Below are 245653 nucleotides of genomic sequence, written 5' to 3'. Positions count from 1 at the left end.
TTTAAAGTTTGTTCTATATTGTAATTAATACAGTATTTGTACACATTTTATGAAGTAAAGATGTGTTTTTTGTCTTTTACTGTTAGTGACCGTAGTAATTCATTAAGAAAATTCAGAGCATTCAAGTTACATGAATACCTACAACCATCCAAAGCAATCATTGAAAGGTATGAATATTTTATTTTACTTGTTTGTATCACCATCTCTTATTTTACAGTTTAAATTGTACTTTCTATGATGTGTTTAGTCTATTGAATCCATCACAATTCTGTACATACATACTACAGCACTCCCATGAGTGTTAATAAAAGGTAAGCAGAGTTTTAAATTCACCAATGGAAATCCAACTAAAACTTGAGATTGAAACATAAAACTTAGATTTATTTGTATTTTTTTAAATGATTAATTCATTCAAAATTACATATTCACCAAAGATATGAAACATGTTAACCTGCGTGTGTTTACTTGTTGTCAGTGCACTTTTTCCAACCTTTTTCATATTTTGTATAGCTTCACCATTATCTTATGTAGGTTTGAATTAATGACGTATTAATGTACATAACTGCATTTGGGCTTTTTGTTGAAATACCAATTTTGCCTTGCAGAAAAACATTGTGTAAAGAGCAAAAACTATGTTTCTACATTAATTGTTGTACTGATATGTGTGATTGATATGCATTTATACAAGTACATGTGGGAAACTCAGATTTGAAATAAATATTCTCTGGTTTGTAAGGCTGCTACCTACAATCTTGTCCAGCATTTCCAGACTTAGTCAGACTCATTCAATAATCAGTATTCCCTGAGGAGACAATGAGGAGAAAGATTGCGTGTTGTGCATTGTATTCATTCTATGTCATTATACCAGTGCTCAATTTAGATTTGAATCTCTTTGACCCAATAAAGGCTTAATAAGGGCTTAACATCTCTAACCACAGACTGTCGTTAAAATGATTGAATAGAATACATATTTGCATGATGAAGGATGCTGGCTTCACCGACTCCATGGCATGCTAGCCTTACATGCAGACGCTAGACTCATTGGATTATCTGAAGATGGCCTAAGGAAGAGTGCCAGGTTAAATAATAGACTGTACATGTGGATTGGGTTTCCTACTATTCTTACTGTAGTTGGATGGAATGAGGTGTAGCAGCACTCTCACTGTACTCGCTGTGAGTTATATAGCCCTAACAATTAGCTGCATCTCTGATTCAAGCCAATAAAGGCTTGTTGTGAAAAGTAATGCTCCTGTTGCTTGACAGTCACATTTCACCAATCATTAACTTGGCTAATAATAAATGATGTCATAACTGCATGTAGAGTAAAAGTTATGACATACTGTATGTTATGATTAGATGTCTTTACATGAAATATATACTTTACTTAGTCATCATCTGACATTGCTTACCTCACACAAACTGAACTAAATTAATATCACAGGGTTCCTTGTGCTTGCTTGTGTCACACCCTGATCTGTTTCACCTGTCTCTGTGATTATCTCCACCCCCTCCAGGTGTCGCTTATTTTCCCCAGTGTATTTATCCTTCTGTTTCCTGTCTCTCTGTGCTAATTCGTCTTGTATGTTTAGTCAAGTCAACCAGTGTGGTTTTCCCCATACTCCTTCTCTATTCTCTTTTGCTAGTCTTCCTGGTTTTGACCACTGCCTGACTCTGGACTACTTTCCTGCCTGCCTGATCATCCTGCCTGCCCTGACCTTGAATCTGCCTGCCATTCAGTACCTATTGGACTGAACTGGTTTTGACCTATTGCCTGTACACGACCATTCTCTTGCCTACTACCCCTTTTTGGATTAATAAAAATTGTAAGACTCCAACCATCTGCCTCCTGTGTCTGCATCTGGGTCTCGCTTTGTGCCTTGATAGCTTGACTCAGTCGCTTTCACTTAAATTGGAGCGAAGGGGCCTCAACAATGCATCTCCATCAAACTTAAACGATCATTTTAGATATTATGAGTTTTGCAGATCGAAAAGTTGCCCTAAATATCAACATGAATGAAGCTTATCTAAGGATGCTTAGGACCTTCAATCAGCTCAATGTTTTCTGGAGCAATATTTCAGATTAATATGAATGTGGCCTATTAACATTGGTTATGCAAAAAATCATATACAGTTGAAGTCGGAAGATTACATACACTTAGGTTGGAGTCATTAAAACGTGTTTTTCATCCACTCCACAAATTTCTTGATAACAAACTATAGTTTTGGCAAGTCGGTTAGGACATCTACTTTGTGCATGACACAAGTAATTTGTCCAACAATTGTTTACAGACAGATTACTTCACTTATAATTCACTGTATCACAATTCCAGTGGGTCAGAAGTTTACATACACTAACTTGACTGTGCTTTGAAACAGCTTGGAAAATTCCAGAAAATGATGTCATGGCTTTAGAAGATTCTGATAGGCTAATTGACATCATTTGAGTCAATTGGAGGTGTACCTGTGGATGTATTTCAAGGCCTACCTTCAAACTCAGTGCCTCTTTGCTGATGGGAGAATCCCAAAAATTAGAGAATCCCCAAAAATCAGCTAAGACCTCAGAAAAAGAATTGTAGACCTCCACAAGCAAGTCTCGTTCATCCTTGGGAGCAATTTCCAAATGCCTGAAGGTACCACGTTCATCTGTACAAACAATAGTACGCAAGTATAAACACCATGGGACCACGCAGCCGTCATACCCCTCAGGAAGGAGACGCGTTCTGTCTCCTAGAGATGAACGTACTTTGGTGCAAAAAGTGCAAATCAATCCAAGAACAACAGCAAAGGACCTTGTGAAGATACTGGAGGTATCTAAAAAGTATCTATATCCACAGTAAAACGAGTCCTATATAGACATAACCTGAAAGGCCGCTCAGCAAGGAAGAAGCTCCAAAACTGCCATAAAAAAGCCAGACCACGGTTTGCAACTGCACACAGGGAAAAATATCCAACTTTTTGGAGAAATGTCCTCTGGTCTGATGAAACAAAAATAGAACTGTTTGGCCATAATGACCATCGTTATGTTTGGAGGAAAAAGAGGGAGGCTTGCAAGTGAAAGAACACCATCCCAACTGTGAAACATGGGTGTGGTAGCATCATGTTGTGGGAGTGTTTTGCTGCAAGAGGGACTGGTGCACTTCACAAAATAGATGGCATCATGAGGGAGGAAAATGATGTGGATATATTGAAGCAACATCTCAAGGCATCAGTCAGGAAGGTAAAGCTTGGTTGCAAATGGGTCTTCCAAATGGACAATGACCCCAAGCATACTTCCAAAGTTGTGGCAAAATGGCTTAAAGACAACAAAGTCAAGGTATTGGATTGGCCATCACAAAGCCTTGACCTCAATCGTATAGAACATTTGTGGGCAGAACTGAAAAAGTGTGTGCGCGCAAGGAGGCCTACAAACCTGACTCAGTTACACCAGCTCTGTCAGGAGGAATGGGCCAAAATTCACCCAACTTTGTGTGGGAAGCTTGTGGAAGGCTACCCAAAACGTTTGACCTAAGTTAAACAATTTAATGGCAATGCTACCAAATACTAATTGAGTGTATGTAAACTTCTGACCCCATGGGAATTTGATGATAGAAATAAAAGCTGAAATAAATCATTCTCTCTACAAATATTCTGACATTTCACATTCTTAAAATAAAGTGTTGATCCTAACTGACCTAAAACAGAGAATTGTTACTAGGATTATTGAAAAACTGATTTTAAATGTATTTGGCTAAGGTGTATATAAACTTCCGACTTCAAATGTATGGTGGAAGATGCTGGGAAAATGAAATGATGATGGTGATGATCTATAAATGTTTCTCAAGATGAGAGAGGAAAGATAGCAGAACAAGGTCAGGAGAGGGAGCAAATCAACCTTTTTTTGGTGGAGAAAAAAGTGGTAAGGGAAGAAAGGGGTATGATACAGTGCCTTGCAAAAGTATTCATCCCCCTGATTCTTTCCCTATTTTGTTGCATTCCAACCTGTAAATTAAATTGATTTTTTATTTTGATTGCATGTAATGGACATACACAAAATAGTCCAAATTTGTGAAGTGAAATGCGAATAATTACTAGTTTCAAATAAAAGGGAAAAGTGGTGTGTGCATATGTATTCACCCCCTTTGCTATGAAGCCCCTAAATAAAATCTGGTGCAACCAATTACCTTCAGAAGTCACATAATTAGTTAAATAAAGTCCACCTGTGTGCAATCTAAGTGTCACATGATCTCAGTATAGATACACCTGTTCTGAAAAGCCCCAAAGTCTGCAACACCACTAAGCAAGGGGCACCAACAAGCCAGTGGCTCAGGAGCCCAAAATAACTGGCTCAAATTAAGATGCTACATCTATAGCTGTAACAGTAAAATAGTAGTCAGTATAAAGGTCATAGTAGCACACTATACCATATGTGCTATATAGCAGTATTTGGTTCACAATGTACAGTACCTCCAGGAAACGAGTGACGGGAGATGTCCCATCCAGAGCAGGTTTGTCTATCAAGTCATTCAGGCTTAATGAATCTCAATGTTAGTTATTACAGAGAGCAGCATTCACTTTCAATGTCAGTTAATACAGAGAGCAGCATTCAGGGGGTCTTCCTGGGGTTGAGCCATGGGGACTGGGGCTAAAACAACATGTCCGAAGTGCTACAGTACATTAGGACAATGAGTTGAGAGACTGCTGTTCACTCTACTCTTCCTAGGAGTCAGATAATCAAATTGGCAAGACATTTTATCCACATGAAAGGTAAATAAGTTACAATGTATACTGAAATGGAAATATTGAAAAAGAAAAAGGACATCATGTGGACACTGGTGACTGACGTAGACCTACTGATCTGTAATCGGACAGTTGTCCAATCATCTTAAATCCAATTTGTAATACCAGGTGATTATGGCGTGTTTTCCTGCTGAAAACAATCAATTACACAAACCAAACACAGCCGCTGAAAGGTCTCTGGTTTTCAGACTACTGGCTTAATCTATTTATTGAAGATAAGAAGCCAATTAATATAATGTAGGCCTATACACTACATTGGATTATTCATAACAAACTATTTACTTTTTATAAACTACCTTGATTTTTTTTACAGTTTATATTTGAAATGAAGCTCTTATCCATCCTGATAATATATCAATTTGGTATTTTTCGGACATATTAATATAATTTTTCTTTCAGTGCTTGATACATGTCTGCCCTCTTGTGTCTGCAACCAGGAAAACAAGTGGCATCGTTAACGGGCCATAGGATGTGTGGTTTGACGAACCAAAGAAGAGAAGAATGGAGACGTAAAAAGGTGGCTTTGTTCTGTGTGGACACTGACAGAATTAATCAGCTCTGACTTTTGCTGTAACTTTAAGCGGGGTTATTCCTTCCAAGTGAAATTGACTTAAGTAAAGCATGCAAAGATGTCTTGACAGACCAGACAACGGAAGAACAGTGACTTCACTTCTTTGGCCACATGATTCATTAAACATAGTGTCTGCCTGGAATGTGAATGTATGTCATAGAGGGACTACAATGGCTACTGACTGTGTGTGAAATATATTACAATACAGAGCACACATGTCAAACTGAGTCCATCTCTTTTGTTCATAAAGATTTCTTAAGATTGTTCATAAAGCGTATCTTGATGCAGTAAGAAGAATTGTCATTGTTGATGTATGAATATGGACCTCCATATGGAGTTTGCCTGTTCCTTTTCTCTATTTAGTTTTTTAGCAGTTTCTTTTCATGTATCACTCTGAGCTGATTGTTTGGTAAAGTATATTAGTTAGACCAATGACACCCTCTATTGGATGTAGGCTACATGAGGCTGCATTGACCTTAGACCCCAATACAGTATACTGTCACATGGCAAGGAAAATATGACTGAGGAAAATCAGTTGCGATAGGTAAAATTCGGAAGTAAAGTATTGCAAAATACTATAATAATGAATCATTCTGTTTAATCACAAGTTTTGATCGACAAATGAATAGTACAATCACATTTGTTATTTGAGTAAACAAGAAGTGGAGCAAATGAAAACAATGAACAATTAGTTGAAGTTAATCGGTCCTGTCACCTGATGGAATAGTAATCCAATTGGGCACGTAGGGATGAGCACATGAGATGAGCACATGGGATCAGGGACATGGTGTGGACTGTCCATAAACATATGAACAATCACCTGTCTTTAACTATCGGGTGTCTTGGCAGCCTTTTTAAGATGCCATGACGTGTTTTACAAAAGCTGTGAGGAAAAATAGACAAGGGAATTACATCCAGAAATCTTGATTGATTTAAAAGCTATGTTTTGGAATGTTTAGTCAACGATAACAAGAAGAGGGTATCATTTCTTACCTTCGTAGTTTACACAGCCGTTGGCGTCCTCCTGATTTGTCATGAGCTGCTCAACCTCATCCTCCTTCATCTTCTCACCTTCAACCAATCAACAATACTGTTCAATTCCTTTTTCTAATACCATTGAAATTGAGTCTGCCCTAAAAACTTTATAGCCTACTTTAGCCTGGTCCCATAATGAATGTGCTGTGGCCAACTCTTCTAACGTTGTCAACGGTATGACAATAAAGAGTTGGCTACAGCACATACATTGTGGGACCAGGGAAGGTCAAACTATTTTTGTCTGCATTATTGTATGGTGTATGTTAAAAATGTCTGAGGCGTTGGACTCACCCAGTGAAGCCAGGACGTGCCTGAGCTCAGCGCCCATGACCGTGCCATCGCCCAGTTTGTCGAATACCCTCAGACCCTCAACAAAATCCTCATATGTGCCGCGGTCCTTGGCTTTGCAGATGTGTTGATGGATTGGCAGGAAGCTGTCGAAGTCCATCATCTTTGTCGCCATCTCTGTGTATGAAAAACAAAATCAAATGTCATTGAAACCATCCATACCATCACCAACACAGGGGTTAGAAATGTATAACATTGACTTAGATTGAATGAAAATAATACATATTAAATATATGATTACCTCTATTAGATTTCAAATATAAAAAGTAATAATAGCTAAATGTTAAAAGCTTATTGATGAAACATCGAAGAAAGCAAACTGAGCAGTATGTTTTTATTTTAGAAAAACACAAATATAAAACTGATCATAGATTGTTGCATGGACTTACCCTCAGCCTTGGGCTTTCCAAGGACGTACATGATTTCAGCGTTGGTGGGGTTCTGCCCCAGTGCCCTGATCACATCACCACACTGTCCGTATGTGATTTTCATCTCATTGAGTGGTGTCCTGTCAAACAGCTGGAAAGCATCCTTGAAATCTGTGGAGAGAGCAACACGAAAGTATCATTGTGTGTCTAAAATCTATTCCGCTTAGCTTTCTGAGTGCAGTGAGTGTCTGGCAGGGCCCTAAAAGCAGGCAGGTCTCATTGCATGCAGATCTCAACTTGAGGAGAGGCTGGAAATGCCACAATTTGTTGTATGCTAACAGTGTGACACCACGTACTGAAGAGGTGAGGAAATCAAAGGGTGATTGCCTCCTGCTTTCAATATATAACTTTTTCTGTATGTAATAAGCCACTTAGCAGACACATTTATCCAAAGCAACTTACAGTCATGCATGGACACATTTTGCATGTGGGTGGTCCTGGGAATTGAACCCACCATCATGGCAATTTAAGCATCATGCTCTACCAACTGAGCTACAAGGACCTATCTCTTGCACTTTCATATACATCTGTCCACTTAAAAACAATACTGTCAAAAAGTTATCAAGTTATCGCTGTTGTCATCTGTCACACAACATTGTAAATGAATCTAAATTGATATTGTCTCCAATTAGTCATCTCAACTGTATGAGGCACTTCTTGGTATTCTCATGTTCAAAAATACTAAAATACTAAAATACAACCCCAAAACAACCTCTATTATAATAAGTGTACCATTCCAGGTCACAACTGTAACTACAGTCTCAATCTTACCCTCAATCTGCTCAGGAGTGAATTCAAGCTGAAAGGGAAAACAAAATTAACAATTTTGTTCAGAATGTGGACACAAAGGAGTGATTTAAAATGGCCAACAACATAGTTAACTGCATGTTGTGAGCAACAGTGAAAATTACTTTAAAAAAAAACTGAAGTCAAATACATAAGGCATGACTCTTTGGCCTTGATGGTAGTAGTACCCCCACTCTGAACGAACCTAAATATAGAGTGAATGGAAAATGGAGGAGTATAGGAGGAGAAGGACATGAAAATGTAATTGTGCTTCACAAACCTTTCAGGTTATCTGAAAAACTTCAAAGGTCTAACCTAAAACTGTATTAAAATCCTATTTATATTCATTTGATATCGTTCATGTAATGAGGACAGGAAAGGAATGTCCCACTTGCACATGTTCACAATCGTGACCTCTCTTGACGGTTTTCCTACTGTGTATGTTGTGCGAAAATATTTTCAAACCCCACATTTTTGCATGTTTTAAAATATATGGCCTTGGTTAGAAATATATGTATTTATCTTTACACTATCTTTGCACTTCTTATTTTTATGCACAAATAAGGCATTCCGATTTGGGTGGTCTGCTATGCATGGCCATAATTAAAATCACATTGAGTGGCTTTAACCTCACTGCATAATACAGCTGTTCCCTCAACCAGTAAAATGTTTACTTATATAGAAGAGGCAGAGTCAGCAAGAAACAAACTTTGTCTTGTGTAAGCCAATATTCTACCAACTTTAAGCTCCATCAAGTTCAAGCTACTGTTGCTTAAGTACAAAATAATGTGGCTTGTGATGATGTAAATAGTAGTATGAAGATAAAATGCTCTATAAAGGTCTTGAAATGCATGTAGATATTTGCCTGTCATGTTAATTATCATTGTTCCTCTTCAATCAGTCATGCTACTCATATTATCTTATCTTTAAAGGACCAGTGCAGTAAAAACTTGACTTTATATATATTTCCACAATATGAGGTTGGAATAGTACTCTGAAATTGTGACAATTATGATGATGCCCTTTTAGTGTAAGAGATGTTTGAAATGACTGCCTGAAATGTCAGCCTGTTTTGGTGGGATGGAGTTTTGGCCTGACTTGTGACATCACCATGCGGTAAATTAGTTAAAAGACCAATAAGAAAGAGGGTTCCAAACCTCTATACCAATAACAGCTAGTTAAATTTTACCTTACCCACTCCGTCCGACCACTCTTTGCTAAGCATTTAGATTGTTTGGGGGGCCATTTTAATTGAAAACAGTCACACTAGCTAGGTTTCCATCCAATTGGCGACAGAATATTCTGAATATTCTAAAATCCGCATGAAGAAAATATGGCCTTTTCCCAACAGTGGTGTGTTTCCACCAAACTGACTTGTTGCGGAAAAGTCAGTGAGTGATGATGTAGTGCACACAATATGTTATTTTTTTCTTATGTTTTCATGTCCCGAATACAAATCTAAAGTTCAATGTGTTTCCATCATATGTTCAACTCTACCGATAGTTTTGTCACAAAAACTGTTGCGTTAAATATAAAATGTCTACTCTTGTCTTCGCACGTGCGCTTTAGCCAACAGTTCGCAGGTATAGCATGGTCTACATGGTGAGTTTATTATGGATAAGAACGAGAATATGTTTATTTGTCAAATGGCAGTCAAGCATCAATCATCATGTCACCAGAATATGACCCTCGCTATTTATGAAAATGAGCATCAAGCTCATTACCAATTACTTTCACCACCCTGTGAAGTTCATCATAATTGATCTAATCTGTAGCCTAAAACACTGCATGGTTTCCCGAGTCATAGTGGTAGGACCACACACTATACCATCGCGTGACTCCAAGTTTACTTCGATATGATGGTTATTATATCAATATTTGCACATAAAAGCATTTCCACCACCATTTCTCGCATAATACATTTTACCTACACAAAACGATCCCACCATGTCAAACGAACAAATGATCTGTCGGCATTTACGAAATTCTACCTTAACTACCTGTTTCCATCATAGCTGTTGTGATTATTTTTTAATTTTTTTTTATCTACGATGACTTCATTCACATAAAAAAACTATGGATGGAAACGTGGTTAGTAAGGTACTATAATTGTTACACAGACAGTTTTTGATAGTGACTTAAAAATGTCTGCATTGGACCTTTAATCAAACCATGTCCAAACTGCTGATATGTAGGACTCCTATTTGCATGCACTGCACTGTTCACGTCACATGGTGTCTCTGATGTTCTTGAAAAACACAGCTGACTATCAATGGAAGACCAAACTGTTATTACCATCTCCTTGAAAGGTCCATGTTGTCCTCAAGTGGATAGATGGCTTGATGTTGAGATTAAGAGTATTACATTTTTCTTATCAATTTGATGAATATGAAAAGAATGGAACCTCACCCAAATGATAGTGAAATTATGTGCTGTATGATAGCCCAGTTACAATTTTAGCATCTAATAAATACATGACTAACACAACTTTTTAATCTTGAATAAATCCCTAATAAACAAATCATTTTAAACACATTCGAAGATAACAAATAATAAAATAAAAACATTGTTATGTTGATGTTTCCCCCATCCAACACCCACATCCAAAGCTCATCATATTTTTCCTATTCCCTTCATGCAAACCAGTGAAAATAGGAGTTTTTCTGTACCACGACTTCTGTGGGGTTAAACTCCGGGATCTTGACTGGCTCAGGCTCTGGGGCCTTGGGTTTGGGTGCTTCTTTGGGCTCTTCCTTCTTCTTGGGTGCCATTGTGATGCACGACTATACTCAGGGGACACAGGAGGAATGACACTGCTAACACACACTGGGTAGAGGTGTTCTGGAGTGGCTGGGGCCCTTTATTCTTTCCTCACCCCCTCCCTAGCTGCAATGCTGCCAACAATAGGGGGACTACTATAAAAGGCCATGCTTTGTGCTTCTATTTAAGACATACAACAGGCTGTGGATGCACATCATCAAGAAGGCTACTAGGAAACCAAATTGGATAGAATTCCCACGCCTGGATCCTCATCCCTGAATCCAGCGATTTCTATTTAGTCCATTTATGTGTTCCGGTCTGTTTAAAAGTTAATCACTGTGTTGTATCTGAAGTGCTTTGATCTACCAGTTAATTGAGCTAAAGGTGTTCACTGAGGGCAGGTGGTCATCTGAGAAACAGACGGTGAATGCGACTCAAATTATCCGCCATAATAATATTAATAATACCCTGCAAATACTCTACACTCAGATTAAATATTGTCTAATGACTGAGTAGTGTCCCCCAAGGATAGAACAGGACCGGAGGACGTGTGTGTGGCAAGCATGGCGGGTCTGTGAGATTATTATATATTTATGGGACAGATGTTCCTATCTGCAGGGATTTACAGAGTGTTAGTGACAGAGGGGGGAGACATTTGAATAGTCACTCTGCGGGCAGTAGGCCTGACGGCATATACATTTCTCTTCGGCTGGACTTTTCAGATGGCAGTTTATGGACCTGCTAGAATAAAACATGTCTTGCTTCATCCATGATAAGATGCAGATGTCACCATAACCTAAGTAGTTTACTGATAGTGATCATCTCTCTCTGAACAGCTTCAAAAAATAAATCCACAGCATCATGTATTTTCCCCTATACTGTAGTTCACATGCATGATTAATCTGATTTATTTCATACTGACTGCTCAGCTTGCCTAACACAAAAAGACAAGGAATAACTGCACTGAACAATATAAATGTAACATGCAACAATTTCATAGATTTTACTGAGTTACAGTTCATATAAGAAAATCAGTCAATTGAAATGAATTCATTAGGCCCTAATCTATGGATTTCACATGACTAAGGAATACAGATATGCATCTGTTGGTCACAGATACAGTACATTAAGAAAAAAGCTAGGGGCGTGAATTAGAATACCAGTCAGTATCCGGTCTGCAGCTCCTTCGCATAGAGTTGATGAGGCTGTTGATTGTGGCCTGTGGAATGTTGTCCCACTCTTCTTCAATGGCTGTGGGAAGTTTCTGGATATTGGCGGGAACTGGAACACGATGTCGTACATGTCGATCCAAAGCATCCCAAACATGCTCAATGGGTGACATGTTTGGTGAGTATGTAGGTCATGGAAGAACTGGGATATTTTCAGCTTCGAAGAATTGTCTACAGATCCTTGTGACACGGGGCCATGCGTTACGCTGAAACATGAGGTGACGGCCGTGGAAGAATGTCACAACAATGGGCCTCAGGATCTCGCCATGCTATCTCCTTGCATTCAAATGGCCATGCTTCATTCTATAGCTAGATGACTCCTGATATCCCCAGGAGTGATTACTATAATTTTTTGGTCTTTATCTGTTGTGGTCTAGTATTGTCTTTTTGCTAGCTAGGGCTATCAACTTTAAGTGCTGCCTGTCTTCCCAGTTGTCTACTTGGTGTGTGAATTGCTGACTGCTCATATACTGCAGATAGTTGTTGACACATCAATCAGGATCAACAGGCAGGGCATTTTGTGACTTGTTTTGGTAATCAGTGGCTGTATTTCGGGGGTGGGGGGTGGTTTCACCTCTCCTAGGCAATCAGCAAATAGTACACAGAGGTGCTCTCTCCACCTCTGCTAAGCAATTAGCAATTCGTGTTCGTTTTTCAGCCTCCCCTGGTTTCTCTGCGGCAGCTGTAAGTGGCGGTCGTGTCAGTAGCGGTTTTGTCGCAAAACTATGACGGTTGCCGAAACAAAAACGGTTCTGTGGAGTTGTTCGAAGAAGGAAAGAGAAGAAGGCTCCACACCACTCTCTCACTTGAGTATCTTACCAAGTTATTTACAGGATTCTCATTTTGCATCTTTGTCAATGATGTGTGTGTTTTCTATATCTGTTCGCAACTCTCCCTGTAGGCTTTACAGACACTCCCCACACCTTCTAATTTAGTGTACCCTGTGTACACAACTCATGTGGAATTCCAGGCAGTATTTTGAAATGCCGATATGCGGTCAAGAATGGGGAGTTCCTCTTAGCCTATGCTACCCTTCAGTCCCTTGACATGCTGGCACTGACGGAGACATGGATCACCCCAAAGAACACTGCCACTCCAGCTGCACTTTCTTTATCTGACTCTCCGAGAGCATCTGGTCGTCGCGGTGGTGGCACAGGTCTACGTATTTCTCCTAAGCGGAGATTTTGTATTTTCTCCCTCTCTCACCTGTCCATCTCCTCATTTGAATTCCATTCTGTCACAGTCACTTGTCCACTCAAGCTTAACATTATTGTCATCTATCGCCAACCAAGTTTCCTTGGAGAGTTCCTCAATGAGCTTGGCACTTTGATAAGCTCATTTCCTGACGATGGCTCACCGCTCTTCGTACTTTGCGACTTCAACCTCCTGACGTCTGCCTTCAATTCATTTCTTTCCAACTCTCTCTTTCCCCTCCTTGCCTCTTTTGACCTCACAATTTCCCAATCCCCTCCAACTCACAAGGCTTACAATATCCTTGACCTCATCTTTACTAGAGGCTGCTTACCTACTAATCTCAATGCAACTCCCCCAACCCCCCTGAGTGACTCATTGCGAGCTTACAGAACATGGCTGTGGGCAGCTGAGCAAAAATAAAGGAAAACTAAACTTAGCATGCTGTCTCTGATCAACTTTCTCATTATCTCTCTCAGAACAATCTTCTTGACCCTAACCAATCAGGCTTCAAGATGGATCACTCAACCGAAACTGCTCTTCTCTATATCACGGAGGCTCTCCGCATTGCCAAAGTTGACTCTCTCTCCTCTGTTTGTATTCTCCTAGATCTACCTATCTGACACCGTGAACCATCAGATCCTCCTCTTCACTCTCTCAGGGCTGGGCATCTCAGGCGCTGCACACTCTTGGATTACATCCTACCTGGCAGGCTGCTCCTGCACCACGTACTCTCACTACTGGTGTCCCCCAGGGCTCGGTTCTAGGCCCTCTCCTCTTTTCTATATGTCCCACGTAACTTGGCTCCGTCATATCCTCACATGGTCTCTCCTGTCAATGCTATGCGGATGACACTCAATTATTTTTTGTCCTTCACCCCTTCTGACACCCAGGTGGCAACACGGATCTCTGCGTCCCTGGCAGATATTTTAACTTGGATGAGGGCCCACCACCTCAAGCTCAACCTCGACAAGACGGAGTTGCTCTTCCTACCGGGGAAGGCCTGCCCGCTAAAAGACCTCTCCATCACAGTTGACAACTCCACAGTGTCGCCCTCCCAGAGTGCAAAGAACCTTGTGTGACCCTGCATAATACCCTGTCATTCTCTGTAAACATCAAAGCAGTGACCCACTCCTGCAGGTTCATGCTCTACAACATCTGTAGAGTATGAACCTACCTCACACAGGAAGTGGCGGAGGTCCTAATCCAGGCACTTGTCTTCTCCCGTCTGGACTACTGCAACTCGCTGTTGGCTGGGCTCCCCGCTTGTGCTGTCAAACCCCTGCAATTTACCCAGAACACTGCAGCTGGTTTTCAACCTTCCCAAGTTCTCTCATGTCACCCTGCTCTTCCGCACCCTCCTTTGGCTTCCAGTTGAGCTTGCATCCATTACAAGACCATGGTGCTTACCTACGCACTACCAAGAGGAACTGCCCCTCCCTACCTTCAGGCTGTGCTCAAACCCTACACCCCAACTTGAGCACTCCGTTCTGCCACCTCAGGTCTCTTGGCCCACTACGGGAGGGCAGCTCTCGCTCAGCCCAGTCCAAGCTGGACCCCAATGGTGGGACCAGCTTCCCCGTTAAGCTCGGACAGCAGTATCCCTGCTCGTCTTCCAAAAACATTTGAAAGCCTACCTTCAAATAGTATCTTAAACAATCCTCCTCCTCACCTTGACCCCCCACCATCAACCCAACCTAGCTGTTTTCACAGAAAACAACCCAACTATTTAGCCAATGCCTGCAACCCAGCAGTGTAGCAGAATCTCAAAGCCATTCACAAAAGAAGCCTTGACCTGTCTGTTGCACATACATTTCTCTGTTCTTAGTTTGATTAAAGGCCTTGTAACGGATTGCTTCTATAAAGAGAGAAGGAACAACATGATCAAGATAGGCTAGCTACTACTATACAGTCAAAAATAAAAACACAACATGCAACATTGTAAACATTTTCATAGAAGGAAATCAGTCAATTGAAATTAATTCATTATGCCCTAATTTATGGATTTCACATGACTGGGCAGGCCCACCCACTTGTGAGCCAGGCCCACTAACTGAGGAGCCAGGCCCAGTCAATCAGAATGAGTTTTCCCGACAAAAGGACTTTATTACAGACAGAAAAACCCCTCATCACCTTCCTCAGACAATCCCGTAGGTGACGAAGCCGGATGTGAAAGTCCTGGTCTTGCGTGGTTACACGTGGTCTGACGTTGTGAGGCTAGTTGGACGTACTGCCTGGACATTCCTGTAGTCAGCATGCCAATTGCACACTCCCTCAAAACTTGAGACGTTTGTGGCATTGTGATGTGTGACAAAACTGCACATTTTAGAGTGGCCTTTTATTGTCCCCAGCACAAGATACACCTGTGTAATTATCATGCTATTTAATCAGCTTTTTGATATGCCACACCTGTCAGATTGATGAATTATATTGGCAAAGGAGTTATGCTCAGTAACAGGGATGTAAACAAATTTGTGCATAACATTTGAGAGAAATAAGCTTTTTGTGTGTATTGGACATTTCTGAGATCTTTTATTTCAGCTGATGAAACATGGGACCAACACTTTACATGTTGCATTTATATTGTTGTTCAGTATAGTTTAAAGCAATGAAAGATCTAATTGTTACAGATAATTAATGCATGGGCTACATTTGAGAATACATGCATTTGCTCACCGTGGCAATCTTGAAGACAGCATACCGATTTATCACTGAAAAAGAGTGTTATGAGTGATTGCACCACAAACATATTTCAAGTGTGTTGACAGTGGTATAAATTACTTAAGTAAAAATACTTTAAAGTACTAGTTAAGTATTTTTGGGGGGTAACTGTACTTTACTTTACTATTTATATTTTGACACATTTTACTTTTACTTCACTACATTCCTAAAGAAAATGATGTACTTTTTACTCCATACAATTTCCCTGACACCCAAAAGTTCTCGTTACATTTTGAATGCTTAGTGGAACAGGAAAATTGTCTAATTCACAGACTTATCAAGAGAACATCCCTGGTCATCCCTACTGCCTCTGATCTGGCGGACTCACTAAACACATGCTTCGTTTGTAAATTATGTCTGAGTGTTGGAGCATGCCCCTGGCTATCTGTAAATAAATAAAAAAAACAAGCAAATGATGCCGAATGGTTTGCAATTACATTTACTTTTGATACTTAAGTATATCTAAATCCAAATAATTTTTTACTTTTACTTGTAGTACTTTATTGGGTGAATTTCACTTTCACTCAAGAATGACAATTGGGTACTTTTTCCACCGCTGGGTGTTGATGCATCATCATTCTAGCCTCTTCCCCAACACCATGTGTAGGGGAAGGGTATACATCTGCAAAAGTGAAGTTTTGCTTTGTCTATCAATGTGAAATCAACTCATACTGGTCTTGGAACTTGTTGTACAGGTTTGCCACAAATTCAAATTGAATCTTGGGAGAATTGCCTGCCAGAAACAAACCTCTGGCAAACTGTTTGCCTCTAGTAGCAATACATATTATTGTTGCCAAAGGTTTACCACAGATTCTCCACTAACTTCTGGCAACATTTTTGTTCCACACTATTTAGTTTGCAGAAAATTTGCCTTTAACTTCTGGGAGGTTTGCAAGGAAGCTCAATCTACCTACCTATCAAATAAAAGTCAAATAAAGTTAATAACACCACAGAGCCCTGTGTGAAAGAGGCAAGGTAGACTTAAAGCAGCAATCAGCAGTAGAAACAATAACAAAGTGTTTTCTCTACCCCCATTTCGGTAAAAAGCTGAGGGATGGGTTTGGAGAAATGTAACCACTCAAATTCATAGTCAGAGCTATGGATGCAAGGACTGACCCTCCATGATATCAACATTATAGTTTTAACCATGTTTTGAGGCTATATAGTGTTTATTTACATTTACTTTGTTTACAAACATTGGAGTTAAACAAGTTTATATTTTGGGTTCTGATGGTGTACAACAGTGGAACTAAGCTCATGAGACATTTATAAGTTATATTCTTCAAGAATCATAGCATTAAATTATAAGTCCAAAAATGTATGCAGCAACTGCTGATTGACCCTTTAAGGCCAACACTGCTGATTTCATTAACACCAGTTGAGATAACCCACAAAAATGTGAATATGAAATATAATTAAACGTTTATAATTAATTGTTGCATTATTGTGCCAAACATTATACACTGATGATGAACTGTCCCATGTGGCTCAGTTGGTAGAGCATGGCACTTGCAACGCCAGGGTTGTGGGTATGATTTCCACGGGGGACCAGTATGAAAATGTATGCACTCACTATTCTCTGGATATGAGCGTCTGCTAAATGATGTAACGAACTCTAGTATTGTTATTGCTGGCTTGCACTTGCACTTGAACGAGAACCCCAGCCAGTCAATGAGTGTCAACCTACATAGAGACACAGATGGAAGCTCAGTGTGTCAGTCAGTTTATAAATGGATCAAGCCCTGCATAGCTCTAACTGCCATCCCATAAACATTGTCATTGAAGAGAGCTAATGCAACCATCCCAGTATGTCCACCCCATGGGAGGCTCGTAAACCATTCAGGTCCTGTCATGTTTGCTATTTTGGTGCCTGCCCGTTGTTCGCTCTGGTATGTACCTTGGAAAGGCTCCAGACGATTTACAATGCCAATTGTTATTTGACCCCCAAACAAAGCGAAGCAACCTTCAGTGCAGCTGTAACAGGGGCAGTTTAGTTTAGCAAACTAAAGTCATAAGTAAGTATAGACACATAAACGTAGTTTGGACGTTACTGGTTGGATTCAATTACAAGAGAATGAAACACAGTAACATTCCTTTAATCCTGTAGGGAATCACAGAGAAGGGTACCAACTAAGATTCATTCATTTATGAGATGTACACTGTATATTAACAACTGTACACTCTTCCAAAAGGGTTATTCAGCTGTCCCCATAGGATAACCCTTTTTGGTTCCAGGTTGAACCCTTTTGGGTTCCATGTAGAACCCTCTGTGGAATGAGTTCTACATGGAACCAAAAAAGGTTCTACAAGGAACAAAAAAGTTTTCTTCAAAGGGTTTGCCTATGGAGACAGCCAAATAACTATTTTAGGTGGCGCCCCTCCTCGACCGGGCAGCACTCGGCGGTCGTCGTCGCCGGCCTACTAGCTGCTATCGATCCTTTTTGTTTCACTTTCTGTTGGTTAGGTCTAGGTAGGCACGCACCTGTTTTGGTCTAGCAAGGTATGTCTGTGTTTGTGCATGATTATTTTCGTCAGGTTGTACGTCTGGGGAACAGGTGTTTTTTCCCTTCTGCCTGTGGGTTTTGTGGCAGTGTGTTTTGGGCTGGCAGTGTGTCCCTACGCTGTGTTCGGGCTGTTTATGGGTATTTGTTTTACCTTGCCCTGCCCTACCTGTTTTTGGCAAGTGTGGATCGTTTATTAAAGACGAGTGTTCACAGACTTGTGTCTCCTGCGCCTGACTTCAACCCTCCTGCTTCCTTGAACATTCTGACAAGCCCTCTTCTCAGGGAGGAAGAGAGTTGATTATTGTAAAGAATAATAATTTGCATAATAGTTAAATGGCCAGGACGAGACTGGCTAATTAGAGCTTTCCCTCACCGGAAATCCACATTTTCTGAAGAACTACTTAAGTGAAATAAACTAATTTTACTAATGTGAAACTCATGTTTTACATGTTTGTATATTGAGAGTCACAATGGTCAATTGCGCTGACAAACTTTTAAAGACAATTCAATTTGCCTTGCTGTAGCATGTTGTACACATGCATTGTTGAATAATGTTGAACCAAGTCTCCAATCAGATAGTAGGTTATAAGAAATGATGGTACGAGCACAGTTTGGAGTACACTAGTGGGTGGCATCTATAATGAAATCATAGTCATCACACTGTGCCATCCTACTGTGGAAATGTAATGGTAATAGTTAAGATTGATCCACTTTCAGTGCACTTTTGTGAACTTTTTGTAACCTTCACATGTGCAACCGCATCATGTTCAGAATGAACTTTATGTTGATGACAATGAATGTCCTTATGTGGTTGGCATTTACCTCTGGAAAAATGATTCCCCCAAATTGGTCTTTCAGTGCTCATAGAAACAACTGACTCATGGTACAAGGCTCAGCTCCTCTGTGTATTGTCCTTTACTGAAAGAGAAACAAATAAAATAAAGAAGCATATTTCAAAATAAAGAGGATGACACAAAAAGTAATTTCACATCCTGAGGGATATTATAGGTTTAACCCAACAAGCTGAACATATATTACTTTATGAGTTTATCAACTTTCTTGTATATTTATTTGTCAGTGGGGTCTTTAATTTGGATTTGCTTGTTTCTGATTGGAGTAATTCAAGGTGTTCCAATTGCAATGTACCAATTGCCCTCGGCCTCTCCTATAGGGATGTTTTGATGGAACTCACAAGTTATTCAGATTTATTGTTACAACATAGCATGGATGAATGTATATCATATACAATATGTATTTGCTGAAGACCTGCAGTATTGAAAGCAATATTTTATGCTGTCACTTAAAGAACGTAAAACTATTATGGGCCAGCTCAACGGTCTAAAGGTTGTCTAAATAGAGACAGTTACCTATTACCGGATCTCTTTACAGTTTCCGAAAAGGCATTGTCTTTTAGCAGTGTGCTGTAATATCGGAAAATACCAAATGTGCTTATCATGCTACTGTACTTTTATTAAGAAATTGATTGAAGTTAGGGTCTCATTTTCGATCGAGAAACCAGTAACAAACACTGGCTACATAGATTTGTGTTGATCCTTTTGAATCTTACTTTAGCAAAGTAAGGGTTGGATGGTAACACAAGGTAGAGCATACTAAAAAAACAAAGGCTACAGAATCCATTCAGCCAATCAATTTTGTACCTAATGTTCTCCCAGCAAATTTGTCTGACGCTTCATCTGAGCTGTAAATTGTCTCCAGTCCACATCCCTAAGACGATCAGATATTTGAAAGTAAGTTGCTATCAGGCATACACTGACTGTACAAAACATTTGTAACACCTCCCTAATATTGAGTTGCACCCACATTGCCCTTAGAACAGCCTCAATTTGTTGTGGCATGGACTACAAGGTGTCGAAAGCGTTCCACAGGGATACTGGCACATGTTGACTCCAATGCTTCCCACAGTTGTGTCAAGTTGGCTGGATGTCCTTTGGGTTGCGGACCATTCTTGAAACACACGAGTGTGAAACACCCAGCAGGTTTGCAGTTCTTTTTTCTTTCTACTTTTTTTCTCCCCAATTTTGTGGTAACCAATTGGTAGTTATTGTCACATCGCTGCACCTCCCGTACAGGAGAGGCGAAGGTCGAGAGCCGTGCGTCCTCCGAAACACAACCCAACCAAGCCGCACTGCTTCTTGACACAATGGTCAATTAACCCGGAAGCCAGCCGCACCAACGTGTCTGTGGAAACACTGTACACCTGGCTACCGTGTCAGCGTGCACTGCACCTGGCCCGCCACAGGAGTCGCTAGTGCGCAATGGGACAAGGACATCCCTACCGACCAAACTCTCCCCTAACCCGGACGACGCTGGGCCAATTGTGCGCCGCCTCATGGGTCTCCCGGGTCGCGGCCGGCTGAGACAGAGCCTGGACACAAACCCAGAATCTCTAGTGGCAAAGCTAGCACTGAGATTCAGTGCCTTAGACCACTGCGCCACTCGGGAGGCCCAGGTTTGCAGTTCTTGACACACTCAAACCCATGCGCCTGGCAACCTGCTACCATACCTGTTCAAAGGCACTTACACCTTTAGTCTTGCCCATTCACCCTCTGAATTGCCTACATTCACAACCCATGTCTCAATTGTCTCAAGGCTTAACAATCTTTCTTTAACCTGTTAGGGCTAGGGGGCAGTATTGACACAGCTGGATAAAAACGTACCCGATTTAATCTGGTTACTACTCCTGCCCAGTAACTAGAATATGCATATAATTATTGGCTTTGGATAGAAAACACCCTAAAGTTTCTAAAACTGTTTGAATGGTGTCTGTGAGTATAACAGAACTCATATGGCAGGCCAAAACCTGAGAAGATTCCATGCAGGAAGTGGCCTGTCTGACAAGTTGTGTTTCATCTGGGCTCTTTTTATTGAAGATTTGGGATCTTTGCAATAACGTGACACTTCCTACGGCTCCCATAGGCTCTCAGAGCCCGGGAAAAAGCTGAAGGATATCGAGGCAGGCTCTGGCTGAAACACATTATCGCGTTTGGCAAGTGGCCGCTCAGAGTACTGTGGGCTTAGGCGCGTGCCCGAGTCGACCGAATGCTTTATTTTCTTTCCTCTGTTTACCTAAATGCAGATTCCCGGTCGGAATATTATCGCTTTTTTACGAGAAAAATCGCATAAAAATAGATTTTAAACAGCGGTTGACATGCTTCGAAGTACGGTAATGGAATATTTATAATTTTTTTGTCACGAAACGCGTCGGGCGCATCACCCTTCTTTACCCTTCGGATAGTGTCTTGAACGCACGAACAAAACGCCGCTATTTGGATATAACTATGGATTATTTGGGACCAAACCAACATTTGTTATTGAAGTAGAAGTCCTGGGAGTGCATTCTGACGAAGAACAGCAAAGGTAATCAAACTTTTCTAATAGTAAATCGGAGTTTGGTGAGTACCACACTTGGTGGGTGTCTAAATAGCTAGCCTGTGATGGCCGGGCTATCTACTCAGAAAATTGCAAAATGTGCTTTCACTGAAAAGCTATTTTAAAATCGGACATAGCGAGTGCATAAAGGAGTTCTGTATCTATAATTCTTAAAATAATTGTTATGTTTTTGTGAACGTTTATCGTGAGTAATTTAGTAAATTCACCGGAAGTGTTCGGTGGGAATGCTACTCACATGCTAATGTAAAAAGCTGGTTTTTGATATAAATATGAACTTGATTGAACAAAACATGCATGTATTGTATAACATAATGTCCTAGGATTGTCATCTGATGAAGATCATCAAAGGTTAGTGCTGCATTTAGCTGTGGTTTGGGTTTATGTGACATTATATGCTAGCTTGAAAAATGGGTGTCTGATTATTTCTGGCTGGGTACTCTGCTGACATAATCTAATGTTTTGCTTTCATTGTAAAGCCTTTTTGAAATCGGACAGTGTGGCTAGATTAACGAGAGTCTTGTCTTTAAAATGGTGTAAAATAGTCATATGTTTGAAAAATTGAAGTTTTTCAATTTCTAAGGTTTTTGAATAACGCGCCACGGGATTACACTGGCTGTTACGTAGGTGGGACGATTTGGTGCCACCTATCCTAGATTAACCTGTCTCCTCCCCTTCATCTACACTGCTTGAAGTGGATTTAACAGGTGACATCAATAAGGGATCATAGCTTTCACCTGGATTCACCTGATCAGTCTAATCTTTTGTACTGTCAGTTTATGTTTTCTACAGGAACTCTGTACTCAGATCTGATTGTCTCTTTTCCCCTCTGTTCCTCTCTGACCATTGAAGTCCACTTATGTCCAATATGGCGGTATTATACATTCAGTGATAGGACTAGACCTCAGGATTCCTGATTAGATTAATATATGAAGAAGAAATTTTTTCTTTATTAAAAAAAATCACAATTTTAAACTCCCTGAAAACAGTGAATTGTATGGTATGTACAGTACATTGTCTGGTAATTATGAGTATTTCAAACCATACAACATAGAGCAGCACTGAAGAGAAAAAAATATTCACTGAACTGGAACCTGCTGCTATGAGGCAAGCGCCACACTGTCACCAGGAACAACTGGACCACAGTGCCCTCCTTTGGCTAAAAAGATAAATGTGTGAGATGGAGTCAACACCCACTTACTTTCTATGTGATAGATGAGGAACAAGCTGTACAATTTTATATGAATGAAAGCTGTAGAATAAATGAAAGTGTGATTAAATTACCCACTCATTATAATTATTGTAGAAAGTATCTGAAGAAAACTTTACAAGAGCTCTATTCAATCTTACAATGGCATCACTTGAACAAACTTGAATCTACATCAAAACAAAGACTACCTGCACAACCCTCGCCTGAGAGCTCCAGAAACTTAGCAGGTATTCTCGCTGTCCTCAGATCCTTCTAGTTGAGGGCTCTGATTGAAGCCAAAGTGGTTCCTTGATTGCCAAGGCTGGCCCTGGACATAAGCGACATAAGTGGCTGCTAGGGGGCCTGTCATGCCAAATAATGTCCCCCGGCCAAAAAGTGTCCCCCTCTGCATCACAATGGTATTTAATGAACTATTAGCGTACGTTGCTATATCAACGGTGGGATGACCTAATGATTAGAATTTTGGAGATCATTACAGCCTAAATTATGTTATTTTCATCATCGCTATGCAAACAAGGCTGATCTCTGCAACAATTTCGCTGTTTAAACAAGTTTTGTTTAGCTAATAAAATGAAAACATTACTTCAAACTACTTTTGGGTACCTTGTTAACATTACAACATGAAAACCATGTCTTAAATGTTGCTTCGTTTTGGAAATGGCAACAAAAAAAACGTGTAATCTGCTTGACACATTAAAGTTACTTACCTCACAGATTACAAAGTCAGCTAATTTCCACTCCATTCTTATGTAAATCCGCCTGATTCATACACCAGCTTGTCTGGCTGTCATGTTTTTATTTTAACATGGCCTTCCCTTATCTACACTGAAATAATATCATTTCAGTAGTCCTCTATTATGATTTTAAAAAAATCTATCTCGTATAGCTCATTAGTACACCCTTGTGGTTGAATATATATGTATCTATTGTAGATACATATTGTAGATCCTAGGATACAATTAATAATGTGGAACAAATAAATATAAATACCGTCAAAGGATACATTACAACTTACAATAATGAACACCTTGTGAAACAGCTGTGAAAACCAACTTGGCAATATATAAGATTATTGTCACGCCCTGATCTGTTTCACCTGTCCTTATGATTGTCTCCACCCCCTCCAGGTGTCGCTTATTTTCCCCAGTGTATTTATCCCTGTGTTTCCTGTCTCTCTGTGCCAGTTCGTCTTGTATGTTTAGTCAAGTCAAACAGAATGTTTTTTCCCTTACTCCTTTTCTATTCTCTTTTGCTAGTCTTCACAGTTTTGACCACTGCCTGACTCTGGACTACTTTCCCGCCTGCCTGATCATCCTGCCTGCCCTGACCTTGAATCTGCCTACCCTTCCATACCTATTGGACTCTGAACTGGTTTTGACCTTTTGCCTGTACACGACCATTCTCTTGCCTACCCCTTTTTGGATTAATAAACATTGTAAGACCATCTGCCTCCTGTGTCTGCATCTGGGTCTCGCCTTGTGCCTTGATAGTACGAACTGGCCATGACAGACCACGCTGTCTCCCTGCAGGGAGCCACAATTGAGAGACATGAAGAGTTGTTACAGGTCCTTTTGAAAGGGCTCAGTTCCTTGACGGATGCCACGACCATGGGTTAAAGGCTTTTATCTTCTCTGGGGTATGTGGGACGCTAGTGTCCCACTCGACAACAGCCAGTGAAATTGCAGGGCGCCAAATTCAAAACAACAGAAATCTCATAATTAACATTCCTCAAACATACAAGTATTATACACCATTTTAAAGATAAACTTCTTGTTAATCCAGCCACAGTGTCTGATTTCAAAAAGGCTTTACGGTGAAAGCATACCATATGATTATGTTAGCTCAGCGCCTAGTCACAAAAAAACATACAGCCATTTTCCAGCCAAAGAGAGGAGTCACAAAAGCAGAAATAGAGATAAAATGTATCACTAACCTTTGATGATCTTCATCAGATGGCACTCCTAGGACTTCATGTTACACAATACATGTATGTTTTGTTCGATAAAGTTCATATTTATATCCAAAAATCTCTGTTTACATTGGCGCGTTATGTTCAGTAATGTTTTGCCTCTAAAAAACATCCGGTGACTTTGCAGAGAGCCACATCAATTTACAGAAATACTCATCATAAACTTTGATGAAAGATACAAGTGTTATGCATAGGATTATAGATACACTTCTGCTTAATGCAACCGCTCTGTCAGATTTTAAAAAGGATTTACAGTGAAAGCACACCATGCGATAATCTGAGTAGAGCGCTCAGCCACCAAAACAAGCCATACAGATACCCGCCATGTTGGGGAGTCAACAAAAGTCAGAAATAGTGTTATAAATATTCACTTACCTTTGATGATCTTCATCGTAATGCACTCCCTGGAATCCCAGTTCCACAATAAATGTTCGTTTTGTTCGATAAAGTTAATCTTTATGTCCAAATACCTCCATTTTGTTCACGCGTTAGGTTCACTATTCCAAATGCACAAGGCGCACGCACTAAGTCCAGACGAAAAGTCAAAAAAGTTCTATTACAGTTTGTAGAAACATGTCAAACGATGTATAGAATCACTCTTTAGGAGGTTTTTATCATAAATCTTCAATAATATTCCAACAGGACAATTCCTTTGTCTTTAGAAATTAAAGAGAACGGAGCTCGTGCACACGGCCGCGCGATAAACAACTCATAACTTTCAGCTGGTCCACTTACTCTAGGTGGTCTTATTCGCTCCCCCTTTACAATAGAAGCCTGAAACAACGTTCTAAAGACTGTTGACATCTAGTGGAAGCCTTTGGAAGTGCAATATGACCCCACAGACACTGTATATTGGATAGGCAATCACTTGAAAAACTACAAACCTCAGATTTCCCACTTCCTGGTTGGATTTGTCTCAGGTTTTGCCTGCCATATGAGTTCTGTTATACTCACAGACATCATTCAAACATTTTTAGAAACTTCAGAGTGTTTTCTATCCAAATCTAATAATATGCATATCCTAGCTTCTGGGCCTGAGTACCAGGCAGTTTACTCTGGGCACGCTTTTCATCCGGACTTGAAAATACTGCCCCCTACCCAAAAGAAGTTATGGAGCAAATCAGGGAGTTAGCTCAAAGCTGCCTGCCACCTGTGAAAAACCCCATTCACCCAGTAATTTTTCCCTATGTGTGGTCAGTTTGCACAGCCTATCCTGGCTCCCCGAGTACCACCTCCGGAGCGATATTTGGGGAATCTTGGTACTTGTCTGTGTTTTCTTTCTCAGTGCTTGCTTATTTTTGAGCTACAACCATCTTCGTTTCCTTCAGACCGATCGAAGATAGCATATATTATTACGCTAATGTTGAAAGGAAGACCCCCATGAAATGGACAAAAATGAATGGCAACTTATTGCCATTGGGCGAACCATATACACAATCGCAAATACCACTCAAATGGACGGCAGTTCATCCAAACCATATGGAAAGTGGAATATGGCAGATGCCAAGTGTAATACCCCAAAAATCCCAAAGATGGCGAGCTCGCTCTACCGTAGTTTTTTATTTGGCAAATGGTCACAAAGTCAAGACCCAAGGGTCAAATTTCGAAAATCTAATAAATCTAAAAGTGCTTTCTGGACCGTTTTTCAATTTTCTTATTTTTTTGTTGTTGTCAGTTATACATATGTAATAACCGTATGAACATACATCTGTGTTATTTTTTTGAGTTTGTCCATAAGGCCTATGTTTTGTCCATTTGCAATATATGATCATAGGAAGTCGGCTTCCGAACCCAGAAGTCAGTGAACCATGATCAAATGGCATAAGAAATGGCCAAATGCCATACATAAGTATTGAAAGTACCAAATCAGAATGTTATGTCCATTTGCCATATATGATCATAGGAAGTCGGCTTCCGAACCCAAAAGTCAGTAAACCATGTCCAAATGGCATAAGAAATGTCCAAATGGCATTTATACTGAATCAACCTAGAAGGTCTATTTGTCATGTTTGATCATAGGAAGTCATAGGAAGTAAGAATTTGGTGCAATGAGAGAGAGAAGTGGGACTGTGGATTTTTAAAAGATTTTTGGAAAAACGCCCAAAAGGACCAGGATGGGCATCGGTGGGGGGTGCTCCCTACCCGGCCATGGACCCCTTGCACCCCCCTAAAGGCATTAAAAAGAATTTCAAAAATGTGCTACTGGTAACCCGTTCAGGTAACCAGGTGCACGGCTGTCCATTTGCAATGTCTTACAATGGGCATTTACCATCACGAATTTCACGTTCTAATATACTGCAGAAATGCCCAATTGACTGGCCCGTTGAACTTGGGATGGCCGTTGCAGTGATAGTGGTTCCTCTCCATCGCTCTTTGGTGTTGATTTCAGCCTGTCAATTTGGTGATGGTTCATCACAGTATATTGCAAATGGACAAAAGTCTGCCATCAAGTCAGCGTCCGTCAGTCAATAAGATATCATTCTGACACCAAACTGATACATACTGATACCAAACCCACTTTGTCCAACACGTTTAGAAGCCAACTATCATATATTTCAGAGCAGGCCCAAAATTCACATCGCCTTCTTTTTAACCTCTCTAGGGGGTGTGGGATGCTACCGTCCAACCTGGCCAACATCCAGTGAAATTGCAGAGCGCCAAATTCAAAAACAGAAATACTCATTATAAGAATTCATAAAACATACAAGTTTTATATATCGGTTTAAAGATTACCTTCTTGTTAATCCAACCACTGTGTCAGATTTCAAAAAGGCTTTACGGCGAAAGCATACCATGCGATTATCTGAGAACAGCGCCCAGCAGACAAATCATTAGTGATAAAATGAATCACTTACCTTTGATGATCTTCATATGGTTGCACTCACAAGACTCCCATTTACTCAATAAATGTTTGTTTTGTTTGATAAAGTCCCTCTTTATATCCAAAAACCTCAGTTTTGTTCAGTAATCCACAGGCTCAAAGGCAGTCACAACAGACAGACGAAAAATCCGAAAAGTATCAGTAAAGTTCATAGAAACATGTCAAATGATGTTTATAATCAATCCTCAGGTTGTTTTTAGTCATAATAATCAATACCATTTCAACCGGACAAAAGCTTTGTCAATATAAAAGGAAAACAAGAAAGGCATGCTCTCGGTCGCTCGCATGAAAAACCTCTGGGACACTGAATAGTCCACTCATTCAAAGTGGTCTTACTCCCTCATTTTTCAGAATACAAGCCTGAAACAATTTCTAAAGATTGTTGACATCTAGTGGAAGCCATAGGAAGTGCAATTTGAGTCCTAAGTCAATGGATACTGTAATGGCATTCAATAGACAACTACAAAAATAAAAAAATCCGGAGTTGAAAATAGTCCCCCCTAGCCTAATGACGTTATACCTTAATAAAAAATTACAACACGTAGTTACGTTATAGTTGCGGGTCCAGTTCTGACATTATGTGTAGGCTTAGCTGAGGCGACCCCGAATCCCGAGTTTTGGTCATTAGGAGCCCGAGCAGAGACCTTATTTAGTGCTGAAAATCCTTTTTCTGGGTGTTGCTACGGGGTCCCTGAATGATCTATCGGACAGAAACTTTAGGGCCCGTCTCTATGGGCCGAGGTGGTTTCAATGGACCTAGTCTTGTGATTCTGGGACTTTTCTGAATGTCGTCATTTTTGCAATGATCAAAATGAATTGAAGCCATTGCAAACGGACAAGGCTGTTTCTCGGCCTGAGAACCTTCTAGAGCCAAATAACTCACCATGCACTATCGACTTAACTTTTTATGGATAGGGGGCAGTATTTTCACGGCCGGATAAAAAACGTACCCGATTTAATCTGATTATTACTCCTGCCCAGAAACTAGAATATGCATATAATTATTAGCTTTGGATAGAAAACAATCCAAAGTTTCTAAAACTGTTTGAATGGTGTCTGTGAGTATAACAGAACTCATTTGGCAGGCCAAAACCTGAGAAGATTCCAAACAGGAAGCGCCCTCTCTGACCATTTCTTGGCCTTCTTTGTTATCTCTATCCAAAACAGGGGATCTCTGCTGTAACGTGACATTTTCTAACGCTCCGATAGGCTCTCAGAAGGCGCCAGAACGTTGAATGATGACTTTGCAGGCCATGGCTGAAAAACAGTAGCGCATTTGGATAGTGGTCGATCTGAGAACAATGAGACTGGTGCGCGCGTGCACGAGACGACTCCATGTTTACATTTTCAGTCTTTGAACGAAAACAACGACTCCCGGTCGGAATATTATCGCTTTTTTACGAGAATCGCATAAAAATTGATTTTAAACAGCGTTTGACATGCTTCGAAGTACGGTAATGGAATATTTTGATTTTTTTTTGTCACGAAACGCACAACAAAACGCCGGTATTTGGATATAACTATGGATTATTTGGAACCAAACCAACATTTGTTATTGAAGTAGAAGTCCTGGGAGTGCATTCTGACGAAGAACAGCAAAGGTAATCCAATTTTTCTTATAGTAAATCTGAGTTTGGTGAGTACCAAACTTGGTGGGTGTCAAAATAGCTAGCCCGTGATGGCGAGCTATCTACTCAGAATATTGCAAAATGTGCTTTTGCCGAAAAGCTATTTTAAAATCTGACACCGCGATTGCATAAAGGAGTTCTGTATCTATAATTCTTAAAATAATTGTTATGTTTTTTGTGAACGTTTATCGTGAGTAATTTAGTAAATTCACCGGAAGTGTTCGGTGGGAATACTAGTTCTGAACGTCACATGCTAATGTAAAAAGCTGGTTTTTGATATAAATATGAACTTGATTGAACAAAACATGCATGTATTGTATAACATAATGTCCTAGGAGTGTCATCTGGTGAAGATCAAAGGTTAGTGCTGCATTTAGCTGTGGTTTTGTTTTTTGTGACATTATATGCTAGCTTGAAAAATGGGTGTCTGATTATTTCTGGCTGGGTACTCTGCTGACATAATCTAATGTTTTGCTTTCGCTGTAAAGCCTTTTTGAAATCGGACAGTGTGGTTAGATAAAGGAGAGTCTTGTCTTTAAAATGGTGTAAAATAGTCATATGTTTGAAAAATTGAAGTTTTCGGATTTTCGAGGACTTTGTATTTCGCCCATCATTGGATATTGGAGCAGGTGTAAGAGGTTTTAAGCTCAAGAACATGTACAGTGGGGGAAAAAAGTATTTGATCCCCTTCTGATTTTGTACGTTTGCCCACTTACAAAGAAATGATCGGTCTATAATTTGAATAGTAGGTTTATAGTTTGGCCGGGCGACCAGTTATAGGAAGAGTCTTGGTGGTTTCAAACTTCTTCCATTTAAGAATGATGGAGGCCACTGTGTTCTTAGAGACCTTCAATTCTGCAGTAATGTTTTGGTACCCTTCCCCAGATCTGTGCTTCGACACAAGCCTGTCTCGAAGCTCTACGGACAATTCCTTCGACCACATGGCTTGGTTTTTGCTCTGACATGCGCTTTCAACTGTGGGACCTTATATAGAGTGAGGGAAAAAAGTATTTGATCCCCTGCTGATTTTGTACGTTTGCCCACTGACAAAGAAATGATCAGTCTATAATTTTAATGGTAGGTTTATTTGAACAGTGAGAGACATAATAACAACAATAAACTCCATAAAAACGCATGTCAAAAATGTTATAAATTGATTTGCATTTTAATGAGGGAAATAAGTATTTGACCCCTCTGCAAAACATGACTTAGTACTTGGTGGCAAAACCCTTGTTGGCAATCACAGAGGTCAGACGTTTGTTGTAGTTGGCCACCAGGTTTGCACACATCTCAGGAGGGATTTTGTCCCACTCCTCTTTGCAGATCTTGTCCAAGTCATTAAGGTTTTGAGGCTGACATTTGGCAACTCCTTAATGTGCTTCTTCTTGAGCCACTCCTTTGTTGCCTTGGCCGTGTGTTTTGGGTCATTGTCATGCTGGAATACCCACCCACGACCCATTTTCAATGCCCTGGCTGAGGGAAGGAGGTTCTCACCCAAGATTTGACGTACATGGCCCCGTCCATCGTCCCTTTGATGCGGTGAAGTTGTCCTGTCCCCTTAGCAGAAAAACACCCCCAAAGCATAATGTTTCCAACTCCATGTTTAACGTTGGAGATGGTGTTCTTGGTGTCATAGGCAGCATTCCTCCTCCAAACACGGCGAGTTGAGTTGATGTCAAAGAGCTCCATTTTGGTCTCATCTGACCACAACACTTTCACCAGTTGTCCTCTGAGTCATTCAGATGTTCATTGGCAAACTTCAGACAGGCATGTATATGTATTCTTGAGCAGGGGACCTTGCGGGCGCTGCAGGATTTCAGTCCTTCACGGCATAGTGTTACCAATTGTTTTCTTGGTGACTATGGTCCCAGCTGCCTTGAGATCATTGACAAGATCATCCCGTGTAGTTCTGGGCTGATTCCTCACCATTCTCATGATCATTGCAACTCCATGAGGTGAGATCTTGCATGGAGCCCCAGGCCAAGGGATATTGACAGTTCTTTTGTGTTTCTTCCATTTGCGAATAATCACACCAAATGCTGTCACCTTCTCACCAAACTGCTTGGCGATGGTCTTGTAGCCCATCCCAGCCTTGTGTAGGTCTACAATCTTGTCCCTGACATCCTTGGAGAGCTCTTTGGTCTTGGCCATGGTGGAGAGTTTGGAATCTGATTGATTGCTTCTGTAGACAGGTGTCTTTTTTTACAGGTAACAAGCTGCGGTTAGGAGCACACCCTTTAAGAGTGTGCTCCTAATCTCAGCTCCTTACCTGTATAAAAGACACCTGGGAGTCAGAAATCTTCCTGATTGAGAGGGGGTCAAATATTTATTTCCCTCATTAAAATGCAAATCAATTTATAACATTTTTGACATGCGTTTTTATGAATTTTTTTGTTGTTGTTATTCTGTCTCTCACTGTTCAAATAAACCTACCATTAAAATTATAGACTGATCCTTTCTTTGTCAGTGGGCAAACATACAAAATCAGCAGGGGATCAAATACTTTTTTAACCCACTGTATATAACGTTTCAGAGCTCTAGGTCTCACGGTTCTTTGACAGTTTGAATGCAGGTAACTATTGCAGGCTCTGTGTCTCTCTAAGCCTCACACTATGTCACTCCCCATTGACTGTGTGTGTGTGTGTGTGTGTGTGAGTTCAGAAAATCACAGAAATCACGTAGAGCTCCGAAGCCCGCCTTAACGGATTCGTCTGAACATGCCGCAACTGGATCTATAACATTTTTGGAAAAGAAACACATTTCTTTAACCATCACCGAACGGACATTGAATTATTTCTCTTAAAGTACGATAGATAAATGGCTGGTTCTTTTTTTCCTTACACTGTGGGTTCATGTACTTTGACATGAAGCAGTCAAATTAGCACTCTATTACCGTTTTTGACCTTTATTCCCAGAAAATGTGCCTTATCTCAAAGATGTGCCTTATCTCTCTTGTTTCTAGGCTAAAAGCCCATTTGGCCAAACCTGTGCTCACCGAGTTTCGTGTTTGAAGTCTTTTCCATTTAGGAGAAATGGTCATTTCCGTTTGGTGATGTTTTGTCCAGTTGCAATAAGCAGCCAGTCGCCATCTGGTGGAATTTTCCGAAACAGCGGAAAAATGGGCAAAACTTTTAAAATTAATAAAACGGAAACCAAATGTCAGAGAGACTTTATTTGATGACTTCCCCCTACCTCTCCCCTCCTCGGCGTTTGAATCTCTCCAGGGGGCCACCATGTTTTCCAAGTTGGACCTTCGGAGTGCCTACCTTCTGGTTCGAATACGCGAGGGGGACGAGTGGGAGACAGCATTCAACACAGCCGGTGGACATTATGAGTACTAGGTCATGCCATTTGGACACACCAACACCTCCGCTGTTTTCCAAACTTTGGTTAACGATGTGCTCCGGGACATGCTGAACCGTTTTGTGTTTGTTTACCTTGATGATATCCTGTTTTTTTGCCGATCTGCCCAAGAACATGTACTTCATGTCAGACAGGTCCTTCAGCGCCTCCTAGAGAACCAATTGTTCGTGAAAGCCATGAAGTGTGAGTTCCACCGCTCTACTATCACCTTTCTGGGATATGTCATTGCTGAGGGCAATGTTCAGATGGATCCTGGAAAAGTGAAAGCAGTGGTGGATTGGCCTCAGCCAATGTCCAGGGTGCAGTTGCAACGGTTTCTTGGTTTTGCTAACTTCTACCACCGTTTCATTTGGGATTACAGCACCCCGGCGGCCCCCCTCTCGGCACTCACCTCTCCCAAGGTACCATTCAAATGGTCTCAGCTGTCGACAAAGCCTTTGTGAACCTGAAGCATCGGTTCACAACAGCACCCATCCTCATCCATCCGGACCCCTTGTGTAAATTTGTGGTGGAAGTTGATGCTTCGGATGTTGGAGTGGGGGCCATCCTGTCCCAGCGATCTGCCCAGGACCAAAAGCTTCATCCCTGTACCTTCCTGTCCCATCGTCTCCATCCTGCAGAGAGGAACTTAGAAGAGTGGAGGCACTGCCTGGAAGGAGCAGAACAGCCTTTCTTGGTCTGGACCGACCATAAAAACTTGGAATATCTCCGTACAGCCAAGCGCCTCAACTCCAGGCAGGCCCGGTGGGCCCTCTTGTTTACCAGAGTCAACTTCACCATTTCCTACTGCCCAGGGTCAAACATGTGAAGCCTGATGCTCTCTCCCGCCTATACAGTTCCTCTGCCACATCCTCGACCTCTGAAACGATTCTCCATACCTCATGCCTTGCTGCCACTGTGGATTGGGGTATTGAGAACCTAGTTCACGAGGTGCAACGCAAAGTCATTCTGCACCCTTATTGGGTCGTCGGCCAGCCTGTCATCTGGATTCCATCCCCAAACCAACGGTCAGTCGAAGCGAGCCAATCAAGACCTGGAAACCACCTTGAGATGCCTGGTCTCAACCAACCCCACTACCTGGAGCCGTCAACTGGTTCTGGGTGGAGTATGCCCGGAACACAATTCCCTGTTCTGCCACAGGACTCTCCCCTTTCGAGTGCTCCATGGGGTATCAGCCTCCACTCTTCTCAGAACAAGATCAGGAGGTCAGTGTACCCTCGGCCCAGATGTTTGTCCGCCACTGTCCACATACCTGGGGAAGAGCCAGGGCGGCTATTCTCAAGACCAACTCCAGGTATCGCCGACAAGTGGACCGTTGCCGGACCCCCAGCTCCCCGCTACCGCATTGGGCAGAGGGTATGGCTTTCCTTTCGGGACCTGCCCCTGTGGGTAGAGTCCCACAAACTGTCTCCCCATTTTATTGGTCCTTTTCCCATCTCTAGAGTCCTTAGTTCCACTGCTGTCCCGTCTTGTGTTACCCCGTACCCTCCGTATCCACCCTACTTTCAGAATTAAGCCCATGTATCCTTGTCTTCTGTATCCAGGCCCTTTCCTCCCCCCCGGGTAATCGATGGCCAGCCAGCGTATAAGGCGAGACGCTTCCTGAGGGTTCGACCACGGGCCAGGGGTTTCCAGTACCTGGTTGACTGGGAGGGTTATGGCCCAGAGGAGAGGTGCTGGGTTCCTGCTAAAGACATCTTGGACCCGGCCCTCATCGCTGATTTCCACCGCCTATCCTGTCAGTAGGTGTCCACTGACGAAATATGCAAAATTCCAGAAAATAATTTAAAACATTTTTTTTTTTACTTAAACTGTATCACAATAGATTCGTAAACAAAATCACAGCAATAAGCTCACAAAATAACAAGTCAGTAAAAACATGAACACTGCACTCCAATCAAGAAGTGTAAAACTGCTTAAAGCTAGAAGTGAATAACTATGTTATGTTTATTCAGGTGCTGCTGCGCCATCCTCATCCACTGCTTCCTCGACCCGCTCCTGGAAGTCACAATAACACAAATTGGTCATTATTTTCCGTAAACAAATGATCAAAATACCGGTTTAACGTTGACTCCCTACTACATTCCTTTTGCACTAGCACAATAATTTACCTATACTGACCGACTGGATAAAGGTGAAGCAAAAAAAAAAAAAAAAAAAAGTGTTATTTTTTATCATACCTTTCTCTTACTCTTGAGCCGAGCTGGTGCATGTTTGAGAGCGTCTGCTATTTTGTCATCTACCTCTTGGTAGGTAGCCTTGGGGTGTGCTTTCAGGGACGCTCCTATGTTGTGAAAAATAATTGAAATGGTACATTCCATGTCATATCATTACTTTTCCACCTATGCTGGCTGAGACAGAGGTTGGGTATTGTCCCTCTCATCCCTCATAGGCAGTTTTGGCCATGAGACCTCTCTCCTTCACCTTTCCGTTGTCCTCTCGCCGATCTTAACAAGTGGTAGGATTTCACATTTATTTTGTAACTGTCTTGTTACTGATTTAATTAATTTGAAATGTTAATAAATACACATTTGACTTACCATCACTTGACCAATAATAGTATCTAAACTTGTGCATTTACTTACTTGTGACAGCATCATAGATTGATAGCTAATTAAAGGCCCTCTTCCCCTTCCTGCCCTTCAAGGAGTAGCCTGTCCACAGCTCCTCTGTTCCAATTTTTCTCATCGTTCGTCTGATTCCTGAGCCCAGGTCCAGGCCACAGCAGAAGGTCAGGTATCGGATCTGATAAAAAAATATATATATATATTTTTAAATCCCACTCATTTGTGTGTTCCTCAGCTAAAACAGCTGGCCATAAAGTTCTGATTGATAGTAATGAGAAATAATTTTTGTAGTGTATCATGTAATCATGGGCTAAAACTTGTGTAAACAGGCAGAGGGCTGATCGTTTCTTCTTAAGGTAAGTTAAGTGTTAATTGGGAAATCAATCCAAACACTAAATAGACATATATGACAACTGCATTTCGTTGACATTAAGATATTTAGATTCAATAATATTGCAGGTTGCAATCTTCTCTCAAATCTGGACGCATTCAAGTGGCTCTTGATAAACAGCTAACTTATTTTTGGCAATTGCTGTTAAAATACTTGATGTAGATTTCCCATTTTTTACAAACAGATACATTTTAAATGGCCATCCTTACCATTTTCTTTCGATAGTGGGAGTCTTTAAGTGTTTCACAGATATCCTTCAGTTCCTCATTTGTTTCTGCAGGGTTTTGCAGCATTTCAAGTTGCCCCAAGTATTCCGACTCCTTTGGCTGCCGGGCCTCTATGGCCTCCATAACTTGGTTCAGAACAGTCTTGAACTCTGTACCGATCATCTCCAGTTTCACCATTATCCTCATCTCCACTGCTTGAAGATCTGCAAAATAATAAAAGACTCAGCAGGTTTGCTGCAAGCAGCGTGACGATAGAAGCCATGATTACCAGGCAGGACATGTATCAAGGCCATGTGAAGTACCTCGATCAAAATATCCACCCTTCATATATATTAGTAGTATTGATAACCATATAGCTGCTGACAGCCATACAATTTGGAATTTATGTTGATAATACAAGAGAAGCAACATTTTGTAACATATAGGCTAACATAATATACCTTTAATGTATCCAGCGGGCATCTCAGAAGCCACAAGCTCATCAAGCAGGGATGGCAGCTCTTGGTCTAAAATATAAGTAAAAAATCATGCTGTTAATTAAACTTTCTACATTTACGACTTCAAGATCAATATCTTGATGGCTAAAGAAACCTGATTCTGATGCTCTGTCTTGGCCAGCTTCTTCCTGGCTGCCACTTTGACTAACTGAGAAAACAGAAGGAAAAAAATTAAAACATACTTTGCATGCTTTTGAAACTGGCACAGAACCAAGAGTGAAGGGATCTCAGTCAGGAGCTCAGTGGGAAGGTTAATGAATCCCAACAAAAATAAATGCTAAGCATAATTTGTTGTTTTAAATAATGCTTTTAGTTTGATGGCAAATACATACATATATTTACAAACATGGCATCACACTTGTGTTTTACCCAAGAAGAATATGGTGATTTCACTACTGTTGTAAATACAAGTTTCACCCATACACAGCACTACAAGTATTTGGAAAGTTCTAACAGTATGCACAAAGTAGAAATAAGACTTGAAATAACCTAATATGCAGAAATGTGATGGTAATTGTATTCTATTGAGTGACTTTGAAAGGTTTGTAAAGCTATAATACTTCATACAATTCAATTGTTTACCCTAACAAACTACAACCAGACACTTACTGTCGCTCTGGCTTGAGGTGGCACATGGCCTCAAGTCCTCTGCAACTTCAGAGAATATCACAGATGTCAAACCGTTACCACATTTACAGTACACACTTAACATATTTCCCTGTTCATCCCATACAGTTGGTGGGAACAGAACTTTTAGAAAGTAGGCTTGTTTATCAGACTTGAAACATTATGTACCTTGTAGGGTCTTTTCAAAGACACTGGCTCTTGAAGTTGCTAATAAAATAAAGAATTGTTACACTTTGGTAATGTGACTAATAATCAAGTATGTCAAGATCAGATGGTTGTGGTAATTTCTTGTCATATCAACTGTCATTAGGTTATGATTTCATGCCGTCTCAATTTAAGACTAGTACTTGCATTAACTGTAAGCTTTTCTTCACCCACATACTTGAATGTGTGTCAAACTTCCCATCAACTTGCTGATAATACATTTAATGACCTAGTAGCCTAATGCAGGTTCTTACCACTGGGGGCTGGTGGAAGCTGGGGCACTGGAAGCTGGACTTGTCTGGGTTCATTTGTCTGTTTCTGGAGTGCTTCACTTCCATCATCATCATCTAATGATAAAAAAATTGAAATGTATTTAATCTACTTCCTGATGCATGTAATACAAACAATGGAATAAGAGTTGTTAAGAAATCCTCACCAGGTGGCTCCACATGGAATCTGATTGGTTTAGTCACCACCCTCTTCGCTGGTTCCTCGTCAGATTCAACATTGGAGGTGTCAACCCCCCGTTTGGCTCGTTGCTCTGCCACAGAGTAATTGTCTGTACGTGCAATAAACATAGTCATAAATACTTTCCTATTAACACTGGCAAAATAGGGTATTGAGTATTTGTAATTCACATAGTAATACTTTCAGCAAATACATATAGTACTTAAGAGGGGGAAGTTCCTGACTCTACTGACCAGGAGTGGGTTGCACCAGTTTGACGCAAATAAGGTGAAAGAGATAAGTTGGGCCTACCTACGCCCGACATAATGATTTAGAAAATTGAACAAGACGCGACATGACTAGTCATGAAACACTTACCTTGGAAACTAGTTATAGATTTATACTATACGTCTACTCCACATTACACATGCTTTTTACACCCTGGCGTAGCAAAAGCTATTACTTACAACCAGGTGGTGACACAGGTTTACGCCTGGCTTAGAACATATTCTACGTTGGAACTAGGAGTACGTATAGGAGTATGTTCAACTGATGCAACCTGCTCCAGAGCCACACAACCAAGCATACATTGCAATATAAACAGGAGTAGATGGATACAGTAAAATATTATTTTACCAGTGGATGAAAAGATGGAAATTCTGTACTTCTCCCATAATATTTTGTCAGGCTGGTCTCCTCTCTTAATCATTGTTGCGCTGGCATTTCTTGGCCAGTAGCAACACAGGACCTGCAAGATATGAGACACTGTTTAAAGTTAACTATTTATCCATCCCTTTGCCTGAAAAGGGTAAACCATTTAACTGATCAACTCACCCCATCTCTCTTCTCCACCCACTGCTCTGGTACAACTTCAACAGTGTTCTCTTTTACCAAATGTACAACATAATAACGCTGTGTGCCCTGTGCAGAAAAACAAAACACCAATTCCACACTGTTCAGTCTCTTGATTTACCAGCCAAGATAGTTTGCAAAACTAATACAGCTTTTGAACTTAGCTGTAGCTAAATGGGGCTTGCTACAGGCTGTGCAAGATGGTAAGCACAACACGAGTGCCATGGTCCTCCTCAAGTATAATAGCTTGCTTAACAAGACTGCTCTTTGCAATGAGATGCATTTGTGTGCTCCTCGTAGTGGTGCGGAAAGTCCAATACAGTCTTGAGTCACAAGGACTCAGCGTGTCAGATTCCAGATGCTGAAACACCCTGCAGAGTTAAGTATCAGTGCGTTCTTGCACTCTTTTACAAATTTGCACAAGTGGCCGCCTCCCTGAACGGACCATCTTCTTTAGTTGTTGCAAGTAGTTCTCAAACTTGAAAGCACTACAGTTGTCCAGGCAGCCATGTTCTTCAGCAGTGAGGTGTAGAAGGGAGTGAACATTATACACGAGAAATGTGTCTCCATACAAAACACTTCCCTGCTCCACAAAGAAGTTCAGTAAAGCATGAGCATAGGCACTGTGGATTGAAGAAAGTTGAGGAGAAACCAAAATGCACATGGCAACACTGAAGGCCATGAAGTGTGTGTACTGTTCTTTAGACAAGATTCTTCTCAGCACTACTTTCCCAGTATAGAGTAGAAACTGTCTGAATTCTGTGGCCTTCCAACGGTCAAGGTCATCCAATCCCCGTGGTTTGCGAGCAAAGCAGTCTGGAATTGAATCCTTTAGTCGGTTTAGTCGTTGACTTACCTCCTTGACTTGCACCAACGACAACCTGGCCCCAGTCTTTCCCCTAGTCGACATCATCAAGAGCTTCCGGGTTATTCCGAGGCAACAAAGGTGCATATAGTCAATTGGGAATGACTTCACCATAATCAATGGGGAGGATGCAAAAAGGAGAGGTTTTCCCTTTATGGTGATGTTCTGGCTGTACCAATTCCCTAAAGGATTTGTCAGTTCTGAGACACAGGGTTTTTTTTACCTGAGGGTACATCATCCTCCCATGTATTGTATAACAAAATGTCCTGGGAGTGTCATCTGATGAAGATCATCAAAGGTTAGTGCTGCATTTAGCTGTGGTTTTTGTGACATATATGCTTGCTTTGAAAATGGCTGTGTGATTATTTTTGGCAGGGTACTCTCCTGACATAATCTAATGTTTTGCTTTTGCAGTAAAGCCTTTTTGAAATCGGACAATGTGGTTAGATTAACGAGAGTCTTGTCTTTAAAATGGTGTAAAATAGTCATATGTTTGAGAAATTGAAGTTATAGCATTTTTGAGGTATTTGTATTTCGCACCACGCTCTACCATTGGATATTGGTGAGGCATTCCGCTAGCGGAATGTCTGTCCCTAACAGGTTATTAACAGTCTGAAAATGTTTAAAAAATGATATGACAATGGCTCTATACATACAGTACAAAATGAAATTGGACTGCCTTACTTGTCCATTTAAAATGAATAACCAGTTAGACAACACATAGGTTTCCCTTTTTTGAAGACATTTTCAATCTTCAGAACACTACGTAAAGAAACAGAAAGAACATTAATCTCTACTACGCAAGACGTTATCCATAATATCCATCTTGAATCAGAACTTAAATGAGGAAAGAGGTGACTACAGCTTCGCAGGCTATCGTGACACTGCAAGGCATTTGAATAATGTTGGTGTTATAGAACGGATAAATTGCACTTTTCATTATCTGGATTGTGCAAATTTTGTCAGCCCTTTAGTAAAAATGTATCAATCCATATACTGCATTATATATTTTTACGTGCATATGCTAGTAATAGACCAAGAACACTTGTTAATGTTGTTTTTCATCAGGACCTAAGAACACGATTACTGAACCCTGTAACACAGGCTGTGGTTACACGCGGCACTATCCAAGTAATGTAGCTAGGCTAAACTATTCATTAGCCAACTGGCTAATTAGCTAACTGGCAAGTTTCCTCGCTAGTTAGATAGCCTGACGTCATTCAAAATGTCTTTATCTGGGGAGCTGGGAGTACACTAACTTACTTGGTTTAAATAGTACACACTGGATAACTTACTTTCGTAAAAACTTCCAAGAGGTGAACTGTGTTCGGTCAGTCGGAGTCGATGGCGTCTTCGCTGTTCAGCTGTGTTGTTTCACTTTTACCAATTAGTAACGTAGGTGTTTCTTTCTGGCTCCAGCCTCAGTATTGTTAGTTGCCACACCCGCTTTGATATTTGCAATGACGGATAATGGAGTCAAAAGGAATATTCAGGATGAACCGTCGTCAGGCCACCACTACTGCTAGCTGCTTTATAATGATTTTTTAAAATTATTATTATTGTTATAGGCTACATTCATAAATGAATATAATAAAATAATATTATTTGTATGTATCGTTCCCTCTTCCATAGGCCTATACTGAGGTCAAAATTGCATTAAGAATTTCCATACATTTATTAAATCGGTAGAATTATGGAAAAATAAATTGCGGAGAGGAAGAGCTGGATCCACTTCCTTTACTCCAAGCACAAGTATGCTGGCCCCAATATCTTGGGATCTAAAATACTTATTTAGAATGTAACAAATGTTCCTACACAATTAGAAAGACAACGTTACAAGTGTACCACCACTTGACTTACAGACGACGTTCCAAAATGTATTTCTATTATTCCGATTGTAACGTTATATGAAGACAAAAACCATAGCTCTAAATGTAACCTTATGAAATGTTCCTAGAATATCTCCAAAATAACATGATATTCAGAACCTTTCATGGACTACCAAGGAACGTTTTTAATGTTCCCATGATGTCTGTATATCGACCGGATATTTATAACATCTATAATACTTATTAGAAACGTTATGAATGTGCCTATAATGTCCCAAACGGGCTATGACATTCAGTACCTCTGGAAGACTTAAGGGGAATGTTACAAATGTCTCAGTTACGTTCCTTGTTACCTGGGTTGTTCTCAACAGACAGCCAGTCTCAGAAGGGGGACTTGAAGAGGGAGACGGCAAAGTCCAGGCACTACTGCTCTCTTTGTTCTGAATGTTTGCAGTGCTAGTGTTTTTGGTTAAGCTGTGTATCTCACATATTGTGTGCCCAGTATAATAGAGCAAAAAAACTTTCTTAGCAGATAATGACAACATGACAATAACAGTAGCTGTAGATGATGTAATGAAAAGTTGGAAGGTGGTTGGTATTGGAGGACATCAGATGGATCCACATCTGGGTGTTGGGCAGAACCCCTAGCTCCTGGAGAAGAGGAACAGAGTTAAAGGGAACTGGGTAGGAGACGTAAACAAACAAAAACACAGGTTACACTTTACTGTGAGAAAATTTGATGGATTAGCGCAGTGTTATAAATGGGAGTTATGTACTTTTCAACACTTTTGGAAGGTATAGCCTACCTCAAGCTGGTACCCCTCCGACTCAGAGCAACAACAACAAAAAACTCCACATCCTTCTCAGTCCGTGCTTGAAGGTGGTCCTTGAAGGCTTTCTGATCTGGTTCGACAACTTCCACCACATCAGGTGGAGCTTTAGTGATCTGAAAGTACGTTATACAAAAATAGCAATAGACAAACAACACTAAGTCAATCACAAATTTGAAAGACTACCGTATATGCAATACATTGTATATACAATTGCATCGTTTACCTCAGTCAACAGCTGTGGCTCCCGTCCATACAGAGACCTGGATGCTGCTTTTGTGTGCAAAAATAATTACATTCAGATTGTTCTCCCACCGTTCCTGCTATAAATCAAGGGTCTTGCCCATGGCAGTCTTGAGGGTCTGTTTGTTCCATTCACTAAACCTGGAGGAGGGGGTAGGAAAGCAATATCTATTGACAGTGTAAGATATTTAAATATATCTGATTATGTACCATGAAAAAAAAGCAAAAAAATAAATAAAACAAACCATTGGTGACAGAATATAATCAAATCAAATCAAATGTATTTATATAGCCCTTCTTACATCAGCTGATATCTCAAAGTGCTGTACAGAAACCCAGCCTAAAACCCCAAACAGCAAGCAATGCAGGTGTAGAAGCACGGTGGCTAGGAAAAACACCCTAGAAAGGCCAAAACCTAGGAAGAAACCTAGAGAGGAACCAGGCTATGAGGGGTGGCCAGTCCTCTTCTGGCTGTGCCGGGTGGAGATTATAACAGCACATGGCCTAGATGTTCAAATGTTCATAAATGACCAGCATTGTCAAATAATAATAATCATAGTAGTTGTCGAGGGTGCAACAAGTCAGTAACACAAGAGTAAGTGTCAGTTGGCTTTTAATCCTATAACATTCAAACCTTGTTCCAGTGTTCATGACCTCGGTCACTCAAGATGACCTCAAGAGAACCGTGGGTGGTGAAGATGTCCACCATCGCCTTGGAGGTGGCCTCGCCAGTCTCGTCCTTATTGGGTATCAAACAAAACAAAAATCTATTAATGGTTCCAAGCACTATTTTTAATGGGTTACAGAAGGGAATTTAGAGTTAAGCATGTACTCTTCCTTTACTGACCTAACTAGACAGGGTACTGACCTTTAAGCAAAAAGTGACAAATTGAAACATTGTGTGCTCTCTGATGTGACATTTTTTGAAATCATAATAATTTCAGATATAATAGAATGTGATTGATAAACAAAAGGTTATTTCATTTGCCCGGCTTTCCACCTCCTTGACAATTCCGTCAGAAGAAGCGTAGGTTGATTTTGGCAATCATACGCTTAACTTCGAAATGGCGAGCATGCATCTCGGTCAGCACGGCCTCCTTCTCCTTAGTAAAAATCACCCTCCTGTGTGGCTGGCCATCCTTCCCCCGTAGGTACATATGATTGCCTGTCAAGTTGTAAGAGGAGTTGTTGAAATACTCAAGTCTAAGTACATTTGCACTGCTGGCTTTCTCTCTCTGTTTCTCTCTCTCCATCTGTCTTCCACTCTGTTCCCACCTCTCTCTCCCTCTCTCCCTTGTATCCTTTCTTTCTTCCTCTTCCTCTCTCTCTGTGTGTCTGTCTAGTGAAGAAACCTAGTAAAGAGCATTTTAAATCACCATAATTGCTTACACCTATCCATTTGATTGATCAGGTTTAACTTATAGCTAGACACCTCAGTATGACAGACATATAGCTATATCAGTGGAGGCTTCTGAGGGGAGAATGGCTCATAATAATGGCTGGAATGGAGTAAAAAAAAAAAAAAAATATATATATATATATATATATATTTCTCCTTTATTTAACGAAGTAGGCCAGTTGAGAACAAGTTCTCATTTACAACTACAACCTCGCCAAGATAAAGCAAAGCAGTACAACAAAAACAACAACACATAGTTACACATGGGATAAACAGACATACAGTCAATAACACAATAGAAAACTCTATATACAGTGTGTGCAAATGTAGTAAGATTAGGGAGGTAAGGCAATAAATAGGCCATAGTGGCAAAATAATTACAATATCGCATTAACACTGGAGTGATAGATGTGCAGATGATGATGTGCAAGTAGAGATACTGGGGTGCAAAAGAGCAAAAAAAGAACAATATGGGGATGAGGTAGTTGGGTGGGCTATTTACAGATGGGCTGTGTACAGGTGCAGTGATTGGTAAGCTGCTCTGACAGCTGATGCTTATATTTAGTGAGGGAGATATAAGTCTCCAGCTTCAGTGACTTTTGCAATTGAATGGAATCACATTGAAACCACGTGTTTGACTCCATTCTAGACATTATTATGAGCCATTGTCACGCCCTGACCATAGAGAGCCCTTGGACTAGGGGGTGTTCTAGAATGTGTATTTCTATGTTGGTGGTTTTGTATGGTTCCCAATTAGAGGCAGCTGGTAATCGTTGCCTCTAATTGGGGATCATATTTAAGTAGCTATTTTTCCCACCTGTGTTTGTGGAATATTGTTTGTGTTTGGTTGCCTGTGTGCACGTCATGACTTCACCTTTCGTTTTTTCTTTATTGTTTTGTTTGTTTCACAGAGATTAAAAATATGTGGAACTATACTCATGCTGCGCCTTGGTCCGCTCATTACGACGAATGTGACAGCCATCCTCCCCTCATCAGCCTCAACTGAACTATATGTATAGCTAGCAACATGTAGATGACCAACAACTAGATGAAAAATGGTACTTGAAAAATGGTTGTACATAGTTATATCTGTCCAGTTATCTAATAGTAGTTAACTGCTTAACGTTACCCTGAACGTAGCGCCTCTTGTCGAGATCAGTGGTGCCTTCATAGTATTTCGCCTGGTTGGAAAGATCAAATAAAATCTCCTCGAGGGTTGCCATTGAAGTGCAAACAAACAGAAAGCTACAATAACAGTTACAGTAGCTAGCTAGCTAACGTTAGCTAAATAAAACTGTCTGGCAAGCTAGCTGGCTAGCTAGCCAGCTACTGTAGCTGGCGAGCTGACTAGGCAGGCTGAGAAAAATAAGTACAGTAGCTAGCAACATCAATCTAAAAACAGCTTAAATGATTTCTTCCTATTTAACAATATTTACTTATATAAAGACAAATATATGGTAAAGAAAGAGTTCTCTTTCCAGTCTTTTCGGTCCTCTGAAGCAGCAGGTAGTCAGCAGGTTATCACCATCAAAAACAACGTCCTTGGAGAGCAATTCTGAAATAATAATTTTGCTTGGACTTAGCGAACATTTATGAGGTGAAATAGAACTAGAACTGCCAGTGTCCTCCTTCCTTCGAGACTGCTACAAGGTAAAATAGAGCCAAGCAACCAGCATAGCAACGGACGCTTTGGGGGCGGGGGGCACTTTTTGGGCAGAGGGACACTATGTGGCATGACAGGCCTCCAACCAAAACTTAGTTTGGGTCTCAATTTACTGTTTAGAGCTAGAATAGTAGAATACACAAGGTGCAATTTCAACATTTGGTAGTGCATCAGCAGTTTTTCTCTTGTAATGTAAGTCACTGGCAGTTACTCAATTAGCCTATGTCAGCAATTATTTTGTTGTTGTTGTTGTTTAGTCTAGCCAGTTATCTACACCTGGTAGTTATCATGGCCAAATTAATGACCAGGACTACAGTGCATGTGCCCAGGGGCCCTGTTATCATATGGACATGGCATAAGTCATGGCAAAATGTGTAGAATTGCATGAAATGCATTTTAAAAAACTGCAACATTTTGTCTCCACCCCATAATAACATATTTAGAATAGCTGGAAATCAGCTGTAAAACTGCTACATGTTCTGTCCGCCCCATGGCTCAATGAGCAGAATTGCACAAAGTTAGTTTTAAAACGGCAACATTTTCTCTCTGCCCCATGGCATAATCTGTAGAATTGCAGAACATGTACTTTAAAACTACCAAATGTTCTCTATGCCCCATGCAAAATGTGGAGAATTGCAGGAAATTTACTTTAAAACATACATTTCTTCTCTCCGGTGTAAAGAGGGGGGCCACAAAAATATTTTACAAGCAAGGTGGGGGGGACCCAGAAACTAAATCTAGTTTAGGGCCCCCAAAAAGCTAGGGCCGGTCCTGTTGATTGCCTTCCAACCTCAAACCATGCTCCTCCAGGTTCTCTATGTCATTTTACACTTGGGCAGTGCTCAAAAGGGACCAAACGCCCCTGCAGTGCTCTAATAAGGCCCATGCTCCTCCAGATTCTCAATGTCATTTTACACTTGGGCAGTGTAAAGCTCTGATGAGAAGAGTATCCTTGTGGGTAGGCTACTAGGCTGTAGATTTATCCAACAGTATACCGTTTCCTAAATCAGGAAATATCCTGGATTGAGTTCATTTTGATTTAGATTTATTTTGATGATTTTTTGGGGGTTCATCGCCGGTTTGTTTTTGTAATTCCTTTTGCCTATTTTGCCAACATTATTATCTAATCTCACCACTGCTACCGTCACTATCCTTATTTTGTGAATGAAACCACAATTTTGCCTCATGCCTGCCTGCTGCATGCCCTTATTAAGACTGTAAGACATGCTTACCTTTTCACATTGTGGGAATGAGATGAACTATGAACCCTTTAGATTTACATTTAGCCTATATTTTTGTCATTTAGCAAATGGTGTAGCCTACAGTTAGAGTGACTTATAATCGGTGCATTCAACTAGGGGGAGGGGCATATATTTCTCCTGTTACACACTTGTACAAGGATGTAATGGACATCTGTTTCTTGCATATCCCAATTCCCCCTGAGACACCTGCAGGGAGTGAGTGACACAAATCTGGGTTTTAATTTCATTGCTTAAATCGTAGCTAATGCTATTTTGTCATATTTACCATCTGCCTAGTTTTCACAGCCTCCCTCCCTAAACTATAGAAAGGCCTTTAATACACATTTACTGGGCACAACTCCACATGCCTTCGTTGTATCCATTTACACCATACTAATGACCTATCATATGAAACATTTCAAGCAACACTACTGTTGAATTTATCTAACATAGCGATGGGGACATGCGTGCCTGTGCGCACCACCCTCGGTTGCTCGAGGAGAGTGCACCCTTTTTCCTACGTCTTCTGTCAGTATCTGTCCAGTGTTCCATATTTTGTATGAAATATTACCTCAAATTAATTACAATATGAATTAAATAGATGTCCTTCCAGAAAATGATAATTAATGATGTTGAAAAGCAGTTTTTCTTGGTGCCCCTTCTTGGCATGTGAGGAAACAACAGTGTGGAATTCAATCATTAAATAGGATCAGGATGGGTTAGGCCGTATACTGGTAAAAATATTTCATAGCTCAGCCATTAAGACACGCATACACTTGAATATTAAAATTATCTCCCACGTGCGGGCACTGAGTTGGGCAGAGTCCCCCAAGTCAAATAACATGGATGGATTCAGGATGTGGATAAGCACGATGGAACTACTAGGGCACCTTACCAACAGCAATAAATGCAGACTGATTATTTCACAAGTGTGAGTCGTTGGTGTCCTTTGCTTTGTCACTATATTCCTGATATTTCTGTTGTTAGCTACCTAACTAGTTAGGCAGCTAACAACAGAAATATCAGTAACAGAAATATCAGGAATGGGACAAAGATCGCTAGCTACTGCTGCAACGTACAGTTGAAGTTGGAAGTTTACATGCACTTAGGTTGGAGTCATTAAAACTCGTTTTTAAACCACTCCAGAGATTTCTTGTCAACAAACTATAGTTTTGGCAAGTCGGTTAGGACATCTACTTTGTGCATAACACAAGTCATTTTTCCAAAAATTGTTTACAGACAGATTATTTCTCTTATAATTAACTATATCACAATTCCAGTGGGTCAGAAGTTTACATACACTAAGTTGACAGTGCCTTTAAACAGCTTGAACATTTTCAGAAAATGATGTCATGGCTTTAGAAGCTTCTGATAGGCTAAATGACATAATTTTAGTCAATTGGAGGTGTACCTGTGGATGTATTTCAAGGCCTACCTTCAAACTCAGTGCCTCTTTCCTTGACATCATGGAAAAAATCAAAAGAAATCAGCCAAGATATCAGAAAAAAATTGTAGACCTCCACAAGTCTGGTTCATCCTTGGGAGCAATTTCTAAACGCTTGAAGGTACCACGTTCATATGTACAAACAATAGTATGCAAGTAAAAACACCATGGGACCACACAGCCATCATACCGCTCAGGAAGGAGACGCATTCTGTCTCTTAGAGATGAACGTACTTTGGTGCGAAAAGTGCAAATCAATCCCAGAACAACAGCAAAGGACCTTGTGAAGATGCTGGAGGAAATAGTTACAAAAGTATCTATATCCACAGTAAAACAAGTCCTATATCGACATAACCTGAAAGGCCGCTCAGCAAGGAAGAAGCCACTGCTCCAGCCACTGCTCTATTGGGGGGGGGACCCGGGTGGGCGCCTCACCCTCGGTGGAGGCTCTGGCCCCGGGCATGTTCTCTCCCCCGCCTTCACCTTAACCCTACCCCTCTGGCCCGGACTGGACCACTGTGGAGCGGCATGCTCAGGCTCCGGAGCGGAGCCGTCGACCGGAACAGGATTGGGGACACGCACCACTAACCTGGTGCGGGGAGCAGGGACGGGCCGGACAGGACTGGGGACACCCACCACTGACTTGGTGCGGGGAGCAGGGACGGGCCGGACAGGACTGGGGACACGCACCACTGACTTGGTGCGGGGAGCAGGGACGGGCCGGACAGGACTGGGGACACGCACCACTGACTTGGTGCGGGGAGCAGGAACAGGCCGGGCCGGACTGGGGACACGCACCACCAACCTGGTGCGGGGAACAGGGACGGGCCGGACAGGACTGGGGACACGCACCACTAACCTGGTGCGGGGAGCAGGGACGGGCCGGACAGGACTGGGGACACGCACCACTGACTTGGTGCGGGGAGCAGGGACGGGCCGGACAGGACTGGGGACACGCACCACTGACTTGGTGCGGGGAGCAGGAACGGGCCGGGCCGGACTGGGGACACGCACCACCAACCTGGTGCGGGGAACAGGGACGGGCCGGACAGGACTGGGGACACGCACCACTAACCTGGTGCGGGGAGCAGGGACGGGCCGGACAGGACTGGGGACACGCACCACTAACCTGGTGTGGGGAGCAGGAACGGGCCGGACAGGACTGGGGACACGCACCACTAACCTGGTGCAGGGAGCAGGGACGGGCCGGACAGGACTGGGGACACGCACCACTGACTTGGTGCGGGGAGCAGTGACGGGCCGGACAGGACTGGGGACACGCACCACTGACTTGGTGCGGGGAGCAGGAACGGGCCGGGCCGGACTGGGGACACGCACCACCAACCTGGTGCGGGGAACAGGGACGGGCCGGACAGGACTGGGGACACGCACCACTAACCTGGTGCGGGGAGCAGGGACGGGCCGGACAGGACTGGGGACACGCACCACTAACCTGGTGTGGGGAGCAGGAACGGGCCGGACAGGACTGGGGACATGCACCACTAACCTGGTGCGGGGAGCAGGAACGGGCCGGACAGGACTGGGGACACGCACCACTAACCTGGTGCGGGGAGCAGGGACGGGCCGGGCAGGACTGTGGACACGCACCACTAGCCTGGTGCGGGGAGCAGGGACGGGCCAGACAGGACTGTGAACACGTACTGGTGACCTGAAGCGTGGAGCCGGTTTAGCCACTCGTCCTGGCTGGATGCCCATCCTAGCACGGCATGTGCTGGGCATGTCCACCGGACGCACCGGGCTGTGCGGGCGCACTGGCGACACAGCGCGCAACTCCGCATACCATGGTTCCTCCTCCAGATCTTCCCTCTGCAGGTCCTCAATCAACTGCCTCATCATCTTCGTCTCTTCCTCCGCCGTCATCCCCCACGAGAGCAGTGGTCTGGGCTCTTCCTCTGCCCTTCCGGACCACCCCATTAGCCCCCCCCAAAAAAATTCTTGGGGGTGTTTTCCGGGCCTCCTCGACCGCCGCCTGCGACTCCGTCTACCGGCTGGCTTTACCTCCTCGACCTGGGAATCCTTCCGCCAGGGTCCTTTCCCCGACATGATCTCCTCCCAGGTCCAGAACTCCTTCCCCTCGCGAGCCCATCTCTCGCGCTCCTTTTCCTCCCGCTGCTTGGTCCTGGTTCGGTGGGGTGTTGTGTAACGTGCATCGCCTGGTGACGAGGAAGCGGACCAAAACACAGCTGGGAGCGAACACATGTTTATTCAACACACTGGAATTAAACATGTACACAAAATCAAGAAAAATGCAGATACGTTACGTGCTCAAACAAAGAGACAACACCCCACAAACAGCGTGGGGAAAACAGCAACTTAAATGTGATCCCAATCAGAGACAATTAGCGACAGCTGTCTCTGATTGGGAATCGTTAGAACCCAACATAGAAATAAACCCACCTAGAGCCTACACAAGGCTAAAACGTAAACCAAACACAAACCAATGAAAAATACCTAACATGACACACCCTGACCCAATATACCCGAGTTCACCTGGTCAGGGCGTGACAATAACAAAACCTTTCAAGAAGTGAAATGACAACATTGCCAACGATCATATTTTTGTATAAAATATCAAATGATAAAAGAGACGGATTACTGTTTTGAATTAACTCAAGTTCTTGAGGGAGAGGTGGAAAAACAGGCTTGGAAAAAAGCTCATGTAATTCCACTGCCAAAAATAGTAAAGGACCCTTTGCTGGTTCCAACAGCCGCCCAATCAGTTTTCTGCCTGTTCTTATTGAACTGATAGAGAGAATTGTGTTTGACCAAATACAATGGTATTTTATTTTTTAGAGAACAAGTTAGCTACTGACTTTCAACATGCATAGAGAAGTATTGGTTAAAATACATGGATAATAAGATGATAGTTCGAGCTGTATTGTTAGATTTCATTGCAGCCTTTGATGTTATTCATCATAAATTGTTAATGAAGAAACTCACTTTCTATGGTTTTACATCACCTGCCATCACATGGTTGGACAGTTATTTAGCCAATAGAACTCTGAGAGTGTTCTTCAATGGAAGCTTCACTAACATCAGATACTGCATGTCCAGTGCGGTGTCCCTCAAGGCAGTTGTCTTGGGCCATTACTCTTCTCTGCTTTTACAAATTATTTGCCACTGGTCTTACACAAATCTAGAAAGACTATGTATGCGGATGATTCCACACGCTACATGTCAGCATCCAAAGCCAGTGAGTTCACTGAAATTCTAAATAAGGAGTTACAGTCAGTATCAGAATGGGTGTTACAAATAATCTGGTCTTAAATACAGCTAAAACTAAAGCATTGTATTTGGTTCAAAACATTATCCAAGACCCATACCTCAGCTGGAGTTGTGTATAAAGGGTGTGACCATTGAGCAAGTTGAGGAAGCTAAACTCCTAGGTATAAAATCGGATGGTCAATTATCATGGTCAAGTAATATTGCTAAAGTTGTTGTGAAGATGTGGAGGGGTATATCTGTTATGCAAAGAAGTTCTGCGTTTTTGACACAAATCAACTGTACTAGTTGTTCAGGATCTGGTCTTGTCCCATCTTGATTACTGTCTGCTAATATGGTCAAGTGCAGCAAAGAAAGACCTAGCAAAAATGGCTCAGCATTATTATTTGTTTACCTTTATTTAACTAGGCAAGTCAGTTAAGAACAGCTTCTTATTTTCAATGATGGCCTAGGAACAGTGGGTTAACTGCCTGTTCAGAACAACAGATTTGTACCTTGACAGCTCAGGGATTTGAACTTGCAACCTTTTGGTTGCTAGTCCAATGCTCTAACCACTAGGCAACCCTGCACATACAGAGCTAACATCAACAACATGCATGCATGTCTTTCCTAGTTGAGGGTTGATGAGAGATTAACTTCATCAAGTATTTATATATATACAATATATATATATATATATTATATTATTATTATGTTGAAATGTCAACATTTTCTGTATAATCAATTTACATATAGCTCTTATTACAGACAAACTTACCCCACAAGACATGCCACCAGCTTTCTTTTTACAGTCCCCAAATCCTAAATGAATTCCAGCTCAAATTACTCAAGCAAACAGCAAAATGAGCTTTAAAAAACAAATAGAACAACACCTCACAACACCTCTCCCTTATCTGACCTAGTTGTAATGTATGTAAATTGGTAAGTATTTGGTCTGTAAAGTTTGTTATTGCTATGTGTCGAACCCCAGGCAGACTAGCTGTCACCATTGACGTCGGCTAATGGGGAGCCCAATAAAAAAATAAAAAATGTAATTCCAAAGTCTGAGTTTATTTTCTCTCGCTTCTGCTACAGTAATGGCCGCCATTGATTTCACCAAATTTTGAATAATTGTTTTATGGTTGCGTCATATTTGTTTGCGTACTTAACATTGAAGCTTGCATCGATACATTCTTTAAAATATGTACAAACATAGTACGCATTCGAGAAGTGCCCTCTGTTCTCCGTTTCGTATACTTTGATTTTGACTCATACTCCGACTCTCCCGTGCTCCAATATGGGTGCTCGGAGCACAGTAGTATGCATTTTGAAAAACATTCTTTATGTTCCTTATTATTTAGTTAGTATTATCAAACTTCGTCCAGATATTACACTGTTGATGTGTACGGAGTACAAAACCACTAGTTATCTTGTATTCGCCAAACAATAACACCAGTGTTCCTGTAACAGAATGTGTATACTCAAATAAAGGTTATAGCCAAGAGAGGAGGAAGTTGTGGCTTGTTAGAACACAGACATGGTTATAATTTCAGTGGTGCTCATGAGGATCCCCATAACAATTCAAATGTCAATGTGGCCCCCCTCAAACATATTGTAACATAGGAAACCCTCATGTGGTCAATGTGTGATAGGACCCTGAGCGCAGGAGTAGACTAAAACGAACATCTGGGCTTTCTGTACATTATAATAATTTATTTTCCATTCCATTGTTTGCTTAGCTTGTAATTGTAGTTGGTTATATAAACATGGACCATTCTGTGTTTATTTTTTTTACAATTTCATCCACATCCTCCCTTTATGTCAATATTACAATATTGCCAGCTTGCTCAGCCTCTGCTTGGTTCAGGCTATGTGCTTGGTCTGCATCACACAGCCCAGGAGTCCTCAGTTCTGTAAGACACATGAAACACATTCAGTAGGTTGTTGAATTGTCATTATGTCTGTCATGGATCTTGTCCATACATTACTATTTAGCCATGCACAATGTGTCTCCAGAATCAGGTAGGGATTCTTGCTCTCTGTATACAGTCAAGACAATGCTGTCAGGTACCTACCCACTGTGCACATCAATACCCGGGTCAGGCCACCCATAATTGTGCAGCCTTGTCATAGTCCTGACTATACTTTACTTCACGTAGGTGGTGTAGGGATTTTAGCAGGGTTGGATAATTATGGACGGTGACCTGATTTTTGGGAGAGAGAGAATCCTGGGCGTTTGCGAGTTATGATGTTATTTACAGTGAAATAGGCCTACTTTCACAATAAGCTACTCAAATAAATGTGTACACTGCATTTTTCTGGAAAAACTTCGGTGAGGATTAATTGTTTTTGTCTGTTGACTCCTGAAACACAGACACAAAAGGGGAGTAATTGAATAGTCACATTGTAAGATTGTCTGTCTGTCATGGATCATGACAGACAGACAATCTTACAATCTAAATCTAAATACAATCTAAATTCTATGAACTTGACAATGGCATACAATGAAATACTCAAACATTCTCAGTGGAGAGGGAAGGTGTCTGTCTGGACATGGTTTTACTTCTGTAGCCATGCAGAGCAGAGGGGGGGATGGGTAGCCTAAGAGAAAATGGAATATAGGCAACTACAATATTAGTTCTCACATTTGGTGATTGTTGGATAGGACAGAATGTTACTCTGCTAAACACAGAAGTGCAAAAATTGAGGGATGAACACATTTCACTACATACATCCAATCTCTCAACTTTGAAAGCAAGCTAGCTAGCTACAGTAATTAAAACCAAAACTGAAAGGAGTCTCTACAGTAATAAACCTAGCTGTCAAAGGGAATGTGCTGACTGGCCAATGTGATACACAATGCTGCAAATTAATATCAAAATTTGCAAACTAGAGTTCAGGTAAGTTGTTGTAAGGACAAGACATAATTATGACGCAACTTTGCGTTTGCTGACAAAGCTAAGCCGATGCGATAGTGTTAGTATTGGTAAAACAGTGATTTACTCAATGAGTTATAAATTAACTTCATTCATGTGGATTTACTTCACTGCACAGTTAGCTATGCTAGCTATTGCTAGCTAGCCAGCCAGCCAAACTTGTATAGTTAGCGAGCAACTGCTACTTGTACTCTTGCTGTAGCGCCGCCATGCACAATGTGTCTCCAGAAACAATGAGGTGTCCCAGCTGTGTTGACATTTCATCGGTCCACTTCATCCACTCATCAGAATAAAATAGCTACAGTGGCTTGCGAAAGTATTCACCCCCTTGGCATATTTCCTATTTTGTTGCCTTACAACCTGGAATCAAACTGGATTTTTGGGGGGGTTTGTATCATTTTATTTACACAACTTGCCTACCACTTTGAAGATGCAAAATATTTTTTCTTGTGAAACAAACAAGAAATAAGAAAAAAAGAAAAAGAAAACTGGAGCGTGCATAACTATTCATTCCCCCCCCCCCCCCCCCCCCCAAAAAAAGTCAATACTTTGTAGAGCCACCTTTTGCAGCAATTACAGCTGCAAGTCTCTTGGGGTATGTCTCTGTAAGCTTGGCACATCTAGCCACTGGGATTTTTGCCCATTCTTCAAGGCAAAACTGCTCCAGCTCCTTCAAGTTGGATGGGTTCCACTGGTGTACAGAGATCTTTAAGTCATACCACAGATTCCCAATTGGATTGAGGTCTGGGCTTTGACTAGGCCATTTCCCCTTAAATCACTTGAGTGTTGCTTTAGCAGTTTGCTTAAGGTAATTGTCCTGCTGGAAGGTGAACCTCTGTACCAGTCTCAAATCTCTGGAAGACTGAAACAGGTTTCCCTCAAGAAGTTCCCTGTATTTAGTGCCATCCATCATTCCTTCAATTCTGACCAGTTTCCCAGTCCCAGCCAATGAAAACATCCCCACAGCATGATGCTGTCACCACCATGCTTCACTGTGGGGATGGTGTTCTCGGGGTGATGCGAGGTGTTGGGTTTGTGCCAGACAGCATTTTCCTTGATGGCCAAAAAGCTTAATTGTAGTCTCATCTGACCAGAGTACCTTCTTCCATATATTTGCGGAGTCTCCCACATCCCTTTTGGCGAACACCAAATGTGTTTGCTTATTTTTTTCTTTAAGCAATGGCTTTTTTTCTGGCTGCTCTTCCCGTAAAGCCCAGCTATGTGGAGTGTACATCTTAAAGTGGTCCTATGGACAGATACTCCAATCTCCACTGTGGAGCTTTGCAGCACCTTCAGGCTTATCTTTGGTCTCTTTGTTGCCTCTCTGATTAATGGCCTCCTTGCATGGTCCATGAGTTTTGATGGGCGGCCCTCTCTGGGCAGGTTTGTTGTGGTGCCATATTCTTTCCATTTTTAAATAACATATTTAATGGTGTTCCTTGGGATGTTCAAAGTTTCAGATATTTTTTAGAACCCACCTCTGATTTGTACTTCTCGACAACTTTGTCCCTGACCTGTTTGGAGAGTTCCTTGGTCTTCATAGTGCCGCTTGCTTAGTGGTGCCCCTTGTTAGTGGTGTTGCAGACTCTGGGGCCTTTCAGAACAGGTGTATATACATACTGAGATCATGTGACAGATAATGTGACACTTAGATTGCACACAGGTGGCCTTTATTTAACTAATTATGTAACTTCTGAAGGTACTTGGTTGCACCAGATCTTATTTAGGGGCTTCATAGCAAAGGGGTTGAATACATATGCACCACCACTTTTCCGTTTTTTTTGTTGTTGAATTTTTTTGAAACAAGTAATTTATTTAATTTCACTTCACCAATTTGGACTATTTTGTGTATGTCCATTACATGAAATCCAAATAAAAATCCATTTAAATTGCAGGCTGTTGTAATGGCTTTCGTCGTACTGAGAAGGGGACCAAAACGCAGCGTGGTAGGTGCTCATATTTATTTCTATAACGAAACACTTAAACAAAGAAACAAAACGAAAGCAAACAGTTCCGTCAGGCAACAGATAACTAAACGGAAAACAACTACCCACAAACACAGGTGGGAAAAGGCTGCCTAAGTATGATTCCCAGTCAGAGACAACGATAGACAGCTGCCTCTGATTAGGAACCATACTCGGCCAAAACAAAGAAATACAATACATAGAATGCCCACCCCATATAACACCCCGACCTAACTAAACAGAGAAAAACGGCTCTCTCAGGTCAGGGCGTGAGAGCTGTAATGAAAGAAAATAGGAAAAACGCCAAGGGGGTTGAGTACTTTTGCAAGGCACTGTATTTTCTTACTTTAAGTTCTCACTTTGGATTTTCCACTTCAAGCCCAAAGATATCATACTTAGACTCAAATGACTACTTATTTTGTTGTGCAACATGATGGGTAAGCTCTAGGCATCGTTTTCCAGCTGAAAAAAGATTTTAGCTGGTGTGGGTGTTTAACGCATCTGTCTGGATGTCTGGGCAGGATATGGTAAATTAACTGATGTCTCATTACTGATACCACTAAATAAATATTCACTCTCTAGTATACAGTTTACTGGTTCAGTAAGCAATACGCATTCTGCCTCCAAATGAAGTTCACAGAGAAAACTACAATTAAATCAGTTTAGTTAAGGGTTGCATGTTGTACCCTATTAATGTTTTCCCTAACCATATTTAAATTGCTGCATATTTGGATATAATCAAGTTAGTGCCAGGCTATCGGCTACAGCTGACCTCCAATAAGCCTATGAGGAAAATGGTTGTTGGGTAAAAATCAATTATTGATGGGTAAAGAACTCAACAGAATAGGCTGCCATAATAAATTAATGAAATAATCAGGTTGTTTGAAACACATAGTATTTTTTCCAGCTTGGGGGAAGATTCAGAGATTCCTGTCCGGCTTGGATCTTATTTCCTGTTTCTTCATTTCCCATTGGGAGATCAGAGTGGTGAGCTGCCAAGGCAATATGAATTGCCTTCATATGAGATTGAGTTGACCTAGGTCCTCATTCCCTGGAGGTGTGACTCAACTATTGTTCTGTGGTGTTCAGAGAGAGTGTCCCCCCACCTCGTTTGTTGTTCTGGAACAATAATGAAATCATAATTAGAGAGATAAGCCAAAGCCAAAGTATTATGTTGTAATTAAAGGTTTATTACCATCTATTACCTCATATTTCTGTGGCAGAGAAATAATGCCAAAACAAAGCATTAGAGGGGATGAAGGAAACTGGCGGACCATGAGCTTTTACTGTAACTTCAACATAATGTATATTGGAAACATATGTACACTGGGGTCCGGAATTATTGACACTTGATAAAGATGAGCAAAAATGACTATAAAATAAATAAGTAAAGTACTGAACTATATTGTATTCTCCCAAAAAATAGGGACATTATATTCCTTTATAATAATACAATTGCTCAGAGAAAGATATTTTGTTTAACAAGTCATCAAGTATTTCTCAAAAAGGTATGGGTCAAATTGTTGACACCCCTGTTTTCAATACCTTTCAATTACTCACCTTGAGAGGATAATGACACTGAGCCTTTACATTTTTTTTGTTAGAGAACACATTAGGAGGGATCTTTGACCATTCCTGCATACTGTCACGACTTCCGCCGAAGTCGGTCCCTCTCCTTGTTTGTGCGGCATTCAGCGGTCGACTTCACCGGCTTTCTTGCCATAGCCGATCCACTTTTCATTTTCCATTTGTTTTGTCTTTGTTTTCTACACACCTGGTTTCTATTCCCCAATTACATGTTCATTATTTAACCCTCTGTTTCCCACATGTTTGTGTGCGTGTTTGTATATATTGTTCTGGTCGTTACTTGTTGGCTGGTATTGTTTGCCGGGTTCGTTACTACGCATTTAATTTACAAGTAACCGGTATTTCACCCACCTTTTAGTATTTGTTTTATACTGGTGCTGTTTGTGGAATAAATTACCTTGTACACTCATCTCTGCTCTCCTGCGCCTGATTCCACGCACCAGTTACCCACAGTTTGACACATACAGAATCCTTCCAAATCTTTGATATCCTTCGTCTGCATTTATGGACTGCCCTCTTCAATTCAAACCACAGATTTTCCATTGGTTTCAAGTCCGGAGACTGAGATGGCCATTGCAAAGTGTTGCTTTTGTTTCCATAACCATTTATTTGTGGATTTTGTTGTGTGCTTGAGGTTACTGTCTTGCTGGAAGATACATTTGCGGCCAAGTTTCAGCATCCTGGCAGAGGCAACCAGGTTTTTAAATAAAATATGTTGGTACTGGGTAAAGTTCATGATGCCGTTGATCTTAACAAGGGCCCCAGGACTGCTACCTTTTTTAGAAAAAAAAGATTAGTTGTTAAACAAAATATCTTTCTCTGAGCAATTGAATATCATTTCCTGATGTTTTTGAGCATACAATATAGCTCACTATTTGAATTATTTATTTTATACAGTCATTTTTGCTCATCTTTATCATGGTGTCAATGATTTAAGCCCACCGTAATTTTTTTGTTGTTGTAGTTCTGCCCTTGAGCTGTTCTTGTCTATTAATGTTCTGTATTATATATTTCTGTATTATGTTTAATGTTTTGTGTGGACCCCAGAATAAGTAGTTGCTGCTTTTGCAACAACTAACGGGGATCCTAATAAAATACCAATGTCATTGACAAAAAAGACAGTCCTATTAGCCGACGTGTGGTAAGCATGATGCTTTAGTATGTGGAAAGAAAGCCTCAGGGTTGGATCAGAAGGAAATGTTTAGAAGGTTAAAAGTCAACATTGGAGGTCCAATGACGAATTTTGAAAGATTGTATTTTGCCTTTTGTGTATTGATGTGAATGTTGATGTGTATATTGATATGTTTAGAGTATATTGACATGTATTGATGTGTACACAGGGTTCATATGTAAAAGAGACCTTGGTAGAAAGAATCAAGGAAAGTTCTCAGAGCATATTATTTCAAATCACTTTATTATTGTTACGGGTGTGTAAGGGAGGCGAAGTCAGGTGCAGGAGAGTAGCGTGTAGTAACAGGCACACTTATTCCGTTCCAAAACGACAGCACAGAATACAATAAAACGTGCCCAAAACGCGGAACATGAACAAAAATCAGGCGCGTGGTAAATACCCACATAACATCCAACAATTTCACACAAAGACATGGAGGGGAACGGAGGACTAAATACATGCAGTGTGATTAGGGAATTAAAACCAGGTGTGTATGGAACAAGACAAAACAAATGGAAATATGACAAATGGAGTGGCGATCGCTAGAAAGCCGGTGACGTCGATCGCCGAATGCCGCCCGAACAAGGAGAGGAGCTGACTTCGGCGGAAGTCGTGACAATTATGAGTACATATTTCTCTAAAAGACAACAAAAGTCATAAATTGATCAAATAAAGTGTATAAATGAACTCTTTCAATGATGATAAATTAATGTGAAAAGACTATGAGTCTGTCAAGCTAATAAACTGTGCCTTGTATCACATTGTGCAGCTAGGGGCATAAAAACAATTCCATATTGTCAGGTGTGTGCGTACTGGTAGTGAAGTCAGGTGCAGGAGAGAAGAGATTTGTTAACAGGCGCACATTTTATTGAGGCAAAAGTGCAAAACGTGCAAAACAGTCACAAGCATTATGTTTAACAATAAACATCTTCGTGAAATACCACGGAAAAAACAAACCAGTCTGGTGCGTCAACAAATAACACAAACAATCTTTCACAAAGACATGATGGGGAACAGAGGAATAAATACATGTAGATTGATTGGGGAATGAAAACCAGGTGAGCAGGGAACAAGACAAAACAAATGGATTCATGAAAAATGGAGCGGCGATGGCTAGAAATCCGGTGACGTCGACGGCCGAACGCCGCCCAAACAAGGAGAGGAGCCAACTTCTGCGGAAGTCGTGACACATATAGCATAGTAGAACCCGGCCAAATTCATGTAATGTAAGTTATAGATCTATCACTCTACTTGATTGCTTTAGCAAGTCTAAGAAGCTGTAGATATGCTCTATGTGCGCTAGATCTATGCTTCCCGTTCATGAGTTTTGTTTTTGCATGTTTTACTTTTCAGTTTTGTACACCAGGTTCAAACAGCTGAAACAACAATATTTTTTATTTTGTACATAATGTTTTTGCCACCATCTCTTATGACCAAAAAGAGCTTCTGGATATCAGAACAGCGTTTACTCGCCTTGAATTGGATGGATTTGTTTTATTTAATGAGTCGGAAGCAAACAATTTACTGCTAATACCGGACCAGGCCTTTAAACAGGCAGGATGTGTACTCAGAGCATGCGCTAACCAACTGGCAAGTGTCTTCACTGACATTTTCAACCTGTCCCTGACCAAGTCTGTAATACCTACATGTTTCAAGGTAACCTGCCTAAATAACTACCGACCCGTAGGACTCACGTCTGTAGCCATGAAGTGCTTTGAAAGGCTGGTCATGGCTCACATCAACACCATCATCCCAGAAACCCTAGACCACTCCAATTCGCATACCGCCACAACAGATCCACAGATGACACAATCTCTATTTCAATCTCTATTGCAATCTGCACTGCCCTTTCCCACCTGGACAAAAGGAACACTGTGAGAATGCTGTTCATTGACTACAGCTCAATGAGTGTGGAAAGCTGTCATCAATGCAAAGGGTGGCTACTTTGAAAAATCTCTAAATATAAAATATATTTTGATTTGTTGATCACTTTTTGGTTACTACATGATTACATGTGTTATTTCATAGTTTTGATGTCTTCACTATTACTCTACAGAAAATAGTAAAAATAAAGAAAAACCCTGGAATGAGTAGGTGTGTCCAAACTTTTGACTGGTAATGTACATTGGGGTGGTGAGATGTTCTATTAGAGGTAGATGCAAAATCTGTGCTGTGTTACAATCTCTCTCAGTGTGACATATGGTTGAGAGTTTCTGTGGCACAGAAGAATTCTCTCCCATTTATAATAGATATGGACTGGATGGCATCTTAATCCAAATCAACAGTCCTTCACAGCATGTCCCAAGACAATTACTTACTCACTACACACATTTCCTTGTCACTTTGTGTGTGGTAGGCTACATGCAAGCTTCTATAAAAATACGCTTTGACTCAGTACTTTTTTTACCACATGAATTGGCAAGTTTTCTTATAAAGTGATACTGTAGTTATTTGCCTATCTGTTCTAATGAGTAAGCAGTAAGATTTACGGCTGTGATCGTACAGTAGGCCGACGTAGCTACTGACCTCGACCGATGTAATATTTCTTTGAATTTGTCATCTGAATGTGTTGACATTCTAACAATGAAAGAGAACTGCAATAGATAGATTACAGATGCTCCTCTAACAAAACCATTTGATGAACCAACAGTGTCAGACATTTTGCTTATTCTTCCTCCCCCTTTTTGCCCTGAGAAAATCATCAATTCGTTTCTGCATGGACTTTACAAGGTGTCGAACGCATTCCACAGGGATGCTGGCCCATGTTGACTCCAATGCTTTCCACAGTTGTGTCAAATTGGCTGGGTGTCCTTCGGGTGGTGGACTATTCTTGATACACACGGGAAACTGTTAAGCATGAAAAACCTTGCAGCGTTGCAGTTCTTGACACAAACCGATGCATTTGCTGTTGGTTTTGCTTGTGTTTCAGATTATTTTGTGCCCAATAGAAATGAATTGTAAATCTTGTATTGTGTCATTTGAGTCACTTTTATTGTAAATTAAAATAGAATATGTTTCTAAACACTTCTATGATAATGTGAATGCAACCACAGATAGTCCTGAATAAATCATGAATAATGATGAGTGAGATAGAATCACCAGCTGGCCGAATTTGGCCCGCAGGCCGCGATTAGGGGAACCCTGATGTAGAGGATATGTATAGTAGGCTACTAGTTTTTTAAAAAAAAGAAGAAAAAGTGTAAAATGTTTGTGGAACATTTTACTCCTCCTATGGATTATGTGTCGATAGCAAATACAGTTAAAGATGTTTGCGGAAATTAATTGGCAACACTCGGAAATCGGTTGAATGTGGAGATTGTGTTGAAGGGGTGACAAAATATGTCGTTGTAAGAGTCGTGGTTTAATCTAAAGCAAGAGAGCGCGGACCAATGAGATCCTTTCACGCGCCTGTCTAATACCTGCCTCTTTCCATCCCCCTTTTCATCCACATTACTCACAACTGATCTCTAGCCGCTGCCGTCAACATTTGGAGCCGCGTTGAATATTAGGGATAACTCTTTGAAAGGAAGCTGCCGTTTTTTTTTAGAAGTAGGTGGTTCTGAAATAGGTGAAATGAATCCGTTTGTTTTCTCTCAAATAGCGTAAGTGTGATCTTGATAGCCGAGTTGGCGTTTTCCTTGGACTGTCTAAATCACCATGCGTAAATCGCGTTACGTTTTGGGATTTGATACATCCACATAGACTGGTATAACTGAAGTTAAACTGTTTATAGTTCGATACAATGTATAGATTGATAATTAGTGTGAATGGGCCAACTATTCTGTTCCGAAATTAATGTCTGGGGGGGACAGCCAACGATAAGATGTTTCGCCAAAGCAAGAATCTTATTAGGGAAAAGTTCATAATTTTATGACTGACGTGATGGTTTGTCTTGAGATGCACTTTGTATGCTAAAATCTGTCATTATAAACACGCGTCTTTTGTCAAATCATTATAGAATTAGTTTGGTTATAGTTATTTACTGTGATAGATGACATGATGAGCCATGCGTTTGTGCACTATATGCACATTAAATTAACTTAGGACACATCTTTTAATAAGTTAGCTACGTCTTTTCGTATGATTTTGACCACTTACCAATTAACATTTGGACGGAGTTAGTGAGAAGGAACGTTTGGGGTATGGCATAAAGGCGCACAGCTCCATACTGAAGTGTTTAAGTTAGTCTGAAGGACTAAAAAGACCTAAAAATACCGCGCTGGTTTCTTCTCCACAAAGAATCATTTGAACTTCCCACCGCAGAACGAGAGCGACATAAATAGTTCTGACATGTGGATGTAATTTCAGAAGAAGAAAAAAAACAGACAGATGCAGAGAAATAAAGTGAGTGGGCTCAGTTTGAACGTGTTGCGGATTTAAAAAGAGGGAGGGAAAGCGAAGAGATTATAGTTATGATTTTACAAGCCACTATCAAGCCCATAATGAGAGGACAGATGGAGTGAAACATGACTAGCGCTTTTGGAGACAGTTAAAAGTAGATGAAGTCATTTTAACTGAAGAATCAACCTCTTTAAAAATTGCTTTCTGAAACGGGATGGGAGCCACTCTAGTGTTCCACAGTTTGCGCTTTCTTCTCTTCAGCTTGGTCCTAAGTCGTGTCTGTCTGGTAAGTTATTTTCATTATAGAACACGTTCTGCATGTCATCTGTGTATGTAGGCGGCTAACCTCACCCTTACGAAAAAATATTCCAGTCAGAGTGCAGAATAATATACCTAGAGTATTCTGCAAATACTGCGTCCAAAATAACAGTTTCTTTACAGCAGTAACTTTGCAGTGTAACTGCAGTTAGAGTGCAGTACAACTGCAGTACACTGCATTTGTTCTGCAATTACTGCGTCCAAAATACCACAGTAGACTGCAGTTGCTGCACTTCTACTGCAGTTTCAAAACTGCAATCTTTTTTGCTCGTGCTTTATGTCTATTCAGTCGTAATAGATTGAAGCTACTTTACTAACTGGGCTTTATCTTTTGAAATAATTCTGAATTTCATTGAACATCCAGCCCATTAAAGCTGGAATCATTTTGACAGCTGATCAACCATCTGAATAAACTGTCTAGAGAATGCGTTTACATGAATAGTCAATAATGGCACAAATAAAATGGACACCTTCTTGAACATCTCTTCCCATAGTGCAGGTAGAGCAAGAGTGTTTCAATAGACATTTTACCTGCAATATGATATTCTTAACTATTCCTCTGCCCAGAGGCAGTGCAGTAGGTTCCTCACCCTCCACAGAGGATGCTGTGGATAGATACAAACCCACTCATTGCATTGCATTCACTTATGGTTGTGCCATGAAGATAATAGGTCAGGCCATTCATTCTATGCAGTGCTATTTCCTTGAATTCATGCTATTAAAGCACCTCTTACAAGGTAGACATTTACTTCGTTATATGAAGAATTTTTTTCACTGCGGTAGACTATAATGGTGTGTCATTTGAATAATGCATGAATCATACATGGAGCCCCATCAGACTGAGCGATAAGAGTGCTTGTGTTAAATCGCTATGCTAATCCTTAGTAATGTTGACATGTCTATACAGTGCCTAAATACTTCATCAGTGGGGAGAGTCTAAATACAAATGTAGCTTTTTGTTACCATACTTTGCATCCGGCATGGTATCTATTATATTCATTATAACATGCATTCACTTGTAATTACTTGCCATGTCACTTCAGTGTGGCACTTTCTAAGTTAGAATGTTAGTGTACATGTACCACATAGGGGGCAAATGCTCGTTAACATTTTATGTCTGTGTAATGTCATGCAGGTATTTTATGTGGATAGGTAATGCTGACTTATTTTGTAATGCCACAAGGTTGATGATGGTATTTACAAATGTCAGATAATGTCAGTATAACTGTAGCTCTACTCCATAGCCTACACAGTGGCCTTGCCGACAGCATTACAGGCAACTGCAATGAGCAGTTCTGGTCCTGGTTGTTCTGTGTTTTTTGGCTGAGTGTGTTGAGCGTTCAACAGGCAGTTGGCTGGGGCTGTCAGTGCCTTTCCCTAGTGATGTGGTACATCACTGTGCCGCAGTCACTGGACTGCTGGCCTCATTGGTTTAGATGGCAAGGGAAAACAATTATAACATAGCTAACTGCGTATTTATAGCTGATTCAACATTCAGTCGTTAAAGGCTGTGTCTGTGAATTGTGTTTACCCTTACAGTTTTGATGTTTTGTTTGTGTTCTAAAAAGTTCCCTTTAAGAGTTTTTTTTTTTTTATAGTGTATGACCAAAGATGACAGATCCCACCCCCCAGTTTATGAAGGCAGAGTAATGAACCACTGAGAACAACATCTATAACTGTATTAGGAATGTCTAAATCCTAACTAATCCAGTTAGTGTGTATCCTTCCATTAAAGCCAGACTTAGGTCTCATTTGCGTAATTTGTCATTATGAAATATCAAACTGTCGGGGTCACAAACCCAGGCAAGACATAATGTAAACACACCCAGGCAAGACGTAATGTAAACACACCCAGGCAAGACGTAATGTAAACACACCCAGGCAAGACGTAATAACGTGCTCTATCTGAGAGTTCTCATGCGGCCGCAGGGCCAGCCGCCCATGATCAGTCAGTATCAGACTGCAGGTGTTCTCGTTTGCTTGTAGCCTATAACAAGCATGTAGACCACTATACTGTATTATACAAATTACAATTTATAAGTGGAGTCAGCTATGAACGTTACAGCAGTAAAATGTAATTCCAATTTACTTAGGTTAAACAATATTGGTCGCCAACTGCGGGGCAAAGGTAGCACTGTATCAGCTATATCTTGCGGTGCAAACACTTGCCTGGAAAAGCCGACACTCAAACTATAGGGTTGAATTATAAAATAAATTAGACATCAAAAGGTTGCAACAGTAAATGCAACATCCAAGAGGAAAACAATTAGCCAGCTAGCAACTCCAGCAAAGTTTGCATGTACCTGTAACGTTTATTTGTTTGTGGGCTAATCACCCACCGGTAGGCTATACACATTTGCAAGCAATGTATGTGTGGATCTATCTGTTTACTAGCCAGCTAAATTAGCTAGTTAGTTTCTTCAATTACCAGTAGACAGAGCTGGCTTTCGTGCTTATTATCTATAGTGTGCAGCATGCGGGCACTGGACGTGCTGAGGAATCTCAAATATGGTCCAACTAGCAAGTGTTGCACTAGGAAAATATTCTCAATCCCTTGCTGAATGAAAATTGCCCACAATTCCAGTTTTCATTCAGAATATCAAGCTAGCAACATCAAAGCAACTTTGTAACAAGAGACCAGCCAGTATTTTCTAATCTGTGCCCCTGCGCATAGTCAACTGTTGCACAGACGGGCTGACACACTGACAGCCAGGAGCCAATATTATTTACTAATAAGACATGCATTTGTCAGCTAAGTTACCCTTCTGTATCACTCAATTCTCATGTATAATGAGTCTTGTTTGTAATGAGATTGAGATAGCAAGATATGTGTTGTTGATGTGTTGCTGTAGTCGTGGATGGATCAGAGGAACAGATAGAACGTGTGCGAGATAAATTATCAATAGGCCTATGTGTCATAATTACCTTGAGAAATCTGACCTGTAATTTGTAAACAAAGCTGTTATACTTATAATTCGTGAAACCTTAACTTATCACTTTGAAGTGACCCAAATGAGAAATTCATCTTTCATCTTGACATTGAGATATTAAAACAAGAAAAAAAGTGACATTTTATTTTGGACTTGCTAAGACTGGCTTTAAGCTGTACTTTGTCATTTGAAATCCTTTAAAACAAATGTATACTGATGATGCTTGCTGTAGTTTACATACAGTACATGTATCTAGTAGTGGAAAAAGTGCCCAAATCATACTTGAGTAAAAGTAAAGATACCTTAATAGAAAATTACTCAGGTAAAAGGTGAAAGTCGGCCACCTCTGCTGAAGCGCGGGAACCTGTTGAAACCGGCTGGGGCGCAGGAGGCCGGGGACCTAGAGCGCCGAAGTAGGAGCAGACGAAACAGCACCCCCCTCTCCGACGTGCGGCTCCAGCCGCAGGACGCCAACCAGAGAGACGTTCCCGGGGATCAAGAGCGGACCGGTCGCCTCCGTAGAGGCACAGGAACCTGACGAGCAGCCTGAAGCGCCGGAGCCTAGCAAGCCAGCTGTCGCATGGGAGCCTGCCGAGTCTTAAAAACCTGACGAGCTAGCTAAGGCATGGAAGCCTGACGAGCTAGCTGAGGCATCCTCGGTAGACTCAGCAACAGACGCTTGACCCACCAACCGAGTCTTGACACCCAATGTACCAGCTGAGGCATGTAAGCCTGAAGAGCCGGCTGAGGCATCCTTCGGTTGCTCCGGCAGCGGAACCCAGACCCGACGTCACCTCCAACACAAAAACAAAAAACACTCCCTAATGCTTCCCTTTGGTGAGGCGTTATTCTGTAACGATGTATGCTGAGAGTCGGGAAGCAAGTTCAGGGAGTGAATAAATGTAATAAATAAATTAACAAAACGAGAAACACTAACAGCGCACCGACATGAAACAGAAACAAGGGCAGGTAATCAAGGAGGTGATGGAGTCCAGGTGAGTGTCAATAAGCGCTGGTGCACGTGACGATGGTGACAGGTGCGCATAATAATCAGAAGTCTGGTGACCTAGAGGCCAGAGAGGGAGTATATGTGACAGCTGTGGTTTCTGACACATATATGGTTGAATCATCAGCACAAGTGGACACACAGGCTTTCTTTAATGCCAGTGACAAAAATAGAGTAGAGGGTAAAGGGCCTAGAGAACTGCCCTGCGGGACACCATACCCTACATTTGACATTAGAGAAGCTTCCATTAAAGAAAACCCTCTGAGTTTTATTAGATGTATAGCTCTGAATCCACGATATGGCAGAGGTTGAAATACCATGAAACATACGTTTTCTTAACAACGGGTTATGTTCAATATATCAAAGGCTGCAGTGCAGTTCCCTCAATGTTCTTTTTGTCAATTTCTTTAAACCAATCATCAGTCATTTGTGTCACTGCAGTACATGTTGAATGCCCTTCTCTGTAGTGGAATGACTTTGGCTTCCCTAAAGGCCTTAGAACAAACACCTTCCTCTAGATTTAGATGAAAGATATGACAGATAAGAGTTGCTATAGAGTCTGCGACTGTCCTCAGTAGCCTTCCATCTAAGTTGTCAATGCCAGGCGGTTTGCCAATATTGATCGATAAATCATTTTCCCACCTGACAAAATTCAAAAATAAAATGCTTTCATTATTTAGTTTTTTTATGCATGGATACTGTGGCTCACTGTTCATTGTTGGCATTTCCTGCTTAAGTTTTCCCACTTTGCCAATTAAGTAATCATTAAAATAATTGGCAACATCAAATGGTTTTGTGATAAATAAGCCATCCTGATTTGATGAAAGATGGAGGCGAATTTGTCTTTCTGCCCATAATTTCATTTAAAGTACGTCAATGTTTTTTCCCCATCATTCTTTATATAATTGCTCTTGGCTTCATAATACAGTGCTAAAATGGGATCCACTTGAGTGCTGAAATGGGATCCACTGTGCAGCAGACGTATGATTGGCAAAATATGTTTCCCTGTATTATATACAGATTAGCTACCTGGATTGGTTGTTGTCATTTCATCTGATGCAGGAAGAGAAAGCAGTATCATCAGATGTGCATTAGACAGATATTATTGTCTCATAGCTTTTTCATTCTGTATTATGTGAATAAGTCAACTTTTCAAGTGCATAAAGAAATAAAGGAGCATTCAATAACCTTTTGGGGTTCAAAAGATTGTCACTGTGGGGTAACCTTTTCAGGTCAAAAAGGTTCATTCAGGAACCCCTCAGAAAAGGTTCTTAGAGGAATCGCTGTGACATTATGCATATATTTTAGCAAAGTGTCGCAGATTGAATTTTATATGCTGATACTGGGCTGCCTGTGTAAAGTTTCAAACAGGAACCCGTTTTTTATGGGAGGGGTTCAATTTTTTACCTTTTTAATAATATATTATAGCTGTGGCAGCCTATCATAAGATTGGAGGCGTGGCTTTCAGATAGTTATTTTGGCCGTCCGTGAGAGTAAATGTCATTCCTGTTCATCATATTACTTTTTTACACTACGAAATAAAAATGTCCTTGAATATGTATGCATATTACTGTACATTATTCTAATATAATATTAAATGGCTACTTCAGGATTTTAGCAATGAAGCCATTTATTTACTTCCCCAGAGTAAAATGAACTCATCAATACCATTTTTATGTCTGAGTGCAGTTTGACGAAATTGCTAACTAGTGTGCAGCAGTCCCTCCTGCAGCAAAACACCCCCACAACATGATGCTGCCACCATCTTGCTTCACGGTTGGGATGGTGTTCTTTGGCTTGCAAGCCTTCCCCTTTTCCCTCCAAACATAACGATGGTCATTATGGCCAAACAGTTCTATTTTTGTTTCATCAGACCAGAGGACATTTCTCCAAAAAGTACGATCTTTGTCCTCATGTGCAGTTGCAAACCGTAGTCTGGCTTTTTTATGACGGTTTTGGAGCAGTGGCTTCTTCCTTGCTGAGCGGCCTTTCAGGTTATGTCGATATAGGACTCGTTTTACTGTGGATATAGATACTTTTGTACCCGTTTCCTCCAGCATCTTCACAAGGTCCTTTGCTGTTGTTCTGGGATTGATTTGCACTTTTCATACCAAAGTACGTTCATCTCTAGGAGACAGAACGCGTCTCCTTCCTGAGCGGTATGACGACTGCGTGGTCCCATGGTTTTTATACTTGCATACTATTGTTTGTACAGATGAACGTGGTACCTTCAGGCATTTGGAAATTGCTCCCAAGGATGAACCAGACTTGTGGTGGTCTACAATTTTTTTTCTGAGGTCTTGGCTGATATCTTTTGATTTTCCCATGATGTCAAGCAAAGAGGCACTGAGTTTGAAGGTAGACCTTGAAATACATCCACAGGTACACCTCCAATTGACTCAAAGGATGTCAATTAGCCTAACAGAAGCTTCTAAAGCCATGACATATTTTTCTGGAATTTTCCAAGCTGTTTAAGGGCACAGTCAACTTTGTGTATGTAAACTTCTGACCCACTGGAATTGTGATACAGTGAATTATAAGTGAAATAATCTGTCTGTAAACAATTGTTGGAAAAAGTACTTGTGTCATGCACAAAGTAGATGTCCTTACCAACTTGCCAAAACTATAGTTTGTTAACAAGAAATCAAGGAACTCCAACCTAAGTGTATGTAAACTTCCGACTTCAACTGTACCATAGACCTCTAGTAATTTATTGTGTGCTAGTAGATACCATAGACTTCCAGTCATTGCGCTAACACTAGTTAGCTCTAACGTCCTTCATACTGGATGCAGAGAATAGTATCCATAAGTTCATCTGACTTTGGGGAAGTTGATTAATGGCGTCATAGCCAAAATCCACAAGTATCCCTTTAACATTGCTGATTATATATGGTAATAAAATGGTAACTATTCCAACATTGGGATTTGTATAGGCTCTTGAGGAACTCATACACCTCTGTAAGCCTCATTACTGAAAAACTGTTAGTGTTCAATATTAACATGTAATGACAATACAACAGAACAGATTGTCCGGAACTACATTTACTCTAGCGTGTGGCCAAAAATAAATATCTGAAAGCCACGCCCCTAATGAGCCATGTCTCTAGTCTTCTGATCTGACCTGCTGAGTCATATTTTGATAACCCAGCATCAACAACACAACCTGGCTGTTTTTAAAGAAAACAATCCAAATAAGTGACCAGTTGGGTCATCCAAACAACCAAGCATTTTCAAGAGTGTAGGCTAGGTTGAAGATACTATAGCTATTGTGCATTCGGAAAGTATTCAGACCCCTTCACTTTTTTCCACATTTTGTTACATTAGAACCATATTCTAAACTGTTTTCCCCCCTCCATCAATCGACTCACAGTACCCCATAATGACAAATCCAAAACTGTTTTTAAGAAATTTTGCACGTTAAAAAAACAAAAATATCTGAAATATCACATTTACATAAGTATTCAGAACCTTTACTCAGTACTTTGTTGAAGCACCTTTAGCAGCGATTACAGTCTTGAGTCTTGGTTATGACGCTACAAGTTTGGCAAACCTGTATTTCGGGAGTTTCTCCCATTCTTCTCTGCAGATCCTCTCAAGCTCTGTCAGGTTGGATGGGGAGCGTCACTGCACAGCTATTTTCAGGTCTCTCCAGAGATGTTGAATCGGGTTAAAGCCTGGGCTCTGGCTGGGCCACTCAAGGACATTCAGAGACTTGTCCCGAAGCCACTCCTGTGTTGTCTTGTCTGTGTGCTTAGGGTCGTTGTCCTGTTGGAAGGTGAACCTTCGCCCCAGTCTGAGGTCTTGAGTGCTCTGGAGCAGGTTTTCATCAACGATCTCTCTGTACTTTGGATCCGTTCATCTTTCCCTAGATCTTGACTAGTCTCCAAGTCCCTGCAGCTGAAAAACATCCCCACAGCATGATGCTGCCACCACCAGGCTTCACCGTAGTGATGGGGCCAGGTTTGCTCCAGATGTGATGCTTGGCATTCAGGCCAAAGAGTTCAATCTTGGTTTCATCAGATCAAAGGATCTTGTTTCTCAGTCTGAGAGTCCTTTAGGTGCCTTTTGGCAAACTCCAAGTGGGCTGTCATGTGCCTTTTACTGAGGACTGGCTTGCGTCTGGCCGTTCTACCATAAAGCTCTGATTGGTGGAGTGCTGCAGAGATGGTTGTCCTTCTAGAAGTTTCTCCCATCTCCACGGAGGAACTCTAGAGCTTTGTCAGTGACCATCGGGTTTTTGGTCATCTCCCTGACCAAGGCCCTTCTCTCCCGATTGCTCAGTTTGGCTGGGCGTCCAGCTCTAGGGAGAGTCTTGGTGTGTCCAAACTTCTTCCATTTAAGAATGATGGAGGCCACTGTGTTCTTGTGGACCTTCAATGCTGCAGACATTTGGTTCCCAGATCTGTGGCTTGACACAATCCTGTCTCGAAGCTCTATGGACAATTCCTTTGACCTCATGGCTTGGTTTTTGGTCTGACACGCACTGTCAACTGTGTGCCTTTCCAAATCATGTCTAATCAATTGAATTTACCACAGATGGACTCCAATCAAGTTGTAGAAACATCTCAAGGATGATCAATGGAAACAGGATGCACCTGAGCTCAATTGAGGGTCTGAATACTTATATAAAAAACATGTGTTTTTTGTTTTTAATACATTTGCCAAAATTTCAAAAACCTGTTTTCTTTTTGTCATTATGGGTATTGTGTGGAAATTGATTTTAGTGTGTAGTATCGTGATGGTATCAAGTATCGTGATACTAAACCTGGTATCGGTATCAAAGTAAAAATGATTGTATCGTGACAACACTAAATTGTACTAGCAAATGTCCTGGCTGGCACACAAATGTGTTACACTCTATGTGTGTCATTCATTGCAGACACTTACAGTGCCTTCAGAAAGTATTCACACCCCTTGACTTGTTCTACATTTTGTTGTGTTACAGCACGTGTCAAACTCATTCTCCGGAGGGCAGAGTGTCTGCGGGTTTTCGCTCCTCCCTTGTACTTGATTGATGAATTAAGGTCACTAATTAGTAAGGAACTCCTCTTACCTGGTTGTCTAGGTCTTAATTGAAAGGAAAAAACAAAACCTGCAGATACTCGGCCCTCCGCAATTTTATTTTTTTTGTCACTGGCCTACACACAATATCCCATAATGTCAAAGTTGAAATGTCTTGAGTCGATAAGTACTCAACCCCTTTGTTTGGCAAGGCTAAATAAGTTAAGAAGAAATTTGCTTAACAAGTCACATAATGAGTTGCATTGACTCACTCTGTGTATAATAATAGTGTTTAGCATGATTTTTAACAACTACCTCATCACTGTACCCAAGACGTACAATTAACTGTAAGGTCCCTCAGTTGAGCAGTGAATTTCAAATACAGATTCAACCAGAAAGACCAGGGATGTTTTCCAAGGCCTCACAAAGAAGGGCACCTATTGGTAGATTAGTAAAACAACAAAAAAAACAAGACATTGAATATCCATTTGAGCTTGGGGATGTTATTAATTACACTTTGGATGGTGTATAAATACACTCAATCACTACAAATATACAGGCGTCCTTCCTAACTCGGTTGCCGGAGAGGAAGGAAACCTTTCAGGGATTTCACCTTGAGGCCAATGGTGACTTTAAAACAGTTAAAGAGTTTGTGATAGGATAAAACTGTGCATGGATCAACAACATTGTAGTTACTCCACAATACTAACCTAATTGATAGAGTGAAAAGAAGGAAGCCTGTACTGAATATAAATATTCCAAACCATGCATCCTGTTTGCAACAAGGCACTAAAGTAATACTGCAAAAAATGTGGCAAAGCAATTCACGTTCTGCCCCGAATAGAAATCCAATACAACACATTACTGAGTACCACTCTCCTTGTTTTCAAGCATAGTGGTGGCTGCATAATGTTATTGGTATGCTTGTAATCATTAAGGACTGTGGAGCTTTTCAGGATACAAAAGAAACGGAATGGAACTAAGCACAGGCTAAATCCTAGAGGAAACCCTGGTTCGTTCTGCTTTCCACCAGACACTGGGAGAGGAATTCTTCTTTCAGCAGGACAATAACTTTAAACACAAGGCCAAATCTACACCGGAGTTGCTTACGAAGAAGACAATCAATGTTACAGTGTCCTAGTTACAGTTTTTACTTAAATCTATGGAAAGACCTGAAAATGGTTGTCTAGCAATGATCAACAACCAATTTTACAGAGCTTGAAGCCTTTTGAAAATAATAAAGGCACAAATTCACAATCCCGGTGTGGAAAGGTCTTAGAGACTTACCCAGAAAGACACACAGCTGTAAGGTGCTTCTACAAAGGATTGACTCGGGAGTGTAAATGATATATTTCTGTATTTAATTTTCAATACATTTTCAAAAACGTCTAGAAATGTGTTCACTTTGCCATTGTGGGCTATTGTGTGTAGACTGGTGAGAATTAAAAAAAAATATTTTTCCCTCAAGCTGTAACACAACAAAAATGTGGAATATTTTCTAAAGGCACTGTATGTATTACCATTGTTAACATTGATCTAGTGCTAAATTGATATAGATTGGTGGGTTTGGAGCTTCCATGAAAGGCATTTCACTGTACTTGTGCACGTGACATTAACACTTTAAACCGGGACTGCTTCCTCACATTCCCTTCAGAAGTACCCCTTTTTTCCCAGTCACCAAGACGCACTGAGACATTGTGTTGACATTGGAGGGTTTTGCGGTATGAGAAATGCCTAATATTTTGTGTGTATGTGTGTGCACGAGCGTGATAAACTACTGAGAATGTGAAGAGGGCAGTAGGAAACGAGGTAGTCTTTAATGGATGTGACACTGAACCACTACAATTATTTAATTCACACCCCTCCAGCCTAACATTTTAAGTAGTACAAGACTTAAGGGGAATTGCAAAAGGTTTATAAGTCATTTTCCTAGTTAACATGTAAATTCATGAATCATAATGAACCATTATAGCTTATTGGTTCGTAATGTATGATCTTAATTTTAGTGCATTTCGGGGCTATAAATCTGAGTGCCAAATAGTGATTTTACACTGTATATTGAGAGTTAGTTGTGGGCTACTGCTTTAAACATACTAAATATTCATGGTTGAGGACATTTCTTCTCATTCCAGTCGGTGTGAGAAGGTCAACCACTGTCGTCATTGCCTGGTTTCTTCGAAAAGTGTGTTTGTGTGATTTATTTTTCTTCCTGGGATTAATTTGAGATTCTTCACACATAAGTACACTTTTAGGGGCTAAAAACACCCCTTACACATCCTTATCCCAATCAAATAGTTTTTTATGCAGTTTCCTTATATTTGAAATTCTCTATTAAGAAAATGTATCTTTGACATTTCTTATATTCAAAATGTATCTATCTACCATACATTTATTTTATGTTGACTGACCCATAGCAGGGCTTTTGAAAAGGGCTGTGACTCAGTCTCATAACGGGCCTGTTAATAGTCAAGTCTTTAGTTTCGTTGGCATGGTAAAGTTATACCATGGCTGTGTTTGACTCAGGAAAGAGCTTGTTTTCTTGACTTTTTTTGACCTTCGCTTTTTTTCTCTCAACTTTTCCACTTAAAGAATGCAGGAGTGTGAGTAACTCAATGCCACTTTTACACCTCACTGAAAAAGTTACACCACTAATCAGGTTTCCACCCAAACTTTTTATGCGAGTAACTTACATGTCGGATAAAAAAAATGTCATGACAGGCCTGATGGTAAACTTTCCAAATGTCGACAAAACAAAATACGCTAGACAAGGTGGGGATCTCTTTGTCTGCAAAATTAATTAAGCGAGAAATGTTGGTGAAAACACTTTCATACGCAATTATTGATATTATAAGTAAACTTGGAGTCACGCGATGACATGTTGTGTTGTCCTCCCATTATGACTCAGGAATGCATGCAGTTTACTAGGCTACAGATTAAATAAATTATGATGAACTTCACAGGGTGGTGAAAGAGCAAGGTGATGAACTTGATTCTCCTTTCCAATAAATATTGATAGTCTTATTCTGGTGACATGATCATTGATGCTTGGCTGCCGTTCGACAAATAAAAATAATCTTGCTCTTTTGTTCATAATAATCTCATCGTATAGGTATCCTGCGTCTGCGAGCTGTTGGCTAGATCACACGTGCCAATACCAGAGTAGGCACAGTCGCTATATATATTGAACATTTGATGGAAACCCATTTAACTTGGATTTTTTTATTCAATACATGGAAATGTAGCCGCAGAAGGTATTTGTATGTGCACTACATCATCACACTCAGCCTTTTATCTGCAACAAGTCAATTTGATGGAAACACATCCCTGGTGGGAAAATGCCACCATTTATGGTCCCGTGTGGCTCAGTTGGTAGAGCATGGTGTTTGCAACGCCAGAGTTGTGGGTTCGATTCCCACGGGGGACCAGTACGGGGGAAAAAATGTATGAAATGTATGCATTCACTACTGTAAGTCGCTCTGGATAAGAGCGTCTGCTAAATATGTAAATGTATTTAGATGGAAACCTAGCTACTAACACAGCTATTTTAGTGATGTGTCTCTTTTTTCCATAGGACTTTTGGCGGGTCTCTAATGCTCTTTCTAGCAAAGATAAACCTGTTATTTGGAGTTTTGAATGGACCATTTACATTTTATAGTATACACGTATTGACATTTCTTGACAGGATTACGCGTAATACCATGCTTTATTTTGGAAATAACTTACTAAATAACTGACTAAAAAGTGTTCATGAGCCAATGCAATTCATATATTTTATTTCAGTATACATTTTGGAGAGATGTTGCTGCTGAAATCAGTACAGCAAGAATAGTGCCGATGGTCTACCTACCAGAAAGTAAAGTCACTGAACTACATGACACTGTGCTTCCATATTGTCATATGTCATTTCTTGTATTTCCACCGCCACTGACTGCACTGCACATAATTATGTTAAATCATGCCTGCTCTAATATTTTACGTTCCCATAATCATAACTCTCTGCATCGGGTCATTTACAGAGTTAATACCTGAATCACAGTTTGAACATCATGCATTTTAAAGGCCAGGAAAGGCAACTGTCTTTATTATTAACTATATGAAGCAGAGTATGTAAATAGGAAAATATATAGTGAATATGAGTGTACTGATCTTTTGTACAGACAACCTATTGGAGGTATGTTCTTGGTTTTTCATGAAGGCCTGGTAAAAGAAATGAAAAGAGGGATTTTGTCACATGTGGGCAGCTGCCAAGTTTCAAATGCATATCAAGAGACAAAAATATGTGCAGTGGTTGTGTTTGAAAGTGTAGGCGTCTGTCAAATGGTTTAACCAACCTGCAGGAATTAACACTCTTTCAGTGCCAACATTTGATAACACAGCCTATCAAACTGTATTTGTCACGTACACAGTTTACAGCAGGTATGACAGGTGCAGTGAAATGCTTAAAGTAGGAGGTAGCAACAGTGTCTGTCGGCACCATCTTCTTCTCCTCGATCCAGGTTTGAATTACCTCAACATTGTTCCCAAGATACCTATGAACAGTGTTATCTTGTGTTATAACATGAACCACAAGATATATGACATTTGTGTATTTGACCATGAAAAAAACATTTGATAAGTTTTTAATAATCACTAAGTAAATATATTGTTCTTTGGGATTCTTCTTCCCTCTATCCAGCGACAGTAGGCATATTCTGCTATAGAATTGTAGAATTCTATGTGGTGAGCATTCCACAACTCCCAGGGTACCTCAATTGCGTTGACTTGTGAAGATTCTCAGCCGTGTTGCTGCCTTCCCCATTGACATAACATCTTGCAACACCCTCCGTCACCGGCGGTGCAAGGGATAACATTTCAAACAATCAGGGTGACGCATGACATATACTGACATATCCACCACACAGCCCTCATCACAACATCAAATGGGCTTTCAAATAATCAATTTCTCAGATCAAGGCAGCTGCTGAGATCTGTCGTTACTAGGAATCCTCTTCAGTTGTGATCCAGTTGTTGACGTGATTTGCATGCAGTTCTAGTTTTGGGCAGGACCAACCCTCTCTCCTTGGCAGGTTCATGGCTTATATGCAGGGAGCATTTCTTAAAAGGACCTTTATTACTTTCATTGCAGACCTCTGGGGCTTATGGGTTTGTAAGTATGCAGTTCACAGCTCCAAGATTTTCCATCAGTGGCAAGAGTAAGAAATCCTCTCTTTTCAGCACATTGAGCCAAGTCAAATTCAGGTAACAGCGAGGTTTTGCCTAGATTGCTGCAAAAGCTCCATGGCATTTAGTGCATGATCCAATGAGAACAGAAAATCTCCAAGCTGTTTCAAAGCTTACAGTCTGATCTGGTGATCCATGGTTTTGTCTGGGGAATATATTGTAATTTCTAGGGTTAAATGGTACTTACATTAGTCTGGCTAACACCTAACTCCAAGTCCTCCTGACTTCAGAATCTGGAAAGGCTGTTTTGATGTTGTCGGCACAATGCATCGATAATGGAGGGGGATGTGCTTTTACTGGTTTTTTTTTTTTGTGTCTTTCTCACTCAAACACTAACACGCATAGCCATACACAGCCCCTGAGCTCCACCCTTTCCATTACAACTGTTGGATTTTCCAAACAATGAGCTGTCTCAACCACCCCCCCAGGAAAAAAACAACCTTTGAGAGAACCAATCAATGCTTCAGCTAAATTACAGAGCAAATACTGCATTTACAATTGACCTCCTGTCCAGACCAGTTTGTCACAGCTCTTCATCTGCTGTGAGTCACATGAGTCGCATAAGCTAGGCTATACTTAAATAGCATTATGTTAAAAATATGAATGATCAGGATGGTGCATTGCATGACAAACGTTCCAAACACAATTTGAAGTGCTCCCTCTCTGTGGGGAAGACACATAATCCCTGTGACAATGAATGAGTCCTTGAATCAAAGGGAGCAACCACTTGTGATGCACAAACAGGTTTGAAAATACATTTGTCAATATAATGGTTGTGTGGGTCGTGGTCGTGAGAAGGGTCATTCCACCGATTCGGTGCCCTTTGAGAAGTGTTACTTGGTTTAAAAAAAATACTTTGATTTTTAACATTCTATCATGAAGAGCACATGAAAGTTTAATTACAAAACACTATATATCCATTTTCAGAAATGTTGCTGATTTTGATTTTATTGTTTAAAGAAATTACATTCTGTTTTTTCACTTATCTAATGTTGGCATGGGGTTGTTTAATGACAGACATGTATTTGTTTAAAATCTATCATGTTTTTTAGCAAAATGCTATATATCTAAGAGAAATGAGTAGTACTGCTAGATTTTGCACAGTCAAATGTAAAAAATAACATTTTTTTTTTAAATAAAGAAATGTACAAATGCTAAATTTTTTACATCAATATTAAAAAATGAATAAAACAAACAATTCAATACAGTAATGAGATCTTTATGTAAAACATTTATATTTGACATTTTGGCATTTTATCATATGCTCTTATCCAGAGCGACTTACGGTAAGTGCATTCATCTTAAGATAGATAGGTGAGACACCCACATACAGTTGAAGTTGGAAGTTTACATACACCTTAGCCAAATACATTTAAACTCAGTTTTTCACAATTCCTACCATTTAATCCTAGTAAAAATTCCCTGTTTTAGGTCAGTTAGGATCACCACTTTATTTTAAGAATGTGAAATGTCAGAATAATAGTATAGAGAATGATTTCTTTAAGCTTTTATTTCTTTCATCACATTCCTAGTGGGTCAGAAGTTAACATACACTCAATTAGTATTTGGTAGCATTGCCTTTACATTGTTTAACTTGGGTTAAATGTTTCGGGTGGCCTTCCACAAGCTTCCCACAATAAGTTGGGTGAATTTTGGCCCATTCCTCCTGACAGAGTTGGTGTAACTGAGTCAGGTTGTAGGCCTCCTTGCTCGCACACGCTTTTTCAGTTCTGCCCACACATTTTCTATAGGATTAAGGTCAGCACTTTGTGATGGCCACTCAAATACCTTGACTTTGTTGTCCTTAGGCCATTTTGCCCCACTTTGGAAGTATGCTTGGGGTCATTGTCCATTTGGAAGACCCATTTGTGACCAAGCTTTAACTTCCTGACTGATGTCTTGAGATGTTGCTTCAATATATCCATGTAATTTTCCATCCTCATGAAGCCATCTATTTTGTGAAGTGCACCAGTCCCTCCTGCAGCAAAACACCCCCACAACATGATGCTGCCACCCCCGTGCTTCACTGTTGGGATGGTGTTCTTCAGCTTGCAAGCCTCCCCCTTTTTCCTCCAAACATAACAATGGTCATTATGGCCAAACAGTTCTATTTTTGTTTCATCAGACCAGAGGACATTTCTCCAAAAAGTACGATCTTTCTCTCCATGTGCAGTAGCAAACCGTAGTCTGGCTTTTTAATGTCGGTTTTGGAGCAGTGGCTTCTTCCTTGCTGAGCGGCCTTTCAGGTTATGTCGATATAGGACTCATTTTACTGTGGATATAGATACTTTTGTACCTGTTTCCTCCAGCATCTTCACAAGGTCCTTTGCTGTTGTTCTTGGATTGATTTGCACTTTTTGCACCAAAGTACATTCATCTTTAGGAGACAGAACACGTCTCCTTCCTGAGCGGTATGACAGCTGCGTGGTCCCATGGTGTTTATACTTGCGTACTATTCTTTGTACAGATGGACGTGGTACCTTCAGCTGTTTGGAAATTGCTCCCAAGGATGAACCAGACTTGTGGAAGTATACAACTTTTTTTCTGAGGTCTTGGCTGATTTATTTAGATTTTCCCATGATGTCAAGCAAAGAGGCACTGAGTTTGAAGGTAGGCCTTAAAACACATCCACAGGTACACCTCCAATTGACTCAAATGATGTCAATTAGCCTATCAGAAGCTTCTGAAGCCATAACACTAAGTTGACTAAGTTGACTGTTTAAAGGCACAGTCAACTTAGTGTATGCAAACTTCTGACCCACTGGAATTGTGATACAGTGAATTATAAGTGAAATAATCTGTCTGTAAACAATTGTTGGAAAACTTACTTGTGTCATGCACAAAGTAGATGTCCTTACCAACTTGCCAAAACTATAGTTTGTTAACAAGAAATTTGTGGAATGGTTGAAAAATGAGTTTTAATGACTCCAACCTAAGTGTATGTCAACTTCCGACTTCAACTGTATCACAGTCAAATATACAGGATACAAACATTCCATTAGAGGTAAACAATGCAAACAAAAATAAAATAATGTACATCTAAATTCTAGGAATAAAAAATCTGAGAACAGCAATATTCTATACACACATGAAGGTACTCATAAGCAATACTTTCTGATGAAAAAAAGCATGCGAATAGTTGGTGGATATAGCATTTTGTAAATAAACTATGTTCAACTTAATAAAAAAATAAGTGTTCCCATCTCAAGAGGTTAAATAAAATAAAAGACTATAGTAAGTGCCAAATAAAGTAACAGGGTTGACCATAACAGGGTCTATGATTTCATCTTAAATCAGCCATAAATCCCCTCATGACAGGGGCAATGGAAGCCTCTTGTGTGCAACAAAGAGTGGCAATTGAATGCAAGCTTCACAAAAAAATATGAAATTCATAAAACATTTCTAGCCTATGATAACAGGGTTGACGTGTTAGGCTCAACCCACTCAGTTTTCCACGACAAAATTGCCAAACTTGCACTGTGATTTGACTATTAGATAGATCAATGTTAGATCAATGTTTCTTAAAACAAATATTTAAGAAGGAATAGTTTCACCATATTAAAACAAGAATTCAGTTCACGTCACAGGATTGACCTTACAGCAGAATGAGGGAAATACGTAAAGGACTCACTAGTCACATGAAATAAATAATAATATTCAGAAATGATTTTGTCAAAGCAACAAAATAATTAGGGCTTCACCATGATGGTGAAACCTGGAGATTTTGTTGATTTAAGTGGGTTTAAATCTTCCTAGAAGTGACACAGGGTTGACGAAAGGACATGTCAAAATGCTGAATTTTGGCACTTTAGCATGCCTTTATTCATATTAAAATGAATTATCCATGTGGTCTATATTAAAGGGCACTTTATTTAATATAACAGGCTTTAAAAATGCAATATTGTTGAACAATTTCTATTTAAAATATCAAAGTATTGCAAAAGGCACTCATTTCGTGGAACAACCCAGAAAGACCACATAGTTGTGATGTTGTAGGAAAACACGGAGTCTCATTTATACTGGACAGTGGGAGGCTTCATGCCTAGACATGAATGTATGCTCAGACCATACAGTGTACTGTACATTTGTGTTATCAACTTGTCCAGTACCTCGAAGAACACGTTCCAGCATACTTTTGCCTTTTGAATTAGACTCTGCTGCTTTTTCTCTAGGAACCCTAGTTATTTCTACTCAATTATAAATACAAGGTTTCAAAGGCCTCAATACCAGTGGCCTTGTAGTATATGGAAAGTGGAAAAGCCTATGCTGAAAGGACTTTTAGCAGAGCACTTAATTGGAATCTGCTATGTACAGTTCAAGCATTCAATGCTGTATGTACACTCTTAGAAAAAAGGGTTCCAAAATGGTTCTTCGGCTGTCCCCATAGGACAATCCGTTTTGGTTCCAGGTAGAACTAGAACTTAGCTGAGAAAAATAGAAAATATAGCGTGCATAACTATTCACCCACCCAAAGTCAATACTCTGTTAAAGCCACCCTTTGCAGAAATTTCACCTGCAAGTCTCTTGGGGTATGTCTCTATAAGCTTGGCACATCAAGCCACTGGGATTTTTGCCAATTCTTCAAAGCAAAGCTGCTCCAGCTCCTTCAAGTTGGATGGGTTCCAATGGTGTACAACAATCTTTAAGTCATACCACAGATTCTCAATTGGATTGAGGTCAGGGCTTTGACTAGGCCATTCCAAGACATTTAAATGTTTCCCCTTAAACCACTTGTCCTGCTGGAAGGTGAACCTCTGTCCCAGTCTCAAATCTCTGGAAGACTGAAACAGGTTTCCTTCAAGAATTTCCCTGTATTTAGCACCATCCATCATTCCTTCAATTCTGACCAGTTTCCCAGTCCCTGCCCATGAAAAACATCCCCACAGCATGATGCTGCCACCACCATGCTTCACTGTGGGGATGGTGTTCTGGGGGTGATGCGAGGTGTTGGGTTTGTGCAGACATAGCGTTTTCCTTGATGGCCAAAAAGCTCAGTTTTAGTCTCATCTGACCAAAGTACCTTCTTCCATATGTTTGAGGAGTCTCCCACATGCCTTTTGGCGAACATCAAACGTGTTTGCTTATTTTATTCTTTAAGCAATGGCTTTTTTCAGGCCGCTCTTCCGTAAAGCCCAGCTCTGTGGAGTGTAGGCTTAAAGTGGTCCTATGGACAGATACTCCAATCTCCGCTGTGGAGCTTTGCAGTTCCTTCAGGGTTATCTTTGGTATCTTTGTTGCCTCTCTGATTAATGCCCTCCTTGCCTGGTCTGTGAGTTTTGGTGGGCGGCTCTCTCTTGGCAGGTTTGTTGTAGTGCCATATTTTTTCAATTTTTTAATAACGGAGTTAATGTTGCTCTGTGGGATGTTCAACGTTTCGGATATTTTTTTATAACCCAACCCTGATCTATACTTTTCCAAAAACGTTGTCCCTGACCTGTTTGGAGAGCTCCTTGGTCTTCATAGTTCCGCTACCTTGGTGGTGCCCCTTGCTTAGTGGTGTTGCAGACTCTGGGGCCTTTCAGAACAGGTGTAAATACACTGAGATCATGTGACAGATCATGTGACACTTAGATTGCACACAGGTGGACTTTATTTAAGTAATTATGTGACTTCTGAAGGTAATTGGTTGCACCAGATCTTATTTAGGGGCTTCACAGCAAAGGGGGTGAATATATATGCACGCACCACTTTTCCGTTTGTTATTTTTTAGACTTTTTTGAAACAAGTAATTTTTTTCATTTCACTTCACCAATTTGGACTATTTTGTGTATGTCCATTACATGTAATCCAAATAAAAATCAATTTAAATTACAGGTTGTAATGCAACAAAATAGGAAAAACGCCAAGGGGGATGAGTACTTTTGCAAGGCACTGTAGTCACACCCCTGAGTCAATAAATTGTAGAATCACCTTTGGCGGTGATAACAGCTGTGAGTGTTTTCTGGGTAAGTCTCTAAGAGCTTTTCACACCTGGGTTGTACAATAGTTGCACATTTATTCTGTTAAAAATTCTTCAAGCTCCGTCAAGTTGGTTGTTGATCATTGTTAGACAGCCATTTTCAGGTCTTGCCATAGATTTTCAAGCCGATTTAAGTCAAAAGTGTTACTAGGCCACTCAGGAACATACAATGTCATCTTGGTAAGACCCTCCTGTGTATATTTGTCTTTGTGTTTTAGGTTATTGTCCTATTGAAAGGTGAATTTGTCTCCCAGTGTCTGTTGGAAAAACAGACCGAAGCAAGTTTTCCTCTAGGATTTTGCCTGTGCTTAGCTCTATTCCGTTTCTTTTTATCCCAAAAACCTCCCTATTCCTTGCCCGTGACAAGCACAGCCATAACGTGATGCAGCCACCACCATGCTTGTGGTTCTCAGTGATGTGTTGGATTTGCTCCAAACATAACACTTTGTTTTCAAGACAAAGTTAATTTCTTTGCCACATTTTTTGCGGTTTTCCTTTAGTGCATTTTTGCAAACAGGATGCATGTTTTGAAAAATGTTTATTCTGTACAGGCTTGCTTCCTTTTCACTCTATCAATTAGGTTGGTATTGTGGAGTAACTACAATGTTGTTGATCCATCCCCAGTCTTCTATCACAGCCATTCAACTCTGTAAGGGTTAGGGTTGTCCTCATGGTGAAATCCCTGATCTGTTTCCTTCCTCTCCGGCAACTGAGTTAGGAAGGATGCCTGTATCTTTGTAGTGACTGGGTGTGTTGATGCATCATCCAAAATGTAAATAATAACTTCAACATGCTCAAATGGATATTCAATGTCTGCTTTTTTTACCCATCTAACAATTGGTGCCCTTCTTTGCGAGGCATTGAAAAAACAATCTGGTCTATGTGGTTGAATCTGTGTGAACCATCTGCTCGAATGAGGGACCTTACAGATAATTAATTGTACAGTATAAACAGAATATGAGGTGACCAGCATTCAATTACTATATACATCTGCATGGGGAAATAGCCTCAAGGTGCAGGGCTGAGTAGCTGGCTACTGATGAGCTGTTCATCAGATGGCCTGGTGATAGTAGCTGTTTCTCAGTCTCAGCTCTGATGCACCTGTACTGTCTCTGTCTGCTAGATGGTAGCAGAGTGAACAGTGGCTGAGGTGGCTGAGGTCCTTAATGATCTTCTTGGCATTGCTTTGACGCCAAGTGCTGTAAATGTCCTGGAAGGCAGGCAGTGTGCCCCCAGTGATGCGTTGGGCTGACCACACCACCCTCTGGAGAGCGATGCTGTTGAGGGTGGTGCAGTTTCCATACCAGGCGGTGATGCAGCCTGACAGAATTATCTCAATGGTTCATCTGTAGAAGTTTGTGTGGGTTTTAGGGGCCTTGACGAATTTCTTCAGCCGCCTGATGTTTTGAATCAATTCTCATTTGAAATAAAAATGAATAAATATGATTAATTATACATTTAATAGGATTTTTGCAAACTCTGCCAATAGATTTACATGTGATGATTTCTTTGTTTACCGTTAGGCTAGTGATGATAATCTACTAATGGCCCCGTCTTCTTTGTTACGCATCTCAAGTTGGGTGACAATGCATCTTCTCCCTCTATATGGTCGGCTGTTTCCCACCATCACAGCTCGTCCATGTTTCAATGCCTGGCTGTAGTGCTGTCAGGTCAAAACATGACAACCGTTGCACTCAGTTTTCTGGCCTTCAGGGAGATATTATCCCATGAAGATTCATCGAAGGCATCGAATAGTTTGAGTGTTATCGTTTGATAGCATGTCTGAAATGTTGTTTTCTATCATGTTTAGTAACTCCATGCTTTCTCCTAATAGCCAAGCTATTTTTACCTGGCCCCTCTAGTAATGCCATAGGGCTGATGCAACATATGCACATTTTGGAGTTACTTGTCTCTGTAGAGCTTACATGCCACCCTGTCTTAACATTGCTACAGTGGTTGTTTATCTTATTCTTGAGATAAAATGTCCTCTTCATTTGCTTCAACAAGAGCATAGGACTTAACAGGTGATTATCTGCAGTTTGCTAAATGTATCACAAATACATTCCAGTTTTAACCATGGATGCATCAATAAGGAAATTCTGGGCCGATACAATAAGTGCACTGGTGGCAGATCATTTTGGTCATTTTGTACAATATTGACATAGAATATAGGCTATAAAAATGACTTTTGGCCAATACTGCCGATAATGAACACCTGATGCAATGCATCTGTAATTGTAGCATTGAACCCCGTTGTGTTTACTCTCCATGGTCAACATCTATTAGAGTCAAATATCAGAAATCGAATTGATCGTAGCACACTGAACTTTATTACGGGCGGAATACCAGAAAGTTGGTTGGCCCTCTTTTGATGCCACGTAGGTTGATATATTGCTACGTTTTCATTTATAAAGCCCTTTACAAAAAGTCCCACTGTACCTAACATCTTTACTAAACTTTAGATATACGAGTTACCACAGTATAAACAGATACTGGGGTGGTTAACTCTGGAAATTCCTCTCGTCTTTACTGATTTGGGTAAATCAACTTTTAGTCTCTTGCATCTTATTTGTCGAACATTCTTCAAAATGTTCTCACATTTTATGTTCTGGTGCCTCTATGGCAAATTCAGAAAGCTGATTGAGGACCGTATTACTGACGAATGTGTTTGTTTTTTTATGACTGTTTTTCTTTCTGCTTGCATTTTGTATATTTTGATGTGTGTATTTTCTCTAATTTATGTGTATTCAGGGCTCATCTGTAAAATAAACCTTGGTCTCAGTATGACTCCCTGATAAAATAAAGGGAAAACATTTCAGAAAACAGACAACAGACTGAAGGAACATGCATAGCTGTCCTGCTGAGCTTTGCGCTCTTTCTCAATTTGAGCTTTCACATAAGTAAACCCTTTTTTGATTTGGCTCCTCAGTTTTAGTGGATGTATCACAACTCCTCTGCCAGCACTCCAGGCTCCGTTTGACCTTGCCATCAAGGTTCACTTGCAAAAGACCCTTCAACAAGCTAATCAAAGGGGCGGGATGTTTGGGGAACAAGAGACACCTCGGATAATTAAGCAGACGCTGATTATCCTCCAATATGCGATGCAGGCAGTCACAATTAGGAGCATTACACAAACGCCTGATCCTACTCTGCTCCTTTGCTGGAGGTTGTGCATTTGTATGACAGTGCAAATTCCCAATTTTTCATGCAAGGGTGGGGGCGTCAAACCATTTCAGGGAATTGATTGTGCCATGTACTTGGCCCATTCAAAGAAAGATATGGTGATGGTGAAGACGTCTACAACATGTCTTGATTCATATGACAGTTTCATGTGAGGATTGTGGAGGATAAAGATAGATGGTGCAAATCATTCCAACACAGTCATTTTTCTCCATTATGGGCTTGGGCAATTTGGCATCGCACTGTTGGGTTTTGTGGGTTATCGCTAATCAAATATTCCACACAGACCGTTACTAATGTGTTTAGCACAAAATGCATAATAGGGGGAAAAAGTTGAGATTGCCAGCAAACTTTTGTATGTGCAAAAATCTTACTATATTATGTTAGTTTTGGGTGCCATTTTAGTACTAGCTCAGCTATGGTGGCACTGCCAATATATTTAAATTTTTCTATGCTGAATTCTACTTTTGGACATGTGCAATCCATGTATTCTGAGAAGCATGAACCAAGAGAACATCGAACACATTCTGAGGAATGTTCTAATAAATATGAACTGAAACAGCATGCTTGAATTAAATCAACCTTAATGTACTGTAGGTAGTTGTTCATTGATCTGGAATCTTCTCTGGAGCATGACCTAATGCTCTCAGGGGGAAAATAGCTTAACATTTTAGAATGTCCTACAGTGTTCTTCCTCTGGTTAATCCTACCTGACCACACATGTTGTCTGAACCATCTTTTATAAACACTGACTGCCCAAAGAACAGACAAAGCAAGCTTTTGGGTCACTTTAACAACACTTTACTTAACACTGAGAGGTCAGAACATTATTACTTGTTCTAGGCTTTTTTTATTTTACCTTTATTTAACTAAGCAAGTCAGTTAAGAACAAATTCTTATTTTCAATGGGTTAACTGCCTTGTTCAGGGGCAGAACAACAGATTTTTACCTTGTCAGCTTGGGGATTTGATCTTGCAACCTTTTGGTTACAAGTCCAACACTCTAACCACTAGGCTACCTGCCACCCCATTTAGAGGCCTTTATAATGTATAATTATGAGGCTTATAATAGTATGTCTCCATGTAGAAAATTATTTATAATTGTTGGCTTTAACAGTTGAAACTGTTACCAAGCTTTTAAAATCAGGCATCCTAGAAATGTGTAAAATCCCCACTAAAAATGACAAGCGTGAGTAATCACTATGATTCCGCTCAGCTGCCATGGCCGTTGGAGGCCTTTTCATATGGTTAAAGGGTCGACACTGGATGACATTTAGTCTTCTAAAAGGTGTTGCGGTGCTGCCTGAGACACCTCTCTATTGTAGTATCTGGCACGACAACCCTCTATTGTAGTAACAATGCTGACAAATCTTTCAGAATCACTTTCAGAGCGGTAGAGGTTATCAGGTATGAAGGTAAGACCCAGATGCAGACAACGTTGAATTAACAATGGTTTAATAATCCAACAGGGGCAGGCAATAGACAGGTAAAGGCAGGCAGGGGTCAGAAAACCAGAGGTGGGGCAACGGTACCGGATGGCAGGTGGGGTCAGGGTAGGCAGAGGTCAATAATCCAGAGGTGGGGCAAAGGTACAGGTCGGCAGGCAGGCTCAGGGGCAGGCAGAGTGGTCAGGCAGGCTCAGAGTCAGGACAGGCAAGGGTAAAAACCAGGAGGGCGAGGAAAAAGAGAGACTGGGAAAAGCAGGAGCTGAGAATTAAAACGCTGGTTTACTTGACAAACAAGACATACTGGCAACAGACCAATAGAGAACACAGGTATAAATACACAGGGGATAATGGGGAAGATGGGCAACACCTGGAGGGGGATGGAGACAATCACAAAGACAGGTGAAACAGATCAGGATATGACAGAGTAGAGAGAGGCTATACATGAGATGCCGAAGTGCGACAAACTACTGTACAGTATGTCCGTTTTAAACAAAGCAGCAACCCTCTCATTCAATCCATTGTGTTGAAGACAAACCAATCACAACTAAGAGACCAACCTGGAATGATAATGGGATGTTAATGTGTTTTTGCCCCACGTACAGTACAAAACCTATTGAATTAGACTTAGCTAGCAGCAGAATGTTGATTGGTCACATTGTGGACTTAGATTGGCGTTATGGGAAATTTGCTGGAATGAAAAAGAAAGTGAAAGACATTGGTCTCAAATTATAACAAAGCTGTAAATGTGAATGTTGAAAACAAGTCATGAAGAAACTTGAACCAGTTTGGGATATTTTAAACTGGATTGTGATGGACCTTTTGAGTTCCCCTGTCCTGGCACTAAACGTTCTTTCACTGTCATCATTCATTTATGGTATTTTTTATTAGGTAAAAAAAAAACAGTACCTGTGGAAAGCTTTTAGACATTTCAGGAGTCTTCCTTCCCCTCTTGATGTGTTATTTTTCTTATTTTTTTTATGTAACTAACTTTAAAAAATGTATGAATCCATTAGAACACATTTGTTGTCCATCCATGGTAAATATTGTTGCGTCTGGCTTCCTGACTCACCTTGTCTTTTTTCACAATAAGGTTATGGCTATGTGCAAGCGATTCAATGAGTTTGGTCCACAATAGTCTCTTTCCCCTGTTATATATATATTACATATTACTTATTACTCATTCCATTTAAAATAAGTAGCACATTACATTACAATATTACTTTGTGTGGAAAGCAACACGTTATATTACTTTGCGTTACTTTAATGAAAAAAGGGGGGAAAAAATCTCACTATTTGTCTGACTGTCGTAGGGAGCAAGGCGAGCCGCGCGTGCTCTACCAAAGATAGGCTACTTACTAACTCAGGTTTGATCACTAGTTTCTGGGCTGCTTAATTAGCCATATACACTGACTATACCAAACATTAGGAACACCATCCTAATATTGAGTTGCACCCCACCCCTTTAACCCTCAGAACAGCCACAATTCATCAGGGCGTTGCAGTTCTTGACACAAAACAGTGTGCCTGGCACCCACCACCATACCCCATTCAAAGGCACTTAAATATTTTGACTTACCCGTTCACCCTCTGAATGGCACACATATACAATCCATGTCTCAACTGTCTCAAGACTCAAGAAAAATCTTTCTTTAACCTGTCTCCTCTACACAAATTGAAGTGGATTTAACCCATAACATTCTAAGCTCTGTCTAAGCCAGGGTGGGGGGTTCTACTAAGTTATATGGAATTGTTTTTAGAAGGTCACCGCCTTTCCAACAAGTCAGTCTGTCAAATTTCTGACCTGCTAGAGCTGCCCCAGTCAATTGTAAGTGCTGTTATTGTGAAGTGGAAACTTCTAGGAGCAACAACGGCTCAGCCGTGAAGTGGTAGGCCACACAAGCTCACAGAACAGGACCGCTGAGTGCTGAAGTGCATAGCGTGTAAAAAACGTCAGTTCCAAACTGCCTCTGGAAGTAATGTCAGCACAAAATGTCAGCACAAGAACTGTTCGTTGGGAGCTTCATGAAATGTGTTTCTATGGCAGAGCAGCCGCAATCAAACCTAAGATCACCATGCGCAATGCCGAGTGTCGGCTGGAGTGGTGTAAAGCATGCCACCATTGGACTCTGGAGCAGTGGAAATGTGTTCTCTAGAGTGATGAGTCACGCTTCACCATCTGGCAGTCCGACGGACCAATCTGGGTTTGGCGGATGCCAGGAGAACGCTACCTGCCCGAATGCATAGTGCCAACTGTAAAGTTTGGTAGAGGAGGAGTAATGGTCTGGGGCTGTTTTTCATGGTTCAGACTAGGCCCCTTAGTTCCAGTGAAGGGAAATCTTAAAGCTACAGCATGTAGCACATTCTAGACGATTCTGTGTTCCAACTTTGTGGCAACAGTTTGGGGAAGGCCCTTTCCTGTTTCAGCATGACAATGCCCCATGCACAAAGCGAGGTCCATACAGAAATGGTTTGTTGAGATCGGTGTGGAAGAACTTGACTGGCCTGCACAGAGACCTCAACCCCATCGAACACCTTTGTGATGAATTGTAACGCTGACTGCGAGCCAGGCCTAATCGCCCAAAATCAGTAACTGACCTCTAATGCTCTTGTGGCTGAATGGAAGCAAGTCCCCGCAGCAATGTTCCAACATCTAGTTGAAAGCCTTCCCAGAAGAGTGGAGGCTGTTATAGCAGCAAAGGGAGGACCAACTCCATATTAATGCCCATGATTTTGGAATGAGTTGTTCGACGAGCAGGTGTCCACATATTTTTTGCTATATAGTGTAAAACTAAAAAAAATGTAATTGATGAAATTTTTTTGGGGGCCTTACTGCTATTAGCCCTTACAAATGCATTGAATAATAGATTCACGACATGGAACAACAGATAGTCCCCAAAAAATGAAAAAGGGAGTTTGTTCTGAAGTGTGTGTTCTATATCTGAGAGATATAAGAAAGATTTTTACATGTGTTTAACACCTTAGTTTTGTCAGTAAATGGTCTACCTACACACTTCAATACATTTATTTCAACTAGTACCATGGGACGGGTCTTATGAGGCCTGTGTGCATTATAGTATGTTTTTAAGCAAAACTATTCGGACGCTACAGACGATTATGTGAGGATGTCTCATGGTCTGACAAACACCGCTCTAGCTCTGTCACCTTTCACTGCAGATGCGGAAGTGCGACATCGGCTGATGTGGTGGATTGAGATGCATCCAGTGTCAAACTGATATCTCTAGCTTAAATTGACTGATTTCTTTGGGATTAGATTCCCGAGGGGCGCGGATATCGACTATTTTCTTTACAAGTGACATCAATAAGGGATCATAGCTTTCACCTGGTCAGTCTGTCATGGAAAGAGCAGGTGTTCTTTATATTTTGTATACTCAGTGTATACTGTAAGCTAAACATCTGTACAGATTTCCTATCTTTTCATTCAAAGTCTTCTCTCAAACCGTCAGTTCTGGTTACAGACCGCAAATACACGGACCCATTAAGATGTATATACTGTACATGCCACTAGACGGGAAATTCTCTCTATGGGCTTTGCTGTCAGAGAAGCGATCAATGGCAAAGATTAGAGGTACGCCCTCTATATGTTTCTATGGACTGCAGCTACAGTATCATGACATTTCCCCAAACAGCCTTCCTCCGCTCGCTCAAGAACTAAATGAGGAAGAAAGTCGAGATCGGATCATGGAAACACGCGTTCGGTAGTGATACGATTCTGAAAGTAACACACACGTTGTTTGAGAAAGTAACTAATAATATTACCCAATTTGAAAAAGTAACACATGACTTTACTCAATTACTCATAAAAGTGATCTGATTACATAATGCCTTACTTTTGTAACGCATTACCCCAACACAGGAAATGATACATCGGTGAACGATACAGTAGGCTCTACAATGTACATCATATACATCTGTAAAACTTTCCACTAAGTTTCTCTTATACTTATGTATTAACATTATACTTATTTCAGAATAAAGATTACATTTGCTTAATTGCATAGTAATGGGGTCTAGTGGTTAAAAAAAAAATTGTATGTATCTTTCACACAGTGTTCATGATTTTTAAATAATGAATATTTGCATGGAATAGATAACACACTAACCTGTATGAACAATGTAATTTGCAGGTTGCCTTATGAGTTGACAGGTTACTGTGTCTAAGAAAAAAAATAAAAAAAATATGTAATTTATATCAGAAGTTACACTCAGAGCTGTATGATCTGAAAAAATATATTTTATTTTATTATATTCTACTGTATCTTAGTCTATGCCACTCTGACGTTGCTCATTCAAATATTTATATATTCTTTATTCCATTCCTCTACTTAGATTTGTGTGTATTGTTGTGAGATTGTTAGATATTACTTAGATATTTCTGCACTGTTGGAGCTAGAAACACAAGCATTTCGCTACACCCGCAATAACATCTGCTAAACACGTGAATGTGACCAATAAGATTTGATTTGATTAAAGTGTCACAGTATCAAGAGTAAAACGAACAGGTTCTGTTGCAGTATCTCAAAATAGAAACCTCTTAGGAGAATTTAAAATAAATACATATTTAATCCATAATCTAGATAATCTGGAATGTGTATGTCAAAAGAACCACTTCCCTTAACAACATACTTTGCATATACTGCATTCCCTAGATGCATGTAAATATAACCTATTGTCATGCTGGCCACCTCCACCCTCCATCCATCCCTCCCCATGTTAGTCATATCTGAAACGTCCATTAGGATATTATGAAATGTCTGGTGTCTTTAAGTGTTATATAACCATTAGTAGTTTTTAAGCTTTTGATGAAAATTAAAATGCTGTCATCCTGACTGGTATTGCTTTAGTGACAGCGAGACAGAGAACTCTTGCACACTCTGTATGATAGGCAAAGTACTTATATAACTTTCAAAAAAATTATAAAAAAGTGCTCAATTTCCAATTAGAGACAACAACACACATAGACAGACCTCTTCTGGTCCCATGATATGTAAGGCTCTGCTGCAGCACACACAATGTTTCCATCAGGGACAAAAGTGCTGTTCTTCAGGCATATCTGGCCAGGCCAGGGTATAATTAGGAGCTGAATGCTGCTTTAAGTCAGAATGTGGTTTGCAGAGCATTTCCAAAGGACAACCAGTTTTGTGGTCTGTGGATTTTATCATCAAATGCAAATTGCACAGTTGAAGAGGAGTGGCACTGACTCATAGAGTTTATAATATCCAGGAACTCGCGTACGCTAAAACATTCATGCGGTGCAATATGTCAAAAGTAACATATTCATGTTTTTTTCCCAGATAGTGGACGGGCCATTAAAAACAAGATTCAGCGGAGCTATAATTTACAAGATCCTTCTTCTTTTTTTTTTCTTTTTTTAAGTGTGGAGGGAAAGTCGAAAAAGCCCTTGGGATCGCATTTTGAAAATAAGCCAACAACAAGGAAGGAAATGTTAGGCTCTGGTGTAAAGAAGGGCAAATGACCAAAACAAGTACAAAAAACAAACATATACCTGTATTCCCATAATTCAGGCGCTTTACGGGTGCAACAGGGTAAATATTATCTGTATATTATTTATCATCTATGTGACGAAGTGTGATCTGGAGCGGAAAGTCTCACTTTACGTTTAACCAAGAATCCCATCCTCAGTTATTTACTAACCAACAGAAGGAGGATTATTACTAGACTACTTAAGCATTCAGGAAATTGATCTGAAGCACGTTTTCAATCAAAACGCCTACTGATCAGGAGTTTGGTGTTGACAGGCAAATCACAGAAACTGGAGTTGGACGTCTGAAAGTAGACATAGGACTTTTGTGTCAATAATATACAGTGTTTGCCTTTTTCTCCCCCAGCATTAAAAATGATTTAATGGTTTGGTGGCTGGACTTATCCCTAAATGACCTACGTTTTTGAAAATCCATCAAGTGTAATTTGCCATGAAATGAAAAGCAACAGTGAGATATAAAAACGTTCCCTTGTGTATGTTGGGATGTCGGTTATTCACACCTATAGCTGAGCAGAAAGCACAATGGATACTCTAAATCTTCATAATGAGGAAGCCGCTATTAACCTTTATTCTTAACAATTTAAGGTTTAGGGGAGCAGATTTTCTTTCACAAGAAAACAAGCATTATTCTTACAAGCAATACATGCATTTAACACTAATATAAATTGTTCCTATAGTCAGTGTATGTTATATTTCCTTACATTTATATTTCCGACTATAATGGCCTAGCTGTGTGTATTGAATGATACTTTGTCTGTCTTTATGTTTGAACACCCCAAACCTACAAATTGCCCAAAATACACATCATGAACATTTGGAACACAGCTTGTGGCATATTTGTCTGCAGTAGGCTATTGTATCTCTCACTTTCAACTTTCTTAATCTTAACCATCCCAGGTTAAGGTTAATGTATTAAATGCATGTCCATCCACATACAGATGAAGTCGGAAGTTTACATACACTTCGGTTGGAGTCATTAAAACACATTTTTCAACCACTCCACAAATTTCTTGTTAACAAACTATAGTTTTGGCAAGTCGGTTAGGATGTCTACTTTATGCATGACACAAGTAATTTTTCCAACAATTGTTTACAGACAGAATATTTCACTTATTTCACAATTATTATTATTATTATTTCACAATTCCAGTGGGTCAGAAGTTTATATACACTAAGTTGACTGTGCCTTTAAACAGCTTGGAAAATTCCAGAAAATGTTGTCATGGCTTTAGAAGCTTCTGATAGGCTAATTGACATCATTTGAGTCAATTGGAGATTGATTCAGGGCCTACCTTCAAACTCAGTGCCTCTTTGCTTGACATCATGGGAAAATCCAAAGAAATCAGCCAAGACCTCAGAAACAAAATTGTAGACCTCCACAAGTCTGGTTCATCCTTGAGAGCAATTTCCAAACACCTGAAGGTACCACGTTCATCTGTACAAACAACAGTACGCAAGTATAAACACCATGCGACTGCGCAGCCGTCATACCGCTCAGGAAGGAGACACGTTCTGTCTCCTAGAGAATGACCATTGTTATGTTTGGAGGAAAAGGGGGGGGGCTTACAAGCTGAAGAACACCATCCCAACCGTGAAGGACAGGGGTGGCAGCATCATGTTGTGGGTGTGCTTTACTGTAGGAGGGACTGGTGAACTAAACAAAATAGATGGCACCATGAGGTAGGAAAATGATGTGGGTATCTTGAAGCAACATCTCAAGACATCAGTCAGGAAGTTAAAGCTTGGTCGCAAATGGGTCTTCCAAATGGACAATGACCCCAAGCATACTTCCAAAGTTGTGGCAAAATTGCTTAATGACAATAAAGTCAAGATATTGGAGTGGCCATTACAAAGCCCTGACCTCAACCCCATAGAAAATTTGTGGGCGGAACTGAAAAAGCGTCTGCGAGCAAGGAGGCCTACAAACCTGACTCAGGTACACCAGCTCTGTCAGGAGGAATGGGCCAAAATTCACCCAACTTATTGTGGGAAGCTTGTGGAAGGCTACCCGAAACGTTTGACCCAAGTTAATCAATTTAAAGGCAATGCTACCAAATATTAATTGAGTGTATGTATACTTTTGACCCACTGGGAATGTGATGAAAGAAATAAAAGCTGAAATAAATCATTCTCTCTACTATTATTCTGACATTTCACACTCTTTAAATAAAGTGGTGATCCTAACTGACTTAAGACAGGGATATTCTACTAGGATTAAATGTCAGGAATTGTGAAAAACGGAGTTTAAATCCATTTGGCTAAGGTGAATGTAAACTTCAGACTTCAACTGTAAGTGTTCAGAATTTCCTGCTTTTTTATTTGTGGAAAACATGATTTCAGTAACGACTTACTTGTCTGTTGTTTTTATTTTATATAATTTATACATGTTCATTTAATCATCTTGGAACATATACAGGCATTGTTGTTCAGTTTTTGGATGGGAAAACTTCCACTTTCAGCATTTTAGTCACAAATATACAGAGGGAATGATTTCAGAAAATGCTTTTTGCCATTGTAGAATACTATATGTCTGTAATCAAGACTATGGGTAATGTAGTGGAACCCACTGTCTCCACTCTGAGCTCAACTCATTCTTTTTGCACTCTTGTCATCACTCAGACCCCTTGACTTTTTCCACATTTTGTTACATTAGACTTATTCTGAAATGGATTAAATGAATGACTAAAGCAAAACAGGAAATATCACATTTACATAAGTATTCAGACCCTTTATTCAGTAGTTTGTTGAATCACCTTTGGCAGAATTTCAGCCTTGAGTCTTCTTGGGTATGATGCTACATGCTTGGCACACCTGTATTCTTCCCTGCAGATCCTTTCAAGCTCTCAGGTTGCATGGGGAGCGTCACTGCAAGGTTATTTTTAGGTCTCTCCAGAGATGTTTGATCAGGTTCAAGTCCGGGCTCTGGCTGGGCCACTCAAGGACATTCAGGGACTTGTACCGACGCCACTCCTGCGTTGTCTTGGCTGTGTGCTTAGGGTCGTTGTCATGTTGCAAGGTGAACCTTAACCCCAGTCTGAATTCCTGAGCGCTCTGGAGCCAGTTTATCAAGGATCTCTCTGTACCTTGCTCAGTTCATCTTTCTCTCAAACCTGACTAGTCTCCCAGTCCCTGCAGCTGAAAAACATCCCTGCAGCATGATGCTGCCACCACCATTTTTCCCCTTAGGGATGGTGCCAGGTTTCCTTCAGATGTTATGTTTGGCATTCAGGCCAAAGAGTTCAATCTTGGTTTCATCAGACCAGAGAATCTTGTTTCTCATGGTCTGAGAGTCCTTTAGGTGCCTTTTGGCAAACTCCGAGCGGGCTGTCATGTGCCTTTCACTGAGGAGTGGCATCCGTCTGTCCACTCTACCATAAAGGCCTGATTGGGGGAGTGCTGCAGAGATGGTTGTCCTTCTGGAAGGTTCTCTCCTCTCCACAGAGGAACTCTGGAGCTCTGTCAGAGTGACCATCAGGTTTTTGGTCACCTCCCTGACCAAGGCCCTTCTCCCCCGATTGCTCAATTTGGACGGGCAGCCAGCTCTAGAAAGAGACTTGGTGGTTCCAAACTTCTTCCATTTAAGAATGATGGAGGCCACTTTGTTCTTGGGGACCTTCAATGCTGCAGAATTTCTTTGGTAGCCTTCCCCAGATCTGTGCCTCAACACAATGCTGTCTCGGAGCTCTACAGACAATTACTTCGACCTCATGGCTTGGTTTTTGCTCTGACATGCACTGTCAACTGTGGGACCTTATATAGACAGGTGTGTGCCTTTCCAAATCGTGTCCATTCAAATGAATTTACCACAGGTGGACTCCAGTCAAGTTGGAGAAACATCTCAAGGATGATCAATGGAAACAGGATGCACCTGAGCTCAATTTTGAGTCTCATAGCAAGGGGTCTTAATACTTGTATGTACATTTGATAGTTCCGTTTTTTATTTTTAATACATTTGCAAAAAATTCTAAACTGTTTTTGCTTTGTTATTATCGGGTATTGTGTGTAGATTGATTAGGGGGAAAAACTATTTAATACATTTTAGAATAAGGCTGTGACGTAACAAAATGTGGAAAAAGTAAAGGGGTCTGAATACTTTCCGAATGCACTGTATATGTGCATTTGCAACAAAACAAAAATAATCAATCTTTACTTTCTGCAGTATTTCAACAGAAACCAAATCTATTCTCTCGTGTTACTCAAACAGCATTGATGACAACTTTGAGTGTGCGGTAAATGGGTACAGTTTTATTTAGTCTATAAACTTAATAAAGCAAGAGTGGATCCAATTGTACTGTATATTCATCAACAGGCAATAGCCATAGTGGTACAACACTGACTGTTTCAATGGTCTTGTCCCTTCAGTCTATATGCAGAAAACTCAATATTGGTCTGCACAGTTCCTTGAAAATAGATTTTATTTAATTAATTTTCTTGAGTCTGTTCATTCAAGTAGTGTTTGTATTTAGAGGACCAATGATGAAAACTCATATTTATATGGTGTGTACTTTCCTCATTTTTCTTTTTGGCACGCTGTCAAAAATATTTAACAAAAAGAATACTGTATTTTTTTTATGAAATTCAGATAAATAAGAATGTGCAAAGCTTCTCCCTGTAAGAGTTATGTTTGTTTTGGTGGTTTGGAGCCTGGCCAGTGGAGAAGGAACAGTTTTTGAAAACTATCGTAAGGCTCAGGCTTATTACCCAAGATACTCCTCTAAAGGATGGCTCTAATCTGAATTGATATGTCATGATATCTTGACATTATAAAGAGGGATTATTTCTTCTTTACCAAGTCGTGTGCCAGCTGCACTGTCTTCTTGAGTCTGTGGGCAATTCCATTATACCTGGGGGTCTCTCATTCTCTTTTACCTATTTCTGTCTTAACACACAGCCCCAAATGTAACCCCAATTACTCTTCCATGCAACAGGGTCACAAAACTAAGCCATACCAGAAAGGTCCACAGTAGAATATAGCTTTATTTATCCATTATATAGAGACAACATTTTAAAGGTGACAAATCCCCATCAATTCCTGGCTTGAAGGTATTTATCAAACTGTCATTTGTAGTTCAGGGGCAGACTTAGATAAAATAATAAAATATATATATATATATATATATATATTTAGATTAAAAAAGCTGTTTTCTTCCAGGAAGCCTTAAAAACACATTGCATGAAACTAAGGTAAAACACTGCCCTCTCTCTTACCTGCAGAATCAAATTGCAAAGTAAAAATGGTCTATACAGTTATGTTTAAGATCTTTGTTCTTCAACTTCCTTGTGCATAGTTTCTTTAAAGACCTCAGATGGCTACTTAATGTCAAACTTAATTATTTTCTGAATATGCCATCTTTAGATTTGGAACGAAGATGATGAAGACACCAGTCTTTTCAAGGGCTGACGTCAGCAAGCTCAGTTTTGTTGTTTTTCTGGCCTGTCACTGGCATTACCCCTGCATAAAGTTACATAAGTCAGCAGTGATTTAGATGTGAAAATGATCTTCGCTTCTTTGGAATAGACCTGTGGAATATTCTATATTGGCATAGCCAGTACAGTAAACAGGTTGTATCTATCCTTGTCGCTGTGTGGTGAAATGTTGTTCCATCTGTGGTTGTTTACATTTAGGCCATAAATGTCTTCTTTCCTCTATAACCCCATTCAGCTCTCAAAATGGACATCCTTATTTCAAGCCTTAAACTAGTGAAAATATTGATGGATCAAGCATTATGGTTTCAAGTGCTGCAGTGGAGAGGGCCTGGCATTTGTCATGTAATAGTATATCCCCTGAATCACATGGCTTCAGAGACAAAACTCACATATCTTATTTCCCTAATGATATAAGGTAGATTGAAGTCACAGTATGTTGTTTAGATATACAGACAACTGGAGTAAGCATTATAGGCTGTACTCTGATACCTATTATTAATTAAGACTCAAGTTCACTTTCTCCTGGGAGTAGGCCTACATTTAGTCAAATGTCTCCTTTGGGGCAACTTGGTGGCACATTGGAGCATGCCAGCTTTTAATGCGGTTTATATCGATATCTGTGTAAGACCTACGCTGACATACAGTACCACATGCTGAGATTCTGACACTGGCTGAGGGATGAAAGTTGTATCACTTCTTTAGTCACAGTAGCTAGGTTCCCATCCAATTGGCAACAGATTTTTATGTGAATATACTAAAATATGCAAATTTACCCACCAGTGGTGTGTTTCCACCAAACGGAAAATCAGCACGTGGTGATGTAGTGCACACAAAATTGACTTTTTTGCATAAGTTTTCATGTACCGAATACAAATCTAAAGTTCAATGTGTTCCCATCGCATTTTCAACTCCACCGATAATTTTGCCACAAAAACTGTTGCGTTAAATAGCAAATGGGCCTACTCTGGTCTTGGCACGTGCACTCTAGCCATTAACTCGCAGCTACAATGCAGGTAAGTTGTGCGGGTAGTCTACATGATGAGATTTGTATGGATAACAGCGAGAATACTTTTGTTTGTTAAGGGCAGTCAAGCATTGATCATCATATTGAACTTGATTTTTATTCGGTACATGAAAACTTGAGCGAAAAATGACATTTTTCAATTACATTTCATCACGCACAGATTTTTATTAGCAAAAAGTCCATTTGGGGGAAACACACCACTGGTGGGAAAACGCGCATATTTTCTTTATCCGGATTCTAGAGTATTTGCATGAAAATCTGTCGCAAATTGAATGGAAACCTAGCTATTGATAAGAATAAAAGAATCAAGTTAAAAAATAATAAGTAATAGAAGAGGTATTATGATGTAATAATGGACTGTATTTACAAAATAATTATCTAATGACTGTATTTTTTATTTTTTACAAATATATAGTGGGTAGTGAATTGGACATGCAGTAGAATAAATAGTATACAGTATAATTGAAAAGCCTTTGAGTGTGTATGTGTGTGAGTTCTAAGTGTGTGTATTTGTGTGTACATTTGTGTGTAAGGGTTGGATGTATGGGTAGTCAGTGTAGTAATCTCTAAAGTGCAGACATTTCATTGAATGAGAAAACCCCACCTGGGATATTATGGCTCTGTCTCCAGCGCTGTTTGAAAGTTGAGCAAATGTTGCGAGGTGTAAGAGGAAAAGGTTTGGTCATATCTGATTAGTGCTTAATGGTACACCAGCCACAGAGTGACTAAAATCACAGGAGTACCAGCTGGGACTATAAACAAAGAGCGAAACTGATACTGTTTAGACAAGAAACAGAAACCGCAAGGTCTTTTATAACCCCTTGCCTTCATGGGCAGTTAAGACAGGAATAAAAATATGTAACCGACTTTACGTTTACCTAAACCACCGTGACTCACAGTTGGTTAAAGACCTCTTAGTTGGTTAATCTTAATTGTACTGTGAAAGAAAATGCGTTTTTTTGTGTGTTTTAGGAAACTGTTAGGCTGGGACAATGAGAGGAATGGGGTTTTGATAATCGGGTTGTATTGCGTCTATGTACACATTACACATGCTACAAGTCTACCACCTACTGCTGTTGGCTAGGCTTGTTGTTTGTATACAGTATGAGGATGGGGTGGGTGTGTGTACAACCTCACATAAAATAGTGCTGTCAACCTAACATAAAATGCTTATTGATATGGGAAAATAAATGTGGTTTCACAACAATGCTTTCCTGCTCTGCTATCTGATGTTTGTTACAAACTGTTTGGGTCAACCTCGCATAAAATAATGTTGTCAACCTAGCATAAAATGCTTATTGATATGGGAAATTAGATGTGGTTTCACAACAATGCATTCCTGCTCTGCTATCTGATGTTTGTTACAAACTTTTCCATTGTGTTTATGGAAGAACGATTGCTCCTCAGTCTACTAACTCGGTGTCATTGTCCTTCTTGATGCAGGTAGAGGCAGATGATGTGCTCACCAAAGAGGAACAGATCGGCCTGCTGTTCAAAGCCAAACGCAAGTGTGAGGTAGCCATCAGGAACAAACACAAGCCTGGTGGTGAGTTTTAAAATTGATTTTTAAATGTTCTTTTTCTCAGATAAAAGTTCTTTAAACCTGATGTATCAGCCTACCCTCTTTTTTTTATTGACATGAAAATGGTCCTGTCCTGTTGATATAGGATAAATTACATATGTGGCTCCCTGCACAGTTAAATTAATCTCTGTTGGTTCACTGCCTGCTCTGTTAACCAGGCACGAATGTAGTTATATCACATTGACACCTGAGGGCATATCATAAGTATAAGCATTATTTTGTCTACTACTGTGTGTTGTCTCAGCAGAAAAAATAACACACAGAGCAGAGGAAACAGTCGATTTAAGAGGCTGAGATGTATAGATTATTGAGCGAGTCAGAACTTAAACAGGCATTCTGTAGGAATAATGATTTGACTCTGACAGAACGCCGGAAAATGTACACTTATTAATGAATTATCTTGTGGAGAAAATGGTTTCCTTTGTCACTATTTGAATCATATAAGTCAAATTAGTGTGAATGCTGATGGCATTGATCCAATCCCAGATTGTAGCTTTAATATGGAGCGTTCATTCAGGACAATTACGGCTGGACTATAGTTTGAAATTAAGAGTGGAACATTTATTATAGTTCTTCCTGTATGGTTAGGGTGGTCGGGGGGATTTTTGAGAGAATCTGATCCGGTCCGTATTTGTTTACTTGTGGTTGTGTGAAGACCGTCACTTTCAGGCAGACCACAGATTTCCCGTCTCTGTGGTCAGTATATTTTTTTCTGTTTGATTATTCTAAAGAGGTTTTGGATTTCATATCCAGACAGTCATATTATTTTCTCTTTAACCCCGGTTCATTGTGGTCTTCTTGTGTTCTTTCTGTGTTGGAAACAGACACATTCTTTCTCCGTAAATTAAACACACCATTACAAATTTGTATTGTACTGTAGAACTAAGAAATACAAAGGGTATTGTTGATGGATTCCCAGGAGTTATATTATCTCTCACAATATTCCCCAAATGTGCACAGATTCTGCAAGTGTTCACAGCTTTCAGGCTTAACTTGAAATAGAACTTAAAAGAACACCTTTTTAAGATCATCATCAATCATCAAAAGACTTGTTTGTACGAGATGGTTTCAGTGTTTAAAAGGGAAAGGGCATGCCTGTGGTTCCTCAAAGTGTATTGATCAGAATGATCCCAGACACTAACACTAAGCAGAGCACTTGGAGCCACATTAGAGCTGTCTAAAATGAGTCTCCTTACCACCTCTGACCACCATCAGCCCTAATGCAGCTTGACATGTCTGTCGTATGAGGCGTTATTATTTTTCCAGGTAGCTGGGGGTACAATTCCAGGGTAGATTTCATCCTTCAACAGCTTCCTTCTTCGTCATTTGGGAGAGTATTTGACATTTTAAATGAAATATGTGTTGAGTCGGCCTAATATTTTATTACCATGGAGAATACACATCTTACTTCCAGTTGTGGTCGGTTTCTTTTTAAATTAGTCAATTTGTGAAATGGACAGAAATGCAAATCACAAATTGAAATAATTGTCTTTAAAAACCTCTTATGGATCGGACCCTTTTTTCAATTTTCGCCTAAAATGATATACCCAAATGTAACTGCCTGTAGCTCAGGACCTGAAGTAAGGATATACACATTCTTGATACCATTTGAAAGGAAACACATTGACGTTTGTGGAAATGTTAAATTAATGTAGGAGAATATAACACATTAGATCTGGTAAAAGATAATAGAAAGAAAAAAACATGTTTTTTTTGTACCATCATCTTTGGAATGCAAGAAAAAGGCCATAATGTATTATTCCAGGCCAGGTGCAATTAACATTTAGGCCACTAGATGGCAGCAGTGTATGTGCAAAGTGTTGGACTGATCCAATGACACATTGCATTTCTGTTAAAATGTTTGTATCAAGACTGCCCAAATGTGGCTAATTGGTTTATTAATAACTTTTCAAGTTCATAACTGTGCTCTCTCCTCAAACAATAGCATGGTATTATTTCACTGTAATAGCTACTGTAAATTGGACAGTGCAGTTAGGTGAACAATAATTTAAGCTTTCTGCCAATATCAGATATGTCTATGTCCTGGGAAATGTTCTTGTTACATACAACCTCATGGTAATCGCATTAGCCTACGTTAGCTCAACTGTCCCGCAGGGGACCCACCGATCCTGTAGAGGTTTTAATACATACACACAGCAAGTAGGTCACATGGGGGAGAGGCATTGTGCCGTGAGGTGTTTCTTTATTTGTTTTTTGAAACCAGGTTTGCTGTTAACTTGCGCTATATAAGATGGAAAGCAGTTGCATGCACTCATGGCTCTATATAGTACTCTATGTTTCCTTGAATCTGTTCTGAACCTGGGGACTGTGAAAAGAACCCTGGTGGCATGCCTGGTGGGGAAGTGTGTAAGTTGACTATGCAAACAATTTGGAATTTCCAACACATTAATGTTTTTGATATGCTGACCACACCACTCGTGTCGCAAAATAAATGTACACATACATGTTATTCAATCATTGCACCCACAGTGCTCACGCACATCAACGAGCGTCTGTGTAGCCAGGCGCTAAAATAGAACTTGTTTCTAATCTCAGCAAAAGAAGAAACGTCCTCACACTGTCAACTGTGTTTATTTTCAGTAAACTTAACATGTGTAAATATTTGTATGAACATAACAAGATTCAACAACTGAAACATAAACTGAACAAGTTCCACAGACATGTGGCTAACAGAAATTGAATAATGTATCCCTGAAAAAAGATGGGGGTCAAAATCAAAAGTAACAGTCAGTATCTGGTGTGGCCACCAGCTGCATTAAGTACTGCAGTGCATCTCCTCCTCATGGACTGCACCAGAGTTGCCAGTTCTTGCTGTGAGATGTTACCCCACTCTTCCACCAAGGCACCTGCAAGTTCCCGGACATTTCTGGGGGGAATGGCCCTAGCCCTAGCCTTCACCCTCCGATCCAACAGGTCCCAGACGTGCTCAATGGGATTGAGATCCGGGCTCTTCGCTGGCCAGAGCAGAACACTGATATTCCTGTCTTGCAGGAAATCACGTACAGAACAAGCAGTATGGCTGGTGGCATTGTCATGCTGAAGGGTCATGTCAGCATGAGCCTGCAGGAAGGGTACAACATGAGGGAGGAGGATGTCTTCCCTGTAACGCACAGCGTTGAGATTGCCTGCAATGACAACAAGCTCAGTCCAATGATGCTGTGACACACCGCCCCAGACCATGACGGACCCTCCACCTCCAAATCAATCCTGCTCCAGAGTACAGGCCTCGGTGTAACGCTCATTCCTTCGACGATAAACACGAATCTGCCATCACTCCTGGTGAGACAAAACCACGACTCGTCAGTGAAGAGCACTTTTTGCCAGTCCTGTCTGGTCCTGCCTATTGCGGACAGTCTGAGCACTGATGGAGGGATTGTGTGTTTTTGGTGTAACTCAGACAGTTGATGTTGCCATCCTGTACCTGTCCCGGAGGTGTGATGTTCGGATGTACCGATCCTGTGCAGGTGTTGTTACATGTGGTCTGCCACTGCGAGGACGATCAGCTGTCCATCCTGTCTCCCTGTAGCTCTGTCTTAGGCTTCTCACAGTACGAACATTGCAATTTATTGCCCTGGCCACATCTGCAGTCCTCGTGCCTCCTTGCAGCATGCCTAAGGCACCTTCACACAGATGAGCAGGGACCCTGGGGATCTTTCTTTTGGTGTTTTTCAGAGTCAGTAGAAAGGCCTCTTTAGTGTCCTAAGTTTTCATAACTGTGACCTTAATTGCCTACCGTCTGTATGCTATTAGTGTATTAATGACCGTTCCAAAGGTGCATGTTCATTAATTGTTTATGGTTCATTGAACAAGCATGGGAGACAGTCTTTCAACCCTTTACAATGAAGATCTTTGAAGTTATTTGGATTATCTTTGAAAGACAAGGTCCTGAAAAAGGGACGTTTCTTTTTTTGCTGAGTTTATTTGTAACGCTTGACGCGCTGCAAGTCCTGCCTCTCCCATCTCCTCATTGGTTTTTAGGAGCATATACCCACGTGGGTGATTGAATGATGAACTGAGGTCCACAATCCAGTCCAGTTGGTCGGGGGGACCATATAAAATCCAAAGACGAAGAAGTAGCCTGAAGGAAGAGAGATTACTAGAAACAAACTCGGTTTACCCTTTTATCTGTGTATTAAATGTCGGAGTAGAGGACCTTGTGCATTTCATGTAAAATAACAACCCAAGCTAGCAACAGCAAGCTAGCTAGCTAAATTGCCATAAATGTTTAATGCTTTTCGACCTGTCCCCAAATTAATACAGTTGGTTCATAGTTCTTTTTGATATTTCAACCTGCGTGTCCTGATCACATCTAGTGTGGTTGGATGCAAATCCGCGAGCGGTCTGGTCAGCATGTTATAAAAACAAGAAGTGACGCAGTCAGTCTTTCCTCAACTCTTAGCCAAGAGAGACTGGCATGCATAGTATTACTATTACCCCTCTGATTACAATGAAGAGCAAGACGTGCCGCTCTGTTCTGGGTCAGCTACAGCTTAACTAGGTCTTTTTTTGCAGCACTTGACCATATGACTGGACAATAAAATAAGATAAAACTAAAGCCTGCAGGACTTGCTTTGTGGAGTGTGGTGTCAAAAAAGCAGAGCATCTCTTTATTATGGAAAGCCCTCTGCCCATCTTTACAACCATTGCATCTATATGTTTTAACCATGACAGTTTACAATCTAAGGTAAAACCAAGTAATTTAGTCTCCTCAACTTGTTCAACAGCCATACCATTCATTACCAGATTCAGCTAGAATTTAGGGCATGAGTTTTACCAAATACAATGCTCATAGTTGTAGAGATGTTCAGGACCAGTTTATTACTGGCCACCCATTCCAAAACAGACTGCAACTATTTAAGGGCTTCAGTGAATTCATTAGCTGTGGTTGCTGATGCGTATATGGTTGAATCAGGAGCATACATGGACACATATGCTTTGTTTTAATGCCAGTGGCAGGTCATTGGTAAAAATAGAAAACAGTAGAGGGCCTAAAGAGGTGCCATGCGGTACAACACAGTTTACATGTTTGACATTAGAGAAGCTTCCATTTAAAAAACAACCTCCTGAGTTCTATTAGATAGATTGCCATATCATGGATTCAGAGCTGAGGTTGAAAAGTCATAATACATACGTTTTCTTAACAACAGGTTATGGTCAATAATATCAAAGGCTGCACTGAAATATAACAGTACAGCTCCCACAATCTTCTTATTATGAATGTATTTTAACCAATCATCAGCCATTTGTGTCAGTGCAGTACATGTTGAGTGCCCTTCTATGTAGGCCCGAGGACAAAGACATTCCTCTAGGCTCAGAATAAATATATGACAGATAGGAGTGGCTATAAAGTCAGCTACCATCCTCAGTAGCTATCCATCTAAGTTGTCATTGCCAGGAGGTTTGCCATTATTGATCGATAACAATCATTTTCCCACCTCCCACACACTAACTTACAATGCATTTTTTTCATTGTTAGTTTTTTTATGCATGAATTAGGATGGCTCACTGTTCATTGTTGGCATTTCCTGCCTAGGTTTTCCCATTTTGCCAATGAAGTAATCATAAAAAGAATTGGCAACATCAAATAGTTTTGTGATTAATAAGCCATCTGATTTGATGAGTTGAATTTGTCTTTCTGCCAATAATTTCATTTAAAGTACATCATTCATTATACACTACATGACCAAATGTATGTGGACACCTGCTTGTCGAACATCTCATTCCAAAATCATGGGTATTAATATGGAGTTGTTCCCCCCCTTTGGTGCTATAACAGCCTCCACTCTTCTGGGAAGGCTTTCCACTAGATATTGAAACATTGCTGCGGGGACTTGCTTCCATTCAGCCACGAGCATTAGTGAGGTCAGGCACTGATGTTGGGCGATCAGGCCTGGCTCATAGTCGGCATTCCAAAGGTGTTCAATGGGGTTGAGGTCAAGGCTCTGTGCAGGCCAGTCAAGTTCTTCCACACCAATCTTGACAAACCATTTCTGTATGGACCTCGCTTTGTGCATGGGGGCATTGTCATGCTGAAACAGGAAAGGGCATTCCCCAAACTGTTGCCACAAAGTTGGAACACAGAATTGTCTAGAATGTCATTGTATGCTGTAGCGTTAAGATTTCCCTTCACTGGACCTAAGGGTCATAGCCTGAACCATGAAAAACAGCCCCAGACCATTATTCCTCCTTCACAAAACTTTACAGTTGTCACTATGCATTGGGGCAGGTAGCGTTCTCCTGGCATCCCAAACCCAGATTCGTCCGTCAGACTGCAAGATGGTGAAGCATGGTTCATCACTCCAGAGAAAGCATTTCCACTGCTCCAGAGTCCAATGGTGGCGAGTTTTACACCACTCCAGCCGACGTTTGGCATTGTGCATGGTGATCTTAGACTTGTGTGCGGTTGCTTGGCCATGGAAACCCATTTCATGAAGCTCCTGACGAGTAGTTTTTAATGCTGACGTTGCTTCCAGAGGCAGTTTGGAACCTGTTCTGTGAGCTTGTGTGGCTCGTAGATGTTTTCACTTCACAATAACATCACTTACAGTTGACCGGGGCAGCTCTAGCAGGGCAGACATTTGAGGAACTGACTTGTTGGAAAGGTGGCATCCTATGACGGTGCCACGTCAAAAGTCATTGAGCTCTTCAGTAAGGCCATTCTTCTGCCAATGTTTGTCTATGGAGATTGCATGGCTGTGTGCTGGATTTTATACACCTGTCAGTAACGGGTGTGGCTGAAATACCCAAATTCATTCATTTGAAGGGGTGTCCACATACTTTTGCATATACTGTATAGTGTGTCATAGATCTTGGCTTCATAATTGTTTCTTCTTCTTTTTGTTGAGTTTAGTCACATAAATTCTTAATTTGCAGTAAGTCAGCCAGTCAGATGTCCAGCCAGACTTATTAGACACTCCTTTTGCCCAATCTTTTTCAACCATAAAGTTTTTCAATTCCTCCTCAATCCATGAAGTCTTAACAGTTCTAATTAATAACTTCTTAAATGTAATGGCAAAATGTAGATGTGTGCCTAAATAGACATACCCAAAAGTAAGTAATAGTCCTGTATAATTACATGATTCTGGCATGGTATATTTGGAAAGAAGACATCTGGGAGATGAAAGAAGACATCTGGGAGATTATGAGGAAATTATCAGAAGATAGTTTGGAGTTACATAGTTCAGAATACACAAGATCAAACACACACAAAGCACACCCTGTTCTTTTTGTTATTTTAGTTGAATTATTGATGACTAGAGCTGGAAACACATCAGATGGCTTCCACAACATGTGAACAATATCAGAAAAAAATGGAATTGATAGACCTAACAACTAGAAATGGGCAGATGTTTTAGTAAGTGGTGTCAGGTGTGGTCACGGGACGCTTCCAAGTGTCCCTAAACCGCTTTGGAGAGGTTTAGGGATATGTCTGTAAATTAGATAATTCCAGTGCTATTACATATTTGAAATCCCTAAATGCAATTTGTTCAGTATAAAAACATAATTTCTACCATATCAACCTCACTCAAACATTGTGGTGGTGTTATGGGGTATCCAGGATACATTCAAGTGTCCTTTCAACCTCTCCAAGTGTCCGAAAGTGGTATTTGAACTGTTTTCGCACACTGGATGTGCCTAAAAGTTATTGTTCGCTATAAAACTAAAGTTCTACAGCGCCAACCTCTCTCAAACATTGTGGTGTTGTCGGGGGACATACAGGGGATATGGATGCCTACATCGCGTAAGCAGGCAACATATTTTGGATGCGCAAAGATATAGTCAATTGGTGGACATTCGATGTTGCCATTAAGTCATAGGTCATCAGATGACATAGGCTAGATTTGTTTCTACCAACCTAAGGATTCATTTGATACCCCCATGTATCTATAGGTCAAACACAGACCAAATGGAAGCTTACCTTGTAAGATGTTTGCTGTTTAGTGAAAACGTTGTGTAATATAAATATTTTGACGCTGAGTGCTGGTGCTCAATAACGGTAGGTCACAGGCAGACAAATAATATATCCTCATGATCTGTGAAGTCCCGGCTTTCAGTGTGTATTAACTGAAAGCTGCACCATCGAGAGCATCCTGACTGGTTGCATCACTGCCTGGTATGGCAACTGCTCGGGCCTCCGACCGCAAGGCATTACAGAGGGTAGTGCGAACGGCCCAGTACATCACTGGGGCCAGGCTTCCTGCCATCCAGGACCTCTATACCAGGCGGTCAGAGGAAGGCCCTAAAAATTGTCTAAGACTCCAGCCACCCTAGTCATAGACTGTACTCTTTGCTACCGCACGGCAAGCGGTACCGGAGCACCAAGTCTAGGTCCAAGAGGCTTGCAAACAGCTTCTACCCACAAGCCATAAGACTCTTTAACAGCTAGTCAAATGGATACCCAGACTATTTGCATTGCCCGCCTCCCTCTCTTTACACCACTGCTGCTCTCTGTTGTCATCTATGCATAGTCACTTTAACTCTACCTACATGTACAGTTGAAGTCGGAAGTTTACATTAGCAAAATACATTTAAACTCAGTTTTTCACAATTCCTGACATTTAATCCGAGTAAAAATTCCCTGTCTTAGGTCAGTTAGGATCAACACTTTATTTTAAGAATGTGAAATGTCAGAATAATAGTGGAGAGAATGATTTATTTCAGCTTTTATTTATTTCTTTCATCACATTCCTAGTAGGTCAGAAGTTTACATACACTCAATTAGTATTTGGTAGCATTGCCTTTAAATTGTTTAACTTGGGTCAAACGTTTCAGGTAGCCTTCCACAAGCTTCCCACAATAAGTTGGGTGAATTTTGGCCCATTCCTCCTGACAGAGCTGGTTTAACTGAGTCAGGTTTGTAGGCCTCCTTGCTCGCATACACTTTTTCAGTTCTGCCCACACATTTTCTATAGGATTGAGGTCAGCGCTTTGTGATGGCCACTCAAATACCTTGACTTTGTTGTCCTTAGGCCATTTTGCCACAACTTTGGAAGTATGCTTGGGGTCATTGTCCATTTGGAAGACCCATTTACGACCAAGCTTTAACTTCATGACTGATGTCTTGAGATGTTGCTTCAATATATCCACATAATTTTCCATCCTCATGGTGCCATATATTTTCTGAAGTGCACCAGTCCCTCCTGCAGCAAAGCACCCCCACAACATGATGCTGCCACCCCCTTGCTTCACGGTTGGGATGGTGTTCTTCGGCTTGCAAGCCTCCCCCTTTTTCCTCCAAACATAACGATGGTCATTATGGCCAAACAGTTCTATTTCTGTTTCATCAGACCAGAGGACTTTTCTCCAAAAAGTATGATCTTTGTCCCCATGTGCTATTGCAAACTGTAGTCTGGCTTTTTTATGGCGGTTTCTTCTTCCTTGCTGAGCGGCCTTTCAGGTTATGTCAATATAGGACTTGTTTTACTGTGGATGCAGATACTTTTGTACCTGTTTCCTCCAGCATCTTCACAAGGTCCTTTGCTGTTGTTCTGGGGTTGATTTGCACTTTTCGCACAAGTACGTTCATCTCTAGGAGACCGAACGCATCTCCTTCCTGAGCAGTATGACAGCTGCGTGGTCCCATGGTCTTTATACTTGCGTACTATTGTTTGTACAGATGAACGTGGTACCTTCAGGTGTTTGGAAATTGCTCTCAAGGATGAACCAGACTTTTTTTCTGAGGTCTTGGCTGATTTCTTTTGATTTTCCCATGATGTCAAGCAAAGAGGCACTGAGTTTGAAGGTAGGCCTTGAAATACATCCACAGCTACACCTCCAATTGACTCAAATGATGTCAATTAGCCTATCAGAAACTTCTAAAGCCATGACATCATTTTAAGGAATTTTCCAAGCTGTTTAAAGGCACGGTCAACTTAGTGTATGTACATTTCTGACCCACTGGAGTTGTGATAGTGAATTATAAGTGAAATAATCTGTCTGTAAACAATTGATTGGAAAAATGACTTGTGTCACGCACAAAGTATATGTCCTACCTCAATTAACCTCTTGGGGCTAGGTGGGACGCTAGCGTGCCACCCGTGGTGCACTCCATCAACAGCAGGTGCATTTCAAGAGCGGCAAATTTGAATCCAAATAAATGTCAAAATTCAAATTTTTCAAAAATACAACTATGTTACACCATTTGAAAGATAAACATCTCCTTAATCTAACCACGTTTTACGATTTCAAAAAGGTTTTACGGCGAAAGCATAAATTTAGAGTATGTTAGGACAGTACATTTACAAGAGTTGTGTGTAATGTTTTGTCAAGTCAAAGACAGGGTCACCAAAACCATAAAACCAGCTAAAATGATACACTAACCTTTTACAATCTCCATCAGATGACACTCCTAGGACATTATGTTAGACAATGCATGCATTTTTAGTTCTATCAAGTTCATATTTATATACAAAAACAGCGTTTTACTATGGCATTGATGTTGAGGAAATCGTTTCCCTCCAATAACCGGCAGTCAAGTCAGCGTCACAAATTAAATAATTAAAATTAGAAAACATTGGTAAAATATTATATTGTCATTTAAAGAATTATAGATTTACATCTTTTGAACGCAATCAACTTGCCAGATTTAAAAATAACCTTACTGGGAAATCACACTTTGCAATAATCTGAGCACTGTGCCCAGAAAAATACGCGTTGCGATACAGACTAGACGTCATGTTGGGGAGATCTAAAATCGAAAATACTATGTAAATAATCCATTACCTTTGATTCTCTTCATCAGATGTCACTTCCAGGTATCACAGGTCCATAACGAATGTAGTTTTGTTCAAAAAAGCTCATCATTTATGTCCAAAAATCTCCGTCTCGTTAGCACATGATGTAAGCCAGCCGGACTTCTCGTCATGAACGAGGGGAAAAAATATATTTCCGTTCGTTCAAACATGTCAAACGTTGTATAGCATAAATCATTAGGGCCTTTTTTAACCAGAACATGAATAATATTCAAGGTGGACGAATGCATAGCCTTTTATAACGTATTGGAACGAGGGTACCCAACATGAAGTAGCGCGCCAGGTGTCTAATGGGACATCACCGTTCCATGGCTCTTGTTCGGTCAGATCTCCCTCCAGAAGACTCAAAACACTTTGTAAAGGCTGGTGACATCTAGTGGAAGCAATAGGAAGTGCCAAAATATTCCTAAACCCCTGTGTTTTTCAATGGGATAGGTTTAAACTCAATACAACACATCAGGTATCCACTTCCTGTCAGAAAATGTCTCAGGGTTTTGCCTGCCAAATGAGTTCTGTTATACTCACAGACACCATTCAAACAGTTTTGGAAACTTTAGAGTGTTTTCTATCCATATATAATAAGTATATGCATATTCTAGTTACTGGGTAGGATTAGTAACCAGATTAAATCGGGTACATTTTTTTTATCCAGACGTGCAAATGCTGCCCCCTAGACCCAACAGGTTAACCGGTGCCCCCGCACATTGACTATTGGTACCCCCTTTTATATAGTCGCTATAGTTATTTTGCTGCTGCTCTTTAATTACTTGTTACTTTTCTCTTATTCTCCGTATATTATCATTTTTTTTAACTGCATTGTTGGTTAGGGGCTCATAAGTAAGCATTTCGCTGCACGTGTGACTAATGTGACTCATAAAGTTCTATTATTCTGTGTTTTTTAATTTATGCTTCAAAATCACTCAGCTCAGCCTGCCCTTATGAGTGTACCCATATGGTAGTAATGCTTCTTATTTACCACATCAGCGCAAATATTTTATCACCACCCAAACAATCAATGTTTTTATCCCCACATCATTTCAATGAAATTACTTTGAACCACGGTGGGTGCATCAGATGACTACTTAACCTGTATACCTGGTGACACTGTCAGAGAGTAGTAAAATCGACTTAGCCTGGTGGCTGTATCCTGACCCCTTTTTGAAAGGTTGCACACTATCAAGGCACAAGGCGAGACCCAAATGCAAACACAGGAGGCAGATGGAGTCCTACAAATGTTTATTAATCCAAAGGGGTAGGCAAGAGAATGGTAGTGGACAGGCAAAAACGTCAAAACCAGATCAGAGTCCAGGAGGTACAGAGTGGCAGGCTCATGCTCAGAGTGACAGGCTCATGGTCAAGGCAGGCAGAATGGTCAGGCAGGCGGGTACAAAGTCCAGAAACAGGCAAGGGTTAAAACCAGGAGGACTAGAAAAAGGCAAATGCAAAAAAAACAGGCGACCGGGAAAACCGCAGGTTGACTTGGAAACATACAAGACAAACTGGCATAGAGAGACAGGAAACACAGGGATAAATACACTGGGAAAAATAAGCGACACCTGGAGGGGGTGGAGACAATCACAAGGACAGGTGAAACAAATCAGGGCGTGACACACGTATTTACAGTCATAGCTCAGCTGAAGCTGAAATTTGGGTATGCATATTACCTACCTCTCAAAGAGAGAGGAAAGGCTCTGGTGTACTTTCTGCCTGAAAAAGCTTTTAATACCTTATTTGGTGTGCTTGATTAATTCAGTATTCTTTTTACTTTATAATTTGAGCATTTTCATTTGAACTTCATTTCAACCTAATGTGCACATTGTTTATGTGGCAAATACTATCACATCATTATGTTCTGTACAGTATAGCCTATGTTGTAGTTAGTCTCATGATGACCCTGTAGAAATTTGGAATGATGTACGCTGAGAGTCAGGAAGTTCAGTCAGTGAATACGTTAAATAAATAAACTAATTTGAACAAAAGAAGAAACACTAATAGCGCACCGACAGATACAGAAACAATAACGCCTAGGGAAGGAACCAAAGGGAGTGACATAAATAGGGCATGTAATCAAGGAGGTGATGGAGTGCAGGTGAGTGTCAATAAGCACTGGTGCACATGATGATGATGATGATGATGATGATGATGATGATAGGTGCGTGTAATAATCAGCAGTGTGGTGACCTAGAGGCCAGAGAGGGAGTATACGTGACAAAATGATGGTGGAAACTTTTGCTGTTAACTGGCCATTATGTTTTATGAATAGTTTTTATTTTTGAAATGTTGACGACATTGGCTAAGAAAAGTGTGCCCTTTATTTGGAATATGCTAAAGCTCATTTTGGTCTCCTCTATTGTGGAAAAACCTTGAATCTTGCATGCTGACTCAAACTCAAAGAATAGCAACTGAATACATTTTTTAGGCGTTTGGCTTTTCTTCCAGATTTGCCTTGACCATGTCTTATGTGAGCACCCCTTGGTGTTATGTGCCACTGTAAACTTGTGGTTAGCCAAACTATTATTAGAACTGTGGAGGGATGACTGTTTCAAATGGTTTGCACCGTGTGGTGAAATTAGCAAATGGTAATGAACTGATCTTTATTTTCTAGCTATTTTGAAAGTGATGGCTGGTAGGGTGGTGGGCCAACCTCAGCCCAAGGCCAGGGTCTTGTTTAGAGTTGCAGTGTTTCACTGTGAAGTCCCATCTATTTGTTATTATTTCTCATTTGTGCCTTAAATACACATGAGTTCTCCATTACTTCCCCGAGACAACGTTTTCATTGAGGGAGACACTGAGGTTTGCCTGGTTAGGTCAGTGGAGGGATGTGGGCTCAATACCCCAGACCTTGCAGTGTGTGAAAATAGCTCAGCATTCAAACCTGTGGTGTTGGTGTAAAATCATAAAAGCTTGCAACTATCAAAACTCTACTGCGATGTGTTTTGACATCTCCAAGACTTGAATCAAATGACTGGAGGGAAAAGAAAGCGTTATTATAAACCTCAATTACATCACCAATACCAAAATCCCCCACTCCCTCATAGTCACATTTATATTTAAATCATGGTCATGGAATTTATAGGAAATTATATATGTGTGTGTTCTGTGTTTAATTTGAGCCTGTTGGTAGGTGGTCCGATGGGTTATAAAAGTACAGTGAAAAAACCTCAAACCTAAGACCGATTTCACTCCCAGGACATGTGGTCATTGATGTAAAAAAAAACGTGAAGCATCTTAGGCTTCTCTCTCAATCCAAAATCAGTTGGAAGAAATACAAAGTGTGCTCTCTAATTATGATCTCCGAATGACGGGCGATTTTGTAGGCACATAAAAATGTCGTCATAGCCTCTTTGTAACATTGATTACAAGAATGAGAAAGTAATAGATTTCATAGCGAAGAGAAAACCGTTTTTGTTTTATCCTTATCTAGTTATTAGTGGTGAGTGTTGGGAAGATGTTTTCAATAATCCAAAATGAAAGCGTAGCCAGAAAATGCCTTCTGCCAGGGATCTGTGGGGAGAGGGTACTACATTCCCACTGTCGGAGGGCTAGGATTTCTGCACCATTTGGTATAGCTAACAATTCAGAATCATTTTGTTCTAAAATGCTACTGCTGCCCGTATGTATCAATGAACATAAGGTTGCTTGACATCTATCAACGTTCTGTTTTCCAAAGCAACAATTCCTTGTGAGTCGAAGGCGTTTTTTGCAAACTTGCTTAAAGTGTACAAACAGCAACTTTACCGCGCTGTAGGCATTCCCAGGGGGTGAGGAAGAAAGATTTTACAAGAGGGTGGAAATAAGAGAGGTCAGCAGAATTGCTAACTGCTTGACTCTGCTCTTCCACTCTGGTGAACTAGACTCAGTCTTCAGTGGTGTACCATAGTATCTTTGTTTTTTCCCCAAGGGATCCAGAACCCTGCACCATTGCTGTTGTTTTCTTGATTTTGCATGGAATTTCCACAAATAAGATCCACTTTAACAGAAGAGATGCACTTTATGTTAAAGTGTGTGAGTGCTGCGGTAAGATCATAAACATTCAATAAATAGTGCATTTAGGCCTATGCCCCTCCTATGGATCATTAGAAACATGCCTGCATAGTCCTACTCAGTTATTTCCTGACTGCAACATTGCAAGTCTCCTTTTCATGCGGCGGAAGCAACATAGACCAACAGGAAAGTCTTTCTTGTGAGGTGGACGTAAAGTGGAAGCAGATTCATGCCAAAACAAAGTACAATAAAAACATTGAAGTATGACACACATTTGCTAGAAAATGTTGACATTTTGAGGTATTTTGGGAATTATATGTTTGTTTGTTTGTTTAGCCTTAATTGTAGTTTTGATGGAGAGCAGCAGCCACAAATCTTCTCTGGATGATCAAACATATCCAGCAGACAGAAGACATCACTGCTATAGATGACTGGTGTTGTGAACAAGGGGCATTATATCCATTTCCTACCTACCCACCAATTAACAGGCTACTGGGGCCATCTTTCTCTACATGCTATTTATGATCATGCCATTAGGTTAAAGTTCATTTGTGTATCCTTTTCAGGGGACAACACAATCTAAAAACAGCTACTCATTGGTGTCTTGGAATATAACGAAGCCTAAGGCGATGTAATGTTGGAGCCAAGGCAGTGAACAGTCAAAGTCACTAGGCTTAAATGTCACTACTGCTTTGGCTCTATTCCTGCAGATGGTTACTGCTCGCCAGAGTGGGATGGCATTGTTTGTTGGCCTGAGGGGTCTCCTGGAAAGCTGGTGTCCACTGCCTGTCCAGAGTACATTTACGACTTCAACCATAAAGGTAAGACAGGCCCTGGGTAGCCTGCAGTTCAACAGTTCTCTTTCACTGAGCTCATTTTCAGTTTTACGTCAAATGTACGCACGCATGACTGTAAGTCGCTTTGGATAAAAGCGTCTGCTAAATGGCATATATTATAGGTAATGGTGTTCACTATTGTAAAATTTGAAAACAACCTCTTGTATCTGCTTTACTCTGGAAGACAGCATGGGGCGTTGCTTTTGAATGCATTTCTATAGTTACATCGACGCAACAAGATTTGATCTTTTTAAAACTTGAGTTCTTCATCTAACAAGGCTGCTACACTGGAAAAAATACACATGATTTCTGATGTGCTAAAATTCTACCAAACTCTTAACATACTATTCACTTTGTTTCCTAGAAAATGCCAACAGCGTGTTTAAAAAAAATACAAAAAAATGGGCATGGACATTTATTCTAGGAAGTTGTCACGCGCAGTATATCCTAGTATCATAGTATACAACACCAATATGTACTTACAGGTGAAAAGAAATGACATGTGCATTGTCATTCTGTTGTATTCTATGTGTTGTATTCTACAGGACTAGCCTATCGTCGCTGTGACAACAATGGGACGTGGGAGCTGACCACTACCAACAACAAGACATGGGCCAACTACAGCGAATGTGCAAAATTCCTCTCACACTATAACCAAAATAATGAGAAGGTGAGGGTCATGTCTATCCTAGCATGCATTTCTTCACAACATTAGACAATGCCAACTTTGTCAGAGACGTGACACAATAGCAGTGGACAGGGACAATGGCCATTGTGTCTTTTCTGAAAAAAAGTGTGACATTTTAAGTCTATTTCAATCTATTCTATTGTTTGAGGGCAGTTCTAGCATTAGCCTACACAATCAATGTGGAGGTATTGGAATGTGTATGATATTGGGCGCGTGATCTGATTGGTAAGAAACTAGGCCCTTTTTACTGGTGTAGGCTAGGCCGCTTTTCATTTCTGTCACAATTCAGATGGAGCTGTAGGGGGATTTGTGTGTGAGTATACTGCAGGAGGTAGCTAGCTACTGCTCTCTGAGGGCTCAATCATTCTCTAACCTCACATGTCTGTAACTTCTTGAACCTCTACCGTTTTCATTGTGTGTCTGCCATCCCCATTGTTAGACTCGTTTACATTCTGCTTTTTCTGATGCTTCTACTCATTTGCAGGAAACCTAACAATAACAAAAGATATTTAGAAGATCAACATTAAAAACCCTGTTTATCATTTAGATGAAGAATGTCGCCAAATGGAACAAAAGATGTGTCCCCTCAGAAATGTGAGGCTACTTCAAATGAAAAGCAGACATGCCAATTCTTTACTATTGACTTATTTCCCCCTTGGAGATTATGTGAACAATGTTTGGAATGATTATACTTGTGTTTGGACCAAAGAATCTATTGCTAGATTAAGCGAAGCGTTACCTCCATTGAACCCCTTCTTACAATCTGATATGATAGGCTTCTTCCTCTGACTTAAATGTATTGGAGCTGAATTGGATATCGGAATAAAGGTTATATGACCGGCACATCTCTCCAAAAATGAGTGCTGTAGCCAGGATTTAGAGGAAAAGATTCAACACGTGGAAAATGTAAGAAAAATGTCTTAAAGACTTTAAAGTAACTTTAATCATAGAAAGATTACTGATACTGTTATGTCTTTACTAATTCCGTTATCATCACAGAGGTCATTCCAATTCCATTCATTCAATTATATCCTCTGCCCTCAACTGTTATTTGAGGTGCTCATTGATCAAATGGATTGCCTGTTACACTCAGTTCTGGGCCAATATACAACAAGGTTGGGCTCCATTTGAATTGAAGGCAGTAAATTCAGGAAGCAAGCAAAAATTACATTTCAATAATCGAAAAAAATATCATTTATTTTCAATGACTTCTCAATAAACTGAAAAGTAGAAGCTATTTAAGAAGTTTAGACATTTCTGAATTTTTAATTCAAATCACTTCCTGAATTGACTGCCTTCAATTCGAATTGAGCCCAAGTCTAGTGGTCAGCAAGTTGCCATGGGCAACACTGGGCCATGTAAAAGGAGGCGGTAAGTAATCAGTCCCTGAATGACAAGTCGAGGGCGCTAAGCAGGAAATTGTTGAACGCTACTCCCCACTCTTAACCTGAGCAAGGTTACTTAGCGGTTAGCTCCAGCCAAGGTTCAGAAAAGGTCATCCTGAGTACTGTAGGTTGGATTCAGTCTGGTTTAACCAGGATATCTGCTTTTGGGCTTACTTTCATAATAACTTGCACCAGAGACAGCTTACTGCAACCCAAAATATCTGGCTTCATATGAATATTAAACTAAACTTCTCTGGTCTCTCCCCACACATGCATTCTACTCTCCTCCATTTAAATGTGGGTCTCAACATTACGGTTGTGGGCAGAGGATGTCATGGGTATCCTTCCATCAACATTTTGAGGAGAGGGCCCCTGCTTTATTTCTTCTTAGACTTCAAATGTTTATGCTGATGGTCTCCCGGTCCCAGGACTCATAGCAGCAGCTATAGTTAATGAAAAATGCATATGCACCAAATTAAACCCTTCAGCCGTGCACCACAACTTAGGAACCCTTGGGTTTGGCACTGGGTCCCCATCCCTAAATGATAACAGCAGTGGAGTAGGCTCTGGTTACAGCAGGCCCCAAAGGAGCCTCTCCACTAGGCTGTGTTGATCCAGCAACCACGGGTAGCTAGCTAGAGGCCAGACCTGGATTCAAACAGTATTTCAAATACTTTGAGAGTTTGATTGAGTCCTGCCTGGAGTGCCAGGTGAACAGGATTTATTTTAGCCAGGCAAGCTCAATCAAGTGCAGCTAAAATATTTGAAATAAAACAAATCCTATTTGAAGCCAGGTTTTTTAGCGTCTCACCTCTCCAGCAGTATGTCCTCTGGTTGCCTGCTCTGTGCTGTAATCTCCAGCTGGAAGCCCCAGCACGCACCACACCCCACCCCACCCAGGGCTTTTGTCAGTGCGGCACATCTCTCAAGCCAAATATTCTGTTTATTAGAAATCTCTATCTCAGTTTGACACTTGGCGGGAAGCCCATTGCCTGGTGGGCGTCAGTCCTCTGGTGGGCAGCTCACTGTCAGAAGTTACGCACCATATTTTATTCAGAAAATAATCAGAGGCCTGGGATGGTCGCACACCATGAAATGACCTTAGATCTTGGAATGGTCGCACACCATGATAGCACCTTCTTTGAGCTTTAAGATGCATGGTGTTTTGTTTTTGGTCTGCAGCAGTTTTCTGTTTAGTAATGCGTAGCCTGCAACTGTGAGTCATTTTTGTCATGAGTAACATTATCCTCAGTGCCTTTATAAAGGTTAAACAGTGAGGCACAGAGACCCTATGATTGATTTCAGCAGATTTATGGGGACAATATTGTGTAATTGGAATGTCCTGGGTCAATGACTTTTATGTTGTAAAACAATCTATGTAGCACACCAGGCACACTTATCAAACATCTAGCACTTCCTCAAACAGGCTACTGTAAGTAGGCCGACACCTTTGAGTAGACAGTTCACTCCTGACCTGCCACCTGATATGACTAACAATATCTCTCCTTCATATGACCTTGTCTCTCTCAACAGGAAGTATTTGAACCTCTGTACCTTATCTACACAGTGGGCTACTCCGTCTCTCTTAACATTCCTCCTTCATACGACCTTGTCTCGCTCAACAGGAAGTATTTGACCGTTTGTACCTCATCTACACAGTGGGCTACTCCATCTCTCTGGGATCACTTATGGTGGCTGTGATCATCCTGGGTTATTTCCGGTGAGTAGTACTTGTTGTCATTGGGAAAATTCCTTCCTCAGTCCATATTTGATCTCCCACCAAATCTCTCATCAAATGTTTTGTGTGGTGAAACAGAGAGACAAAGCCTGCAAAATGTGTTTGTATAATGTTTTACCTTTGCTTTTCCATGAGCGTTTGACTTTTAAAAGGATTAGAGGTGGCTGCCTTTGAGGTTGTTGCCTTAGAGCCAGCGTGTAATTGTAAACCGTGCCTCATCTTGCTGGCATTTACAGTATATTCTTTGTTATTTTCATACTTATTCATCTCAGACCTGAGAGATCCGTGGTTAGTGCGTATTGTTATTATATTTACTTGGTGGTATGGTTACATGAGGAAATGGGCGGCAGGTAGCCTAGTGGTTAGAGCATTGGGCCAGTAACCGAAAGGTTGCTGGATCGAATCCCTGAGCTGACAAGGTAAAAATCTGACGTTCTACCCCAGAACAAGGCAGTTAACCCTTGTTCCCCGGTAAGCCATCATTGTAAATAAGAATTTGTTCTTAACTGACTTGGCTAGTTAAATAAATATCACTAATATATTGGTGTGCAGTTTCAGCCTAATTAATATTCTGTCATGTCCGGGCAGAAGCCTTTAAGGCAGGCTGAAAGAGAAATAGATTGGTAAATTAATTCTCACAGTCAATTTGATATGTAGTGAATTTGGTTGGATTTTCTAGAGACAGTTACTTTGTTCTTATCATTGCCTTAGCCAAAAAACTAATTACTCAAATTCAGCAGCATGAACACTAATCCTTGCACACAAGGTTGAATTTGTTTGACATTTTACATTGAATCGTTTCATTTTTCTTTTAGGTGATTAATGCAAGGAAACCTCCCCATTATTTACAAATTTTTGTTTAGTGGAGGGAGAGTGTCAAGTCCAGGAATTGGTGTAAAGTCGTGTTTACAAACATTGCGCTCAACGTGACTTAGAGCCTAAGCCAGGCTTCTCAGAAGGGAGTAAATGTTTTAAGAGAGAGAGAGATCCTAAACTGGCACCAGGAAATCTACAGGCCAAATTAGTCTAATCACACGTCTCGGAGGTCCCCGGGGGTCTGGGCTGACGTCCCAGCAGCGCATTCAGGAGCACTCCAGCTACGTCTCCCTCTTCCCTTTAACATGTCAGGCTTTTAAAACCCTCAGACACAGGAGAGGCAGGTTCAGAAATGTTTTCTGTGGAGAGACCGAGGGATACATACTGCACATTAGCACTGGTGTTTTTCCTCTTCCTGTTCATAAATTAGTTTCCCTCACCACTTCACAAATCAAAATTCCCCAAAGGAGAGCTTGTCCAATATCTTAATAGCCAGTTGAGAGGTGGCAGGTAGCTTAGTGGTTAAGAGCGTTGGGCCAGCAATCCCTAAGCCAATTAGGTGAAAAATCGGCCGATGTACCCTTGAGCAAGGCACTTAACCTTAATTGCTCTTTTAAGTTGGTTTGGATAAGAGTGTCTGCTAAATGACTAAAATGTAGTAATGGGTTTGACTGCAGAGGTTAGACACAAGCAAATAATGATTCATGAGTTTTCTGCGGTTACTTGTTATGTATACTCACTGCTTGCCACAGTAATACACTGTAGGCCTACACTGATATAGGGCTGGGAATTGCCAGGGACCTCACAGTATGATATTATCACGATACTTACATGCCGATACAATATATATTGCGATTCTCACAATTTTATGTGTATTGCGATTCAATACTGACATGTTATTGCGATTTGATGTTCCAAAAAGAATGCTCACTATATGTCTGCTGCAGAGAGACGTGAGAACATGAGGAAATTAGTTTTGATCAGTCATGGAAATATGAAAACATAATGGCTCGTTATTTAAAAGATGGAGAACAAGCTATGCAATGAAAAATACCAGAATTTTGGTGCAGGTACAGCCGACTAGAGCCAAATAACGCTACCTAGCAATCGATACTTGGAGTCAAAGTATCAATAAAATATTGTCCAAAATAATATGTAACTGTATCGATTTGTTCCCCCATCACTACACTGATAAGGGTTTTTAGAATATTCGTAGCCAAATTGGCTTCATGATCAATAATAATTTTATGTCGCTGGAGGTTAACATTTGTTGCCAACATTGGGTGTCTGAGTAATGCTTGGATTTACATGAAAGCAAATGTCAGAATATAGATAACCGTTTCTAGTTTGGTATAGTCTGTGTATCGACAACACAATACAACCTGACTCCAACTTCATCAAATGCTCCCTTCAATGTTGGCAAGGGATGTTTTGAGGATAATGTGACAGATAAACTTTTGCTTGTCTGGGAGGAAATACGCATGCTCTTGGATCTGCTCAACACATGCTTGCAATTTTGTTTTTACAGCTCACTTTCAGCCCTGCAATTCAATATTTGTGCTTTTCAAGCCCCTAAATCTCAAGAATGTGTTATAGTCAGCGCGGAATTCAGCTGGCTCTAATTAGGATGAGTATTGTTCTGAAGAGTGTGAAAATACAAACACACGTGCACACACAGACACATATATATACGCACAAGTACGTGTGCACGCACACACATCACGCACACATACAGTACCAGTCAAAAGTTTGGACACACCTACTCATTCAAGGGTTTTTCTTTATCTTTACTATTTTCTACATTGTAGAATAATAGTGAAGACATCGAAACTATGAAATAACACATATGAAAAAGTGTTAAACAAATCAAAATATATTTTAGATTCTTCAAAGTAGCCACCCTTTGCGTTGATGACAGCTTTGCACTCTCTTGGCATTCTCTCAACCAGCTTCACCTGGAATGCTTTTCCAAAAGTATTGAAGGAGTTCCCACATATGCTGAGCACTTGTTGGCTGCTTTTCCTTCACTCTGCGGTCCAACTCATGCCAAACCATCTCAATTGGGTTGAGGTTGGGTGATTGTGGAGGCCAGGTCATCTGATGCTGCACTCCATCACTCTCCTTCTTGGTCAAACAGCCCTTACACAGCCTGGAGGTGTGTTGGGTCAATGTCCTGTTGCAAAACAAATGATAGTCCTACTAAGCGCAAACCAGATGGGTTGGCGTGTCATTGCAGAATGCTGTGGTAACCATACTGGTTAAGTGTGCCTTGAATTCTAAATAAATAACCGACACTATCACCAGCAAAGCACCATCACACCTCCTCCTCCATGATTCATGGTGGGAACCACACATGCGCAGATCATCCGTTCACCTACTCTGCGTCTCACAAAGACACGGCTGTTGGAACCAAAAATCTCAAATTTGGACTCATCAGACTGAAGGACAGATTTCCACTGGTCTAATGTCTATTCCTCGTGTTTATTAGCCAAAGGAAGTCTCTTCTTCTTACTGGTGTCCTTTAGTAGTGTTCTTTTTGTTGCAGCAATTCGACCATTAAGGCCTGATTCACGTAGTCTCCTCTGAACAGTTGATGTTGAGATGTGTCCGTTACTTGAACTCTGTCAAGCAATTATTGGGGCTGCAATCTGAGATGCAGTTAACTCTAATGAACGTATCCTCTGCAGCAGTGGTAACTCTGGGTCTTCCATTCCTGTGGCGGTCCTCGTGAGAGCCAGTTTCATCATAGCGTGTGATGGCTTTTGTGACAGCACTTGAAGAAACGTTAAAAGTTCTTGAAATTTTCCGTATTGACTGACCTTCATGTCATAAAGTACTGATGGACTGTCGTTTCTCTTTGCTTATTTGAGCTGTTCTTGCCTTATTATGGATTTGGTCTTTTACCAAATAGGGCTATCATCTGTATACCACCCCTACCTTGTCACAACACAACTGATTGGCCCAAACGCATTAAGAAAGAAAGAAATTCCACAAATTAACTTTTAACAAGGCACACCTGTTAATTGAAATGCATTCCAGTTGACTAACCCATGAAGCTGGTTGAGAGAATGCCAAGAGTGCTTTGATGACAGCTTTGCAGAAAGGGTGTCTACTTTGAAGAATCTCAAATATAAAATATATTTTGATTTGTTTAACACTTTTTTGGTTATTACATGATTCCATATGTGTTATTTCATGGTTTTGATGTCTTTACTATTATTCTACAATGTAGAAAAATTTAAAAAATAAAGAAAAACCCTGGAATGAGTAGCTGTGTCCAAATGTTTGACTGGTACTGTACATACAAACACACTCACTGTGGAAAACTCTTCCCCCCTCCACACACTTACTACCTTGATAAGATGTAAACATGGGTTCCTAGTGTATTAACGGCTTAGTAGCGTCAGTTTCTCAGAAGTTTTGTACAAGCATTTCTGTATTTTTTTCAATGATTGTCTTTGGTTTGAGTAAGCCAATAGTATGACCTAGTATTATCACAACACGACTATTGCTTGTCACTGTGAAGATGATATCTTTTTTAATATATATATTTATCTCCTCCACTCATCCAGGCGGTTGCATTGTACCAGGAACTACATCCACATGCACCTGTTTGTGTCGTTCATGCTGCGAGGCATCAGCATCTTCATAAAGGATGTGGTGCTATACTCTGGTTCTGCCCTAGAGGACATGGAAAGAGTCAGTGTGGAAGATCTCAAGTCCATCACTGAGGCTCCTCCAGCTAACAAAACCCAGTTTGTAAGTACCTAACTTTGTCCCCAGACTATAGGAGGTTTAATACGTGAGAATAGTAAGTACCAGGCTAAGGTAGTGAAGTTATTGACCAAGGCACCTGTGTAATTATTTACGTAGAACATATTTTCATAAATGTGGTTCTGACTGTTTTTGTGAAATGTCTGTTCTAAATTTGTTGGCTCATTGTAAAAGGCCATCCTCTGAGGACATAGTGATCAATGTTATCCAGGGACTATTCGATATGAGTTGCTAAAGTCGTTCCAGCATTCGGTACACGTGACTCTTGAGGCTTTTCATTATGATTGTTTTATTACTGTCTCTCGCAGCATTTCTAAATAAGCTAAATCAATGCTATTTGTAAAGACTTGCCACAAAGAAAGTCTGATTTATAAAACTGGATAAGAAAGAGCGGGTAGTAGGAGAAAAAGCTAAGAGGATAAGTCTCTTGGCTCGCGCATATTATCAATAGTTAGTGTGCAAGCCAGGCTGAAGGAAGTAGCCACGTACAGTACCAGTCAAAAGTGTGGGCACACCTACTCATTCCAGGGTTTTTCTTTATTTTTACTATTTTCTACATTGTAGAATAATAGTGAAGACATCAAAACTATGATATAACACATATGGAATCATGTCGTAACCCAAAAAGTGTTAAAGAAATCAAAATATATGTTATATTTCAGATTCTTAAATTTGCCACATTTTGCCTTGATAACAGGTTTGCACACTCGTGGCACTCTCTCAACCAGCTTCATGAGGTCGTCACCTGGAATGCATTTCAATTAACAGGTGTGCCTTGTTAAAAGTTAATTTGTGGATTTTTTTGAGCCAATCAGTTGTGTTGTGACAAGGTAGGGGTAGTATACAGAAGATAGCCCTATTTGGTAAAATACCAAGTCCATATTATGGCAAGCACAGCTCAAATAAGCAAAGAGAAACGACAGTCCAATACTTTAAGACATGATGATCAGTCATTCCGGAAATCAGGCTTTCATGGCCGAATTGCTGCAAAGAAACCACTACTAAAGGACACCAATAAGAAGAAGAGAGTTGCTTGGGCCAAGAAACACGAGCAATGGACATTAGACTGGTGTAAATTTGTCCTTTGGTCTGATGAGTCCAAATTTGAGATTTTTGGTTCCAACAGCCATGTCTTTGTGAGACGCAGAGTAGGTGAACAGATGATCTCGCATGTATAGTTCCCACCGTGAAGCATGGAGGAGGAGGTGTGGGGGGCTTTGCTGGTGACACTGTCAGTAATTTATATAGAATTCAAGGCACACTTAACCAGTATAGCTACCACAGCATTCTGCAGCGATACGCCATCCCATCTGGTTTGCACTTAGTGGGACTATCATTTGTTTTTCAACAGGACAATGACCCAAAACACACCTTCCGGCTATGTTAGGGCTGTTTGACCAAGTAGAGTGATGGAGTGCTACATCAGATGACCTGGCCTCCAGAATCACCCAACCTCAACCCAATTGAGATGGTTTGGGATGAGTTGGACCACAAAGTGAAGGAAAAGCAGCCAACAAGTGCTCAGCATATGTGGGAACTCCTTCAAGACTGTTGGAGAAGCTTTTCTAATGAAGCTGGTTGAGAGAATGCCAAGAGTGTGCAAAGCTGTCATCAACGCAATGGGTGGCTACTTTGAAGAATCTAAAATCTAAAACATATTTTGATTTGTTGAAAATGTTTTTGGTTACTACATGATTCCATATGTGTTATTTCATAGTTTTGATGTCTTCACTATTATTCTACAATGTATAAAATAGTAAAAATAAAGAAAAACCCTTGAATGAGTAGGTGTGTCCAAACTTTTGACTGGTACATTAGGACCAGTAGTGTAGGTATACGCCTTATCAATTATTAAGCCTGATGGAACCGATCAGAATGTTTAGCTTAAAATGTTGATAAACTTTTAGTTCTTCACGTTTTAAGCGCAGCAATGTGCACACAGCGGTAGGCCTTCGCGCAAATGTTCCAAAATGCATTTTGCGGGAAAATTGCACTCTGTCCTGGACAGAGATGGACATTTAGAAAGAGGGGAGATCTAACAATGCAACAACTATTATGGGTTACTAATATGACAAGGATAATATCTTTGGCTGCCAGACAATGAAAGTTGATTTGAAAAACAATAGAACAGGAGAGCGGAAATGAGAAGTCTTTATAGAATAATTGCCTCCACGTTTCTATGGTGAGATTTTGGCTTTAGGTTACTTTGAAGCAAGGTAAGACATGCCTCATAATATGAAGTAAAACGTCCAGGTTTCATACATTTTAAGGAACCGGGAAAATATAGTGACGCTAATGATAGGCTTAAACATCTTCGGGCGGGCCGTTTGGGGGGGGGAAATGGCAAAATTTGAGTATACCCACTTCTCCAGGCACCACTACACCACTGAGTAGGACAGACAGAGGCATAGAGGTTGGCATCCTTTGGGACATACACAGGCTAAACTACCAGGAATTGCCTGTTGTTAAATTCCCTGTATATTTTATCAACCTCTCCAGGTTTGAGCAACACACAGTATTACTTGGATTAGAATAAATCTTTCATTGTACAAACCGTGCTTGGAACCTAGAAGTTTCATTATGGAGAGGCTTGAATGTTGGTTTACTCCCTGCAAAGTGAATACACATTTGTCATTGTACACACTACCCTTAGTGTTTCTGTATGTCACACAAGCCAAGCAGTATATAACAGTGCAAAGCAAGAGTGGATTCTAAAGATTCAAAATGTATGGCTTCAGGTCACTACAAGAAGAACCTTGTGCTTGTGACCATGAAATAGCCTATTGTATTTAGTAAATTCAGTATATTAGATGTATTTGTCTGTTGTGTTTCCTTTAGATTGGCTGTAAATTAGCAGTGACCCTGTTCCTGTATTTCCTGGCCACCAACTACTACTGGATCCTAGTAGAGGGCTTGTACCTCCACAGCCTCATCTTCATGACCTTCTTCTCAGACAGGAAGTACCTCTGGGGATTCACTTTGATTGGATGGGGTATGTGATGTCATAGAAAACACATTTTTACTGCAGATGCACTGCTACTAATGAACCCCTTTAAAAAACACATACAGTTGAAGTCGGAAGGGTACATACACGTTAGCCAATACTGTCACGTCCTGACCATAGAAAGCTGTTATCTTCTATGGTAGAGTAGGTCAGGGCGTGACAGGGAGGGTTTTCTAGTTTAGTTTTTCTATGTTGTCATGTTATAGTTTTGTATTTCTATGTTGGGTTTTGTTTGGGATGATCTCCAGTTAGAGGCAGCTGGTCCTCGTTGTCTCTAATTGGAGATCATACTTAAGTAGGGTTTCTTTCTACCTGGATTTGTGGGAGATTGTTTCTGAGTTAGTGTATGTTTCTACTCTGCGTCACAGTTTGTTGTTTTTGTTCGTTCAGTTTATTGTGTATGGTTTGCAAAGTTTCACAGTGAAAATAAAATGTGGAACGACACACACGCTGCACTTTGGTCCGTCCGCTCCTTCCTATGACAACCGTGACAAATACATTTAAACTCAGTTTTTCACAATTCCTGACATTTAATCCTAGTAAAAATGCCCTGTCTTAGGTCAGTTAGGATCAACACTTTATTTTAATAATGTGAAATGTCAGAATAATAGTAGAGAGAATGATTTATTTCAGCTTTTATTTCTTTCATCACATTCCCAGTGGATCAGAAGTTTACATACACTCAATTAGTATTTGGTAGCATTGCCTTTTAAATTGTTTAACTTTGGTGAAACGTTTTGGGTAGCCTTCCACAAGCTTCCCACAATAAGTTGGGTGAATTTTGGCCCATTCCTCCTGACAGAGCTGGTGTAACTGAGTCAGGTTTGTAGGCGTCCTTACTCACATACCCTTTTTCAGTTCTGCCCACAAGTTTTCTATAGGATTGAGGTCAGGGCTTTGTGATGGCCACTCCAATACCTTGACTTTGTTGTCCTTAACCTCTCTGGGGTATGTGGGATGCTAAACAAAAATATCTCATAATTCAAATTTCTCAAACATACAACTGTTATATCCCATTTTAAAGATACACTCCTCGTTAATCCAACCACATTGTTTGATTTCAAAAAGGCTTTACGGCGAAAGCATAACATTAGATTATGTTAGGACAGCGCCTAGACAAGAAAAACCACACAGCCATTTTCCAAGCAAGGAGAGGCGTCACAAAAACCAGAAATACAGGTAAAATTAATGACTAACCTTTGATCTTCATCAGATGTCACTCATAGGACTTCATGTTACACAATACATGTATGTTTTGCTCGATGAAGTTCATATTTATATCCAAAAACCCCATTTTACATTGGCGTGTAATGTTCAGAAATGTTTTGCCTTCCAAAACTATTGTGAATGAGCACATCAATTTACAGAAATACTCATCATAAACGTTGATAAAGTATTCAACTGTTATTCAAAGAATTATAGATACACTTCTCCTTAATGCAACCGCTGTGTCAGATTTCAAAAAAGCTTAACGGCGAAAGCAAACTTTGCAATAATCTGAGTACAGCGCTCAGATATCAAAACAAGCCATACAGATACCCGCCATTTTGGAGTCAACAGAAATTACAAAAATTACATTATAAATATTCACTTACCTTTGATGATCTTCATCGGAATGCACTCCCAGGAATCCCAGTTCCAGAATAAATGCTTGTTTTGTTCGATAAAGTTCATCTTTATGTCCAAATACCTCCATTTTGTTCGTGCGTTCAGTCGAGTAATCCAAATCCACTGTGCTCGCGCAGTGAGTTCAGACGAAAAGTAAAAAAAGTTTTATTACAGTTCGTAGAAACACGTCAAATGATGTATAGAATCAATCTTTGGGATGTTTTTATCATAAATCTTCCATAATATTCCAACTGGACGATTCCTTTGTCTTCAGAAATGAAAAGGAACACAGCTAACGCTCACGTGAGGGCGCGCGATTGAGCTCATGTCATTTTCTCAGTCATCTGATTCCAATGGCTCTTATTCTCTCCCCAGTCACATTAGAAGCATGAAACAACGTTCTAAAGACTGTTGACATCTAGTGGAAACCTTAGGAAGTGCAATATGACCCCATATACACTGTATACTGGATAGGGAATCACTTGAAAATCTACAAACCTCAGATTTCCACACTTTCTGGGTGGATTTTTTCGCAGGTTTTTGCCTGCCATATGAGTTCTGTTATACTCACAGACATCATTCAAACAGTTTTAGAAACCTCAGAGTGTTTTCTATCTACATCTACTAATAATATGCATAACCTACCTTCTGGGCCTGAGTAGCAGGCGGTTTACTAAGGGCACGCTTTTCATCCGGACATCAAAATACTGCCCCCTACCCCGATGAAGTTAAGCCATTTTGCCACAACTTTGGAAGTATGCTTGGGGTCATTGTCCATTTGGAAGGCCCATTTGCGACCAAGCTTTAACTTCCTGACTGATGTCTTGATGTTGCTTATCCACATAATCCACATAATTTTCCCGCCTCATGATGCCATCTATTTTGTGAAGTGCACCAGTCCCTCCTGCAGCAAAGCACCCCACAACATGATGCTGCCAGCCCCGTGCTTCACGGTTGGGATTGCATTCTTTGGCTTGCAAGCCTCCCCATTTTTCCTCCAAACATAACGATGGTCATTATGGCCAAACGGTTCTATTTTTGTTTCATCAGACCAGAGGACATTTTTCTAAGAAGTACGATCTTTGTCCCCATGTGCAGTTGCAAACCGTAGTCTGTTTTTTTTAATGTCGGTTTTGGAGCAGTGGCTTCTTCCTTGCTGAGCGGCCTTTCAGGTTATGTCGATATAGGACTTGTTTTACTGTGGATATAGATACTTTTGTACCTGTTTCCTCCAGCATCTTCATAAGGTCCTTTGCTGTTGTTCTGGGATTGTTTTGCACTTTTAGCACCACAGTACGTTAATCTCTAGGAGACAGAACTCGTCTCCTTCCTGAGCGGTATGACGGCTGCGTGGTCCCATGGTGTTTATACTTGCATACTATTGTTTGTACAGATGAACGTGGTACCTTCAGGCGTTTGGAAATTGCTCCCAAGGATGAACTAGACTTGTGTAGGTCTACAATTGTTTTCTGAGCTCTTGGCTGATTTTCTTTTGATTTTCCCATGGTGTCAAGCAAAGAGGCACTGAGTTTGAAGGTAGGCCTTGAAATACATCCACAGGTACAGCTCCAATTGACTCAAATGATGTCAATTAGCCTATCAGAAGCTTCTAAAGCCATGACATCATTTTCAGGAAGGCACAGTCAACTTAGTGTATGTAAACTTCTGATCCACTGGAATTGTGGTTCAGTGAAATAATATGTCTGTAAACAGTTGACTTGTGTCATGCACAAAGTAGATGTCCTAACCACCTTGCCGAAACTATAGTTTGTTAACAGGAAATTTGCGGAGTGGTTGAAAAACAAGTTTTAATGACTCCAACCTAAGTGTATGTAAACTTCCGACTTCAACTGTATTAATCAATTCATTTGAAAAGCATTTCCTATGTCATAATGTTTCGTATAATATTTCACAGACAGCTGATTTTTGATTGATCAACAATTATTAACTATTCAATGTTTTCACACATACGGTGTGAATACTGTTATACGCAGAACTCAAGAATAGTTCAGAGAGCTAGGCTGTACGGCTCCTGCATTGTACACACTGTGCGTAACTTATGTAAGCACAGCGCATACAATGTGGATGCTGTGTCGCCAAATTGCCTCGCTATATTAACAATATATTACAAGGCTAATTTTGACTTGAACCCACTATAATAATTGGAAGTAAATTGCTGTATTTTGTGTTTAATCATTATTTGTGTGATTTATAGATCACTATAATATGTTTTGCAGGGGTTTCAGCTGTCAAGTTGTTTTGAGATCTATCTTGATGTTCGTTGTTGATTTGCAGGGGTTCCAGCAATGTTTGTGACAGTGTGGGCAAGTGTGAGAGCCACCTTGGCAGACACAGAGTAAGTATTGCGCTGTAATCCCAATTTGTCATCATTGATGTTGGCTCTGAACACAAAGTACTGTACATTTGCCAGACTCTTTCATGAATCTTTTTATTTGGGGCGGCAACGTAGCCTAGTGGTTAGAGTGTTGGACTAGTAACCAAAAGGTTGCAAGTTCAAATCCCCAAGCTGACAAGGTACAAATCTGTTGTTCTGCCCCTGAACAAGGCAGTTAACCCAATGTTCCTAGGCTGTCATTGAAAATAAGAATTTGTTCTTAACTGACTTGCCGAGTTAAATTCAAAATAAATGTGAGACAGAACCTTAGAACGTGTTCAAGAATCCCCTTAGGTTCATTGAATGTTTAAAGGCAGAGTCTATGTCTTCAATTTAATCGAAACCCACATTGCAGTATTTACACAGTAGTAACTATTTCCACATGATTATATAAAATCACAGAATGACTTTGAGGACTGTAGAAACATACTACTACAAGCCTATCACGTTGACTCCACTCAAAGGTAGATTCTGACCGTTTTCAGAATAAGAATTGTGTGCGCGCAGGCAGCAGCTTGTACACAAGGACCATGCGTAAAACATTGCTATGGCAGGTTGGGTTGAATTCCAGCCAATACTTTAGAGCCTAAGACCAGTCTCTAAGGGTTGCCAACTTGCCCATGTGTTGTTGTTGTTACACTAGGATATACCGAAATAGATTCGTTCCACAATCATGCGTATCTATATTCGTTTTTCATAAATTCCCTGTTTATCACTTACAGATGCTGGGACCTAAGTGCAGGCAATCTGAAGTGGATTGTACAAGTGCCCATTCTAACAGCAATAGTGGTAAGTAAACATGTCAATTGAAAATGTTAATTGGCATAATGGCATTTAACATTTTCAATTGACACGTTTAATTATCACAATTACTGACCACTATTACAACTATCTGCTTTCTGAGAGACTTAGTAGTTGAGATATTGGGCTTTGGTGTGCTACATTGTGTCATTGTCTGTTATCAAAGGTGAATTTTATGCTGTTCCTGAATATAATCCGAGTTCTGGCCACTAAACTTCGAGAGACAAATGCTGGCAGATGTGACACAAGACAGCAGTACAGGTAAGAAGCCATACTCTGACTGTTCCTTCCCTGACTACTTTATCATGACATGTATGCCCAAGCCCAACACAGTTAATACCTACCATTGTGTTGCTGAGTTGTCATAATGCTTCAGCAAATGTACATTATCCCAGGGGCGTTGGTAGACACAATGTAAGTAACCTAATGTACAGTGCATTCGGAAAGTGTTCGGACCCCTTCCCTTTTTCCACATTTTGTTACGTTACAGCCTTCTTTCAAAATGTATACAATAATTTTCTTTCCCTCATCAACCTACACACAATACCCATAATGACGACCTGAAAACAGGTTTCTCTAAGTTTTTGCAAATGTATTAAAAATATAAAACAGATACCTTATTTACATAAGTATTCAGACCGAAATGTAGCTCAGGTGCATCCTGTTTCCATTGATCATCCTTGAGATGTTTCTGCAACTTGATTGGAGTCCACCTGTAGTAAATTAAATTGATTGGACATGATTTGGAAAGGCACATAAGATCCCACAGTTCACAGTGCATGTCAGAGCAAAAACCAAGCCATGAGGTTGTAGTAATTGTCCGTATAGCTTTGAGACAGGATTGTGCCAAGGCACAGATCTGGGGAAGGGAACCAAAACATTTCTGCAGCATTGAAGGTCCCCAAGAACAGTGGCCTCCATCATTCTTAACCTCTATGGGCTAGGTGGGACGCTAGCGTGCCACCCGTGGTGCACTCCATCAACAGCAGGTGCATTTCAAGAGCGGCAAATTTGAATCCAAATAAATGTCAAAATTCAAATTTTTCAAAAATACAACTATTTTACACCATTTGAAAGATAAACATCTCCTTAATCTAACCATGTTTTACGATTTCAAAAAGGTTTTACGGCGAAAGCATAAATTTAGAGTATGTTAGGACAGTACATTTACAAGAGTTGTGTGTAATGTTTTGTCAAGTCAAAGACAGGGTCACCAAAACCATAAAACCAGCTAAAATGATGAACTAACCTTTTACAATCTCCATCAGATGACACTCCTAGGACATTATGTTAGACAATGCATGCATTTTTAGTTCTAGCAAGTTCATATTTATATCCAAAAACAGCGTTTTACTATGGCATTGATGTTGAGGAAATCGTTTCCCTCCAATAACCGGCAGTCAAGTCAGCGTCACAAATTAAATAATTAAAATTAGAAAACATTGGTAAAATATTATATTGTCATTTAAAGAATTATAGATTTACATCTCTTGAACGCAATCAACTTGCCAGATTTAAAAATAACCTTACTGGGAAATCACACTTTGCAATAATCTGAGCACTGCGCCCAGAAAAATACGCGTTGCGATACAGACTAGACGTCATGTTGGGGAGATCTAAAATCGAAAATACTATGTAAATAATCCATTACCTTTGATTCTCTTCATCAGATGTCACTTCCAGGTATCACAGGTCCATAACGAATGTAGTTTTGTTCAAAAAAGCTCATCATTTATGTCCAAAAATCTCCGTCTTGTTCGCACATGATCTAAGCCAGCCGGACTTCTCGTCATGAACGAGGGGAAAAAATATATTTCCGTTCGTTCAAACATGTCAAACGTTGTATAGCATAAATCATTAGGGCCTTTTTTAACCAGAACATGAATAATATTCAAGGTGGACGAATGCATACTCTTTTATAACGTATTGGAACGAGGGTACCCAACATGAACTCGCGCGCCAGGTGTCTAATGGGACATCATCGTTCCATGGCTCTTGTTCGGTCAGATCTCCCTCCAGAAGACTCAAAACACTTTGTAAAGGCTGGTGACATCTAGTGGAAGCAATAGGAAGTGCCAAAATATTCCTAAACCCCTGTGTTTTTCAATGGGATAGGTTTAAAGTCAATACAACACATCAGGTATCCACTTCCTGTCAGAAAATGTCTCAGGGTTTTGCCTGCCAAATGAGTTCTGTTATACTCACAGACACCATTCAAACAGTTTTAGAAACTTTAGAGTGTTTTCTATCCATATATAATAAGTATATGCATATTCTAGTTACTGGGTAGGATTAGTAACCAGATTAAATCGGGTACATTTTTTTTATCCAGACGTGCAAATGCTGCCCCCTAGCCCTAACAGGTTAAAAATGGAAGAAGTTTGTAACCACCAAGACTTCCTAGAGCTGGCCGCCCGGCCAAACTGAGCAATCAGGGGAGAAGGGCCTTGGTCAGTGAGGTGACCAAGAACCCAATGGTCACTCTGACAGAGCTCCAGAGTTCCTCTATGGAGATGGGCGACCCTTCCAGAAGGGCAATCATCTCTGCAGCACTCTCCTAATCAGGCCTTTTAGTTAGCAGCCCGCTTGGAGTTTGCCAAAAGGCACCTAAAGGACTCACAGACCATGAGAAACAAGATTCTCTGGTCTGATGAAACCAAGATTGAACTCTTTGGCCTGAATACCAAGCGTCACGTCTGGAGGAAACCTGGCACCATCCCTATGGTGAAGCATGGTGGTGGCAGCATCATGCTGTGAGGATGTTTTTCAGCGGCACTGACTGGGAGACTAGTCAGGATCGAGGCAAAGATGAATGGAGCAAAGTACAGAGAGATCCTTGATGAAAACCTGCTCCAGGGTGCTCAGGACCTCAGACTGGGGTGAAGATTCACCTTCCAACATGACAACAACCCTCAGGACACAGCCAAGACAACGCAGGAGTTGCTACGGGACAAGTCTCTAAATGTCCTTGAGTGGCCCAGCCAGAGCACAGACTTGAACCCGACAGAACATCTCTGAAGAGACCTGAAAATAGCTGTGCAGCGACACTCCCCATCCAACCTGATAGAGCTTGAGAGGATCTGCAGAGAATAATGGGAGAAGCTCCCCCAAATACAGGTGTGCCAAGCTTGTAGTGTCATATCCAAGAAGACTCAAGGCTGTAAACGCTGCCAAAGGTGCTTCAGCAAAGTACAGAGTAAAGGGTCTGAATACTTACTTAAATGTGATATTTCCAGTTTTTTTTATACATTTGAAAAGAATTGTAAAAAACAGGTTTTGCTTTGTCATTATGGGGTATTGTGAGTAGATTGATTAAAAAAAACATCAATTTTAGAATAAGCTGTAACGTAACAAAATGTGTAAAAAGGCAAGGGGTCTGAATACTTTCCCGAATGCACTGTATATCCCTTTAACTGCCTTGAATACCTCTGCTGATCCTACAGCTATTGTATACAGCAATCATGTGCCTATGAACCAGAATTATACTGTTAGCACTGAGGTGGTGTGCCCTAGTAGGAAGTCCACTGTGCAGCTCACCTTCCACTAACATAAATAACATGAGAATGTCTACTCCTGCTACGCTTCCCAGTAAAGCAATGAAAACAATCAAGCATCCCAGAAAAGTGCTAAAAATAGCCTATGTTAATATATGTAGCTTAAGAACAAGGTTAATGAAATCAATAATTTGCTAGAAACAGATCAATCTCTGAAACTCACTTAGATAATACCTTTGATACAGTGGTAGCAACAGAAATGCCAATGGTGGAGGTGTTGCTGTTTATATTCAGAAGCACATTCCTGTAAAGCTTAGAGAGGATCTCCTGTTAAATACTGTTGAAGTAATATGGCTACAGGTTCATATGCCTCACCTAAAGCCTATTCCTGTTGGCAAGCTGCTAATAGTCAGTATCTGGATAACATGTCTGAAAGGCTTGATAATGTATGTGATATCACCATATTATCTGGATGATTTAAATATTGACTGGCTTTCATCAAGCTGCCCACACAAGAAAAAGCTTCTTATCAGTCAACCTACCAGGGTAGTTACAAACAGCACAGGAATTAAATCGTCAACATGTATTGATCACATCTTTACTAATGCTGCAAAAATGTGCTTTAGAGCTGTATCCAAATCCATTGGAATATAATAGCCATATCTAGTTCCAAAGGCTGGGCCTAATATAGTGTATAAGAGGTTATACAAGATGTTTTGTAGTGATTCCTATGTTGTTTATGTAAATAATACTTGTTGGTCTGTAATGAGGAGCAACCCAGATGCTGCACTTGAAACATTTATGAAATTGTTTTATTGTAGTTACTAATAAGCATGATGAGGAATTGAAAAATTGTATTGTTGAGAAGGATGAGGCAAAAGGAATGGCAAATAAGTCTGGCTGCACAACCGATTGGCAAACATACTTCAAATTGAAAAATCATGTGACTAAACTGAATAAAAAGAAGAAACTACACTATGAAACAAAGATAAATTATATCGAGAATGATAGTAAAAATCTTTGGAGCACCTTAGATTACATTTTGGGCAAAAAGGCAAACTCATCATTCATTGAATCAGATGGCTCATTCATCACGAAACACACTGATATTGATTATTATTAATTAATTCGTTTTTCATTGGCAAGATTCGCATGGCATGCCAAAATCAAACGCTGACACTACACATCCAAGTATAACTGATCAAATTATGAAAGACAAGCAGTACAATTTTTTTTTTTAAGAATAATAAAAATGCATGAAATGTATCTATTCACTACTGTAAGTCGCTCTGGATAAGAGCGTCTGCTAAATGACTAAAATGTAAATGTAATTTTGAATTCCGTAAAATGAGTGTGGAAGAGGTGAAAAAAGTATTGTTGTCTATCAACAATGACAAGCCACCGGGGTCTGAGAATGAATGGAAAATTACTAAGGATAATAGTGGACGATATTGCCACTCCTATTTGCCATATCTTCAATCTAAGCCTACGAGAAAGTGTTTGCCCTTAGGCCTGGAGGGAAGCAAAATTATTTCCGCTACCCAAGAATAGTAAAGCTCCCTTTACTGGCTCAAATAGCTGACCAATCAGCCTGTTACCAACCCTTAGTAAACTTTTGAGAAAAATGTTGTTTGACCAGATAGAATGCTATTTTACTGTAAACAAATAGACAACACACTTTCAGCATGCTTATAGGAAAGGACAGTCAACATTCAGCACAGCACTTACACAAATGACTGATGGCTGTGAGAAATTTATGATAAAAAGATTGTGGGAGCTGTTTTGTTAGACTTCAGTGCGGCTTTTGCCATTATCGATCATAGTCTGCTGATGGAAAAACATGTGTTATGGCTTTACACCCCCTGCTATATTGTGGATAAAGAGTTACCTATCTAACAGAACACACAGGGTGTTATTTAATGGAAGCATATCCAACATAATGCAGGTATAATCAGGAATTCCCCAGGGCAGCTGTCTAGGCCCCTTACTTTTTTCAATATTTACTAATGACACGCCACTGGATTTGAGTAAAGCCAGTGTGTTTATGTATACGGATGACTCAACACTATACACATCAGCTACTACAGCGACTGAAATGACTGCAACACTTAACAAAGAGCTGCAGTTAGTTTCAGAATGGGTGGCAAGGAATAAATTAGTCCTAAATATTTAAAAAACTAAAAGCACTGTATTTGGGAAAAATCATTCATTAACCCTAAACCTCAACTAAATCTTGTAATAAATAATGTGGAAATTGAGCAAGTCGAGGTGACTAAACTGCTTGGCATGACCCTGGATTGTAAACTGTCAAAATATGTTGATACAACAGTAGCTAAAATGGGGAGATGTCTGTCCATAATAAAGTGCTGCTCTGCCTTTTTAACAACACTATCAACAAGGCAGGTCCTATAGGCCCTAGTTTTGTCAAACCTGGATTACTGTTCAGTCGTGTAGTAAGGTGCCACGAAGAGGTACTTAGGAAAATTACAATTGGCTCAGAACAGGGCAGCACTGCTGGCCCTTAAATGTATACGGAGAGATAACATTTAATAATATACATGTAAATCTCTCATGGCTCAAATTGGAGGAGAGATTGACTTCATCACTACTTGTTTTTGTAAGAAGTGTTGACATGATGAATGGACCAAGGTGTCTGTTTAAACTACGAGCACACAGCTCGGACACCCATGTATACCCCAGAAGACATGCCGCCAAAGGTCTCTTCACAATCCCCAAGTCAAGAACAGACTATGGGAGGTGCACAGTACTACATAGAGCCATTGCTACATGGAACTCTATTCCACATCAGGTAACTAATGCAAGCAGTAGAATCAGATTTAAAAAACGGATAAAAATACACTTTATGGAACAGCGGGGACTGTGAAGAGACACACAGGCACAGACACAAATACACATGATAAGACACGCACTCTACACACACGTACACATGGATTTTGTATTGTAGATATGTGAAAGTCACTGCCTGAGGGAAAACACTTAATGTATTGTGAAAAGTGTTATGAAGTGTAATGTCATGTAATATTTTAAATTGTATATAACTGCCTTCATGTTGCTGGACTCTAGGAAGAGCAGCAGCTAATGGGGATCCTTAATAAATACAAATAAAAATGTACTGTAAGGTAGCCTACAGATGTATTCTGTGTTATTTCCAGCATGCTGATAGAAGTATTTAATCTTTATCACACCAAAACATGCCACCAACCGCTGGGCACAAACTGGTTAAATCAACGTTGTTTCAGTGTAATTTGTCAACGTATTGTGACATGGAATTTACAAGGAAAATACATTGGGTTTGCAAAAAGTCATCAATGTTGTTTTGAAGGTGACATTTCAACCACAGGATTATGTCATCATGGTTACCAATTTTCAAGCTAGACAAAACGTATGTTGAATTTATACATATGAAACAACTTCAGATTTTCAATGTTATATCCATTATCAGAAAAAAACTATAGGTTGGGCAGCACCTCCTACTGGAGAGTTGATCTGTCTACAGCTATCCCTTTGGTCTCCCATCCAGGATTTTAACAAACTTAAAGATGAGAAGGATTATTGAGAGATCATTTAATAACTAAATAGGTTCATTGTTGCTATCAAAGTCATTCCAAACGGTATGTTTAATAGAGCACCTTAATGAAACTATTTCAATTTAACCCAGGGTTCAAGTAAAAATAGAGCATACATATAGTCCTAGGGCTGGCGTTAAGGCGACACTAGTGTCAAACGCACAGTTTGGCAATTTCAACTTGTAAAAGCCAGAACTCTGCTATTTTACAAACCTGGTGCCAGGGTTGGTAATTTACCTGTCTTATATCAGCTCGCTTGCGCTGAGGTGAGAGGGGTGGAAATATTTGAGATGTGTGTCCTTAAAAATGTGCACCAATGTGCCAATTTCAAGCAGCACTACTAGTGATATTTAAGACTCTGGTCTTAGCGGTAATGCGATTGGTTATGGCATCGATTTTTGCCAGTGGAGGCGCACAGTTTAATCAGTAACCTATAACCAATGTTTTATTAAAATATCATAAACAACAGAACAGTCAACTGACATTCCCATTTTTTTCTTTATATTGAACATTATTTTTGTCCATGCAGCTTCTGTGAAAAGTTTGGACTCATTAGGCCTATGTTCAATGCCCATTGAATGAAAGGTGTCAGTGACTGTAGGAAGTCTGTTTAGGAAGATGAAGTTATTACAATAGACTGCTTATTGTTTTTCCTTTCTCATTTTGTTTTAAAAAAAGCATCTTGCACTTTCGTCTGTTTTCAACTGTCAACTCGCAGGAATTCTGATCGCTGTCCTTGGTGCTGAATCCACTTGTATCCTAGACTATTTTCCAGTTTGTTTGTTTACCTTTGACGTGGCAAAGTCACTAACGGGCCATATGAACGGCGATGGGAGGCTAATCTTATTCCAACGTTTGGGCAATGTCCAATTGTCTATGGCTCGAACATGTAGTGCATTTTCAAAATGTGAATGCAATGTGTGTAGATGAATATTTGCATGTTGAAACCAATAAAAACTTGATCGGCTACATGTTTGTTATAACTATGCCTATTGTAGGGTTACTATATACTATTTAATGAACTATCTTGGATAGGACATCAATTCCGCCTGCCGAAGAGCCCTTAGGCCTACGTGTGCACACATTGCCTTATGCTCATGGAACGAGAGATGCAATTTATTATATCATGCTTCTGACCCGATCCTATTCAGAAATATTGTTGTTGTTTAAAAAAACGGATGAATTGTTTTTCATTTAATTTGATTAAAGAACAAACTAATTAGAAAGATTAACGGTCCATGTGTTTATGTTAAGAACTCGAAGGCAATGCAATTTTGTCTATTTCTGGAGAAATGCAAACATGATTTGTAAGATGGTTCCATGGTGTTTATAAAACATTACATTTGGGGTCAGTATACTGGTGAGTGGACATTCCCACTTTCTCTTTATATTGGTTCTTTGTCCAGCTCCTGTGAAAAGTTTGCATGTGCTTAAAACCATCCATATTCTAAGTTGCCTTGTTTGTTGTATATGCCCAATATAAGCAATTATGGTGCCTGTAACTGTATTTAGACATGGCCTATTTATGACAGGTTGTTGTTTAATTATTAGTAGGATTTGATTATGCACTGTATTTTTAGGCCTTATCAAAAGCTTAGTGAGTTTAATTTTGCTTATTAACTATGTTTGGCATGTCCAGACTGCAATTTACAGTAGGCGTAGCCCCTATATCAGTGTGAATGCTATAGTCTGTTTAACAATGTATTCCCATATTGAAGCAATACAATTAGAAAAATGTTGACTGCAAACATGTTCAACATATTAAGCAAATATGAGGCAGGCTATTTAACAAACTAGGCTATAGCAGACTAATATTCTAATTGGAGTTAATGACGACACAATACATAAAAGACTGTAAATACACAAGTACACAAGCATCCACATATTAAGCCATGGACCACGTTCTGATTGGCCAGTGAGGTGTTAAGCCCCGACACAGCCACAACTTGTTTATTCATGTCACGACTTCCACCGAAGTCGGTCCCTCTCCTTGTTCGGGTGGCGTTAGGAGGTCGACGTCACCAGTCTTCTAGCCATCGCCGCTCCACCTTTAATTTTCCATTTGTTTTGTCTTGTTTTCCTGCACACCTGGTTTACATCTCCTCATAATTACTATGTGTATTTAGCCCTCTGTTCCCTCCATGTCTGTATGGGGTATTGTTTATTGTCAAGGTTGGCACGCTTCTGGCTGGTTTGTGCCGGGTTTTGTTTTGTACCCGTGCTTTGTGGTCGCCGGTACTTTGTACTTGGTTGTTGTACTTTGTGCTGCCTCACTTGTTCTTTGGGCATTTGTTTTTGTGACGAGGTTGCGTTCTGTTCTAATAATTGCCTCAGTAAAGTGCTTTGTCCACTCATCTCTGCTCTCCTGCGCCTGACTTCCATGCAACAGCTACACCGACCGTTTGACAATTCATCAAATCCCAGCTCTTTCGCGCCACCGCCAGCTACTGCACCCATAATTCCTGTTGTGAAATTAGCTAAAATATTTCTGACACACCCCTGAAGCTATAGCGCTACCGCCAGCGCTAAGATTCATCGTTGCGTTAGGTTTGTTAAAATAGAGCCCCTAGGGTTTCAAGCTTTGGTTGATTTCAAATGTAATATACAAGTTTATAATGAATATGTTGGATTCACATCTCCATCTCAACCAAAAGTCAAAGTTAAAGATTAGGACTACAGTAAATCAAACTTTATTTAAAGTGCATTTTAAGTTTTCTTTGATTTGATTTAGTCCTATTCTTTAACTTTGATCTTTGGTTGAGATGGAGAAGTGTATCCAACATACCAATTATTTATTTGAAGAAAAACTGGATATGGAACTGTGTTTGGTTGTCAACGCATCCAAATATCAACATTTGAAGGAAATGTACTGTGTCCTCTGCTTTGATAGTTCCATCTGTGCCACTGACTTAGTGTGGCTTTAGTTCCAGTTTGTCTACAAATGTAAAATATGTTAGATTTACGTCTCCATCTCAACCAAATATCCAAGTTAATGAATTGGACTAAATAATATAAAATCAAACTTTAAATGCACTTTAAATCAAGTTTAATTTGATCTTGTCACATACTTTACATTAGATTTTTGATTGAGCTAGAGATGTATGGGGTCAATTTCACGCCATATGTATTGAATTCAAAATAAAATAAATCGTGAACATGAAGATAAAGATGAGAATGTAAACATATTTTTGAGGACGGGTAAAATAATGGATGTTGAAATCAAAACCAAACAATTGAAAGTGTAGGCAAAATCTATTCAATAGCATTGGTTGCTGGGACAGTTTAACCGAAAAATTATTTTTGCATTAGTTTTTCTAATATATTTTTTTATAATTTGTCAAAGCTTTTTGCTCTCGCTTTAAAATTATTTGCTTACACGTTTTTGGGTTTTGCTTTTGATGTCTTTTATTTACAATTCTATACATTTTGATTTCAATTGTTTGGTTTTTGATTTCAACATCCATTATTTTACCCGTCCTCAAAAATGTGTTTACATTCTCAACTTTATTTTTCATGTTCACAATTTATTTTATTTTGAATTCAATTCATATGGTGTGAAATTGACCCCATAGAGATGTAAATAGCTTATTAACGTGTCAACAACTAAAAAATGATATGTTGGATTCACGTCTCCAACTAAACCAAAAATAAAAGTTAAAGAACATGATTAAGCCAGTGGCTCAGATGAAACTAGCCAATCATTTAGATGCATCTCCTTTAAATGTTGATATTTGGTTGAGTTGTCAACCAAACACAGTTCAATACTACTTTTGTAATACTGTTAAAAGTTATCTTAGAAACTAATGTAACACTATTTATTACATTTTAAAATGAGTAACACATCCATGGCCACATTTTGAGGTTACTGTAACTATATAAGTCTTCTTATGTAATCATAGAAAGTGTGTATGTTCAAGATAGCATGCAACGGTTGCAGGTCTGTGGAGAGCTTCACAATTGCTATAATAATCTGTGCAGAATCTCGAACAGCATTGATCACTTGCACTGTACTTATAACGTTATCTCAGCTGCAATCCAGGTTATTTGGTTGTGCTTTTAGAGGAAGCACATTTGATTAATTAAGTTGTATAAATACAAAATATCTGAACAGATATCTGAACTTTGATGTGCTTTTAAATGGTTGAAAGCTCAATGATAAAATATTTAGATGACAACTAAACCAAAAATCTTACATACTTTTTCCATTTGGAATTTGGTTATGCATTTAGATGGTTGAAAACAGTGATAACATGATAATTCAACAAACTGCTGGATGTCTTTTTGAGTGGGTGAATAAAGGTTGACATCTCATTGATCAAAGTCTCAACCAAATATTACCCAAATATCCACATTGAAATGGTGTGCCAAGTGGGGCAGTCATGTCAGTAATACAGTATGTAAAAAAAAGAATAATACAGTGAATGTCCATGATAATATCAAATTGAATCTCCCCATCGCAACTGTAACACACAGTAAATGTAAAATTAATCACTGCTATTATTCATTCCCTCCACAGGAAACTGTTGAAGTCTACTTTGGTCCTGATGCCACTGTTTGGCGTTCACTACATAGTGTTCATGGCCATGCCTTATACTGAGGTAACTGGAGTCCCCTGGCAGATACAGATGCACTACGAGATGCTCTTCAATTCATTCCAGGTACTGACTGGTCTTGTACAACATGGATGAATGAACGAACAACCAAATTATGTTTTACTGCATGTGGGTTTAGTCACAGGCAGCCAGCAATGGATCTGAAATGATGAGCTGCTACAGCACTGTAAAAAGGAGATATATAAATCGGCCAAAGTCCACTATGGGGCACTGCATATGCTGTAGTGGTGTGCTAAACATAATTAAGTATTGAGTTGTGATGAAACTTTTATGAGTAAAATTAGCGTGAGCTGCACAGCTCAGTATCTTCAGAGTAAGCAGCTGGTGTCAATGACTTGAATCGTCACTTTATTTTGCATGACATTCTTCTAAAGTGCTCTGGATAGATGCTCAGGTCAACCTGTGTACTTTGAGTCATACGCAAACTTGTAATAATGGTTTGTCTTCTTTTCAGGGATTCTTTGTGGCAATTATATATTGTTTCTGCAATGGGGAGGTAAGGACAACGTTGAACAATTTTATGAAGATTTATCTGTGAAAATGTCTTAAAGGAAATCCTAATAGATTATAGTATATTATTTAAGACACTATGTAATCCTGATATATAATATTATGCTCATGATTAATTGCAGTCACAGCATGCACACAGTATGCACACAAAAAAACCTCAGACTCAATTATCTTATGCAGGGATGTGCACAGACCTTTCAGGGGGCAGGTTCTCAAAATGAAAAAAAGGTATATTTATTTATGCAACACACTTACTCATCACACATTGTAAGCAAGTTAGTTACAGTGCCTCTTGAAGGCATGATTGACATTAGGAATAGAGGGTAGGCGATCAGCTGATTATTGATGTAAAGCTGCTCGTTTTTTTATTACTGATTGTGATTTTTATCTTCAATGCTCTTAAATAATAACTTCATAATATAGCCTAATGTTCATTGTTATTTTAGTATATGGTGGTTAGCTGGAGTCTAGACTACCTGTGTTCAGTGCTTCATTTGTTCATTTGGGAGGAACAAAAAGTGAGCGAGAGAGGTGGGTCACCTAGGGAGCTCTGAGGTACCGGAACGCCTTAGAAAATGACCTTGCGGCTATAATGAAGCATTGAATGCATATCATCGCATTTGCATAGTGGCATAGAGAAGTAGCCTAGAGTAGAGGTGCACACAGAAGTTGCACATATGGTGAACATTTTTAGTAGCCTAGGGTCAGACAACAGTTTGTGCCTTTTTTATAAATGCATTTTCTGCAATTCTACATAATTTAACATGACTGGAGACTTTATCAGAATTATGTTTAATACCGCACAAATGATCAAAATGACAAGCTACTTTGACAGTGACTAACTGAGAGGCCTAGGTGTGCGGAGACACACATATGGTACAATATGAGGAGGAAATTAGAGTCTTAAAAAAGCTTTCCAGTTTCACTGACTCACCCGTCTCTTGTAAACAATGTTCACTCAATAGGCCCATTTGGAAGTTGAAAGATTACTCTTCTCTTTTCTGCAGGAGCCATTTGCTTTCCAACCTGTGTTCTCCCACGATTGTATTTGAAATATTGTGAAAGGCCTGTTTTGACTGCATGCTGTTCACTGATAGATTTGCCGTGTGTTCCCGACTGCCTTGTTATTGGGCTACACACAATCCGCAGCTAGGCAATTTTTTAAAAAGAAGCTATTGATCCTCTGTGGCTAACTTATAGGCCTACTCATGGTGTAGTAGGCTATTGAGAATTATTGAATTAATTTCTGAACAGACAGCAGTAATTCTATAACTTTGGCAAAGTTATTTCAATTTATCGGGAGTGCTGCAACACCAGCACCCTTCCCGCGGCTATGATTCTATAAGGAAATAAATTGTGAAGGGCTGCTGCCAACCAGACAGATATTGATGATGTAAATCAAGTGTTATCAAGGGTTAATCAAATGTTATGCAGTACTGTTTATATTTAAACTAGGTAGCTTACTACACACACACACACTCAACCGGTGACCTGCATCACAAGCCATGCATGTTTGGACACCGGGCGCACGTGAGCTCCGTACAGGCCAGACCAACGGATGGGGGGTGCCGAACTTGACGACGTCTCGACGACTTGGGGGCAGTGGGTTCAGAACAACGACGACTAAAACTGTATTAGAAAACGTTAGACCACCACCCAAAAGGGTACTTGACGAGTGGGAGGGCAAAGGGGAAGATGCTCGGCCACAGGTAGACACATATCGGTGCACGTGCCTGATTATATGCCACTGTCGGTTTAGATGTACTTTCTTTCCATCTTCCTTTAGGTCCAGGCAGAAATTAAGAAAACCTGGAGCAGGAGGACACTAGCGTTGGACTTTAAACGTAAAGCCCGTAGTGGCAGTAACACGTATAGTTATGGACCTATGGTGTCTCACACCAGTGTAACCAACGTCACTGCCCGGGGGCCCCTGGCCCTCCATCTCACCACACGCCTTGGGGCCCCAGTCACCGTCAACGGGCACCGGAACCTCCCGGGTTATGTGAAGAACGGTTCCGTCTCCGAGCACTCTATCCCTTCCTCGGGACAGGAGTTACACATTCCCGAGGAGGAGCAGCTATCCAATAACACGCCACCGCATTCTGTTGAGGAGGAGAAACCCTCGCCTGTAGTGGAGGAGGAGCGGGAGACCGTTATGTGATGTTCATGTGACCTCTAGTGAAAGACAGTCATGTCAATAGCCCCTCCGTTGTGAGGACGATCTTTGTAGGAATGAGTTATAGAACATAGCACCAGTCAGTATTCTCAGGATGTTATAAAGTAGGAGGATAGCTGTCTTTTGTCGACACTGCCAGTTTTTCTCCTGTGAATCGAGCCAGGATTTTAGTGGGTGGATAAAGACTGGAGGACAAAGGCTCAAGGCTAAAAGGGTACCTCAGTGTTTGAGGTGAGCCACCAACACAGACAATCACCTTCTCTATTGTACTGTAGCAAACACCACCGCTCTTTCTGATACCATTTCCACCTGCCATACGGACAAAAATTCGTATCTGTTTTGTTTTATTTCACTGACTTCAATGAGTTGCAGCAGGTACTTTATAATTGATGAAAACCAACTTGCAGATGTAGCTTTTTCACATTCTAAAGCTATTATAAAACTTGTGGATCATGAATGGTCTGTGGATGGACGGTAGGCTAATGTGTCTGTCTGAAACCTACAGCATTGATGGTCCACAGGTCCTGTGGTTGAAGGTGTCTAACAGTATATGTAGGTCCTCATTCTGGCAGGAGCATGTTAGCTTATGTTAGTGTAGCGGATGGATAAGTTAGCATACAGCTCACTAGCTTACATCTGTTACATTAGGAACTCCTAGTGATATGAGGAAATGCCTGGCTGCAGTTGACTCTGCCTACATGGTTGGGGAGATCTCACTACATTTCGATTGGTTTTAAATATGGATATCAATTCAGAAAACCTAACCCACTTTGATGTAAAAGGGAATAAAACTCAGGTACTCCAAACCCACCATTCTAGTGCATCAGTTTGAGCTAGTCTGTACTGTAGTTTCAGAGGTGTGCTGGCTTCTAGTGTTGATTTATATGGAGGAAGGCCAATGGAAGACTTTTCTCCATGATTATCAACTTTTTGTACAGTTTTTATTTTTGCTATTTAAAAGATACTATCTTGATATTCAATAGTGTAATGACTATGGAAGGTTATGTTGTTTCCATGATGTGCTGATTCAATTCTTCAATGATAATATTCTCTTTCACAATATATAATACCATAAAAGTAACCGAAACTTATCAATGGAGTGGGAGAGACAGCGTTAAGAGGATTAAAAATAAGAAGCTTTTATATACTGTACAGTGCCTTCCCGAAAGTATTCATACCCCTTGACTTATTCCACATTTTGTTGTATTACACCCTGAATTTAAAATGGTTTAAATAAATAAAATCTTACCCATCTACACAATATACCCCATAATGACAAATTGAAAACAAGTTTTTAGAAAATGTAGCTAATTTATTGAAATTGAAATACAGAAATATGTAATTTACATAAATATTCACGCCTCTGAGTCAATACATGTTAGAATCACCTTTGGCAGCGATTACAGCTGTGAGTCTTTCTGGAGCTTTCTCGTAAGGGCTTTGCACACTTGGATTGTACAATATTTGTCAATTATTATTTTAAAAATGATTCAAGCTCTGTCAAATTTAGTATTGATCATTGCTACACAACCATTTTCAAGTCTTGCCATAGATTTTCAAGCAGATTTAAGTCAAAACTGTAACTCGGCCACCCAGGACATTCATTGTCTTCTTGGTAAGCAATTCCAGTGTAGACTTGTGTTTTAGGTTATTGTCCTGCTGAAAGGTGAATTAATCTGTGTCTGGTGGAAAGCAGACTGAACCAGGTTTACCTCAGACTTTGCCTGTGCTTAGCTCTATTCCATTTCTTTTTTTATCCTGAAAAACTCCCCAGTCCTTAACGATTACAAGCATACCCATAACTTGATGCAGCCACCAGTATGCTTGAAAATATGGAGAATGGTACTCAGTGATGTGTTGTTGGATTTGCCCCAAACATAACACTTTGTATTTAGGACAAAAAGTGAATTGCTTTTTTTGCAGTATTACTTTAGTGCCTTGTTGCAAACAGGAAAGCATGTTTTGGAATATTTTTTATTCTGTAAAGGCTTCCTTCTTTTCACTCTGTCAATTACGTTAGTATTGTGGAGTAACTACGATGTTGTTGATCCATCCTCAGTTTTCTCATATCACAGCCATTCATCTCTGTAACTGTTTTAAAGTCACCATTGGCCTCATGGTGAAATCCCTGAGCATTTTTCTTCCTATCCGGCAACTGAGTTAGGAAGGACGCCTGTATCATTGTAGTGACTGGGTGTATTGATACACCATCCAAAGTGTAATTAATAACTTCACCATGCTCATAGGGATATTCAATGTCTGCTTTTTTGTTACCCATCTACCAGTAATTTCTAAACATTTCTAAAAACATAAGTCCACTTTGATATTATGGGATATTGTGTGTTAGGTCAGTGACAAAAAAATCTACATTTAATCCATTTTAAATTCAGGCTGTAACACAACAAAATGTGGAAAAGGTCAAAGGGTATGAATACTTTCTGAAGGCACTGTAATTGTAGCAAGCAGTACTTTATTAATGTTTCAAAGGGAGGCACCCTCTCCAAAACTCAGGGTGCAGGAAACAGTTACATTTTCGAAATAAAATGTTATTTAAATGAGGAATTCCAAGGAATTCTCAAATTTCACAGGAAAATTCCAAGGAAGAATTCCAAAGGAGACTCGTGAAGAAACGGTATGAAGGAACACTAGAACTAAATAGCACACAACTGTTATGTTTTATATGGTCACGTGTTATGCTGCTCTTTTTGTATATACAGTATGTATGCATTTGCATAGAAGTCACAATGTTTACAATGATAATAAAAATCCATTCTAGTTGTGAGCTAAAATAGCATCAAGGGTCATGGAAATGTATTCTAAATATAATTTGATGTTTGTACAGACTGTTCAAAAATGTAAGGGATGTTTGATATTTGAAATATGTTATATTGTATATAGTATTAAATGTATAGAAACTGGAGAATATACTGTAGGTGAGGGACAATACTGTATGTATCAGGACCGTTAAAATAAGATTTCAGTAGAATGCCTAACAAAGGTACAGTATTGACAGAACATTAGATAGTTATTTACACTCACATATAATTATTTGATTCAAGAACTAAATTGCACTTTTACCCTACAGTTTCCTCCCCCACCACTGTATATCCACATTTCTACACTCAAGAAACTTTTGTGAAAATATGTTTAGCTACACTTTATATATATATATATATATATATACTGTATATTTATTATTCATATTATTCTTTTCTCTCTCTCTCTCTGCATTGTTATGAAGGGCCCGTAAGTAAGCGTTTCACTGTTAGTCTAAACGTGTTGTTTACAAAGCATGTGACAAATCAAATTTGATTTTGATTTGAAATACCCCAACTTTACAAGTTCACTTCCATCACACAGCAGTTTGTTTTCCAGCCAATGTTCTCAGAGGGAATTGAAGGGTTAAAATAATTTGTTTGTTTGTTTGTTTGTTAGTTAGTTTGTCACAGAACCAGTATTTGTGTCTTTACGCTCTGTAAAAGTAGCCTTGTCCTATACTCTATGTGCTGTAGCCAATGCTTCTATCATTGTCATGCCTTATGTTTGGCATGAAAATAAAAAAACGCATAGAGGAGTTTACTAAAGCACAAACAGACTGGAACACCAGGCTTTGTGTAAAGATGTCACAGATCCAATACTTTGTTTCAACCTTATCTGTCCCAATAGTTAATGTACAGTACGTTTCATTCCTATCCATCCCAATATTTCAACGTGGTTTCAAGGATTGACTTAACATAGTAAACATACATTTTGTGTTCCTCCATTTTAGTATGAAATGTATTTATTAGGAGAACCCTTTTGGAAAACCTTTTTTGGTTCCAGGTAGAACCCTTTTGGTTTCCAAGTATAACTCTTTTCACAGAGGCTTCTACCACATGGAACCCAAAAGGGTTCTACCAGCCGAAGAACCCTTTTTGAGGTTGCAAAGTTACTAATTAGCTAAAATACGAAAGTTGTCTGTGATGTGATTGGAACATGCAACCTTTGGGTTGCAAGATGTTTGCATTATACTCCCACATATTTCCCTTTCATTTTTAGAGTAACACATTTACGTTTACTATGTTACTTCTAGTCTGAGCGGCCAGGCTGAATAGTTCATATACGGTTGAAACCTTCCCTCCAAATTTCATTCCTAATCTTTGTGGTTTCCTATTTATTGTCATGGTCTTATATGGTTAGGGCACATTACCTTTTACACCAAAAAGTAGAGCAAATATAGAGGCAGAGTTCATTTTCTGCCTTACAAAGATCTGTTGCGTGATATACTATTGAAGTCGGAAGTTTGCATACACCTTAACCAAATACATTTAGCTCAGTTTTTCACAATTCCTGACATTTAATCCTAGTAAAAATTCCCTGTCTTAGGTCAGTAAGGATCACCACTTTATTTTAAGAATGTGAAATGTCCAAATAATAGTAGAGAGAATGATTTATTTCAGCTTTTTATTTATTTCATCAAATTCCCAGTGGGTCAGAAGTTTACATACACTCAATTAGTATTTGGTAGCATTGCCTTTAAATTGTTTAACTTGGGTCAAACGTTTCGGGTAGCCTTCCACAAGCTTCCCACAATAAGTTGGGTGAATTTTGGCCCATGACAGAGCTGGTGTAACTGAGTCAGGTTTGTAGGCGTCCTTGCTCGCACATCCTTTTTCAGTTCTGCCCACAAATTTTCTATAGGAATGAGGTCAAGGCTTTGTAATGGCCACTCCTATACCTTGACTTTGTTGTCCTTAAGCCATTTTGCCACAACTTTGGCAGTATGCTTGGGGTCACTGTCCATTTGGAAGACTCATTTGCGACCAAGCTTTAACTTCCTGACTGATGTCTTGAGATGTTGCTTCCATATATATACATATTAGTTTTCATCCTCATGATGCCATCTATTTTGTGAAGTGCACCAGTCCCTCCTGCACCAAAGCACCCCCACAACATGATGCTGCCACCCCCGTGCTTCACGGTTGGGATGGTGTTCTTCGGCTTGCAAGCCTTCCCCTTTTTCCTCCAAACATAACGATGGTCATTATGGCCAAACAGTTCTATTTTTGTTTCATCAGACCAGAGGAAATTTCTCCAAAAAGTATGATCTTTGTCCCCATGTGCAATTGCAAACCGTAGTCTGGCTTTTTTATCGCGGTTTTGGAGCAGTGGCTTCTTCCTTCCTGAGCGGCCTTTCAGATTATGTCGATATATGACTCGTTTTACTGTGGATATAGATTCTTTTGTACCTGTTTCCTCCAGCATCTTCTCAAGGTTGATTTGCACCACAGTACGTTCATTTCTAGGAGACTGAACGCGTCTCCTTCCTGAGCGGTATGACAGCTGCATGGTCCCATGGTGTTTATACTTGCGTACTATTGTTTGTACAGATGAACGTGGCACCTTCAGGCATTTGGAATTTGCTCCCTAGGATGAACCAGATTTGTGGAGGTCTACAATTTTTTTTCTTAGGTCTTGGCTGATTTCTTTTGATTTTCCAATGATGTCAAGCAAAGAGGCACTTAGTTTGAAGGTAGGCCTTGAAATACATCCACAGGTACACCTCCAATTGACTCAAATGATGTCAATTAGCCTATCAGAAGCTTCTATAGCAATGACATAATTTTCGGGAGTTTTCCAAGCTGTTTAAAGGCACAGTCAACTTAGTGTATGTAAACTTCTGACCCACTGGAATTGTGATACAGTGAATTATAAGTGAAATAATCTGTCTGTAAACAATTGTTGTAAAATTACTTGTCATGCACAAAGTAATGTCCTAACCGACTTGCCAAAACTATAGTTTGTTAACAAGAAATCTGTGGAGTGGTTGAAAAATTAGTTTTAATGACTCCAACATAAGTGTATGTAAACTTCCGACTTCAACTGTACATGTAAGCGTGATATAAGGATACTATTAGAGAACGTGTTACCATAAGATGCCATCTAAGCCAGCAAGGAAATGAAAAATAAAGTAGAATATCCACATTTTCTTATACAGTGGTTATCTTACACCCACCTACAGCCAACGAACATGCCACTAGTAAATAAGCTTGGTAGTATTGTGTATAGTAGATACGCTAGTCTGGCCTTTAACTGTCCGTGTTTGTTTAGAAGGGGGCGACACTAGAACCAGTGTTGATGGGAAAATATCATTTAAAAAAAAAAAATGTAGATTTATGCGCACTTTAATACCCTATTCCATTTCATATTGATTGTATCATGTAAATTGTGTTTTTGAATTCGATATGTAAAAAGGCCATTACTTTACAGAGATAATATTGTACACATTTTTTTTTTTACCTCTCATGGAAGTATATAAAATCACCTATGATATTTTCGTTGTTTTTTTATTTATCTCATATTGCAAATGTATCTGTCCTCAGAGAGATAGGAGTTGGTATTTTGTGTTAATAGTCTACTGTATATGCCATGTGTGGAGAGGGTGTGACTGTTTTGTTTGAAATAGGACACCATGCCTGGTTGATTTCACTCCATGTCGGTTGTGTGAAGTCAATGTTGTAAATGTAAACGTGGGTTTAAGAGGAGAATGTTTTTTCAGTCTGATGTTCATCATTGTATTGTGAATAAGACATTAAAATGTACAATTCTATTGTAGATTAAGTGTCCATTGAATTTGCACCATACTAATTATGTTCTTGTTGACCAAGAACACTGTAAGTAAATACAGTTTAACCCTTCTGTAGTCTTAACATTCTGTACTGTATACTCCCTTGTCCTTAGGGTAAAAAATGGCCTGCCTTCACTAAACCCCTAAAATAAAGCAGCTTATTTGAATTTTAAACCCCTATTTTGCATGAAGAAACAACCTGTCATTCATCACATTTTGTGAATATCTGGGTTTTCCCTCTTCACAATGCAGAAAGACTGCATTTAATCAGTGGACACCACTCGTTGTTATTACAACACACCTTTCATAATTGTATTCTTTAATAAAGTAAAGGTTTATTATTATTGCTAAAGGTACTGCGTAGGTGTAAACATATTTTTTGTAGCAAGAGATAGCACTTGTATAGCCTAAGAAAGTAGCAGAAATGTGCAGAAAGTAGTTTTGAATGCATTTTATTGAAGGGAAACAATAAGTCTAACTTTTGTTGGCAACATAGTGATATATTCTTATATACTGTACAATGAGGAATTCAACTACAAAATGCTAGTCTTCTCCCATTTTTTTTTTACCATTTCACACACCCACAAAGTGTATAAACAACAATAAATAAGAATAAAATATGATAATAGATACAAAACAAAAACGTGAAGAACATAAATCAATCAACTCCAATTAGCACATGTAGGACAGCATGCAAGTGTGTCTGCATGGACTTTGCAGACATATTTCTCACATGCTCTGCACATAGTATTTGTTTTACAGTACTTCTTTAGCGGACAGAATTGGCATCTCCTCTTCTTGCCTGCCCCAGCTGCAGCCTCAGGTGGATCAGGACAAGATTCAGCTCCCTGAACAACTTCCACAAGCGCTGCAAAGGCTACTGTGTGGGTGAGGCACTCCCGTCTTTGAATGTGTGGGGTTACAAGTGCCTTTCCCAGCTGCTCCAGGAACACCCTCCTCTTGTTCTGCTTATCAGGCATCCAGGTAGGGTTGATCTTGTTCCATATCACGAAGGCATTGTATGAGGACACATCAATGATGTTATGGAAAATGACCAGGGGCCACCAGGCAGTCATCCTCCTGCAGCTGTAAGTTCCAATCACCTTGTCCAGGTTGTCCATGCCTCCTTTGTTGTGGTTGTAGTCCAGGATGACGGCTGGCTTCCTGTCCTCACAATCACTTATCTCAGCCATTTTGTGCACTGTGCTCAGAAGGACCACGTTCTTGTTCCTCTTTGGGAGGTAAGAAACTAGAGTGGTGGTGGAGGTGAAGGCAAACTTTGATGAGAAGGCCTCTCTCCCCCTTGTTGCGAGGAGTGCAGGGGGGAGCTCAGGCTTGTTCTTTCTAACTGTGCCAACCATGGCGATATTCCTCTTCAGGAGCTGCTGGCTGAGTTCATAAGAGGGGAAGAAATTGTCACGTGACATTGTGCCCCCTCAGTCAATCTGTCACATCGAGCACAACCCGCATCCCATGGTTCTTGTCTGGGCCTCCACTGGTCGGCTTCCCTGTGTAGACTTGCATCTTTCAAGCGTAGCTGGATTGTGTGTCACAGGCCACCCATATCTTGATGCCATACTTTGCTGGCTTGCTGGGCATATACTGCCAGAAAGGACAGCGACCTGTTGACAAAGGAGATTACTATCACTAATTAGTATCAGTGTCACAGAAAACAATCACATAAATCAATGAAATTACAGCAATACATAATAAAATTAACAGTGAAAATCACTTACATTACAGATGGATGGAACCAGTTGCTCATCCACTGTTACTTCAGGCCCAGGGTTGTAGAGGTATGGTAGACGCTCCACCCACTTCTCCCAGACCTCTCTTATGGCCGCCAATTTGTCTCACACGTCTTGCAGGTCTTGACTCACGGTTATCAAATCGTAGCATTCTTGAGAAAGTGTGAAGACTTTCAGTGGCATCGTGGCACTGAAAATCGCCCTTCCACTCTCTGCATCCCAGAGACTACATGTAGCCTCGCCTCGGGACCTATACACACTCCCTAAGATTAGCAGCCCAATGTAGGCACGCAGGTCAATCTCATCCATCCTTTTCCAGTTGTCTCCATACTTACGGAAACCCTCCAAATTTGTCATCTCCAGGATGATTTTTTCGATGGCTGGTGTGATGAACATGTAGAATGTTTGGGCGATGTCCTGGGCAACTGCATGTCTTGTGGGCCCTGGGGTCATCCTTATGCCATTTTGTGCTGCCATCCTGCCCTGGTTGTCATATGGTGACAAGGACCATGTTATTTTGCTGTTATTTGACAAAAATGTCTCTCTTTCAGCTTGGGGGATTTCTTCTTCATCTGAAGATGATGCATCGTGCTCTGGGTTGTATTCTTCCCCATCTTCTTCAGATACCTCTTCCTCTTCTAAATCATTGTTCTCTTGTTCCTCCTGGACATCTGATCTACGACCTGTTGGGCACTGAAATGTGCACTCATGGCTTCAGCAAAGAGAGAACTGGGGGGACTGTCATCTGCAGCACCTTTATAGCCTCTGACTGCATTCCCCATTAGTAAACAATGCTTTCAAGAAATGTTGTTCATTTTGTCTGAAATGTTGTTCATTTTGTCTGAAATTGTTTTAATTTTGTCTGTGAACTTGAGTCATGTGTGGGGTTGTGGAGGGGAGATGCTGCACATGCACAATAACTTTTTCGTTTTGTCTGAATTCAATCAGTAGTACACTATCTCAATTTCTCGTGTGTGTGTGTGTGTGTGTGTGTGTGTGTCTTTGTGGTTTATGTGGTGTGTAAATTATTTTATAACTGCAGGGTCAAAATTGACCCAAAGACAATCTTTGTACCCTGGTGGTGTACAGCTTTCATGGAAATATGAACAAAGACAATGTTTCACTTTTTCTTAGGAAAAGTAATCACATTTCAAGTTGAAAAAATATCATTTAGGGGGTTCTCTCTGCTGTTAAACATAGTGGCGGGTCATTTTTGACCCTTAAGACAACACAAGGGTTAAATATTGTTTTATAGTTAATGTACTTTTTGTCATTATGTACAATCATTTTTACAAAAACAAAAAATACAAAATTGACAACTAAAAAAATTACATATGAAAAGTTGTTTAGCACAATTTGTGTTTCCGACCCAGTGTTTACTTTTTCGAAGGAGGTTTCTTGGCTCCCCCCTTTGCATCTCCTTTTGCACCTCCTCCTTTATCACCTCCTCCTTTCTCCCCTTCTCTACTCTTCTTCCCTTTTCCTTCACTTGCTTCTCCTTTCTTTCCTCCCCCTTTTTCCCCCTTTTCCCCTTTTTCTCCTTTTTTGTTAGCAGATCCCTCCTTTTCATCATCCTTTCCCTCCTTGGCACCCTTGCCCTCTTTCTTCTCCTTGGTCTTCTTTTCCCCCTTTTCACCGTCCATTTTTCCTGAGACTGTTGTCACCTCTTCTTTTTTCTCCACAACTACAGCTGGAGGAAGGACAAAAGCACAAGGGGAAACAATCACTTGGAGGCCGCGACAACAACATTTGTTATCATCAAGACCCCTTCCTGCAATAATATGTGGTAAGGAAAATATATAATCCCGGCAAAGTGGGTCATAGTATTCTAATGAATGTGCATCTGTCTCTCTACATTCTAATGAACGTAGCCTATTTTGTCTACTAATGAGGTTTCATAAGTGTACTGGGCTGGTTGGGAAACAAATTATGGGGATTTGAAATCAACAAATATTTGATGAATGGAAGTTTCAATCTACCAGAAGGCTGTCAAGGACTATAGGCACGCTGCCCTCCAGAGGATTTCATAATCCTGGTGATTGATAATGACAAACATCACAATCTAGATGGCCTCTACTGCACAACATCAAAATAACCATGTTTGTTCTATGCAATGAGTTTTGTTTGCACAAGTCAAGGAATGAGACTTTACTGCAAAGCAAATAGATCTAAAACATATGGAAATAATTGAAAAGGTAGATGGGTATATCCCTTCCGTAATCCAGCATATCCATACACGTATGTGGATATCATTTTTTTTCTAAGGCAAACATCCTTTGGAGACAGAGGTTTACATGCAATCAGTTATAACCAAGCATTTGAAACAGCATGAAGACCGAGACTGTGTGCATGCCTTACAATGACTTCTACAATGAGAAATTCAACAGCTCCCACTTGTCACAATCTAGAGCTGTGAGGATTTCCTCCCCATGCCTCCCTTCCTCCCCTCCATGACACCCATGGTGAACCCCCAGTGTGCTAGTTCCTGCTCTCGGGAGAACCACTGCTGAGAGGGAGATGATACTGCTGCTTTTATACCACACCTTCTTACTACAGTAGCAGGGGCAGACATCTGTAGACACTAAATAGACTAGGCAGGCAAGGGAACCGCTTCTAGGGAAGCAGGGGCGATTGTCTTTATACATCACCACTAGAGCAGTGGTTCCCAACTCCAGTCCACCAGTACCCCCAACAGCACACGTTTGTTGTAGCCCCGGACAAACTCGCCTGATTCAACTCATTGAGGACTTGATTATTAGTTGACAAGTTGTCTGGTGCTACAACAAAAATGTGTGCTGTTGAGGGTATAAGACACACACAAGAACAGGAGTTGGGGAACATTGCACTAGAGAGTGTAGACAACCCTTTTGGGTAACGCTTCACATTAAGTGTCTCTATTAATTATGTGTTTATATTGTACCTTACATGGGTACAGGGTAGAGTAAGTACATTGTTCAATTCTGACTAGAAATGATTATCTGTAATACCCATCTGTGGAATATGTCACACACATCATTTTAGATTCATGAACATACTCAAACGAATCACCGCCTTTTATCACCCCAGAATTATTGCTTTAGATTTCAGATGAATGAACTACAAAATCCATTAAATTGCGCAAACAGTCAAATACAATCCACTGTGTGTACCCTGTACCCACATGTTCAATTCCACTGTACCAGCCGATGTAATTACCGTGTAAATAGAGTCAAGCCACTTGATGTCAATTGTGACCACTTTATCGTCCTCCATCCTGCTGTGACGACCTAAGGCTACGACTCCTCTCACTGATGGTGTTATTTTCTCAATCCGAGAAGACACACACTCACACAAAACACTCTCTCTGGTGGTGATATTCAGTCCGGCGGAGGCTGAGGTGCAACATGCACGCTCACACTCCTGACCCCTCTATGCATGAGGATATCGTTTGGCAACCAGAATAACCCTCAGAATTAGTATTTTATTAGGCTCCCCCATTAGCTACTGCTAAAGCAGCAGCTACTCTTCCTGGGGTCCACAGAAAACAAAAAAACATGACATAGTACAGAACATTAATAGACAAGTACATCACAAGGATGGACCTACATACATTTTAAATACAGTAAGTATACACGCTTTCATACATGCATGGCTTCATAATCATGTTGTTCATAGACGCTACTAAATCCAAGTGGAACACACAACAACTAAAATAGAAATGCAATAACAAGGAGATGCATTGAAAATAGGCTGACACTTTTAGCTAAATTCCCCTGACATGAATATGGCAACCTTGTTTCTAAAGATACCGACGCCCATAATGGGTATCCTGGAATAAAGTATAGACTTTTTACACCTGCATTGGGTTTCCTGGGGTAACGTGATCTCTCTCAGATGACCCTACGCCTCTTTGTGGGACTAAGATGTGTAAGAAAGGTGTGCGTGTGGATCTGTGACTATGCATGTGTGCCTGCGTGTGTTTGTGCTTGTGCATATGTATGCGCGAGTGTCCGTCCTTCCTGCATTTCTCTTACTGTATAGAGAAAGGTGTGAGGAAGTGAGAAGGTTGCATCAGTCAGTTCTAAGTGGACCCTGTCTGACAGCATGCCTCAGGAGGCTCTTGAGCCACCAGAGAACTGACACAACTCAGAGCATGACAGATCAAAGTGTGCTGGAACAATGTCTACTTTTCATTTTAATAGCTTTATCCATATGACAAAGAATTGGGAGTGGGAAGTTGCACTTCGTCCCTAGTCCTCCCCTGAGCGTTGCCTCCTGTCCGGTTTTTGCTCTACCTATCTCCTACGAATGTCAAATGTTCTCACAGACATGATTATCTTTTTCATTAACACTTTTATCCAGGCTGCCTGAAACGATATTGATTTTAGGTCATGTAGGTAAAGTGGTGAGTAAAACTTCTGAGAGTGAAGTTATGTCAGTATTCTCAGAGACACTTTGTTGCAGATGAATTATTCGGTTAAACATTGTTGTCAATGCCCAGAATGGAATCTTATGGATCAGGAGATGCAGTAACCACAAGTATAAAGTAATAACTAATTCATATTATAGTCATTTCTGTTTCCAACTGAATATATTCTCAATAATATGTTGGATTATATGGCCAGGAAATTCGCATACATTCTCTCCACAAATACTTGCACACAGCAGCACAGAGCTATCAGGTCAGGCGTTACAGAGATGCATATTTTAAATTGCATACTTCACTCATTTCTTAATTAGTGGAAGGCGGCCCTGGAACACTTACTATTTGCTGGAAAATTCACTATCTCTTGTGGATGTATCCAGGGGTAAACAGCTGTGTGGGGTTCATGAGTCTCCACGATTTATAAAACATATCTGTTTATCCTTTTCCTTTATAAATGCCAAACCCCCTCTTTCTCGCTCTCTCCACCCTCTCTCTCCCTTTCGCTCTCTCCCTTACGCTCTGTCTCTCAGCACATGGTTGATACTTATAAGTTCACGGCAGAGGTTTTGCTGCGGAAATAAATGCATATTAACCCCAGTATCCCCTGATGCTGCATTATAATATACAGCTGGATGTGACATTATGTACTCTTTCAAATAGATTATGATTTCTCTAATGGATTAAGCTTGTCTCTGACTGACACGCTCATTATGGTAGTAATCCCAATACACAGTCAGTCCCAAAATACATTTTATCCATAATAATTGTAAAATAATAAGACAGTCCCCTCCTGTACTCCCGGTTCACCCATGACTGCACGTCCAGGCATGACTCCAACAGCATCATTAAGTTTGCCGACGACACAACTGTGGTAGGCCTGATCACCGACAATGACGAGACAGGAAGGAGGTCAGAGACCTGGCCATGTGGTGCCAGAATAACAACCTCTCCCTCAACGTGATCAAGAAAAAGGAGATGATTGTGGACTACAGGAAAAGGACGACCGAGCACGCCCCCATTCTCCTCAACGGGGCTGTAGCGGAGCAGGTTGAGAGCTTCAAGTTCCTTGGTGTCTACATCACCAACAAACTAACATGGTCTAAACACACCAAGACAGTCATGAAAAGGGCACGACAAAGCCTATTCCCTCACAGGAGACTGAAAAGATTTGGCATGGGTCCTCAGATCCTCAAAATGTTCTACAGCTGCACCATCGAGAGCATCCTGGCAGGTTGCGTCACTGCTTGGTAAGGCAACTGCTCGGCCTCCGACCGCAAGGCACTGCAGAGGGTAGTGTGTATGGCCCAGTACATCACTGGGGCCAAGCTTCCTGCCATCCAGGACCTCTATACCAGGAGGCATCAGAGGAAGGCCCTAAAAATTGTCAAAGACTCCAGCCACCCTAGTCATAGACTGTTCTCTCTGCTATCGCACGGCAAGAGGTAGCTGAGCGCCAAGTCTAGGTCCAAAAGGCTTCTAGCCATAAGCCATAAGACTCTTGAACAGCTAATCAAATTGCTACCCAGACTATTTGCATTGCCACCCCACTCCCCTCTTTTACGCTGCTGCTTCTCTCTGATTATTATCTATGAATAGTCACTTTAATAAGTCTACCTACATGTACAAATTACCTCAATTACCTCGACTAACCGGTGCCCCCGCACATTGACTCTGTACCGGTACCACCTGTATATACCCTCGCTATTGTCATTTTACTGCTGCTCTTGAACTATTTATTAAAATGTTTTACTTATCTATTTTTTACTTAACACTTATTTTTTCATAAAACTGCATTGTTGGTTAAGGGCTTGTAAGTAAGCATTTCACTGTAAGGTTTACACCTGTTGTATTTGGCGCATGTGACAAATCAAATTTGATTTGATATTGTGGTGTCTCTCATTCCAGACCTATGTATGTCCATGTAAGCCTGTGTGATACTTCAAGAGAACAGATGGCATGTACAGAAACACACACACCTGGATCAGATAGAAAGACAGAGATAAATGACAAGTACAGTACAGTATGTCAGTGACCACCAACCTTAGACATGGTGTGCAGGCATTTGTTCCCCCCATACTAAAACATGCGATTCAACTAATAATTAAGACGTTGTTGGTGCAAGGTTGAGAAAAAAGCCTGTATGCCTTGTAGCTCTCCAGGACCAGGGTTGGTTGTCATGGGTGTTACTGTATAAGCTTAAATAAAAGATCATATATATATTTATATAAAGCCAAGATTACAGATTGAGTCAGAGAAGGAGAAAGAGAAAAAGACGAAAAACAACGAAGGACAGCCGTAGACATGCAACATCAACGACAGAAGCCTTAAGATTAATCTCTACTTTATCATCATCCACATTTGCCTACTAAATACTGGACTTGCAGTTCTGTGTCCAATGTACAATCAATGTGTGATCGACAAGGATGAGTATATCAACAAAGAGCATTTTAAGTACGTAACGCATGCAACTACTACTCTTCAGCAGGCAACATTCTCCACAATGTCCATGCCCTTCTTTCTAGGAAGTAGCGATGAATGCTGATCTATTAAATGAACTATTCTATTCAACTATTCAATGCTTTTCTGTGATTTACTGAATCCTGAGCTGCATGTTCCAATGTTCCCTCTAGTGGATTGCCCTCTTTGTCAGTATATAAATAGGAATGTGGAGAGAGGGAAGGTGAGAAGAGATAAGGAGGGAGGTAATCCAGTCTCAGGCTGAGTGAGGGCGAAAGGAGAGAGGAGAAGGAGAAGGAGGGAGGAATGTCATCCTGTCTCGGGCTGAGTTAGGGGGCCAGTGAGCTCCTCCTCCTCTCTCACCACTGGGAGCTGGCTGCTGCTGGCGCTGCGAGCCTGGACCTGCTCAGAGACCGTCGGGAGGGATGCAGTGTCCGGGAGGGCTGGAGGGACAGGATGAAGAGGAGGAGGGGGAGGGGGAGGATGGAGAGGAGAAAGAGGTCAGGGAGGAGAGAGAGGGGGAGGAAAATAGGGAGGATGAAGCAAGGGAGGAGGAAGAAAAGGGAAGAACGGAAAAGAGGATGAAAGACAGGGTTTTGAGAGGAAGGTACAGGTCAAAGGGAAGGGATAGGGTTGGAAGATGAAAGATTGAAGGAGGAAGAAGCCAAAGAGAAGGCATGAAAGTTAGAACCGTTGAAAATGAAGAGACAGACACTGACATAGAGGCCCTATAATTAAAGCTATACTGTTAATCCAATGGAAGTTTAGATATCCTATATTCCTGTGGTCCTCTGTAGCTCAGTTGGTAGAGCATGGTGCTTGCAACATCAGGATAGTTGGATCGATTTCCAGGACCACCCATCTGTAATATGTATGCACGTATGACTAACATGCTGACCACACCGCTAGCGTCGCGCGCACAAGCGTTGCAAAATAAATGTACACATACATGTTATTCAATCATTGCACCCACACAGCTCGCGCGCTAACGAGCATCTGCGTTGCTAAAATAGAAGTCAGTTCTATTTGTGACGCTGAACGCGGTGCAAGTCCTGCCTCTCCCATCTCCTTATTGGTTTATAGAAGCAGATACCCACGTGCCATCTCCTCACTGGTTATACCCACGTGGGTGATTGAAAGATGAACTGGGGTTGGTTGTGGTAATTCACCTTATTACGAAAGTTAGTTGCCAATCGCCATATAAAGTCCAAAGAAGAAAAAGCCTGGAAGGAGGAGAGATGACTAGAAACGATTCGGTTGACCGTTTTATGTGTGGATTAATTGTCGGAGTAGAGGACCTTGTTCATTTCAGGTAAAATAACAACTCAACATTCATATCCCAAATTCATATCCCATATCACAAATTAGCTAGCAATTGCAAGCTAGCTAGCTAAATTGCCATAAATGTTTAATGCTTTTCGACCTGTACCCAAATTAATATAATTGGTTCAGAGTTTGTTTTGATATTTCAACCTGTGTGTCGTGATCGCGTTTGGTGTGGGGGGACAAAATCCATTTGCACATGATGCCGCACGCGCGCATCCGGTCTGCGCATGGTATAAGTCGCTTTTGATAAAAGTGTCTGCTAAATGGCATATATTATTTATGCACAGTGTTCAAAATATTAGGAACACCTTGTTAGTATTGAGTTGCACCCCCTTTTGCCCTCAGAACTGCCTCAATTCTTCTGGGCATGGACTCTACAAGGTGTCGAATGCGTTCCACAGGGATGCTGGGCCATTTTGACTCCAATGCTTCCCGCTGTTGTGTCAAGTTGGCTGGATGTCCTTTGGGTGGTGGACCATTCTTGATACACACAGGAAACCCAGCAGCGTTGCAGTTCTTGACACACTCAAACTGGTTCAAACTGATAAATTATTTGTCTTGCCCATTCACCATCTGAATGGCACACACAATACACAATCCATGTCTCAATTGTCTCAAGGTTTAAAAATCCTTATTTAACCTGTCTCCTCCCCTTCATCTACACTGATTGAAGTGGATTTAACAAGTGACATCAATAAGGGATGATAGCTTTCACCTGGATTCACCGGGTCAGTCTATGTCATGGAAAGAACAGGTTCCTAATGTTTTGTACACTCAGAGTATATTTTCCTGTATTCACTCATCCAGAGAGTTTTTTTTTATCACCCTGTGAGGCCAAGACTATTTATCTGAGTATGTTGACCAATCTTCATCTTCAATCAGATAAGACAGGAAAAATATGTCACCCTAAACTAATTCAAAACACTGTTTGTATCCAGAGGGTCAGACAGAGATCTGTGTTATCCGTCGGAAATAAGAGAAAAATATATCTTAGCTCTGCATGGTTAGAACGTGACGAACCATTAGCATAATGTGATGAAATCTGAGAGAAACATTCAAACTAATGAATACAAAAGCTGTCAGGGGCCCAGTCGTGTTAAAACCGTGTCAAGCCGTTATTGATCTCCTACTTTATCAAAAGGCCTAGCAGATGACATTTCATCAATAGCATATAAAACTCAGCAGTTCCCTGTCTACTCTCCTTTGAAAAACTCTCTGAAATCAAAAACAGGGTAGTTCTTAGAGTAGAGTAAGTAAATAAAAGGTGCAAACACCTCTAGTTGAGGTGCTTACTAATGGAAGGTACATGTTACAAATTAGAAATAAAGTCTCACACTTTAATCTAACCTTGCTGTGGATTTTTAAAAAGTGCTAAAGTTCATAGGAAGTTGAGAGTAGGGACTTTTGTCATAGGAAGTAGGGATGTCCTAAAATGTACACCACACCTACCTCCTAGGAACTGTTGTCATAGGGATTTCCTAAAATGTACACTGCACCTACCTCCCAGGGACTTCTGTCATAGGCAGAAGGGATATCCTAAAATGTACACCACGCCAACGTCCTAGGGACTTTTGTCATAGGGAGTAGGGATGTCCTAAAATGTGCATCGCACTGTTGTTGAGGTAGAGAGGGTCTGAGAAGTGCATTACTTACCTCCTGGGATCTCTGTGAGCTCGTTGAGAGGAGGCACAGTCTCCAGTGTGTTGGCGTAGTCCTTAGCTGCTACTCTCTGAGCATGTCGCGCCTCAATCTCCTTCTTCGTCCTGGGGATACGGCATTTGAAGATGCAGCATAGGGTGATGACTTGCAAATGGAGAAGGTGGGCGAGAAAGAGAGAGATAAAAGATAAATGTATTTCCCATGTGGAATATTATTTGCTTGTATCTGAAGTACATATGAATATGTATTTAACTAGACACTACTATCACAACGTTGTGACATTGCAGTTTTACAGCTATTAGCATTTACAGTGAGCTACAAAAGTACTGGGACAGTGAACCATTTTCTGTTGCTTTGGCTCTGTACTCCAGCATTTTGAATTTTATACGATACAGTGACTGAGGTTAAAGTGCAACTATCAGCTTTAATTTTGGGGTATGTTCATCCATATTTGGTGAACCGTTTCTATTTAGTCCCTTCATTCACTTATGTGTATTAAAGTAGTCAAAAGTTAAGTATTTGGTCCCAAATTCTTAGCCCGCAATGACTACATCAAGCTTGTGTCTCTACAAACTTGTTGGATGCATTTGCTGTTTGTTTTGGTTGTGTTTCAGATTATTTTGTGCCCAATAGAAATTAATGGTAAATCATGTATTGTGTCATTTTGGAGTCACTTTTATAAAGAATAGAATATGTTTCTAAACACTTCTACATTAATGTGGATGCTACCATGTTTACAGATAATCCTGAATGAATTGTGAATAATGATGAGTGAGAAAGTTACAGATGCACAAATGTCATACCCCCCAAAAAATGCTAACCTCCCCGTAACTGTAATGGTGAGAGGTTAGCATGTCTTCGGGGTATGATATTTGTGCGTCTAACTTTCTCACTCATCATTGTTCACGATTCATTTAGGACTATCATTTCAAATCCAAAGTTCTGGAGTACAGAGCCAAAACAACAATTAAAATTGGTCACTGTCCCAATACTTTTGGAGCTCACTGTATATTACTGTATAGTGACACTTCAATATCAGCTATTATCAAACTACTTTCCTTTTTGTTGATTCGGTTTTCTGTCATGACATGGTTTAGTTATTACTGTTTAGATGTCCGATGAATTATGACTAAAGTAGAATTTCATTTTTATCTTGTGTAGTGTTGTCCTCCTCCTCCCCTTATTGAACCATGCATCATGTGGTCGATAAAGCAAACATAAACAGACAATACCATGACCATTTGGAGCCCTCCCTCACAATAACCATCATGACAATTCAGCAAATGATATGCATTTCAATGTGTCATGCGATCAATCTGTTCTGTATGAAAATTAGTTGGACTATGCTGGGCTGAAGCATTGTACCTTGACTGACTGACTGATTTGTACATTCATTTTACTAATGTGATTTATATAAATAGAATTGGAAGATGGAGGATTGATGTGAAATTGCTAGGTATTTGTATATTTATGTAAATATTTATTTCATAAATAGTCTTGAATGTCTGGCAGATATACTACTATGACAGGTTTAGAGAAATACTTACTGACTGCTAGAATAAACATAGAGAAGATACCAATGACTTGCCATAACCGCAGTCCCCAGAATACGACTGTTTCTGAAGTGACTGGGTCTGGCTTCTTTGGGGGATCTGTCGGTAAAAGCTGTAGGGGGGAAAAAGAGACAATATATGCATGAGTACATTATTGTGTCATCTAGACAGGTACTCTTCAAATCACTCTGCTGTTTGATAGTCTTCATGACAGTTAGTTAAATGCTATTTGGACAAATACCGCAATTGATGCTAATATCAATCTGATTGAGAGAATAATATTCTTCTCTTCCGCTCAGTTTCTGAAGAGACACACAGTGGCAAGACAATTGGAGGAAATACAGAACTGTAAAAGACAATTGGAGGAAATACAGAAGTGTAAAAGACAATTGGAGGAAATACAGAAGTGTAAAAGACAATTGGAGAAAATACAGAAGTGTAAAAGAAAAATTGATGTCACTGTATGGATATGGAAAACCCTGAAACAGGGAAGAAGGGCTTGGCTTGGAATAAAACCCTGAAATAGAGGATTTCGTAGATCATGCAGAATGTGAAACATGCTAGTCGGGTGTTATCACTCATGACCTCTTAGTCCTCTGAATATGTCAGTCAGGACATGAGGACATGTCAGGACATGTCAGTCAGGACACTAGTGGGGGAGTGCTACCACCTTAAGCCTAAAAAATGAACTTAAATCTGCCTCAAAAACCATCTCAACAATGGAGAACAATGGGTTGAAATAGAAAGATGACTATCTGAAGAAGAAAAAGGGAAAACAAAACAACAGCGTTGAACTGAAAAAGAACATCAAACCACAAAATAGACCAATCTCTTTGAACACTAGACACTATCTCCTGTCTTGTTCCAATTTGTTATGTCGACTCTTTCACCTTTTTCATAACTTTGTCTGAAAAGCTGGTAATAAAATGCTGGAAAGCCACTGAATGCTGAGAAATACTACAAGAACATAATGAAAACAAAATAATTGTCTCACTGAGTAAATGGCAATGATTGAGGAAAATGAATCACACATCATGGCACAGAGTGAAGGTAAAAAAAGGAAAGACTTTAATGAATATTGTTTACCCCACAAATACAGATGTTAGATCTTAATTTGACCAGTTTTGTTGCAGGAGTAAAATTATCTTGCAGAAGGAGGATTTGATTATTCAACGAAAAAGTAAACATTTCTAACAAGGAAATTTGTTTTGATAGGCTATGGTAGGCTATAGTTTAGGTGTGAGATCAAGTGAGAGAAAGAGACTTGCAGTTTTTTTGTGAATGTATGTAAATCATGAGGCTCATTTAAATTTCCTAGGGATGATTTAAATAATACTGACTGGGGTTTCGTAATGTAGGTCAAACTATTCATACACAGTACAAGACGCATTATGAAGAAACTATAAATATTAAACAACATGACATTAATCAAGAAAGATAAGATATCAACGCTCTTAGAGCTGCCTCAAAGTTTGTAGTCCACATCCTTGACATCACAATTAGGCTACAATCCGAGGTTATGCTGTATTATTAAGAATCATCATTATGATGAATTCAAAGCCCTGTGATAAGCCTTAGAGCCCCCATGCAGTCTTTTTATTTTATTTTTAAATCATCACTAATACATTTCAAATAAATCACTTTTATTTCATAAAAGAACCTCAAAATATTTTTGTATCATTTCCTTGACCCTGTCATTGCCATTGAAATGCTCAGTCTGATTGTGTGGGCGTGTTGATACAAATGTAAACATATTTAGATACACAGCCCTGATTGGCGGATAGGATTGTCTAGACTCTAGAGCAGTGGTTCCCAAACTTGTATTAGTCCCGTACCCCTTCAATCATTCAACCTCCAGCTGCTTACCCCCTCTAGCACCAGGGTCAGCGCACTCTCAAATGTTGTTTTTTGCCATCATTATAAGCCTGCCACACACACACACACTATACAATACATTTATTAAACATAAGAATGGGTGTGAGGTTTTGTCACAAACCAGCTTGTGGGAAGTGACAAAGAGCTCTTGTAGGACCAGGGCACAAATAATAATACAATAATACAACATTTTGCTCTTTATTTAGCCATCTTACATATAAAAGCTTATTTGTTCATCAAAAATTGTGAATAACTCACCACAGGTCATTTTCCACACACAGTCTGTGCTTGTATTTCGTTTTCATGCTAGTGTGGGCCGAGAATCCACTCTCAAATAGGTACGTGGTTTCAAAGGGCATCAGTGTTTTAAGAGCACGATTTGCCAAGGCACAATACTCTGAGCGCAGCCCTATCCAGAAATCTGGCGGTGGCTTCTGATTAAATAACATTTTCACAGAACCGCTTGTTGCAATTTTGATGAGGCTCCATTGTTCAGATATCGGTAAGTGGACTGGAGTCATGGCATGAAAGGGATAACGAATCCAGATCAAATCAGATTGTATTTGTCACATGTGCCGAATACAACAGGTGTAGACCTTACAGTAAAATGCTTTCTTGCAAGCCCTTAACCAGCAATGAGGTTTAAAGAAAATACCCACAACAACAACAAAAAATACCAAAAAATGTGAGATAAGAATAACAAATAATTAAAGAGCAGCAGTAAATAACAATAGCGAGACTATACACAGGGGGTACCAGTACAGAGTCAATGTGCGGGGGCACATGGGTGGGGGGGGGGGGGGGGGGTGGGGGGCAATGCAAATAGTCCGGGTTGCCATTTGATTAGCTGTTCAGGTGTTTTATGGCTTGGGTGTAGAAGCTGTTTAGAAGCCTCTTGGACTTAGACTTGGCGCTCCGGTACCGCTTGTCGTGCGGTAGCAGAGAGAACAGTCTAATACTAGGGTGGCTGGAGTCTTTGACAATTTTTATGGCCTTCCTCTGATACCGCCTGGTATAGAGGTCCTGGATGGCAGGAACCTTGGCCCCAGTGATGTACTGGGCCGTACGCACTACCCTCTGCAGTGCCTTGCGGTCGGAGGCCGAGCAGTTGCCATACCAACCAGTGACACAACCTGTCAGGATGCTCTCGATGGTGCAGCTGTAAAACCGTTTTTAGGATCTGAGGACCCATGCCAAATCTTTTCAGTCTCCGGTGAGGGAATAGGTTTTGTCGTCCCCTCTTCATGGCTGTCTTGGTGTGCTTGGACCATGTTAGTTTGTTGGTGATGTGGACACCAAGGAACTTGAAGCTGTCAACCTGCTCCACTACAGACCCGTCAATGAGAATGGGGGCGTGCTCGGTCGTCCTTTTCCTGTAGTCCACGGCAATCTCCTTTATGATCATGATGAGGCAGAGGTTGCTGTCCTTGTCTCTGACCAAGTCTCCGACCTCCTCCCTATAGGCTGTCTCATCGTTGTTGGTGATCAGGCCTACCACTGTTGTGTCATCAACAAACTTAATGATGGTGTTGAAGACGTGCCTGGCCGTGCAGTCATGAGTGAACAGGGAGTACAGGAGAGGACTGAGCATTAACCCCTGAGGGTCCCCCGTGTTGAGGATCAGTGTGGCGGATGTGTTGTTAGATACCCTTACCACCTGGGTGTGGCCCGTCAGAAAGTCCAGGATCCAGTTGCAGGGCAAGGTGTTTAGTCCCTTAGCTCAGTGATGAGCTTTGAGGGCACTATGGTGTTGAACGCTGAGCTGTAGTCAATGAATAGTATTCTCACATGTACAGTTGAAGTCGGAAGTTTACATATACTTAGGTTGGAGTCAATAAAACTCGTTTTTCAACCACTCCACAAATATCTTGTTAACAAACTATAGTTTTGGCAAATCGGTTAGGACATCTACTTTGTGCATGACACAAGTAATTTTTCCAACAATTGTTTACAGACAGATTATTTCACTTATAATTCACTGTTTCACAATTCCAGTGGGTCAGAAGTTTATATCCACTAAGTTGACTGTGCCTTTAAACAGCTTGGAAAATTCCAGAAAATGATGTCATGGCTTTAGAAGCTTCTGATAGGCTAATTGACATCATTTGAGTCAATTGGAGGTGTACCTGTGGATGTATTTCAAGGCCTACCTTCAAACTCAGTGCCTCTTTGCTTGACATCATGGGAAAATCTAAAGAAATCAGCCAAGACGCCAGAATTTTCTTTTTTTTGACCTCCACAAGTCTGGTTCATCCTTGGGAGCAATTTCCAAATGCATGAAGGTACCACGTTCATCTGTACAAACAATGGTACGCAAGTAGAAACACCATGGGACCACGTCAGACCGCTTAGGAAGGAAACGCGTTCGATCTCCTAGAGATGAACGTACTTTGGTGCGAAAAGTGCAAATTAATCCCAGAACAACAGCAAAGGACACTGTGAAGATGATGGAGGAAACACGTACAAAAATATCTATATCCACAGTAAAACGAGTCCTATATCGACATAACCTGAAAGGCCGCTCAGCAAAGAAGAAGCCACTGCTCCAAAACCGCCATAAAAAAGCCAGACTACGGTTTGCAACTGCACATGGGAACAAGGATCGTACTTTTTGGAGAAATGTTCTGTGGTCTGATGAAACAAAAATATAACTGTTTGGCCATAATGACCATCGTTATGTTTGGAGGAATAAGGGGGAGGCTTGCAAGCCGAAAGAACACCATCCCAACCGTGAAGCACGGGGGTGGCAGCATCATGTTGTGGTGGTGCTTTGCTGCAAGAGGGACTGCTGCACTTCACAAAATAGATGGCATCATGAGGATAGAAAATTACGTGGATATATTGAAGCAACATCTCAAGACATCAGTCAGGAAGTTAAAGCTTGGTCACAAATGGGTCTTCCAAATGGACAATGACCCCAAGCATACTGCCAAAGTTGTGTCAAAATGGCTTAAGGACAACTAAGTCAAGATATTGGAGTGGCCATCACAAAGCCCTGACCTCAATCCTATAGAATTTTTGTGGGCAGAACTGAAAAAGCGTGTCCGAGCAAAGAGGCCTACAAACCTGACTCAGTTACACCAGCTCTGTCAGGAGGAATGGGCCAAAATTCCCCCAACTTGTTGTGGGAAGCTTGTGGAAGGCTACCCGAAATGTTTGACCCAAGTTAAACAATTTAAAGGCAATGCTACCAAATAATAATGAGTGTATGTAAACTTCTGACCCACTGGGAATGTGATGGAAGAAATAAAAGCTGAAATAAATCATTCTCTCTACTATTATTCTGACATTTCACATTCTTAAAATAAAGTGTTGATCCTAACTGACCTAAGACAGGGAATTTTTACTAGGATTAAATGACAGTAATTGTGAAAAACTGAGTTTAAATATACTGCTCAAAAAAATAAAGGGATCACTTAAACAACACAATGTAACTCCAAGTCAATCACACTTCTGTGAAATCAAACTGTCCAATTAGGAAGCAACACTGATTGACAATAAATTTCACATGCTGTTGTGCAAATGGAATAGACAACCGGTGGAAATTATAGGCAATTAGCAAGACACCCCCAATAAAGGAGTGGTTCTGCAGGTGGGGACCACAGACCACTTCTCAGTTCCTATGCTTCCTGGCTGATGTTTTGGTCACTTTTAAATGCTGGCGGTGCTTTCACTCTAGTGGTAGCATGAGACGGAGTCTACAACCCACACAAGTGGCTCAGGTAGTGCAGCTCATCCAAGATGGCACATCAATGTGGGCTGTGGCAAGAAGGTTTGCTGTGTCTGTCAGCGTAGAGTCCAGAGCATGGAGGCGCTACCAGGAGACAGGCCAGTACATCAGGAGACGTGGAGGAGGCCATAGGAGGGCAACAACCCAGCAGCAGGACTGCTACCTCCGCCTTTGTGCAAGGAGGAGCACTGCCAGAGCCCTGCAAAATGACCTCCAGCAGGCCACAAATGTGCATGTGTCTGCTCAAACGGTCAGAAACAGACTCCATGAGGGTGGTATGAGGGCCCGACGTCCACAGGTTGGGGTTGTGCTTACAGCCCAACACCGTGCAGGACGTTTGGCATTTGCCAGAGAACACCAAGATTGGCAAATTCGCCACTGGCGCCGTGTGCTCTTCACAGATGAAAGCAGGTTCACACTGAGCACATGTGACAGATGTGACAGAGTCTGGAGACGCCGTGGAGAACGTTCTGCTGCCTGCAACATCCTCCAGCATGACCGGTTTGGCGGTGGGTCAGTCATGGTGTGGGGTGGCATTTCTTTGGGGAGCCGCACAGCCCTCCATGTGCTCGCCAGAGGTAGCCTGACTGCCATTAGGTACCGAGATGAGATCCTCAGACCCCTTGTGAGACCATATGCTGGTGCGGTTGGCCCTGGGTTCCTCCTAATGCTAGACCTTATGTGGCTGGAGTGTGTCAGCAGTTCCTGCAAGAGGAAGGCATTGATGCTATGGACTGGCCCGCCCGTTCCCCAGACCTGAATCCAATTGAGCACATCTGGGACATCATGTCTCGCTCCATCCACCAACGCCACGTTGCACCACAGACTGTCCAGGAGTTGGCGGATGCTTTAGTCCAAGTCTGGGAGGAGATCCCTCAGGAGACCATCCGCCACCTCATCAGGAGCATGCCCAGGCATTGTAGGGAGGTCATACAGGCACGTGGAGGCCACACACACTACTGAACCTCATTTTGACTTGTTTTAAGGACATTACATCAAAGTTGTATCAGCCTGTAGTGTGGTTTTCCACTTTAATTTTGAGTGTGACTCCAAATCCAGACCTCCATGGGTTGATAAATTGGATTTCCATTGATTATTTTTGTGTGATTTTGTTGTCAGCACATTCAACTATGTAAACAAAAAAGTATTTAATAAGATTATTTCATTCATTCAGATCTAGGATGTGTTATTTTAGTGTTCCCTTTATTTTTTTGAGCAGTGTATATTTGGCTAAGGTGTATGTAAACTTCCGACTTCAACTGTAGGTGTTCCTTTTGTCCAGGTGTGAAAGGGCAGTGTGGAGTGCAATAGAGATTGCATCATCTGTGGATCTGTTGGGGCAGTATGCAAATTAGGGTGGGTCTAGGGTTTCTGGGACAGTGGTGTAGATGCGAGCCATGACCAGCCTTTCAAAGCATTTCATGGCTACAGATGTGAGTGCTATGGGTCGGTAGTCATTTAGGCAGGTTACCTTAGTGTTCTTGGGCACAGGGACTATGGTGGTCTGCTTGAAACATGCTAGTTTTACAGACTCAGACAGGGAGAGTTTGAAAATGTCAATGAAGACACTTGCCAGGTGGTCAGTGCATGCTCGGAGTACACGTGCTCGGAGTACACCTGGTAATCCATCTGGCCCTGCAGCCTTGTGAATGTTGACTGACTTGTTTAACGGTCTTACTTATATCGGCTGCGGAGAGCGTGATCACACAGTCGTCCGGAACAGCAGATGCTCTCATGCATGTTTCAGTGTTACTTGCCTCGAAGCGAGCAAAGAAGTTATTTAGCTCGTCTGGTAGGCTCGTGTCACTGGGCATCTCTTGCCTGTGCCTGCGTAATCGCGCACCCAGCTCACTCAGGTGCTTTGCTATATCACAGTTGACATTGTCTGTAAGCTTGAGTTAATTTGCACACAAAAAAATTCATAGAATGATGGAAAGACCAGTGTGTTGTCCTTATTAATGCAGACAGAGAAGAGCTCCAATTTCTTAATCATATCCTCAATTTTGTCCCGCACATTGAATATAGTTGCGGAGAGACCCTGTAATCCTAGATTCAGATCATTCAGGTGCCAAAAAACATCACCCAGATAGCCCAGTTGTGTGAGAAACTCGTCATCATGCAAGCGGTCAGACAACCAAAAATTATGGTCAGTAAAGACAACTTTAAGCTTGTCTCTCAATTCAAAAAATGTGTCAATACTTTGCCCCTTGATTACCAGCACACTTCTGTATGTTGTAAAAGCGTTACATGGTCGCTGCCCATATTATTGCGTAATGCAGAAAATACACAAGAGTTCAGTGGCCTTGCTTTAACAAAGTGAACCATTTTCACTGTAGTGTCCAAAACTTATTTCAAGCTGTCAGGCATTCCCTTGGCAGCAAGAGCCATTGATTTTATTAGTCACTCTCACTCATATTAACCTGTTATGGATAGGGGGCAGTATTTTCACGGCCGGATAAAAAACGTACCCGATTTAAACTGATTATTACTCCTGCCCAGAAACTACAATATGCATATAATTATTGGCTTTGGATAGAAAACACTCCAAAGTTTCTAAAACTGTTTGAATGGTGTCTGTGAGTATAACAGAACTCATTTGGCAGGCCAAAACCTAAGAAGATTCTGTACAGGAAGTACCCTGTCTGACCATTTCTTGGCCTTCTTGATTATCTCTATCCAAAACAGGGGATCTCTGCTGTTACGTGACACTTCCTACGGCTCCCATGGGCTCTCAGAAGGCGGCAAAAAGCTGAATCGTGGCTTTGCAGGCCCTGGCTGAAAAACATTAGCGCGTTTGGATAGTGGCCGGTCAGAGTACTATGCGACTGAGGCTCGTGCACGAGTCGACTCCATGTTTACTTTCTCTCTCTTTGAACGAAAACAACCACTCCCGGTCGGAATATTATCGCTTTCTTACCAGAAAAATGGCATAAAAATTGATTTTAAACAGCGGTTGACCTGCTTCGAAGTACGGTAATGGAATATTTAGATTTTTTTTGTCACGAAACGCGTCGGGCGCGTAACCCTTCGTCACCCTTGGATAGTGTCTTGAACGCACGAACAAAACGCCGCTATTTGGATATAACTATGGATTATTTTGAACCAAACCAACATTTGTTATTGAAGTAGCAGTCCTGGGAGTGCATTCTGACGAAGAACACCAAAGGTAATCAAACTTTTCTAATAGTAAATCGGAGTTTGGTGAGGGTCAAACTTGGTGGGTGTCAAAATAGCTAGCCGTGATGGCTGGGCTATCTACTCAGAATATTGCAAAATGTGCTTTCACCGAAAAGCTATTTTAAAATCGGACACTTCGATTGCACAAAGGAGTTCTGTATCTATAATTCTTAAAATAATTGTTATGTTTTTTGTGAACGTTTATCGTGAGTAATTTAGTAAATTCACCGGAAGTGTTCGGTGGGTATGCTAGTTCTGAACGTCACATGCTAATGTAAAAAGCTGGTATTTGATATAAATATGAACTTGATTGAACAAAACATGCATGTATTGTATAACATAATGTCCTAGGCGTGTCATCTGATGAAGATCATCAAAGGTTAGTGCTGCATTTAGCTGTGGTTTTGTTTTTTGTGACATTATATGCTAGCTTGAAAAATGGGTGTCTGATTATTTCTGGCTGGGTACTCTGCTGACATAATCTAATGTTTTGCTTTCACTGTAAAGCCTTTTTGAAATCGGACAGTGTGGTTAGATAAAGGAGAGTCTTGTCTTTAAAATGGTGTAGAATAGTCATATGTTTGAAAAATTGAAGTTTTGGGTTTTTTGAGGAATTTGTAATTTGCGCCACGCCTATCATTGGATATTGGAGCAGGTGTTCCGCTAGCGGAACATCTAGATGTAAGAGGTTTTAACATGGCAAAAGTCATGGCAAAATATGTTAACCTCTTACACCATAACAGGTTAAAATTTCAAGAAATTTGCTTTACAAATGCAAAAAAATGATCTCCACCCCATGGCAAAATGTGTAGAATTGTAGGTAATTAACTGTAACTGCATTTTCTTCACTCCACTGTCAAGAGGGGGACCACTAACATGTTTTGCCCGCGCGATGGGTGGGCCCCCCCAACCAAATCTCGCCTAGGGCCCCCAAAAGGCTAGGGCCAGCCCTGGAGGTATCCTTCCTTCCTCTATCACGCCTTGTTTTGAAGGAACAACAACAAGCAAGGGTTACATCTAGCAGCCCCATAGTTCATGTGTACAGATCAATATATGATGGGTCAGGATACAGACACTTATTAAGTTTCCTGTCATTGTAAACATTCTCATCTCACAGAACAATACATCTGGGAAGAGGGCCAAACAACACTTGTGCATTAGTCAAGATGACTTTCAAGCAAATGGGGCTTTTATGTGAAATATTAGATAACTATTTATTTTTTGAAATTCAGAGTGCAATAATTGAAACATTCACAGAAGGATATCCTTTCAGCAAAAATAATTTCTATAGATTTTTTCAGTACAATTTCATTGAACTTGGCAAGGAGGATGCTTTTCCAATAACAATCAAAATGGAATATTACAGTACACCATTTGACCAGTGCAATGTCATGTAAAGGTCAATGAAACCAGATGGGAACAATGTAAAACTTTGATCTTATCAAAACATTGTCTGACTTTCGTCCTGTGGCGTTAACTTCAGTCGTTGTGAAGTGCCTTGAGCACTTGATACTCACACGTCTCAGGTCTCATGTGGATGGAGCCCTTGACCCAATGCAGTTTGTATACAGGAAGAACAGATCAGTCGACAACGCAGTACTGACGGTTGCGCAGTGCCGTGAAACACCTGGAGAGGCCTCATTCTTATGTGTGCATCCTTTTCCTGGACTTCTCTGCTTTTAACTGCATGCAGCCTCACCTTTTCTGTGACACTCTCCCACCTACAGGTGGACCCCAGTAATTCCTTGTGGGTGCTGGACTTCCTGCTGAACAGGGGGCAGTATGTCAAGTTCAACAACACAACATTCCTTCTTTTTTGTACAGTGAGGGGAAAAAATATTTGATCCCCTGCTGATTTTCTACATTTGCCCACTGACAAAGAAATTATCAGTCTATAATTTTAATGCTAGGTTTATTTGAACAGTGAGAGACAGAATAACAACAAAAAAATCCAGAAAAATCCATGTCAAGAATGTTATAAATTTATTTGCATTTTAATGAGGGAAATAAGTATTTGACCCCCTCTCAATCAGAAAGATTTCTGGCTCCCAGGTGTCTTTTATACAGGTAACGAGCTGAGATTAGGAGCACACTCAGAGATTAGGAGCTCCAAATCTCAGTTTGTTACCTGTATAAAAGACACCTGTCCACAGAAGCAATCAATCAATCAGATTCCAAACTCTCCACCATGGCCAAGACCAAAGAGCTCTCCAAGGATGTCAGGGACAGGATTGTAGACCTACACAAGGCTGGAATGGGCTACAAGACCATCGCCAAGCAGTTTGGTGAGAAGGTGACAACAGTTGGTGTGATTATTCACAAATGGAAGAAACACAAAAGAATTGTCAATCTCTCTCGGCCTGGGGCTCCATGCAAGATCTCACCTCGTGGAGTTGCAATGATCATGAGAACGGTGAGGAATCAGCCCAGAACTACATGGGAGGATCTTGTCAATGATCTCAAGGCAGCTGGGACCATAGTCACCAAGAAAACAATTGGTAACACACTACGCCGTGAAGGACTGAAATCCTTCAGCGCCCGCAAGGTCCCCCTGCTCAAGAAAGCACATATACATGGCTGTCTGAAGTTTGCCAATGAACATCTGAATGATTCAGAGGACAACTGGGTGAAAGTGTTGTGGTCAGATGAGACCAAAATGGAGCTCTTTGACATCAACTCAACTCGCCGTGTTTGGAGGAGGAGGAATGCTGCCTATGACCCCAAGAACACCATCTCCACCGTCAAACATGGAGGTGGAAACATTATGCTTTGGGGGTGTTTTTCTGCTAAGGGGACAGGACAACTTCACCATATCAAAGGGACGATGGACGGGGCCATGTACCGTCAAATCTTGGGTGAGAACCTCCTTCCCTCAGCCAGGGCATTGAAAATGGGTCGTGGATGGGTATTCCAGCATGACAATGATCCAAAACACACGGCCAAGGCAACAAAGCAGTGGCTCAAGAAGAAGCACATTAAGGTCCTGGAGTGGCCTAGCCAGTCTCCAGACCTTAATCCCATAGAAAATCTGTGGAGGGAGCTGAAGGTTCGAGTTGCCAAACGTCAGCCTCGAAACCTTAATGACTTGGAGAAGATCTGTAAAGAGGAGTGGGACAAAATCCCTCCTGAGATGTGTGCAAACCTGGTGGCCAACTACAAGAAAAGTCTGACCTCTGTGATTGCCAACAAGGGTTTTGCCACCAAGTACGAAGTCATGTTTTGCAGAGGGGTCAAATACTTATTTCCCTCATTCAAATACAAATCATTATATAACATTTTTGACCTGTGTTTTTCTGGATTTTTTGTTGTTATTCTGTCTCTCACTGTTCAAATAAACCTACCATTAAAATTATAGACTGATCATTTCTTTGTCATTGGGCAAACGTACAAAATCAGCAGGGGATGAAATATTTCTTCCCTCACTGTACATCTACCGGTTCCCCCCAAGGAACTATAATCTCTCCAGTGCTATTCTTCATATACACCAATGACCTGAGAGGCTCCGACAGGGACTGCTTGGCAGTGAAATATGCAGATGACACCTCCCTTGTCAACAGCTCAGATAACACACTGCGTTACCAAACAGAAGTAAACAGAGTTCATCACTGGTGCGTTAACAACTACCTCACACTCAACATCAACAAAACAAAATAACTGGTCATTGATTTCTAGAGGAAGGCAGACCCAGTGAGCCACCTAGTCCTGGGTGGTGAAGAAGTATAGAGAGTAGGAGTTTGAAGTACCTGGGAACCATCATCAACAGCACACTCTCTTTTAATGGCAACACTCAGAACATCAATAAAAATGTCAACAATGACTGTACCTCCTCTAGGTTTATCTGTTTCTCTCTCCCTCTCTCTTTCTGATAGAGGAAACTTGCTGAATGGTCAAAGAATTCATAGTCAAAGCTTTTCTTTTAGGCTTTTTATAGAAAAATAAGTTGTGGATGCTTTGCTAGCAATAGACAACAAAAAATCCACAGGGGCCGACCAATTGGAACCCGGTCTGCTTAAGTGTGCAGTGCCCATCATTGTTGGCTCAATAACCCACATTTTTTATTTAACATTGTTATCAGGACATATTCCAAAAGTATGGAAATCAGCTCTTATCCTGCCACTCCATAAGGGTGGGGATAGTAGTGATGTTAATAACTGTTGCCCCATTACAAGGCTTCCGTGTCTAGCTAAGATTCTACAATCCTTGGTAAATGTACAACTTTGCTCTTTTTTATCTGAGAAATGTATTTTGATGTAAACCAATCATGGTTTAGGCCTGGGCACAGCACTATTACAGCAACCATTTTAGTTGTTAATGATCCTTCAATGCTTTAGACACTAAAATGAAATGTGCTGCTTTGTTTGTGGACCTTTCAAAAGCTTTTGATACTGTTGATCATGCTATTTTATTGAATAAGTTGTCCTCAATAGGCCTGAGCTCTGACGCCTGTTCATGGTTTCATGACTATCTTAGTTACAGAACTCAGGCGTTCGTGACTGATGGGGTTAAGCCTGAATTTCTTGAAGTGCATAAAGGTGTACCACAGGGGTAGATTTTGGGACCTGTTCTCTTCACTATTTATATAAACACCATTGGTCAATCTGTTCAAAAATGTAAACTTTATCTGTATGCGGATGATGCTATTATGTCGGCTATTGCCCCAACCTTTGATCTGGCTGTGTTAAAACTACAGTCAGATTTTATAGCTATGCAGGAATTCCTTGCTGATTTAAAACTTGTGTTTAATATGGGCAACACAAAATACATGCTGTTTTTAAACTCTTGTAAGAATGTTTCAGATGAGCTACATGTTCACTCACTGGATGGTTCTCCAATTGAGGTGTTTCTGTATATAAATACTTAGGCATTTCGACTGACATGGATTTGATGTTTAAAAACATATAGATGAGCTGGTTAAGAAGGTAAGATTCAAGTTGGCTTTTTCTACAGAAACAGATTGTGCTTTTCTCTAAGCAGTAGGAAGCAGATCAGTCAACCTTTTTATCGGTTCTTAATTATGGTGATATTATTTATCATTGTGCAGCTGCTACTACTCTTAAACCTACCATCATGCCCTTTGTTTTGTTACAGGTGACAGTTGGGATACTCATCATTGCATCTGATATCAAAATGCTGGCTGGACTTTGCTAAAGACCCGTAGATCTCTACATTACTCCCTTTTTTTACAAGGCCCTACAAGGCCCTACTTCATTAACTTTCATCTTATCTAACTTTTCTGTTGAAGTATAGACACCTAAGTTGCCTAACCCGTTCACAGGATTGGTTAACTCTTGATGTTCCTAGGGTCTCCACCGAGCTAGCTAAATCTGCTTTTAGTTTTAATGCACCGTATTGTTGGAACAAAATTCTCAGTAATGTTCTGGTGTCATTCGGGAAGTTTAAAGTATTGATTGGCAAATTATTTGCGGAGGAATGTACAGTTGAAGTTGGAAGTTTACATACACCTTAGCCAAATACATTTTAACTAAGTTTATCACAATTCCTGACATTTAATCCTAGTAAAAAGTCCCTGTCTTAGGTCAGTTAGGATCTCCACTTTATTGTAAGAACGTGAAATGTCAGAAAAATAGTAGAGAGAATTATTTCTTTCAGCTTTTATTTCTTTCATCACATTCCCAGTGGGTCAGAAGTTTACATACACTCAATTAGTATTTGGTAGCATTGCCTTTAAATTGTTTAACTTGGGTCAAACGATTTGGGTAGCCTTCCATAAGCTTCCCACAATAAGTTGGGTGAATTTTGGCCCATTCCTCCTGACAGAGCTGGTGTAACTGAGTCAGATTTGTAGGACTCCTTGCTCGCATATACTTTTTCAGATCTGCCCACAAATTTTCTATAGGATTGAGGTCAGGGCTTTGTGATGGCCACTCCAATACCTTGACTTTGTTGTCCTTAAGCCATTTTTCCACAACTTTGGAAGTATGCTTGGGGTCATTGTCCATTTGGAAGACCCATTTGCGACCAAGTTTTAACTTCCTGATTGATGTCTTGAGATGATGCTTCAATATATCCACATAATTTTCCAACCTCATAATGCCATCTATTTTGTGCAGTGCACCAGTCCCTCCTGCAGCAAAGCACCCCCCAACATGATGCTGCCACCCTCGTGCTTCACTGTTGGGATGGTGCTCTTCGGCCTGCAAGCCTCCCCCTTTTTCCTCCAAACATAACAATGCTCATTATGGCCAAACGGTTCTATTTTTGTTTCATCAGACCAGAGGACATTTCTCCAAAAAGTCCGATCTTTGTCCCCATGTGCAGTTGCAAACCGTAGTCTGGCTTTTATATGGCAGTTTTGGAGCAAGTGGCTTCTTCCTTGCTGAGCGGCCTTTCAGGTGATATAGGACATGTTTTACTGTGGATATAGATACTTTTGTACCTGTTTCCTCCAGCATCTTCACAAGGTCCTTTGCTGTTGTTCTGGGATTGATTTGCACTTTTCGCACCAAAGTAAATTCATCTCTAGGAGACAGAACGCATCTCCTTCCTGAGCAGTATGATGGCTGCGTGGTCCCATGGTGTTTATACTTGCGTACTATTGTTTGTACAGATGAACGTGGTACCTCCAGTACGTCCTGTGCCTGCTCCTCGCACTCTCCCTCCAGTGCGCCTCCATAGCCCAGTACGTCCTGTGCCTGCTCCCCGCACTCGCCCTGAGGTGCGTGTTACTAGTCTGGCACCTCCTATGCCAGCTCCATGCATCAGGCCTCCAGTGCGCCTGCCCAGTCCGGGGTGTCCTGTTCCTGCTCCCCGCACTCGACCTGAGGTGCGTGTTTCCAGTCTGGCGCCACCTATGCCAGTCCCACGCATCGGACCTCCAGTGCGCATCCCTAGTCCGGAGCCTCCAGCAACGCTCCTTAGCCCGGAGCCTCCAGCGACACTCCTCAGCTCGGAGCCTCCAGCGACGCTCCCCAGTCTGCAGTCTCCAGCGACGCTCCCCAGTCTGGAGCCTCCAGCGATGCTCCTCAGCCCGGCGCCCTCAGCGACGGTCTACAGCCAAGAGCCTTCAGCGGTGGTCTGCAGCCCAGAGCCTTCAGCGGTGGTCTGCAACCCAGAGCCTTCAGCGGTGGTTTGCAACCCAGAGCCTTCAGTGGTGGTCTGCAACCCAGAGCATTCAGCTGTGGTCTGCAACCCAAAGCCTTCAGCGGCGGTCTGTAGCCCAGAGTTTTCAACGACGGTCTGCAGCCCAGTGTTTTCAGTGTCGGTTGGCGGTCCGAAGCCTCCGGTGATGATCCATGGTCTGGTTCCTCCGGACATACAGAAGCGGGGGGGATCAGCGGGCGGTGGGAGTACTACGCCCGGAACCAGAGCCGACGCCATAGACATTAGCCACCCACCCTACCCTCCCTTTGTGTTTTGTGGTTGTTTTTTTTTTTTTTTTTACATTCGGAGTCTGCACCTTTGGGGGGGGGGGGGGTCTGTCACGTCCTGACCCTAGTAAGATGTCATTTTCTAATGTAGGGCAGGGCGTGACAGGGGGTGTTTTGGGCTGATCTATGTTTTCTATTTCTATGTTTAAATTCTAGTTTGTCTATTTCTATGTTGGGATTGTTTGGGGTTGATCTCTAATTGGAGGCAGCTGATCCTCATTGCCTCTGATTAGAGATCATATTTAAGTAGGGGTTTTTCTCTGTTGTTTGTGGGTTATTGTCTTTTGAGTAGTGTGTTGTCCTCTCTGCGTCATGGTTTGTTGTCTTGTGTTTTCAAGTTATTTATGTATTGCATTAAGTTTCACGTTTAATAAATATGTGGAACGAAACCGACGCTGCATTTTGGTCCGCTCCTTCAAACAGCCGTGACACAAGTTGATTGACAAAGTCATGAAAAATTCGAAGAATTTAATTAACCACTTTTGGGCTATACGATTAAAAATATTGTAATGTTTCTTGGTATGTTGTCTCTCATTTACAGTGTGACAGACAGGCATGGTTCCGAAAAGGCACAGAATTAATACAGTGCACTACTTTTGACAAAAGCTCATGTACACTGTATTCCATACATATTGTACTACTTTTAAACTAGGGCCCTTGGGCTCTGTACAGAGAATAGGGTGCCATTTCTGACACAGCCAGCCTGGGCTCTTTTGGGAGCTGATTGGCTTTTGTGAGTCAGCATGTTAAAAATATGTCATGGGCCTGACCTTGGCTGACTTCTCACCAAATCTCCACATTTCAGTGTACTGTATGAGTATGTCCTCCATCTGCCAAGGCCATCAGGGGCATAGGGTGTTGTTGCCAAAAAACAAAAACAAATCATGCATTTTTGACTAAGATTGTAGCCTGATATGACTTTACTCTCAAGTGTAATGGCACTTTAGCGGGGGGGAGGTAATATGTTGGCCCAGGGGACAAGTGATTGTAACTCTGCTGCCGTTAATACAAAGTAGGGAATTCATAGTAGTTCACCATGATTATGTACTACTTAATATCCTCCCTCGCTCTCCTATTTTATGTGTTGGGATTAGTGGATAAGCCAGAACTTTGGTAGACATATTCAAACAACTCAGATCCAGTGGGAGAGTTGACTCTGGCTGAAGCTTGCAGTTGCTATGGTTGTTGAAGTTTCAGTGTCAAACCGGCCTCGAGACACATAGGCTTAGTTGAGATAATTCTGTCCTAATACAAAACCGAACCAGATGTCTTTCTTCAAGCAAGTACACACCACAAAGGTCAAATAGGGGGATGATTATGTTTGTCCTGTTTCATTGCATGTACAAGTGGGAAACCTGTACATGTGTGAGATGGAATTATTATTCTTATCTTTTTGCATATCCCAACTCCCTCTGAGAGTGGGGTCACATCCAGGGATCAGCCATTATTGATGGCAGCCCTGGAGAAATTAAGGTTAAGTGCCTTGCTCAAGGCCAGATCGATAGATTGTTCACCTTGTCGCCTCAAGGATTCAAACTAGCCATGTGCATGCCATTTCTCTTTCTCTGTAATTTATCTAAATAAAAAGAATATATCTCCAAGATTTTCCATTACTTAACTCCCTCTCAGAAACATAATGAACTCTCCCTCCTAAGTCAAATGAAGATATATTAGTTTTAACAATCTGAAAATAAGACAACCCACAAACTATACTGGAACTCACAATTCCAGTAATTGCTTTCAAAGACAATTATTATAGATCTTGGTTCCAATTTCCAATTTCATTACTGCAATCAATTCCCCCCCATAATTCAGCTTATGACATTTATTTTATTGCAGTCCATGAATCAGCTTTTCTTACAGGATCTGTCACTCCTATAAAAAGCCCTCTGCTGAAATCTTCTGAAATCAACATCTGAATATTAGAGACTGATAAATGCAGATCAATGCACCTTGGGAAAACTATGAGAGAACTCTGGAGTTTTCTGAATGCATTTATCCTTTGAAGCAAAGTCAGGGATATACTGTCCATCAATATCCAAGCTGCACTTCCTCACCTGAGGATTTCATCACTAAACGCCCACAAACTTCCAATGTTGCTGACCCTGCTGGTGCAGCATATTAACACAGAAATGATTCAGTCTCATCTTTCTCTCTTACTAATTGTGAGTCTGTGTATCCGTCAGAGAGAACAGTGCATGTGTTGTCACTATTTCCAGACAGATGTCTCTGAAACTCTCATGTCTATTCTCTGATCTAGCATGGAATACTGCTGCTTGTTTTGTACAACTCCCTGTACGCAGTACAACATGAGGTCTCACATTTTAAAACAATGCATTAGCGCTCTTAAGAGCCTGCCACAGTATTTCATTTCTGACACCGGGGATTATGGCATTGCTCCTGGCATCCGAAAATACAAATGGCCGCACATGGTGATCATTACATCTGCACATGCTGTAACAACCCGTCCATGCTACTCTGGGAAGAACACTACACCATAAAATATTGAGCTACTAGACATGTAGATTGACTATTGTCTATGGGGCTGCCCAACACCATAGCTCCATAGCGAATAAGCCCCATTTATTAATCACATGAAAACAAGCAACCATCCTTTAAACAGTGGAGGGAACGAGTGGGGATGAGCCACTGTGGACAGAGACCTGTATGAACGAAAGCGTTCTTACCTCTGGATCCGGGACCTGGGAGAGCACAGCGGAGATGCAGAAAGAGAGCAGAGCTGCCCCCAAGCCCAGCAATGCCGGCTGGGGAGAGGAACACGAAGAAGGCCGTTCCCCGGCTGCCATTCTTTCCCTCTTACTTTCTCCCTGCAGGCTACAGCTCCCTGCCCCCTCTCTCCTCTCCTCTCCTCTGCCTGTCTGGCTGGGTGGCTGGGCTGAGTGGCTGCGCCGTAGGCTACCCTGGACAGGACCAAATGGCCCTGGGTGATTGATGGTCAGTGAGGGCTGCTGGCGGGGACAGGGTGCGTCCTCTCTCCTCTCATCTGGTGCACTGCCTCTGCCTTCCCTACCCTGTTGTCTTCCCTCCCTACACAGAGTACCATACACCACTAAATACATCACACCATATTCCTGTAGACAGTTCCACTAGCCAGCCCCTTCAGTCAAGGTCATTAATTAATTAATAGGACTGGTGTAGTTTACAGCCCATTCTGGAAAGGGAGGTAGGTAGGTTATAGCACTGCTCTGTGTGGGGGATGGGAGGGAGCTGCCTGCTTGTGAGGGCAGTGGCTTGTGTAGGACGGTCAAGGGAACATAGAGCGGTGAATGACAATCTTTCAGTTATATTGTCCTTGTCCTCTGTGTGGCAGGATGTAATACAGAAGCATAGGTGTCTGACTTCAGAATACAGCGTTCGAACGGACACTGTGTTTGCCAATGAGCTGATGACAGGTATGTTCTGCTGAAATTACAGAAGGATAAATACTTGGGCAATATACTGAAATAAAGTGACCAGATATTCAAACAAGCCAGACTGGTCCATTTCAGAGGTTTGGTTGCTGTGTCTATAGCTAAAAGTTATGTTAAATCAGTTCAAGCTACTGTATATGCTGTTATGGCCATATGTTTACACCAACACCTCTACAGTAAGCAGACAAAAGTGGTTAGCTTGTTCTCATGGAACACACTGATGACAGCTTAGTTACACAAGAAAACTGAGGCAGAGTGACTGTTACTGAAGCAGCAGTATGAAGGAGGATCCCTTTCCCATAACTCCCAGGCTCACATCCACATCACCAGAAGACATCTTCTGGTTCATTTAGTTGGCTTTATTAAGATATCCATTAGTCCAACAGGGATACAGTGGCTTGCGAAAGTATTCAACCCCTTGGCATTTTTCCTATTTTGTTGCCTTACAACCTGGATTTAAATATATATATATATTAATTCAATTACACAACATGCCTACCACTTTGAAGATGCAAATAAGACAAAAAAATAAAAACTTGAGCGTGCATAACTATTCACCCACTCAAAGTCAAAACTTTGTTAGAGCCACCTTTTGCAGCAATTACAGCTGCATGTCTCTTGGGGTATGTCTCTATAAGCTTGGCACATCTAGCCAATGGGATTTTGCCCGTTCTTCAAGGCATAACTGCTCCAGCTCCTGCAAGTTGGATGGGTTCCGCTGGTGTAGAGCAATCTTTAAGTCATACCACAGATTCTCAATTGGATTGAGGTCTGGGCTTTGACTAGGCCATTCCAAAACATTTAAATGTTTCCCCTTATACCACTTGAGTGTTGCTTTAGCAGTATGCTTAGGGTCATTGTCCTGTCATTGTGCTGGAAGGTGAACCTCTGGCCCAGTCTCAAATCTCTGGAAGACTGAAACAGGTTTCCTTCAAGAATTTCTCTGTATTTAGCGCCATCCATCATTCCTTCAATTCTTTCCCAGTCCCTGCCAATGAAAAACATCCCGACAGCATGATGCTGCCACAACCATGCTTCACGGATGGTGTTCTCGGGATGATGAGAGGTGTTGGGTTTGCGCCAGACATAGCGTTTTCCTTGATGGCCAAAAAGCTGAATTTGAATCTCATCTGACCAGAGTACCTTCTTCCATATGATTGGGGAGTCTCCCACATGACTTTTGGCGAACACCAAACGTGTTTGCTTATTTTTTCTTTAAGCAATGGATTTTTTTCTGGCCACTCTTCTGTAAAGTCCAGCTCTGTAGAGTGTACGGCTTAAAACCTCTCTGGGCTAGGTGGGACATTAGCGTCCCACTCTATTCAACAGCCAGTGGAATCGCGTGGCGCGAAATACAAATACCTCAAAAATGCTATAACTTCAATTTCTCAAACATGTGACTATTTTACACCATTTGAAAGATAAGACTCTCGTTAATCCAACCACATTGTCCGATTTCAAAAAGGCTTTACAGCGAAAGCAAAACATTAGATTATGTCAGGAGAGTACCCAGCCAAAAATAATCACACAGCCATTTTCAAAGCAAGCATATATGTCACAAAAACCCAAACCACAGCTAAATGCAGCACTAACCTTTGATGATGATCAGATGACACTCCTAGGACATTATGTTATACAATACATGCATATTTTGTTCAATCAAGTTCATATTTATATCAAAAAACAGCTTTTTACATTAGCATGTGATGTTCAGAATTAGCATACCCACCGAAAACTTCAGGTGAATTTACTAAACTACTCATCATAAACGTTAACAAAATACATAACAATTATTTTAAGAATTATAGATACAGAACTCCTTTATGCAATCGCTATGTCAGATTTTAAAATAGCTTTTCGGCGAAAGCACATTTTGCAATATTCTGAGTACATAGCTCAGCCATCACAGGCTAGCTATTCAGACACCCGCCAACTTCGGGGCTCACTAAACTCAGAATTACTATTAGAAAAATTGGATTACCTTTGGTGTTCTTCGTCAGAATGCACAACAAATGTTGTTTTGGTTCCAAATAATCCATAGTTATATCCAAATACCTCCGTTTTGTTCGTGCGTTCAGGTCACTATCCAAAGGGTAACGTGCGAGCGCATTTCGTGACAATAAATGTCAAAATGTTCCTTTACCGTACTTAGAAGCATGTCAAACGCTTTTAAAAAAAAATTCTCGTAAAATAGCGATACTATTCCAACCGGACAACGTTGTATTCATTCAAAGAGGGAAAGAAAAAAATGGCGAGGTCTCGTGAACGCGCATCTCCAGCCTTTCTGTCACCAGGCAGTCCACTGACAAACTAAGCTGCTGTTATCTGCCCAGAGACAGGAGACGCGTCAATCCGGTTTCTGAAGGCTTTAGAGAGCCAATGGAAGGCTTTAGAGAGCCAATGGAAGCCTTAGAAAGTGTCACGTAACAGCACAGATACTGTAATTTCGATAGAGATGCAACAGAAGGACTACAAACTGTCAGACAGGCCACTTCCTGCTTGGAATCTTCTTAGGTTTTTGCCTGCAATATGAGTTGTCTTATTCTCACAGACACCATTCAAACAGTTTTAGAAACTTTAGAGTGTTTTCTATCCAAATCTACTAATAATATGCATATTCTCATTTCTGGGCAAGAGTAGTAACCAGTTTAAATCGGGTACGTTTTTTAACCGGCCGTGAAAATACTGCCCCCTATCCCAGACAGGTTAAAGTGGTCCTGTGAACAGATACTCCAATCTCCACTGTGGAGCTTGCAGCTCCTTCAGGGTTAACTTTGGTCTCTTTGTTGCCTCTGATTAATGCCCCCCTTAATAGCCCAACCCTGATCTGTGCTTCTCCACAACTTTGTCCCTGACCTGTTTGGAGAGCTCCTTGGTCTTAATGGTGCCGCTTGCTTGGTGGTGCCCCTTTCTTAGTGGTGTTGCAGACTCTGGGGCCTTTCAGAACAGGTGTATCTATACTGAGATCATGTGACAGATAATGTGACACTTAGATTGCACACAGGTGGACTTTATTAAACTAATTATGTGACTTCTGAAGGTAATTGGTTGCACCAGATCTTATTTAGGGGCTTCATAGCAAAGGGGGTAAATATATATGCACATACCAGTTTTCCGTTTTATTTATTTTTTAACTTTTTTGAAACAAGTAATTTTTTTCATTTCAATTCACCAATTTGGACTATTTTTATGTGTCCATTAGATGAAATCCAAATAAAAATCAATTTCAATTACAGGTTGTAATGCAACAAAATAGGAAAAACACCAGGGGGGAATACTTTTGCAAGGCACTGTAATACTCCTGAGTCTTTATTTGTCTGGCTAAGGAGTCATTTACAGTACACTGAGTATACCAAACATTAGGAACACCTTCCTAATATTGAGTTGAATGTGATGCTCTTCGTTTGAAATAGGTTGCATCTGGCCACAATTAAAGATTTCATAAAGGTGTCCAACAGTTTCTTTTCTCAGCCTTTGTAATGATCCAATACCTCTCTCTGACACGCAATTAGCTTACAATGTGGTAAATAACTGCAATAAATGACTCTAACCATTTTGAGTGTTTTGTGTCCTAGGACATACCAATAAGCTGATCTTAATGATCTTCTTGTGGTTTGGGAATCTCAAATGGCTGCCCAACATCACTGCCGTGTTAGCTCTGACACCAATGATTCTCCATGCTGCACCAATACCTCTGGACAGCCTCTGGACACCTGGAACACAAAACAAAGAGGTTTACAGACGTCCTCCAGCTATTAGTTAACATTTACTGTAGAAAAGCTAATCTCCCAAGCATAAATACATTAAAGTACACACACTAAAGGGTACAAAAAATATGTTTTGAGCTAAAGTTATTATTATTATTTTTTTACACATCTTCAAACTTTAAGGAGTAGGGCATTCAAGTTGGTCAGATGGGAACCCATGATGTCATCGGCCTCCCCTCTTGCTTAAGGAACAATAGAGGAGCAATAGAAAACAATAAAGGAAAGGCCCACCTCCCACTTGTGTTATGTCATGACTTACCTGGACCACCTATTGAGATGTGGCTTTTGTTAAAGAGCCACTGAACACCCCAATTGGCATGAGTTTTTCTGTTGCTCATTCCAAAAACGAGATTTCAGTCATGGAGGTGTGTTTCCTGACCGATTCCGTGTATGGTTAATTATGTTTGTCCCCGATGAGACACTGTAGATGCGGAAGCCAATTTCACTTCCTCAAAATAACCAGAATGAATCTAAGATAACTCAAGAAATCTGTAATACATTTCTACGTTTTTGCCGAGGGTGTTTTAGTTGCGCAATTTTACATGTAACTAAGGTGTTTGGTGCAGTATTTTTTAAGTTGAAAGATGTGACACGTGTTGTCTTATGTAAAGAAAGTCAGAGCTACTGGGCAGGTCTGTCTCACTGTCTATGCTATTGGATACAGAGCAATCACTGCAGCTGTTCACCCCATGTTAGAGGTCAAATAGACATTGTAAAATCAAAACCCAACCTTCATTTACCTATTGTGATGCACGGATGTTCCAAACTCCATTTTAGACATGACTGACTTTATGACCAAAATGATCTTATTTACACTTTGTAGTCACTTTTGACAATAGAATAACTGCTTCTGACTCGAATCGATGCCACATAGGCCATTTTCAAGATATATGAAATAACAGTCTAAAAATCACTTCAGGGCAAATAAATCTGATTTGACCATTCAGATACGTCACATGGACAGGAATCAGATTTCTATTCTGGCTTCAAACCCCCTACGAAGGTGGTTTGAAATGTGGCTTGAAATATCCGATTCCATGTGCTTTTTGGGTGTTCAGATTGCAGGAAAAATTTCAAATTAGAATCGAATATGCAAAAAAATAGGATTTGAGTCATTTCAAACTGAAATGTGAAAAAGGCTTTCGATGGGAGAATAATTGGATTAAAATAACCTAAACGACACCAGCAAATTGGTTGAAGGGTCATTACTGGTGATTTTCTTTGTGGGACGGGTCAAAAACCTGCATCACTACTCTAATTCAGTGAAATCTTCCCAACCCCATAACCCATTGTGTTCAATTCTGAAAACTGAAATAGATTTAATCAGATGAAACATGTAAAAGCATTACAGACACGAAACACTAGTCTATCTGCTATTGTGGGGCTGTTATAGGTGGATAAGAAAAAGCACAATGACAGCATGTCTGCCTGCTTCTCTCCCATCACCTGCTCCTAACACTTCCTGATAATAATTATATCTGCCGCTTGTCTACCTCACTTAAACTCAGACTGCATGTCTCACAAAGGCTACACACTGGACATATACGAACATTTCACAATGATTAGTAGGCATACTGTAGCACAGCTGATTCGATGTGTTGTTCCCAGTAACGCCAGCATGTTGAAGACTCCTTCCATTAAATCAAATCAAATCACATTTTATTTGTCACATGCTTTGTAAACAACAGGTGTAGACTAACAGTGAAATGCTTACTTATGGGTCATTTTCCAACAATGCAGAGTTAAAGATAAATATAAAATTCAAATAGAAATACTGACACGAGGAATAAATACACAGTGAATAACAAATAACAATCACTCTTTAATGAACCATGTGTTTAATGAGTCCGAAACCATTCCATTGATTCCGTTCCAGCCATTACTATGACCCCGTCCTCCCAATTAAGGTGCCACTAACCTCCTGTTGTGTGTGTGTGTGTGTGTAGCGTCAGTTTGCATGTGTAAACACGTCATCTGTGTGTGGGCTTATAGTGCATGTGTGTGTGTGTGTGTGTGTGTGTGTGTGTGTGTGTGTGTGTGTGTGTGTGTGTGCGTGCGTGCGTGTGTGCGTGCCTGTGTGTGCATGTTGGGGTGTCAATGTAAGTATGAGTGAATGTGTGGGTAGAGTCCAGTGTGTGCAAATAAGGGTCAATGGAGGTAGTCCGGGTAACCATTTGATTAACTATTTAGCAGTCTTGTTTAGCAGTCTTATGCTTGGGGGTAGAAGCTGTTCAGGTTCCTGTGGTTTATTTGTATCAGCAAGTTAGGTTCCGCATGCTACGGGGAGAGACTTGGGAAACCTATAGAATATAATAAAATGTAACTTCATTAGTCACAGCTGTGATAATCAGAAACCTTTTTTTTTAAGGTTAGAAATGGAACCTTTAGGATGCTATCAAGAACCCTTTTCCTAAGGTCCTATGAAGAACCATTAATAAAATGTTCTATATAGCACCAAAATAGGGTGGTTAGAATCCTTTTTAGGGCTTCTGTATATAGTACCCTATTTAACGGTTCTTTATAGAACCATTATGAAGAATGGTTCTATAAAGAACCTTTCTCAATCTCAAAGGTTCTAGAAATAACTTTTGAAGATCCATAAAGGGTCATATTTTCTGCTTAGCCATATCAAACAGTATTGTTAAAATCCTATAGGCTATATTATTGTGTTAATTGACAAGTTGAATCAGGTGTGCTAGATCTGGAACTGCAGAAGGTCCCCGAGGAGAGATTTGAGAACCACTGATTTAGACATCAGTTCTTAAATGACACAAGGCCATATATGTATTTCTCAAGACACTGACACTGGCCATAGTCATATTTAACATGTAATGGCATAACACAACAGATTACATTAACTGGAATGACATTCTCACGCACTGTTGAACAAATAGAGCTGTGCGCAAACCACACCCAAAATATGCTAATGAGACACCATCCCTAATTCTTCATTATCACTAAAACAGCTTTGAGTCATTATTGATCCACATAGAACCGTTCACCCTTCCCAAAGAATACTGGAGGAACCCTATTTTCTTAGTGTGTAGGATGCCTGATAGAGCTTAAGAAGCCAAAATAACCAAAGAAAATATCAAGAGAAACATGCAAAAACTAAAAAAAGACCTCTAGCCTATATTCTTAAAATACAAATGAAAATAACTTTAGACCTTGTCAACCACTTTGAAACAAAGGTTGATGACATCCACCCCTCATTCCCTCAGCCTACTGAGTCCACAGGTCCCACTCACACAGAGCTACTCTACGACTTGACCTTTTTCTCCCCTCTCTGTCCAGGTGAAATCCTGCTACTAGTGATGTCCAGCCACCCGACAACCTGTCCACTCGACCCCAACCCCTCTATCCTTCTCCAGACTACCTCTGTAGACCTCCCATTCATCACTTCCCTCATCAACTCATCACTGACCCGCTGACTTCTATATGGCCAGAGTTGCTCCACTCCTCAAGAAACCAACACTTGACCACTCTGAAAACTACAGAGCTGTATCCCTTCTTTCTTTTCTTTCCAAAATTCTTGAGCATGCTCTGGATCAGATATTCCTAAACTGGGGTACGCCAAATAAAAATGTTATTCCGAATTTTTTTAAATATATTTTTTTCTTTTTTTCTTCACATTTTCAAACAGTACATTTATATTTTCCAACGGGGTTATACATTTGGGTGAAGTTTTCTTCTTGCCTGAATAGCCTCGTTTCACTGCCAAAAATAAAATTAAACCATCTAGTGTTCAGCGAAATAACAACACAATGTCAAATACAGGTATCTGAGTCAAAGAATTAACATCCAATCACTAAAGCTTCTTCAGGATTGGTGGGTCCCCTGCGGGACGGTTGAGCTAATGTAGGCTAATGCAATTTGCATGCGGTTGTAAGAAACAAGAACATTTCCCAGGACATAGACATATCTGATTTTGGCAGAAAGCTTAAATTCTTGTTAATCTAACTGCACTGTCCAATTTACAGTAGCTATTACAGTGAAAGAGTACCATGCTGTTGTTTGAAGAGAGTGCACAGTTTTGAACATGAAAAGTTATTAAAAAACAAATTAGGCACATTTGGGCAGTCTTGATACAACATTTTGAACAGAAATGCAATGGTTCATTGGATCAGATTAAAACTTTGCACATACACTGCTGCCATCCAATATCTAAATTGCACCTGGGCTGGAATAATACATTATGGCCTTTCTCTATTGCATTTCAAAGATGATGGTACAAAAAAAAATACAAAAAATGGTTGGTTTTTCCTTTGTATTATCTTTTACCAGATCTAATGTGTTATATTCTCCTACATTCCTTTCACATTTCCACAAACTTCAAAGTGTTTCCTTTCAAATGGTACCAAGAAATGCATATCCTTGCTTCAGGGCCTGAGCTACAGGCAGTTAGATTTGGGTATGTTATTTTTGGTGAAAATTTTAAAAAAGAGGTTAACCGTTACGCTCTCGCGGGAAACCTTCACTCTTGCGCAGACATTTAGAAATGAAACATGACAATTACAAAAATAAGCCACAGAGTTTTTTGAGTAGTAAGACATGTATAAAAGCAACAGATACCATTAATAAGAAGGGACTAGAAGCGTCTTATATGGTATGCTACCGAGTGGCTTGAACAGGCAAGCCCCATACTATTGTGGAGGACTTAATTTTTCCTCCTGCCGCGGATATGGCTGACAATGCTGGGGGAAAAGGCCCAAAAAACTATATAGACAATGCCTGCATCTAACAACACTGTTTCACGACGCATCAGTGACATGGCAGGAGATGTTTTGAAACAATTACTGCTTCGCATACAAGCCAGTGAATTATATGCGTTACAGCTGGATGAATCAACAGACGAGGCGGGCCTGGCACAGCTCCTGGTATATGGCTGTTACGTTTATAGGGGGTCAATTAAGGAAGACATCCTCTTCTGCAAGCCACTGGAAACCAGGACAACATGAGAGGATATGTTTACAGTACTGGATAGCTTTGTGACATCAAATGGACTTTGGTGGTCAAGATGTGTTGGTATCTGTACTGATGGCGCAAAAGCCATGACAGGGAAACACAGTGGAGTGGAAACACACGTGCAAGCAGTTGCTCACGATGCCACTTGGGTACACTGCAGCATCCACCGAGAGGCTCTTGCTGCCAAGGGAATGCCTGACTGCTTGAAAGACATTTTGAACACTACAGTGAAAATGGTTCACTTTGTTAAAGCGAGGTCCCTGAACTCTCGTGTATTTTCTGCATTATGCAATAATATGGGCAGCGACCATGTAACGCTTTTACAACATACAGAAGTGCGCTGGTAATCACGGGGCAAAGTATTGACACATTTTTTTTAAATTGAGAGACAAGCTTAAAAGTTTAATTTACTGACCATGTTTTTCACTAGTCTGACTGCTCACATGATGACGAGTTTCTCACACAACTGGCCTATCTGGGTGATGTTTTTTGTCACCTGAATGATCTGAATCTAGGATTACAGGAACTCTCCGCAACTATATTCAATGTGCAGGACAAAATTGAGGCTATGATTAAGAAGTTGGAGCTCTTTTCTGTCTGTGTCAACAAGGACAACACACTGGGGTTTTTTGTGTGCAAATGAACTCAAGCTTACAGACAATGTCAAATGTGATATAGCAAAGCACCTGAGTGAGTTGGGTGCGCAATTACGCAGATACATTCCCGAAACGGATGACAGAAACAACTGGATTCGTTATCCCTTTCATGCCATGTCTCCAGTCCACTTATCGATATCTGAACAAGAGAGCCTCATCGAAATTGCAACAAGCAGTTCTGTGAAAATTGAATTTAATCAGAAGCCACTACCAGATTTCTGGATAGGGCTGCGCTCAGAGCTTCTTGCCTTGGCAAATCGCGCTGTTAAGACACTGATGCCCTTTGCAACAACGTACCTATGTGAGAGTGGATTCTCGGCCCTCACTAGCATGAAAACTAAATACAGGCACAGACTGTGTGTGTAAAATGATTTAAGACTGAGACTCTCTCTAATACAACCCAACATTGCAGAGTTATGTGCCTCCTTTCAAGCACACACTTTTCATTAACCTGTGGTGAGTTATTCACCATTTTTGATATACAAATAAGGTTTTATATGTAAGATAGCTAAATAAAGAGCAAAATTGTTGATTATTATTATATTATTATTTGTGCCCTGGTCGTATAAGAGCTCTTTGTCACTTCCCACGAGCCGGGTTGTGACAAAAATTCACACTCATTCTTATGTTTAATAAATGTATCGTATAGTGTGTGTGTGTGGCAGGCTTACAATGATGGCAAAAAACAACATTTGAGAGTGCGCTGACCCTGGTGCTAGAGGGGGTACGCATCTGGAGGTTGAATGTATGAAGGGGTTCGGGGCTATAAAAAGTTTGGGAACCACTGCTTTGGGTAATATCTTCTGCTAAATGACTCAAATCTAAACGTAAAAGAGAGTATTCCCTCAATGCTACTCTTCCTGTCATAAACAATACCCCCTGTATCTGTTTTACCATGGCACCGTGATATAACACAACACCGATCATATCCGCCAGACATCTGTCGGTGTGGTGCCATGGAGCGGTGTGCGGAGGAGTTGAGCGAAAACGGTCGTTAGGCCTGATTCCCATCTACCCAGCTTAACTTGATAAGAGATGACTCTTGGCTGCTTTCAGACATCAACTGGGGTAAAAAGGACTTCTGCGTCAGTGGCTATGGCAATTCCTGTGTCAGACATAAAGAAGTCAGTGATTCAGACTTCCAGGCAGCTTGATCATCCTTAAATCATCAGCCATGAAAAGTACATGCCACTTTGACATGAGTGAGATTATTGGTAATAACGTGTGTGGAGTCTGCTCAGTGAAAGGTGAAATAGGTTAAATTTTCCATAAAGATTACTATGATAGTAGCTTCTGTCACAGGCTACTATGATAGAGTTGGTTTTTAGCTGACAAGGTGTGTGCCCAATGACAATTTGACCAAATTGGTAAATCACACAAAATGTTGTGCTTCCATTCATTTTCAGAATAAATATGTTTATTTGTAGGCTGGCAGGTTTGCCATTAGGTGAATGCTGAGAAAACATCTAATCTTTGATTATTTTTGAGAAATGTGTTCTTCCTGGAAATTAAAGCAGTGCATGTACATGTCAAAAGATTAGTCTGGAACACAAAGCCCACTGGGCACACACTGGTGGAATCAATGTTGTTTCCACGTAATTTCAATGCAATTACATTGAACCAACGTGGAATAGTTGCTGAATTGCCATCTTGCCCAGTGGGAGGTTATGAATAAAAAGTGACAACGGAAGGGATAATTGTTTTGTATAGAAAATAAAGCTGCACAAATTAATATATTTTGTCTGTAGTGAAATCAGATAAAATGTTAATTAAATGATAATTCATTGTCAACCTCATTTCATCAGGGGTCGAAAATGGAAACAGAATTGACCATACTGCCATCTAGTGACATGCACCGAATGTAAATTGGGACCCTTCACATTGTCAGCTAACCCATCTATACATTTTAAATTGAAGGGGCACTATAACCACACAAATTAAATTGGTACAGCATTCTCACTCACGGGTGCAACAAATATATTGTCTTACAAGGCACACCTTAAAATATATTAATGAGCCAGAATCAACAATACCATGCACCCACTAGTGGTCAAAAGGGTTTTGCCACTCCAAAGATAAGGTACAGTACTGTATTCTGTGGGGTGGAATTGCAGCACCATTCGAAATACAACAATTTCCCCACAATGCACCATAATTTACAGCATGCTGCAGTAAAACGTTAGTTATTTTCGCTGTTGATAATACCTAACATTACCGTATAAATTCGTTTTCTGTTACAGTGTAGCCTACACCTTTGTTGTAAAACCACGGCCTTGGCTTGCTTTCCTCCCTACTTACTGTAAATGAACAGATTAGGAGTCAGCTGAAGCAGTGTGTTTGAGAAAGTTGCTACAGTGGGAATGAATGGACTCATAGAGGGGCACACATACTGTCCGTTCGTTTTCAGGGCCTAGAGAAATGTTCACACACACACATACACAGTATCCCTCAAATACTGACGGCTAACTTTAACCTCTGCGTTCACAGCTTGGGTTGTTGACTTTAGTTTCTGGATGCAGTCAATGGTCTGGAGGTAGCACTGGTCCAGAACGAGGGGGAATACCTCTGAGGAGAAGGATGGAGAAAGGAGTCATTGAAACCTGGAATGACAAATAGGTCAGCCTGTTTATGTACTGCTGTGTTTACACAAGTTTGTGTTTGGCTTGGTGGGTTATTGGGTATTTTGGAATAAATCTACACCTTTCTGCGTAATCCAACTTTCATACAACAATATAAAAACTGTTTGGTTTAAATGTAATTTATTTGAAAGTGATGACACCCCTTTAATTTCTAAAGTCATCAGGAATAGGCATATTAATACTAAGGCTACACGGGGGTTTGTTTATTCCTTGGTGACACAGGAGTGACTGACAGCTCATTTAAGTTGCATATGAATACAATTTAATATTATATATAATTGTATTCCTTAGCAGCTTATATGAGCTGTCAGTCACTAACTGAAGTGAGCAATAACTTTAGAGGAAATTATGGTTTAATTTGTGCAGATTGACTTCAAAAGGGATTCCAATCATGATCATGCATGTTTGGTACAGCCCAAGTGTCAAATGTAAATTGGTTATTGAGGAATAGTCAGAATGCTCACATCATCCACTGAGTAGTAGCATCGTTTGAGGATGTTTCTGTATTGTTGTGATGCATTTATTGGATATAACAACTATTTGCTCTATCAACAAAAGCTGTGAAGTTTATTTTATACAAAACCAGCACCGTTGCAGTGAGAGCCAAAAGTAGCAAGTAAAGACGTTTGCTGTCTTACCTAGTCAAAGTCACAGCTAACTAAAACTCTGGTAGTAGAACACTACATAGAGAGAGTGCCTCACCTTCAATCCTAGGAGGTGTGCATTGCAACACAAGCAGTTTTTTGTTTCTCGCAGTATAAAGGCTTTCTTCATCACGTCCCAAAGTCTGATATTTTTGTCTTGTGGCACTTTTTCTCTCTTTCGCTCAGTCCAGCCGGGACCCGCCAATCTCCCACAGGGTTCTGGGAGAAATAGTGTGGTATTTCAAGCAGCACACTAACTCAGCCATGGGTTTAAATTAAGCGTGATGTGGAGGGGTGGAGGGAGGGAGAGTAGAGGGGGAGCAGGGGGTTCTGCTGAAATCCTTTTGGCTAACATAGTAAGAAAATAACTCGGATGTTAGGTTAGGGGTAGGGGCCACTCCCACAAGGATACACAGTCCAGTAGACAGCTTTTTGGAATCCACTAGTGGAATGAGATGCACAGGTCATATATTATATATACAGTGAGCTCCAAAAGTATTGGGACAGTGACACATTTTTTGTTGTTTTGGCTCTGTACTCCAGCACTTAGGATTTGAAATGATACAATGACGATGAGGTTAAAGTGCAGACTGTTAGGTTTAATTTGAGGGTATTTTCATTCATATCGGGTGAACCGTTTATAGGGTGAACTTTCTCACTCATCATTATTCACGATTCATTCAGGACTATCCGTAACCAAGGCAGCATCCACATTCATGTAGAAGTGTTTAGAACTACATTCTATTATTATTTACAATAAATGTGACTCCAAAATGACACAATACATTATTGATCATTAATTTCTATTAGACACAAAATAATCTGAAACACAACCAAAACAAACAGCAAATGCAACCAACACGGTTGTAGAGTCACAAGCTTGATGTAATCATTGCGTGCTAGGAATATGGGACCAAATACTAAACTTTTGACTACTTGAATACACATGTAATTGAATTTGACCCAATACTTTTGGTTCCCTAAAATGTGGGGACTATGTACAAAAAGTGCTGTAACTTCCAACGGTTCACCCGATATGGATGAAAATACCCTCAAATTAAAGCTGAGTCTGCACTTTAACCTCATGGTATCATTTCAAATCCAAAGTGCTGGAGTACAGATCCAAAACAACAAAAAATGTGTCACTGTCCCAATAGTTTTGGAGATCACTGTATATACAGTAAGCATTGGGAACACGCTCCAAGGAACCGACAGAATAGAGTGGCAGAGTGGGGAGTTTGTGTAGCTTAAAGTCTGCATTCGTTTTCAACCACTATTCCCCCACATCTGGTTTTAAGTCAGAAGTGATTAGCCACGATAGCTTTGAATAATGTTGAACTATTGAGGGACTTTACTTTATTTACTATTTGGTTTGGGGCTGTTAAATATTTATGTGTGATACTGTAGCCTGGATACAAGTATCTCGGAGGATCCATGTTGAAATGTAAAGGTAATTTCAGATTGAGCCGACATAAAAAAATTGTCAAAGACTCCAGTCACCCAAGTCATAGACTGTTCTCTCTGCTACCGCACGGCAAGCAGTACCAGAGCGCCAAGTCTAGGATCAAAATAGCTTCTACCACCAAGCCATAAGACTGCTGAACAATTAATTAAATGGCTACCCGGACTATTTACATTGACCCCACTCTTTGTTTTTACACTGCTCCTACATGCTGTTTATTATGTATGCATAGTCACTTTACAAATTACCTCGACTAACCTGTACCCCCGCACATTGATTCGGTATCGGTACCCCTGTATATAGCCTCATTATTGTTATGTAATTTTCTTATGTTACTTTTTGATTGTATTTCATTTTTTTTACTTTAGTTTACTTACTAAATATTTTCTTAAATCTATTTCTTGAACTGCATTGTTGGTTAAGGGATTGTAAGTAAGCATTTCACGATAAGGTCTACCTACACCTGTTGTATTTGGCATATGTGGCAAATAAAATGTGATTTGATATGCAGCGTTTACCATGAATGTTAAGGAACATTGCCTTTAATTATCAATGTGTTATGAAGCAGATCTTCAGCGCTATGGATTGAATAGAGCCCAAACTAAACATTAGCATCTTAGCTGTGACGGTGAAAAAAAAGAAGTTATATTTCATTGTCACATGTTGATGACTCTATTAGTGGAAAGCAAACACACTGCGGCCCTCTATACTATATCTTACAAACACACTGCGGCCCTCTATACTATATCTTACAAACACACTGCGGCCCTATATACTATATCTTACAAACACACTGCGGCCCTCTATAATATATCTTACAAACACACTGCGGCCCTCTATGCTATATCTTGCAAACATACTGCGGCCCTCTATGCTATATCTTACAAACACACTGCGGCCCTCTATGCTATATCTTACAAACACACTGCGGCCCTCTATGCTATATCTTATTAAAAACACACTGCGGCCCTCTATGCTATATCTTACAAACACACTGCGGCCCTCTATACTATATCTTACAAACACAGGTGCTAAGACGACGACACTATTTTGATATGACAGTGACATTTAGAAAAGAAAAACACCTATGGTCCATGCATACACATCAAATAATGCAGACACATTCCATATGCGCTGACCAGTCATGCAATCAACAGTAGGAGACACTGTGTGACATGTTCATGTCAAAGTTGATAAACCTTTTGGTCCGCAGGTGCCAAGTTGGCTTTGATTGGCTTGCTCATAGTCACTACATGGGGGCAGTCAAAGCAGGTTTTTGTTTTTTCCTGGTCAACAGAGTTAGCAGGAAGCAGTCAGGAAACCAAGAACCAGTAATTACATTGTATTGCTGAAGCAGACAGGCCTGCTCCATTCCTGTCCTTCCTCAGAGTTGATATGACTGGACAAGAGGAACTTAAGGTTTTTTGGGGACATGGTTCAAGTCCAGCAGGTTCAGCAGCCAGGGCCTTTAATACAGCTAGCTAACTAATTCTACTGGTTTGTGTCTCTGTCCTGCTTGTGTTGTCGCAGCGCCTGCAGAAAGACGTGCTTGACTTGGTTCATCATGTCACTGCAGAGCTGCAGGTCCTCAGCCTTGGCCTGGAGAGTGCTCCTCAGCTCAGCCCTCAGAGCCTCGTTCTCCCCCTGCAGCACCGCCAGCCTGGGGGACAGAGGGAGAGAAACACACAACAACACGTCAACATGGTTGTGTGCTTCAGTCATTTAGGAGTTTGTAATGTATGAATACCCTCTGCATTTTTCGAGCTGTTCTCAATCTTCATAGAAAGTAAAACTCCAATGTATACATGCACAATGTATCTGACACCCCATTTTGGCTTTTACAGTACATGTACAATATTTCTAGTATGTCATACTCAGTATTCTGTGAGTTTCTAGTATGTTATATTCTCTATTCTTGTGTGTGATCTCACTGAAGACTTTCAATCTTATTAGAATTGAACATAGATTGACAGTTTGTATCTCCAGACTGTAACAGACAGAGTCCCCCACCAGGAGTTCCAGGAGAGACAGAACAGAAGACAAAAAAACATTAAGTCAGACTCACTGTGTACTTAGTTCAATGACTTGGGCCTCCCTGGAAAGGTCAGGAGGGCTTCGAGGGGATGATGATTCCCTCTGTCTCCCACTAGACGAGGCTCCTGGGATGGTAGAAAAAAAATAACAACAAAAATAAGACAGAAATAGCAGTTATGGATCAATATAAATCCCATTCTCAGTCTTGTCACTGTGTTACTGTTATAGACCAGTGTGCCTACCCTGAGACTTACCTCCAGTGCCCTTGTTGCTAGTTTTTCTGGGAGTCAATCCTTTGCCCAGATCCAGCTTTGCTTTTTCTAGCTGCTGCTCTAGGGCTACGGCCCTTCTGCGTTCTCCTTGGAATTTTTGCTCTGCCCCTAGGCACCTCTGCATCCCTTCCCCCTCCCTGTCACATCAAACACACCAGCCCAGTCTCTTACTACTATATCCCATTCATACCAAAAACAAAAACCTGCCAATTTTAAAATGCTGTGTTCTTTTTATATATCTGAAAAGTGAAGCCAGTAACAAGGCGTGTACTTTTATTTCTGCCAACCGAGGTAGTCATGATTGCGGTATTATGTTTAAAAACTGCATGATCATCATGAAAATTCCCATCAGGTACTGTAATCTGGTCATTACAAAGTAAGGAGGCTTACATTTCCATGCCGGAAAGATGTATAAACACAAAGGTTAACAGAGAGGTTGAGAGAAAACACTCATGCAATGGTTTGAAATCAGTAATAAATAAAAAAAATTACAAAAGGCACACACCCAATATTAGCAATCTAAACACCCACCCATATGATTTAGTAAAGGACAGGAAAAGAAACTAAACTAATGTAATGTACACAATACACCCGGAAATTTGTGTTGCAGAAATTAAATCCATTGGTAGTTGATGTATGTAATACCTGGATTGCTGGAGCTTGACTAGCTCTAAGAGCCTATCTCTCTCCACACAGGCAGCCTCACAAAGGGTCCGAAACTCTGTACACTCTGCCTTCAGGTACCTCACCTCCTCTGAACAGTTCTGACAACACGAAGGAGCGCCTGCATCTCTGAGATAGTGGTAAATTGTATCAGTAGGTGTAGTCCACCACAAACAGGTTTTACTGTACATCGAATAACAGTTAAAAAGATCAGATGATTTGTACCAGATGTTATGGAGGCTAAGACTTACCTGACCTCTAAACTGACCCCAGCTGCTGACTCCACTAGTTTATGTCCAAATTTAGATACTGAACTATATGAGAGATAAAAAAAAAAACATACATTTAGATAAATAATATATCAATATAGTCATTGCACAATCAATGACACTATCAACTGATAATTGAATAATTTGTAGGCAAGGTAGATGAGTGATATATTCATGAATGTACTATAATATTTGACATTTATGACACAAGATTATCTTATATTTATGACTCCCACTTGCACACATACCGGGCTGAGCTAATCCTCTTACTGCTGTCTCCCCCTGCTGTCAAAGGCCAGAAACTGCCAGTGGTAGTCTTTGGGCCTAATTGACCGCCTTCCTCTCTCTGCAACACATTTACAAAATCCATTCTGTTTAAATTCCAGTCCTGAATTCCATAGGTCAGTTGCATTTGAAAGAATGCTACCATAAAGCATCATTGCTACATTTTTCTAAATTGGAAGCGACTGGAAATAAATGGAACTAGCCCAAAGCGCTGAAGCCAAAACTCTCAGTCAATAGCAATGACATCACTAGAAGTATTTTTATCTCCTTGCAGAATCACAGTCAGTTTACCTTAAAGGACAGTTGCTGTATCTCGTCTTCCAGCTCTTTCACTTTGGCCTCCCTCTCGGAGACCATGTGTTTGAGCTGCTGGATGAGGGATGTGTGTCTCTGGGCCTCGCTGCTCAGCTGCTGCCCCAGGTTCTGCTGGCTCTCCTTGGTCTGCGCATCCTGTTGGCTCAGCCTACCCAGCACCTCCTGCAGCTGGCTCTGCTGCTTCTACGGTACTCACGACAGGACAGACAGGGGGACAGGGGCAGGAGAGGGGGCAGGGGACAGGTGAAGAGGGAGACAGGATTTGGGGGACAGGATTAAGGGGACAGGGTTAGGGGAGGACATGTCAAGGGACACTTCACTCTAGAAACTTATGTGTACTACTGTATGTATTGGTAAGTGAAGAGAAGCATCAGCATATTACTAACTAAGAGTAACTGATGCATCAAACTGATTATTCTGTGATATGTATATGTATTTGACGTTGGCAAATGCAGTAGGTCTACAGTATTATTTATTTACCTATATTTAATCATCAGGTAGTCACCATTGAGACCAGTGTCTCTTTTACAAGGGAGCCCTGTATATTTAATAAAATACATCAAAAATAAAATACAATATAAAACAAAATAAAATACAGCACAACACATATTGCACTGACAAACATACATATACACAATATACATAAAACACAGTCAACTAAAACAAACACATTCTTTATTATAAAAATCATACGTCCCCTGCCTGAACTGACCTAGGACACTAAGACATCTATTTGAAATGTATTTTGGTGATCATTCCAAACATGTGGAATAAAGAAAACTAAAGGCTGACTTACCTAACTCTGCAGACACCAAAGGAGTCTCCAGACTTAACCAACCCTGTAAACGGGTTTGATAACTTGTCATTTTAAATCTTAATAGTGAAGTTAGGTAAGTCGGAAGCTTGTGGAGCAGGGCTTTGTAAACAAAAAGAGAGTAATGATGTGATCTACGGGACTTCAAAGAGGTCCAGCCAACCTTTTAGTAAAGAATACAGTAAAGAGTAAAAAAACACTCCTGTGATAAAACGAAGGGTGCTATGAAAAAGGCAACTGCACTTTTATAAATAGAATCATCATAATCAAGAACATGTAGAAAGGTTGACTGCTTCCTGCTGACTAGTGAGAGACAAGGTCTGTTTCTGTAAAAAATGTAAAAAATAAAAATGTAAATCTAACAAGGTCCTTCTATGTTTTTCAAACGATAAATCAGTGTCAATCCAAATACCAAGTTATTTGTATGCAGGGACTCGTTCAATTATAAATCAATACGATGAGTGAAGATGTAATCCATCTGAGACAATGTTATGAGAACTTGAAAACATGGGATCCTTTGGGATTTTGGCAAATATATCTACTTCCCCAGTGTCAGATACCATAAACTTCCAGTCATTGTGCTAACACTAGTTAGCAATTGCACTAGCGCTAGTTAGCAACTCCCTTCAAACTGCACACAGAAACATAAAAATGGTGTCCACGAGTTCACCTGACTCTGGGGAAGTAGATAAAGAGAGAACGGTTCAGAATATAAGTGATCAATGAAAGAAAACCATGAAAATACATATCTCCTTTTTAGATGTAAAAATACTCTGATCGTGTATATTATTTAGGGTTAGGAAAGTATTTATGAATACTTTTTTAAAAACAGGGTTGGAGAGCCTTTACTCACAAAATATGTTGGTGAATAAAAAAATGGTGGTTTGATTCACCTTGAAATTGCCATATTTCATTGTTCAATCCATGAAATATTGGAAGGTGAAAAAAGTGTACAATAGGGGTTGAACAGTAGTCCTATAAATCTACCATAATAATCACTAATCAGAGGACTGTGATGACAATGGTACAGTTGTCGTGAACCGTGCGCCAGGGTCCAGGTTTAAACTGCTACGCATGGTGTGCGTTCCATAATTATTCAAATAGGCTACATGTCCCAAATTATTGCTTGTTATGCGTTAGCCTAATATGACCCACTATTGCTAGAGATCCTCAGGATCAACCACACGAACGTGACAAGAGGAAAGAAAGGTAAACTAACGATGTAATGGAATGATGCAAATGTAAGGATACTAACACCAAAGTGACAGTTATAAATGTATATAATAATAGTATTTGGGTATAACTGACGGTGGCTACAAATAGTTGGTGATATTTAACATGATACAAAAAGGAAAAAATACTGTGAAAATTAAAAAAATACAGTGAAAAGTCTGGGCATATAATTAAAACATTCTAGAAATCAAATAGGTAGGTTTGGCGCTATACTGTATGGCTACAGAAGCCTATAGACTGGGTCTCCAAATGTCATCCTTGCAAGTTATAAAGCCAGCATTTCATAAACTTCACTGTGGAAAAGGTGATATGTTGATATGCTTCAGTTTGCTGCCATATGACTGGTCTCCAGCGATCATAAGGATCTAAAACAATTGTCATTTATATTTACAATCGCCTTAGCCAAACGGCTTACTCATTTACCTACCTTTTATCAATTTGTAAACCACAACGCGTGGAGGATGGTGTTATTTCTATCAGAAAAAAGAAAGTAGATGTTGTTCCACTTGGAACCGACAGGTTGCGCGACCTTATTCATTGTTTCATCGCGCGTAAATGCGGTTGAATTATGAGGGAATTAAGTCAAGATCAGAATACGGCGTATCAGAAGACACACCTCCGCCACACCTTCATTTATTTGATCTCCACCACCAAACGAATAGCGGGTGAATAGCATGCTATTCTCATGTTTAAGTTCAAGGTCAGAATATGCGTAGAGCGAAAAGTGCATAAAAAGGCAATTATGTTCCATTTAGCGCTTAACTCAGGTTGAAGTTCTTCCCATGATGCCCTCAAAGTTCTAATATGATATACCAATATACAGTACATGGGTTCATACTAGTATTTGAAACTTATCTATAGAATGGAAAAGTCGCAAAAGTGCAAACCATGCCCATCTGGCACTTGAGACAGGCTCAATCAAACGCTCAAAGCAGTTCAAAGAAAACTATTTGAACCGAGGTCTGCTAACATACCAGTAAGGCATCCACCAGCTCATCATCATGCTTTCCTTTGTCCAGCAGGGTGGAGATCTGGGCCTTCAGTGATTTCACCTCAGTGCTCAGGTTTTTGTTTCTGGCCTTGGAGCCCTCCAGCTTCTTCTTCACATCATTGTGGTCCTTCATGAGGGAATCATAGTCCCCAGTCATCCTCTAACCACACATGCCAGGAGGAGAGAAGCATAACTAAGGCTGGAGTTCAATTAAACCTCAAAATCTCAAAAGAGCTACTGTGTGAATACCACAATGCAGGTTTGATTGAACTGTCAATCAATTGTCAATCAAGTCTGGCTCTTCCTACCTCCAGAGTTTCTCTCTTCTCCCTCTCCATATTGCGAATGTAGGTGAGGTTCCTGTCCTGGGGGGGTGTTTTCTGCAGGGCCCCGCTCCACAGTAGCTCCTCTTCCACGGTGACGAATGACGGCTGCTTCCTCTGAGCTGATTGGCTCAGCTGCTGCTCCAGGTCCCGAACCTGGGGACAAAAAAACAACAGAGAAACATTAAGATGGCAACATTGCAGTCAACAAATCACCTTGTATGTATTTTAACAGCTTATTGTGTGATCAATATTCTGTGCCTCGAAAGTTCTTCCAATGACAGCAGGCAGTCAGCTCACCCGAATCTGGAGAGCCAGTATCTGCTGGGAGCGACCTCTCCAGTTACCTGGGCTGGTCAGTAGCTGCTGGATGCTGACTTCCTCTCCTACCTCACTGGATAACACCTACAGTAGGAACAAAAACATGCCTGGAATAGTATGCCATAACCTTTGAAATGTTTGAACTTTTAACAAACGGCTGTATACGGACCTTCTGAGCTATTTTCAATTCCTGCTTGACAGCTTGAATCTGGTTTCGATATTCTGTCATCTTGAATTGGGCAGCAGATAGTTTTTCCTGTAGAGATTTTACCACTGGACTGTTCTATTGGTGAGAGGAACACAGTCATAGCTGTCATTGAAAAGTCACAATATTGACACAAATACAATTTGCCAGGTTTGCTTAGAATAAACATGTATAAAAGTTTTTCCTAACCTGCTACAACAACATAAGCATATGTGGCAGAGTTCCCTTGAGTATTGGCTCATATTTGTTCACGGCTTAAAAATGATGATCAGTCATTAAGACTAATTACCTCCTGGAAGTCCTGGGATGACCTCATGTCTTGTGGCTTTACATCCATTTTCTTCCCAGGAGGACTAAGCAACAAAGCAGCCTGGAGCTAGAGGATTTAGCATAATTGCAATTATTTTAATTACTTACCCATCCAGTCAAGAGCTTACATCATCAGTCTATAAAGCAATACCGCTGACAAATGGCCAATTGGGTCAAGAAGTGGAAAGTCTCGGGCATTTATGTATAAAATTGGGATTTTGTATCCAAATGTCATTGTCAATTGACAGACTGGATATGAGATGGAATTCGGGTTTGTTACAGTTGCTGATTCTTTGTTATAGCAATGTGAAATGATAAGTTCTTTAAACATCCCATTTACCTCTTTCTCAAGCTGTTTCACTCTGTTGCTAGTTTGTTTTGCTTTAACTTTTTCTCGTTCCATTTCAGAAGCACACTCTCGATTCCTCTTAGAAAGCTCAACAATCTTGGTAGCTGCCGCATCACCCGCCAAGCCAGATGTACCTTGGACAAGATAGTCATAAAATCAATAAAAAAGGACACATGCCACTTTAGACAACATTCCCAAAGTCAAATGGAGCTCTGAAAGTAAGAATAAAACAAAGACAACAACATATATCATAATTTTACTCAGAATGTAGTCAAATCCAATGCTTATCAACCCAAAAGATGATTTGTTCATTCAAGTTTTTTCATATACTGTACAATACCTGCTAAAGCCAGCCTGTCTTCCTCCCTCTTCTTCTTCAGATGTTTAATCTCAAAGTCTTTCTCGCTCACTAGTTTGAATAGTCGGCCATTTTCATCCCTCAGCTCCCTCACCTGGTCCTGCAACTGTTCATTTTCATTCTGTAACAGTCTGTGGGGATTAAAAACCCATTAAAGTCAACATTTTAATATGGAGGATGATAAATTCCCTCCAATTACAAACGACAATAACAACACAGTCATATTTAGGTTTATGAAAGTTCTCCCCTAAAGACCCACAACTTGCATATTGCTACAATTGCTATTTCAAAGCTAATGAAAGCCTTTGTCCAAAACAATTGCTCCAAACACTAATCCATTTGGGTAATAATGAGATAGGTACATATAACTAATTCATAATGCTACAATGCCTACGGTAAGCATAATGTTAGGCTGTATTGGGGGAGGAAACGTTGTCTAACTTTAATAATATAGACCTAACCTAATAATATTTCAAAGAGCTCACTTTTTACTACAATCATCCGTGTGATGAATGTCTAGCTGGGACAGGTTCAGATTGTCCTGGATCTCAGTGGCCTTCTGCTCCTTCTTCTGTTTCTCTAGTCTTTGGAGACGCTTCTCATGCTGCTCCTGCAGAGCCTGGAACTGTAGACGAAGGTTATCCTTTAGTCCATCATCTTCTTCCATGTTGTACAGAAAGGTCCAACCCAGAAATTGCAGTCCCTTGGTGTTGAAAATAAATGTTAACACTTAATTTGGCTGACAGAACAAAAAAGGGTAGTTAGCTAACTAACACTGTTATTTTGGGGGCCATTTAAATTATGTAATGCATTCTTAATGATATGTATTTACATGGTAGTTACACAGGCAGGTACAGTTGAGATAGACCTGAATTTGAAATGTCAATGTGTAAGGTTACAGTTACATGCTAATTTCCATGAAACACAAACAGGAGCTAGAACAGATCAAGGTAAAATTTGTTTTATATTGGATATCCTGTAGATATTCGGTTTTCTCTCGTCAATAGCTTTTGAATCAAGCATGCCATGACTATGAAGATGGTAGATTCTGAATCAGGGGTGGATGGAGAGAAAAATCCACAGCTTTGTTTTGGTTGAAATGTATTTTTTTATTATTATTTGTAGCTTTCAATCTTCAATAGCTCTTACACAAAGCATGCCATGACTATGACAATGATATATTCAGAATGGGGGGAGGACGGACAAAGCTCCTTTGCTTTTTTTCTCTCTAGAAATTGCATTTGTATTTATTTTTTATGTTCAATAGCTCTTACACAAAGCGTGCCATGACTAAGAAAAGTATACAGTGCATTCGGAAAGTATTCAAACCCCTTCCCCTTTTCAACATGTTACAGCCTTATTCTGAAATTGATTAAATTAACTGTTTTGCTCATCAATTTACACACAATACCCCATAATGACAAAGCGAAAACAGGTTTTTAGAGATTTTTGCAAATGTATTATAAAAAGAAAATGAAATACACATGACACATAACAATCTCTCCCTTTGTGTAAGAGCTATTGAAGATTGAAAGCTAAAAAAAAAGGAAGATAAATAAATCTACCTAAATAAAGCTTTTGATTTTTGTCCATCCTTCCCTGATTCTGAACATGTCATTTTAATAGCCATGGCACACTTTGTACACTTTGAAGATTGAAATCCGAAATCGTATTATTACAAAAATAATAATAAAGGTGTGGATATTTCTCCATCCAGCCGATTCAGAACATACCATCTTATAGCCATGGCATGCTTTGTTCAATTGTTATTGATGAGAGAAAACCTAATATTCACCGAATATCCTAAAACAAATTTTACCGCGGTCTACAACGGTTGTATAAACTGTAACTTGGTGGAGAGAGGAGGGGTGGGGTGGTTATGGTTACAAGACACTAGACCTACATCCAAACAAAATATGTTTGAGTAATTAACAACTCACTTCGTGTAAAGTATGCTTAGGCCTAGTCTCAGAGGTTTTAAACCTCACTAGCATCATATTTTAAGATAGCTCGGCGTTGGCTAAGGACGTTATTAAGGTTAGCTAACTAACGTTAGTTTAGCTAACTTAGCTAGCTAACGTTAGCTGTTATAACAGGCAGGAAATTTAAATGAATAGTTTAAACTCACCTTCGTAACAACGTTCTGTGTTGAGCTACAACATAACAATACACAGGTTGCTGAACAATTGCGATATCTGTGGTTATAAGCTTGACATGTCACAGTTCACGAAACGTGTGTAGAGCTGTTTTGGTATTGGTACACTTCCTCGTCCGATCGAACGCTAGTGTATCCATGGCAACGTGTTCCTCCTTGGAGGCACGCACCGCGCAACAGGTGGGGGGAGCATGGAGGTGGGGAGAACGCAAGCGGTGACACATGCAAGTCTACTACACCATAATGAGTAAGTGAAAACATGTTTTTAGAAATATTAACACATTTATTGAAAATGAAATACAGAAATATCTCATTTACATAAGTATTCACACCATTGAGTCAATACTTTGTAGAAGCACCTTTGACAGCCATTACAGCTGTGAGTCTTTCTTGGTAAATCTCTAAGAGCTTTCCACACCTGGATTGAGCAACATTTGCCCATTATTCTTTTCAAAGTTATTCAAGCTCTGTCAAATTAGTTGTTGATCATTGCTAGACAACCATTTGCAGGTCTTGCCATAGATTTTCAAGTAGATTTAAGTCAAAACTGTAACTCAGCCTCTCACTGTCTTCTTGGTAAGCAACTTCAGTGGAGATTTAGCCTATCACTTTACCCCTACCTACATATTACCTTAATTATCTCAACTAACCTATACCTCCTCACATTGACTCGGTACCGGTGCCCCCTGTATATTTCCTCCTTATTGTTATTTTATTGTTGCTCTTTTTTTTTTTTACTTTAGTTTGTTCAGTAAATATTTTTCTTAACTCTTATTTTTCTTAAAACTGCATTGTTGGTTAAGGGCTTGTAAGAAAGCAGTTTATGGTAAGGTCTGCACCTGTTGTATTCGGTGGCAAATACAATCTGATTTGATGAGTGGCCAAATCTGTTTTAGGGCATAAACTACATGACCAGAAGTATGTGGACACCTGCTCGTCGAACATCTCATTCCAAAATCATGGTTATTAATATGGAGTTGGTCCCCCCCTTTGCTGATAATATAGCCTCCACTCTTCTGCGAAGGCATTCCACGAGATGTTAAAACATTGCTGCGGGGACTTGCTTCGATTAAGCCACAAGAGAAATTAGTAAGGTCGGGCACTCATGTTGGGCGATAAGGCCTGGCTCGCAGTCGGCGTTCCAATTCATCCCAAAAGTGTTCGATGGGGTTGAGGTCAGGGCTCTGTGCAGGCCAGTCAAGTTATTCCACACCGATCTCGACAAACCATTTCTGTATGGACCTCACTGTGTGCACAGGGAATTGTCATGCTAAAACAGGAAAGGGCCTTCCCCAAACTGTTGCCACAAAGTTGGAAGCACAGAATTGTCTAGAATGTTATTGTATGCTGTAGTGTTATGATTCCCCTTCACTGGAACTAAGGGGCCGAGCCCGAATCATGAAAAACAGCCCCAGACCATTATTCCTCCTCCACCAAACTTGACAGTCGACACTATGCATTAGGGTAGGTAGCGTTCTCCTGGCATCCACCTAACTCAGATTTGTCCGTCGGATTACCAGATAGTGAAGCTTGATTCATCACCCCAGAGAACGCGTTTCCACTACTCAAGAGTCCAATGGCAGCAAGATTTACACCACTCCAGCCGACGCTTGGCATCGGTCATGATGATCTTTAGGCTTGTGTGCGGCTGCTTGGTCATGGAAACCCATTTCATGAAGCTCCCGACGAACAGTTGTTGTGCTAATGTTACTTCCAGAGGCAGTTTGGAACTGGGTAGTGAGTGTTGAAACCGAGGACAGACGATTTTTACACGTTACGTGCTTCAGCACTTGGCAGTCTCGTTCTGTGAGCTTGTGTGGCCTACCACTTCACAGCTGAGCCATTGTTGATCCTAGACATTTCCTCTTGACAATAACATCACTTTCAGTTGACCGGGCAGCTCTAGCAGGGCAGAAATTTGACTAACCGACTTGTTGGAAAGGTGGCATCCTATAATGGTGCCACGTTGAAAAGTCACTGAGTGGTCAATATTTGTCTATGGAGATTGCATGGCTGTGTGCTCGATTTTATACACCTTTCAGCAACAGATTTGGCTGAAAAAGCTGAATCCACTAATTTGAAGTGGTGTCCACATACTTTTGAATATATAGTGTATTTTGCCACAAACCCCGCAACACTGTGCCAAAATATTATTATTTTGCATGGGTCTGTAAATTGGTGGTTGTAACGTTATACACCATTCCAACCACATCCGATCAAAATGTGGATACATTCCACAAAAAAGGTAATGTGTGTAGACACAAAAATATATTATTCTCTGCAGATTCTTTCAAGCGCTGTCAGGTTGGATGGGGAGCGTTGCTATACAGGTATTTTCAGGTCTCTCCAGAGATGTTCGATCGTGTTCAAGTCCGGTCTCTGACTGGGCCACTCAAAGACATTCAGAGACTTGACCCGAAGCCACTCCTGCGATGTCTTGGCTGTGTGCTTAGTGTCGTTGTCTTTTTGGAAGATGAACCTTAGCCCCACTCTGAGGTTCTGAGCACTCTGGAACAGGATGCTGCCACCACCATGCTTCACCGTAGGGATGGTGCTAGGTTTCGTGACGCTTGGAATTCAGGTCAAGAGTTCAATCTTGATTTCATCAGACCAGAGAATCTTGTTTCTCATGGTCTGAAAGTCTTTAGGTGCCTTTTGGCAAACTCCAAGCGGGCTGTCATTTGCTTTTTACCGTCTGGCCACTCTACCATAAAGGCCTGATTGGTGGAGTGCTGCAGAGATGGTTGTCCTTCTGGAAGGTTCTCCCATCTCCACAGAGGAACTCTAGAGCTCTGTCAGAGTGAATCATCAGGTTCTTGGTCACCTCCCTGACCTAGGCCCTTCTTCCTCGATTGCTCAGTTTGACCAGGCGGCCAGCTCTAGGAAGAGTCTTGATGGTTTCAAACATCTTCCATTTAAAAATGATGGAGGCCACTGTATTCATGGGGACCTTCAATGCTGCAGAATTTCTTTGATACCCTTCCCCAGATCTGTGCCTTCGACACAATCCTATCTCGGAGCTCTATGGACAATTCCTTCAACCTCATGGCTTGGTTTTTGCCCTGACATGCACTGTCAACTGTGTGACTTTCCAAATCATGTCCAATCAATTGAATTTACCACAGGTGGACTCCAATGAAGTTGTAGAAACAAGGATGATCAATGGAAACTGGTTGCACCAGAGCTCGAAAAAAGGGGCTGAATACTTATGGAAATAATAATATCTGTTTTTTATTTTTAATACGTTTCGATTTGTCATTATGGGGTATTGTGTGTAGATTGCTGAGATATAAAAAAAATAGAATAAGGCTGTAACGTAACAAAATGTAGAAAAAGTCAAGGGGTCTGATTACTTTCCGAAGTACAGTGAGGGAAAAAACTATTTGATCCCCTGCTGATTCTGTACGTTTTCCCACTGACAAAGAAATTATCAGTCTATAATTTCAATGGTAGGTTTATTTGAACAGTGAGAGACAAAAAAAAATCCAGAAAAACGCATGTCAAAAATGTTATAAAATGATTTGCATTTTAATGAGGGAAATAAGTATTTGACCCCTCTGCAAAACATGACTTAGTACTTGGTGGAAAAACCTGACTTAGTACTCGGAGGAGTACTTAGTACTCGGAGGAGACATGGAACGCTGCCCATGTCCGACTACAACGAGCCATCAGGCGGCAAAAGGCGAGTGCCGACAGCCACCGCAGTGAGGCTCGGGTCTGGCTCTTGACCCGAAACCTGCCCCTTCACCTGCCCTGCCGGAAGCTGGGTCCGCGGTTTGTGGGGCCATTCAAAGTCCTGAGGAGATTGAACGAGGTTTGTTATAGGTTACAACTCCCCCCTGATTATCATATTAACCCCTTGTTCCATGTGGTTCCTCCACCCCCTCTGGACATCGAGGGGGCCCCGGCGTATACAGTACGAGCCATTATGGACTCCAGACGTCGGGCGAGGGGCCTTCAGTACCTCGTGGATTGGGAGGGGTACGGCCCGGAGGAGCGAAGCTGGGTACCGGCGGAGGACATCCTGGACCCATCGTTAATCCAGGAGTTTCACCGCTTCCGTCCGGATCGCCCTGTTCCCCATCCCCCGAGTCATCCCCGAGGCCGGTGTTGGCGCGCTGCGTCACGACTTCCACCGAAGTCGGCCCCTCTTCTTGTTCGGGTGGCATTCGGCGGTCGACGTCACCGGCTTACTAGTTGCCATCGATCTATGTTTCCCTGTTCGTTTGCTTTTGTCTTTATTATTCACACCTGTTTTTGATTCCCTGATTATGTTCATTATTTAACCCTCTGGCTTCCCTGTTTGTCTTGTCCGTGATTGTTTCCTGTTTTGTGATTGTTGGAGGTGTTTTCTCCTAACCCTGTATTTGGATGTGGAAGAAGTTTGATTATGATTTTAGTAAACACGTTATTGTTTATACTCATCCATGTGTCCTGCGCCTGACTCCGACACTTCTTCTACTAAAGCATTACATTGTATTGGAAAGTACAGTGAAACCTTGACGTCATCTTTACATTAGAAAATATATCGGAGATTGCAGCAATTTAACAATTCTTATCAAATCAAATTTTATTCATCACATACACATGGTTAGCAGATGTTAATGCGAGTGTAGCGAAATGCTTGTGCTTCTAGTTCCGACTATGCAGTAATATCTAACAAGTAATCTAACCTAACAATTGTAAAGGAATGAATAAGAATATGTACATAAAAATATATTAATGAGTGATGGCCGAACGGCATAGGCAAGATGCAGTAGATGGTATAGAGTACAGTATATACATATGAGATGAGTAATGTAGGGTATGTAAACATTATATAAAATGGCATTGTTTAAAGTGGCTAGTGATACATTTATTCCATACATTTTTGAGTCAGTATGTTGGCAGCAGCCACTCAATGTTAGTGATGGCTGTTTAACAGTCTGATGGCCTTGAGATAGAAGCTGTTTTTCAGTCTCTCGGTCCCCGCTTTGATGCACCTGTATTGACCTCGCCTTCTGGATGATACCAGGGTGGACAGGCAGTCGCTCGGATGGTTGTTGTCCTTGATGATATTTTTGGCCTTCCTGTGACATCGGGTGGTGTAGGTGTCCTGGAAGGCAGGTAGTTTTCCCCCGGTGATGCGTTGTGCAGACCTCACTACCCTCTGGAGAGCCTTACGGTTGTGGGCGGAGCAGTTGCCATACCAGGCGGGGACACAGCCCGACAGGATGCTCTCGATTGTGCATCTGTAAAAGTTTGAGTGTTTTTGGTGACAAGCCAAATTTCTTCAGCCTCCTGAGGTTGAAGAGGCGCTGCTGTGCCTTCCTCACCACGCTGTCTGTGTGGGTGGACCGTTTCAGTTTGTCTGTGATGTGTACGCCAAGGAACTTAAAACTTTCCACCTTCTCCACTACTGTCCCATCGATGTGGATAGGGGGCTGCTCCCTCTGCTGTTTCCTGAAGTCCACGATCATCTCCTTTGTTTTATTGACATTGAGTGTGAGGTTATTTTCCTGACACCACACTCCGAGGGCCCTCACCTCCTCCCTGTAGGCCGTCTCGTTGTTGTTGGTAATCAAGCCTACCACTGTAGTGTCGTTTGCAAACTTGATGATTGAGTTGGAGGCGTGCATGGCCACGCAGTCATGGGTGAACAGGGAGTACAGGAGAGGGCTGAAAACACACCCTTGTGGGGCCCCAGTGTTGAGGATCAGTGGGTGGAGATGTTGTTACCTACCCTCATCACCTGGGGGCGGCCCATCAGGAAGTCCAGGACCCAGTTGCACAGGGCGGGGTCGAAACCCAGGGTCTCGAGCTTAATGACGAGTTTGAAGGGTACTATGGTGTTAAATGCTGAGCTGTAGTCGATGAACAGCATTCTTACATAGGTATTCCTCTTGTCCAGATGGGTTAGGGCAGTTTGCAGTGTGATTGGGATTGAGTCGTCTGTGGACGTATTGGGGCGGTAAGCAAATTGGAGTGGGTCTAGGGTGTCAGGTAGGGTGGAGGTGATATGGTCCTTGACTAGTCTCTCAAAGCACTTCATGATGACGGAAGTGAGTGCTACGGGGCGGTAGTCATTTAGCTCAGTTACCTTAGCTTTCTTGGGAACAGGAACAATGGTGGCCCTCTTGAAGCATGTGGGAACAGCAGACTGGGATAAGGAGTGGCCAAAAGGCTGTTATAGCAGGGGCAGCGCCATTGAGGGCTTCCACCATGCTTCCACCATGTCGAAGTAGTCAAAGTCGTCAATTGGGTGGGGATTCCTATGGATTCTAGCCTCAATGGAGCTCCGCATGCTGTCACAGGTGCTATAATGGCACAGATATAAATATTAGTCCTCTAACTATCTCTATGGGCATGCACTGCTTGCTGGAACATAAAGGGTTAGTGCTATAAAAGAGCCTTGGGATGTCCATACCCTAAACTCTAACCTTAACCATAACCCTTAACTAACCTTAACCATTTTAAATGTCATCTTCAGTGATGTCAGAGTTGAATGTCCAAAGGATATCTGCTAGCAAGGACCGAACAGAATGTACCAGAGTCACTCGATTCGGATCTGATGATATGAATGGATTTTCATGAATCTGATTATTTTATTCAACTCACCTATCTATACTAGACCTATATATTCTACATAGATGGAACTGACCAACAGACAGACACACTTGGTTCATTAACAGTAAGCATTTCAATGTTAGTCTATACCTGTTGTCTGTGAACCATGTGACAAATAAAATTAGATTTGATTTCATGCTATAATATTCTGTAATATCTATTTCTAGGCTGTTTCCTATCCATAAATAACTTTTACGATTAGAGGTCTATATAGATAGGCTATAGCAGTCAATTAAGTAACATTTCATAAGCCTCTATATGAGTGAAGTCTATTGAGTTCAAACCTAACTAAAATGTGAATTCAGATTAACTCAGATGTTTGCAAGAAGATATAGAGTGGCTTTAAGGGATATAGGGCCAAAATTACAACCAGATATGAGATTTACACTAGGCCTAATGAAAAAGAGAGCCACCAACTGGTGGTGGACTCTGATAGAGGTGCTGCTTTAATATATAGGTACAACTGTCCCAGCGCCTCTGTTAGAACGCGGATAATGACCATTAGGAGACAAATGTACCGAATGTGCTTTATTCCACACTCAAGACAGACAGGCACACTCACACACAGCGATAGAAATTGGACTGATGGTAGTCGTCAAAGTGATAGTGTAAGTGGTCGTATGGTTAGTGATGCACTAACACACGTTAAGGAAGTCCAGGATGGAGGCTTTTCCTCAGCTTTTACTTTTCCTTGGCTGACCAGCTCAGCTGACTGAGTTCCCTGGCAACCTGGTCCGTAACACAGAGGTGTGACATGGCCTCTGCCAACGGACATTTGGGTCAGCCTGATGCGGGGGATGGTAGCCTACCTCAGCGGTAAAAGGCTACAAAGTGTACATGATGGCAAAAAAAACATCAGTTCAACAAATGCTGTAATATCTGTGAGCTGCACGCTATAGTGTTTCCATTTAAACAGTTACAATCCCAGTTATGATTTTACATAAATGATACTAATAGGCTACTTTGCTGCTTTAAACAGGGGAATAAGAATAGGAAAAGATTATGACAAATACCAGGAAACGGAGGAATGCCTAATAACTACAGACTAAATGCTGACTTTATCATAGTGCTTACTCAAAAGCAGGTTTGCTTTGCAAGAATAGCACATTTAATAATGGGTTTTAGGATTTCAGAAACTCTTTTTTCCCCAGAGTTAAGTCTACTCTAATACATCATACAAGAAAGTGGTTTATTCTTCTTGATGATAACATATACAGTGAGCTCCAAAAGTATTGGGACAATGACAATTGTGGGGAAATTTGAAATGATACAATGACTATGAGGTTAAAGTGCATATCTTCATCCATATCGTGTGAACCGTTTAGAAATTACAGCACTTTTTATACATAGTCCCCCAATTTTATGGGAACTAAAGTATTGGGACAAATTCACTTATGTGTATTAAAGTAGTCAACATTTTTGTTTGTTTCCCCATTAAACAGGAAACATCTTTGACCGATCAAACTTTCCACTCTAATTCTTGCCACAACAGGACACAATCATTGATAAGTAGACTCAGACAGATTGGACTACTTAAAAATACCCCCTAGAAGACTGCCAATAGGCAAACAACATGGACCATTTTACTGCGACCCCTTTGTCAAGAAGAATGTATGGTCAGTAGTGATGGGTCGTTTGCGAACGAACAGCTCTTTTTGAACAGATCTTTTTGGTGTGGGGAACTGAATTGCATCTGTGAAAGAGCCATTCATTTGGCTCCCTTCTTTGCATACTGCTATTACTTACAAAATGATTATCCAAAGAGTGTAAATCCACACTGCAGAAACAATAAATTGTGAGAAAAGCACATCAATCTAGTTCAATACGTTAAAAAAAATCTAATAATAATAATCTAATAACTTGGCCAGGTAAAAATGTATTTGAACGTGCGCTTCACGATCTGTCATAACGGTAGCCTACCTTTTGGGCTTTCCATTGGATATTTGAAAAATATTCATGTTTCTAGGCTGACTTTTAAGCATTTTGAAGGAAAGACTCGGAATGCCCACTGACTAATGGTCAGTGGTGGTATATAGAACAAATGCATACTACTATTAATTGGCCAGATGGGGGCGGCATGAGGCAAGAGAGGTTAACACCGTTATCCTGTAGTACACAGATCATTTTAAAAATGTGTTTCTAGGCTCCTCAGTGACAAGATAAGAGATAGTATGTGCTTAGTACTGTAGTAGGTTGCTGCCCTACAGTAATCAAGCCCATGGACTTTCACACATCCAATACGTACACTGTAGTGAAATGTAAACTTGAAGGGTGTGTCTTCAACTTTTCCCAAATTACTGTTTTTAGATCCAAAATATTTTGACTTTGTTACTTTTCCTGTGTCTACATTTCAACGCCAAATCAAATCCTCTACATCGTTACCGCACTGATGTTTGTGAGGTTCAGAAAGACATTGTGGTATTAGAGACGGTATTAACAAATATCCAGAACATCCATCAATGTGTCATGAATTGTTTATTCTTGTGCACCACCTGAAAGTTGATGTCAGTGGCCTAGAGTTAGTTGCCCTTTAGGAGGATAGCAGACAGTATTTCACAATACTCTTATCTTTTAGATGAAACATAGCAGGGACGTCAAACTCATTCCACGAAAGCAGGGATGTCAAACTCATTCCACGGAGGGCAGAGTGTCTGCGGGTCTTTGTTTTTTCCTTTCAATTAAGACCTAGACAACCAGGTGAGGGGAGTCCCTTACTAATTAGTGACCTTAATTCAGCAATCAAGTACAAGGGTGGAGCGAAAACCCGCACACACTCTGACCTCCATGGAATGAGTTCGACACGTGCCTTATTAAAGAGTTCACTTTTACAGGCCAATTAAATGCTCAGAAGATGAAATAGAACAGCTTACCATACACAATATTCTAATCATTAGATCTTTATCACTGACCTCTGACGTAAAATAAAAATTGAAACTATATTTTTACTTTTATCACAATCAAAATAGAGATATTAATGTACTGTAAGGCAGGTAGGTATGTAAATTCAGTCTGGAGTGCCAGAGTGTGCTCAGTGTGCTCTGGGCGTTTGTAAATTCAGTGTTGTCAGATTGACCATCAGTAAATTCATAGTGTTTCGCTGACGCTCTGGCCGAGGAGTAGGGTTGTTTACATTTACATTTAAGTCATTTAGCAGACGCTCTTATCCAGAGCGACTTACAGTAGTGAATGCATACATTTCATACATTTTTTCCCCCCGTACTGGTCCCCCGTGGCAATCGAACCCACAACCCTGGCGTTACAAACACGTTTACTATGTTACATCTACTTTATGAAACCAGGCTGTTGAATCCAGGGGGTGGAAGATCAGCACAATTGCGGGATTGAAATTTAAAGGCAAAATTCTGGCATTTCCGGAGACTGCTTTCACCGGCAAACGATGCAAATGTCAGCTAAATCGAAATAACCCTTTACATTTTAACACGGATCTTCCAGCACTACGGATTGAATCTAGCCCAAAAGCTACTTACTTATATCCCTTTCATACACAGACCAAAATCCCACTAATTGACCATGCCTGCATTTTAATAAAATATTTTTTGTATATCTGAAATGGGTAGAGGGTAAAAAACATTTCAAAATAAAAGCCCGTCCGAACAGCGGCATGTTGCGTGAAAGGCATTCGATTTTTATATCCCCATTGCTTTTGCTGGGATGGAACAAGATACATTCAACTTTGACCATGTTGTTATGATACTTGTCATGGTAACCTGAGAGATAGCAAGCTTGTGACGCAGCGAACATGAATATTCCTTCGAAGAAGCTCCCAAGCCATCAAGACCCACGCCTTACTCTATAGGCTGGTCGATAGCCAATGTGCTCTCAGCAACGCTTTCACCACTGCGTTTGAGTAGAAGCAGTCATCCTGCCACAGTGCCGCGTGCAACCAGCAAGTACAGTCATCACACGTGTGGGACACTTACTGATGCTGTTTTCTGTTAGAAACATGCACAGCTTAGGGAAGGGGTGCATGGTTCACTTTTGAAAGACTCTCTCTCTCCAATAAGAATTATTTCCTCAGAATCTACTGATTCGGTCACTCATCTGTAGAGTGTTTTTGAATTTCCCCTGCATGCTTGCGTTCAGTTCGTTCAGTTTTCCAAATATGTCTGTTACATCGGCAAGGAGACACTTTTTATTTTCATTACAAAAAAGTCAACCAAGTCTGTTTTTTTTATATCCATTGTGAATGACAACAGTTCCTCTCTCAATGCAAAAAATCTTTCCTACACTCCCCCTCCATAACCACCAAGCCTCGGTGTGAAATAGAACATTGTCATGCTCTGATCCCATATCTTCACATAGTTTTGTGAAAAGGCATGTGTGCAGTGGATGTGGTTTGATGTAGTTTACAGTCTGTTGTGGAAAATTCGATCCAAAGATTAAGGCAGAGACTATTTAATGATATAATAGAAAAATCTTTAATATGAGCAGCTGCAGAGGAGATCCACCACTGATTTCACGGGGAAGAACTCAAGGAAGAAATGGTTACTTGTCCCTTATATAGTGAGAGGTGATAATATAATCATATTGTTTACACAACAGTTCTTTCAATTCAACAGTTCCGGAACACAATGGCCTTGTGTTAGGGTGAAGACATAACAGGAGTCTATGAAAGGCATAACATCACAGTACAACACAGAACATATCCCTTGAGAAGTTACATCTGCTCACCCCAAATTCTGCCACCACAATTCTCCCTTTGATGCCATGAAAACTATGGGCATCACCATACATGACATATCTGAGAGTTGTCAGACAGAATTGAAAACCTTTTGGTTTCAGAGAAATTGGCATTTTACACAGAAAAGGGTGGTCTGCGTGAAACTCTGAAAAGGTCATTTAATAATAACAATGCAGGGAAAAGGGAGGTTCATAGGGATCGGGGTCATTTCGAGGGAAGCAGGTACTATCATATCCATTAGGGTAATTTGGATCCCCATTAAAGGGTGAAACAGTGGTAACACTCTGCCCCCACCACTGCACAACCCCCCTATCCGCTAGGAGCATATCCAAAGCCAATCTATTTTGTAAGACCATGGTATGTGTAGCAAATAGTTCAGCAGTCATCGCTTCCAAAGCAGTGGTAGTAGCATTCTCCATTATTTCTACATGGGCTACTTCTCGAATGGAATCAAGAACAGTTGTCATGCCATTCCCAACGACATGTTAGGGTGGAATGTTACATTTTTCAACAGTAAGAGCAGGGTAATGTTTGCTATATAACACAAATAACCAGGGGGAGAGTAGGCCAGGGTGATGGGTTGCTTGGGCAGTGAGTTGGGATTTATTCAAATAAAATCTTCTCATATAAAACACCCTATCCTCCACCCAATCAAGCTTCCTGTCTGTAAGGTGTGGTGGATGAATCAGAATTAGTTTGGTAACATAGATAATTAAGATGTTTTATTAGTATAATATGCTTCTGTGAGATTTTTGTCATTATAAAGTTTCCTTTGGACACTGGTGTCTTTCAGTTGCACGTTTCCCTTAGCTGGGGCTCAGTCACTTGGGGCCCAGAGAGGGGAGAGGTCAGACTTGTTTTCTACATGTCTCTGTTGCTATGCAGAATATCAGCAAGAGAGGAGGACAGAATGAAATATTGTCTTCGTATGTGAGTGTCTTTACCTATTCTTAAACCATGGGGGGGCGTGATTAATGGGGATCCAATTATTTGTCTCCACAATGTCTGTGCGCAGGCCACTCCCCCCAGTGAGCCTGTCCAGGAGTGGGGTCAAGAGGGGGTTTGCTTGGGATGGGAGTATCTAGAGTTGACAATTGATATATGCCATTGGATGAAATTGTGTTTTTGTTCTATGAAGTACCAGGGACGAGATTAGAATCTCGTCATTAGGGACCAAACTGAACGATAATTTATAGCGAATGCTATCTGGCTGTAGATACTCCTCTCTAAAGTAAACAGTCTTTCTTTGTGAACCGTTCCTAACTATCTGTGGTTCGTCAATGTACGTTGAAGGGGTGGATTCATGAGTATAAAAGCTCTTTGTATTGAAGGTGTAGTCACCTTTTTCAATGGCATCATTGAAGGTCAAGTGCTTTTGCAAAAGAATCTTAATTATTAAAGATGTAGTTAACTCGGACTGGTGTGTTTGTAACTCTCCTCATTTGGTAATGCAGAAATTAGCCACCACAAAGGTTACCAGCTTTGGTCCACATCAATATTCCATAAGCCCCAAGGGGTATAGCTAATAATGGCATAGTCTCAGCACTGTCTGGTAACAATCCACAACCCCAACAATCTGATACATTCTGTAGTACAGAGACATTACTAGCTTATTGTAAGAAAGTGTTTGACCCGGGGAAAACCCCATAATGTTCATGTCCTCTTTTTCTCCTCTTCAGGTCGGTGGGGTCATCAGAGTCCTGGTTCAGGTTGGCGGTGTCATCTAATTCTGGCCTTCCTCCTGTGGAAGCCAGGCCTCATTGGAGCAGAGAGGTTACTAGCACATTCACCCTCCTCTTGCTCGGAGTCTGCTACCACCCAGACGATGCCCACAGCCACAATGACTGCGAGTCCCAGGGTAAGCAGAGTGCCCTTACTGGGTTGTAGGAGGTCCCAGGGTAAGCATAATTTCCCTACTGGGTTGTAGGAGTATACGTTGTAACATCTTCTTCTGGTTCTGCTACCTGCTTACAGTGGGAGCTGTGGATCCAGGTGTCTTTCCCTTAGCACTTTACTGCCGTTGGGGTGATGAGAGCGATCTGATGTGGTCCTTTCCACATGGGTTTCAAAGGGTTATTACCTCTGTCGTGCCTCCTGACCATTACCCAATCTCCAGGCTAGAGATTGTGATGGGGACGGTCGTCTGGGGGAGTTTGGGCAGCAGAGACCTGTGAGTGAACAGCTCGAATACAGTTAACGCATTGAAAACAAGGCTATGAGAACATATTTTGCATATTTAGAAAAGGGCCCCAGTGGACTAGTAGGCTTGACAAAGAGGTCGGTACTTGCTTTCCTGCGTTGTGTTCTTGACCAATTAGACATTGGGCACAGATTTGTGCGGCGATCATGGTAAATTTGGGTGCATACCATTCTATTCTACAAGCACTTACCATTACAAGCACTTACCATTCCCCCTTTGGACACCGTGATTCATGCATCCAAAAAACAACAACACTGTCGGCTAAATTAAAAATAAAGTAATCAGAATAACAAATACAATTTGAATTATTCCCATAAGGGAATTCAAGCAATTGTAAAATACACTATTCAGGGGCGGCGCTCTCTCTCCTTCTCGAGGTCCGAATCACAATTAGAAATATTATATTATAAACTTCTTTCCAATTATCAGTGTTTACATATTACATTTAAATTGAGGGTGATCAGACCTCATCAGAAAGTCAGAACAGAGGTAATTCAAAACCATTAAGTGAGTCTGTTATTTCCCTTTACTTCAGACTCATTGTTTTAAAACATTCTCTATACCAAGTTGACATTGCATTTTTCAGTACATTTCTTATCAGGAGAACTAACATGTGCTCAACCGAAATTCAGACAATAGATGCCCTTTAAGGTGCATCCTTTTTAACCCGTGAATAACCTACTAAAACAAAATAGAAAAAAAAATAACAAATATGAATAAACCCTGTGTTATTCTGTGATGTATCATGCATTTCATGTACACTAATTGTTTGAGTGTCAATTATTTTTGGACTAATACATTCTGTTAGTTGAATTGAGTAAATGCATTCCTCATTTTAAAGAGTAATTATTTGATTGACTATATGCCTACAATTTGATAATTGTTAATTATTCTATACACAGTACATGCTTGGGTACCAACTTGACAACCCTGAGCTGCTTGCCTCAATAAATGAATGGTAGAACATTGGTCGCCAGGATTAGCTGGCGACTCATACTGAGTTGGTGATGCAATGATTCGCTATCTTGCTAGATCCTCCAGAGACGCATAGGGCCTGTTGCATTTATTCACATAATAATGGAGTCAGATTGATTGTTACGTTCGTTAGAATGATCGGACCAAGGTGCAGCGTGGTAGGCGAACATTTTACTTTTATTAAAATGACCACCGACAAAACAACAAAATACAAAAACGAACGTAAAGTTCTGCAGGCTATACAGCAGCTATACAAAATCAAGATCCCACAAACTAAGGTGGGAAAAAGGCTGCCTAAATATGATCCCCAATCAGAGACAACGATAGACAGCTGCCTCTGATTGGGAACCATACCCGGCAAACAAAGAAATAGAAAAACTAGAATTCCCACCCAAATCACACCCTGACCTAACCAAATAGAGAAATAAAAAGGCTCTCTAAGGTCAGGGCGTGACATTGATAAATGTAGTTCGTTAAAACAGAAATCCACTTTAGATTAAAATACATTTAAAATACTTCTGTTTTCAAAAATGTGGCCTACGACGCAATACCTGTGCTAATTTTGAAGAGAACAAAAACTACTTAGCCTACATTTGAACAACACTGCAGAAGCGTTGGGCATCTTCCCAATTATGGCGCCTTAGTTTTGTTGTTTAGCTACTTCAAGAGATCTAGGGCTATCGCTCGAAGTCCACCTCTTCTAATGCATTTTGGAAAAGTGTGCCAAAATGAGACCATGTCCACCGGGAGTCCGTGGATCCGGAAGACGTGCTGCACCATAAGCTGGTCTGTCTCCTTGGTCAAGGGTAGTTTGGGGAGAGGAATGAAGTGGGCGGCTTTGGAAAACCGGTCGACCACAGTCAGGATGGCAGTGTTGCCCTCAGACGGGGGGAGACCCGTGACGAAATCCAGGGATATGTGGGACCAGGGACGGTGAGGGACAGGCAGTGGTTGGAGAAGACCAGCCGGAGCTTGCCGAGGAGTCTTGTTCTGTGCGCAGACCATGCAGGCAGCGACAAAGGCGACAACATCTGGAACCATGTAGGCCACAAAAAGAGTTGTTGCACGAAGGCCAGGGTCCGACGAGAGCCCGGGTGACAGGCAAGCCTGGAGAAATGGGCCCACTCCAGGACCGTGTAGCGGATAGTGTCAGGCACAAACATCTGGTTATCTGTGCCCGGTTATCTGGCTTATGGGCCAGGGCAGAGTGTTGGGACAGGACAGCCCCCACTCAGACACAAACTGACAGGAAGGGTCAGGGTGAACAAACAACTGGTTCCACAGAAGGCGCTGGAGAACCTGTCGGACGTGGAGCACGTGTTCTTGGGGGGAGCGGGAGAAGACGAGGATGTCATCAATGTAGATGAAGACAAACCGGTTCATTATGTCGCGGAGAACATCATTCACCAGAGCCTGGAACACGGCAGGGGCGTTGGTGAGGCCAAAGGGCATGACCAGATATTCGTAGTGGCCGCAGGCCGTGTTGAAGGCGATCTTCCACTCGTCCCCCTCTCGTATCCGCACCAGGTGGTAGGCGTTTCGTAGATCCAGCTTGGAGAAAATAGTGGCCCCCTGGAGCGGCTCGAAGGCCGAGGAAATGAGTGGTAGAGGATAACGGTTCTTCACAGTAATGTCATTGAGTCCCCGGTAGTCAATCACGGGTGCAGGGTCTTTTCATTTTTCTCCATGAAGAAGAACCCTGCGCCCGTGGGAGAGGAAGAGGGACGGATAAATCCTGTAGCTAAGGAGTCCCCAATGTAGGTCTCCATAGCCTTGGTCTCTGGTCCCGACAGAGAGTACAGACGTCCCTGGGGCAGCGTGGTGCTGGGGAGAAGGTCAATCCCGCAGTCATAGGGGCGGTGCGGCGGAAGCCAGGTGGCCCCAGATTTGCTGGCCCCGGACACCTCCCGGTGGTCCTGGTACTCCGCGGGAATGATGGAGAGGTCCGGAGCAACTTCCAAGCCCCCAGGAAGACAACCAGGGCAGGATGCACCAACTTCAGACAATGGGCATGGCAGAACGGACCATGAGAGCACCCGTAGACCAGTTGATGAGTGGATTGTGTCACTGGCGCCAGGAGAATCCCAAAACCATGGGAATCTGGGGGGACTTGATGAGCAGGAATTGAATTGTCTCGCTGTGATTCCCTGACATACGTAGGTTGATGGGAGTGGTGTTATGGGTGACCCGATCTATAGAGCGCCCGTCCAGTGCTCTAACATCCATGGGAATGGAGAGAGGCTGAATGGGGATGTTCAGCTCGGAAGCCAGTGTGGCATCCAAAAAGCTCTCATCGGCCCCAGATGAGGACCCGGAGAGATTTGGACTGGTTTCCCCACAGCAGATTGTCATGAAAAGGGGTGCGGGTAAGGAAAACAGAAAAGTTCTCCATATGGCCCACCAGAGTACTCGCTCCTACCGGTGAGCCTGGTCTTTTACCGGGCAAGACGACACGAAATGACCAAAAGTCCCGCAATACAGACAGCACCTTGTGTTGATCCTGTGTTGCCGTTCTGCTGGCCCAGCCCTGCCTAGTTGCATAGGCTCGGGAAACAGTGCCTCGGCCGTCTTCGGTGACTCTTGAGGAAGGTCGAGAAACCTTGGGTGCTCTAGTCAATGGGACTGTCGGAGACTTCTGGGATGACTCGGAGGCAAGGTGGAATCCCTGGACATGTGAGCGAAATCGAATTTTCTCTCCATCTGTCGTTCCCACAATCGCCCATCGATGTGGATGGTCAAAGCAATGAGGGAGTCAAGATCCATGGGTAACTCCCAAGCAGCAAGCTCATCCTTAACCTCCTCCGAGACATCGTGCAGGAACATGTCGAACAGTGCTTCCACACACTCTCCGCTGCCAACGTGCAGAAATCCACCTCATAGTCGGCCACTCTGCGGGCGTTCTGCTGGAGCTGGATTAGCTTCCGGGCAGCTTCTCTCCCGGAGAACGGGGCATCAAAAATCATCCTCACCTTTCCCACGAACACCTCCAGACTCACGCATATGGCCGGCTGTTGTTCCCATATGGCGTTAGCCCAGGTGAGAGCCCTCACAGACATCAGCATGATGAGGTAGGCTATCTTGGAGCGATCCGAGGGGAAGGGGGTGGGGCTGAAGCTCGAAAATAAGGACACACTGAGCTAAAAACGCCCAACAGGTGCTCGGCTCTCCATTCAAATGTTCCGGGGGAGGTAAACGGGGCTCCCGGGAAGGTGGAGTGGCCGGTGGGGCAGCGCTGCTAACTGGTGAGTTACTGAGGGGTGGTGTGGTTACCACTGTGGCAGGCTTCCCCCAGACAACCCGCAGAATTGCTCCAGCAGCATGTCTAATGTCCGGTCATGATGCTCAGCCAACGTTTTGACCCCCTCCATAAGACCACGAAGAAATTCCTTGTGCCTACTAATGGAGGCTCCTTGGGAGGAGATGGTGTTGCGCAGCTGGCCCGGGTCTGCTGGGTCAGTCATGGCCAGGTCGTACTATCAGGTATGAAGGTAAGACCCAGATGCAGACAACATCGAATTAACAATGGTTAAATAATCCAACAGGGGCAGGCAATAGACAGGTAAAGGCAGGCAGGGGTCAGAAAACCAGAGGTGGGGCAACGGTACCAGACGGCAGGCAGGCTCAGGGTCAGGGTAGGCAGAGGTCAATAATCCAGAGGTGGGGCAAAGGTACGGGTCGGCAGGCGGGCTCAGGGTCAAGGGCACTAACAATGAGTCAATGATCCATGCCTTTCGGAAATGTTATAAAGTTCTAAAGTTATAGGAGGAGTTTGAAAGTTAACTGTCAGAAGTATTACAATGTACATTTACTTTTAATCCGTCTTTTAAACTACTATTTGGCTATTCAATGTTATTTTCTTAGATATTTTAAAGGAATAGTTTCACCATGTTAAGTAGAGAGTACAGTTCATGTAACAGGGTTGAACTTAAAATTAGCAAAAGACGTAAATGATTCACTAATCACATGAAATAAATAATAATCTTCCGAAATGACTTTGCCAATATAACAAAAAAACTATTGATTTAAAATAATGGTGAAAACTTGGAAAAAAGTTTTGGGGGTTAAGTGGGTCATGTGGGCTGTCTATAGGTAGACTATCACATTCCACCTATACCATACAATACCATATTTTTTATTGAACCTTTATTTAACTAGGCAAGTCAGTTAGGAACAAGTTCTGAATTTGCTATGCTCCCGACTATCAAAGTTTTTCTGTGCAAAAGCCTTTTTTGAACATTTGAAAAATGTTGCTGTGTGTACTAGGCTATACGATTTAATTTATATACAGTTGAAGTCGGAGGTTTACATACACCTTAGCCAAATACATTTAAACTCAGTTTTTCACAATTCCTGACATTTAATCCTAGTAAAAATTCCCTGTCTTAGGTCAGATAGGATCAGCACTATATTTTAAGGATGTGAAATGTCAGAATAATAGTAGAGAGAATGATTTATTTCAGTGTTTTTTTATTTCATCACATTCCCAGTGGGTCAGAAGTTTACATACACTCAATTAGTATTTGGTAGCATTGCCTTTAAATTGTTTAACTTGGATCAAATGTTTCGTGTAGCCTTCCACAAGCTTCCTACAATAAATTGGGTGAATTTTGGCCCATTTCTTCTGACAGAGCTGGTGTAACTGAGTCAGGTTTGTAGGATTCCTTGCTCCCACACGCTTTTTCAGTTCTGGCCACAAATGTTTTATGGGATTGAGGTCAGGGCTTTGTGATGGCCACTCCAATACCTTGACTTTGTTGTACTTAAGCCATTTTGCCCCAACTTTGGAAGTATGCTTGGAGTCATTGTCCATTTGGAAGACCCATTTGCGACCAAGCTTTAACTTCCTGACTGATAGCCCTCCTGCAGCAAAACACCCCCACAACATGATGCTGCCACCCCCGTGCTTCACGATTGGGATGGTGTCTTCGGCTTGCAAGGCTCCCCCTTTCTCCTCCAAACATAACGATGGTCATTATGGCCAAACAGTTCTATTTCTGTTTCATCAGACCAGAGGATATTTCTCCCAAAAATACGATCTTTGTCCCCATGTGCAGTTGCAAACCATAGTCTGGCTTTTTTATGGCGGTTTTGGAGCAGTGGCTTCTTCCTTGCTGAGCGGCCTTTCAGGTTATGTCGATATAGGACTCGTTTTACTGTGGATATAGATACTTTTGTACCTGTTTCCTCCAGAATCTTCACAAGGTCCTTTGCTGTTGTTCAGTGATTTATTTGCACTTTTCTCACCAAAGTACGTTCATCTCTAGGAGACAGAACGCGTCTCCTTCCTGAGCGGTATGACAGCTGCGTGGTCCCATGGTGTTTATACTTGCGTACTATTGTTTGTATAGATGAACGTGGTACCTTCAGGCATTTGGAAATTGAGGTCAACAATTTCTTTTCTGAGGTCTTGGCTGATTTCTTTTCATTTTCCCATGATGTCAAGCAAAGAAGCACTGTTTGAAGGTAGGCCTTGAAATACATCCACAGGTACACCTCCAATTGACTCAAATGATGTCAATTAGCCTATCAGAAGCTTCTAAAGCCATGACATCGGTTTCTGGAATTTTCCAAGCTGTTTAAAGGCACAGTCAATTTAATGTATGTAATTTTCTGACCCACTGGAATTGTGATACAGTGGATTTTAAGTGAAATAATCTGTCTGTAAACAATTGTTGGAAAAATTACTTGTGTTATGTGTAAGGGGCTTAATACAGTTGTATTCCAGCCACTGGTGAAGCCCATGGGAAATAAAGAAATATAGTTTAAGTGAATTGGGGAGAGTAAGAATGAAAAACTAAAGAAAGACTGTAAACATGTTACCTGTGCTGACACAATTAAAAGTGAAGTAAACCGTACTTTTCGCGTTGTAGTTTATATTTGAAAAGCTCATTGGAAGGGTAACAAATTCTGAGATTTATTTTCATGTGAGCACCGGCCCATATTCCTGGAATGGACAACGAGTGAGAGACATTGGGAGAGTAGCTAGCTAGCTAACATTAGCAGGCTAATCACCTAACGGATTGCAGCTATCTTGCCATTGCCTGCATTGTCGTTATTGCCACGTGAGTAGGACAATATGAGTCGAGAGAGGGAAACGTTGTTGGATGAAATCGAACAGAGTTTATGGACTTTAACTGAGGACAATTTGCGGCACTTGTGTGTACGTTGTGGAATAGGAGATGTAGATGACTCTGAAGTAAAAGAGCCATCGCGCTATGCGGCACAAATTGATGGAAGATTACTGTGAGTGTCACGACTTCCACCGAAGTCGGTTCCTCTCCTTTTTGGGCGGCGTTCGGCGGTCGGTGTCACCGGTCTTCTAGCCATCGTCGATCCACTTTTCATTTTCCATTTGTTTTGTCTTGTTTTCCTACATACCTGATTCTCATTTCCCTCATTTAAGTGTTGTGTATTTAACCCTCTGTTCCCCCCCATGTCTTTGTGTGGAATTGTTTGTGGTTTCGTGTATGTACACGCTAGACTGGTTTGTGTTGGGTTATGTCAACCCATCTTGTGTTTAGTGTTCTTAGTGCCGTGTGTTTGTTCGCCGAAATAAAAGGCTCCTTTGGCTACCCATCTTCTGCTCTCCTGCGCCTGACTCCATTACAGCCAGTTACGCATACCTAACAGTGAGAAGGAGGATTTAATGGAATCAGAGGATGAGGGAATGTCTTGGCTGCTTCAACTGAAAGACGAAATCAAAGGAATATCGGACACTGTTAAAAGTCTGCCTACAAGTCCCAGCCAGTCGGCGCTAACAATGCAGGTGGACAGCGAACCCAGCGAAGAGACGGGAGCTGTGGCAGAACGAAAAGAAGAGGGAGGGGCTCCTCAGCACAGCAGCAGAGTGGTCTCAGCTCCAGAAAGGCACCCGCCACAGAGAGAGAATGGAGTGAGTATGTTCAGTTATAAAGACTTTAAAATCCATGGACAGATAGGAGATCAGAATCAAAAAGATAAAGCTCAGCTTCAGCAGCCTAGAACATCAGATTGAAAATGGATGGAGAAAAGGGTACCATGAATTAGAAATCATAGAAGCAGTAATCAGAGCTGTGAGCCCAGGGCTTAAGATGAGGAGTTATCTGGAGGGAAAAACAGACATGACAATCTACACACTAAGGCAAATCTTGAGGACACATTATGCAGAGAAGGATGCTACTGAACTGTATCACAAGTTGACTAAAGCAACACAAGAGCCGGGAGAGTCTGCCTTGGACTTTCTAGTCCAAGTCTTTGACCTGAGACAGAAAGTGTTATCAGCCTCAGCTCGTGCCCAATCAGGACTGAAATATGACACAGAGTTAGTCAGGAGTCAATGCCTGCAGGCCATTATTACAGGATTAACAAATGATAATGTCAGGGCAGAGATGAGAGTGCATCTCCAGAATATTAACACTAGTGATGAACCGTTGCTTGAGAAAATGCAAATTGCCCAGAGCAATGAAAGCGAACGCATGCAAAAGGCCAGGATTTCACGTAAATTCACACCCACACGAGTGAACGCAGTACAGAGGGAGGATAGCGGAGAGGAATGTGCACAGGCAGAGCCCTCACAGACCACAGTCCGAAAACAAAATAAATATAATCCTCTCCTGAGTAAAATTGATGCGAGCAATGAAGCAATCAAAGAACTGACCTGTCAGGTTGCCTCATTAGTACAGTCAGTGCAGGGCCAGGGTGACTGTTCAGTTAGGAATCGCTCCAACAGAAAACCAAGTCCAACCAACAGGGAGATTAGAAAATGCAAAAGTTGTTATGAGACTGGTCAACAGACTTGCTATCATTGCTACAAATGTGGCAGTGATAGCCATTGGGCAGTAGGATGTAGAATCAGGGGCAACGCACATCCATCGGGAAACGCCTGGGGGTCACAACCATGGAACGAGGAGTGATCTCCGATACATTTAGTTCCATCCAGTGTTGCAGTGGCTGCAGTGCAAAGGTAGAGAGAATCTCAGAGTTGAAGTTGTGTTCATTGTGTCATAAAGCTGCCTATTGTTCCAAAGTGTGCCAACAGGATTATTGGAAACAGCACCAACCTACATGTAAGACTGCCCGCAAGACTGAACACAACTCCCCTGGTCCCATGACACAGGGAGAGTGGGGGCCAACTTCCCCAGCTACCACAGGACATTGTAATATAGCACAGCTCATTGGTAAAACATGTCAAGTGTGGTGTTATATGGAGAGGGTAAAGACCCTAGCACTATGGGACAAAGGGGCTCAGGTATCCATCGTAAGTGAGGAATGGAGAAAACGTAATTTGCCATGCACACAAATTAGACCACTGGCAGAAATCATGGGCAATACAGAGAAACTGGATCTGAGGGCAGCCAATGGCACTGAAATTCCCTTGGAATTTGGATGGACATTTTCTTAGGTTTGCTTGATCCCAAAGCTGAGGTCATTGCAGGAAAACAGTTGAGGATTCCGATATTAGTCACAAATGAAAGCCTGGAGAAACCAATCATTGGGTTTAATGTAATTGAAGAAATAGTTAAAACAAAAAGTAACAAGGAGCCCTCAGAGCTGATGTATACAGTAAAGATGCTTAGAAGTGCACTTAAGCTAGGACAGGGAAAGGCAAAGACTCTACTCAATCTGCTTCAGCACTCAGAGTACACGGAGGAATGCTTGCTTACAGCAGGCAGGCGTGACGTTGTCATTCCAGGTGGACAAACAAAATGGATTCATCCCTGTATCCCAAGAGAGGCCCCCTTCAATTATGAAATTGTGTTATTTGAACCGGACGTGAGAGTGATCTGTGGCCTGGACCTACAAAGTCAGGTCGGGAAAACATCAAAATGGCCATCTCAAAAAGTTGACATTGCAGTAGTGAATACCACCAAACATGACATTACCTTACCAAGACAAACAGTGATAGGGACATTACAGAGAGTAGTAGCGTGTCACCTGGTTCCTGTGCCCAGTGGAGAAAAGGTTACTGTAGCACAGGTTCATGACAGATCCCCCCCGGAGCCTGGCCCTGACTACGGTCACATAGAGTGGTGGGACCCACCTGTAGAGGTTCAGCATTTGAGCCAAGAACAACAAGAATTAGTCAAACGGATGCTCCGAGAGGAATCAGCTGTTTTCGCCAAAGATGGCATGGACATAGGGTGTATTGAAAATCTCAGAATGGAGATAACATTGACTGATAACATACCAGTGGCAAAGAGATACAACGGTGTGCCACGCCCCTTGTATGCTGAGGTGAAAAGCCACCTTCAGGGGCTCCTGAACAAAAACTTCATCAGGAAGTCAACTTCATCATACTCATTACATCTGGTCTGCGTACGGAAAAAGGATGGGAGTTTAAGACTTTGTGTTGATTACAGGGGATTGAACCAGAAGACTGTTCTGGACAGTCATCCCATACCCCGTATACAGGAAATTCTTGATGGTTTGGGAGGAAACTCATGGTTTACAGTTTTAGATCAAGGAAAGGCATATTACCAAGGCTTTGTGGGAGAGTAGTCCAGAAAATACACTGCCTTCAGCACCCCTTGGGCCTTATATGAATGGAATAGAATTCCCTTTGGCTTATCAAACAGTCCCTCTGCCTTCCAACGAAGCATGGAGGAAAGTTTAGAGGCGATAAGAGATAGAATCTTTATACCATATTTGGATGACGTTCTTATTTTTAGTGAGTCATTCGAACAACATGTGGAAGATATCCATCAGGTACTCAGGCAGCAAAATAAATGGGGTATTAAACTCAGAGCTGATAAGTGTGACCTATTCAAGAATGAGGTCCGTTATTTAGGAAAAATAATTTCTGCTGAGGGTTACAGAATGTATGTTAAAGAAATTGTAGCAGTGCAAGAACTGGTAAACAGGCCACCAACAAACGTGAGTGTCACGTCCTGACCCTAGTAAGATGTCATTTTCTATAGTAGAGGGAGGTCAAGGCGTGACAGCGGGTGTTTTGGGTTGTTCTATGTTTTCTATTTCTATGTTTAAGTTCTAGTTTTTCTATTTCTATGTTGGGATTGTTTGGGTTGATCTCTAATTGGAGGCAGCTGATCCTCGTTGCCTCTAATTAGAGATCATATTTAAGTAGGGGTTTTTCTTCCTGGGTTTGTGGGTAGTTGTTTTCTGTTTAGTGTATGTCACCGGACGGAACTGTTGTCGGTCGTTTTGTTTAAGTATATTCATTAAAAGTAAATATGAGCACTCTACACGCTGCGCCTTGGTCCCCTTTATACGACCCACGTTACAGAACTACCCACCATGATTGGATCAAGCGTCGTGCCCGGGCAGAAATGGACACCTGGTCACATCAGGAGTGGATTGAGAGGAGAGACTGGACTTGGGGACAGGTAATCAAGCGATATCGGAGCCTACCTGGGAAGAATGAGAGGCAGCCCCAAAAACCTTTTTTGGGGGGGGCAGAAGGGTAGTTTGGCTGGGCCAGGACTGGGACCTGAGCCAATTCCCCGTGCTTTTTGTGGTGAGCATGTGCCTGCCTCTCGCACTCTCTCTCCAGTGCGCCTCCATAGCACAGTACGTCCTGTGCCTGCTCCTCGCGCTCTCCCTCCAGCGCTCCTCCAGAATCCAGTACGTCCTGTGCCTGCTCCTCGCGCTCTCCCTCCAGTGCGCCTCCAGAATCCAGTATGTCCTGTGCCTGTTCTTCGCACTCTCCCTCCAGTGCGCATCCATAAACCAGTACGGCCGGTGCCTGCTTTGAGCACTCGGTCCTCAGTGCGTCTCCCCAGTCCGGTGAGACCGGTTCCTGCTCCACGTACAAAGCCTCCAGTGATAATTGATGGTCCGACGCCTGTAGAGATGATCCATGGCACTAAGCCTTCTAGTGATGATCCATGGCCCAGAGCCTGTAGGGATATTCCATGGCACGAAGCCTGAAGAGGTAATCCCTGGCCCGGAACCTGAAGAAGTAATCCTTGGCAAAAAGCCTGGAGGGATTATAAATGGTCCGGAGCCTGTAGGGATAAACCATGGCACGAAGCCTGTAGGAATAATCCATGGCCTGGCACCTGTAGAGATAATTCATGGTAAGAAGCCTCCAGTGATCATCCTTGGCGCGTAACCTGTAGAGATGATCCATGGCATGGAGCCAGCAGCAACGGTCACTAGTCCGGAACCTATTATGACGCTTCCCAGTCCAGAGCCTCCGGCGACGCTTTTCCATCCGGAGCCTCCAGCGACACTCCTCAGTCCGGAGCCTCCAGCGACGCTCCCCAGTCCGGAGCCTCCAGCGACGCTCCCCAGTCCGGAGCCTCCAGCGACGCTCCCCAGCCCGGAGTCTTTAGCGGCGGCCCGCAGCCCAGAACCTCCAGCGGCAGCCCGCAGCCCAGAACCTCCAGACTTTTGTCACCCCCCCTACCCTCCCTTTGTGTTTTGTGGTTGTTTTGTTGGGTTTTGTTTGTTGCATTCGGGGTCTGCACTTTTTGGGGGGGGGGGGGGGTACTGTCACGTTCTGACCCTAGTAAGATGTCATTTTCTGTAGTAGAGTAGGTCAGGGCGTGACAGGGGGTGTTTTGGGTTGTTCTATGTTTTCTATTTCTATGTTGGGATTGTTTGGGTTGATCTCTAATTGGAGGCAGCTGATCCTCGTTGCCTCTGATTAGAGATCATATTTAAGTAGGGGTTTTTCTTCCTGGGTTTTGTGGGTAGTTGTTTTCTGTTTAGTGTATGTCACCTGACAGAACTGTTGTCGGTCGTTTTGTTGTTTTGTTTAAGTATATTCATTAAAAGTAAATATGAGCACTCTACACGCTGCGCCTTGGTCCCCTTTATACAACCCACGTTACAGTGAAAGAGCTGAGGAAACTACTGGGGTTTCTAGGGTACTACAAGGGTTATGTACAGAACTTTTCACAACATGCTAAATGTCTCTATGACTTACTAGCAGTGAAGTCGGAGACCCCAGCATTTGGGAAGCGAAGGACCAAGGTATCTATGCAGTCGGGACAGGCTCTGCCCCACCAGAAAGATATATGGGAGGATGCTCACCAGAGAGCATTAGAACACTTGGTGAGTGTGTTCACTTATCCACCTGTGCATGCTTACCCAGATTTCAAGGACCCTTTTATCCTGCATGTTGATGCCTCCGAAGAGGGATTGGGAGGGGTGTTATACCAACCACAAAGTGGCAAACTGAGAGTCATTGGATATGGCTCCCGCACTCTGACTCAAGCAGAGATAAACTGTCACTTTCACTCAGGGAAACTGGAATTCTTGGCCCTCAAATGGGCAGTGACTGAGCGGTTCCGAGATTACCTATTTTATGGTCCCTCTGTGACAGTGTACAGTGATAATAACCCCTTGACATATGTACTAACTACAGCAAGACTGAATGCCACCGGTCATCGCTGGGTGGCAGAGCTGTCTGACTTTAATCTCACACTGAAGTATCGTCCTGGAAAGGTAAACACTGACGCAGACTTTCTGTCACGCTCTCCTTTGCATGCTGAACATTACATGGAAGAATGCACAGAGAAACACTCACTTGAGATGGTAAAAGCTACACTCAATAATGTTCAGACACAACAGAATGACTGTGTAATGTGGATATCCGCGGTCACACTAAGGCCATCAGTGCAAGGTTGAGCTGTCATTGTGGGGGGGGAACAGTTACAGACCGACTGTCTACACACAATATCATGCAGGCTTAGTTAATAAACGATGCAGCTGTATCGAGAATCTTGGAACTGAAAAGTCAAAGGACTAAGCCTAAACCAACAGAATGTCAACAAGAGTCATACAAAGTCAAACAGTTATTGCAAGAGTGGAACAGGCTCCATGTTTCACCAGATGGATTATTACAAAGGAAAACAGCAAAAAGGACACAAGTTGTCGTACCAAGTCAGTATAGAACACTGATCTACAAGTACTTACACACTGAAATGGCCCATCTAGGAACAGAAAGAGTGTTGAACTTAGCACTGGAACGCTTTTATTGGCCGCGCATGCAACATGACATTGAACACTTTATCAACAAAGTGTATCAAACAAAAGAAACCCAGTGTAATAACTAGGGCCCCAATGCAGCATGTTTGAGCTACAGCTCCTTTCCAGATGATTTCAATTGACTATTTGCATTTGGAGAAAAGCAGAGGGGGCTACGAGTACATTTGAGTTATTTTAGATAACTTTACAAAATTTGCAAAAGCCTACCCCACCAGAAATAAGTCAAGGAAAACTGCAGCAAAAAAGCTTTTCAGTGATTTTTTTCCCAAAGTTTGGCTTTGTGTCAAAAATCCATCATGATCAGGGAAGAGAGTTTGAAAATCAGTTATTCAGAGCCTTGCAGAACTGTACGGGAATAGCCAATTCCAGAACCTCTCCATATCATCCACAGGGGAATCCGGTGGAGAGATTTAACCGTACACTGTTGTCAATGTTGCGCACACTAGATGAAGAGAAAAAGGCCAACTGGGGTGATTATCTGAACAAGGTCATTCATGCATATAATTGTACCACCAGTGATGCTACTGGGTTCTCACCATATTTCCTGCCATCTGGAAGGGCTCCACTGCTACCTGTTGACCTTGTCTTTGGGTTACAGATAAAGGAACAGGAGAAATCATACCAGGATTATGCTAAGAAGTGGCAGCAATAGATGGCGGAAGCCTATAACATCGCCAGTAGAAACATGGAGAAATCAACAGCAAAGGGAAAAGCCTACTACGATCGGAAGAAAATTAGTTTGGTTCTGGTCTCAGGAGATCGTGGACTGATGAGGAACATGTCAGAACGTGGGGGGCCGGGAAAGCTAAGATCACACTGGGAGGACCAAATACATGTGGTGGTAACCAGGAAAGGTGATGACAGCCCTGTCTATGAGGTCAAACCCGAGATGGGTACAGGCAGGGCCCGGGTTCTGCATCGCAATATGCTCATGTCATGTAATTCCCTACCATTTGAGGAACCTGTTGAAACACTTCAGTAGAGGTCTGTGGAGAAGGGAACCACCCCAGCAAAAGCTGCAAAATGGGGAGAGCGCTGAGTCTGAGAGCTCAGATGAGGATTCTTATCCAGTATTCATCAATAGGCCACGCAGGGATGAAGAGAGCAGACAGATTAGCACACAGCTAGTATCAGATAATAGTGAGGAATGGGGTCAGACTGATAGAAACTTCACTGTGAAGAAGTGCCAGCCAGTCCTCAGAGAGAGCCTGGAGAGGACAGGGGTAAATATGGAAACAGCTGAGGGCTCAGAGACTCAATCATCTCATGATGAAGTGGACACTGATTCATTGGGGTCACCCATGACCTTGCCCCGCCGTTCAGCCCGGCAGAGGAGGCCCAGAGACATTCTAACCTATAACACATTAGGGCTGCCAAGCTCTTATCAGGATACCAACTAGAGATGTTCTGATGTGTATATATTTTCTAGTTTACCTTTACTAATCACAGTGTGATAATGTTTAGTGGGGGTTGCATCTTTGCCTATAAAGGCAGACTGGACATGTCTAGATAGTTATATGGCTGTTAGGCCAGTTTTCTCTGTTGTTCTCATTACCAGTACTTACATCCTCTGTTTGTTTTGAGGACAGTGAAATGTTTGGGACAACACAGGGGGGTGTTGTAAGGGGCTTAATACAGTTTTATTCCAACCACTAGGGGGTACTCTGGTGAAGCCCATGGGAAATAAAGAAATATAGTTTAAGTGAATTGGGGAGAGTAAGAATGAAAAACTAAAGAAAGACTGTAAACGACTGTTACCCGTGCTGACATGATTAAAAGTTAAGTAAACCGTACTTTTCGCATTGCAGTTTATATGATAAGCTCATTGGAAGGGTAACACGCACAAAGTAGATGTCCTAACCGACTTGCCAAAACTATAGTTTGTTAATTAACAAGAAATTTGTGGAGTGGTTGAACAACGAGTTTTAATGACCCCAACCTAAGTGTATGTAAACTTCCGACTTCAACTGTATGTTACAACATTTTGGTTTTACTAATAAATATGTTTAAATGGAACCAAATTATGTTTCTATCTTTAGTACTTTTTAAATAGGATAAAAGCCTAGTGTTTAGAGCGTTATTAAACATAATGTTTTCGCATACTCAAATGGCCTACTATTTAAAACGCAGGTATGGGTATTCGGACACGACCAGTGACTTCTCCCAGCAATAGCATAATATGGGCGGCACCAGAAAACAAAGGCACAATCCTCAAAATGGAGCTTGACACAGGATCTGCAGTGTCTATAACTGTCTACAATGAGCATTTTAAGGTTATCAAGCTGAAGAAAACAAATGTGTTGCTGAAGACATACTCAAGAGAGAGATTGATCCCAATGGTGGTTTTGCAGATCAGAGTGAGCTATGAAGAGCAAAAAGAGCAGCAGTATGTAGTGCCTGGAACTATTCCCCCATTATTTGTCAGGGAATGGCTGTCCAAAATAAAATATAACTGGTATGACTTGAAAATGCATAATTAACATTTCCCAGCTTAGAGAAAAAGGCACAGACCAAACACTGAAACACTTGCTGAAGAAATATGACAGTTTTCAGTAATCAGATGGGAACGGCCAAAGGATTCACAGCCAAGCTCCTACTAAGAAAAGATGCAAACCCACAATTCTGTAAAGCAGGATCTGTTCCATAATCCCTGAGACAAAAGGTGGAAGCCGACTTTCTTTTTTTTTCTGAATTCCTTTTGATTTTAGGAGGAGGAAGGGCGTGGGGGTTAGTTGCAGAGAGGCTGGTGTGTTTTGTCAGTGACTCAAGTTACACATCGCTCAGAATGTTTGTGTGGTTTTCTTTTGAACGTTTTGTGGGAACGAGGTCGAAAGAGAATACAAAGGTAGAGTAAAACAACAACGGATGTAGAGAACTGTAGCCTACACAACAAGGTTTGAATGTTACAAAAGTCGTAGGTTGAGAAACATGGTTCTGACTAGGTAGTATACAACTAAGACCAGAAGTGAGTTTTTCGTTGCAGGTTAGGAGAACTTACACAGGAGGTTAGAAGAATTAACATAGCAGGTTAGAATAATTAATGTAGCAGGTTAGGAGAACTTACGCAGCAGGTTAGAAGAATTAACGTAGCATGTTAGGAAAACTTATGCAGCAGGTTAGAATAATTCATGTAGCCGGTTAGGAGAATTAGGTTAAGGTTAGGAAAATAGTTAGCTATAATGCTCTCCTAATCTGCTACGAAAAGTCACTTCTAGTCACAATGAAGAAACATAGAAACAACAAAAGTCTATATGAATGATGAATGGTTTAAAGGAGCATGGCCATTATAGTTGTATGCCTCTGTCCATAAAATCATCAGATTTCATCAAAGCTTTAAATAGTTGCAAATAGATGGCATGACCATTTTGGGGTTATTGTTTTATTTTTGCACTCATGCCTTGTTAGGGATTCAGGAGGACTTGGGTATATCTTGGGTATATCTTGGGTATGCGCATGTCTTCTTCAATCTTACCTCTCTTCTCAATTATCTTGTTTTGGGGCTGGCTCCACTGCTCTTTATGGTATGATACAGCATAAAGGCCCAAAATGCAACACTATTACAAATCTGAGAGAAGTTCTCTCTGCACATGTGATCTATTAAGTTTTCAAAATCTCAAAATCTCTCTGTAGTCTCCTGACTGAAACCAGCTGAAACCTGCATGGTCCTGGCCCTGAGCCATCTAAATACATATGCTTGAGGCAGAGCTATGTATAAACAATGCTTTTCCTTGATATTAATATTCTAGACATGTTTCATAGGAACATTGCAAGAACATTCCTGTGTCCTGTTTAGAGGGATAGGAGAATATTCCATCAATGTCACACCAAACATACAATATAAGATATTAATGTTCTATTAAAGTTTCATGGGAAAGTGCAACATATATGAGCATTTTGTGCTATAAAATGAAGTGTCAAAAAACCAAACAATGCTTACATCCTTACTGAGTCTGTATAAGTTCTTAGTGCTTAGAATACTAATGGCACTCTCACTGTGAATAGAATTGGGGAGGAGCATGAGTCATGGGTATTGAAAACACAAAATACACTTCAGCTGTGGCGCAGATGTGCTCTGAAAGAACAAAGAGGAAAGGACAATGGGCTTTCTGCTGCCGATCCTTCTGGCTCTGTTAGCCTCTGTCTTGGGGGGACTCTACCTCCTGGGGGCCTTCAGGTGGTGTCGACCAGGGGAACCCCCCTTGGACCGGGGCCCCATTCCCTGGCTGGGCCACGTCCTTGAGTTCCGCAGGGATACAGCAAAGTTCCTGGAGAGGATGAAGAGGAAGCATGGGGATATTTTCACTGTGCAGCTGGGAGGATTCTACTTCACATTCCTTATGGACCCTCGGTCCTTCGGGACAATTGTGAAGGAGGCCCGCACCAAACTGGACTTCAGCAAGTTTGCAGAAAAGCTGGTTCAGAGAGTGTTCAGTTATCACTCCGACCATAGGTTTCCTCAGATGTCCAGCAACAAGCACCTGATGGGGGACGGTTTAGTGGTCATGACACAGGCTATGATGAGCAACCTACAGAATCTGATGCTGCACAGTGTAGGGACAGGGGATAATAACCATATGACCTGGAATGAGGACGGTCTGTTCAGCTACAGCTACAACATTGTCTTCAGGGCAGGTTACCTGGCTCTGTTCGGTAATGAGACACCAAAATCCACAGGGAGCATGGAGAAAGCCAGAGAGGTCGACAGAGTGGAGTCCCAAAAGCTCTTCCTTGAGTTCCGTAAGTATGACCAGCTCTTCCCCGATCTGGCCTATGGGGTCCTGCTTCCAGGGGAGAAGAGAGAGGCGGAGAGGCTGAAGCGGCTGTTCTGGAACATGCTGTCAGTGCAGAAGGTGAAGACCAAGGAGAACATCAGTGTCTGGGTGCGTGAGCAGCAGCAGGAGAGGGAGGAGCACGGCATGGAGGACTTCATGCAGGACAGGTACATGTTTCTTCTCCTCTGGGCCTCACAGGGCAACACAGGCCCTTCTGCCTTCTGGCTCCTCCTCTACCTCATGAAGCACCCAGACGCAATGGGGGCCGTGAAGAAGGAGGTGGAGGAGGTGCTGAAGGAGACAGGCCAGGAGGGGAGGCACAAAGGCCCCTTTATCGATCTGACCCGGGACATGCTGCAAAAGACGCCCATCCTGGACAGCGCCGTGGAGGAGACCCTCCGCCTCACCACCGCCCCCGTCCTCACCAGGGCCGTGCTCCAGGACATGTCCCTCAAGATGTCCGACGGAAGCGAGTACCGCATCAGAGAAGGAGACAGAGTAGCCCTGTTTCCTTACACTGCCGTCCAGATGGACCCAGAGGTCCACCCCGACCCACTCACCTATAAGTATGACCGCTTCCTGACCGCAGAGGGGGGCAAAAAGACTGACTTTTACAAAGGTGGGAAAAAAATTAAATACTACAACATGCCATGGGGTGCTGGGATCACTATGTGCCCAGGACGCTTCTTCGCCACCAACGAGCTGAAGCAGTTTGTCTTCCTCATGCTCACATACTTTGACTTTGAGCTCAAGAACCCAAATGAAAAGATACCTGATATTGACACCAAACGTTGGGGCTTTGGGTCCATGCAGCCAACCAGAGACATCCAGTTTAGATACAGACTTAGGTTTTAAAACTGAGTGACTGACAAACCAGCCTTTGACAACGCTTTGAGTGTAAACTTCCATCTCACGAGCTGTTAATCCGA

At 41.1% G+C, this 245653-nt stretch overlaps 5 protein-coding genes and 3 long non-coding RNA genes across 9 annotated transcripts in view; 2 read left to right on the top strand and 6 right to left on the bottom strand.

The window, feature by feature from the left end:
* Positions 1 to 5928: 5928 nt before the first annotated feature.
* Positions 5929 to 10756, bottom strand: LOC100194663 (myosin light chain 1-3). Its single transcript, NM_001139747.1, has 6 exons — positions 10614 to 10756; positions 7930 to 7957; positions 7120 to 7269; positions 6674 to 6847; positions 6341 to 6418; positions 5929 to 6230 (listed from the first exon to the last, which is right to left on the bottom strand). Exons 1-6 carry the CDS (start codon positions 10713 to 10715, stop codon positions 6202 to 6204), a joined length of 561 nt encoding a protein of 186 aa, NP_001133219.1. The 5' UTR covers positions 10716 to 10756; the 3' UTR covers positions 5929 to 6201.
* Positions 10757 to 34677: 23921 nt separating this feature from the next.
* LOC145877489 (uncharacterized) lies at positions 34678 to 36192 on the bottom strand. The gene is made up of 4 exons (XR_014391791.1): positions 35976 to 36192; positions 35394 to 35553; positions 34989 to 35092; positions 34678 to 34806 (listed from the first exon to the last, which is right to left on the bottom strand). It is a non-coding gene; the product is annotated as an uncharacterized LOC145877489 (long non-coding RNA).
* Positions 36193 to 36450: 258 nt separating this feature from the next.
* Positions 36451 to 40998, bottom strand: LOC106599900 (uncharacterized). The gene is made up of 5 exons (XR_014391790.1): positions 40781 to 40998; positions 38603 to 38689; positions 38405 to 38516; positions 37758 to 37880; positions 36451 to 37668 (listed from the first exon to the last, which is right to left on the bottom strand). It is a non-coding gene; the product is annotated as an uncharacterized LOC106599900 (long non-coding RNA).
* Positions 40999 to 41474: 476 nt separating this feature from the next.
* LOC123741893 (uncharacterized) lies at positions 41475 to 45419 on the bottom strand. Its single transcript, XR_014391789.1, has 5 exons — positions 44916 to 45419; positions 43022 to 43739; positions 42371 to 42528; positions 42121 to 42260; positions 41475 to 41965 (listed from the first exon to the last, which is right to left on the bottom strand). It is a non-coding gene; the product is annotated as an uncharacterized LOC123741893 (long non-coding RNA).
* A 17063-nt stretch (positions 45420 to 62482) lies between these two features.
* On the top strand, positions 62483 to 154740 carry pth1r (parathyroid hormone 1 receptor). Its single transcript, XM_014191246.3, has 13 exons — positions 62483 to 63641; positions 101832 to 101934; positions 117437 to 117547; positions 118108 to 118232; positions 121261 to 121355; positions 125762 to 125948; positions 128802 to 128955; positions 132871 to 132931; positions 133693 to 133759; positions 133938 to 134032; positions 145369 to 145510; positions 145920 to 145961; positions 147762 to 154740. The coding sequence occupies exons 1-13, from the start codon at positions 63570 to 63572 to the stop codon at positions 148134 to 148136; spliced, it is 1629 nt and encodes a 542-aa protein (XP_014046721.1). The 5' UTR covers positions 62483 to 63569; the 3' UTR covers positions 148137 to 154740.
* A 462-nt stretch (positions 154741 to 155202) lies between these two features.
* Positions 155203 to 187197, bottom strand: LOC106599657 (uncharacterized). Of its 2 annotated transcripts, XM_014190943.3 has the most exons (5): positions 186764 to 187197; positions 167901 to 168018; positions 166348 to 166497; positions 156495 to 158196; positions 155203 to 156380 (listed from the first exon to the last, which is right to left on the bottom strand). In XM_014190943.3, exons 1-4 carry the CDS (start codon positions 187154 to 187156, stop codon positions 157883 to 157885), a joined length of 975 nt encoding a protein of 324 aa, XP_014046418.3. In that variant the 5' UTR covers positions 187157 to 187197; the 3' UTR covers positions 155203 to 156380; positions 156495 to 157882. The 2 variants fall into 2 exon arrangements, with proteins under 2 accessions (XP_014046418.3, XP_045570706.2); XM_045714750.2 differs by lacking the exons at positions 155203 to 156380; positions 156495 to 158196 and adding an exon at positions 159947 to 163811 and having other exon boundaries at positions 186764 to 187175.
* Positions 187198 to 200756: 13559 nt separating this feature from the next.
* ccdc13 (coiled-coil domain containing 13) lies at positions 200757 to 212651 on the bottom strand. The gene is made up of 16 exons (XM_014191242.3): positions 212510 to 212651; positions 210867 to 211084; positions 210364 to 210512; positions 210015 to 210157; positions 209655 to 209741; positions 209330 to 209443; positions 209140 to 209244; positions 208825 to 208995; positions 208500 to 208676; positions 205455 to 205661; positions 205127 to 205224; positions 204861 to 204923; positions 204592 to 204738; positions 203929 to 204083; positions 203706 to 203799; positions 200757 to 203300 (listed from the first exon to the last, which is right to left on the bottom strand). The coding sequence occupies exons 2-16, from the start codon at positions 211046 to 211048 to the stop codon at positions 203132 to 203134; spliced, it is 2061 nt and encodes a 686-aa protein (XP_014046717.2). The 5' UTR covers positions 211049 to 211084; positions 212510 to 212651; the 3' UTR covers positions 200757 to 203131.
* Positions 212652 to 244000: 31349 nt separating this feature from the next.
* The window catches only part of LOC106599889 (5-beta-cholestane-3-alpha,7-alpha-diol 12-alpha-hydroxylase), a 3633-nt gene continuing 1980 nt past the window's right edge, over positions 244001 to 245653 (top strand). Inside the window, exon 1 of the mRNA XM_014191240.3 lies at positions 244001 to 245653. This exon is cut by the window's right edge and continues 1980 nt beyond it. Coding sequence (XP_014046715.1) covers positions 244050 to 245579 — 1530 coding nt within the window. The 5' untranslated portion in view covers positions 244001 to 244049 and the 3' untranslated portion in view covers positions 245580 to 245653.

This window comes from Salmo salar, chromosome 03 (genome assembly GCF_965601325.2).
Source record: "Salmo salar chromosome 03, fSalSal1, whole genome shotgun sequence".
Classification (NCBI taxonomy): Eukaryota; Metazoa; Chordata; class Actinopteri; order Salmoniformes; family Salmonidae; genus Salmo; species Salmo salar.
This window is presented reverse-complemented; position numbering and strand designations above follow the sequence as displayed.

Coding starts and splice junctions, on each gene's coding strand:
- LOC106599657 (XM_014190943.3), bottom strand. CDS start 187,156: ATGTATTTAGTGGTGTATGGTACTCTGTGTAGGGAGGGAAGACAACAG. Junction 166,498..167,900: donor TATGTTTATTCTAGCAGTCA/GTAAGTATTTCT, acceptor TCCATTTGCAAG/TCATCACCCTATGCTGCATC. Junction 158,197..166,347: donor GCTCACAGAGATCCCAGGAG/GTAAGTAATGCA, acceptor TCCTTCCTCCAG/CTGTAGTTGTGGAGAAAAAA.
- pth1r (XM_014191246.3), top strand. CDS start 63,570: ATGGGAGCCACTCTAGTGTTCCACAGTTTGCGCTTTCTTCTCTTCAGC. Junction 101,935..117,436: donor GAACAAACACAAGCCTGGTG/GTGAGTTTTAAA, acceptor CTATTCCTGCAG/ATGGTTACTGCTCGCCAGAG. Junction 118,233..121,260: donor ATAACCAAAATAATGAGAAG/GTGAGGGTCATG, acceptor CTCGCTCAACAG/GAAGTATTTGACCGTTTGTA.
- LOC100194663 (NM_001139747.1), bottom strand. CDS start 10,715: ATGGCACCCAAGAAGAAGGAAGAGCCCAAAGAAGCACCCAAACCCAAG. Junction 7,270..7,929: donor CACTCCTGAGCAGATTGAGG/GTAAGATTGAGA, acceptor CTCTCTCCACAG/ATTTCAAGGATGCTTTCCAG. Junction 6,419..6,673: donor GCACGTCCTGGCTTCACTGG/GTGAGTCCAACG, acceptor GATTGGTTGAAG/GTGAGAAGATGAAGGAGGAT.
- ccdc13 (XM_014191242.3), bottom strand. CDS start 211,048: ATGGAAGAAGATGATGGACTAAAGGATAACCTTCGTCTACAGTTCCAG. Junction 204,924..205,126: donor AAGAGGATTAGCTCAGCCCG/GTATGTGTGCAA, acceptor TCTCTCATATAG/TTCAGTATCTAAATTTGGAC. Junction 203,800..203,928: donor TAGCAACAAGGGCACTGGAG/GTAAGTCTCAGG, acceptor CTACCATCCCAG/GAGCCTCGTCTAGTGGGAGA.